Source organism: Melozone crissalis, unplaced genomic scaffold (genome assembly GCF_028551555.1).
Source record: "Melozone crissalis strain CALT ecotype California unplaced genomic scaffold, PUWL_Pcris_2 ptg000023l_1, whole genome shotgun sequence".
NCBI classification, from domain to species: Eukaryota; Metazoa; Chordata; class Aves; order Passeriformes; family Passerellidae; genus Melozone; species Melozone crissalis.
In genome coordinates this window covers 6,229,141-6,472,933 of record NW_026535801.1, presented here as the reverse complement: position 1 = coordinate 6,472,933, position 243,793 = coordinate 6,229,141, and the positions used below count along the sequence as shown (strand labels likewise).

Sequence of the window (243,793 nt, the reverse complement as noted above, 5' to 3'; positions counted from 1 at the left end):
ACAGAGCAATATTACTGATGGGTCGAATTTCTTCCTGATACAGGGCAGAAAAGGTCCATTCCTAAGAATTTTGCAGAGATTCACTGCTACTTTTGCAAAGAACACTGCATTAGGTGTATTGATGTGCTATGAAATGCCAAGGTAAAATGTGCTATAACTGTTAAGACAAATGCCCAAGCCCACACAGTATTGACTGGGTACCTCATTCTCTGTCAGTGTTCATCTGCACAAAACCCCAAACCACATTAATCCCATGGGCTGCTCCACTTATTAATGAGCCCTGCTTTTAGTGAACAGCAATGACTCAGTCTAACACAAGTGATAAGATTAAGATACTCCAGCTACTCAAATCTAGCAGATGCTATTGAAAACTGTACCTGCTCTACCTGCTGTGAACAGTTCTAATGGTTCTACAGGGCACAGGACCTCCAGCAGCAATGGAAACAGAGACCAGCTCTCCTCCTCTGCAAAAACAGCTCTTGGTGTGACACACCATCTTCACAGCTGTACTGAGCTCACAGAAAAGTGTTTTCATCTACCTGTTGAGATATGTATGGGATATGCACTTATTCTGCAGTCAAGCTCATGCAACAGATGCTCCAAACTTAATGCACACAAAAAAGTTTCATTATTACAAACAATACAAAAACAAACACACAAAGCTCGTGTACTAGCCCACAACCATCATTCTTATTGTGTATCATTCCAGGACACCATTCCTCAATTACAATTTCACAAGCTAAGATACAAAACATTACATAAGAGCACAGAATGAGGGCACAAGATTCTGACAATAACTTAAGAGCCATTATGAGAAATATTGTAACAAATAGGAAATAATCAAACATTCATCCAGTGTAGCCAGCTGTTTAGGGACAATGGTGCAAAGTGAAGCAATACTTTTGTGATCACTGTTTTGTTCTTTTTCTTTCTTATGAGGGCAGCCATCCAAATCTACAAAAAATATTTACTATAATAATTAAATAAGTACCTCAATGCTTAAAAGCCTTCAGAAAATAGAACTGAATTCTAGTTACATGTTTACAAGCATGAATGAGGGCAGAAGTGAGTAAAGCATGAATCTTTTTATAAAGAATTAAATTTTAGACCAAGATATTTAAATACAGTGTTCTCAAAAGTGTCTGCTTCCAGATGAATTCATGTCATTTATTTAACTCTGATTTCCACAAGACTTATCCCATGCCAAGAATTTACAGCAAAATTCAATTGTAAGAAGTTATAATAAATGTCACCTGACTTGTCTGCACAGGTTCAAATGCATTTAGTCCTTTTTTTTTTTTTTGAATACAATTTCTGGCCTGGGAAATTCTGATAATTACAGCAGATCCTTATCAATGGATGGTAAACACAACATAAATGGAGTCAAGCTCAATTGCCTACAAAGGGCTGGTACAAATCAAGAAAGCAAAAGGTTTCATTTTGCAAAATCCCAGTTAGGAAATGTCAGTGATTATTTATTAAGCATTTATTAAGTTCAATGTAAAAATAAAGCATATTAAATAAGGCAAGGCACATTTTCAATCCTTTCCTCCATTGTATGTTCATTTACTCCAGCATAGCAGTCACCTTAGTAACTCACTGAAATGCTCAAAGCTCCCCTGAATCCAAACCAGAAATCCCAGCTTCAGAGCAGCCTTTCAGAGCGTCCCAGCTGCCCCAGACTGAGCCCATTTTAAAGCCTTGCTGCTGTTTGATATTCCCTTCACAGGCAGGAGCTGAAATGACATCACACAGTCTATGAGCCAGCTGGAGGGGGCCATCCACACCTTGCCCTGCCGGATTTTCTGCGGCTGGAACTTGGAAGCCCCGTCATAGATGACATAGTGAGTGCAGAGCCTCTGGTCAGAGGTGGGCTCTGCGTGGTAGGACACTGTGTTGATGGTCTGGGTCACGTCACTGTCTGGTTTGGGCTGCCTAACCAGCACCTGGCCACCTGCTGCTTTCACCAGCTCCAGCAGGTCACTCTTCTGGTGCTGTTTGAAAGATCCCATAAAATAGAAGTAGCATCCATCAAATAACTTAGGCAGCTGTGTGGAAGAAAAAAGAAACAAGCATGAATACAGGACTTCACAACAAAAAAGTGGAAAGGAAAACGCAGAGCATGCTAAACCCCTACAATTTATAAGTAGAACAGTAACTTAACGTGCAAGGTTCTCAGGGTAAGAATGCAGCCAAGAAAAGCTTGTTTATGTGGTAAATTCTTGCTGCTGTTTAAATACTTTCCAACACAACAGGGTTTGAACTATGAGTTAGGAGTATTTACAGCTACTGTTACAATGCAGTTAGTAAATCCTACAGTGTAATCCAGCAAACAACCAGCAGTGAACCCAGTTAAATGTAAAAAAGGTCCTAAATGGGAATAAATAGTAATAAAACCATTTTTCTTTCAGAACTATGTGCTAAAGCTGAGCAGAGAAGACCAAAGCACATCACCTCCTGTCCCATCAGGTGTGATACTACAGAGAGTGCAACACAGTGTTTCCCTGACAAGGTTACAGCAACATCTCCACTAATGGAGAAAAATGACAGCTTTATGGGTGTTCACGGCTCTCTGGATCACCTTGCACATAATCAAATTTCCTGTCCAAGAGCACATTAAAGTTTTACATCCCCTGCACCTCTGTGTGGCAAAGGGCAGAGCTGCCCAGCCCCAGGTCATTAACCCAGGCTGTGTGGAACACTAAATTTAACCCACCAGCTGCTCCCGGTTGAGCCGCCCGCGCCGGGGGCCACCTTGCACCTCGTACTTCTCCTCTTGTTCTCGAGCTGAGCTCTGCAGGCAGGCTTGCACCCCTGCAAAAACCACAAAAGGGAGGCAGAATTAGACACCCCAAGCTTTGAGAGAGGCTTGCATGTCGTTTTAGGGACTAAAACGTGTCTAAGATAAAAGTATTACAACGCAAGACATCACATTTGGTGTGCTTTAGCAATTTGCTTTTTAAAGCCCGAAAAAATTTACAACAGTGCCTGCAAGATGCAAGTGAGATGGTGAGAAGTAATATCACACTAAAATCAGTGCTATAAACACCAGGAATTATTAGTGCTTCCTCTTATCCTCCAAAGGTCAAGCACTTAATGTCAAATGTCAAACTGCTGATCACTGGGAGCTCAAAGGCAGTGCGAGGAGCCAGCACGGCACTTATGGAATGGACACAACTGCCTGATAAAGAGCAATTACAAGGCAAGCACAAAGCTGCTCCTGAGCAGCCACGGCCTCAAATTACAAATCAGATGGGATTTCAAGGTCTCCAGGATCAGCACAAACTGGAGATTTATGCTGGGGTTTAACAGTGGCATTCGTTTCTGTTAGCACTGCTGCATAATGAGATTGTCTTTTAGAGTCAACATGTTTTTACCTTGTTTTAAGGGCAGTTATTTTTTCCAATGGAGAAAGCACTGATGGTAATGCATTGCTAACGTCCATAAAATGTACTGCCTGACCTCACTCCGGGGAGAGGAATTGCTGTGGTCACCCATTCAAGGATGGAACATTTTGCCTGCATGTACATTGCAGCCATTAATAAGAATTACCCAGGAAAAAGTTTGCAAAGCTGATTTTGCAAAGGGTTCCACGAGGATTTACAATGTGGCCAAGGTTGTAACTTTTATAGCACCTCACTCCTTCCACCGTGTTTCTAATTCAGGCAACTTCTTTGCACCAGGAAAATAGGAAACCCACAGTATATAAAAACTATAAACTGAACCAAATCAAAGAACTGTGGAGGGTTGGCCCTAAAAAGACAGAAAGCCCAAGGCTATGAAGAGAAATATCACTGACAAAGGCACTTGGATGCCATGGCAGGAAGAAGACAACGGACAGGAATATCTAATCTGGAGAGATCTTGAAAGAAGCTCGCAGTAATTTGCTGTCAGTTCATACAAATTCACAAAATGCAATAGGAATTCACATTTTAGGTAGAAGCCCTTCAATGTGCTTACATCAAAAAAGATAAACCTCTACAGAAAATTGCAACTGGCTGAACACTGCAGCAAATATCTGCCTCCCTGTGCAAGTATCAGATTGATTATTTGCACTTGTTCATTCCTTCAAGGAAAATTAACGTGAGCTAGAAGGGCAAACCTAGTCATGGATTTTCCAGAAAGGCAACTTACATATTCATTATTGATAACAGCAATGAATACTGATAACTTAATTTCAGTACTCATAACTCAGAAATAAATCTAAAAGCTATTTCACATTTTATTTATTTATTTTAAATCACCACAATTCAACAAGACTTCCTGTGTCAATGTGCCTCTAACTTACACTGCTGTTCCTTCCCTCCAAGGAAATACAGATATTAATGGGTGCCACTTACCATAAAGGGAGAACTCTCATCTCATCTTAAGAATAGAACTGTCCATTCATTAAGAGCATGTTTTATTTCAATCCACCATCAAAAGCTGGATTTCAAGGACTTTCACTACAGAGATGAGGTTTTTATACAATAAGTGCATCACAAATTGAGCATCCAGTGCCAGCATCAGTAAATGAAGCAAATGGGATACAAAAGTAACAAAAGATTGAATGAATACAAAAGACTACAATGTCTTTTTGAACTGCTGCTTGCCTGGAAAAAAAACAGATGAAGTCAGGGAAGTGACTCATGTCAGTGAAGAGCTGATGTCACAGAAAGCAAAATCTTGTGTCTTGCCTACACACATCAGTCCATTTCACAGTGCCAGCTCCTGTGAGGAGCTGAAAGCCTCAGAGTTCCTTGTCACACCTGATTACAATCCCCCAAGAGGGCCACAAGAGAGACCCATCCACCTGTATCCTGCTCTCTCTGTGCCCACAAGAACCACCAGGCACAGATCTGTTTCCTGCAGAAACTGGAGACATGCAAACAGCCAAGTGTCTGCATGAGCATCATTCTCATTAACTGCAACTTTTCTTTCCCAGCTAGAAACTGGCCAGATCTGTGTCTTAACAGGTTTGTGACACAAAGGATGTGATTTCCAAATAGCATAAAGAGCCAAGAGCACAAATTCAGTGCCCAGGTATCTTCCTTCATTATAACTATTTCAAGAGGCAACAGCTAGGTCTACATACACACACCTTCATGGAGCAAAAAAAAAAAACCTCTGGGGTTTTTTTTGGTGATGGAAAACCAGTACATTTTCAATTATTGAACATATTTTCCATACAAGATCTAGAAGAATTTCCTCTGACATATGAGTGTCACAGGTTTTGAGAAAGGTGCTTACAACACTGAGGGGAACAGTCAAGGATTATTTATCCATGAAGGAAGAATTCCTGACTAGAAGAAGGAAAGCAAATAATGTAAGTGATGGAGACCAGTATGGCCTTTAACTGCAGATTTTGTTCAGACTAATTTGTTGCCAAGTGGCCCTTTCTTCACAATGACTCCTGCATGCTACAGAGTTTGTATTAAAGAACTGAAGAAGCCAAATATCAGAACAAAAAAAGAAACAAAAGAGAAATATGCCCTGGTTCTCATATTTGAGATAAAATGACAGAGGGCTCAAGCTGTTTTTATACCTAATTCCATATTAATTTATCTAAACAAAAGGTTCTTCTCCTGTTCTTTTTTACCCCCTCTCCACAAAAAACTCGCTTCTAGATCTCTAAATCTCCATTATCATTTTCAGGAGCAGTGAATCCTGTTGGATGCAATAACCCAAGTGAGCCTCTCAAGACAGAACAACCAGCTCTGGCTGTGTTATGGTGTCACTTGGAAGCAGCAGGAATGTGCAAGTTTTACCTTTCTTCCAGGAGACTGTAGGACCAACCACAAGATGATCTTGTGCTAAAAACAAAAATATCCCAATTTCACACTTGAGAGTAGGGATGCAAACAGAAGGTTGCAGCACACTGCAGACCCTTCCAGCCTGTTGGGGTTTTTTGTTGTTGTTTTTTTGTTTGTTTTACTTGCTAGAGATTTTCTTTTCTGTAAAAACTGAGTGCTAAGTGGACTCCATTCAGTATAGGCCAGGTCTTTTCCTTCAGTAGGCATTACTGCTAACATGTATAAATGGCTAGATAACAAGACAGTTCCATTTTAATGGTCTCTTCATACAACTCAGTATCATCCTGATTAGGACATATAAAAGGAGATAAAACTCCATACTTTACTCACAGAGATATCTATCAGTCTGCTACTTTTACAGGAACTTTTCCAGAAGCTCTTTTGACCTTACATCACTTAAGTCAAAATAAATAGTAAGTAGATAGTAGATTCTTGTTTGAATCTTGATGATTTCAAACAAGAGCCATGTTTAACTGACTCCCCAAACTCCTGAGATCAGACTCTCATTTCTTTAGCACTCTCACTGAAGAGCCACCAGTGAGAACGTGATGCCAAGGCACTGGTCACATGAATGGACTGAAAAAATTGCTATTACCCTAATTTAAAAATGACCAGGATGCCATCTCTCTTGTGAAACTGAGATGGACACCTTGAGTACTTATGCAAAAAATGTTCAAAACAGGACTGAATCTCAGAAGAAGGACAAGGACAGCCCTAAAAAGGTTTCTGAAAATGGAAGGGAACCTTAGATTTTGAGAAGACACCTGTAATTTTAGGAGGAAGCAGAGATCAGGCTTGTGCTGTTTTCTGCCACACATTCACAGTCTGTGCATTCTTAACCAGCAGGCCTGACTAAAAATCCAATCAGTTCTGTTCTAACATAGGATTATCCAACTTGCACAGGGTCTCAGCCATTCTTGATCTATTCCTTAACACTACAGCCAGTAAGAGCTGTGGACCATCTAAGTTTGAGGCTGTTCAGGTTTATCCTTGCTCTTGGAGAGAAGAGGGTGATGATTACAGCTAGGTGTTAATGGCCCTTTAGTTTAACCTCAGTAGCTGCATCAATCACCCATGAAGGACAAGACTTGTGTGAGTGCAAGTGGGATTTTAATGCCCATGGAGCAGAGCAGAGCTGCCCTGCAGTGTGCAAGCCCTGCTGGATAAAGCTGGCCTGACACAACACCACTGTGGGGCCAGATCCCATGAGCACAGGGATCCTGCAGAGTTCTGCCCTGGAAATACAGAGCATCACAAGCTCCAGAGCCTCCTAAAGAGTTGGTTTCACACCTGCAAGTTTTAGGTATAAACAAGGCAATTTCTACAAAATTTTAGCACAACCCAAGCCTGCACTGAAGTCCCTAGAAAACATGGCAGGAAGAAGTTTTAGCTTAATGCATCCACATTTGGCACACAGAGCACTGCTCATTTTCTCCCCTGACTAACAAGATCAGTAAAGCATCACTACCTGCACTGATCCTGATTACCTCACTGAGCAGCTGCCCCTGCCTTCTCACCTTTGAGGTCTAAGGAGGCTAACAGGTTGCCCACTCTAATTGACCTTTGATACAAGTGCAGCTGCTAGCACTGGAAATAAAAGAACTCATTATTTGCAAAATTTAACATCAGAGCCCTCTAATCCTTATTCATGTAAGTCTTATTGGTTTGTAATGAAACTAACTGCATCAGCAAAAACAATTTGATGAGAATGAAATACAAAAAAAAACCTGGTTGCCCAGAACAAGTTGTAATCACCCACAGATACCCAAGGGTATCTCTCAGTAACTCAATTAGCCTTAGTGGAGTTGTGTTGGATTTGCATTAATAAGGCAAAGAGCAGGGGTTAGTCCCAAAAATCTCTTAGAATGGCTAAAAGTAATTTAGGAATACATGATAGCAACAAAGAAGATGAAATACTACACATCCAAGATCTAGTAGAGAGTGCACCTGATACTTCCTTAGCTCAGACTGCAATAGGTTTTACAACTTACATGCAGATTGAGTAAAGCCTGGTGGGATTTTTTTACCTAGAAATCTGGATTGAGAGAAAGCTTTAGGGGAATCTGGCATGGCTGCCTTCAATTTGTTTTCATAAACAGCCATTACTGGCCTCTGCTACAGCAAAGAATTTTCACACTGCCTCTTATATGCTCATAAACTGACTTCAGACACACAGATTTCCATGGAGTGAGGTAGAGATCTCACTGGTGAACCAAGAGCAGTCTGTTTGCTCATCACATGCAAATGACACAAGATCTGCAGAGACTGAAGTGCATCTGCTTTAAGAATGGTAGCTTGCAAGTGAATCCAGGTGGTATTTATTCAACAGCGTGGAACAGGTGCTTAGAAGTCCTGAAACATTCCCAGCAGCTGGGAGCATGTGATTTTAAAATTATTCCTTCACTTGGAGCCCCAGGAGTTCCACTTTCTTTGGAAAGAAACATTGCTGGCTACAGCTGATTTCTAGTGATCAAAGTGACTGGAGGTAGCCCTTCCTAAGGTCAGGTTAAATTTAAATTCCCCCAGGAGTGTTCATCCTCTGGATTCCATCACAGGCTTTTTAATGAGTGAGGTTGTATTTCCTATCATCTTCCTTGATGCCTTGTTTTCTTCAAACCAGAAGCCAGCTAAAACAAAGGACTCCACAAATATGGAAAACTGAGTATCTGGGTGGCACACAAAAGAGGGAGCTTTGGAAACACCAAGGTTTCCTTTTCTTCTAGACCTTATTTCAGACCAATCCACCTCCAATCTCTGCAGACACCACACTGAAGATATTCTCACTTCCATTTTCTCCTCTGCAAACCCCAGCAGCTTCACTGTGTAAAGCTGTGAGTTCCTTCCCAGCAGGTGCAGGCACTGAGGGAGTGCAGAAGTTCAGTCCCTGCTGGTTTGAAGCACTGCCCTCAGCTGCACACCGCATACAAGCAGAACCTGCACTTGGGAGTGTTCTAAAGCCTCTCAGGGCTAAGAGTCCTTTTGTAGGAGGCTGCTGAAGGAAGTTTCCAAGTACAGAAAGAGCATGAAGCTCCAGTGATCAAAAGTTTTGGGTGTTTCAAGGAGGGAGGGCTTTGCTGAGAATCAGCCAGTCACCTAAAAGATGTCCAGCCTGAGGAGCAGTCAGCTCAAGCAGCTTTGCACTCCTCTGCTCTAACAGCCTAAACAAGGATGGGCATAGAATATTCAGAAAGATGTTTTCACCTTGAAATGTCAGTCATGCAGTCCCCCAGCTCTTCCAGTCAACTCCCTGTTGTTGTGAGTCCTTACAGGAAAAGCAGTTTTTTCTGCCTCCTTATAATGATCAGAACTAAATCACTGCTGCTGCTTTCAGGTAAGCAGAGCAGGGGAAGGAATGAGCAATCAGATGCTTAGAATTCTGCCAGACACTTCTCTGCCAGGACTGACACAAGCTTGTTTCAATGCATATCATTACTGAGATAATTTTTCATTCCCTGCTTTAACAGATGACAATAACTTAAAGAAAAAAAAAACAAGCTGAAAAGCTATTAAAGACTTCTGCTGGTTTTAATTACACTGTTCTATGCTGCACATAAAGCTTAGAGGAAATACAGTGCTGCTTGAATCTTTGTCTCAGCCCACTTGCCGAAGGATAATGACTGGCCACTTCGTGCCCTATTACCATCCCTGAAATAATAAAGGCCATAAAATAATGAAACCAGTGAAAGATATGGCCAAGGGCAAGGAGCACTGTGGCCACACTGCCTCAATTCAATTCTGTGCTGCCTTGCAAGCGGATGCACTGCTGACAGTGTGCTGTGTACAGAAAAGGTGGCAAAGCAAGTGGTAACATCAAATTGTTCTGCAGTGAAGATCTAATATTGCTCAGTGGTGACATCCTTTCATTTTAATCTCCCCCCTGAAGACAAAAACTGGGGATACATACTTAAATCTTGGCTCTCCAACAGCTCAAACCCTGCTGGAACATTCCACATTACCTCTCTACCAATGTGAATGGATGCTGGATCTGTGAGCATGGACACATGGAAACAGGAGTATCACAGAATCACCAAGAGAAGGAAACTGCTTTTTATGTTACTGCTGTAACACAAGAGTTAACATAAAGAAACTCTCAAATAAAATACTGTTTTGCAAGCTTCTGATGTTTTTTAAGAAGAGGTATAATGTGGAAGCTATAAATATAATTTTAGGGGTAGCAGTCAAATGCAGCTTACCTGGTAGTAAAAAAAAATTCAAGCACTCCCTTATGCATAGTCAGCATTTCATTAAGTGCCTCACTGAGCTTTGTTTTTTCAAATATTTTAGTGAATTTTTTCAACATGAATTCACTTTAAGTGAACAGCTTAGAACAGTGAACCATAAACAACTTATATTTATTATATAACCAGGAAATGCACATACTTTTGGAAGTTTATTTGCATCACATTTAAGGAAACTTATCCAAATAGAAGTCAAAAAGCCACGATAAATGGAAAATGGAAAGGAAAAGCAAGGACCTCTTTTTCCTAGACAAATGTTCCATCAGCAGGAGTCCCATTATTTGTTATAACAATCTTTAACTTGTAATGACTCTGAAGAAGACTGATAACAGACTGGTGGGAACAGATGGAGTGGTGCTGTTAATTATAGGCACTTAGCTGCATCAGACCCCATGAGTTATTGCTAACATTTCCCACTAGGGAGGAGAATCACTTGCTTTTAAGTAGTATGTTGCTTACTAAGCTGGGAGCATTAGCAGCCAGGATTGTATTAATCAGTACCAACAACATAAAATAAAACTCAACTGTGAAAAAAACCCACAAAAATACTCCCTGAACAACCCCTGGACTATATAATATTTTTTTTTCTTTTCCAGTTGCCTCTAAATATGAAAGTTCTTCATGAAGATTTAAATTCAGGTCTCACTAATGAAATCTCCCTACCATTCAGAAGTTTTCCAAGCATCTGAGTAGCAGGAAGATGAAGTGAAATGAAATAAAGGAAGCACATAGGATAGAATGTATGCAAACTTTCTGGGCTGAGTGAAGGCAAGGACCTGTCAAAGAATTCACCACAGAAACAGGGTTTTCAGTCTTGGGAAAAAAAGCATGGAACAAACTCTCTGGAAGCCAAATGAACACCCTGAGTCCAGTGTCCAACCTGATGCTGTGCTTTAGTTTGCAGCTTCTGAGGCATTGCACGGTGTTTTCATAAACATTAGTGTCCAGGCCATTACAGAATCCTTATGTTCTGATATTTAGTCACACAGTAGAAAACTGGAATGAAATCTGTCTAAGTTTTCCATGGCCAATTAACTCATTTGTAGTGTACTTATTAGCTAAAGGGACTTAGCCATAAAGGTCAAGGGGAAGAAGATGGGTTTTGCAACTACTGTGAAAGCAGATATTAAGAAATACATCAGAATAAATAAATAAACTCAAAATTTAGGGTTTAAGTCCACAGAACAGCTGTATAAAAAGCATGCACTGTACAAACACAAATCACAGACTGCATGAAACATGACTTGCATGCTAACTTGGGATGGAAGTTCCAACCTCCAACAGATCTGAGCTTGTATGTGAACAGAAGCTCACTTCCCACAGGCCTTGAGCACATATCCCAAGCAAGCCAAAGTCTCCTCTCAATTTCCATGCAAACTGCTCATAACAAATCCTGGAATTCAATAAAACCCTTCCTTCTCTCCCAGGGTGTCTTGCATAATGTTCCAAATCAGTCTTAATGTGGCAATGAAAAAATTCACTCCCCACTGATACTTAGGCTATGATCTCTTCAACACACCTAATGATGAAATGCACTCTTACCAAGGAAGTAGTAATTACATTTAATCAAATATATTCAAGTAAATTTCTAGTCATTCCTGAGAATTAAAACAATGCCTTGCACTTTGTGTCAAGACAGCACTGATATTAGGGCAGTTGTTGAAAAATAAAAGTTTCTTTGGAGTTCCATCTACAATTTCTCCTTAAAAACCCCAAGGAATGCCACATATTTAATACTCACATTCAAACTTGAGGACCCAACATCCACTCAGAACAGCCATCATGCACTTGACAGTGGTTGGCATTGGAACATCAGGGATAACAAGATGAGTTACTAGGAGAGAGATTACATCAGTAAAACTAAAAGCACAGAAAAATCAGAACCATGCCTGGCTGAAAAGCAATCAATCATTATTTAAAGAATAAGCAGACTATAATAATTTATCAGTACTCTTTCCAGCACAAGGAGATGATTTTTGAGACTATGATCTGAGTTAGTAGGAGAGCTATTAGAGATTTTGTGGGCTTCAACATACACTTGCTGTGAAAAAGGGAACTCATAGTTTTATAGTTCTACACTAACACTTGAATCTTCAGATGAGGCTCCAGTTTATAGGACAGCATTTTTTTTTCAATCCTTTTAGAGTTATATTTAACTCTGACAGGAATCTTACTGAGGGATCTCACTGCTTTAATACAAAGCTAACAGAACTCCACTCAACATTCTGGAATAGTAATCCAGAAGTGAAAGATGGCAGGGGGAAACTACCTTAGAATTTTGTTCACAAGCACTCCAAAGAAAAACTGACAGGAGGGATTAAAGATAATATTCCTGTCCTCAATGAGGGGAAAAGAACTCCACCAAACGCCATAATTTGGGTTCACCAATCTTTATGAAGAACAAAATCTGAAGGAAGGCAGCATGCGAGAAGATATGTAAACTTTCAGTCAATGCCGTGCCCTTCTCTCAAGGCTCACTTCTCCCCAAGGCTCACTTCTGGAGAGTAAAAACTTTACAGGATGTCTCACAAGCAGACACCTTAAAGTTGGTAAAAGGGGTGTAAAGAGAAGAGGCCTCTGAGGAGACTCTGGGATTTTAAATAACAGACAATAAACTGCCAAACTGTGGCTCCCCCTGAAACCTGCTGCCTTGATAGCCACACAAGCTTTATTATGTGTTTACATGCAAAACACACCATCAGTCCAGTGCAGCTACAGCTCAGGGGTTTCAGAAAGTGCCCTTCCCAGCAGTGATAAAAAGCCTCTTGCAGGTAGTGCCTTAAACCATGAAGTGCAGGACTGCAGTTACTTGTATTTGAACAGAGACATTTCAACAAGACTCCTTACCTCTGCTGTTAAATTCAGTGCACCTCTGGGCCTTCAGGACTGCTGCTAATTTGTTCAGCAATTTCTGCTGCTCTACACTAAGATTGCTCCCCAGTATACCAAGGGGTCCATTTCTTGGCTGGCTGGAGCTCAGCACCTGCATGAACACAAAATTCTGCAATCAGCTCAATATTTGGGAACATAAAGAAAGCAACTTACTTACTGGGCAGCTTTCTTTTTCAAGAGTAAGCATTTTGAAACAATTCATGGCAAGCTTAGTGGACAGGGCCCATGAATAAATGTCCATGTAACAAATCAGCTCCACATTAGAGATACTTCATTAAGCTTATGCAAGGTACCAAACCATGGATCAGTTTTTCCTCCCTTGCCCTCTCTGGTGCTTTTCAAAGACACTGGGGGGCACAAACAGAGCTGGCTGAACACTGTGTAAACAGCCTGGCAGACTGCAGTGTTTAAAGAGAATAAAAATCCCAATTAAGTAGTAAAACCTCCTACTTTTAGCAAAGTATTACCATATTATTGAGTAACATATATCATTAATATCTGCACTTCCTTTTAGTAGAAGTCCCTAATACTTTACCCTGTAAACAACCAATGCTGAAGTGGGATTTTAGATGTGGGTAGTATTAATGTACAGTAAGAGAAGCTTTAGGATACTGCAGCTCCTGGATTTTCCTAAACACTCCAGATTCCATGGCACAGACAGACCTTTGAGATCCAGTTACCCCACAGCCTCAGGCTCTGGAACAAGTCATCCATGTGAGCACACACTCACCCCAAAGCAAATGCAAATACCAAAATGGTTAATTTGGCACAGAAGAGCTACATCTTACATCTGCTGCAGGTGGAAGGAACAGCCACATCAGTCCTGGTTTAGCAGCAACAGTTTACTTAAGGCCACTGGGTACTTTGTGACCTCAATGAGGAGGGATCTTTGCAGGCTGTTTGGGCTGGAGTAGACATGGGCTGCTTCTATCAGCCAGGTCAGCTTAATCCTCCTCCACTGGGAAGCACAAAGCATTTCATAATGCAGCCATTTGTTAGGTCTGAACACCTGATTCTTGTTACAAGTCCTGGGAAGTCTTTGTCCAAAGGAGGAGAAAAACAAAAACCCCAGCACAATCTCCCAAAAGCTATTTTCTAGTGCTGAGCTGATATTTCCATTGCTGGACAAAGGATGACAGTGGAACAGCCTTTTAAAGGCACACAAAAAGCACCTGGAACAAAGGCTGCTGCTGTTTGCAGACAGTTTGGAAAGCAGAACCAATTTAGATATGCAGAAAAACAACATCAACAGCAAAGTTCAAGCACTGATACTTGAGGAATAACACAGGCTCGTTCTCCTGTAATAAAACCACATGACAAGAAACATCTTTTGTCTTCCCACATAAAGCTGTAACACAGAACTTCATAGCTTGTCAGTGTTCCCCACACATACTAGAAACACTGTCCAAGACAGCTCCCAGCCTATTTTAAACCTCCCTGTAAAGGAGGTGATGTACTGTACTCACATCCGAGCCTTCAATATTTAAAGGAAGAACTCACAGCTTGTTGTTCTGTTAAAAAGCAAAACACAAAAACAAACCTACACAGACATTTACCTCAGAGGGCTGGGTGAGTGAAAGTGATTCATTCTCCACTGGTAACATGAGCAGAGATTTCATCTTTTTGCTTTCTGCGTAGTCCACAGGCCGCAGACCAAATATATTACTGGCAAAACAAGCACAGATGGGTTTAAGTAAATAAAATGTGACTTGATTCTTAACTAACCAGGCATATTAGCTGGGTAGCTTTCCCTCCCACTTTCTTATTAATATGTAATTTCAGCTAAAAGCACAAAGCTTCAAGTAAGAATTGCATCCAAGACAGATGGATACTGAATTACAAGCTGTTGCATTCGGCTGAGGAGTAAGGGATGCTCAGAGCAGAATGTTCAGTTAAATAAACCACAGCCCCTGTTAAACTGTCTCAAGATGCACTTTGATATCATTTGCAAGACCCAGAAATTTCAGCTTTAATCTTTCATTGCAGTCATAGAACCAAGAAATGTATTTTTGGCTTATCCATTTGCCATAAAAGACATGTCAGAAGACTCTCCATAGCGTATTAAACACGGGAGCTTGATGTGGTAGTGCTTTTACGGGAAAAGCTATCTGCTTCCTACTTGGGAACCACAGCTCCCCTGCACTTCCAGCTCTGAGTGTGCATCTCATTTTCCCTCAGTGTACTGTTCCACAGAACACATCAGAGCCAATTCAGTCAGATTTTAGTTGGTTTGCCAATTTTGTTCAAAGCTATTGATTGCAGGTGGCACCTCATAGTTATTAGCTGTGCTTCCAGACTGATTTCCTCTTTTAGCACTCCTCAGACAGAGGTGATTGCTATAAACACATCAAACTCAGCCATGGCTTCAATTTCTTCTCCACACAACTTTGCTGCTGCAGGACAGCAGTGAGGGGAGGAAAGCCTGAAATTGCAGAACAGGTATCACTGCCACTAGCAAACAGGAGCCTCTGCCAGCACTCTGGGGAAATATTCTGCCTGCTTTGCCCTTTGTGAGAATCATGGCTGCTGCAGCTGATCCTCTGCTGCCCACCTCACACAGCTCTGGCTCTCCAAAGGCACAATGAGAGCTCATTATGGAGGGGAAGCTTGTCATGAGAACAAAGCCCTGACTCAGTGTCTGAAACCTGGCAAGCTTAGTCATCAAACAATGAAACATTCAGAGAGGTCACAGGACCACTGCAGCTTTGAAGAGCTCTCTCTTGGCCCCACATTTCTGTGCAGCAGGAATCCAGGAAGCTTTACAGGGAATTCCACGGAAGGCCATAACCCAATCCAGCCCAAAGAGCAGCTCAAATTATTAAGTCTCCACTCTGACTTAACTAGGAGGCTTTGGCCAGTGCTGAGCTGAAAGATAAGTCTGATCTCAGCACCCTTCTGTAGCCCTGCTCACTAACACAGCCCCTGGGGAAAACAACAATCCACAAAAATCCCCCCCAGAAGAGCCCAGGATGGTGTTTTACACTATTACCAACCCCAAGCTCTTCTGTGCTACTAATGAGCACAGTGCAGGCATAATAGAAACTGTGCAGACTGAAAGATAATTGGTTAAATCTCTGCCCAGGCCTGGGAGTTGCAGCCCATTAAATATTGTCATGCTGTTCCTGCTTTGTCATGCATCATCAGGGTAGCTCTTGCCCTTTCCTTAAATAAGGCCAATATTCAACTCAAACTGCTGCAAGATAAAGCTCCTTTGAACAATGCATCCAGGGAGGGGGAGAAATGCATATAAATATCATCAAACACCCCCCAAATCACCTTTAGACTAGCTGGCTGACCTTCCACTGTGAGCTAAGCAGAGGGAGGAATCCCTGCATGTCAGTAGCACAGATTTGGGAGTGCTTTTCCCTCCAAAAGCACAGTAAGGCTCTTGACTGTTGGAAAAAACTCATAAATGCTTACCATAGAAAGAAAAACCTCATCAATGTTTACTCTAGAAAGAAAACCCTCATCAATGTTTACCATTAAAAAGACATACACCACCCCAGTTAAATATAGAACATTTTTTGCCAATTGAACTATACAAACACAAGCTCCAGCTCCTCCTTCTGTATTCACTTACAATTTTCTGCTAAAGTTTTATGCTTGTTTTAGTTGCTTCTTACACTAGAGTGTTGTGACATGCTGTCCCATCATTATTCAGCATTGAAGAATGAAGGGTTATTTACTGCATGTTAAGGTGGCATAGTTAAATTGTGACAAGTTTTAGAGCTGAGGTCTGAAAAAGGAACACCAGCACAAGAAATGGTTTAAGAGTTTAGAATATTTGCAACTAAACAGATTGTTGAGCTTAAAGAGAGTGTGAAAGTGTAGCTGAAACAGGAGAAAAGAGGGTTTACATAATCAAAAGCAATACAAGGAACACATCCTAACAACAGATTTTCAAGTAGGATAGTGTTGTAAATTACTTTTCAAAGAGAAAGGAAGAAAACTACATTTGTACTTTTTTAGTAAGGCAGGGGAATGGGGAGCAGAAGCTTTAGGGAAATGGTGCTCACATCCATCTTGATCCAACCCATCTGAACAAGGGAAATCATCCACCTTGTTCTAAGATGAATTGCTACCCAATATTCAAAACCAAATTAGACATGCACATTACATCCACCCTAACACACAAACAGTGTTTTCAGAAATACCAATAACTCTGTGTGCTCCTCCTACAAATCTGGGGTTGTTGGGAATGGCTCCAGTGCACATGATGAGTTCCACGCTCAGCAGGAAGACACAATTGTTTCTGCTGGAGAGAAATTACTGAGGTGTCCAAGCTGGAATACAAGGTCCCCAAGGCATCCCTCTTTCTACCAGAAGGCAAGTGGCCTTTCTGGAAGTTTTTTTTTAAGCATTCCAGAGTCAAGTGTACATTTGGGTGCAAGCAGCCTCCTGTTAGCCAGTCATCAAGGTACTAATAATCAGTAGGGGGCTTCTACAGCTGGAACAAATCCAATCCCACAGCAGGATGGCTGTGCTGAAAACAAAGAGCAGCCCAGGGAGGAGCAACTCAACCAAATCTGAGTATGACTTTCCATGAAATGACATAATACTTTGTAATTCTTTCTAATCAGGGCTTTTAAGCTGCTCCACAAACCAAGTTTTGTCCCAGCCCTACAGAAGAGTTCAGCAGTGAATAGAAATCCTGCAGCCAGGTCTCAGTGCACTACACACCAGCTCCCACATGGAAATCTGACTGGCTCAGGGCTCTCCAGGCAGCACCTGGATTTTGAAAATGTGGTAAACAGAAACCTTTCCTGACCCTGACAGAGGGAAGAAAACCTCATCTGTGTAGCCAGAAAGACCATCTGAGATATCCAAACAGAGCCAGGAATTTAATTAACCTACTGTCAGCAGGAAGCTCAGCACACTGTCTTGCACTTGGGCAGCAAAGACCTGCACTATCCTGACTCAGAATAAGGAGACAAAATGGTATCAGTGCCATGGGTCTAATGCCTCCTGGAATGACTGCAGGTTATAATCATTTTTGTCCCTGTGCCATTCATAATTGAGGACCACGGTCTTCACCTTAGCATTCCCACAGGTTTGTTCAGAGTCACACTCACAACCACTACACCTAAAAACCAGAGCAAGTTGACAGCTTCTGCTAATGCTAAACTTAGTGTGCATGAAGAACTGGAAAGACAGCCCATTTGAGTGAAAGCATTTAGGAAGTACTGTGAAATTGCAAATGCACAGATCTAATTTTTCAAATCACTTGGCTTGCTGTGAAGCAAAGAAAGAAGAATTCAAGCATGTTGAAAAAAGCCATAAAAATAAAAATTAGTTATGTGTAGGAGATTAACGTAAAAAAATTAACAGGACCAGTAGGACAATTAATAGGTCCACTGGTCCATATAATATTTTTCATTTGTAGTTTGTGTCTCTCCCAGACAGTGAAAACTTCAATGAAGTTGTGGACAACTGAAGTGCCATGACTATTAAATTTCATTGATTTCAAAAAAGAAATTTTGCCAAGGAATAAGAAATCTCAGGATTAATTTAAGCCCTCATCTGTTCTCACTTGGTCCAAAAGATATGTGGCTGCTTCCTGTTATATAGAGCTATTTCTTAATGCACTACAAGTTAACATGAAAGGAGAAAAACACAGCCTGAAAGGCCCTTGGAATGTGCCCACTGGATGGGTTTATGAATATCTGACATCCAAATCTGAAATGGCAAAGCCTCAGCTCTCTGGATAGGGCTGTACCTCACCCACTGAGGTTTCCCAGATAAATCCTACATCCCTCCACAGACCAGTGTGTCTTACCTGCCTTTGGAGCTGCTGTCAGTCATTCTTGCACACCTTTAAAATCAATTTCACCTGGCACAACTGAGCATCATGCTAAATTTCCAAACTACTGCTCTAAGCAGGCTGTTGGATGCAAGCTCTGTTTTTGTTCCAGTAGATTAACTCTTCAACACACAAGGGACATTAAGACACCAAACTGAGTTAATTCTACTGTTAAGACAGCAGCAAGACATCAGTCACTCCTGGGAGGTTTCATGCTATATATTTCATGGTGTCCCAAGTAACATTTGAATGCATTTGTCATGTTCACATTTTACTTAGTTTAGCTAAAGTAAAACACTTAAGTAACCACAGTGAACTAATCAAACTTTCCTGCCCGCTCCTGTGAGATAAAGAAGAATCACTTTATCCCACCACATTAAGGAGAGACCTCTCCTTGGCTGAAAGTTAATTCATTGTGAGTCTGGAGAGCCTATAAAAGGACTAGAAAGGGTTTTATACACCAAAGAGAAAAAAAAAGTGAACTAAAATTAGACCAATTTATCCATTTGACAAAATTGGTTTGGTGTATAGCTCACACACTGCACACCTCTAAAGTTAAGGCACTCCTCAAGAAAATACACCTTGGAGATGCAAACTCTATTCATCACTGCTTCAATTCTACTGTAAAGAACCTAAAATAATGTGAAGGTGAGCATTAAGTACAAAGAGACCAATTATAACTAGCCATAATGAAATAAACCGTAATTGCACCATTTGAAGTGATCAGCCTCTTCTCATCTCCTGTCTTCAGAACTGTGGCCAGCTGGTTTCAGAGATCTAGGAAAAAAGTCACTGAAGAAAAACAAGCTTCTTGTCAGATGTGACTCCATTATAAGGACACCTGCATTCACTAGGAAAAAAGAATTAACTAAACCTTCTAGATACAAGAATGTTCAAACCCCTTACCTAGCCAAATCCAACCACTGCCTCATTAGGACTACAACTGGCAGAGGCTGCAAAAATATCCTGTGAGATTTGCAAAGTCATGATCCAGGGGAAGATCACAGCACCATTCACTGCTGGAAGCCACTGGGGCACAGGAGGGAAGGGAGGCACGAGGCATTCCCAGGAATCTCAGACACACTGCTCTTGTTTCTGCTGTTTTTTGAAAGCATTTGGAAGGGGCCAGCAGAGCACGCCTCAACACTTGGTTTGTACATCTGTTTCTCTGTGGCTCTAACACTGTGTGTAAAAAATATGGGAGGGGAAACCCCAACCCCTCTCCATGCAACACACACAGTGGCATTTCAGCCAGAGAGCCTACAGAGGATCTGGAAGGCTCAGTTATTCCAGGAAGGATGGACAGGACTGAGTTTGTGCCACAGCACCCAGAAAAATCACACAAAGATTAATGGCAGCTACATTTGTTCTCAGAGATTTTAACTGAACATTATCTACATTCAGTGTAAAGTTAAAGCAGGGCTTAAGGTTTACATAAATCTCCCCTTCCCTGATTTAAAAGCTTCTGTTTCAACAGAGTCATGTTTGCTCACATATAATGAGCTGAAAGAGGTTCAGCTTGACCTCTGTTTGTGGGAGCACATGCAGCAGAGCTAACAGGAGCCCTGCAGAGTCCATGGCTGGCACTTGGAGCCTGGGCTGAGCAAAGCCAGCAGAGCTGAAACCCTGCCACAACCTCACAGCAAAGCTGTTGGCTGCACTCTCAAACACCAGACACACATGTGCCAAGTGTGACACAACCAGCTCCTCGTATTCAAGGGGCTTGAAAATCTCTGAAGCTGTCAGCTTTCCCAGGTGCACCAGTCCTTGCTGCTCAAGAACAAAGTGAAGATGAACAACTGATCCTTGTCTTACTTTTTCATGCTCAAGTCTTGAGTCAAAAGTCCTGTTGCTTTGTTTTGGCTTTGTCTTGTTGTTTTTTAAACTTTAATATATTCAAGTTTAGGACTTTATGAAAACCCTATGCTTTCCCACAAAGCACCTTAATTCTCTGAGCTTCAAAAGTGTGAATGTTGAAAGCTGAAGTGATTAAGCTGAACTTGTTTATACTTCTTCATATGGCTGCCACAGAAACTTCATCCTGTTGTGTTTCTATACACACACACCTATTGACAATTTGCACTGGACTCAAATTTATACACACAGGCCCTGGCACAACAACAATACAACCCCTAAAATTATGTAAGTGCCTGGAATGCTTACAGGGGTTATTCATACACTGAACATTCTTTACCACCTCCACTACACAAATGCCAAAATCTTCAGGAGACTTCACTGTATAGAAGAGTCAAGCGAAAATATTACTTAGCTTTTTTTTTTTTAATTAAAAGGTGTATCAAGGATTAGTGCTTTGATCCAGAAAGGCAAAAATGAAAATGCTCAAATCTCAGCCTGTCATTTGTGAAAACAGAAGAGACTGGAGCAAAATGCCTTCTGCTAGCAAGTAGTGTAGTAACAGTAAGAGACAAAAACCAGCTGTAGCAGTTCAAAACTCATCTAGCTCAGCATCTTGGAGCTGACAGCAGCTATAACAAGATGCCAACAGGAAAGTGTAAGATCAGGGTGAGCACATGTTGTTACTTTCCTCTCCAGTACTCCAGCTCTCTATGACTCAGGCACCCTCAGAAAAGCTTAGGACAAAGCCAAAAGGAAAGGCAACACCAACCTGGTACGCACAGCATTAACAGCACACACTGAACACCCACAAAGCACATTTATCACCAGCAGTGCTTCACATTCTCTAACACCCCCTGTGGGTGCTGCAGCAGGGGCTCAAGGCAGGAAGAGCCTGGGTGCAATGCCAGCACTCACACGGCGTGGCGGGAGGCGCCGTGCAGCAGCAGCAGCTCCACCACGGCCAGGTGGCCGTTCCTGGCGGCGTCGTGCAGCGGAGAGTCGTTCTGGTAGCCCGTGGTGTTCACCAGCGCCCGGTGCCGCAGCAGCAGCTCCACCACCTCCCTGTGCCCGTGGTTACACGCCTCGTGCTGCGGGGGAAACACACGGGGGCGCTGTGAGAGCCTGTCCCAACTCTCCCTCATTTGAGGGCCACCGAAGAGAAGCCCCCTCCTGTCTTCTCTGTGGGAGAAAGTTACACACGCCACGGGGCTCGAGACCTGAGCACAGTGCTAAGCTGTTGTTCACAAGTGTGTTTGCTGTATGCCACACTGAGCTACCTCTCGGCCTGGCTGGACTTCTCCTGAATTTTAGGTGGTCTCCCACAGAAGACCCTCACCTGTTTTACACCACCATGACAGACACAATGAGATGCAAGAAGCTTCTCCAACCCCTGTGTGAAAGGACCCCTCTCCTCCTTCCAAGGACTGGGACTGAAACCCCCAACCCAGGGGAGGTGTGTGGGGAGGCAAGTTAACAAAACCTAGATCTTTGCCTGCAGCTGTGACCACTGGCCCAAGAAGACAATGGCTCCTGCTTACTGCTGAGAGCATGGACTACCTGTTACAACTATTCTTTATTGCATCTGTATCCCCTCCCCCCTCACAATTTCCAAATAGAGTTATCATAATAAAAACCTCTGAGTTAGCTAGATTTTGAGATCTCCTTGACTATACTGGACCAAAGAACTTGGTCTCTACATTTGGTAGCTATATCCCCCTCTTTATCTTTTTCTCTCCCTTAATCCTTCTATTGCATTTTGCTGTGGTCACTCAATAAAGGTGCATTTGTTTTGATTATTACAGAAAATCCCCTGTGCCTTGTCAGGTTTTTTTGCACCCCGAGATCAAATCCACGAACTCCGTTCGTAAGGACTGATTGTGACAGGGACTCAGGTGAAGCAGAACCCACAGGGGCACTCCAGAAGCCATGGCAGCACTCCACAGATGACAGGGAAGATGATGCAAGAGTGCTGTGTCACATTCCTGACAGGAATTTACCTGGGAACCCAATGTGGGAATGCTCTTCACTCAGGGTCACCGAATGTGGTGGTGTCTGCAGGGGTCTCAGGATGAGGGAAGAGATGAGAATCTTGACTTCATGTTTCAGAAGGCTGATTTATTATTTTATGATTTATATTATATTAAAAGAAAATTATATACTAAAACTATACTAAAAGAATAGAAGAAGAGGATAGAGGAGGATAGAGGAGAAAGAAAAGAGGAGGGAGGAAAGAGGGGGAAGGAAAGAGGGGGAAGGGGAAATAAAATCTTGTGACTGACCAGACAATCCGAGCCAGCTGACTGTGATTGGCCATTAATTAAAAACAACCACATGAGACCAATCCCAGATCCACCTGTTGCATTCCACAGCAGCAGATAATCATTGGTTACAATTCCTTTCTGAGGTCTCTCAGCTTCTTGTGAGAAAAGATCTTAGCAAAAAAGATTTTTCATAAAATATGTCTGTGCCAGCCCAACACTGACAGAAAGCCCCGAGAAGAACTGAAAAAGGCCAACTGTGTGTGAGTTAGACCACAGGGAATGAACCCCTCCAGATTACAGGCTACCAGGAGTATTCTGCAGGAGAGGAAGAAGTCATGGTTGACAAGAACCTTTTGTTTATTTTCTGTAATTCAATCGAGCAATTTTTTCACGCCACTACTTGATGTATTTCCAAACCACTGAGGACATTAGGAACCCATTAAATGCAAGCATTGTTTTGAATTGGTAATTTTTGAGTTATCCCAGCTGTATTGTCTGCATTTGCAGAGTCACCAGCTGATCAATTTTGTGGCCTGCCCTACACCCCAGCAAAGGAGAATGACACCTGGGCAGGTCATGGCTGCTGATGAATTATTTTAACCTTGTTTATCATCACTCCTTCACTTTGCATAATTCTCTGTCACCTAAATGTGTGTGGAGGGAAGTAAAATATCAGAGAGGAAAGGAGGGATGAAGTGAAATGTGATTAGAAGACAGATGACAGAAAGAAGCCTTCAACACTCACCAGTGGTGTCCAGCCAGCATTATCTTTGACATTGGGATCTGCCCCGTTTTTCAGCAGCTCCTCCACAGCTGCCAAGTCACCCTACACAGGATAAAAAAAAACAGACTTATGAAAAAGTAATGAAGAAAACACATAGATACAAAACAATTATAAATTTAGCTGCAATAAAAATGTTATAATATAAGCCTTCCATGTAGATATTGTCAGGATAACAAAAGCTCAACTGACCTGGAGATCACAGTTAATCACTGCTGTTCATTTAGAACCACCCACACACTTTACACAAAGACATATTTCTAGATAAAAACTATGTGTGTAACAGAGTTCATTCAAAATAAATGGAAAAGTTTGAACAAATTGCAATCTGTCCACTACAGTCAAACTGCAAGGATTAAATTCAGGAACATTTACTGAGAATTTTCTCGTCCTTTAGACTGGATTTTTTTTCAAGTTAATCAAAATAACTGTCTGAAAACACAGGTGAAATAAATTAATAAGCCTGACAAGCTTCTAGAAATTGGTTTTCCACAAAAGGAAAAGAGTTTTATTTAACACTGCAATTACTACTTTAGGTTGAATCTCATTGACACTTTCTCTGACAGCGATCTACCAAAATAGTTTTAATTTGCTTTTTGGAAAAATGCTACACTCAGCTTTCACTGTAAGCAAGGAGGTGTGGAAAGGGTGGAAACTGAGCAGAGCCTAAGGAAAAGAGGCTGAATAGAGATGAGGCAAAGGCAGCAAAAGGGCAGAATTGGTGAATCAGAGGTTTTGACACCCTGAAAAACAAAGCTGGTAATAAGATTGGAGCATATCCAGATGCAGCTATAAATAGGTAAGGAGAAGGTGCCTGTGGAAGCTGAAGCAAGGAGATCTCTGCAGTGCAGGCCTCAATTCTTATAATTTTAGGCAAAATAAAGTATTTCAATACAACTGCAGACACTTTGCCTAGACCAGGGTATTGAGATCCCAAATGAAGAGACTATTAAAGTGGTATGTAGCTCTTGCCAGGGCTAAATATACAATATAAAAAAAGATCTGAAAGAGAGAAATTTAATCCATGATATGCACCAAGTTCAATGCCTTTAAGTAATGGGAAGTCAAGGAATTTCAAGCAAGCCTTGGAAAAGGCGAGAGAATATTATATTAAGCTTTAAATACAATAAAAACAAATTAATCCGATTTTGCTACCAAGAAACTCTTTGAAAAAACAAAATAGCTTTAATCTTTACTCTAAGTTAGAAAAAATATTAAGACAGACTGCTCTGCAAAAATAAATCCAGCAAGCAACAACTGTAAACTCAAAACTCACCAAAATAAATGCTGAGACTCGCTGGCTTTACAACCATCAAGCAAATGAACACATCAGAGATAAATTTCATGCATTATATTCACAATCTGGATGTCCCAGCAAAATGTTACCTTTCAAAGCAATTAAAGGCTTCTAGCAGCAGCATATTCTTTATGGTTGCAAGGTAACAGACATAGATCAAGCCTGAGGAGTTCTTCAGAGGCAGCTCAGCATTAAGACACAGAGAACACACAATTATCTATAATGAGCGAGAGCTGAGCTGATCATTTAAAGTTCAGTTTGCAAACATGCACTGCAAAGGGTTTGACATTTCAGGAGTACTGCTTTAAAGCAGGAAGCACAGCTAATAATTTGTGTGGGCATCAGATACTATCACAGCTTTTCACATCAGTTATGTGAGCACTGATTTGTAAAACATCAAAGGAAATGTTGCTGGTGTGGACACCACGACTGACAACATCCCCCGACTTAAATCCAGGCCCATGTCAAAATTAGGAAATTGCTGTTTTGCTGCTTAACAGAAGATAAATATTGTCATCATGTCATCTGTAAATGGAACCTGCTCCCTACAAGCAGCACAGAGCACTGAGAGTGACAGCAAGGAGGGAAAGCTGTCATGGGCTGTGCAGTGACTGGATGGGGGCTGCCAGTCAGGATTACTAGAGAGGTGTTAACAAACCAGAGCCAGGAGAATGGGCCTTTGTGTCCTCAGAGGCTCCTCCCTCAGCCACCAGAAGGTGAACATTTAGCTTCAAAAAGCAGAAGACTAAATTCCAAGTGGCAGATCATTCATAGACATGTTATCAAGCAGGACCACAATCACAGAATCATTTTGGCTGGAAAAAACCTGTAAGATCATCAAATCCAACCATAGTACCTCTGACATTTGCCTGCATCTTCCAGAGGCTGATGACAAGTCAAGCCAAATAATTGTGATCCAATACTAAAAAAAAATGGCTTGGTTGTTTTTTACATTGGCCACTTCTATCAAAATTGATGGAATTACTAACATTTATAAGCTAATAAATGCTTTGCTAAACTCTCAAGAGTAAGAAGCACAGAGGTGCAAATCCAGACACAAACATGTCAATGCCAGGTCTGCCCTCCACAAGAGAGCAGAAGAAATTTACACCCATTAGTATGGAATGATTATGGTTGGAAAAGACCTCTAAGATCATCAAATTCAACCACAGGTGCCTCTGACATTTGCCTGCATCTTCCAGAGGCTGATGACAAGTCAAGTCAAATAACTGTGATCAAAGAGTAAAAAAAATGGCTTGGTTGTTTTTTACACTGGCCACTTCTGTCCAAGTTGATGGAATCACTAACACTTATAAGCTAATAAATTCTTTGCTAAACTTTAAACAAGAATAAGAAGCACAGAGGTGCAAATCCCAGACACAAATATGTCAATGCCAGGTCTGCCCTCCACAAAAGAGCAGAAAAAATTTACACCTATTAGTATGGAATGATTATGGTTGGAAAAGACCTAGAAGATCATCATTATGGTTGGAAAAGACCTATAAGATCATCAAATCCAACCCTAGTGCCTCTGACATTTGCCTGCATCTTCCAGAGGCTGATACCAGGTTCAGATGACAAGTCAAGCCAAATAACTGTGATCAAGAGTCAAAAAAAGTGGCTTGGTTGTTTTTTACACTGGCCACTTCTATCAAAATTGATGGAATTACTAACATTTATAAGCTAATAAATGCTTTGCTAAACTCTTAAACAAGAGTAAGGAGCACAGAGGTGCAAATCCCAGACACAAATATGTCAATGCCAGGTCTGCCCTCCACAAGAGAGCAGAAGAAACTACACCTAGCAGTATGGAATGACTAATTCCAGCATGCTGCATAAAGATGTGCTTTGACTAATGCTGAAATTAATTTTGCACATTGAGTTCCTTGAGTATACTGGATGCAGCAGGAAAATCACCAGGCTGCACCAAGAAGCCAGAACCAGGGGACACAAGGAGAGACCCTCTTGGCAGAGGGGACACGTTAAGTGGAGACACTTCTTGCTCAGAAAGGGAGAACAAGGAAACAGCAGGTAGAGAAATGCTCCTACCGTTAAGAATTCCCAGGCACGTGTTTATTTTGAAATCTAATTATCAATGAAGGATTACATCCAGCTCTTGAAAAGGCAGGAGCTCGTGCAGAATGCAGAATTATCCATTCGGAACAAACCAAGCTGAGGACATTTCACGCTCACAACAAAGCCCAGCTGTAGTGACAAGGCAGCAAAGGCTCGGCTTTGCTCCTCCTCGGCACCGCAGCTCCCGGGGAAGCAGGCAAGGCGCTGGGGCCATCTGTTGGCAGTAGGTGAGACAGAGAGGAGCATTTACAGGCCTTTAGCACTTCCTCCGCCCAAGCAGAATTTAGTTCCTGCAGCCACGGCTGGCATCAGACCAGAAAACCATCTCTACCTGGCTCACACAAGCTTGCTGGAGGCTTTTTTCCCTTCTCCCTCAAGTCCTGAATTTAATACATATGGTTAAGAACTGCAAGTGTCCTTTTAATCGTGTTTTACAGGGGGTTTTTCCTCATTTTGCCCTTTACAACTTCCATTAATCAAGGTATTTTTCACCAAAAAGTCAAATTACTAAATAAATGGAAAACATATATTCTACCAGTTAATGAGAGAGATCCAATGAATTAGGACAGCACATGAAGACAAAGTTAAAAAGCTGCACTCCTTCAACCAAATAGTTCTTCTTTTATTTACAAATTTAAGCAAGCAACTTCAATCTTTAGGTCAAACAAACGCACCAAAAAGTCCCCATTTCAAAAACAATGCCATTTGCTTGTTTAAACTATGGAGGAATAGATTATCATAAATGGAACTAGATTATCGTGGTTATCATAAAATGGTTAAATGGTTATCATAAATGGAACTATGGATTATCATAAATGGAACAAGATTATCATGGTTATCATGAATGGAACTAGATTATCATGGTTATCTAAAATGGTTAAATGGTTATCATAAATGGAACTGTGGATTATCAGAACTGGAACTAGATTATCATGGCTATTATAAAATGGTTAAATGGTTATCATAAATGGAATATGGATTATCAGAACTGGAACTAGTTTATCACAACTCATAAATGGTCAAGGAGGACAAATATGAATTAAAGTGCTTATATGAATTGTGAATTCTTTCCAGGATCCTGCAAGTTTCTCACCTGAAAATCCTCCAAATGAATTCCCTACACAGCAGACCATTCCCTAATAACAAACATACAAGAAGCTGTGCTTACCCTTTAATAAAGAGAAACATGCAAGAAGTTACCCAGCCTCAGAAACAAGACAAGTGACAAGCAAGCATTATTGAAAAAGAAATGGTCATTTGCTTCCAGGTTTCCAAATCAGCACTTGGGAAGATGGATTGCTTTGACTCAGGGCCAATATTTTCAAGTGCTGCATTTGAAACCATTGCATTATTTTATATTTGCCTTGACCTCCCTCCTCCAGGAGGGGAGATGTTCATCTGTGACCCATCTCCCAACCATGACACACACAGATCCAGTCCCAAAGGCAAGGAAGTGCACAGCTGATAGCTCAGACACCTGAAAACAAGATTTAAAAGCCATCCTGCTGTTTGCCATCACATGCTCACACAAGCACACCACCGTGTCTGCTCTCCTTCCTGATGTGTCATGAACTGGTACCAAAGCAATAAAGGGGCACTCTCACAGGCTCAGGAGGAATTATCTTAGTTATTTTACTGGGTTAATTATAATGACCATGCAGAGTCCAGCACAGCAGGCTAGCCATGGGTGAAACCTTTCTGTGAGTCCTTCTGAGAGTGCAAGGAGGGAAAGCTGTCATGAGCTGAGAAAACTAAAGGGCTCCTGGAACAGCAGATAACCAAAACTGGTCCAAATACAGCACCTCTCTCTCCAAACTCAGCAGATGCTCTGCACAGAGGCAAATTCTTCCTCAGAGGGAGGAGAACTCCTTATTTCCTCCTACCTTGAGGCACCAGGAGCTTTCTCCCAGCTATTTCCCATCCACTCCTTGTAACAGCATGGCTGTGCTGAGGTCCCCTGTCACCCTCTGGTGTTGCAGCTCACTGTCCCTCTCCCTGAGTGGCACAATTTGCCCCATCCCTTCCCTGAGCACAGCAGGAGAAGCACAGGCAGCACCCAGAGCTGAAAGGGAGTGCCCAGGCACTGGGGGGTTGTTGTCATCTTATCACAGGGGTTCCACACTGCTGTCTCCTTATCACAAAGGTTTCACACCTTCTTGGAGTTTCTCATGGGCAGCTCTCAGAGCACTGACTCTTCTTCCCAAAGCAGCCACTGTCTCCAGTTCCCTTCCCAAGCAGCCACCTCACTCTTTATCTACTCTCAACTCCACTCTTCTGCTCACTGGTTACAGCTGTGCCCTGTTAAAGTCAGGCCTGCTCCTCATCTTTGATAATCTCCTTAGGGGTAAGATTACTCTCTACACTATCTTTATTTTCTTATATTCTATCCCCCTACAGGAGGTTCCTCTCTCCACAGCAGATTTGGGACTCTGCACTCACTCCTTCAGTCCTGAATCTTTAATTGCCATGGAAGAGCTGGTCCTGGAACAACTGTAAAAAATAGTCCCATGTGGGAGGGCTGTTGTGATGGGGCAATTTCCCATTAGTTCAGAATATTCAGAGTTGAATAGGTCACATTTTGTATTTTAATTAAGTGGATTTTCCTCTTTAATGAGTATGAAGATAAATGTGAGTGCTGGTTGCTACAGGAAGAGTCACATTTATTTTCATTTTTATTTTCATTTATTAGTTTAACTCAACATTAAGCTCATCCACACTAGAGCCTTTCTTGAGAACCATTTTGATTTCAGTGAAAATCATAACTACTAGTAGTAGTAGTAAATGGGGATAATCCTTCAGAATCATTATGAACAGCACAACACTAAGTCTTCATGCCTGCTAACCTTGTTTATGATCTCTTTTAAATAAGAAAAAAAGGGATAATTCAATTAGCTTTAATTAAATTCTGGGTATTAGACCCTAACAGCTAATGCAAATGATACAGATTTGTTTTTATAACTAATGAAGCCCCAGAGATTTAGACTTCATTTTACTTTGGGGTAGGGTGGCAGCTACAAGTCTGTTTCCCTTTACACACGTGGAAAAACATTACTGGCTGTGAAAACAACAGCAACAAAAAATTGCCCATAAAATCACACTGGAAGAGAAACATTTCTTTCAGGAAAAAAAATTCTCAACTAATTTGAGGGAAAAAAAAAAATCCACACCAGCAACCCAAACCCAAACCAACAAATCAAAACCCCACACTGAAAACACACAAAGAGGATAAAGCCTGGTATTTTCAAGACCAGTTGGACACAATACTTTTATCAGTTCATAGAGGGCTCCTGCAAGTTAAAAGATCATAACCAAGGGATCACTTTCCTTGTGTTATTTTAGTTCCTTTTCAAAGGAAACACTGGGATCACCCTGCAGCCCTACCTAGCCACACAAGGCTTTGCTAATGAGCACCTCAATGAGGATGGAGCTGCTGGATAAAAACCTCAGCAGAGCTAATGAGGAACAGAAGCCATTTCCCACTTTAGCTCAATAATTATAAACATCAAAAGACAACAGAGAAAGGAACTCACACACAGGACTGGAAAAGCCCATCCCACTGCCCACACTCCAGCTGGAAATCAGCTTTTTTTTGGCTGCACCAATGCCAGTGAGGAATGCCAGCAACACCACTGAACTTCAATAATCAAAACATGTTTATCATCCTTTCTGTCTACAGCATGAACTGCCTAATTTTTCATTTATCACCAAAATGCTTTGCAATGAAACCTTACTGGCACATCACCACCATGCCAATACTCCAAGTCTCCACAAGCTGCAGGGATGCTGTTTCCTTAGATGAAATACCTGTGCTCCAAAGGAGCACCATGCACATTGCTGCAAACCATACCTGTGTGAAATCTTGTCAGGGCAGACCCATTTTTTCAGAACCAGTCACTCATGACTGCATTCATTACAAATTCTCAGGAAATCATGGAAGGGTAATTTGTAAACAGTGTTTTAATAAAGAGGAATATGCAGGACTTATGACAAGAGGTAACAAGAGATCTCTCCCTCAAAGCTCTTGAGTCCTGTGAGGACAGCATTTCATTTTCTCCTCCCTAATTCCATATTAATGACATCAAATATGAGATTTGAACTCAGCTCAGCTGACACTTCCATTTAGAAAGGTCTCCTGCAGCAGGAGTGGCTTATTAGAATGCCTTTGGAAGAGGACAGAGTTATTTATCAAGAACAGCCTCTGTCTCAGCAGCCAGAAGTGCTGTATAAATGTCAGGTGCTTAGAGAGGAATCAATTCTTCGGTATATGCAGTTTATTAACCACCCAGCATTTGTGTTATATGATTTAACACAAAGTACATTTAAATTGCCAGAGCACAAACCCTTTGAAATGACCTCAGAAGGGAGCTGCCATGAGTCCACCTGATGAGTGGGACATGTTTTACAAAGTAATGAGCAAGGACAACCCCTGAAAAGAGCAAAGCCATGAAGTTCTACCACACCAGGAACTGGTTAAGATGTTAACAGCATAATGAGTGATAGCTGTCATTCCAAGAATAATATTGAGCTTACATAAAACTGAGAACACCCCAATTCTTGTCCTTTCCCTTCAGAGCATAGGGCTCAGCATAGGAATCACATTTGCATCAGGTGGATCTCAACACTTATATAATGTTAACCAATGTTCCACAGAGTTATTCCCATGTACGTAACTCAGAGCTTGTCCTGCCTGAGTTACCAGCTCAGACTGAACTGATCAAGGTCACTCTGAGATCTGAAATACTTCCTAAACTCCTTGTGACAAATCAGAGACAGCTTCCTGGCACACAAGGCCAAAACATTTAAATGCTTATCACTTCCTAAAACTCACAGGTATAACTGACACTGTAACACTGAGTTTCCAACTACAATCATCTTTGATCATTCAAACAGTCATTTCTTGATGAAATCAGAGAATCAGGTTGGAAACTTCCCAATAAATCTAGAATGAGATTTCCCTCCCAAAAATAGAATATTCTGAAGTAATTGGTTTCCAGAATATTTTTAAAACAACCTTGTCTTTTTAAAACTCTGCTTAAAGCTGAACTATCACAGGTATAACTGACACTGTAATGCTTTGAGTTTCCAACTACAATCATCTTTGATCATTCAGTCATTTCTTGATGAAATCAGAGAATCAGGTTGGAAATGTCTCAGTAAACCTAGAGTGAGATTTCCCTCCCTGAAACAGGATGTTCTGAAGTAACTGGTTTCCAGAATATTTTTAAAACAACATTTTAAAAACATCTGCTTAAAGCTGAGCTAGAAGATGAAGGTCCTACCTTGATGGAAGCAACATGGAGCAAAGTCTCTCCCTTGTAATTCCTTCTGGCAATGGAGTTGACACCAGGGGATTTCACCACAGAAGGACTGAGTGGGGTTGCTCCTTGACTGCAACTCTTGGAAGTGGAAGGGGTAGAGGGAGACTCTGAAAGTGAAGGACTGTTAGTGGCTTGAAGGGCTGCAGATCTTCTTGTCTTCATTCCAGTGTCAGTGAGTTTGGATGCAGAGGAGGAAACGTGGACTGGTGTCAGTTCAGCGGCTGGGGAGATGGGGGAGCCCTGCAGAGACTCCTGTGAGCCGTCAGCCTGCCTGTTCCCAGGAATGCCCCTCTCACTTCTCCTGGCTCTCTTGGACTGAGGAGTCCCCTGCAGCCTGGACTGCTCCCTGCCACGTTTCAAGGGTGTAACTTCACTTGCTGCTGCCAGCAATGCCTCTGCAGCACCCTGTGTTCCCTTGCTCTCTGGTGCAGGGCACACAACCTCACTGTTATCTTTCTTTGGGGATTCCACCTGTGGTACAACTTCCGTATTTTCTGCATTCCTGCTGGAGGCAGCTTCCTTGACAGGCTCCTGCTGAGGGCTGTGCTCAGGACTCTCTGGTTCCTGAGTGCACAGCACTACTGGCTGACTGCAGATGGTCACACACTTTTCCTTGGGAGCCTTCTCAGCTTTCTTCTGCTCAGGTTTCTCTAAGCTCCACACTTTGTTAATGTCTGCTAGGTGCTTCTTCTTCATCTTCTTAATCTGCCTCTGAGTTGGTTTTTTTGTTGGCTTAGAGGGCTTTTCATGAGGAGGGGAAGGAAAGAAATCATAAACTGAAGCTGTGTCTTGAGCAAGGTTAGTGCTTTTAGTGCCAGCCTGACTCCTGTTCACAACACATCGAATCTTCCTGCTCCTGGGGCTGAACCACATTTTGATCTGCTCCTTCTTGCTCTTCTTCTGCAACTCTGACTCAGGGGGTGTGGATGGATCCTCTGCTGAACCTAAGTGCATGAGCAAAGGGGAAAAATAATTATGGAGTACTCTTCAGAACCTCACAAAGCAAAAAAAAATCATAACAACAACTGCAAGAAGTGATGAAGTGTTACTAAATACAACCTATGAGTGCCTTCATCTCTTCTGAGAAGGCACATGTGGGGACTTTAAAAGCCCTGGCAAGGTGACACTCCTGAGATGTCACACACAGTGACTTTAAAAGCCCTGGCCAGGCCACATGCCACTCTGGAGCTCAGAGATCCAACAGGCCAATGAGCATCCTGGCAAATAAATTCCTCCAGCAGTCTGAGTTCACAGCACAGCAGAGTTCTGAGCAGGTCAGAAAAGGATAAAAGTTGGTTTTCTCACTGAGTTTTCCTTGGAAATAGGGTTGACAAAGAGGCACGTGCATACACAAAACAGCACAGAAACAATTTTCTAAAGAGGTATTAGAGTTCATCCAAAGATGGAAAGGGAAAATAGATGTAAGCAAGCAAAACCAATGTCCTTATAAAAATGTCAAACATTCCTGAAAAACTTTGACTGATTCCACAGATATAGCAGATGAAGCAGAGGAATATATATAGAAAATCTGTAAGCAATTGTGTCCTGTCATTTGATCCTCTACCCCTGGGTAGTAAATAACTTCAAGGAAGTTAAGCATTTTGATGACCTCAAACATTCCTTTAAAAAGATGCAGTGGAGCAATTTTATAAATCACATCATACAGCACATTACAAATCAATGAGCAGGATGATGCAGGAATATCCTGTACCCCCAGCACATGAAATAACAGTTGAGAACAAGGACTGAGCACATAAATACTGTCTTCAATGGCCTAAGAATAAATTAAGAAGTGTAAAGTGACCTCAAAGTTAGACACTAATTTAATTTTACCTTTTTTTTTGACACAAAAGAACCATAGCAGATTTTTTACCAATTCCTTCATTCTGAACTGGTGTTATTTTAGGTTATTTGGACAAAGTAAATGCACAACTCATTCTTCCTGTTGCCTCAAACTTCAGGGACTACTACTCACAAAAGTCTTGGTGATTTATAACAACCAAACATAAAACCAATATGAATTTTGTTTTGAAGCAGCACTAAGACCAAGATTAGAAGGGAGGGGAGGGTTTTAAGTATTCTTAAAATAAGCAATATAAAGTCTCAATTATTAAAAGTGACAGACACTCACTGCAACAATCTATCACTTGCACTTCAGTGCATGAAGTTTCCATGGCTAATTTATTATCTCCACACTTTCTATTTTTGGTGTTAGTAACTACAGCCAGTTTTTCACAGCAAGCTGGGATAAACTCATGGCAACAAACACACTGGTTCCAATCCCTTAGTCACAAAAAAGTGCTTTTGAAACTCCACTTAAAAGAGAACTGTGCAGCTAGTAATTCAACACTAAAACAGGCATTCACAGTTGTGTTTTAAAGCAATATTGCAAAGTTAAATGTTTCCTTAATCTTGATTTCAATTACCCTACTTACCCCTGGAATTAAATCCTGTTACATATTAGATTCAGCCAGAGGAATATGAAAGCCATCAGACCAAAAGTGTCATTAAGAATACAGCTGGAGGCTAGTTAATCATTTAGCCATCTAAAGTTAATCATCAAGTACACAACTGCAGCTTTTTGGTTTTCCTCTAAGGCTGGGCTGGTACAAACAAGAGAAAAAGCGCTGAAATTGAGACTGAAATCTCAGAACTAGCTAGCCTTGAGAACACATCCACTCTCATTCTGCCAATAACATCTAAAAAAAGGAAGAGCTTGATTGCAAACAGATGCAAAATATAAAACACAAGTGACTACTTTCTCATCTTGCCAGTGTTTACACAAAGTAGCAGATCTCCTTGTCAAATATTTACCTTGCTAAAAGAATCAGTCATCCCCAAGTAGAGAGAAATAAAATCAGCTTGCAGAAGTCATTTGTGCAACAATTTTATGATGGCCAGAATTCTTTTTGATGTGTGTAGCACAGCAAGACTTTAAAGTGCAAGTGACAAATTCAATCAAAGGCAGTGTCCTTCAGAAGTATGATCACAATGCAGCATTTACACTGCCTGTACCACTTGTGGCAGCAGGAAAGCCTGTGAAAAATCCACCACCAGGCTTCCTGCACTGATCTGCTCATTGCTGGTTGCTCAGCAGGGATTTACCAGTCAGGTTATTAAAAACCTGCTGCAAACATAACATGCTAAATAAATACTTGCCAAGGAGTGTTTTTCATGTTCTAAAACAGAGAAGCACTCAGGGGACATGATTAGAAGATGACAAAGAGATGCACCCACCCAGAGGCCAGCCCTGCACACCCAGGGCAGGAAATTGCATTTTCTGCTACCCCTTCCTCCATTTCCAAAGTGTACAAGGTACAAGCAAGGTCCAAGTTGCCCAAGCAACTTGGACAAATGGCCAATTTGCCTCCCCTGAAAAATCAAACCTTTTGATGGACCCAGAGCTGTGAGAGGGAGAAATAAAGAGGGGAGATGCAGAGCCAAGAAGCTGAAAGGAAGTTCTTATCATTTAATAAGTAAATGTTAATTTATATAAAGAGGGTATTATCTGGTAGCTAAGTTCATTCAGTTAAAGGACCTTCAGAGAAAATTGCTCACAATAAAATCAATCACAATGAATTCTCTGCTGTCTCTGTGTTTGAAGCCAGAGCTTGGATTTTAACAGAATTGAAAAAAATTACTATTATGATTTTGATTTAATTGTCTTTTTAATACATAAGTGTCCTCACAAAAATTTTCAGAGAGGCATTTAGACAAGGTAAATCAGTGGAGCATTCCTTACTAATTCTAGATTTTCACCATCTGCAATAGCATAAAGAGCATCCACAATAACAGTATTAGAATCAGCCTACAATAAATGCAATAAATTTAATCTCCATTACCTATTAAATGTAACATTCAGATACACAATGTAGTAACTGAATTATTTCTAATTTAGAGTTAATAAGCACAAGTTTCTCAATGCTGGCATTTAATAGAGTTGGATTTCTTAAGTGTTAAAAGGGTTGAGAGTACACAAAAATACCAGGAGATGGTCAGTGCCTTGCAACCAGAGCTCCAAGTTCTGCTGCAGTGCAATAGCAGGCTGGTGCAGGGGGGAAAAGGAGCAATTAGAGAATGTGGTTTAGCTATCAATAATCTGCATCAAAGGAAAATAATGATGCACATTGTGTGCCTTTCCAATTATTCTCTATTATGGGTTTCAGACCAGAAGTTGAGAAATCTCTTTGACAAACTAGTCCCTTATTAAAAACCAAAGGGAAGAGCTTTGGTACCATCTGTGCAACATCAGTGCCTTCACTGAAGAGTGATCATTTTGCAAGTTAAGTATTCAACACCGAAGGGGAAAGGGAGAAATTCCAGCTATTCAAAACTTAATCTTTAGATGCCATGAAAAATGTCCCAGCAGCCATGAAATGCAATGTCATCTGTTACAACAGGAGTTCCACACCCAGTAAATGTGAAACAGAGTCAGGATAATACAAAGGCTGATTGATCTCACTGACTGTCCATCAGCATCGGCTGGGGAAGCTTTGACCAATTCCTGCAAGGTGTAGCTGTGAAGGAGAAGGAGGAAGGCTTTCTGTTTGATGTGTAAAAGTGAAGCAGATTGCTACAAAGAATAAGGTGAAATCAACTATAACTGATGATGGTGATGGTTCTGAAAATTTAAAAGAATCCCTTCTTTTTAAAGAATATTACACAGAAAATTATTTAGAACTTCTCTTTCAAAATGTAAAATCGCTGTAAATCAACAAATCTAGTGTTTTATGTGCACTATGCCCATGGTTCCACAAATTCTCAGGGATTACCCACCCATGAAGCCCATCATCCCACCAGTGTCAGTTCCCAACATGCTTTGGACACATCAACATCAGAGCTGAAGGGTTTGAGTGCAGCCATCCTACCTGTGGTGCCTGCAGGCAGCTTTTCCCTTCACCCTTAGGAAGGTACAGCACAGGCAGCCAAAAATTCAGGCACCTCTCCTCATCTTGCCAGGGACTAGGCACAAAAAACCTCCAACAAGTGAATTCATTTGGAGGCTCATCATTTCCTACCTATAGCTTGAATTTTCCACCTAGAATTTGCATTTTCCAGCCAGTTTCAGGTTTGTTTGTCAATTCATCTTCAGTCACCCCAGGAGTGTCATTGGCTGTGTTTCCCTCTAATTTAAAAGGGAAGTATTAGCTGTTTTGTGCAGTCTTTCCTGAATTATTTGCTGCTGCTCCTCACAATGCACATGCTGTTTGGCAGAAGCTATTTTTATCCCAATGGAATACAAAGTGAGATCCCTCTCATGTCTACTGTGGAACCTCAGGGTAAAGGGATTTTTGTATTTGAAATATTCAGTGTGAGCTTAACCCTATCCTTTGCAGTCACAGCACTTCCATGGGGTTTTTTAAAAGAAAAATACACAACTCAAGGCATGCACTAGCTCTGTCAGAGACAAAAAAAAGTTACTAGCAGGATGCACTTAGAAATTTCAGTGTCAACAAGGATCTCCAACAAGATTCAAGAGAAGCCACACCTGTCTCAAAACAAGCAAATGTGCAAAAGGGACATAAAACATAAATATATTTATGTTTTTTGAAAATACTATTATATTATTATGAAAATAATAAATATTATTTTCAACTGCTTCTCTTCCTTTCCTGCACTGTAAGATTGATTTTTCAGTCTACTTCCTTTAGTGGAACATGAAGTACAATTTCTGACTTTCTGACATAAAAGAAAAGAAAATATTGTTGACAGAAGTACAGTGCTGTAAGAACATGAAAGCAAGTCCTTAACAAGAGAAGAGAAGCCATGATTCTCCAACCTCAAACATATTTCTCTTTGGATACATTAAGTTCAAGGCAGAACTTCATGGATCCAGACATCTATGGGAGGTGAGGGCCAAAACATCCTGAAGAATTTGCTCTCAAAAAATCTCTAAAGCTGCAATATCCTATGATTTTCACCCATATTTTTTTCCCTAGTATATAATTGGCTGTTCTTAGAGGTGTGCTCATTTATTTATCAATTCAGGCCATTCCTGACAGTGAACTATTACAGCTGGGGAGGATTTTCTCCTACCCTCAGTATCCCACATCCCAAAGGCCACTGTGCTAATCCTTGGCATGCTGCAAAGATTCCAAGTGACAGAAAGGCATCTCCCAAATCATTTCTAGAAAACACTCTTGTAAACTTCTGCTTTGTGTCTGCTTTTAAGTCAGAACAAGGGATGATAAAAAAAACCTCATTTAGTTCTGTGGCCCAGCCACACCACACACACTTCATTTTAGAAGAACTATGGGATTAAGTGCACTATTTAATTTTTAGTACAGTTAAGCATCAGACCAATTTTTAAGAGTTAATCCATCTCTAAGAGCTCTCCAAAACATCTAAACATTATCAATAATGCTACCATGTTGCATTTTAAATGGTTTATTTATAGCATCACAAACAGTTCCTCTCAGAATGATTCTCTTCCAAGTGTGCTTTTAAAAGCCTTCATCACTAAAAATGTTTCCCTGAAATCCTGTTTAGGCCATCATCTGTTTTCTATGCTCCAGAAGATTTAATCACCATAGGATTTTATACCTATATAAAATGTATTCCTTTACACTTGGACACAGGCTGCCAGCCTCATCACTTAAAATCCATTTTGGTGTCAATAAAGAGATATTCCATAAATGAGTGAAGGTGCTGATGGGATTGCACACAGAAAAGGAATCTTTAACTTAGACAAACATATTAGAAAGCAACAATGAAGGAAGAATTACCTATTCTGTATCTGACAAGTAAATGAATGTTTTTTAAAACTTGGTATTACATAAACGCTCCTCCCTGGGCTTGCAGAAGAAACACACAGTCACCTATGTTTATTTCACTACACTTTCTCCTACTTTGACAAACAACCTAAAATTTGATAGAGATTCATTCCCAGAGTACATTCCCTGCAATCTCCTAGCACAGTCAGCAACGACAAAACTTCACTGCAGCAGATTAGCTGATTGTTAGGGACCAGAAAACAAATGAGTTAAGACTTGCTTCTTTCCCCTTTTTAGGCAAAGAACACAGATCATTTTTCCCACGTGCAAAAACCCTGAACTGAAAATTACTGGGACAGCAGGCACAGCTCAGTCAGTGCACAGCAACCCAGAGGCAGGAGAAGACATGCATGAATTCTTTAATGTAGAACTTTACACACAGGGGCTCCCATAAGATATGGCAACCTGTGCCCCATGACTCAGCAATCTCTCCCACCTTCATCTCATTTTGGAAAACTGATTCTAATGAATTATGGACTAACCCACTCACGCTGATTTCCTACTAAAACAGAGTCAAAGAACGAGCAATCCACACAGACAGCTCTCTTCAAATCACATTTCCCAAACTTCCGATTTGGAGCAGCCGCAGGGAATTTGAAGCAGGGCTGCACTGCTCATTTGCTGGACAATGAAAGGGGGTGTTCTGGAGCGTGCAGCCCCAGGGTGAGCCTCACCTGAGCTGTGGGCGCTCAGCAGCTGCCGCAGCTTGCTGCACAGCTGGATCATGTTATCCAGCTGCCGGTTGATCTGCGCGTCCTGCACCCAGGCTGGCACGTGGCACACGGGGCACCCGCTGCCAACGCTGTCACCCACGCAGCACCTGCAAGGCAAAGGGAGAAGCCATCAGCCAGGGGAGTCACCCACGGCACCCACGCCACAATCTCTTACTGGGGCATTGTAGGAAAGCTCACACGAGTTAGTCACAAACACAGGACACATTTACCATGGCTGAACGTAAAATCAAGCAGCCCACTTCCCAAGCCTTGTCAGGACAGCCATGAAAAAGCAGTGCCTCATAAAGTGACCCAAATTTTCAAATGCTCCACTGCTGTTTGACTCCAGGTAACAATCAGGCTTCACTCTTAAAACCACAAATTCTTCTACATGTGGTGTTCTGCAGCCTTCCATTTTCAACTAGTGCCAGAAAGCCAACCCATAGTAAACTATTTCCACTTTCTCCTAGTTAAAATTTGCTTGGTGCTGTGAAGAACTTTCACCTGTGTGAACACTTCCCACGAGGATCTCCAGGTGCTCAGAGTATTTTATCACTGCTCTTTCCCAGCATTTATGCCAGATCATCGTGGTGGGATAGGTGGGGAAACAGATTTACTCACTAATGCTACTCTCCCCAAAGCAGCCTAAAATCTGTTATTCTTTGATCAGGCAGTGAGAAGACCTTATGATTTGTCATCTGAACTGCAACATTCAAGGGTTATTTACATCCCATCTCCCATCTATCCTATTAAATAGAGGTTACAGTTCCACACAGCCAAAACTGAATCAGTTTGAACAGTCTCAGTGACCTGACCACTACTCATGGAAAAATTGCTGTTAGGTGTGTTTTGTGCTTTAAACAGGCAGAGGTCCTTGTGCCTGAGGCACTGCTGTGTTTGGCAGACGGAAGCACAGCTCTTGGCTCCAACATATCCTAGGTGATATTTGATAAATCCCTTGGGAGCAAAGGGAAGGGCCAACCAGATCTCCTTCTCTAGGGAAGCTGGCCTCAGGCTTCCCACCCCTGTAAATAGCACTGCAAAGGAAATGCAGAATGACCTTCACACCACAACATCTCTTAATTACCTGTTTTGTTGGGGTTTTGTAGTCAGCTGGTAATAACTGCACAGCTAGCAGGTAATGGTAATGAGTGCAGGTAACCTAGCACAGCTACCCCACCAAAACTGCAGAAACTGATCTTGATAAATACCCCAGTCCATGACAAACCCATGGTGAGGGAGAACCAGTTGTTGTACATGACCTGAGTACTGCAGTTCATTCGTTTCGGAAATTTCACTCCATATTTCAGGAGCCTCATACTCCCCAGGTATGTTAATCAATGTCTGTCCTCAGCAGTGAACCAGAATCAGCTCTAAACACTCAAACTTGACAGAAATTAAATCTTAACAGAACCTAAACCCGGTTACTTCAATGTAACAGAACTTCAACTTCACAGAACATAAACCTAACATCACGTAAATGTAACAAAACTAAAGTCAGAGCTGAGAGCGCTTCTTTAAAAGTTCCAGATCCAACAGAACTTAACTCATTTTTACTCCAGGGTTACATCATCAAAGGTACTGGAAATTTATATTTCAACAGTTAAACATCAATGGACAATATGCAGGCAGACAATTGAGTTGTAACTGAAATAGCAGCAACTTGGAACCACTGTAGAGATTATAAAGGTGTGGCAAATTCCATGTGGGTTCATGTAATTTAGTTTTGAGAATAGTCCAGAGTGGCTGCAAATATTATTGAAAATACCTAGTTTGCTTCTAAAGAAATTAATCTGAATTTCCTTAGGTTAAGTTTAAAAAATAGCCACTGCCCAAGACTCGGTCATCAAAGGACAGATGGAATTGCTGCTAAAAGGTCAGGGATAAAGGAGAGAAAAGATCAGGCACAACAATAACTCAGATAACAGCAAATAAACTCCTTTTTCTGGAGCAAGAAATAGCTGCTAATGAGTGCTTAAAACTCCTGTTAGCTGTTCTTTCCAGCCTCATCAATACAAACTGCATTGTCCTCTTGGTGTTTGGCAAATTCCTCTTGAAAAACCCCACAAAACTTTAACGAACAGGGGGCGATTGAAATCTATCACATAGATTACACAGAGGTTATCCAAAATAACACCACAAGGCCTTAGATGCCCAACAGCTGAACAATTACACTTATTAAACCACAAGTTCATGTTTATAAAAGTTTTTTACAAGTTTCTGGGGGTTATTTTACATAATGATCCGTAGGTATGTTGTATAAATGAAATAAATAATTTAAATAATTCCTTCAAACAGCAGAACCATAGAATGGTTCCAGCTGGGAGGGACCTTAAGGCCCATCTCATTCCACCTCCAGCCATGGGCAGGGACTTCCCACTATCCCAGGGTGCTCCAAGCCCTGTCCAGCCTGGCCTTGGACACTTCCAGGGGCAGCCACAGCTGCTCTGGGCACCCTGTGCCTCTCCACCCTCACAGGGAAGAATTTCTTCCCAATATCCAAAGTAAACCTGTTCTCTTTCAGCATGAGGCCATTCCCTTAATCCTATCCCTATGTGCCCTTGTAAAAGGCCCCTCTTCAAGAGCCTTCTACAGCAATCAGTGGCCACAGCTGGGAAAAAAGACGTGTCTGGAGAGAAATAAATCACCTGTGCACCTTTTAGTACATGCATACTGGGAAAGAGATGCTGAGGGCACCTGTCCCACAATCAGGTACTCCTTAAAAAGCCAGTAAATATATTTTACTTGTATTTTACCTTTCAGGCCTTCCACACTGTAAACTCCTATTAGAAAAGTGCAGGTGAGGATAGGGAGTGGATACACATCCATGAGGGAGGGTGGGTTCCTTCACCTTTTACTGACATACTGACTTTAACAGGACATAAAGCTGAGTATCTATACTGGTTTACAAGTAGAGGTTAGACAGTATCTTTCTTCTTCACCCGAACAAAGGTAGGATTTCATCAGACTGCTTACAGACTCATTAAGATACACATCAGGTTTTTAACTCCCCGTGTTTGCATGTGCATGCCCTGAAGAGCAGTGACACTAACAGTGGCCAAAATATTCCCCAAAGGCTGCTCTGAGGCACAAATATTTCAGCCCCAGCCTGTATTGACAATGCAGTGAGTTGTCTCACAAGAGGCAACCTGATCACCACCACCTCAGAAGCGATTTGCTGGTAGAAAGTTTCTAATTAAAGTCAGTTTAAGTTAAAAGTTGAAGTTAAATTAAGTTCCGTTTTTTGAAGCACTCAGATTATTTGACCAGCTAAGCAGAGGTAACCCTGCCTACGCCAATGTTTGGATGTGTGTAAAACCAGCAACAGGCACAGCGGCGGAACTGAAGGAGCAAAGCCTTGGCAGAAGGCCAAACCAACAACAAGCACCACCCAGCCCTCAGGGGCAGAGGAAAACCCCCTCGGAAACAGGAAACACCTCTCCAAGCCGCTCTTTTTTCTTTATGTGAGGAGCAAGAGAAAGGAGTTGAGGGCGATGCGAACTGCAGGTTGTTTTGGATTTTTACCTCACTAAGGGCAGACAATTCCCTCCACCACACTGAAAGCTCCCTTCACAGCTGCCCAGCAGCATCCTGAAGCCTAAACCAGAATTTCTACATGAGACCCTCAGGGGAACAGCGGCTCCCGCTCTCCCGTCCCCCTCAGCTCCCCGGGAGGAGCAGCAGGCCCCAGCCGTGCCCATTCCCGGTCCTTTCCCACAGCACGGCGGCCGCCCCGGTACTTACAGGCAGAAGACGTGCTCGCACTGCCCCAGGGACACGGGCTCCCGCAGGACACCGGCGCTGTGGGCAGAGCAAGGAGAAAAGCGGCACTTTTAACACACACAGCAGGGGCTGTGGGGGAAGACAGGGTGGGGGGAAGGTGGAAGGAGGACGTCCATTACCAGCGGGAGCAGCTCAGTGCCTTCTCCAGCCGCCCCAGCGCGGCGCGGGTGTGGGACCAGGTGTGCCCGGGCGGCGCCATGGAGGGGGCAGCGGGGCGGAGGGGGCTGCCTGGGGCCGGCTGGTTACCCGAGCGTCCGCGCAGCGCCTCCCTCATCGCTCCCCTCACAGCGGTTCCCTCATCAGCTCCGACCCGAGCCCTTCCTCCCCTCAGCGCTTCCCGCCGCCACTCCGAATCCCCCGCCCGCCCCTTCTGCGCAGGCGCGGGGGCCGCGCGCGCGCTGCCCGCCCTCAGCGTTTCCCGCGCGCCGGGAGCGGGGCGGGGCCGCCCGTGAGGGAGGGCCGGGGAAATGGCGGGCCCGGCGAAATTCGGGGCGGAAAGCCGGGAGCACGGGGTGTGGCAGGAAAATTGGGTGTTAATGTCTTCACGTGCGGCTCCATGGGTGGGAGTCTGCAGTAATTACAGGGAAAATAGCCTGTTAATGTCCTCAGGATCGACTAGGTCTGAAAGAATAGCTCGACAGTCTTGACTGTCTTTTTGTCTCTACGAGCATCAAACTTGTTATAGTTTAAACTTCTGATCTTCAGGGTAATGGCAGAAATGCCTCCGCACAAGTCTCTTAACTCTACTTCAGAGTGTCTGAACTTCCCAACTCTAGTGGCAAATAACGATACAAGTTCAAACAGCTCGAAGCCATTTCCTCATATCACATCCCATCCCTGTCCCCTGTGTGAAAAACGCCAATCACTTGTTTTTAAAATTTTTAAAGTTTAATAGTAATAAAATGGTTATAAAAATAGTCATACAATTAGAGTAATAATAATTTGGACTATTTGGATTAGGACAATATGAGACAATAAAAACAAAGTGCTACGGACGTCCGGGTACCTCTTTCTGGGCAAAATAAGCCCGAAAAAGGACCCACATTAACAGAGGATTAACGCTTAGAAACAATAACCTGTTACATAGTCATACACCTCAGACATGATGCATAAATTCCATTCAAACACAGGATTCTGTCTGGTCAGTGTCAACTTCTTCCTCTGGATCCTAACAGTGTCATCGTGGCTGAGCAAGGTGGGAAGAAGTTTGTTTCTTCTGATAATGGAGCAATAAATTCTCTTTGTCTGAAAGATTCAGGTGTCCTGTGACTGCTATCTTGATCCGAGTCCTTTCTTTAGAAAAAAAGTATCCTAAATAGCATAGTTTCTATTTTAACATTTTGCTATAACCTAAAACTATATTTAACACACTACTGAAGAGAATAAATACAGCATTACTTTCTAACACAACACATATAATATTCATTTGAATATTTGCGAAAAGCCAATCATAAAATACGCATTTTTCACACCTGGGGACACAGCCTGACTCCCCAGCTGTCCCCTCCTGTCAGGAGTTGTGCAGAGCCACAAGGTCCCCCCTGAGCCTCCTTTTCTCCAGGCTGAGCCCCTTTGGAGCTCCTGGTGCTCCAGCCCCTTCCCAGCTCTGCTGCACTTCTGACCTGCTCCAGCCCCTCGACATCCGTGGTGTCCTGAAGTGCCTGGAGCCGGACACAGCACCCGAGGTGTGGCCTCAGCAGTGCCCAGCACTGGGGAAAAATCACCTCCCTGCTCCTGTGACTGCGCTATTCCTGATACAGGCCAGGTGCCATTGGCCTTCTTGCCTACCTGGGCTCATGTTCAGCCACTGCCTCTGGCACCTTTCCCAGCTTCCCAGCCTGGAGCTGCAGGGGGTTATCCTGGCCAAAGTGCAGGACACACTTTGCCTTCTTGAACCTCATGCTGTTGGCCTCTGCCCATCTAGATACCACAACAGCATCTGAACTGATCTCCTACCCAAACCTGATGCTCCTGTGTACGTCTTCCCAGTGTCTCTATATCTATAACAAACGTGTCTCTGAAAAATGTGTATTTTATGATTGGCTTTTTGCAAATGTTAAAATGAATATTAGACGTGTTATGTTACAAAGTTATGCTGTATTAATTCTCTTAAGTAGTGTGTTAAATTTAGTTTTAGATTATAACAAAATGTTAAAATAGAAACTAGGCTATATAGGATACTTTTTTTCCTAAAGAAAGGATTCGCATTGAGGTAGCAGCCACAGGACACCTAAATCTTTCAGAGAAAAAGAATTTATTGCTGCATTATCAGAACAAACTAAATTCTTCCACCTTGCTGAGCCATGAAGACTCTGTTAGGATTCAGAGGAAGAAGTTGACACTGACCAGACAGAATCCTGTGTTTGAATGGAATTTATGCATCATGTCTGAGGTGTATGACTATGCAACAGGTTATTGTTTTTAAGGGTTAATCCTCTGTTAACGTGGGTCCTTTTTTGGGCTTATTTTGCCCAGAAAAAGGTACCCGGATGTCCGTAACTCTTTGTTCTTATTGTCTCATATTGTCCTAATCCAAATAGTCCAAATTATTATTACTCTAATTGTATGACTATTTTTATAACCATTTTATTACTATTAAACTTTAAAAATTTTAAAAACAAGTGATTGGCATTTTTCACATGTCTGACACAGCATAAACATAAATATCAGGCAGAGATACCTTACCAGTTACAGTTATTTCAGCTTTCCAGGGTGGTTTTCCCTCGGCCTGTGTGTCTTGCAGCACCCCAGCCCAGTCTCCCACTTTTGCAGCTTGATGTTTTTTAGGTGGTACCTGCACAGAGATGCAGCCCCTGCCATCCCTCTACAGCGTAATTACTGGAGCACATAAAGTAGTTATAGCAGGAATTTATCACTTTCAGGTAGGAATACTCCTGGCCAAGTAAAAGATAGAGCAGGAATGCCAGGAGCAATTTATAACGGACTTACTGACATTTCACATGGAGAAGCTCCGCCAGTGAATAAGCATCAAGCCATAAATCTCGGAGAAAACGTGATTAAAGCGAGCAAGTTATTCTTGGAGGGAACTTCATCATAAAAGGACATGGCTGCAAAATTTGGTTTGTGACAATCATAGAAAACAGCCATCAGAGGGGTGTCCCAGCCATCTAGACAGAAGGAGTTCTGCCTAAATGGGTGCTAAATCAGGGCTGAAAGTATTTCTTAATAAGTTATTAATGTCTTCCAAGAGGGAAGTTCTACAGTTTCCAAGGGTCACACTCCTCTGCTTTTATAGCTTGAAATTGTGAATTTTCTACTTTTTTGTTTCTTTCTTTAGGGAAGGCCAAATATTTATCTTTTTTACTAATATGAGGCAGAGGTGCAGGGAAGTGGGCTCCACACAGGATGTGGAGTTGTGAAATCTCTCAGCACTTTGGAGAACATCTCCTGCTGTCATCTGGGTGCAGTGAGCTGCTGTGGGGCACAGCATCCTCCTCTCCTGTCTTGGAGGAGGGAGAGGGGCAGGCAGAGGTGCCCTGGGTGTGCTGCTCACAGAGGAGTTTGTCCCCAAGCCCTGCAAGCCAGGGGACTAGAGTTCCTTAAGAAAATAAGCGAAGAAAATAAGCTTAAGAAAATAAGAATAAGGCTTAAGAAAATAAGAATAAGAGTAAGGCTTAAGAAAATAAGCTAAGCCTGTCATTTTTCCCTTAAGAATGAAGAACTGCCAAGTGCAACCTTAACCACCTTAACCTTAACCTAGTCCCTGTTACTTGGCTCATCCTGTGCTCCAAAAACCCAGCTCCCAGCAGCTCCCTGTGCACCAGGGATCCTGAAAGATGGCAAAAGGCCTCACAGCTGAGATGAAACTTCAATGCAGTTTGAAGCATTTGGAGCAGGTTACAAACCACACTTGATCCATAGATCTCTTGAGCCAACCTGGCATTTATGTTCACAAAATATGAGATGCCGATATATAGTGTATAGCACAGTAAAGCAGATAAGTGCCTCCTCTTCCTTTCCTCCAGCTGAAATATGTTTAGTGCCTCTCTCAATAAATCCACAGATGCAATAGTTTCCATTGTGCTGAGACATTATGTGGGAATTTACAAACATTTACAACTAAGTTAAACTGAGGCAAAGCACTGCCCTGGGCAGCCTGCATCTAACAAATGCTTGCGTTCCAGAAAGATGTAAAAGTCAGAAATGATTCATTCTCCTTAATTTTATAAAGGTTAAGGAGCTGGCAGTCTTGGAAATCTAAGAAATGTCTTCTTCAGCAGTGAATTACTGCAACCAATTGGACAGTCAGAAGCAAAAAAAAAATGATGGGGGGGAACAGAGGAAAGGAAGAAATATAACTCTAAATTCAGTTTATGCAGTATTTAAAGCACAAGTCAAGCCATTCCAGGCAGTATAAGGCCCACAGACTTTAAAATAAATTTGTTGCATGACAGAAAGCCAGTGAAGGGGTTTCAGCAGTGGTGTGATATAGTGAGGCAGCAGCGTTTGGTGCGTGCATGAATCAGCAGCTCTGCACCCCGCTGAGGCAGGGCTCATCCTCACCACCCTGCTGAGGCAGGGCTCATCCTCACTGTGCTGGGCTGGAAATGGGATTTCCAAACAATGCTGGGCTCCAGAACCAAAGCCATGCTGAAGGATGGCTCAGCTCCTTGGTGATGAGGGAGGGAAAAAATCCTCGCCTGCCTCGTGCTTCACTTCAAAGCATTGCCCATCTGGTGAAGACCTTTTTATGGAAATGCACTGCTACCTGATATTTTATTCATTTAGTGGAGCTCCCCAGCTGTTTCTCAACAAATATACAATTATTATGTGATGCATTGTGTAGCGTGCAGAGGGAAGCAGTTCCATTGAGTTTTGTAAACCTGTTGTTTTCTTAGGGGTTAAAAGAGCCAAAGCTCCCTGAAGAGGGGATCCCTCTTCTCTCATCCACCTGAATACAGAGCACATCCTGAAACCTCTGCACCCTGCCAGGGAAGGGTGCTCAGCTCAACGTGCTGCACACCCACAGAAGGGACAGGATGGATCCTCTTCATCAGAAGACTGCAGAAAAAACTGGAGGAGGTGCAGCCTCATCCTTGAATTCCCTCTCTTCCCAAATATCTGAATCACAGGCTTTAACAGGCTTAGTTTGCTCCTCAGGCCACCCCTCTGGGGCCAATTTTGCCCCACACCCAAAGCCCTGTGAGCTCACCGTGGTTGCAGAGGCATCATGGACTGCAGTGCTCATTTGACAGACATGGGGCTGCTGAGATCCTTCAGTGCAGGAATTGATTAGGGCTGTTTGACTACCAAATTTTAAGATTTCAAATATTGAGGGATTTCATCTCTCAAAGGAAATAATAATAATAATAATAATAATAATAATAATAATAATAATAATAATAATAAAGTCTATTACACTTTCAGACTAAGCAGCACAGTCAGCATTGCATTGCACGGCATTAAATTATTCCTCGAGTCTCGATAGCAGGAACATCTGCTGGTGTTAGACATGGCATTTTTAATTAAAGGCAGCAGCAGAGAAGCCTGTGGTTCATTGGTTCTGCTTTCACCGTGTGAATTGCTAAATCCAAAGGGCACTTGTACAAAAGATTTGGTCAGAGCACAAGCTCTGGGCCCAGCACTGCAGAAAAGCACCAGAGGTGACAGGTAATTTCCACCTGCCCATCGCCTGGCAGGAGATCTCTGTCAATGCTCACATGGGTCAAAAGCTGTGAGGGATTTTACAAAATTTAAATTACTCTTCTGATTTGACCAGAAAAGGGATTTCCTGCGGAAAGGCAAGTAACAGAGAACAGCAAAGCACGAGAAAACCTTGTGCCCAGCTGAGTTCACACCTTTGCTGCAGTAACTGCTGATGCTCCCCTGCTCCAGTGCTGGGGTGCATGGAGAGATGGCACAGACCCTCCCTACCAGGTGGTGCCCCCCAGAGTTTTAACTTCTGAAGGAAAAAAGTCTGAACAGGGAATAATTTGCATCCCACACCAGCTGCCCTCCAAGACCAAAAATCCCCATCAGTCCTGGGATTTGAGGGATTTCAGCACAGCTGGAAAATGCCCAAAGCCCCCAGCAGGGTGGGTACATCCAAGACAGAGTTACCCAAAAATCAGTTTTCTTGTCCTCTTCCACCTCCCACCACCCCAAGGCAGTCCCACTAACCTGGGTCAGGCTAGGCAGTCTGCTTTGATGGGACCCAGCCTTTCTTCAATAAAACCCGAATTTAAATCTGGGAGATGCCAGGTCCTGACTCTGCTGGTTGGATTGACAGAGCTGAGGAGCAGAGGGAAGTTCTTGTCTGGGGCTGTGGATGTCAGAAATGTCAGCCCCATGGACACGTGTGGCTGCCTTCCCTTTGGCACCAGGGGGCCAGGATTTCCCTCAGCAAGCCCCACAGATGGTGTTTGTTTGCTCAGGCACCATGAAAAATGAAAATATTTGGTGCAAGCTGCTAGCAGACAGAGACAGACATATGGTCGGTGTGAGGCAAGCCTGGCTGCTCAGGAAAGCACAGGCAAGGCTCTGCAGCAGCTTTTAGATGTTGGATTGCCCTTGAGCTGGGTGGGAGAAAAGTCCAAGGAAACCACTGAAGAACCTGGGTGCAGGTTTTGTGCTGCTGTGGCTTGAACCCTCTTATTAGCCCCCCTCTAATTAATCTTACTATACTATCCCTATTGCAGTAGAATTATTATAATTAACCCAGTTTTAATTTATGCAAACCATAGCTCTGGCTCAGCGCTTGGAGAGATTCACCCTGGTTTGATGTCTGTTCTTCTGGCACACACAGAGCACAGGTTAAAAATGACAGAGACCATTAAAGGCAATTACTTGCATTTTTAGACCCAGTGGAGTCAAAGTGCAGGTGCAACATTGCTTTTGTTCTTTTCACCTGTGACTGTTTTAAAAAGTATCATTGCAGCTCCAAGCCTAAGAGAAGTCTTTGGGACACCCAAAAAAATCAAATTCTTTTTATTTCCCTTCCAGTTACATTTAAAAAATGCAAACCATAATTGTTTCCCAGATATCAAGGCCTAATTCTTAATCAGGACTAACCTGCAGCTAAAGCAGCACTGGTGACCTCCATGAGGTTGGTCAGGGATCTCCACACCTTCAGTCAGGGCTCAGCACCTCCAGTTCCACCAGGATAAAGCAGATAACCAGGACTGACTTTGGGAAGAAATATGCTGTGATTTCTTAGCAACAAACTTGCTTCACTTTAAAAAATTCAAGTTATTTTGGAGGCTAGAGAAGAAGTGGGGACCTTGTCTGAGTGCTTGAGGGCAGAGACAGATGCTGTGCCCAAGCACTGAGATAAGGATCCCTGGGCAGTGAAGCTGTGTCACCACCAAATTTAGAAATGAGCTGTGGGGAGGGATGGAGCCAATCTGGCACGAGCTCCACACCCAAAACACCAAGTACAGTCATGTTGGTGCCCTGCCAGCCTTGCTCTGGTGCACGAGTGTCTCAGCCCCACCTTTTAGCTTGAATAAAGTCAAATCAGGGGGAAAAAATAATACATCAGCAAGGAGTGCAGCTGGCATTTCTGGGGAATGTGAACTATGTGGGTAATGCTCCCTTAATTTAAAATGAAATGCTCCTTCCCTGCTAAGCCTTCCTTCCAAAGGGAGGAGCAGCAGGCTCCAGCATCCCACAAAACCCATGCCTGGTGCTTTTTAAATGTGAAAGCCAGGGCTGAGCTGCAGATAAAAAATAAGGAAACCTGTGGAGTTACTGCAGAGGTCCATGGGTGCAATGCAGCAGCTGGCAAGTGCCAGCACTGTGCCCTGCACTGGGGCTGGGGGTGGCAGAACAGGTCCAAGACCTCCCGGTCTTGCTTTGCCCCTCGGTGCTGATTTACTGTGGCAGCACAAGAGAGATTTTGTGGGCTGCAACTTGGTCTGAACTGTTGGCAATCCCTCACGTGGAGAGCTCCCAGAACATCTTCCTGACTTCATCATGCCTGGAGGAAACCAAGGAACAAAAGCCACATCTGTATGTGTTTACAAGTAAAGTTATGGATTCTGCAAATAGGTGAGGATATTATTTTTTCCATCCTAATCCATACTAAATCCAAATTAACATGATAGTGGCTCCCGGTGATTTATGTTGTTATAGTAAATAACAGCGACTGCACGGCACTTAGCTGATGATTAATGATCCTTATTTACAGTGTGCTCAGCCCAGGTCTGCAGTTTACACTTGCAAACATCAAAGGAGAGCTCAGCTTTCCTTCCCTCCTGTATTTTGAGGCCACGTTGTAAATCCTGTGCCAGCAGCCTCGGCAGCTGAATTTTAATCCACAAATAGGATTGCCATAAACTTCCAGGAGAAACAGTGGTCTGACCTGTGAGCCAGGGGGGCTGTTTCCCTCTGGGAACCCTCTGGGAGCAGGTCTGGCTTCTCCAGCCTGTGCAGGGAAGAGAGCCAAGCTGTGACAGTGGATGACACCATCACACCCTCCCCTCCGGGTTATCAGGGTCTGTCACTCTAATGGACCATGCTGCAAGCACAATTCCTATTTTTGTGCCCTGGTTTTGCTGTAATCCCTCCTCTTGATCCACCTGAGGGAAGCAGGATGGTTTGTGAGCTCCTCTGCACTCCCAGCCTTGCACCTGCACTGCCCCATGCTGCCACTGGGATTCCTCAGCCCTAAGCCATCCAAACCCTTTGCACAGGCTCATTTTTCCTGCCTCGCTCTGCCAGCAGGCCCGTGGGGATGGGAAAGCCCTGCCACAAACCCTCCTGTTTGCACTAGGTGGGTGCTGAGCACCTCTGTATGCCTCAGCCTGGGTGGGAAAACAGCTTCCCACATCCCAAGGTGGTTCCAAGGACTTTATAACCTCACAGGCTGGAGTGCTCCCTCACCTCACACAGCCCAAGCCAGGAATGCCAAAGGGGCTGGGAGGGAAGTACAACACAGCAGCTTCGATTTATCAGGATGAGGCTGCTGAGATAATACAGGAGCTCAGCATTCCAGGGGGGACACTCATCTCTCCCATTTCACTTGCTGGGAGAAGTGGTGCTCTATTATTCACAGGGGCACTATATTAGCATCGTATATGAGCTGATTTCAAACCCTGAAGTCACCTCATGTAGGATATTCACAGTGGAAAAATGACCCCTTGCAACATGAAGACTCTCCAAGGGAGCTGTGGAGGTTTCTTGCTCTCACAGGTCACTGACACTCACCCAGGAATGACATTTTCCTGCAGGCTGACAGAGTTATGTGGTTGTGGCACATGGGATTCCCAGAGTGGTTGAAATATGAACTCAGTCTGAAGCTGCATCCCTCTGCTGTGCTGCCTTCACTGTCAGGAAAGGCAGGGCAGCAGGCATGGAGCAAACCATCCCATTCCTCCTGGAGCATCTCCATCCCCTGCAGGCATCTGGGGGTCCAACCCTAGCTGTAGGACCTTTAAAGGTTGCACGTGCTTGTACACTGCCTGGTCTGCAGCCCAAATCCTCCCAGTGAAGGTCCCCATGGCTGCAATGGCATGGTATTCCCTAATCCTGCCTGATTTCACCCATCCCAGTTTATAACCCAGCCCTGAGGAGCAGGAGTGTCCCTCAAATGGGGGGCCAGGGTGGTTTATAACAAACACCCCAGCTTTGCCTTTGCTGCCATCCACCCATGTGTGGCAAAGAGCTGATTGTGGGGGGGAAAGGCCCTTGCTGAGTGTGTGATGAGGATGGTCAAATGCTGAATGGCAAAGGCAGGGGGGAGGAGAGGCCTCACTGCCCATGCTCTGGAATGTTCTCACAGGGCGTTATTGCAGCGTGAGCAGCAGCCCAGGAGGGATCACTCCCTTTGTGGCTCCTCAGAGAGGCTTTGGGAACTTCTGGGGAGCTCTGGAGGCTCATAAAAAAATGAATAAAGGAGTCAGGCTGAGCAATGGGTCTCTGTCAGGAGCCAGGACATCCCTCTGGCTGTCCTGAGCAGCCAAGACCCCTGCCAGGGGTCTCAGAGACCCTGGCACAGAGCCCAAAATGCCCCTGTGGGTTTGATTATGACCCGTGGAGCAAATTACCAACCTTAAATGAAGATCTGCAAGCCACAACAATTTAAGTAGAATGATAGTGAATTTATCACAAGGTGAAAAAGTAGATTTTGGGGTTTTTAGAATGGAGGTTCAGGGGGGCAAGATGGAGGGATCCAGGCATGTCCAGCCTTTCTCCTTCTTCTTCTTGGCCTCCATCTTCTGCTGTGATGGTGGCACTTAGAGATTGGTTTAGAGTAGGAGCTCACCATCTAACATAGGTGATAGGTATTGGAAAGTAACTGTAAACATTGTACATGTAGTTTTTAGGGGGCAGGCAGAGTGCCTGGACTGTCTTGCTGGGTGGACCTCAGCCGGACAGGAGAAAGAATTTTATAGATAAGATACAATAAACAACCTTGAGACCGAGAAATGAAGAGTTCTGACTCCTTCAAGTGGTGGGTTGGGAAAAGAGACTTTTAACATTTCTTGGGGTCACTCTGAGCAGCTAGAGGCCCCAGCAGCTCTCTTCCTCTTTATGGCAAACCCAGAGCTGCCCTTGCCTGGCTGATCAGGCATGGCTGTGATTCCCCAGGTTCCTGCAGCAGAATGGATTTGGCAGCACTGCAGCTGCTTCGCAGTGATGGATGGGAATGGTTATAATTGTTAATCTGATTAAGCCTTTACTCTCAACTTTTGCTTGTTTTACTGACATTGAAGGTACCTAAAGAAACACCTGAGGAGGAGCATGTGAAGATGGGTGAAGCATTTGCTTCTGTGCACCTCAGAATTGATCCCAGGGCTCCATGTGGTGATGTGAGTTTGCATTAAAACAGGGTACCTGGGTTATCAACACATGCCAGCCCTCAGGCTTCGTGGTACAACGGGCAAAGGAGAGTATCCTTCAGCTTTATTTTCTCTCTTTGACAGGATTTTAAATAAGAATCTGGGGGAGCAAGGTGTGGTTGCACAGCCTGCTGCTGTCCAGAGCAGTCTGACTGCAGGCTTTGACAGGGACTTCAGCTGAGGCTCCAGACAAGAGCCATACTCCAGACTCACAGCTGGCTGCTTTGGGGATGGAATTATGCTCAAGGTTAAACTTCTTTTACCTCATGTAACTCGACAGAGATGGCCAAGGGACACCTAGAAGTGCTCTGGTGTTTCTAGCAATTCTTAATGTTTGCATTGCTAATTTTTTAATGAGTTTTCTTATCAAAGTCAACTCTGTTGCTTTAACTTTCACGGTTCCTGGAGGCAGGGTGCATTCTGGCACGGCAAGAGGGAAATGTCATGTACAAAAAAGTGTGAAAAGCTCTTACCTTTTAGAAGCACCTGGATCTTAATTGTTTTCCAGCAACTGTCTGTTGGAGAAAATTGCTCTTACAAAGCTGAAAAAGGTTCCTTCCTGTGTTTCTCCTCTGGGAGCTCTTTCCCAGGGGAGGAGCAGGCCACTGCTGGTGATGCAAACCCTCATGTCCCTCCTCTGGGACCTCAGGGATATGGGTCACCAGGCAGGCTTCAGCTCTGGGCTGCTGGCCCTCTCAGCACGTGTCTGCCTGGAACTGCACTGGTGTAATTAAAGGCACGCCACTAATTGGATGCACAACCCTAAGGGGACTCCTTTAATTGCATTTCAATCTGGTTGGTATCATTTTAACTTAGATTCATTGCTGTCTTGTGCAGGAATAACCCAGCTGGGTCTGGTTATGGAGAGGCAGATCATCCTGCTTCCTCCTCCCTGTCACACACTGGATGTGCTTCAGTTGGTTTGTGTCTGGCTGGGAAAGAGGCAGAGGGCTGGGCAAAAACCCTTCCCCTGGCAACCAGGAGATGAAGAGCAGAGGGCTGAGAGCTCACCTTGACCTGCTCATGGAGTAAGAGCCTCAAATATTCCCCTGTCTTCACCTGGATTCCATCTCGTGTGCGTTACCATAAATTGTCATGGCCGTGCTTTGTTTTTTCCTTTGTGAGTGAAGACCTGAACTCTTTCCAAGAGAAGCTTCATTTCTACCCAACCTGCAGGTCTAGTGAAAGCCTCACTGCTTAAAACAAAGCACCTCCATGACACCCAAGGCTGGGGTTGCTGCTTTGAGCCTTACAGCTCATGGGAGCACTGCCATGTCCTTGTCTCACCCCCAGCACGGGGCCCTCAGGGTTGCTCTCCCTGATGGATTCCTTGTTTCCAGAAGGGTCTTCCAGCAACAATAAGCAGTGAAGAGGGGGCTGCACCCCCCAGGATGAGCACCTGGGAGAGAGAACTGGTTCCAAGTGTTGCTCCATGGGTTGCAGGCACAAGGATCTGTGTTCTTCATCCCAGTGGGACTCTTCCGTTCTGGCAGTGCCACCATCCAGGTGCTGCAGGATTGTACTGTGACATGGGGCAGCCTCCAGCCCCAAAACTCTGGTACTCCCTGGGGTGATTTTGTGCATTCTGCAGATATTTTGATGAGTCAGGTCTGGCCCAAAATGGGCTGCACTCCCCATTGTGCTCCCTCCTTCCCAGAGCTCTGTCATGAGGAGCAGAGCCAACAGCAAGAGCTGGCTGTGTCTCTTACTAATGTTCTTCTTATTATTTCAGTGCCATCTTCCTTCTTTCCATCCTCTCCCTGAACAACTAAATTAATTAGAGTGATTTTTTTTTTCTTTAAATACTGCCATGGAATGATAATTCTGGTGAATTCATTTTTTTTTTGTCATTCCCCACTGCTGCTTTTCTGTGTTGTGCTCACTTTTAATATGCTGTTGATACTTTGTTAGAGCTATGCAAGATCACAGCTGTTGTCCACAAAAAAAAAAAAAGAGTAAAATCATGCTATGTGTTGTTGCCATCCAAAACCCATTTTTCTTTCTCCACCAGCTCACAAAATAACCCTTCCACTATTAACTGAAGAGACAGATATTTTTCTTGGCTTGTAAAAAGCCAAAAAGCCTCCCAGCAACTTCAGTGAGGCTGCAGCAATGGAAGGAAGCTGAAGCTCCTCCAACAGGCTAAACCCCATTGTGAGCCTGTTATGAGGATGGATCCCTCAAATTCTGGACCCAGGAGTGCCTCCTCACAGGCTGCAGGTCCTTGGGCACCACCAGCCCCTAAGCTCCAGCAGTCACTGAATTTTGTTTACCTGGATGTGTTCATCTGAGCTGTAAACATGTTTACTGAACTGACCCAGTAACAAAACCACTCCTGCAGGTCTCGTGAAAGGACCAAAAAATCCCATTAGAGACCTTGAATTTATATTTACAATATTTTACTTAACACTGACTCCTCTGAAGAGTTTTCCCCAGCCCTGCCAGCCCCTTTCTGACCCTGCCAAACCCTCAGTGCCATTTGCACCGAGAGCAGAGCTAAGGAAGGATCATCGTGCTCCCATCAGCAGCACAAAGTGATAAAGGCAGGATGGAGATTTGAATCACTGTCTCCAAGTCCACAACTCCAATTACAAACCTGACTTCAATCAGCCTGCCAATGCACACAACCAATTCTGCAATTCCTCCTTGACTCCCTGGCCCTGCTTAGCGACTGCCCTGCCTGTCCCTGGTGTTAAATGCATTTTAAATGAAGCCAGTGCCAATTAACGCCCCGGGGCTGTGTGACCGCGCTGGGCGGGCTCGCCCTGGCACTGCTGCCCCCTCGGGGGATATTGGGGTGACTGAGGTGACGCTGCTTTAAAGGAGGAAGATGAAAAGCTTGTTTCCCCTGGAACACACACTCGTCTCTGGCTCCTGGAGAGGTGTGTGCCGTGGCACGCAGCAATCCCAGCTCCCTGCTCAGGCCAGAGGAAGGAGGGAGCTTGGTGGCTCATTTTGGAAGCAGAAATTTTGGCTTCTGAGGGGATTCAGAGAGGGCTGGCAGTGGGAGGCACCCAATAATGGCACCCCTGTCCTGTAGACCCTGTTCAAAATCTTTCAGATTCTCACCAGGGGTTTCTCAGTCAGTGCTCTGCATTCCTGGCCACCCCTGGGACCTTCTCAGGAAGCAAAGAGGTGATGGAGCTGATGTTCAGAGGCAGGAGAGTGCTGGCATCCAAGGGTTTTGCCTCGAATTGAGCTTAGAACATGTCCTTCTTCCAAAAGGGCCAGGATGGATCTGAGGCTCTGCAGGGAACGGGATGTTTGGAAAGTGGCAGGAATGCTAATTGAGCCCCTGGTGACGTTATGTACAAGCTCCCTGCCAGATGCTTCCAGCCCCCAAACGGATGTAGCTGCTTCTCCACGGGCCTCAGTTCAATTCCCCCAGTAAATAAACTGTGCCTTGCTTGGACCAATACCCAGAGTTTGATTGCAAGAGCAGATGGTTTATTTTTACCTGCGAGTGAGAGCGGAGATTGTAGATCATGGCTGTGACACATTTCACATGGAGCAGATGTTTCGATTAATGCCAGAATTGGGTGGGAATTCAAAGGATGCTTTTGGCTTTTTTTCTCCTCAAAACTCTATTTTACACAATTAAATTGCAACTTGCTGAAGTATTCTAATGAATCAATGAATCACTTCCTTTTTTTTTTTTCCCCTGTTTGATTAGTAGGCTCTAAAGGGACAAAAGAATAGTTTTGTATCAGTCTCCCTCAATTACATGTAAAATACATCTGGACAGAGCCTGAAGATCCATCTTTCACTGGCAGTTGCAAAGCCATCGACATAATAAAATAATACTCTGATTGGTATTACAAGGCTGCATTTAAATCATTGGCATTCATGCTCCGAGTCCTTTGCAGGGAGCACAAGCCCTCTATTAGAGAAAAGCTTAATTTTATACTGTGATCTGTGTAAGATGTGCAATGAAAATGAGAAAAAAGAGCTTTTGCAGAGCTGGAGACATAATAATAGGAGCTACAATGGATGTCTGGGCAGCTTTTTCAGTCACTTATAAACTGCAGGTGTCAAATGCATTCTGCAAAGAAGCTGAATCCCAGTTTTAATTACAGTCAGCAGGTTGAGGCATAATTCAAAGCTCTATAATACTTTCAATCCATAATAAAACTCCTCCTACTATCAGTATGAAGTTTCCACCAAGACCAAGGAGAGGATATGACCTCCTTGCAGTGGCTCAACCTTGAACTTCAGCATCCCACTGAATTTTAGGGGTGTTTGGGGTTTTACAAAGTGCTGCTCCTTGCACAATTCTCACAGCAAACCCTGGCATCACAGAGGAGCTGAACTAGTCAAACTCATGGTCAGGATAACAAAGATGTGTCATTGCAGCTTTCATCAAAGGTTCCTTTGATTTAAATTAGTTTGAGGGAAGGAGAAGAAAAGGAAGAAGAAACCACCTGGCTGGAATTGTGTGGGTGAACCCAGGTAAGTTGTGTGGGCCACCCCAGGTCTCACAAGGTAAGGCTTTATCTGCAATCTGTTTTACCAGCAACAGCAAGTTTATTGAGCTCAGAGTTGAAGTTCATTTTGTGCTTGAAGGTACATCAATGCCTTGACCCAAACCCGAGTCTCTGGGGCCTTATGCTGATACATCTAATAAAGAATCATATTAAACTATCCTATTTATTAATCATTCTGGGGGGAAGAGAGCAGGGTGTGTGTGAACTCAGCTGCTGGGGGCTGCTCTCAGAATGGGCAGAGCACTCCCTCCAAGCCAGCAGGCTGAGTCTTTGAAGCAGGAGCTAATGATGCCTTGTTATGTGGGAAAACACAGCTCCAGGGTCAGGGGGCAGCCAGAACATGGGGCTGAGGAGGAAGGTCACTGGAGAGGACACAGAGAGGCAAAGCTGCTGGAGATGGAGGCTTTATGAGCAAGGGGGATGCTCCTTGCTTCTGCTGTGCTCAGGGAAATACAATCCTATGAAAGAAAGAGCTTCTTCCTGTCAGAGCATTCAGCCAACAGACCTGCCCTGTTCCACTCCTTGGCTGTTCCAGAGCAGCCCTGAACTCCAGCCAGAAGGAGAAAGGGGCTCCTGGGGGAATCATCTTCCACTGGGTACCAAGAGCCAGGAACTGCCTGGGACCAGAGGACTCACTCGAGGAGTTACACAGAGCTGGGATAAGCTACAGGAACAAACCAAAACCACTGGAAGCACTAACTTATAAAATAGTTATATTTGTGCTGACATAACCAGAGAAGCTCTGTGTCATTGCCAAAGATGGTCCCCAGCAGTGGCCTTTGCCACTGTCAGTATTTAACACCTGCACCCTCACAGCCCCCCTGTGAGGAGGGGCAAGGCCATGAGCCCCATTTCCCCAGGGGGAGCCTGTCAGAACTGAGCCACTTTCACCCAGCAAGTCTGCTGCTGAGCAGGAAGAGGAGTGTGGCTTTCCTCTGTGGCTGTGGGGCTGCTCTGTGGTCAGACACCTGCACTGCCCACAGCTCCTCTGCTCCATCACAGCCACAAGCAGCAGGTGGTGTTTAAATCCTCACAGCCATTACAGTGATCATGAAACAAGAATTGGGGGTGGAGGGGAAAGAACCTGTGGAAAGCCCAATCTGATTTGGAACCAAGTGCCAGTCTCAAACACCTACCACGTTCCTAGTGACATTAATTAAGCGCTTATCAAAAAAACAAAGTACTTTAAGAAAGTGGGACTGCTTATCCCCATCACCCTAAAATCACTTAAAACAGGGTTGGAGGGGCTGTCAGGGCTTTTCCCCAGCTTCTATGATCCCGTGTGGGTGGATCCCTTCAATAGATGGAGCTTATGGTGCTAGCCTGGCTACTTGTGTCAGAGCTGTCCAGCGTCACATCAGGGCCCGCGTCCACGCCATCAGGATCTGCTTGATCTTTAGCAAAGTTGATGAAAACCTGCAAGTTTAAAGGAAAACAGTCAGTGTGTGACAGCATAAATAATTTATGACATGAATGAATATAAAAAAGGCATGGCTGTTCATTTGACTGTGAGCCTGGAGAGCTCGCTCGGGGATGGATTCACGCTGAATTTGAGAATTGCAAATGGTTGGGATTCTGTGGGCTCATGTCAATAAATGGATGTGCAGACACTCCTGCACAGAACCTCATTGTCCTGCAGCTCAGGCTCCTCAGGAGCCAGCCAGGCACTGCCCATGCAGTGCTCCTTTCAATCACACTGTAATACAGTCCCATGATTACCTCATAAACCCATCTGTCCCTGTGTAATTGACATCTGTGCACGCACAACTGCAGAGTGTACAGAGAGGTGTGTGAAACCACACATAACAGCCTTCTTTTCAACAGCAGCTAATGAATACAGAAAGGACTCTCACCAGAACACTCCCTGCAATCACATTTGCATATTCACAGAGCCAAGCTGTCCTCCCACAAAATTTGAGCTGGGGCTTCCTGTGCTTTGCCTGCCTGTTTCTCTCACAGCCACTGCCCCTTACTGGAGCAGCGCTGAGGGAATCCCTCCCAGACTGCTGTGTCACAGTCCTTGGCACTGCAGGGCTGCAGCTCTGCTCCTCTGTCTGGGACAAACCTAATATTCCAGGTGCTGATGCTCAACAGGGTGATTTCTGCTGGATAGTCCTTGTGGCAATCCCTTCAGCTGATGTGCTCCCTACGAGATTTTGTTGCCATTGGGAATGTTCTTCCCGGGGAAAATGGAATGAACCCCAAAGTTTGGAGTAATGCTAAGTGAACTTATAGCCTGAAAAGTGAAATTAAGCATGTTTTCAGGACTGGTAGAAAGCCTAGCCCTGGACTTGGGGGTGATTCATAATCCTGCCCTTCACCCACACCCACGAGGCTCCTGAAATCAGCAGTCACAGTGGGAAGAATAGATCCTTTATGCTCCAGGCAGCTTTCTGTGTGTGTTTCCCTAGCACCAGCAGAGGTACCTGGAGGCAGCAGTGCTGACAAAGTACCCCCAGGAGGAATATAGATGGAAATCCCTTTCAAACTGTAGTCTATTGTGTGCAGCAGTCCATTATGTGTAACCATCATTCTGCTCCCCTGTTAGCAGTTTTAAATGGATGGCCTCACATTTTAATTCCTTACCTCCTCCAGCGTTGTCTGACTCACAGAGAAGTGCCTGATGTTGAAGGCTGCTTTGTTGCCTTCCAGGAGATCAAATATATTTGCTACCCCTCCTGCAGAGACCGGGACGTGGTACTCCACCATCCTGAAATGCTGATCCTGTGGGGACAGGAGTGGTGGGGGAAAGCCAAGAGCCAACAAATCCAACACCTGGATCCAACAGTGCCCATGGCATTTTCCAGCTCCAGGTGTGCAGTTTTGATTCATGCAGACATTGAGTTACAGCCAATGGATGGGATTTGTGACTCAGTTACTCTGGTTTTACAATTACTCAGTTACTGGAAGTACTGGAAGCATCTCTACCCACTGAACCTAAAGGGGGTTTCCATCCATTCCAGGCTTCAGAGGGAAGGGCATTCCCAGGGCAGAGGGGCACCTAACAGCTGCCTTCCAGGGTCACTGCAGCTCTTTGGCTGATGTTACTTCAGCCACCAGGAACTGGAGTGCTCCAGCCCTCAGAAAATGCAGCTGAAAGCAGTGGCAAGAGTGGCTCTGAGAGCTCAGATCTATGTGCACAGTATGTCACAAGATGTCCACCTTGCCAGGATCTCCTTGGTCACTTTGAAGGGATTTTGAAAGCCCCTCCTGAAAGCATTTGCCTGGCTTACCTTCAGGCATGTATTTGGGAAGTGTGACTTCATGAACTCTGTCAGCTTCTCAGTGCAAACTGTGCTGCTGTTTAAGTGCATCTTCACAGTGAATCCTCTTCCAAATCTGGGGGAGAAAGAAAATCACAATTAACGCTGTAGAAAAGAGAAAAACAGATGAAGAAACTCCTTTGAGAGTGCTGCACAGCCTCTTTGGGGAAATCTAATCCAGGCATGGTGCAGCTTGAATGGGGTCAGGGTTATTAACCTGCAGTGTAACTTAGTAAGAAGCTGAGCTATTGTTATAACTAATAAAACCAAAGCTCAGCCCTAAGACACATTTCTCATTTGTAGCAGTGAACAGAATACTTTGGGGGACACATTCTGGGAAGGCAGGCTGTGAGGGAGTAGAAAGTGCATTAGTTAACACAGAATTTCAGTGGTGTAAAAGGGACATGAACCAGGAAATGTCATTGTTTTGATAACACAGGTCTCATGTTCTGAGCACTCAGAGCTGTAGGTCAGTAACTCCAGAGGCTGTTCAGTAAAAGTGGAAAAGGTTTACTTTACTGACCTGCTCTTGATGTGCTGCAAAGAGCCAATGCACTGGAAACTCCCATTCACCATGATGGCCAGCCTGGTACACAGGGCTTCACACTCCTCCATGCTGCAAAACCAACCAAAACACTCTAGTTAGTCATTGAGAAAGTACAAAAATATGGTTAATACCTGGGGAACACCACTGATCTTCCCTAAAGTGTTGTGGGTCTCTGTGGACACCACATTCACCCACAACAAACCCCCAAACCTGTCACAGCTTGGTGCCCTGAAACTGTGCAAGGACCAGGGAGGGATGGGTCTCTCCACACTTGTGCTGACCCCAAAAAGAGAGGCAGAGCAGGCCAGCCCTACCTGTGGGATGTGAGTATCACTGAGCATTTGTTCTGCACTTCCTCACTGATGATTTTCCAAAGGTGACGTTTGGCGTTCGGGTCCATTCCAGAGCTCGGCTCATCCTGTTGGGAAAGACAGCACTGGATGGAAATTTGCACTCAAAAAATAAACAAGCCTGGGCTCAGGCAGCAGTTTAGTATAGAGAGAACCTCCCCCTCCTATTTTTATAGAGATTTTTTTATCTCACAAAGCAGCAGGTGCACTGGCAGGTGGTCAGAAGTAAAGGCAGCACTGCTGGGCTCAATAGAAGTTGGGATAAGGGATAATTATGTCCACTAGTTATCAAACTTAATATTGGAAATCCTGCTCACAGAGGTCTGCACACATTGAGTGCACAGCAGGTGGGAAAACTGCATAAAAAGTAGGTTTTACCAATGGGGCAAGCCCGTGGAAGAACTAGAAATTCAGAGTGAAAGACAAGACAGAAAGCCAAACCTAAAAAAGCAGTCACATTCTAATCCTGAGGAAAGTGGCCCCTTTGCTCTCCTACAGTTCTGGAGCCTTGGCTGCTGCTTTTCTTGCAAAGCTGTGCAGGTAAATTGATAGAAATAAAAGACAAGAGAGAGCAGAGTTTAATTGGCAAATATATGGTCTAATTTTGACTTCTGGAAGGTGCTGCCAGAGAAACTGAAAGAGTTTCAGTTCAGAGTGTCTAATTGCCACTCTCTTATGCCCTCAAAGAAAAGATGAGTGTTTGCTGGAATCTGAACTTCCCTGTGATGGTTTCTGTTGTCAAGCCAAGCACAGGTACATGGGGAGTGTCCCTTAAGCTGTGCCTGAGGAGGTTTTGTGAGACTGTCCAAGTTCTCCTGCCAGCCCAAGGGCCTGCTCCTCTTCCCTCTCAACAAGACCCCATTTCTCACCAGCAGCAGAATGGATGGGTTGCCAATGAGAGCCAGAGCAGTTGACAGTTTCCTGTTGGTGCCATAGCTGCACATAGAGGTGATTCTGTCCTTGTAGGCCATCAGGTTCAGCCGGTGCAGGAGCTGCAGTACAACCTGGGGAGAAAGAGTTCTGCTTCCACAACATGCCCAGCCCATGGATCTATTGAAGGACTGATTTAAAGGCTCCAAATGGCAGAAATGCTGCAAGTCAAAGCCCTTGTTACTCACTCCCTTGATGTCCCCCTCTGGGATGCCATGCAGCCTAGCATAGTAGTACATGTGCTCCTCCACGGTCAGCAGGTCATCCAAGGCATCCTCCTGAGGACAGTAGCCAAAGAGTGACCAGTGGGCCTCACTGATGTCATTCAAGGACCTGTGGAAGGAGGTGGCACATCACTGTAACCTCACTGAATTGCCAGCGTGCTCTGGAATCAAACAGGAGGGAGAAAAATCTTTTTCTCCTACTCCCTAGCCACCTCCCTAACCCTTGAAGGAAAATGCAGTGGATCTGCAGAGCTCCAGCTTTCAGGCCCCAGTTCTGCAGAGGCTGCATGTAGCTCTCCAGTTACTGCCAGCACAGCTGCCACCAAGCCTACACCTGGTAAGGAAAGCTTTGAGGTGAGTCTTGCTGGGCTCCAGGTCTGGCTTAGAAGTGGGATCCCACTGCTGAGGATCTGAGCCTGATCCCATCTGCAATGGGCTGAAGTGGAACAAACACCTCTGAGCAGCAAAATGCAACCCCCCAGGAAGCAACCATGCTACCTTCAAAGGATGAATTCCCTGGTTTATTTACTTTTGCTCTGGTTTGAGTGTTTTATTTCAGATTTTTACATTTCTTTTCCTTTGCCACCCAGCCTTAAAAACTGCTCTCAGGTTGATTTGCTTCCCCAGAAATCATATTCTCCATACCCAGAGTGATCCTGGACCCGCAGCCTTCCACTGGATGCTCCAATATCCCCTGTCAGCATCTTAAAGATTGTTGTCTTTCCAGCTCCATTCACACCAAGCAAGCCAAAGCACTGGGAAAAAAAAGTCAAAATGTAAACATGCTGTATTTGGAATGCAGAAATATTGCTCTGAGATGGGTGCTCAGTGCACCTTGGCCCTTCTTTTTCCAGCCCTTGAGCAAGATGAATTGCCAGAGGAGCTCAGAGCATGCCAGTGCTATAATGGAGGTTGTTTATGGTGCAATATACTCTAGCTTATATTAGCACCATTTGTTTAATGTGGTGAAGAACCAAGGATGTGTCTCCAGCAGAGTCAATCCTTTTACTGTGAGCTGCATTTCTGCAGGAGCTCAGACCCAAATCCCCAGCAGCTCCTCTGTGCCAAGCCTCCCCTGGACAGGGACAGAGCTGCTCCTGGGAATGGGGTGAGTGAGGTTTGGCACTGGTTAAAACCTTCATCAACACAAGGTTTTTGTCACATAGCATCACCAAAGAACTACCTTAATAAGATGAAGAATTGTCTCCCTGGAGTGTAGTTCCAGCATGTCATGGTAAAATCCACATTTTATAGCTAAGGTTGGTTTTAGGCAGTTGTGTGTTGCATCAGCCATCTCCATTGTGCTGATAATTACTGTTATTTTGCCATCATTAGCACAGAGCAGCTGATGTGGAAGCCCTCCTGTGCTGGGGATGCACAGCAACCCATGGCCCTTCCCCACCTTGGTCCATACAGGAACAGGAGCTGTGCACAGTCTGCAGTGCAGGGCCACAGCTCCTGCTTACAGCTGGGGAATGGTGCCCTGAGTCCCACCAGCATCAGGGTGAATTTTGCTAAAAGTCAGAAACCTAAATGGCAGTCCTGGCCTGTAAAAAATCCTCAGCCATAAAGACCAACACAGTGTCCATGTAAGGATACTGTCCTTTCATCTCAGTGGGACCCAGGCCATTAAAATAAACCAGGTGCCAAGGATTAATTCCAAGCTTCCCCACGAGTCTGGTGCACAGCCTGAGGTACAATCTGGTCTCCGGTTTCCTCTGGATCTCAGAGGTGCTCTGTGTACTCCTGTCTTTTCACTTCTCACTGCACTGACATGACCAAAGAATGTTTTTTTCTTTGGAGTTAATTTTAGGTTCTGATTCATGAAAATGTGTGTTCATCTGGAGTGATTTGTCTTCCCCTGATGGGAAAACACAAGCAGATAAGCCTGACTCACCATCTCCCATGCAGTTCAGGTGACTAATTTCAGCTGGACACATTCTGCTGTCATCATTTACCACCTGGTGATCCCCAGTGACCTCCCCCAAGACTGCACTGTACAAACAGAGCATGCAGACATTTTGCTCTGAATACAGAGCTCCATCAATTCCATCCATTTTCCCTCCTTCTAGGGCCTCTAAACTGTCACTTGATATCCCAAATCTACCAGGAGCCTTCTGTGACCCCAAGAATCAATAAATGAGGCAAAGAAAGGAAGAGACCGGAACAACACAAACCATTACAGAAGATGGCAGTGACAGGGGAAGGTGCCTGCAGCCTTTCCCCTCACTCACCTCCCCAGCAGGGATGCCAAGGCTGATGTTCTTCACTGCTGTGATGCGTTTGTGAGGCAGGTGGTAGATCTTGGTGAGGTTCTGGAGCTGCACCACGTCGAAATCAGCTTTGCCAGACTCCACCCGGCTCCTCTCAGCCTGGACATCGCCATCCTCCACGGCCGCAGGGGGCAGAAGGGAGGCTTTGCCATGGACCCTGTCAAACAGGAACCTGGGGAGGGCAGAGAGAGACTCAGCCTCAGGCTCCAGCCGGGGTGGATCCCAGGGAGCCTCCCTGTGAGACCCCAGAGCATGCACACAATACTCAGATAGAGAGTTTCTATTCTCTCCCGGTATTTGCTCCACCCAGTGTTCTCTTACTGCCTGTTTTTTCCCCTCTTTTTCAGCAGATATTCTGGGCTGGAGCAGGTCCTGCCTTGCTGGCAGCTCCTAATGCAGGAGACAGGGATGTTCTCACTCCTCTCTGTGTGCACCCAGGGCAGAGGAGATGGGGAGAGCCAAACAGAGCAGGCTGTCAGTGGAATGACAGCCCTCACCAACAGCTGAGCATCCACCCACCAAACCCCAAAACCCAGGGCTGCTGTGCCAGCCAGCACCAACTACCAACTACTACAGGGTACTCTGTAAACTACACCTCTGCTAGTTAATATTCTAATATTAACTGAGAGAAAACTCACTCCACATTCACAAATTGTCCTGGAAATGTATGGGCTGCATAATTGCCAGTGATGGTGTGGGAACCCAGAATGAGACCTTGGAGCTGTGCCTGGGGCTGTTCCCAGTGAGGCTCCAGATGTTTCTAAGTGTTTCTTTTATGGAAAATCCTTTTCTCAGGATTTTTTTCTCCTGAGAAGCTGAGAAGCCTCAGGAACAAAATGTAAACATTGATTATCTGCTGCTGTGGAATGCAACAGGTGGGTCTGTGATTGGTCTCATGTGGTTGTTTCTAATTAATGGCCAATCACAGTCAGCTGGCTCGGACAGAGAGTCTGAGTCACAAACCTTTGTTATCATTCTTTCTATTCTTAGTTAGCCTTCTGATGAAATCTTTTCTTCTATTCTTTTAGGATAGTTTAAATATAATATATATCATAAAATAATAAATCAGCCTTCTGAAACATGGAGTCAGATCCTCGTCTCTTCCCTCATCCTCGGACCCCTGTGAACATGGTCACAACTTAGGACTTAGGCTCCAGATGTTACTTAGGACTGAGGCTGCAGATGTTACTTACTCCAGGACCTTGTTCCAGACTCTCTGGACCATCCTGTCATGCACTGTGAGTCGAATGGCAAAGAACACGGTGCCCTGGATGAACATGGCCAGCAGCTTGGACGTGGTCTTGTCCAGCTCAAAGGTTTTGTCAGGGTAGTCCACTCCATAGGCTCTTAAGAAGCCCAGAAGTGCCTGATCCTGAGAGAGTTCAATCAAGCCATAGCCAAAGCAAAATTGTGGGAACAGGAGGAACACATGCCTTAAATTTTCAGCAAGATCATGCAAGCCCTGGAAAAAAAAAACAAAGAGCAGCACAGTCAGTCACTGCGTTTATTCATGGAATAAATTCATAGGTTTTACTGTGGGACTGAAGTGTAACAATTACACTGGGATTTGCCTGTGTCTCAGCAGAGATAAATTGAGAGCAAAGAGCTCTGCAGACAGCTCGTTTCACAGGCACAAGGTCATAAAAGTCAACAGGCAGCTCTGAGGTTGTGATCACCCATAGTAAACAGCAGCCAGTTCCCAGCATGGTCCCTGCTGCTGCTCCAGCACCCTGAACCCACCATGAGCCACAGCTGAGCCCTGCCACTGTGCCCCCCTAATCTGTCCAGCACAGCCTGCTGCCCTGGAGCACTGCCCTGGCTGTTTTCCTTGGACAAACATCTCCATAAAACAAAAGGTTTGGCTTTTCTAGACATAGAAGGGCTTTTCCAGCTAATTCACAGCAGAACAGCCCAGTGCAGTCTCACAGTAAAGAACTCTGGTACATTTCTAGCAGAAGAAAGGATTAGGGCACAAAGCAAACTGGAGAGGCACTAAATTAGCATGGAAGGGAACTGACTCCCTGCCACTGGGGCACAGAGGGATGAATGGTGATCATAATTGCATATCCCTAAAATCCAAGGGGTTGCTGAACAAACTCTGTCCAGACAGAGAGAAAAATCCAACCCAGCTATTGTAATTGCTCTCCATAAAAAAAGAAATTTAAGTGTAAGGTGTGCATTTTATCCCAGCCATTCCCAGGCAGATCTCAGTTTAAGAGAGGGCTTTACTCTAGGGAATCATCACTGTCTCTGGGTTGTTTTTCATCCTTGCAGGGAGAAGATGACTGCATTACAGACTGGAATGACAGACAGCTGGTGCTGGGTGAGCTGCAGCACATGTCAGACTCAGGGCAGTGACATTCAGCTGTCACTCCCCACAGCTCACGCTCAAGAACTCAGCAATGGTTTGAAGTGTCCATCAACAACTTCTTATCAAGCATCTCCACCACCTCTGCCCTCCATCTTCCATCACCAGGGTGGTTATAAACTGTCCTCAGTTTTCTCCCTCTCTTTTCATGCTCTCCCCTCTGTCACCATCATTTCTTTCTTTGCTGGGGGTGCAGATTTACAGCCAAGCAAGATCCATCTGTGACTCATGTCCTGTCTGCAGGGAAGCCCATGAAATCCTGTGGCTGTGTCCAGCTGCTACAGACCTGATCAAAGCCACCAAGCCCACAGGGACCCTCCTGCTGGCTCACCACAGGGTCAGTACCTGTGGGGCTCCTACCTGGTCTGTGGCCTTCTCCTGGGAGAGCAGGAACACAACAGAGTGAGTGATAATGGTGTTGATGCCAAAGAACAGGTTGACACAGACATAAACAATGAAGGCCATCCCTGTTTCCTTGAAAAGCCCAGCCAGCAGGTACATCCAGGAAAATGATGCATATCTATAAATACCAACAGTGCAGAGAAAACCATGGTAACTCAAAGGCTACTTTGAAAACAAACCACTGAAGACATCAGACAACAAAATCATTGGATGGTTTGAGTTGGAAGAGAGCTTAAAGCCCATCCAGTTCCACCCCCTGCCACTAGATCAGGTTGCTCCAAGCCCTGTCCAACCTGGCTTTGAACACTCCCAGAGTTGGAACACAACAGTTCTGTTTTGGCATGTAATTACATTTCCACATGACAGAGCTTAAAGAAAGGAAAAATGCCTTTGTGTCTGCTAGAATTTGGAGAAAAGGTTTATGAGATATACTTTGAACATGGAACCCCGCCTGAAAACAGAGATACTGGGCCTGGAGGATTCAAGTCTAAGTTTTCCAGAATTGTGCTACTGCTGTTTATTTTGCTCTGTGCTATTAAAATGCTCTTGAACTTTGCAAGAGGTCAGCAAGCATTTGCTTATAGCTTGGGCTGTTTCTGGGACCTTGGAGATTTCTGTATCCTCATGTAGGGATTGCTTTGAGTAAAGCAGGCATGACAACAATGCTTCACCTCCCTGCTCCTGGAAGGAGCAACTCAGTGACTGTTTGTGAAGGGCATGTTGAAGAGAAAAACCCACATTTTCCCCCTGGATCTCAGACTGCAGCAGTCTGCAAGAGCCAGTTCCTTACCCTGTGCAGTGATATTTAAATAACTAAGCTCCACACTTACCCAAAGAGCAACAGCAGAAGAAATACAGCCACTAAGTTACTGTTGTTGCAGAAAGCTGGGATCTGGAAGGCTGAAATAACTCCTACTGAGAGTCCAATAGGGACCATAAAAAGTACCTGCAAAATGATATTAAAAAGATGTTACTAGGACAACAGTTCTGAAACACCTTCCTGCAACCAAACAGAAGAAACAATGCCAGGACTGAATCTGGTCCCACAAATGCAGCTTGGTTTGGTTTTTCTAGGGAAGCCAAACACAGGTGGGCTCTCAATTCCCCCCAGATGAATTCCCACAAAGCCTTTTTGAATAGGCAAAGCCTCAGCACTGAGGAGAGTGGGCAGAAAGTACCTTAAAAAAAGGTTGTGAATGAAAAGTACCCCTCTGGGTTTTCTGTTAGCCTTGCAGTCACACCACTTCACTGTGCCCTGTAAATCTAGTCTTTATAGTGTTGAGTCAAGCCAGAGAGCTACCAAAAGTATGCCTGGAGAGCTCCCCCTCCTCCCCAGCTCCGGGATTTGCAGAATTTACTGGCAGGGATTCACTGAGAAATATCAAGTTGCCGAGAGCGCTGGATTAGTTTCAGCCCGCTGAATACCGACTGTGCGAGGGCTCCGGGGATTTTGCCACAGGCTGATTTACAAATATTCAGGGCTGGAGGGAGGCCCCGGAGCGGGCAGGCAGGCACAGACCGGCTCCACCCTCACTGCAGCGCACTGCCGAGCCGGCCTGGGGCCACGCTGCACTGGGACCCCTCAATTCCTCCTGCAGGGCAGGGGATCCATGTGCTGCTGCTCTGGGATGCACTCCACTTCTCCTGTAGGGCAGGGCATCCCTGTGCTGCTGCTTTGGGATCTCTTCCACCCCTCCTGTAGGGCAGGGCATCCTTGTGCTGCTGCCTTGGGACCCCTCAATTCCTCCTGCAGGGCAGGGCATCCTTGTGCTGCTGCTTTGGGATCCCTTCCAGCCCTCTGTAGGGGGATGGATCCTTGTGCTGCTGCCTGCACTCCTCAGCCCCTCCAGGCAGGCCCTTCTGGCTCACATTCCCCATGGGATTCCAGCCCTTGGCTCTCCCTGCACCAAAGAGGGTCAGTCACCCAAATGTCCTTGAGGATTTCCTGCTTTTGGGAAGCAATGGAACACTGGGATTTCAGGCACTTGCAGATGTGCCTCAGCAGAAATGTGTGGGATAAGTGGAGCTGGTCACCACTGCAGCCCAGCTGGCAGTGCCAGGCTCAGGAGCTGAGCTTGGCTGCACTGCCCATTCCCTGTGTGAGGGTCTGACACCTGCACCACAGGGAATGCAGGACACACAAAGAACTTCAGCCTACACACACTCCAAACATTTTTCCCCTTGGCCCAGCAATGCCATGAACCCTCTGCACCAGGAGGAAACAACTTCAGGGGGAACAAGGGCACATCTCTGCCAGGGAATAGTGCTGGGAGCTCAGCAAGGCACATCCATGCAGCACTGTGAAAAAGAACTGCTCAGGTCCTGCAAGGCTGCATTTGTAGCTTTTCCTGGCTTAAAAACTTTATAACACAGACAGCATTCCAGCCAGAGGTGGGGTTTTGCCCAGCAGGGCTGTGTCAGAGGATCCCAGAGTGGCTGTAGCCCCGAGCCCCACAGCCTCACCCCAGATCTGTGGAGCCTGAGTGACAGCAGACCCAGCCCTGCAAGCTGTCAGAGCAGCACTGGGTGCTGGGATGGAAACCAGGCTGCAGCCTGCTCCCTGCTGCTCCCATATAAATGTGCTGGGTGTTTTACACACACTCCAGAGAGCAGGAATGCCTTTGCTTGGCACAATCCAGTGCTGCAGTTCACATTTAATCCTCCCCAGTGCCTTGGAGAACAATTACTATACAACACTCTTGGTAGCAATAAGAAGAACTTTAAATAAAGAACTTTTTTCCCCCCATGGTGTGTAATGCTCCCCCTGGTGCATTTAGGAATGTGAATTATTTACCAGATCATAAACCAAGTTGGTCACCCAGTAGGTTGTCATCCCAATGCCTGAAATGTGCTGCAGCTGCTTGGCTTTGGTTTGGTGCTCCTTGACCATGTAGAGCACAAAGCTTGCTGTGGTGATGGAGTAGCCCACCAAAACAGACATGGACACTATGATGTCCAATAAGCTGTTCAGCCTGGGAAAAAAGGGGGAGAAACATGAATTTGGTGAGTGAAAGTGGCAGATTTCCCTCACTGTTGAGGCTCAAAAGGAATAAGGTCCTGATTCTGGGACAGATCTTTTGTAATCCTGGAATGGTTTGGGGCTGGAAGGGACCTCAAAGCTCATCCCATTCCATCCCCTGACAAGGGCAGGGACAGCTTCCACTATCCCAGGTTGCTCCAAACCCTGTCCAACCTGGCCTTGGGCACTTCCAGGCATGGCCTCACCACCCTCAGAGAGAATTTCCTCCTTTCTTTGCTCCCTCTGCTGATGGCAATGATTTCCAGCAAAAGGGACTCACAGGACTGAGCTGGAGTGCTGGACCCCAGAATGGAGTGGAAGGGCCAAAAGGAAAATTATGTCACCATCATCATGATCATCATTATTATTTTGTTTGTTTGTTTATACGGCCAAACACCCAAATGTGTGAGGCTGTAACTGTGACCTCCACATCTTCATGAGATCCTGCCAAAAAACCCCCACAGGAATCCCCAGCTCTGGTGGCAAGTAGGGCACTATTCATGTATAGGGGGAATGAACACAGTGAGAACAGTTTCATCACTTAAAGGAAGATATCCAGTAATTTAGGCTGGTTTATGGTTTGCAATAAGCTGGTTTGCTCCTTTTAAAGCTAAAAATATTCAGGCATCAGCCAAATGAATCTTCTTACATTACTTGTTCTTGACTCTGTCCTCCAGGATATGGGTGAGCTGATAGGAAAATACCTATGGGAGGAAAAAATGAAATTGAAAACGTGTCCAAATTAAAGCTTCCTTCAGCAGCTCCTGATATTGACAACAATATAGAAAACTGAGAGAAAAGAGAAGAAAAGCAGATCAAAAGTGTGTTTCTGCTCTGTCATCTCTGTGTGATCTTGGGCAGGATTTTGAGCCTCCCCCTTTTTCCTGGATTTCACTTGGCTGCAGAGCAGATCTGAAATTCAAACCTGGGCCCTGTTCCTCCAGCTGTGTGGCTGCCAGCCCCATTCCCTCCCCACACTCCAATCAGGCACTGTGGGGCTGATTGTGCATTCCAGCTCAGATCCTTCAGCACTGACACCTTCCAAACTGAGGGATGTGTTCTGCTTCAGAGCTGCTGTCTGCTGATCCCACCTTGTTCCATTTGTTCTTTTATCACCAGGAACAATCCCTTCCCTGCTGCCCTCTTCCACAACTGCTACCTGCCTGTCATAGATGTCTTTCTCCATATGGGATCTCTGGAGGTGAGAGCAGAAACCCAGGCAAGCTACTTTTGCCCCTAGTGTGGCAGTGAGTTAATTCTGAACTGTTCTGTCTTAAAAAGCTAGGAAAAAATTAAAATAAAGAGTATTTTGATCAAAAAGTTACTAGCAAAAATTTAATTATCACACTGGTAAGTCCCTGTGATGTTTAAAAAAAAATAATCCATTAAAAATGGGTTTGTATCAGGCCCAAACTGCAACTGAGAAATTCTCTGAGAAATTCAAACTGCAACTGAGAAATTCTGTGCTTATGTGCAGGTATCTTAGGATGAGGTTTAAGCACTCCTTCTCCTAGCCCAAAAGACACAGTTCTTCATGAACAATGAACACATTGTTCACTACAGTGCTTCTGCCATGTCTGGAGGCATTTTGTGCCCACAAAAGCAAAAGGCAGAGCATGGAGGGGCTCTGGTGGGCGAGCCCCATCCTCCAGTGCAGGTCTCTGCCTTGGCCCCACCAGCAGGGCAGCCCAGTCTCTAAGGCTCCAGAGCCTGAGAAAAACCTGGGAGCCCTATGTGCGTAAAAATGAGGCTCTCAATTCGTATTTTGACATCTAAAAAAATGCCTCAGGGAGTGCTGGGGGACCTCCAGCTGCTCTAAAATTCAGAGATTTTCTATACCATGCCACTTGTGGAATTTAAGCTCCTCACAGCCAGGTGGCAGACCTTAGGAATGATGTGATGAAGAATTTTTCTGGGTAATTTTCCCTAAGAATGGGCACTCTGACAGGGGGACCAGAAGGGAGGAGCCTGAGGGTTTAGCTGACCAAATGCCATACTGAGCAAATGAATTTGAAAGGGAGGATTTAATCAGAAATTAATTTTGGTGGAAAAAAAAAAAAACCTGACCAAACCTCAGTCTTGTCATCAGTGAGAGAAATGGGATTAAAATCCTGGACTGCTGATAAAGCCATACAAACAGCCAGGAAATGTTTCCCTTCTCCAAAAGGAGACAGAGAAAGAAAGATACTGTCTGTCTAATCTGTTAATACTTCACTATAAAGCCATTTTCCTTTACTGCAGCTTAGGCTAGAAGTCAAAATTTCCATTTCAATGCTTCCTCCTTTTTTGTTAGCTGGGATTGAGAGAAGAGAAAGCACAATGTACAGAAGTCAAAAGCTATTATGACTTGCTTAGTGACAGGGTAAAAAGCTTTTTATGTATTTTTTTTAAAATATACCCAGTCTAAGTCAAACCTCTAAAGCAGGACTGGCACCTCTTTCTGACTGCTGAAGTGACAACACACTTTTATCTGGCCATTTCAATGGCTCTTAAACCATCATTTATTTGTCACAACAACAACTCCATTGAGCTGCCAGGAGCACACCCCACAGAACGTGCCTTCAGTTGTGTTTCAGACTGGATTTACTCCACCTCAGGGGAACCAGCCTCATCCACTCATTTTATTTCTCCCTTTCTCTGGCTTGGATGATTAGTGGGAAGCACAGAATTGTCTGTCTGGTCATTTACTACTAAGTATTTCTTTCCAAAAACATGTAAGCAGCAGGACAGATGGAACAAAACCTGCTGCTATTCTTTCCCCCTGAAAATTGCTATTTTGCTGGTAGAAAACTTTCCCTGTGAGAACTTTCTGGCTGTTCACAAGAGCTTCCTGCCTTTGCTCTTTGCTCTTTCCCAACACAGCATGTGTTGGGAATAGAGAGACAGAGCAAGGAGCTTCACTGCTTAATAATTCAGCTGCTCTGGGATGTTGCTGCTGCTGCTGGAAGTGCCTGGCTGGGGTCTCCTCTCTGGCAGCTCTGTGATGTGTGAGCTGAGGGCACACTGCAAAGCCCAGAGGGGACAGCCAGGACAAGGCTCTGGCTGGGAGAGAGTCTCAGTCTCACTGGGAAGCACTGGGGGCCACTTGTGATCAGCATCTGCTGCTGGAATTCAGGGTGTCACACTCAAAGCTCCAGGCCAGGTGCCTGGATCCATCACAGCTCAATTCAGGCATGGCCTGTGAGCCAAGAGACACTGCCACCTGTGCCTGTGTCACCAGGGACAGCAGCCCTCTGAGGTGGGCAGGGCTGGGCCTGGCCAGGATGTGGCTGGAAGGGCACTGCTGCTCCAAGAAAGTCACTCAGGGAGTGTTTCTGCACACAATTGCTGCTCTTGGCAGAGCAGAGCCCAGATAAATCTCTCTCTCATCTCTGCATCCTGGCCCTCTCTGGAGGCAGACACACCTGCAGACAGGATTGTGCCCACAGTGCACATTGAAAGGTGCTAAACTGCAAAGGGAAAGGCAAATGCTCAAACCTATTGGACCACAGTGTCATTAATCTAAAAGTCAAAGGCCCATCCAGGATCATCCCCAGCCTGAAGTTCCCCTTGCTGTGTACCAGAACCTGACCCAAAAGGATCCATGCAGTGTGTCTCCTGTCATTTGTCCTCATGGAAAGGAGAACAAAAAGGGACTGCCCTGAATGAGCACACACCAGTGCCACCTTCCTAGTTTACCAGCAGGAATTGGGGTTGCTGCAGTGTGTTATGGAGGAGAAGCTATGAGGACCCCAAATGGGCCATCAGCTCTCCTTGGATCTGTGTATGTCAGGTGTCAGAGGAAAAACACAGCTGGAAATTCTGTTTCTCCTTTAATCTCTCCCTCCCCACTCTCACTCAAACCCAAACACAGATGCCCACTCACCCTGGGCTGCTCTCAGCAGAAGGGTGACATATTCAAATTTCCTAATCTAATTTCCTAAAATTTCCTAATCCACCCCTGGAGATGACCTAGAGGAACTTTTCTGTGCACAACTGATGGGCACCTATCAAGAGACAGCCCTGGCAGTGGCCCATGAGAGGCAATAAATCAATCAGGAACTGCTGCCATGTCTCAGATGAAGCTCCAGTAGGAGCTGGGGCTCCCTGTCCAGCTCCCCTGAGCCTCTAAGACAAATGAACTTTGTGATTTATTCATGCTCATGAATTCTGTTTTGGAAGGAATTGCACAATAGTGAATAAAGAAAAGGCCTCATTGAAATCAAAGTAAGTGTTGGAATTGGTTTCAGCAGAAGCAGGATATCCCTCCAAAGGGGAGAGTTATCTGCTCCTGTAAAGGGACACTTACCATATCTGGAAGTCTCATTTTTTGGCAAGTTGGCTCGAAGAATGAAGTTGTTCAAGCTGTTGAGGTAGGCTGGGAGGCTGTGATAACCCTCAGGATTGTACCACACCTGCACACAATTGAGAAATTGAAACAATTTGGGAGTTATTCCTGACAACATGTTGGTTTGTCCTGCTTCACTTGTGCAAACCACCTCATATTTTAGCCCTGGTGCTTTACAACATTTTCACTGAGCTGAACCAGAGAAATGGGCATATTAGAATGCACCAGCCAGCCCTTGTTATGGTACATACATCCCCTCATGAGATAAAAGTGTTACTAATTGATCTTTTCACCTCTGTATAATACAATTATGACAGCAGAAAAATTGCCTCCTGCTAGCAAGAGAAGTGCGACCAACAAAGAAGAATGGGGAGAGAAAAGAAAATGAACTGCAAGTCATCTTTGTCATGCCAAGCTGCAGATTTCAGAGGGTTTTGCCTTTTTTTTTTGGAATATTCATGAACCTGACATTCCTTCTCCTGAGTCCCACACTTCCCATGCCAGGATGAGCAGGTGGGGGTTGGTTACCTTAGTTAGTGTTCTGTTGGGGGGAACTGGCTTGATGTCAAACTGCAGATCTGGTGTCAAAGGCAGCCCAAAGCTCCAGCCACCATACCTGAGAGAAAACCAGAGGGAAATGCATCACTGCCCTCATCCCAAAGCTCTGATTGCCTTGGATGGGCCATGCCAATGTGCCACTGCAGCCTGACTTCAGAGAGCTTATCCCAGTGTGGAGCCAAGCCACCTCTCCCCTGGGAGCCTTTCTTTGGGGGAAAAAAGCCCCAGAAGCTTGGCAACCTTGTCACAAAGGTGCTGAAAGCCTCCCTTTGAGGCAGATCCTGGAGCCCAGTGGAGTCCTGAGGTGTGTGCCTGCCACTCTGGTGCTGCTTCTGACCCAGCAGATGAGCAGCTCAGTTTGTCAGTGGCAGATGGACACATTTCCTGCCAGCCTCAGTGGCAGGTGACCTCTGCCCCAAGAGCCACCCCACAGCACAAGGAAATGCTCAGACTCTGCTCTCACTGCAATGGATGCACTCCTCCGAGTGAAGCTCTCACTGAGACTCTTCAGAGAGTCAAATCTGGAGGAAAATCTCTCCCCAGGGTTTACTTCATGACAGGTTGTATCAGATTTTCCTCTTTTTAAAGATTTGAGTCAGACAAAAAAGGCTTGTCTGCACATGCAGCCCCAACATGCCAGGTGATTGACACGTTATCCCCAGGCTATGATCTGCTGTGTCAAGCAGAACACTTGCATGAGCCTTTATATTTTTTATTTTATTTTTTATATTTTTTTTTCTTTTTTTTTCTTTTTTTCTTTTTTATGTTCTTTTTTTTTCTTTTATTTTTTTTAAATTTTATCCATGACTGCAGGACACTTCAGCTCCTTTCAGCAGACTCCAAACCCCCACTGCCCTGCCACCTCTTGAGGCAGAGGGGATGTGGGATGTCCTGCCTTGCTCGCAGTGCCTTTCAGCACAGAGGGAGGGGTTTGTACCTTTTCTGCAGGAAATCTTTGGTGGTTGCCAGGATGTAGCTCTCCACATTGTGCCCTGTCACGTTGTAAAGGGTCCGTGTGGAGAAGGTCCTTCTGTGAGGGGGAGTGTAGTTTGTCTGTGGACAAGTCTGAGGGGAGACAAACAAAGAAAAAACTTCAGTGTTTGTGTTTTAACTCAAAACCACCACATGAGGACAAGACTGAGAGCCTGCCATGGCAGCATTCCTGCTCCTTCCCAAGCCAGGATGCAGGGACACAGAGCACACATCCCTGCACACTGTCCCCAACATTCAGGGAGCTGCTTAAAAACAACCTCTGCTTAAATCTACTCTTCAGTTCTCCTGGCATCAGTGGGACCTTGAAATGTGCATCATGCTAGGGAGGAAGATTCTGGCTGAATTAAAGCTGATCCCACTTAGCAGAGTGACTGCACAGACAACTGCAGAGGGCAAAACAACTCACAGAGCAGAAAACTCTGTGGTGGCCTCAAACTCTCAACTTCCATTTCTCAGCAGCTACACTCTACATTTCTGCTTTACTGTCAGTCCTGGGCTTCAGAGAAACCTTGAATTAGTCCTGAATATATAATTTCACATGCTGAGGGCCAAAGTCACATCAGTGTTTCATGAGGTTGAAGTGTCCTCCCAGACAGCATGTTGGCTTCTTCCTTCATCTCATCCATAACAAAAGCCCCGGACTCCCCCATTGTGCATCTGTTCATCTGAATACACAAAATAGCTTCCTCCATGCTGAGGAACACCTGCCTGTGCCTGCTAGAGGTGAGAATCAGCTTTGAACATTATCCCAACTTGCTGGAGAAATTATGCCAATACTTTTAATGATGTGAAATTAGGTGTATGTCCAGAAAACTGCACAAATAGCTGCTGCATTTTAAAGAATGACTAGAAACGTTCAGCTAAGTACATCCTTTATGTTAAAAGGCATCACATGGTGCCATGAGTTTATCTGCTGTGGCAAAAAGCTGAGGACAGATGAGCAGCACTGGAGGGAGGAGAGCTCAACCCCAAACTAAACTAAAATTGTAAAATCCTTGGGGCAGGATCTGCTTTTTCCCCATGTGCATGCAAATCCCAGCAGTGCCCATATCTGGCTCTGTAGGTACCACTGTAATGCAAATTATTATTATTATTAATAATTAATTTTTAGAACAAGGAGCAGATCTGGACTTTGCATAAAGTTAAATTCTGAGGAGCAAGCAGCAAAAGTAGCTGTGATTTTATATAGTGACAGTGCTTGTATAAGATGAAATCTTCCTCTTGAACACATGCTCCCCTCTGTCAAAAGGGACAGTCATACAAACTCAAAAACACCATTACACTTTTTCCCAGGGATGTTAGGGTGTGAATATTCTGAGGATGCTCTCTCCTTTCCTGTCCCCAGACTGGTGCAGACAGTGGTTATCCAGTGTGCAAATTCAACAAGGCCAAAGAGAGACAGGAGGGCTTGGAATGCTGAGCCCCAGCCCATAAAACCACTCCCAACAAACAAGGCCCCCAATTATCCCCCAAGCCCCCTCACTTTTGGGTTTATTCAAGTTACCTGGATGCCATCTGTGCAGTTGCAGGCAGAATATTTAGTTCTCTGGTTTCCACTGGTAATCCACTGGCCAAGCATGTCCTCTGTTAAGCACTGCCTGAAAAGGAACACATTTTCCTCTGAGGCTCTCTGGGCTCAGGTGTGCACACAAAGCTAATTGCTGTCGTGTTTAATGACAGCAAGGCTGGCAGTTGGGCAGCTCTAGCAGAAATGCAGAGCTTCCTGTCAGCTCTGGGTGGTTCAGGGAATCCCCAGCCTGCTGCTGCCTCCTGTGCCCCTTGGCAGAGAGCCCTCCCTGCTGCTCCCTGTGCCTGGATTCGCTCAGCTATCAGATGGAATCCAGGCACCACTTCATTCCTACAGTAGACAGTGCAAGGAATTGGCCAGAGGCCACTCAGATGCTTTTGGCCACTCAGAGGCCAAAAGCATCTGAAACCTGCCCAGAAATAAGGGCTATTGTTGTGGCAATCCCTGGGCAATTCTGTGATGGGCTGTATTGCCTGGGCAGTCACTGCAAACACTCAGGGTAAATATTTGCCTGCACCAGCATTCAAGTCTGCCCAGGACTTTACCAGCCTGAGAATTTATCTGCAAAGCCCAAAACAAACCAGCTCTCATGGCACAGCTTCTAGATAGAGGTAACAAACCCTGTGCTGAGGACTTGCTGTGTGGGCTCACATTATAATTGGAATTATTGGGGCGGCAAGGACCACTTCCCAGAGAGGAGAATTGCTCATTTTCCTCCTGGCATCCTGCCACCACCAAAGCTGCTTCCTTATCACTCCTCATAATGCAGGAGTCCAATGCATGAGGATTCTGCCCATGATCAAAGATGGTTATTAAGGTCTAATGGCTAATAGTGTCATGCCAATTCTCTTGCAGGTTTGGAGTTTAAGTGGAAAAAACCCCCAATACTTACGAATTGCTTTCGTTCATGCACGTGTTATCCGTCCCAGGGAAAGCCAGCATCGAAGAAACTAAAGCAGCTGTGGTTTCATTAAAATTCCTAAGAATTAACAAAGAAAAACAGAAAACAGGGGAAGGTTCAAAGAATTTCTACTACCACTGTGTAGAGGAAAAGTGTGCTTGAATGAAACAGGATTTAAGGTGTTGAATAATTGAGTATTTGTGGAAGCAGCTCTGAAGGACACGCAGTACGTGAGGACAGTCACACAGGTTTAAAAGGAGCTCTCATCACCTCAGCCACTCCAGGGATTTGCTGTCTCTAGATACAAGCAAGATACTTTTGGACAATCAAATTTCTCTTTATGGGGAAAAAAAAAAATCTACTGCAATTTCCAGGCACTGCTTGCAGCCCTGACTCAATCAGGTCTCTCATCTGTGACATCCACTTGGTTTAGACCATTCAAGAAGATTGTCCTTGGTTCTGCCCCTGCTCTCCAGCAATGATCCAAAAGGAGAAGCAGGGAACATTAGGAACAGAGGACTCAGGCATGCAACTCTGGCTCATTCCCCCATCTAGCAGGACTGAAGTGGAAAGGTGTGAGGAATCCTGGGAAGAACACCTACAGCAGGTGGCTTTAGAGCTAAATTTTGTATTTCTGACTTAGAGCTGAGAACTACTAGAGAAGGAAAGAGGTGCACAGTAGGAAAACCAAATGATTCCAATTATAGTTGTTTTGGTAAAAGGATTTTTAAGGAGAATGACATAATTCGGTGGTGGCATCCTAACAACCCTGGAAAAGCAAATGCTCTTCCAATGGCCTGTGTGCCTTGGACCAGCAGGGTCTGACCAGGAAAGAACATCCTGTGCTAACAGAGAGGAGGGAAATGCTCACAAGATGGATAGAATTTGATCCCAGAATTGTAATGTTGAGGCAACTGATCTGGGTAACTCATTTCACACTGGGGGTGCAGCATGTATGTATACATTAAGAAAAACTCTATGGCTGCTATGGGGCTGAAAGACTCCAATGGGAAACACCAAGAACATTCCTCAGACATTTCATAGTTAAATCCAATTGAGAGATTGTTTATCTGAAGCTTTCTGGTCTGAGCCAAGCCTTGTCCTCAGAGATCCCTTGGGAACAGGGTTTCTCTGTGTTGTCTGCACAACATAACCGCATGTCCTGTGTGTAGGACACTGGCTGTGCTCAGAAATAACCCTGAAGAGCTCATTCTGAACTGATGTCTCTGGTTTTAGCTTTTATATTTTTCAGATATACTGTTTAAGTGTGCTTAAGTGTGCTTTAAGTGTGTAGTTCTGAGCTTTATATAAAGGGATGGTGAGCTCTCTTCACAGAGTAGGGAAACAAAACAATTCCTTCTCTAGCTGGGGACCAAGGACAAATGATCCAATCTCAGGCCCAAGAGCACAAACAACAGTGTACTGAAGAAGAAAAACAAGCAGGATGGAACTTTATAACCTAAAGCTATAAATGGACAATTAACTCCAATATGCAAATGGAGCAGAACTTATAAAAGTGAGAGACCCTGTGATCGGTTGTCCATTTTGTGACCATTTTGGGTCCATCTTGGGTGCAGCCCTGGCTGGGCTCTTGTGCTGCCCAAGGTGGATCCATTGAGGCCTTTTAATAAATTTCTACTTTATCCTTTAACTCTTCAATTCTTTGGTCTCTGTTCTAGGTCAGCCTTCCCAAGGCCTCACAAGGTCCTGAGGAGCAGCACTCACCCAAAGAAATCCACCTGGTCAGCTGTGCCATACAGGGAGGGGGACAGAGGCAGCTCAGGGTACTCAGTCTCCTTGGTCCTCAGTGTCCCCAGGCCCATGGCAGCCATCACAAAGAGCACGGGGAGGATGACCTGGGCGATGAAGCCGCGCACGTCCCGCCGGGTGTGGTGGAACCTCTTGATGAACAGTGCTGAGGTTCTCTTCAGCAGCAGCGGCAAACCCCGCAGGCTCTTGGACCTGATCAGCAGCTGGTCTGGGCACAAAGGATGGCACTGGGTTATGGCCCTGCATTTGTGCAGTGCAGGGAAGTGATTGGGTAGATGGGACCTGATTAGGAGCTGGTCTGGAGGATGGCACTGGGTCATGGCTCTGCATTTGTACAATGCAGGGAAGTGATGGGTAGAGGACTCTGGGAGGGTGTTTCACTTCCTGTACACTTTTACAGACAGCAAATCCAAACTACTAAGGTGGACCAAACACAGGATCAGGTGTGGGACAGGGCTCCAGTCATAAGCTCATGTAACACCAGTATTTTGTTAAATTTCAGATGTGTACATGTAGTGACCTTCAGTGTGAGACCTTGCAAGAAGACCATAGGCTTCCAGATAAAAAAGGTTATCTACAACCAACCTACTCACTTCAACTTTCAGGCCAAACATATTTTTCTTTTAGATTTGCAAGCTGAAATTTTTCATAATTTAAAAAGCAGCTCCTGAGAAAAATAAGTAATAGAATTAGACCTGAAATAAGAAAACAAGAACAAGCCACTGGGCCTCTTGCATGGACAGGTTTTGTGGTATACTAAAAACAGAGCCAAATCCTGTGCCAGCTATTCTTCTCTATGAAATATTAACCTGTGTAATACACCACAAAGCAAGTCCTTCTCAGCCTTCTTTAAGGGTGAAACAAAACACTTTTCTACATGAGTGACTGTTTACAGTAACATTTACAGTGCAGGTCAGCTCTGAGAAGGACAAAAATAGCTCTGTGTTGTCCCTTGGATGCCTTCCTGACTATAAATGGTATATTTATAAGTACAAAACAGTGTTTCTAACCCAAGGTGTCTCATTTTTGGGTTGGGCCACCTTTAGGAGGTCTCAGACCCCCAGGGATAGTGCTGTGGCTTGGTTCTCTTCTGAATTTACCCCACTGTCTGCTCCCTTAGGCCCCTTTGGTAAACTGCAATGTGTGGGGCACAGCAAAAAGCAGCAAGGAGGACCCAGCTCAGAGCTGTGCTGCTTTTCCAATAGACTAAAGAATTTCCATTAAGTTTCTTTCCAATTCTACTAGTTATGGGGAAATAATCCTCTACATCTATTACAGCAATTACTTCCACAGGTACACATTTACTCTTTCACCCACATGCTGTATTGATTAGATTAAAACCTGGATCAATGTAAAGGAAGGCAGATGCAACAAAACCCCTCTAGTAATTTATCCTGTGACTCAGACTATTCCAAAGCAGGGTATCTAAAGGACTGATGAGTGCTGTATTTCCAGTGATTTATAAGTTTTGTGATTCCTGGCTGGGTGAAATGTGGTTTTCAACAAAGAAAGAAGACAGGGAGCTCAAATCAGTCCATCTGTCAGTGTTTGCATGTGCAGTAAATCTGGAATAAACCCTGTAGGTGATTGAGTACCATCTCTTTCTGTGAAGGTGTCTGTGCTCACAGACATTTCGTCACCACCAGTGTGACCACTGACTCCAGGCAGCTGATGGGGCAGCACAGCATCTTCTTGCTGGTCCTTCACCAGCTCTTTTGTCAGATTCAGGAACACCTACGGAGCAAGAAAATATGAAGGGAAATTTGCCCAAATGACTCCATTTACCAAAACAATTACCAGAACCCACTCTCCTGCTTTGTAGCTGTAGTTGTTGCAGCAGTTATGTACAATAATCCTCTTTCTATTGCCTTTGTGCTCAGTGAGAGAAATTAACTTTTTTTTCCATATAAAATTGTTGGCCACCTCCTTGTCACCTCCTGTCTCTGTTCTGCTGCAGCAGTGGAAATTCAAACCTGTTTCCCTGGGATATTCACCCTCTAATCCCACTGCCTCCATGCTGGGAGTGTGCAGTCATGGCACATGGGACATGATGTACACCTGATCTTGCTGCTTTAGGAAAACATCTCAAAAGAAACTAAGAAATTCTGAGCAGGAAGGTAACAATCTCCTTCCCTCCCCTCTGCAAGACACGGGTCATCACTGCTCATCATTTACTTTTTATTTCTGATGCAATTAAATGTGTTTATTTGACCAGAGATTTCCCATGGGCAGAAAGGTGCCTGTGTTACTTTCTCCTTAGTCAAACTCCAGAGCCTCATTTTCTGGGTAAAACATCAAAAGGCTGTCACAGCCAGGTGAGACAGTGCATTAGTATATATACAGATTTATAGATGCACCTACACACTCATGTGTACCTCAGTGTAACTCCTTCCTCCCTGCCTGAAACCCTCATGGAATTCCTAACATGCCCAGAGAGCAGAGCCACACAGTGCTGTGCAATGAATCTCCATGACATTCCAGCAAAGCCAGCAGCTCCTGAGCTCATACCTCTTCCACAGTTGTGTTGGAAATCCCGTAGCAACCCAGGTAGAGATCATTCAAGCTGGTGTCCAAGGCTCTGAGGAGGGCCTGGTAGGCTCCTGACACCGTGGACTTGAAGGGGGGAAGCACATAAACCAGCTCTCCACCAATATCCTCCTTGAGATAAGCCTCTGGGAGATAGGACTGGATCAAGGAGGTCACTGCTGTGGTGTCACATTCCTCTATCATGTTCTGAAAAAGGAGGAAAACACTGGTTACTGACAAGGTTGCAAGGTCAACCTTTCTCCTGCAGGATGTAGCCCAAATCCTGTCCCACAGCATAACTGGTAAGTGATCTCAGTCCAGCTGTCCAACAGGATAAATATCAAAAGCAGATGAAGGTGGGTTATTTCTGGCCCTTGAAAAAGGGATGTGTGACAGTCTCCCATCTTGGTCCATCCATAACCTCAGCAGGTTGGGCTGAATAAACTACTTTGCAGTGCTGGAGTTTGTAGTACAAAAGAGAAAAAGCCTGGCCAGTAGAGACCTTAACGTGGCTGCCAGCCCAAACTCACTCTTTTTCCCATGGGAAACAGGGCTTGCTTATGGGTCTATTTTTACTTTCTCTGTCTCCAGTGCCAGCAGTCTGGAAGAGGGGCTGGTCTCTCATGGTGCTGGGGCTGTACAACAGCACTGTAATAAATGCTAGCAAGAGTAGAGTTCCCCACTCCTTGCAAGTAGAACACTCTGCCCCAGGCCAGATACTATGGATGGGCTCTTTCCATCTGCTTTATTCCTCACACTCTGCACCCTTGCCTTCAACCTTCAAGGAAACCCTGTTCTTTTTCACCAAAGCACAGCCCTGACATTGCTGTTTTCACAAGGCCCTGGAGATCACTCAGCTCCTGCCCATACATCCCTCCACCAGCCCTGATGACTCCCTTGGAGACAGAGCTGCCAGGAGCTCTGGGACCAGCTCAGACACAAACCTTTTTTTTGGTGAGGGTCAGGTGGTAGCCATCCCCAAAGGTTTCCTTCAGGTAGAAAGGTGAGCCACAGCATTTGAGCCCTCCATGCTCTAGGAATGCGATCCGGTCGCTCAGCACTTCTGCTTCATCCAGGTGATGTGTGGAGAGAATGATGGTTCTGCCTGGAAAACACAGTCACCACAGAATGGACACCTGCTTTTATGGCAAAACTGGATTTTAGAAGGATTTGGGTTATTTTCTTTTCTTTCTCAAAAATTCCTGTATTTCCCTACACAATGATATCATCAATATAATTGCAGGGGTTCCAGAGCTTCCCCTTGCTCTGGATCAGCCCATGGCAAGTAACTCCACATTATTGAACCAACACAATGAATGTTTATAACAATTTTATTTCATCACATTCTGGTCAAATCTGCCCTTATCTCAACAGTGAGACAGCTGAAAGCCTCCCTGGATGAGGGAACACAGAGTATCAGGTGACAATCAACTGCATTTTTGGGTAATTATTAGTGAAATTGGATGAAAGACAACAAGAGAGACAAATTTTACACTATTGTAAGCTGTGTTCTATGGTGAAGTTATTTTTTAAATGACACTGAATTTACAGAAACCAACCAGGATGGACCCTCCAGAATTGCAAAATCCCAGTCTCCCAAATTTTTTTCTCTCTGGCCTCCAAAACCCACAATTCAAATCCACTGGTACCATCTTTGTAAAATGACACAAATCATCTTTGTCCCTCTTTGGAGGGCAACATCATCTCTCCTCACAGTACCTTTTTTATTCTTGGAGATGATTTCCCAAATACTCCTCCGGGAGCACGGATCCACACCCGTGGTTGGCTCATCCAGGATCACCACCCTGGATCCTCCCAGCAGAGCAATGGCAATGGATAACTTCCTCTTCATCCCCCCTGACAGGGTGCCAGCCAGCTTGTGTCGATGGCTGTACAGCCCAGTCTCCTTCAAAGTCCTGCAAAACAGAGGGAACACTCCCAAAAGTTGTCCTTCAAGCAGGGAATGTGAAAATACCTGAAAAAACTGTAACTGGAAATGAAATCCTGCTCTGCTGAGTGGTCACAGTGTAGAGTCACCCTGCAGCTCAGTCATTGGGATTTTCATTTAAAACATTTTTGAGGATGTTTTCAAAGTTTTCATCTGACAAGTCAAGGTTAAAGGCTCAACCCCATCAACTGAGACACCAAGATCCAAAGTCCCTGGGATGTTCTGGCTGCTTCATTTCTCTGCAGAACCAATAAAGCCAACATCATCTTTCTGACTGGTTGATTAAATCTCTTCCCAGGGCAAACTGTAAAGCAGCAAGGAGTAGCCCCTTAGGCCTATAAATTCACCTCCAAATAATTGCCACAGCAGCCTGTAAACCCCCTGGAGAAGAGATATTGTTTTCTTACAGCACAGGTATCAATATATTCCCCTAGTCAGAGCAAGGCACCATTTGAACCCTAAGCTGGAGCTGCAACAAGACCTCCAATCCAGGATTTTGAGCTTTGCAGGGGCACTGGCACCACCACACAACTATTTTGACAGCCCTCTCTCCCTTGTCCCCCCCATTCCTGCTACTTTTATACCTCTTCACTTCTTGGTAGAGCTCTTGTTTGCTGCAGTGAGGGACTTTGATGTAGCCATAGAGCAGCAGGTGCTCCTTGGTGGTCAGGTAGTTGAAGAGCACGTTGTGCTGCATGCACACCCCCATGTTCTTCCTGATCACCTCCTGGTCAGTCCTGATGTCTTTGCCATACACAAAGATTGTGCCTGATGATGTAGGGAACAACCCAGTCAAAATAGATCTGAGGGAAAAAGAAATAGAAAGGGGAAGTTAGAAAAAGGAGGAAGCCATGGGTAATTTTTTTCATGTGGCTTTGGAGCTGTCACCACTTCCAAGGTTTTCTTGTGTCCCCTCCCATTCCTTCCAGCCAGACACCACTGCCCACTGTGTGCCAGGCTCTGGCAGAGCAGAGGCAAGTTTACATCCTTGTTCCCCTCTGTGGGATTGCAGGGCCAAGCTCCAAGCTCACCCTGGCTACTCCTCTCCTGTGCTTTTACCTGCTGCAGCCTCCCTCTCCCTAGCTCAGACCCATATCCCCCACACTCAGGAATGCCCCTGACTTCCAGTTTAGTTACTGGGAATTCCCAGAATGCACTGACTCCTTGTTCTCTGAGGTTTGCCTGGAGTGCCCACAGGGTCTCATATTGTAACCACAGCTGGGACTGAAAACCTCCTCTTCATCTGCCTAATCCCAGCAGAGCATGCAGACCTGATTTCACTGCCATTATTCATGAGAAGTGGGAGAGGACTTCTCCATGAGACACCTCACAGTGGGCAGCACTTTCATCTTCTTCAAGCAAATAATCACCCACCAAGCAGGAGCTGAGTCAAACTCCCTCTGCTCAGAATAACTACTTGCACATTACAGCTCATTTTTGGTGCTGTCCTGCAGTGACTAAAGGGAGAAGATGCATCTCAGACCACCCTTCACCTTCACAGAGTTTTTCTTCTCTCCTGGGACTTTAAACCATCATTTAAAAGCAGTAATTTGTGACCTTATTCAGGATTTGAAGCCTCTGCTAAGTTTCAAGAAGGTTTTATACTTTTCTGCATATCACCTTTGCTACACTTTGCAAACAGAATATGAGGTGAATTGATAATAAGCTGAGGTGAAGCACACATCTGTCTTACTGATTTTGGCTCTTCTGAGGCTTCTATTTATCAGCTTAACGTTCCTTTCAGAGATATGCACATATATATCAGTGGAGAAATCAAGTTCTACAGGTCTGTTTTAGTGCTGTTATCTAACAAGTCAAATAATAATTTATAAACAGCAAGGCTGAAAGGCCAATGCATTAATCCCCCGCCATTCCAGCCCAGCCAACACATGGCTCTGTACAGCTGAAGTGTATCTTTATTAAGGTTTCTTGCTGGTATCACTTCAGCTTTGGTGTGTGCATGAGCTCCCCACGGGTTCCAGAACAACCTAACCCCAGGCCATGGAACAAAACCCCTGAACAGCTGCTGTGCTGTGTATCCCAGCTCTCTCAGCAGATTAAAAAGCATGTTCCTAAGCAGGAAAGGACCTTTTAGAACCTAAAGAATTCTAACAGATGAAGGAACTCCTGAGGTCATCCATGAGCAAGGTGAAATTACAGGAGGGATTTGGCCTAGTGAAGCACTTTCCTCAGTCTCCCACTGCTGCACTTGCCCTCTTGCTCACCCAGCCACACCCCACAGGATAAAAAAGAGCTGCTTTAAAGGATACACACATGGTTGTAGTTTTCCCAGCTCCATTGTGTCCCAGCAGGGAAGTGATATTGCCTTCATAGAAGTTGAGGCTGAGGTTGTCCACTGCAGCTTTGGATCCATAAACCTTTGTTATGCCATGGAGGGAGACTCCCAAGGGCAGGTCGGTGGGCTCTGGTTCCACGTGAGGGTGGGGAGCACCTTTGACAACAAAGAGAAGGGTCGGGGACAGCTACTGCAGTGCTTGTGCCACTTTTCTCATCTCAGAGCAAACCAAAATACAGAAAAGCAGGTGTCTTTCTGCCAGGAACACTGAGAACATGCCACCGGAAGTGTATCATTTTGAACTCTCTGGGATTTTTCCTTTTTACTTCTGAAGCTTCTAACAACTCCTGACAACAGGCATTAATCACTTCTGAAAAGGTCTCATATTTAGGTTTTTCAGAGCACCTAACTTGATTTATACTAAACAAGCACAGAAAGTTAGAGGGCATGAGGCAAAACTACAGAGTTATTTTCAGTTAGGTGGAACCAGCAAGTTTTTATGTGTGATCTCAATATACTACAGGCTAAATATTTAAAGAGATAAGCAAAGAACATGTGCCCTTTGCCAAGTAAACCTGTATTTGCTTGCCCAGACAAAAGTGTATTTCTACACAGAGAGACAGACATGGAAGGTAACTGCCCAACTACAACACACACAAATATGAGTGTGAAAATCGGTACTGACTCTCCACAACAAATAGGAAGAGCAAATATAATTTAAGGGCCAGATCTCCATTCATGTGAGTACCAGCTTTCAATATTTCCTGTGCTTCAAAATAACAATCAATGGTGTTTTCTGACTATGGTGCCCCTTCACAAATTTGGCTTTGTTTACCCAAAATATAAGTTATTATTGCTACCCCTTCTAGCATCCACATACATATCTTGTTGGGGAGGGTGACTTCTTTCCTCAACATCAGCTTGGAGAAGAGCAGGCATCTCTGTTTCTCATTCCAGAAGGGCAGGTAGCTGTTGTACTCAATCCAGTAAGATGGAAGCAGTGGGAAGTACCAGGGAGCAGCCATGCCATATCTACCTGCAGGAACAGGAGTCTCATTCAAGTATCTGTTCCTCAGGAAGTGCCACTGGGGGGGTGCACTCAAAACAGCAAAAATTAACTTCACAGAGATTTCTTGATATGTTCATGCAGCACCAGGACTTTGTAGAGACTTTTCTGATTGGCACAACAGGAAGCAGTCAGTAATTTGTTATTCTGAGTAACTCCATAGCTGGAGGGCAGGAGAACTTTACATTTTCCACTGGGTAGATTTCCGTATGCCAGTAGACTGCTTCATTAGGTGGGGAAGAAAAGCAAAAGACAAATGCACTGGCTCTTGCCCAAGGCAGGAATTACTTTTTGAAACCAAATGATGTAAGTAACACAGCTCAAAATCACTCAGCTGACAAATGCAGTCTAACATGCTCCACTCTCACCCACCAGATTTCAGTGACACCCTCCTGTGTCCTTGGCTTCAGCTTCTTCAGGAGACCCACCTAGCCAAGTGACAGGCTGAGAAACCCTAATTTCCCTAGCTGTGCTCTCTCTCAGTGGCATTAACAGGCTCAGACATGCACAATGTTGTGCTCCCTTTGGTGTGGGACAGTGTGTGCACTGTCTCACTGCCTCAGCCAGCTCTGTGTTCACTGTTCTCCAAAAGATGTGCTACTGCACCACCCTCAATGCTCTGCACCCTTACCTGGGAAAACATTCCTTATGTACCAGCCCAGGATGAAGTAAACGAAGGAGTCTATCAGAATGAGCCAGCACATCCAGCCAAAGGAAGTGTTGTCTCCAATCATTGGGGACTTGTACATGTTGTCCCACTGCAGTCCTGCAGGGAGGAATTGAGAAATACAATCAGAACCCCTCTCAGCCAGTGAAATACCACCCCCAGGAGAGCTCAAAGCCTGGCTCTGTCAGCCACAGACTCACCTATGCCCTGTGCCTCATAGCGAGCAATGTATTGACTTGCATAACTGAAGGCAGTTGGAGACAACAGGCTCTGGGGGATAAACAAAATTGAAAACAAGAAACATTTGAATTAGTCTCTAAGAGAAGTCAGGTCAGTCAAGCAATCAGGTACCTCACTGGGTTATTCCAATAGCCAGAAAAATGAGTGCTGGGTTTGGTTTTCCCCAGCAGTCACAGGGAGCACTGGACCAGGCCTGTGATGGGACCAGACCTTGTGACAGGCTGAAATGTCTCCTTAGGACTTGACTTTCTTTCGCTTCCACTCCCAGGACACAGCTTCCTCCCTCATACAGGGCTTTATTTTAGGCTTTTGAAATACAGCAGTGCTTGAGAATTACTTCATGAAGCCACGTGGTTAATTCTTTAACCACTTGCATTAATTCATTTCCTGATTTTGGTGACAAGTCTGGCTTCTGGAACCTAACACCTACCTACTCTGCCCCTTGGTAAGAAACAGGGCTTTACATCAACTGCCATGTGTAGGGATTTGAGACACAGGAAGCCAGGGATGATCTGAGGCAGCAATGAGCAAACCCAAACCTCTCACTGAGACAGCCTGGTTTTTCAGAGTGGGTGAAAGCAGCTCATTTTCTTTTGCAATGAAAACACATAGCTCAAACTACTGTGATTCAGCTGGCAGGTGGGAACTCACTAAAACTCCACAAGGAGTGCTTTCAGTCAGGGGACACAGCTAACTCCAGGTGTCCCTCAAAAGGTCCATGGCCAACTCTTCCAGCGTGCCTGTCACCACCCGCTGATGGAATTCAGAAAGGCACGAGGTACAATAAAAGCTGGAATGTTGTGAGGTCCCTGCCTCCACACACTTTCTGGGAATATGGAGAAGCAGAACTCACCAGGAGGCTCTTGACAGAGAAGCTCAGGTGGTTCTCGATGACAAGCAGCACGATGAAGGGGAAGAAGGTGAGGATGTAGACCAGACTGCCCACCAAGGCAGCGATGTTGGTGTTGTTGAAGAAAACACTGATGAAGTAGCTCATGGCTATGATGGACAGGCTGTAGTCCATCAGGTACAGGAACAGGAGGGCTGTGTCTGTTTTGGGAAGGATGTCACCCACTTTCAGAACAACAATGAGGAAGGTGACGGTAATCAGGAGGAAGATGGCGCACTCGATGAACCAGGCGATGAAATGGCTGCTGGCATTGACCCCCATCATCTTCATGTACTGCACAGAGGAAGGTAAAAATAACAATCACAAGTGGCATTTCAGAGAAATGAAGAATTATTTCTGTTTCCAGCTTCTGGACAGGGCCTGCAACCAGACCATGCTCATTCTATCCAGGGACAAAGCCTGCACTCCCATGTCAGGAATGCCCACAGTTTGCAGAGCAGTCTGTTGGAAAAGAACAACCCACAGAGGACCTGCAAGGACCAAATGTCACAGCCCACAGGCTCCAAAGCACCTTCTGGCCTTAGATTTGTAAGTTTTCTAAAGCCTTTTGGTTGTTTTTAAAAATAATGATAATTGATCCAGTGGCTTAAGCCTAAAAGTTTCCAAATGTCTTTGAAACCAGACCTTTCTCACACAACCCCAAGACAAAAAAATAACAGCTACATTACTATCGTCAGAAGGAAAAAATATTAATTTATATTAGCTGATAATTAATTCCCCATGCATACAACTGCAATTTGTATTTATAAATCCAGAAGAAACTTGCAAATTTGCAACTTGCATAAAACTGCAAATTTGTATTGATAAACCCAGAAGAAACTACATGTGCTGGTGTTTTCTTGTGGATTATAACACAGCTAAAAAGATTAGTGATGCCCTGGTCCTTGGAGACAGTGAAAATGGTTGTCTAAATTAGAGTAGGGGGCTGCCAGGGAGCACACCCTGGGGTTCATTCATTTTCCATCTCATCACAGGTCAGAGTGTCCTTTCTTGGAAGTGTTTTTGGTGAATCAGTATTTGTTTCCATGGTGTTGGATAAAAAACAAATCTGCTCAAAGCTTGTGTTGCTTGCTGAGGCTTAGTTTGACAAAAGTTCTTTGCTGTTCATCTCTGTTGACAGTGATCACACTGAAAACCTGAGTTAATTTCATAAATTCCCAATGTCTCAATGTCATTTCTTTTCCAACAGGCAGCCTGAATGAAGAACTTCATTTCAGAGGAGCTGATGTAATATGTAGCACCTTCTGAAATATTAAGTATAATAACTTCAAGGATAGGAAATAAGTCACTTTTCATGTCTTTGTCCCCAGTAGGTATGGCTCAAAGTCAATTTTTAGAGAGCTTTAAATCTTCAGAAACTCTGTAATTTTGTGAGGTGCCCATGTTTCCTGTGTTCAGCACTGCAAAGCAATATTCCCTCCACTTGAAGGGCAAACACCCTGCATTTCCATGGCTTTGAGCTTGGTTTTAATGTCAGAATTCACACACTGCAGGTCAAACAATAGATATCTGGAATATTTGCCTTAATGCTTGTTTTGCTCCATTTAATATTGCACATCAGACACGCCAACCACGAATAAGGAAAATCTGTGTATAATTCTGCACGCCCCAGAAAGTTTCCCCATACCTCATAAAGCCTGAGATCTTTCTCCTGAACAAGTGTTTTAACAAAATCAGCTATAAACAGCACCCAGGCAGCCATCAGAGCAAATGGAAGAGAGTAGGTCACGCTGGTTAAGAACCTGTAAAAGGCAAAAGCAAGCTTTAGCTGAATACAAAATGTTCTGGGGATTAAGGCTTTGTACAAGAATATATTTTTCAGAACAATACTATGGCACAGGAAAAGACATGCTTATATTTCAAAATGTGGAGTAAAATTAGTAATTATAAAAAAAGACTCCTTTGCCATTGCATTGGACTTTCTATTCATCAAACTCCTGACTGCTCAGAATATTTTTTTTTTAATGTTGCAGAGGGATTTCCTTGCTCAGCAGCACCACTGGCAGAGGCAAGAAGCACCATGGGCAGTGTCATCTCCTGGCTCTGTGATGGGCTGCATTCCATTTGGAAACATCACATAATTCTCAGATCTAATGGCCAAATTCCATGATCAGGCCATATTTCCTGGTGTTGAAGTCTGGATGTGGGTGCTTTCCTATAGGTTGTCTGTCCTACCACCCCACAGGACAGGCAGACACATGGCACATTTCCTGGCTCCTCATTTTAGTTAAAACCTTCTTCCAGTGCCAAATGTGTGAGAAAAAAAAAGAAATCCAAATACAATGGCCAAAAATAAATTTCTCCTTTTGACAGGGAAAGCAAGTTTTTATGGGAGGGGATCCCCTTCATCTGCAGGGTTTACATTTTCCTCCTTAATTTAGAAACTCGACTTAAAACCCACAACCAGTGTTATTCCTAGAATAATGTACAATAACAGTGAGAAATGAACATTACATTTGTTTTCAAACTTTTTTTTTCCCTGTAAAGCCAACATCTCTTATGTACTGGTTTATATATATATAACAACATATATAAATTTTATATATATATATATATATATAATATTATATAATATTATATAATATATATTTATATACACTATATAATATACTATATACCATATACTATGTACTATATAATATATAATACATCATACATAAATAACATATATAATATATATTATGTACCATATATTATATATTATTATATATAATATATATTATAGACAACATATAAATATATAATGATATTATCTATATAAATGCATATAAATATACATAAAATATATTTATATATAAATGTATAAAAATATAAATTTATAAATAAATAAATATATAAATATAAATATATATATATATATATATAGACATATATATATCTATATATATTCTCCCCCCTCTTCTCTCCAGTATGATAACTGTGCAATAACTGTGCCATAATCAATAAGCAGACATTTTGTGATGACTTCTGCTGGATGCAAATCCAAAGCCTTGAGGTATTTTAATAATTCAGCAAACACCTCCCTCTGAACCTGGGCTGACGAGAGGGAAACCCAAAGGCAAGTGGTTTTCCCAGGAGTTAATCACTGCACAAAACTCTCTCTCAGCAATAACCCAGGAATTTGCTGCAGAATTGGGTTTGGATGCTTCCTTCCTGCTTCCTGGGCACCTCACATGTCCTGAGAAGGGGTTACAGGTTTTAGGTGCCCAGCTCTCTTCAGTGCCAGCTGACACAGGAGATGAACAGCTCTGCTGTGGCTCAAAAATGACATTTTACAGCTCCCAAACAATCTTTTGGCTCATGCAGTTGGCATGGAGGTCTTTCAGTAGGAAAAGCTCCTAGGTCCAGCCTATCCCTTTGCTCCAAGGGAGGCCCTCAGTCAGGGCACAGTGATCCTCACATCTATCAATACTTCTGCTGAACATCCTGCAGTGCTCCCTGATGGACCCTGAAATCCCTCCCCTGTGTGTTTTCCCCTCAGTTTGGCCACTGTAAGTCTCGTAAACCTAGGCATCCCTTTTTTCCCCCAAAAATCAATTTTCTAAATTCTGCTGCATTGTCTGCATGTGAACACCTACAAGACTCATATTAACCAAGTTCTGCCAACTCTCAACCCCACTATGTGTAGTAAAACAGGGACAGGGAGTTTTACCTGCTGCAAAATCTACAGTTACCACCACACCAGGTATAAAAAAACACTGAAAACTAAAGATTAGGCAAACTAAACAGACCATCTTAGAATCAAAAATTCCCTCTTTTGGGAATTTTCTTGAGAAAAAAACTCAACTGAACAGAATTAAATTATTTTTATGCTATGTGAGTATGGTATTAAGGAATGGTGAACTCACACAAGATGAGTTGACACAAAACATGAAGGCAAAAGCCACCCAAACTTACATATCCTTGTTGTAGCAGGGGTAGGGCATGGCCTGGACCTGAACAGCTATTTCCTCTGGTTTCTTGCCAGTCTGCAGCTCAATGATGGCCCTTTCAATGCTGTCCTGGATGTAGATGAAGGCCCTGCTGTAAATCTGGCTCTGGGAGGTGGAGTTGTGCGGGCCCACGGTCCAGATGCGCTCGCGGATCCTGTTGGTGGTTTGGGTGATCCTGCTGCTCATCCTGATGGTGTAGTTGAGCACAGGAGGGAGGGACAGCCCCCCAGGAACTGACTGGCCAGGCCTTGGAGGCAGCTTGAAAATGATACCTGGGAAAAGAAAGGGAAAAGGATTTCCTTTGGAGTTGACACCACACACAGATATGTAGAAACTCCTCATTTTTACAAGGCTTCTTCACAGAAATTTTTCTATCCTGAACATTTTTCCTGATTATTCCATATATAAAACATGTGATAGCATGGAGGATAAACAGAGAAGAAAACTGCTACTATGGAAAAGGACAAATATTACCAAGGTTTGATGTTCCATGAGAAGCAGAAGTTTCTATCTACCCCTCAAGTATGAAGTATCAAACCAAACAGGTCACAGGATTTATGAGTGGATCTAATCTTTAAATATTAAGATGTATTTATGATACAAATATAAGTTCCTATTTTCTGCTCCCTCTACCCCTCTCTGCAGTCTGATCCCACAATCCAATCCCACAAATGTGAAAAGTGTGACTTAGAAGACCCAGTACACCATTATGGTCTTTGGCTGGAATACCTCAAGTGATTTATGACCTTCTAATAAATTGAATTGTCTCACATTTGGACTTGAGGATCTTAAAAGGTCTTTTCCAACCTGAATGATTCTGTGATACCTTTCTTGATTAAAGCACCTTTTCCAAGAGCAGCTTGAAAGGAAATGGCTGCACAAAGATCACCTTGGGCCAGTGGGATTTTATTCAAATTGAGAATTAACCAAGAGGAATCACCAGCTGACCACAGACAGGGGAGGTGTAAGGGAAGAGGAGCCATGAAAAGGTCCCACCCACACTTGCTCCAAGTCAACTGCAGTGTGGTGGGAGCTGTGACCACAACAGTTGCTGGTGAAAAGCCAAATATTTTATGCTGCATTCCCACACTCTATCAGGCAGAATTTAACTGTCAGGGGGATTTGGGAGTGTCACATACTTGCAAACAGCTCGTTCTTCAGGAAGAGCTCCTTAGCCACCGCTTCCATCTCGTCCAAGTCCTGCACTGGCCGGATGCGGTTGAAGGAGACGCAGGAGGAGACGTTCACAGCCAGGGCAGCCAAAGTGTTCAGCTGCTCAACAACATCAGCGTTGTTCTGCAGCTCCAGCCGGATATCATCTAGGGAAAAACCCCACAAACAACCTCTCCAGCATCACTACACCCAGCAGAAATCCCACTCCATCTTTCCACTCCTTCGCGCTGCCGATGACACCAGAAAGGAGGAAAGAAAACAAACCAAAAGGCATCCTGCTAAATATGCAGTGTGAAATACATTTCTGCACTCAGCAATGCAATGGAGGCATGCTGTTGACCCAGTTTTTATGTTAATCATTTGTAATATGCTCGTGAGCTTGCCTTTGGGAGGATGCCAGCAATGGGATGTGACAGCTATCCCAAATCACAAGTCCCCACTAACCTGCTGGGGCTTTAGACATGCATGTGGTGCATTCTTTCCCCATTCCTTCCACACCCTCTGGTTTAGGAGGTAATCAACTCTCCTTTTGAGCTGCTGTGTCTCAGGGGAGGACATGCTTTATCCAGGCACATCAAGGCAGAGCTGTGAGTGCTGTGCTGATGTGTGGACTCAGCCTGATGCTGCAGTTAATAAAGATGCTGCTGTTTGCTGGCAGGTTTCAAAGGTGGCTGCATAATGCAAGGTAACTAATATGGAACAGCTGCTGCAGGCTCCGTGGCTTTATGGGGAGCTAAGGCAGGAGCTGCTGCTCATGAATAACACAGGGGTCAGCACCAACTGCATGTAAATGGCTGCAACAGACCATAATCACTGTTGGCTGCTGCTGGGCTTTGCTGGCACAGTCCAGATCTATGGTGACATGCCTAGCCACTCACTGCCACAGCAGGTAGGGACAGCAAGGCTGGCAGGAAGGGACTGGGATCCCCATGCACTCACAGGGGATGTACCACCACCACTGTTACTGGTGATTCTCACAGTGCACAGCACCAAATGCCACCTTGGAGGGCCTTGCAGGCAAACTGCAGCAGGGCATCTCCTGCATTGATGCCTCTGGCTCCATCAGCCTGGGTACATTTATGCGATCCCTGGCTCTTCTGCTCTGGAGAAGTTCTGATCTGAACCTCGCTGCGATGCAAGGGAGCTCTCCACAACATTTTCCAGCCGAGTCCCAGGTAGCTCATTGAAGCCATAATTACGGCTAAACAGTGTCCTCCAGTGGCCACACACCGCGGCAAAGCTCCCGTCCCTGCACCCCTGAACACCCAGGGCAAACATCTCCACACCAGCGCTTTGCTCTCTAAGAGCCTTTCCCCTGGAAGATTTCTGCATCACAGCTGGGATTGCCTTGCCCTGGAGCCTCCAACATGGGCCAGAGCAGAGCAGACTATGGGATGGCTGCAGCTGGCTGAACCTGGAGCTCCCAGGCCTGAAGTATGAGTAAGGAAGAGGGCAGCACATCATGGACACACTCACCCAGCTCATTTATCTGACTCAGGAGCTCAGCTGCATCCAGATCCACCATCAGCTTGATAAAAACCTGCACAAAGGGGTTCTGCAGGGCGTTCTACCAACAAGCAGAGAAAGACAAAGCATCAGTTTGACCAGAAACTCCTTGAGTTCACCCACTGTGCAATTCCAAACCACCACAGAGCAGCTGCCTTCACTGGGTATTTGCACTGCCCTCTCCCTACTCTCTTCACTCTGCCTCAGGATGGGGAAATGCCAGCAATGGGAATGTCATAGAAAGCTCCCTAAATCCAAGTCAGTGCTTCTTTGAGTCAAGAAAGGATGCCCACTGAGTCTCCACCAGGCACTGGAGTCCCATCAAAAAAATCATAGATGATTTTAGTTATTCTAGAAGTAAATTTCCCTTGGGTCTGTTTTAAGTCCTGTGAACACAGCCAGTGCACAATGCATAGGCAACCAAAACTTAACTTGGAGATCAGCACAGGTTTTTGTTTGGCTGAATATTTCATTATTCCACCAATGACTGCAATCAGCAGAGAACATTTCATTTCACTTTTGCATATTCCACTCTGGATTTTCTCTTGGTGCCATGGAAATTAGAATGAATTCCAGCCCCTAAAATTAACTGCTAATGCTTTTGGCTTCCAGGGATCTCATTTTTGTAAGAAAAGGAGACAATTTTTACTACAGAGAATGGGAAACAAGTGTGTGTAACATTACAGTCTACTGCTTTCTGTATCCAGGCAAGGCTAGGCTTCTTAGGAGGGGGAAAAAGAAATTTTATTTACATCCACTGAGGTACAAAACATCTTCCAGCTCTTATTTGTGTACCCAGAACTACATGCTTATTATAGATACTGTTTCATTCTCTGAAAAATTCATTTCTTGCCTGGTCTTGGCTGGCTGGATCAGTCCATCAAGCAGAAAGTTAATTTACAAACTGAAGAGTGTTCCCTCCAGCAGGCCCCAGTGCAGCCAGGGTCAGGGAACATATTACAAACAGTTCATTTGAGAAAGAGAATTTGCAGGGAAAGGTGAGGCAGGAGCATCTCTCTTAAGGAACAGGCAGAAACTGTGAGGTCCAGGACACCCTGAGAGGGGTCTCCCCAGCTGACCTAAGATGTCCCTGGAACCCCAGTTTACTTCAGTGAACAGATTCCCTCCTGGCAAGAGGCAGAGGGGAGGTAGGAAGTCATACCTTGATCATTGGAACTGTCTGGTTTAACTTAGTCAGTGAATTCAGGATGACAGGAGACTGGTCCAGCCACTCCTGGGACTTCAGGGCTAACTCAGCCATCTGCTCCAGGGTTGCATTTGACTACAAAAGAAGGCCACAACATAAAAGGATTAATTTATTCATTACCTTACAGATTTTAACCTATAAATAAGTCAATAAAACAGCTGAGATAAAATTTGTTTTCCTTATGATTTTTCCTAGCATACTCTCATTGTTTGGCAAAATACCCCTTAACACACTGGATTTGTTTAAGTACTGAAAAATATTATATTTAGGGTATGTCTTGAATATCTGCTTTCCTTCTGCCTCTGGTCTGCCTGTGAACAAGCACTGGTTACAGCATTTGTCCTGGGAGACACATCTCTCCTACTGGCTGAAAATATGGGAGTGAAACTTGATAAGCTGGAGGCCTTCAACAATTGTCCTATAAATATTAGACCAACAGCAGCTTCTGGAAGGAAGATTCAACCAAAGACAAAAGATGACTCATATGGCCAGCAAGGCAAGTAGGAAAAGATAATTTATGAATACTCCAAACAGTGAGAAAGCAGCCCTCTGCTTCCCAGGGAAACAAGCCTGTGCTAGATAAATTGCAGCCCTGTGCAGTGGGTGTATGCTGATGTCCTGGAGCAGAGCCATACCTTTCCCATGATTGCTCGAGTTTCTGGGGTGTCTGGTGTGAAAAGGATCTTCCCAAGCACCATTGGTTTTAAGAAAGACCAAATCAAAGCTCCGGTGGGGGTTTTGACCAGGTCCAGGTAAAAGGATAAGCAAAATGGGGCTGCAAGGGGAGAAAAACAAGCAAATTACACAGAGAACAAACAGACCAGACACAAGAAAGCTGCCAGTGTGTTTTTTCTCCCATCTGCCCAGTTTGTTGCTGTGGCCAGTGAATGACTTCAGGGCCCTCTTCACTGACTGATCTAATGCATCCTGACAAAAGCAATCCACCCCCAAGATCTCCTGTTGCTGAACTCAAGACAACAAGAGTCTCTCTGTTGGAGCCAACATTATCTGCTTGAAGGTCAAATGGAGTTTTGTGAACTCAGAGGAGCTAATAATGTCAGTACAGTCAGGAAAACTACACATCAAGAAAAAGCAGTGACCTGTCGAGCCCTAGGACCAGATCATCAACAAATGGGAGACAGTGCAGTGTCAAGCACTGCTCTGATGCACAGGCAGTTTTCCCTTTGAACACTTATGGAAATAAACCACCAATAATTAGGGCAGTGCAGATCTTCAGCTACCATAAATAATGAGCACTTACAGCCCTCAGAGACATATGGAGAATAGCTCAGCACTAGATCTGTCTGGAAATAGCAGAGTTCAGCTCTGAAACGTTTGTGCCCTAGGGAAAAGCCAGACTTACTGGAATCCTGAGGAATCCCATATTTCCTCATCAGCTTTTGGACATAGACATCCCCTGCATGAGAACTGTTGCTTACAGGGTCTCCAAAGTCTGGAAGCAAAGACTCAAAAAACAAGGGTGTGATCTCCTGGTTGCAGAGGATTTTTGACATGGATTTAAAAGTGCCATGTGTTATCCCAGAGTTGTTTGGTTTAAATAATGCCTGCAGAAAAGACAAAACACAAATAAATCCTGCACACTGAAAGCACCCCCCTTGGAGAGAAATAACAGAATGAGAAGGAAAGCACTGAACATTTTTATACTGCTTTCTTATGACAGGTTTGCATTTACCAAAATAGGAACTTTCTATGGAAATCATATATTTTTTGTTATGACAGAGGTGGCACATTTATTTCCAGGTATGACAGCCAATGTGGGAAGAGCCTCCAATGTGTGCAGAGAAATTCCCTATAATGTGTGCCTGGTGACATTCACACACCAGGGTTACAACACACATTTGTCACATGGATGTGCACATCACAGTCCCCATCCAGCCCATGGCTGCACGTGGCTCTGCAATGTGCAGGCAGAATGATGACCAGGAACAATTCCTGTCACTTGTGCTCTCCTGGACCATGGATCAGAGATGGATTGGGCACTGTGCTGGATGAAGGCAGAGCACCCTGGAGTTACTGCAGCTGTCAGAGCAGTAATGGGTTTGTACTGAATGTTTTGGGCACTCTGAGGCTTTGGGTGTGATCTAATGCACACTAAAGCTAAGGCAGTTTTTTGCTGCTGACTTTGGTGGGTTTGCCTTTAGTGGGCAGTTCTCCAGCTGATCCTTCCAGTATTTTGCTGCAAATCCTCTCTCCTTTAAGACATTCTTGTTCCAAGTGTTCCCCCCCACTCATGAGCACATGATGGTCCCACTGCTCCAAATCAAAACTCCCCCAGGAAGGCAACATAGACTCACAGAATGGATTGGGTTGGAGGAGAGCACAAAACTCATCTCATTCCAACCTCCTGCCATGGGCAGGGACACCTGCCAGAAGCCCCATCCAGCCTGGCCTTGAGCACTTCCAGAGATAAGTTTGATAGAGCTTTTTCTCAGAACACTATTGCTTTGAAAAGGAATCTATGTTTAATGCACCAGTGGCTTCTAGGGTAGGAAATGACTGTGGAAACCATTTCAGTGGCATTTTGCCTCAAAAGCACATGCAGACTACACATACCTTAGTCAGTGGCATTTTCCTGGACTGTTGGAGCTTTTTCAGGGAATGAATAGCTTGTAGCAATGGATCAATGCCAGATTCAACCTGGTGTCTGAAATATTTCATTTTTGTCAGAAGGCCTAACATCTTGTCCATGGGTTTCTGGAGTTCCTTAGGGAAGAACATCTGCAAGAGGCAGGAAGGAAATCAATTATGATGAGCAGGAATCTGCATGCACAGGCATGCACACGCCCATATTGTGTTAACTGAAACATGAGCACTGTGGGATTTTCAAAATTGCAAGGAGGCTTTACAGAGTGGGTGTCCCATGGGAAATGAATGGGATTAGTATTCCTAAATCCCCAAGCACTTTTGCAAACCATTCACCTGAACATTACATAATCTAACAGTGTGTTTCCAAACACCTACAGTTGGGAAATATGTGTCATGTACTGGCTGGGATATGACCAAAACTTCCATTTCACAGAGCACAGGTGTCAAATACCACAAGTGACTTTTGACCTGAGCCCAAATTCATTGGCATTGTCATTTAACAACTTTTTTTTTTTTTTTGCCCAGGATCACTCCTGTATTTTTAAATACATGCTCACTATTCACTTCTTCATGAATGTTTTGTTAGATGCTGTTGCTATAGTTGGGGGGTGGGGGAAATTTCAATCATTTAATAACTTTGTAGTTCCAAATAGATAGGGAAAAGATATTTTACAGGACTTTTTTCAGGACTTCCCTTTTCAAGGCATCAAAAAATTTAGCTCATTTTTGGGTCAGCTGGGAGTGTTCAAAAGGTTGTGACAGCACATAAAGGATACTAGCAGACAGGGAGGCATTTAGAGTAGGTCCAGCGCCTTTAAATGAGGTTTGCTGCTTTACACCAGCTGGGATTCTCATTTATATCCACGCTGTCACAGCATGGATATGCAATAAAACTTGCTGCATGAGCAAAGCCTGATCTTTGGCTTGTGTAAATCAGTGTAGCTTCTGGCCACTGCAATGGTATTTTATAACCTTTCAGCCAGGCCGTGCAGAAAACACTCTAAAAATCCAGCACTAACCTTGTATAAGAAACTGTAAAAGTCCAAGTGTCTCAGCAGGGTGACCCCAAGGAGGTAGGTCCTGCGAGTCCTCTCTGCCACAGGGAGGCTGCACAGCTCCTGCAGCACCACCTGCAGCTGAGGGTCAGTGGGATGGGCACTGCAGGACTCCAGCTGCAGCACCTGAGAGAGGAGCTGGGTGTGCACAAAGGGAAAAGAGAATTATTAAGGGTGTACTGCACACTCCACCATGCCTGGGTTTATCTTGCCTGGCTGTTGTTCTTTCCACAGAACCATATTTCAACCACCCAAGAACCAGAAAATGCCTGCCCATTACTCCTGCTCCCAGGGACAAATCCTAAGGACTGTGTTTTACTACCCAGCTTGCACAGTAGTAAAAACTTTTGTGGCTTCAATTTCTCACTGACTGATGCATGTGAAGTTTGGAAAAGAGCACACTCTTTGGGCCCCAGTCCAGACAAGATGGCTGGGAAGGGGGAAAGCATCTGGAGCTCTGCTTGCAGGAGCAGGAGGCTGAGGAAGGGAAGCTCAGCTCTCATTCTGGGAGGGTATTTTTGGACCCTGAGCACTCTCACACGTTGTGGTTATAAATGTGCTTTTCCACCTGGACTGGGACAACTTCTCAGTGACCAGGAGTGACTTAAGACCCTGCTCAGCCCCCTTTAGTGTGTCCCAGAGAGTTGTGCCATCCCTCTCCAGGCAGTGCCTGGCTGCTGCCCAGCTCCTGGTGACAGCCCAAGGGACCATATGGCTCCCAGTCTCCAATGGCTGGGATGACAACAGTGATGCTCCTGCTGCATTCCTGGTGGCTTTCCCAACCCATAACATGTTCTGCTACCCTCTGTCTGTCCCTGTGGGGTCATCTGTGCTGTCACACACCAACTGATTTGCCCAAATTATAAGTTTTAATGGTCTGAGAAGTAGAAAGCAGCAAGACCTCCCTGAAGGATAACAGCAAACTCACCTGACTGCTGTTTTCTGGGAAAGATGCTTCCAGAAGAGCATCAATGCTGGCTGCAGACATTCCTGTTGTGTTTCTGAGGTCCTCTTTGAGCTGCTTCACATTTTTAAACACATCTCTTAACTTTTCTGGAATAAACAGTCAAAGAACAATTGATGATACAGGCACATAGCAAATCTCAAGCACTTATGTGAAGTATGGGAGTGTGGTACCTCATTGCTGATATGAAAAAAATCCAAAAAACTTGGAACATACAGTCATTACTCCCTACACTTTACAGTCTGGTTTTTGGGCTGAAGTTATCACATCTCAGGACAGCAAATTTTGCTCAGATGGAAAGACTTGGTGCTTTTTTTGTAAAGAAAATCTGGAAGTACCCCAGATTAAGGATCCCAAGGTCATGGTGTATGGTTATTTCATTCATACCAGTTCTTCCTGGCAGCTGGGCAGTTCTGGGATTTCCAGCAGTGGTAAGTGTGGTACCAGTGGTGATGTTTACCAACATTGTAAAGAAAATACAGAAGAGTACCTTGCTTGCTGGAGTCTGTTAAACCCTCAGTGACATTCAACATGGAATTCAAAGTAGCCACATACTGAGGAATCTCTTGAAAGAATGCAATTTCTGGTACATTTTCTTGAAGCCTGAATTGGAAAAACAAAACAACAAACAAAACTGAGAATATATAAAGAGAAGGCAAGAAGTCATTTCATACACAGAATACTAAAACAGTCTAGCTCAGAGAGAGAGTCTCACCACTTGAGCTGTGCCTGGATGTCTGTGGCATCCCCAATGAGGACATTCTGGAGCTCCTGGGAGATCCTCCTGTGACTCAGCACGTTGGCCACCAGCTGGCTGCTCAGCTCAGCAGCACGGAGGAGCTGCTCCTGAGCCTGGCCCTGCTCACACAGCTCCCCAAAGGGAGCCTCAGGGAGGTGGCAGAGCTGCTGGATGGACTGAAAGCTCTCATGGTCACACAGAAGTGCTGTCAGATCCCGGAGGCGAGAGATCTTCAAAGGACATTTGGAAAAAAAAAGGGAAAAAATGCACACAAACACCAGTTAGATGACAGAATATAAAAGGCAAGCTTTAAAGAGTCTAGCTGTCCCTTTCTCTGTCTCCTTAGGACTAGGATTTTGAAATATATATATATTTAGTTCATTCAAAAGGTCTCCAATGGAACAGCTTGTGACAATCATTGTGTGAGCTTCTGGCAGGCCTGGCTGGATCTAATAATCCTTGCAAACCTTAACATGTCATTTCCCCTGCCCAACACACTTAAGACAGCAGTACTCCATTGGACTTACCTGTTTATTAATTAATCTTCTCAGAGACCAAATAAATCTACCTTGCACAACAGGTTTAGCCTTTCAGATACCACCTGGTCATCTACTGCAGCATAGGAAAAGGACTTGGCCACAAGTCAGAGCTTCCTCATCTGCCAAACGGTGTAAAATTATAGTCCTTTGCTATTATGGGCTTCCCTCTTGTCTGACATCATTATTTACATTATCAGGCTCTTATGGGAAGTATTATTTTCAGCTTTATGCCCTTAAGTACCTGTCACACTGAAGCTCATCATATTATTGTTACAGATATATTACACAGCAACAACATTGCACACTGCTGTATTTTTTTAAAAGGACTTTTAAATGCTATTTCTCATATGGAGCAATAGACTGAAGTGCATGCATGCTATTAGTGCAGTCATGAAGAAGCATTTTGTTCAAATGAGGCACTGCCAAACCCAAAGCTGGTGAGGGAACTCCATGAATCAATCCTGGTGCTTCACCTCAGAAGCCATTCTGGTGCTGTGTGACATCTGGGGCCAGAGGAGCATGTGGGGACTTGACTCCAGCCACGCTGGTGCTGGTACAGCTCCTTAGACACAGCAGTAACCCAGTTAGTCATGCTGCTAACTGCCACTTAGGAGTGCACAATTCCATGGATTTTCAGCAGGGCAGAGGTATCTAATCCCTATCTGTGCCTTTCAGAACTCCTCCCTACCTTCTCCCCAAGGAAGCTGAAGCATCCTAGAATCATTGCAGCTCTGCAAGGTGCTTCAGGAAGTCTCAATATACTGAATTTTAAAACTAGTGGTGCTCTGAGGAATACGCTGCCACTGGCCATTTCTGCAGTGCTCATCCTCCCGGGACAGCTGGTGGCAAACAGAGCCATCCTATCCAGCACATGGGAGGACAGGAACACCTCTACCTTCTCTGAAAAATGGGTGTACACTCAGTAGGGACAGATTAAAAGAACAAGTTCCTCAACCCATTTTACAGGTGACCTTCAAATCTAGGCAGCAGGCAGAACACAGAGTTTCAGCCCTAGTTTTTATCAGCTGTTCTCTTAAAAAAACTCGTTTCCATACTCTGTTTTTCAAAACCACCATCGCACATTCATGTATCACTGCGGGATGTCCTTCAAGTCAGCATTTAAAGCAGACTCACTTTTAGCTTCAGGAGCTCTGGTATGGATGAATGTTTCTCAGAGGTATTATTTTGCATAAAAGAGTCCTTTTTCAGATGAGTTTGCTTCAAAAGCAGTGTGATGTTTTCTGTGCAGGGATAAAAAAACAATAGTTACTCCAGACAAAAATGCCAGAAACTTCACAGAGGGAATATCAGCACTTTTATTCTGTGGCCAACTGAGCATTGCTATTTTCCACCAAACCCCCATGGCTGAGGACCTCTGAAATCACAGAGCAAGGCCCAAATTGTAATCTGGGTTGTAAGGGACTGAGTTCAAGTAGGTGCTCTGTTCCTAGTGAAATCCAGCCCATGCTGGTGCACAGGTAAAACCTCTTGGGTGTTACAATAAGCACACAAGATGAGTATCTATGTGAAACACCATGTTAGCTCTCAGAAATAACTGCTGTCATATTACAGCTACAAAAAGCTGGGAAAGGAAAGAAGTTTCTATTTGTAAGATTGCTTTGTCTGAGTGTCACCAACCTGTCATCACACTGAGAAGAAGAGATGTGCCTTCTCTGGAGAGACTGGGATGGAAACTCATAATCCCAAAGCGACATAACTCAAACAAAACCCCAGTCTGGCTTCCCCATGTCTCACAGCTCCAGTTAATTGCCAGCAGATAAAACCATGCAGCACCATTCCTTCCCACCATTAGACAAAACACATTGCAGCTCAGGCCCCTGAGCATTAATGAAATCATGATCACCTGTCAATTCCCCATCCTCAGCTTCTGCAGAATTTATTAAACACATCAGGTAAGGGTTATAGCTGTTGTTCGCTGTCACCTGCAAGATGGTGTTTTGAAATTCTAAAAACAGAAATCTGAAAAATAAGATAGGAATTTAAATCAGCTTCACTTTCAAAAACAAGGTATGCATTAGTGAGGGACCTGTCAGCTGTGGATGCTGCTCCTCAGCAGAGTAAATAAGAATTCCAGATGAAAGCCATCTCTCCTAAGTGGGTACCCCCCCCCAGTTTTATTCCATCAGTTCTTTCTGCTGTTATTTCCCAAAGCTGTCATTCACTCTCAAAATAAGAAAACACACTTGAAAAGTTCACATCTATGTGATGGATGCATTACACAGATGGAAAGGCACACCTAAGGGAGACTGAGGATCAAAAATTAGAGAGTCATCCCACAAAGGAAGGTTTTCCCAAGAGCCTACCACTGGTGGTGAGACTCCTTCAGGACTCTGTTCCACTGCATTGATACGTGTGCCAACACACAAAATTTTTTGTTAGTCTGACTTTCAGCTGTACTTTCAGCTCAAGGAGAAGTTTACTCTTCTTCAATTTAACCCACATTACACATTGTGTCCTAAATTACAGTGATTGCAGGCTTAGGTTGTTCCACTGGAAAAAAATTCCACACTTCTCAAGCTGGAATGAGAATGGTGGTCACAACCCATGTATGGAAATACAATTCCCAAATCCCAAACTCACTGTGTGATCAAGCTGGCTGGGGACAGAGTGTGGTCACTCAGAGTCCAAGGCAGGGTCTTGTTGTAAAGGGTTTCTGCCACAACAGTGAAGTGATGAGCAACGACATCAATCACAGTGTCAAAACTGGTTTGGTTGGAGAGAGGAGGTGAACTGGAACTCATATTGAATTCATTTAGCAGGCCAGGGATGTTCAGCGCCTTGAGAATGTAGAAGGTGGCTTCTGTGATTTCTAGAGCTGACAGATCACTGGCAGAGTCACTTGCCACTGCTTCCAACAGCCTTGCAAGGGAAGCTCCTTCAGCTGGGTTCCTTTTGGTGCTGAGGAAGCTGTCAAACACATCCCAGGCACTTGTGTAGTAGCTGCCTATGGTGAGGGTCTGCAGGAGCCTCTGCAGCAGGCTGTGGAGCTCATCCTGTGCCACACTGGAGAGCATGGTCAGGTTAACCCAGCCTGTGGCACTGCCAGAGGGATTCAGGGAGCTCAGCACTGTTTCATTCAGCAGGGCAGGGAGCAGCACGTTCAGAAGCTGGGATGGGGACACATCACCCACATCCTGGGCTGGGATGGGGCACGAGGCATCACCCTGCACCAGCCCCTCCGTGGCTGCACTCAGAGCTCTCACCTTCTCCTGCAGCCACGAGTTTCCCAGCCCAGAGACAAGGTCTAACTTGGAGAGGAAGCTCAGGGACAAACGCAGAGCTCGGGTGAGGCACGACAGCTCCTTGGCAAAGCTCTCCCTGCTGTTGTTGTAGGCAGCAGCAAACTCTGGGGACAGCTGCAGGTTGTTTATGGCCAGCTGGAACAGCCTGCTAAAGGTCTCATTGCTCCCTGTCCCACCCTCCATGCCCAAGGAATGCAAGAGGGGCTTGCAGGGGCTCCTGCCTGAGGCCTCCCTTAGAGTGGCATTTTCAAACAGCACCTCAAGGCCTACGGCAAGCAGATCTTCAAAGGAGCAGTTCTGGAGTGTCCTGTAGCCACTGCTGCTGGGCTCAAGGAAAGGATCCAAGGCTGATCTCAAGAACTCCCAAACTTTTGCCTGTAGTGAGGAATTGTGCTGTGAGGGAGACTGGCTGAACTCCTGCAGCAGCAAATGTGAGAAATTATAGACAGAGTCCATTTTTTCCTCCAATGTTTTGTTTAAGTTGGTGTCATGTAGGACTTTCATTCCTGCTCCCCACATTTCCATCAATCTCTGGGTATGGTTACTGTAAGAGTCAAGTAACAGGCTGAGAGATTCAAGCTCTCTGATGTTATACCTTTCCTGCAAACCTTTCAAAGTTAAGATACCCCTCTGCATGGCCTGCAAGTACGTGGAGATGTTGCTTCCCCTGGAGCCATCTTCATCATACAGCTCAAAGATGGAAGATGCAAAGTTTAGCAGCTGCTTCAGTTCCTCACTGAAAGGAAGGCTGGAGTCATTTTCCAGTGTATTTAGCAGATTTTGTAGCATGTCCAGAAGTGACTGGGCAGTGAGACTGGCTGTATTACTCCAGTTCAAGGATTGCAGACCTTCAGCAATGTGCCAGAAAGCATCAAGTTCATTTTCCTGCCCTCCAGAAGGGAGCTTCTGCAATATCTTAGACAAAGAAGAGATCAGCAGATAATGATCACTGGTATTCACCTTTGCCATGGCACCAAGAAGTTTCTCAAGGGACAAAAGGTGTTCTGCAAAATTTTCAAAAGTTTCAGGGGTTAACAAGAAGTCAGAAAATAATGATGGCACTTTTTCATTTGTGCTGAGATAATTTTCAATGTCTTCGAGCGAGATTGCATCGAGTGCAAGCATTTTGACAACCTCCCATGCATTCTCTGCATTAAAATGAGTCCTGTTTAAAATGATCTCATTCCAAATCACTGCAGCCATAGTCAGAACATCTTGATTTTCTTTTCCATAGGGATTAGAGTAGAACAGTCCTTCACCACCCTCTTCATACAGAGGAAGTATTTCTTGAAACATTCTTTCCAAGTCCAGTGTGTTGTCTGTGGCAGAAGCTGAACTGATAAGGAGTTTTAATGAACTGTACAAATCACTTAGATCTGAGGATTCCATCGCTTCAGTAGAATTCTGAAAGATCTGATGCACCAATGCTTTTCCAGGAGCCACCCCAAAGTCCACGAGGATTAGAGCTTTCTTCATCATTTGCAGGAGCTCCACATATTCACCCACTTCTGTCAGGCTCCATTTGGAGGTGAGCAGGCTGCCAGTGGCGTGCCACAGCCGGGAGAAGTGTCCCCACTCGGGCTGCCTGGAGGCAGCTCTGCCCACCTGCAGCAGCTCATAGAGGCTGCTGTTCCTCATGGAAGCAGCTGCTGGCAGGAGGGAGAACACAGGCAGCCCATCCCAGGCTGCTGAGCTGCCAGAGGGATTCAGGGAGCTCAGCACTGTTTCATTCAGCAGGGCAGGGAGCAGCACGTTCAGAAGCTGGGATGGGGACACATCACCCACATCCTGGGCTGGGATGGGGCACGAGGCATCACCCTGCACCAGCCCCTCCGTGGCTGCACTCAGAGCTCTCACCTTCTCCTGCAGCCACGAGTTTCCCAGCCCAGAGACAAGGTCTAACTTGGAGAGGAAGCTCAGGGACAAACGCAGAGCTCGGGTGAGGCACGACAGCTCCTTGGCAAAGCTCTCCCTGCTGTTGTTGTAGGCAGCAGCAAACTCTGGGGACAGCTGCAGGTTGTTTATGGCCAGCTGGAACAGCCTGCTAAAGGTCTCATTGCTCCCTGTCCCACCCTCCATGCCCAAGGAATGCAAGAGGGGCTTGCAGGGGCTCCTGCCTGAGGCCTCCCTTAGAGTGGCATTTTCAAACAGCACCTCAAGGCCTATGGCAAGCAGATCTTCAAAGGAGCAGTTCTGGAGTGTCCTGTAGCCACTGCTGCTGGGCTCAAGGAAAGGATCCAAGGCTAAATGAAGGAACTCCCAAATTCTTGCCTGTAGTGAGGAATTGTGCTGTGAGGGAGACTGGCTGAACTCCTGCAGTAGAAGACGTGTTAAATTATAGATGGGTTTAATTATGTCTTCACTGGAACCTTCACTGGCACTTGTATAATGAAGGATTTTCATTCCTGTTCTCAGAAGTTCAGACAAGCTCTCCAAGGTTTTATTGTTAAAATTAAAGAAAAGATCTATAGATTTTAATGCACTGACATTATAATTCAGCTGTAAGTCTTTTAAGATGTTCAACGTCTTCTGGATGGCTTGAGTGACTTGTGAGATATTGGCTACTCCAGAGCTTTCCCCAAACTCTTTAAACACAGCTGTTATGAGCTCTGACAGCTGATCCAGCTCCTCACTGAAGACACCACTTGATTTATTACTCAGCTTTTGCAAATGGCTGTTTAGCACCTCCAAGAACTGCCCGTAGGCGACGATGGCTGTGTTATTCCACCTCATGGATCTCAGCTTCTCCCCAATGCGCCAGTAGACGTTCAGCTCATCCCACCAGGCCTCCCCCATGGACTTCTCCACAGCCCTCATCAGCTCAAACACAGGCAGCAGGAGGTACTGATAGCCTACATTTGTGCCCATCATTCTAAAAAACATCTCCTCGAGAGCTAGGAGCTGCTCTGGGAAGTTTCTGTAGGAGTCAGGCTCAAGCAGATGATCAGAAAACACAGATGGGATTTCTTGCAATTCACTCAAACGGTCTCTGAGACCTTCCAGAAGTGATGGTATGCTTGTGGAGAGCAACATTTTGAGAGCATCCTTAGTTTTCAATGTACTAAAATTGGAATTACTTAGGAGAGCTGGATTCCAAAGCTTTGTAGCTAATTTTAAAGCCCTCTGAATTTCTTTCCAGTGGGTCATTGTATTGAAAATGGAAGTCCCATTAAAGTCACTCTGTAATTGCAGTGATGTGAAGTTATAGATTTCATCAATTATTTCCTTATTATATGGTTCCTTTAATTTATAATCATGGTGTGGATTCATTCCCAGTTCAAGAAATGCATACAATTTCTGTAATGTTTCATTCTTCAAATTTCTGAATAGATTTAAGCTTTTTAATTCACTTCTATTCATTTTTTCCTCAAAGCCTTTTAAACGATGTAGATGCTTTTGTATGGCTTCTAAATCATCTGAATTAATGGACCTCTTGGAGAGCTTTCCACCAATCTCTGGTGACTTTATTTTTCTGGAGGGGAACAAAAAAGTGTTTTAGTGAATATGAAATCAATGCAAGTGGAAATGTAAGGTGATTTAGAGCAAAGATCATAGATTTGAATTACACTGTTAGTAATATCCCTTTAGCTAATGTCTCACCTTAGAACTTCCTCCAATTCAGATACTAAAGTGTGATTGTCTCTCCAGTGAACAAAGGAATTACAAATAGATCTGGCCACCCAACTTCTTTCTTTATCTACAACAAAAAATGTGAAAAGAATATTAGTAAAGATCATGTAATTCTGGAACCTGAAAGGTGCTATAATGGCAAATCTATTCAGGACAATATGCACATATGAAGTCAGGCTCCTACCACAAGCCACAATAACCTGGTTACAAATCTGAGTTTTCTTCTGGGGTCTATCTCTTCATGGCCTTTCAAGAGAAGTGAGGATGGCATCCTAGAAGTGCCTTTCTGTGCTGAAATCATTCAGGAACAATTCAATGCTCCTGTGATCTGGATGCTGACAGAGGTCTCCTCCTGCTTTAGGAGCACTTTGCTGTCAGTAATGCAGAGTAAGGTGGCCAAGGATTTATTATGGTTTCTTTCCCTTCATTTAGGGTTGCTTTTTTGCTGCTCACACATAAGCTCTGTCTGCAGCATCATTCATGTCCCCCACAGCCATTTACACTCATCTTGATATCCCCATGTGTTCAATCCTCTCACCAGCCACTTTCCATGTTTTCCCTTCCTGCACACCTCATCTTTCTTCTTACCTACCTCAACTCCCACAATCTCCATGAAACAAGTAGAGAAGGGACTGCAATCTCCATCTGTCCCTTTTAGCATTTAGTTCCTTTCCCTTGCCTGTTCCCAGATCCCCAGTGAGAGGGGGATATCTCTGCTGGAAGGGACAGGGATTTGCAGGAATGGCTCATCTGGATGTAAACAGCTCATTGTGCAGCCCCTGCCTTGCTGCACCAAGCTGAGTTAGAGCCCACAACTAGAGGCAGATTTTGACATCACCCCCCAAAAAAAAGCAAATCAAAGTGAACCATTACTGCTCCCCATTTACACTGAGGCTACAAACTCATGTTAATTCATTGTCTACTGACGAACCCAAGCCTTTTTTACTTTTCCATTTGAAATGAGGCATTTTATTCACATTTGTAAAAAGCTGAAGGAAGAAGCCATTACGCTGAGCCCTGAACAGTGTGCAGTCTGCATGGTTACTCATTAGCCTGCAGTTTGCTTCTCCTCAGCACCACAGGTTTTCAGCAGAGCTATGACTCAATGGAAGAGTCTTACCTTGCTCCAAGCAGTTCAGGGGAAGTGGAGAATCTGTAACCTCATCCTGAACAGTTTTGAATCTATCATCGCTCACCGGAGATGCAGAGACATTCTGAGCTCCCAGCACAACACTGAAGGAGGGGGGAAAACAAGGAAAAATAAATTGTGGTTACAGGTTTATATGCTCTAATAGGAAACAGCTGGAATACAGCCTTTCATTCTTAAAATGTCTGACAGACAAGACATCACCTCTATTTTTAGTGATTTGTTTGATGATGATGCATGAGATACAAACACCAGGGAAAGCCATGGTGGTGTATCAGCACAAACACACGTGTGGCACCCATTAGGTGCACTTTTTCAGAGTTATGTAAAATCTACAGGCCACTAAAATCCAGAAAACACCCAGGTGACACATCAGCCATGTGATTCACTGCTGCAGGGGAATTCCCTCCTAAAAATCCCCAAGAACCAAGGAAACAAGGCTCCAGGGAGAGCAGGGATCCCAGGGGGGAAAACATCTGTGGAAGGAAGACGTGATCAGAAATAACTGGTACCATTTCCAATTCTCCTCTTTCCTTTTTCATGCTGTAATATCCAGGCTGCCAGGGAAGCAAGGAATGTTTTCCAGGCTTAGGAAGGAACAAGCTGATAAGCAGGCATATTGTATCACAGAGGAACTAATTTAAAGGGCTGCCTGCTCAGGTGTGCAGGTTACTGAAAACTTCACTGTGATTTTTAGTCCCTTTTTCTTCTCCTGTATAAAGAGCAGCCTTCACTGTAGCTGTGGGGTCACTGAAATGCACCATGTCTCTCTCTCACCTGCCTCAGGTTGTGCAGGTGACACACAAAGATCTCAGTGGCATGAATAAATACATACTGATCTGTGAGAACAGGCTGCTACTGAGAGCAGAGCACTGGGGATCTCTTCTCTCCTAATTTAACATAATGTCTCCATGCAGGCTTCCTGGGCTTGGTGCTCATCATTTTCATTCTGCAGATGTGCTTGGAAGAGTCTTAGAGGGGAAGAAACCCAGTTACAAATGACATATTTAGCTGAGCAATGGCAGAGCCAAGGAGGAGGCAGGCACAGACTTGCCAAAAATGGATGCACATCACACAGATCAGAAGGCAGCAAACATGGAAACAAGTGTTGTTGCTGCCCTTTTATTTCATTCTTGCAGGGTTTCTGCAGATTTTGGCTGTGGAGGAAAAGCTCAGCTTATATGCTTAGCTGAAAAACTATCTTTCAGCAACAAACAGGAACATTTGCGAAATCAGTCTGCAAACCAGGTTTTTGTGGGCAATAAAATTTGCTGCTAAACTTTCTATAGGATTCATGACTTGGAAGTTACACTGGTGGTGTTTATCACTCGGTTCATACAGATGCAACAATGAGCAAAAGTTCTTTTCTTCTACACCTTCATATTTCAACCACAAAAAAAAAAATCCCTGTACAGCACTTTTTTAGGAGTTCAGTCCTGCCTGAGTAAGAGACGTGGGCAGGCTGGCTAAGATGTGCTTTTGTAAGCATCATTAAAAGTACTATTTGTGCAATCTCTTTGCAATAACTCTTTACTCATGCATTTACAGTGCCAGATGCCAGGGATAAAAGCACTGCACAGCTCTGGTGATGAAATTCTATGTGCCTCTTTGTTGTGCCTATGATAACTTCCCCCAGCTCTGCAGCTGGAGAGCAAAGCAGGGCAGCACAGTAAATATTAATTCTCCCTGGGCACTTAACAGGGCTGGTTCTCAGGCTGGGTTCTGCAAGCCAGTAAATGCAACCAAATGTAATAATCCTGTGACTGAAACAGCAGCATGAACAAAATGCTTCTGAATAAAATTCCAATTCTTGCCACACTGCTGCTGACTCCTTTAAGGATAAGGACATTACAGCTTCCACATGGGTCTCACAATGCAGCATGGAAAATTACCTTGATATTAAATGTACAGGTTTCTAAGTGCCTCAGCAACACACCAGTGATCAAAAGTGAGTCCCTCTAAGCCTGGGTGCAATCAAAGCTTCTACAGCTTCTTTTGGCATCTTAACCCAACTGCTCATGTATGCAAGATAAAAACAAAAAGCAGTCTGAAGACACTCAATTTCTTGGTGTCCTCCATGTACTGTAACAAGCAGGATCAGTCACACATCCAGAAGATGATTTGGAACACAGTCCCTTAATTTTGAGTAACTTGTGTCTTCTGGAGATCAGGAAGAGTTTAGCCAAACTACAGCCCAGGAAAGGGATTTCAAGGCTAAGCCCATTTTAGAAATTTGTATTGCCCTAGGTGCAAACTGCATCAAATATTTCAGTACAGTTAAATAATGCAGTTAAGCCAGCTCTGTTTTCATATAACCACTGAGCAAGTACATAACTGGCACTCTCTTCTTCAAGTCAGATGTGTCAAAGCCCATATGGTAGAAAACCAGGCTCCCTCTCTTCTCTGCTTTCTTGGGACCAGTCTTGAAGGATTAGCCCAGCAGCAGATTAGGAAATCAGTTTTAAAAACCAACATTATGGCTCCCCTACAAGTGCTTGAGGTGTTCCAAAGCAAGCTGAACTTGGCTCTGTGCTTTTCTGGAAAGAAGCAGCTGGCTGCTTTCTTCATCCAGCCAGGAGGGTTTTTCTTCCACCAAAGGCAGTGCCTGTGACTCACCAGCTTTTCCATCTGCACAAGGGCATGACAGTGCCTCTGAGCAGGCTGGGAGAAAACTCAAGAGTTTATATCAAGTTCCCATTAAAAGAATGACACAAGAGTCAGTGAAAAACAACACACTGCTCACAGTCCACAGACACCTTTAGAGATGCATTAGCATGGAGCTGCATCATTCCCCAAACAAATCATGCTTTTAAGGTAACACCTTTCTTTCAAGAAAGATGATGCCCTTAGAGGTCAGTACACAAGCCCAGCAGCTTTCAGTGCTTCTCCTGCCATTTTCTCTGTTTTACCTGCTTGGATTCTGAAGGAAATCAATGATGTCTCGCAGCTGCATGTTGTCCTGAAACACATCTGGGGCCAGCAAAAGCAGGTGCCACAGGGAGGTGTCATTCTGCACTTGGGAGATGAGTGTCAGAAATGAGACCATTTCATTGACAAAAGTCTCCTGGTACTCTGGGTTGTGCTGCACCTTAACAAACAAAAATGTAAGGAATTATTTAAGAACCAGAAGAAATTATTTATTAACCAGAAGTCTTGCTGCAGGGGGGTACTTCTATGTTTTTTAGCTGCAACTGCACTTGCATGCAAGCTTGCAAACAATACATTCAAAGGACAGGTAATAACTGAGAGTGTGACTGTGTTTTACCTTCACACCCCAGGCTGTACAATAAATTCTTTGCTCAGACAAGCCCTACAATTCACAATGTCCTAAAGAGTCCAAAGACTAGGAACATAAGAAAATTAATATCAATTCTAACCTTGGCTAAGAAAAAAAAAAAAAAAAAAAAAGAAGAAGAAGAAGGCTTTATCTTTAAAGGATTAATTTGCTTTAATTATATTGCTTTCCCAAAGACAAGTACTGCTTCAATCATGAATTGCTGGATCAGATGCAGGAGTCACTGGATGAAGTGATACTGCTGAGGTAATACACAATTAAATTTATTGCCTTCCCAAGGTTTAAACACTCTTATTTACACCACATCCTCATGCTGTTCTACTGACCTGCAAAGAAAGAGGAGAAGCAAGGCCCAGGCATGGTGAGAACCCTTGGTAGCCATGAGCTGATGGCTGGATGACCCTTGGCTTTCCAAGCCATGTTCTCAGCTTGGAGGTGTCTGGCTTAACCCCATGCACAAGAATTCACTCATCCTTACTGTGCCCCACTTGCACTTGGGCACAGAGATGAGCAACTCCTGCCCACGAGGGGCCGTGTTGTAGCTCCAAACCCTGCCTGATGTGTCTGAACTGCCACAGCTCCCAGCTGCAGCCCCCAGGGAAGGCCCCAGGCACTCACCTGGGACAGCTGGGTCCTGAACTCCTGGGCAAAGGCCTCCAGAAGTGAGGAGTTGGTGAAGCAGAAGGTGTGGTGGATGTTGGCTGCCATGCTCCCTCCCGTGGCACCGGGATGTGCCAGGTACCGCGACAAGAGCTGGCACAGCAGGGCCCTGAGGCTCCCTGCAGTGGAGTGCTGGGGCTGTCTCTGGAAGAACAACAGACATTCAGGGGGGCTGTAAAACAAGATTGTATTTGGGATGGTGCTAAATGCAGTGATGAAACTTATTTAAGGGATAGCAGTAAATGAAAAACACTGTGGTTACAGCATAGACAGAATTCTAACAGCTGAACAGTTTCACTAAAACCCTTCAAGTTCCTCATCTATTACCAAGAGAAATGTGTGCTTAAGGGTTTGTAGGCCTTGACACCAAACCACAGAAGCAGCGTCCACTGCATTGTAACAAATTTCTATTACAAAGGAATAGATTCTATAAATATTAAATACCTATACAATAAACACACAGTGCCTCTGATGCCACTGCAGGACTAGAATGGGCAAATAAATACTTAAATGTCAAAGCCTCTGACATAATATTTTTAATTTCATAAGAAAGAAAATATACTGCAAATATCTTAACTCCACAAGTTCTGAACAAAGTATCTCAGGGTATTTATATATATTTTGTATTTCATGATATTATGTCTCAAGGTTTGCCTGGTTTCTGCCTAGAGGATAAAAAATTCACCACAAAGCTTAAAAATCCACCCACAGTCACTGTGTTTCCAAAATAAAGCTCATTCACATAATAAGGGAGATCCTAAAGCAATAAAAGCTGTGTCTTGGTACTTTGAGCTTCTAATTCTTTAAATATGAGAATGCACAATGTTCATACTCAGCCATTATGCAAATACAGACTTACCTTCCCAAAATTGAAGATCTTGTTGAACGTGTGGTTGCTGGAAGTCAAGTTGGATGATGGTGAAACATTCTGAAGGTTTTTCTCTCCATGAGATACCAAATCCCCAAATGCTGCAACAACAGTTTGAAACACTGTATTTCACTTACAGCTTTTCAAACTTCTTTGCTCCATAAAAGCAGGACACAGGACAGCTACCTACAGCTTTGGGTGCATTATCAATCTGTTCCCAAAGGTACAGCCAATGGTTACCTGTAAGTACTTTAGGGTTTTTTTCTGATATAATGAAATTCTGGATGACACTGTAACTTGTTATATGGGGCCACGACCTATCATTTTAAATTTTACTTTAAAATAAAATGTAGAACTGAGTTCCTCCCTGACCATCAGCATGAGTCAATAGTTCCCATAACTGTTCATTGATTTGTTTTTCCCCTCCCCACGCCTCTGCACTTGGTCCCTTTTGCATTCTGCCTTTTTCTGTCTGTGCACCACAGAGGGTGCTGGCAGGAATGCTAATTGGAACAGTGAATGGCTGGAGCAGAACAGGCAAATGCAAATCTGTAATCATTCATTTCATCGTGAGCTCCCTGCAGAAAGGACTATCCATCACGATGGCTTGCAGATTGTACCAGCCATTACCATCAATAAATAATAATTGTAATGATTTTATGGAAACTTCCAGGCTGAAAGTTCCTTCAGGAAAGAGAATCACATCGGAGGAGAACATCACCAACAATAAATATCCACTCTGGCACAGAAGACAACTTATTTGCTGGATTACTGTGGATAAAATCCCGTTTGAAAAAAAAAAATCATAAGCTGTTTATGGAGAATTTGTGGGTAGTGAAAGGGCAATATTCCATAAACAGCCAGGTCTCTAATTAATGTCCAATCAATCTGTGATCTTGCATTGCTCCTGTGAAACACAACCATTTCATCCTGGTTTCTTGGCCAAATTCCAAAGTCTTCTCTACAGCTACTTGTACTTGTCCCCAAGAATTTACACTATGTTGTGGCCATTGTCACGTGCCTCTATGAAACACATAAATCATTTCAGCAGTGCTCTAAGAACTGCAGCTCTGTCCAGAGATCTTCAAAAGAGCAGTGAGTAACCTACCCAGTGAAGCACTCCTGCTTTCAGGAACCTCTGCACTCCATGGCGATGGCTGCCTGTCCTTGGCTACGCTGGATGAGCTCCTGCGCTTGCTGGGAGGAAAAAGAAAAGAAGAAAAAAGGAAAAAAAATAAGAGACAACTGTAACAACTGCCAGAATTTCATATAATTAACTTGCTGCTTTAACTCAGAATGTGTCTGTGGCTGGATTTCACGGCAAGTGTGTTGAAATCTGGGTTATGCAAAAGCCTGGTTCCTTCTGGAGGCCTGGCACGTCTCTTGGGGAAGCAAAAGTACAGAACTCCATGGCTGTAAAGTGTGTGGCCTTACCAAGAAATCCTTCCAGACAACAGGACCTTACTCATCCTTCCCAAACATTCCACTACAGGAGAAAAGGCTGCTGAGCTTGGCTTTTGGACTTGGTTCCCTTTTATTAAGGGAAATTTCAAGCAACCTTACCATGCACACCTTGGTAAATGCCTCTGAGGAACAGAATCAAAGGGGAGACCTTGCCCATTTTCCCTGCTGACCTCTGGTTATACATAGTTTTAGGGCAAGTTATAAAACAGCTTAACAAGAGCTTCAGTGAGTTGCACAATGGGAGGGAGAGGAGAAAACCAGCCTGGATTAGCTGAATATTACAAAACAACAGATCCAGGTAGTGAAGGGTCACAGCTCAAACACTTTGTGACAAACTCACCAATGAGGATCCTGCACCCCTGAGGCAGAGCTGCACCTATTCATCTGGAGCCTTCCCCTCCCCAAGGAATCTTTTCCTGAGGTTTCACACTCTGCTGCAACCTGCTAGTTTTGGTGTGGCTACTTAATAGTTGGTGGTTTTCCTTGTAGAACACACCAAGGCTGACACTGACCATGCAAGGGGAGGAATGGCCACATATCTATAATGATACTTCCCACACACAATCTCAAGCATCAAAAGTGGTCAAGATGCTTGTTAATAACTCATGTTCTTGATATAAAATTTGGCCAAGTCCTTTGGTTTTCATTTGGCAGGAAAAGCCACTTACTTCCTAAACAGCTTTTCAGAAACCAAAAGCAGAAAGCAAGGAGGATTTGTAGCTATTCAAACCCATGGAAGACCTCCAGCCTTGGCACTAGAAGCTCCCATTTCTTCATTTCAATACCCCAAATGAACCATTGTCTAACATGCCCAGGGAAAAACAATGACACTGAGGAACAGAGCTGTGAATCCAGGCATCCAGTCTCCATGTGGCTTTGCCTTCCCTCCTCTCTTCTGCTGCATGACCTTGAATTTAATTAGGATTCACCTTGTGCAACTTCAGTTGCCCACATCCTTAATCATCCTTCCCACCCATGGAGAGATTATGATCACTGAATTGGCCTGGGAAATGACTCCCTCTGAACTAAGGAGGACCCTTAAGGAGCCACCAAACCCAGGACTGCCTGATGTGCTCTCTGGTGGGGCCCATTTTACTCTTCAGAATCTCAACCTCTTGCCAGGGGGGATTTGAGACTCTGACTATGAAGCAGCCTCTCACCTAAAAGCAAAGATGAGTAACCAGGGCCATTGTGAGATGCCCAGATTTTTAGCTCTCCATGAAGCAGCCAGGCCTCAGCATGGCATGTTCCCCAGGGGTCTGTCAGAACTGGGCAGCCAAGGTGTAGAAACCACCCTGGCTGGCAAGCCTCAAGGCAAATCCTGTTTGACTTTAACTGGAACATCAAGAAGTTGAAATGGTCCCACTGAACATTTCCATTTCAGCAAATGGACATTCCAACAAAACATGCCCAGCCAGCTCCATGCTGCAAATCTCTGTGCTTTTGTGGGCAAAAATTGTTTCTGCATTTTCATGTGTTTCCCAACATGTTTGATGGCCTGCAGAGAGGACACCCATTCTGGAGGACGTGCTCAAAGAGCAGCTGCTCCAGAACTAACATCCAAACTTCCAGGCAAAGCATCCTGAACTGATCCCTCTCAGTGGCAGATCAGCATTCTGGGCTGCTCTGGGTGCAAGTCTTATCACTGATCTGACCCACAGCCATGCACAAACATGTTCTTCTGCTTTGATCCGGGTGAGCTGAGGAATTTTCTCAAGGAGCAAAATTCCCTTCAGTAGAAGATTCAAGCCTGAATCAGTGGACACATTACTGAGAGCTGTCCCTAATGTGATTATTTCTGAAGTGTCCAGTTGCAGCTGATATTTTAAGTGTCAGACATCTGCTAGTACAGGTAGTTGAGGTATATCTGTTGGGACAAACTTGTACATATACACAGACATGCAGGGATGCTCCCTCCCCCTCAAAACAGGCTTTGTTTTACACCTCCTAACACCAGGAAATATTCAGATTCCCTTACAGTCTGAGGGGTGAGATGTCAGTAAGTCTTGGCAGCAGATCTTCTGGTGTGTATGGCGTGCCCTTACACCTGGCATCGGAATCACACAGCACCGTCTGCAGGAACGGGAAGAAGCCTGCACTGGGAAGGTTTCGGGGTGCAAGGTAACCTGGAGGGAGAAAGAGAGACAAAATGCCATTATGATGATGAGGACATGCACTTTTTGGCCATGTTTCTGTCAGGATGTGCTATTTCCTCTTCCTAAACAACAGGACACATTCTCAGTTCCACTGAGGCTCCTTTCACTGACTCCACCCTGGCAGTATCATCTGCCAAATCCCACTGCAAGCACCTCCTCAACACTGACAAAGCCATCACAGGTTATTTAATCACAGAATGGTTTGGCTTGGAAGAAACCTTGAAGGTAGCCCAGTTCCAACATGCCTGCCATGGGCAGGGACATGTCCCACTAGACCCAGTTGCTCAGTGTCCCAGTTAATGGGAAGAAGAGCCAAGCTATTTGTTCATAGGATACCTGCTGATCCTGAAACAACTGCATGTTCCCTCCCTTCTCTCCCAAATCCAACAACAGGCAAGAAAAGACAAAATCCTCCGTGGATTAAGGTATCCTAATTCTGCCTTTAAAAAATAAAATAAAGTGAAAGCAGGCACATGGCCAGAGTAACCTAAAGCACCCATGAAAACATGTTCTCCAAGACTTGTGGGATTGTTTTCTACACAAAGCCACGATCTTCATTTCCAAGCCAGGAAATAAAATGCATTGCCAAACACTGCACTCACTGCTGCTGTTCAAACAGGGCTTTGTCTCAGCTTTTACCTCAGGAAGGGGCAATGAATCCAGGACCAACAAGCATCCTTTGCCTTTTGAGCAGAGCTGCCCCGGGAAGGCAGAGGAGCCATCCATCACCACCACCCCCCGTGCGTCCTCCCAGCTCACAGCAGCTCCAGCACCATGTGCCTGGTGACCTGGGATGCTGGCAGGCAGTGCTGAGGGATGGGATGTGTGTCCCTGTGTCCATTTCTCCAGCCACAGAGTGGACCTGAGCAATGAGACACTCTGGGAGTGTTGGATGTGCCTCTTGCCCCGTGCTGCTCACTGCCAGCCCGCAGAGTTCACGGCTGCTCTTCCTCTCGCAGACAAACGCTCTCATAAATCTCCAAACTCTTTTGCTGGATCACAGCAACATATTATTTAAAATAATCATTTGGAAAATTACCTGGCAAAGGACATTGCTATTATTTCTGCTATGGAAGGGAGCCAGATTTGCTGAAGGCCTGCGGGCAGGCTTGTGGTAATTGATTACCTTGCTCTTTAGTCTCCAAAGATGACCTGAGACTCTCTCTCAGGCACAGCTTTATCTCTCACCCCTCCAGCAAGGACACAGAACTACATTTGTACAACATTTACTCATTATAGCAGTGGTCAAACCCCAGGTGCTCCCAGAGGGCTTAGCAGGGGTAGGTGGATTCCAGGGCTGTTGGTCTCCTTGATGGAGAGTGGATTTTCCTGAGCTTTCCTCAGCACGGTTGGTTGCTGCATTTTTGGGTCAGAACACAAAAGCTCATGGTTTGGCATAGGAATTCCCATTGCTTTGGCCAAAACAGCAACCAGCACAGAGGGCTCTGAGACCTGCAGAGGTACAGGCACCCACTTTGATGGTGGTGTGATTCTCAGTGGAGAGTTAGGAGTACAAGAGAAAATTAAAGAACATGAAGAAGGCTCCCTGCTGTGGGGAGCTTCCCCAACACTCCCTGCATCCCTCAAGCCACCTCAGGAATTACACCCTCCCTCCCTCTCTCCCTCAGGAGTTACACAGCTGGCTGAACCAGCTCCCAGTAACCTCAGAGCACCAAGGCAGCAAAAGAGCTCCCTTATCCCTCCAGGCAGAACTTCTGCTGTTGGGGCCACAGGACCAAGCATCCACCACTCTAAAGGTTTTGCAGGGTAATTAATCTGCTGCCCATGAGGGAAACTTTAGAGCAGGGCACTTTAATCTGGAAGCATCCTTGAGTGAATATCCCTGTCATGTCTGCAGTGTTTGCCCTTTGGGATCACCAATTACAACCCTGCCCAGCGTTCTGCACACATGGGCACTTTGCTCTCATCTTCCTTCTCATCTCCCACACCCTCATTGCCATGCAGGGCATTGACTTGCACACCAATCCAAAAATGCACACCACAGACCTCACTGGATCAGTGTCCCTACCAAAATGAAGCTTCAAAGATGTGGGAAGCCATGGGGCCTGGGATGGAGGGCTTAGCCACAGGGATGTGTAGGAACTCCACCCTTCACTGCCCTCCACACCTACCCACATCCACACAGCTCATGTCTCTTAGCAGACCAGGAGCAGCCAAAGCTGTGTAACTCCTCAGGGGAAGGCTGAAAGGGGAAGACAAGAATGGGTCTGGAGAGCACTGGTCTTCTCCAGAGACATGCCAGATGTTTACAGAGGTGATAAAGCAAGAGATCCTGATGCATCCAGATCAGAGGAAGACCCTTCCTTGAGGTACAAGTACAGCAATAACAAATTCTAGAATTATGAACTATGGGAGGAATTTGGAAGGACTTAGAGCACAGGTAGTGTCAGTGTGTGGATTTTGAAAGCAAGAGAATTTTTTTATGCCCAAGCAGTGGTGAAACAACCCTAAATGGACTCAAAGAATTGGACTGAAAGGTGGCACACTTTGAACTAAGTGGGCAATTAAACAATCAGCTGCTCTATCACAGTGAAGTGTTCAGGAACAGAACACATCACTGGTATCGTACAAAAGGTTCTTCTTTTTCTTTTGAAACAGCAGCCCCAGATACAAAGAGCCAGGAATTTGTGATCTGAAGTTTGGAAGTGCTGCCACTGGTGGTGGTGCCACAATGCCTGTGAGGACATTGCTGGCCCATGAGGTTGAGGCACTCGGTGAGGCTCTGCCAGCTCTCAGCAGATGCTGAGCAGTTTGCTGGCAGCTGGATGCAGCCATGGGTCTCCTGATCCATCCCTGAGTCACAAACCAGTGCCACCCCATGATGCTCCTGGCACAGGAGCAGTGGCAATGCCAGGGAGGACTCCTGTGGAAGAGGCCTGGGCTCTGACAGCACTTAGAGAATTAATGAAGTTTTTTGAGAAAGACCATGACGCAGAAAACCCAAAATGTCTGGGCCAGATTCCCACGTGGTGTGAGTTAGACCCAAGCTGGTTTCCAGCCCTGCATCCTGCAAAGAAGGAATTCACTGATGCCAAGGTGATCCATGAGATTTATACTATCTCCCTGCTCCTTCCTCCTGCCCTCCATCCCTTTGAGGATGAGGAGATGTGACCCCACAGAGCCATAGGGGCTGTCCTGCCCACCCAGATGAACTCCCCACCTTGCCCTGAGTTTGCAATACCTCTCCAAAGGGTTCCAGGTTCCTCCTCCTCTCCTTTGTTCCTGCCTTTGGGGTGGAGGTTCTTTCTCCTCCCTTTACACCTGCTGCTCTTTGGCTCCTTTGTGATTTTCATGCTCTCTGCTCTTTATGATCAGTCCATCAACCTGATGTGATCAGATCACAGTGCTGATTTTTAATTTATTAAATAAGGAGGTGGAAGTGGAAGGTCTGTGGCTGAGCAAAACCAGCTTGCCCAGTCTTAATAAGCATGGAAGTGGATTGTGTCTGCTCTGGGCTGGTCTTACTGCAGAGCCAAATTCCCAGAGCCAGATGAATTCCCTGCTGGCCCTGTAACCCCTGCATGGATGGCCAGGGAGGAAGCTGCTCCAGATCTCCACACTGACCTGTCCCTGCCTTGGCTGAGGTTTATCCAGCACACCAGTGACACCAGTGCACAACCTAAGCACCAGCTAGCAAGTGTGACAGAAGGAGAGTTGTACCTGCTGTCTGTAAAATTTAAAGGACAGTCTTTCCATGGTGATAGTTTCCCTGAAGGGTAACACCCCCACAAGAAACTTTTGCTGTATTTCTACTGTTGGAAACCCCTTTGTTTTCCACAGGCAGCTCCTTCTCCCACTCAAACCTATGGCAATGCCATACCCAAGCCCCAACTTTATGATCCCACATCATACACATAACAGAGCAGATCCACAACACATAACAAACATTTTTTTTAATCCTCCCACTGCCTTTAGCTTTAAACCTCCTAATTTGCTAAAACTCCAATTTCCCTTGAAGGGTTCCATTATCAGTGCCCATGAGTCAAGGGGGAGAGATCACTGCACCCCCTGCTGCCACATGTCTGAGCTGAGAGATCACCCTCTCACATTTCTGGCCAAATTGACACCTCTACAACCAAAATCCAAGCCCAGATCTGTATCCTGATAGCAAAGCCTGACTCTGGGTCTGCCAGCAGCAGAATCCCAAGTGCAGAGGCTTTCACTGCGTGTTCAGACAGAGAGTTTTGATTTCCTGTCCCCACTGAGAGAAGGGCTCAGGAACTGAAGGAAAGAGGCATCCCAAAGGGCAGAGGAGGCCAAGGGCTCAGAGCTGCATGGGCTGGTTCTCCCTGTTCTGTAGCATCTAACCACATCTCCAAGAGCTGGAGAGAAACAAGGCATGCAGAGCAGTAACAACAAACATAAGATACCAATTAATGCATGCATGCCACTGGTAATTCTGGATTTCCCCTATTTGCTCTCATTCAGAATAAAAAAAGAAAATTAATTTCTCCTATTTTTCTCAATGTTGTAACTTCCCTTCAACACGAGCAAAACATTTTGTTTTCTTCAGGTAAAGGTGCTTGGTATAATACCAATGAGAAATGTCAGGGTGGCTCTAAATGTCATACAAGAGGGATGACAATGACTATTTCACTGTGGTCTAGAAGATTAATTGAAACTGACCCAAATGTTTAAACCTAAATGGACCATGTTTCACGTTGCCACATTGATTTTGCTGCTTCCACTGCTCTGAGGTTTGTGGTATTTGCATTATAGCTGAGTCCAGCCATTTGCTGATCCAGCCAGGAATTCAGCAGATCAGCACCATGACCACAGCAGCCCCCAGCTGAGTTCTTCTGGTTTCTACCCACCTCTAGTTTAGGGTTGTATCACCACTACTTGGGCATGAAAAAAATTCAATTGCCTTCAAAATGCACACATTTTGACACTACCTATGCTCTAAGTCCTTCCAGATTCCTCCCATAGTTCATAAAAAATCCATATAAATCTAAACTCTGGTGAAATGGAGGCACTAATGAGCCAATGGTTTCATTAGAAAGTATTTGTGTTTAATTGGAAATGCATTCAATCATTGCCAAATCATACAAGGCAACAACATAACTGGGACTTTTCAGCTAGGGAAAAAGTAGTCAAAAAGTGGTTTGGTAAAGAAATGAATAAAGTTAGGAATCAGTGAGTAAAAGGGTGAAAAAATGTTCACTCCTCACAACACAGGGACAGCAAAACGCAGTGAGATCAGGGCATAACCAACAAACAGGACTGAAAACAGATTTTTGGAACAAATATCAAAACGTTGTAGAACTTGCTGCCATGGTAAGACATTGATTTAAAAAAATTAGACAAATTCACAAAAATAGATTTGTCAGCAGCTACTAAAATGATCACATGGATCAAACCCCTTCAGCTCCTGGCTGAAGAAAGCTTAAAACTTTCAGGATTTTTGTAGTGGAGGGAGCACTCTGTGCTGTGTTCCTACACACCCCTGAGCAGTGGGGTCTAACCCAGAGCAGCAAAAGACCCCAAACTGTTTATCAGCTGTGATCCATATTTATCTCAAGAGTCACAAAAACTCCCAGTGAGAATATGTCCTGCTCTGGTCACCGCCTCCCAACTTTGTGTGCCAAATGTTTGGCTGTGTTTGTGCACACACAACCTTCTGGCTCCCCCTCTAGTCTATTTCTCATTAAAATTTAAATTTTAATTTCTGCTTTTTTTCAACAGCCAAAACGACAAAAGTGCCTGTTTCATGACATGACAAAGACCCTGCTTCACTTCAATCACATGCAACTGTCCATTTCCAACTTTGTTCCCATCTATTTCTCAGTAACAATTTAAGCTGCCTATTTTTATTTTTTTTATTGTACAAAGCTTTATGCTAATGCTACGACTTTGAATCTCTCTCCAAAAACTAAACCAAATCATCAAATCTATGGGATGGGATTAATTTTTAAGCAGGGCACTCTTTATACATGAACACCCAGTTGGTTCATGCCTTACCTATTAAAACAGAATCTTTAATTGCCCTGGCACTTCTATTGCTGTGACATTTCCATGCAATTTTTTTTTCTAATCTCTAATCTGACCCTCCCCTGGCACAATTGAAGGCCATTTCCTCTCATCTTTTCACTTGAGATATGGCAGAACAGACTGATCCCCACCTCATACAGCCTCCTTTTGCATCTCCTGATTTTTGAAATGGAAGCACAGCAGGACCCCAGATAAATCCATCCAAGCCCCCTGGACACCCAGTGTGGCTGGGTGAGATTTAAAGCCTTGCATTTTTTTATCTTTACAGCCACAGGACCCTTGTTTTCTCATGATGTCCTGCAATCAAAGCAGCAGACAACTCACAGCCACACTCCTCCCTCCCTCTGTGGCCTCCATGGAAGAAACATTTCATTTTGTTGCCCAATTCTTCCCCCAAGCACTTCAGGCTCTGCAGTAAGACCAGCCCAGAGCAGACAGAATCCACTTCCATGCTTATTAAGACTGGGCAAGCTGGTTTTGCTCAGCCACAGACCTTCCACTTCCACCTCCTTATTTAATTAATTAAAAATCAGCACTGTGATCTGATCACATCAGGTTGATGGACTGATCATAAAGAGCAGAGAGCATAAAAATCACAAAGGAGCCAAAGAGCAGCAGGTGTAAAGGGAGGAGAAAGGACTTCCACACCAAAGGCAGGAAAAAGGAGAGGAGGTGGAGCCTGGAACCCTTCAGAGAGGTATTGCAAACTCAGGGCAAGGTGGGGAAATGACAGAGAGCTGAGGAGGCTCACAGTGCTAGGAAGGGATTCTCCACTGCCTGAAGCACAAACACACCAGGAGAAAGCAGTACCTGCACACAAGCCCTTTTCCTAGAGGGCTCTTTGAAAGCAATATTTAATGCAAACAAGGCTAACCTGGTCTTGTAACACAGCTATGTTGATGTTGTCTGTGTGAGTCCTACCCAAACAGGACCTAAGAAGAGTGTCAGGGCATTTCCCAGCAAGAAACTGGAACCTAAAAGCTTAAATCCATATCCAGACTCTTGCAAAAACACCTGCACAGAAAGTGTGTTCAACCAACCAACATCTTTCAATGCTGAGTGTCTCCAGAGCCCAGGTTTAGATTCTCTAAGCAAAAGTGACCTCCTTTCCAGAAACACAGCACCAACAACTGCTAATTCCAGTCTAAGCCAAGCTGCTCAGCACCTCTGGAAAAACACCTCTGCCCTTTTAGATCCCAGAGCCTGGACTGAGATGTTTCAGGAAGTCAATTAGAATTAAATGATCACCCCAAGGCCCTGCTCAATGAGGAAGGAAAAATCACAGTGGTAAGTCAGGAGTTCCCAGCTCCAGCCCTGAACATCCTTCAGTCACACCCCAGAAGGCAGGAGAGTCTGTGGGAAGAAAGGGAAGTGTGGAAATCTATGACAAGGGAGGTATTAGAAATATCACAGTGCTCTCCAAGCCAAGGAGAAGACAAGGAACTGTGTGGCTGGGTACTGCTTCTGCATGCAGGGAGAGCAGTGTAGATGTCTATTCCAGCAAATATGGGGTTAATTAATATAATCCATACCCTCTTCAGGTCTGGTTTAATGAAACAGAGGGTTACATGGCAGTCTGCTCCCTAGCAGAACAGAATGAAACAGAACATTTCACACCAAAGCCAGAGACTTGGTGAGGTATTTCCCTCATCACTGCAGACCCCATCAGATACAAAAATCTGATGTGCAGAAAAGAGAGGAAAGACTGCCAGAAAAGAAGGGGAGGAAAATGAAGCAGTGTAAAGGAACACAAGGAGTGGGGCTGCTCCACCACAGGCAAGTGGTGAAGGAGAGCCTGCAGTCTGCTGTGTGCAGAATAGGCTGAACCCTGGGGGTGGATTATGACTTGCATAAATATCCATGACTTATCCAAATGAATGGAGTGGCCTGTGCAGCTGAGCCATCATCCCAACTCCCTGTAATTAGCATGGGAACCTATTAATTTTTCCACATTACTGGGAAAAGAGATGGATACAGGTGCCTCCCACTAAGAGGCAAATTCCTATAAAGTACAGCATATTTTCTGAGTTTTCTCACCTCCAGGTGAGATACCTTCTAAGGCACCAGAGAGTTCTGATTTTTCCTGCCAGTTTTGGACCTGTTCAAAGGTCCAATGGGAATGGGATGCAGCTCAGAGGCAGAGCCTATCCTGGGCCTTCCTCCTCCCAGGAGCACTGGAGCCAAGAATGAGAGCAGAGTCTGCTCCTACATAGCTCTGGCTCTAAGCTAGACCCAAAGAGTTGTGCTGGTACTGACCAGATAACCAATTGTGATGATATTCCCCCAGAATATTGGCTGCAAAGAGCAGCCTCGTGGAGGACTCTGCTGCTTGAGTCTCTGACAAGCATCTCTGAGTGAATGCAATGCACCCTTGCAGGCATTTCCACAACACTGGGGAAATCTTGGGGGGAAATTCTGGGCAGAGGTGAAGGGTAGAAAGTGCTTCACTGGGAAAAGCTCTGCCAAGGAATTCCCTGGCAGAATTTGGTGGGTTTAAGAGCAGACCCAAGAGCACAGCTGCTTTCCACGAAGAAGAACTGTCTGTGAATGAGGCACGGGTTTGACAGCACCACAGGAGCAGACCCGGGGTCTAACAGGGGTGAGGTTTGTCCCACATCCTCCCCACAGCTCAGGGTTCTGTAACCACACCCCAGAGAGCTCCTGCCGGGAATTCTGACGAGGTTCACTTACAGCAGGGAGAGGAGGCCAGCAGGAAAGGAAGGAATCGGGCGGGGAGGGTGTGACAGGGTGTGACAGCTCGTTAAAGCAAGCAGCGTAATTGGGCTCCTCTGCAGACTGAGTGGGCTGAGCCCTGAGGGACAGATTGTATCTCGCACACAATTCCCATACCTTGCTAAAACCTGCAGGATGGAAAGGGATTTGTGTCCCTGCTCTAGAAAACAGGTGACACAGGCACAAAAGTCTGGGTGATGCCATCAAACCCGCTGGCTTTCACCTGCAGGCTTCCAGTCCAGAGTTTCCTATTCCACACATACACATCCCAATGTGTCCTAGCAAAGACAAAGGCTGGAATAAAAGGGTCAGAAGTCACAGCTGCAATGTGAATAGTAAGTTGGATGGGGATTTTGTTTGTAAGACTCTGGGATCATCACAGAAACTGGGTATGCAGACAGTGAAATCTCTTTTTCATTTCTCCTGACAACAATCTCTGCTGACCTGGAAACACATCATCAAACAGAATCCCTGAATAAAGAAGAGAGATAGGGTTTTTTACCTCCTAGATACAAGATGCTTTAGTTGTGAAGAAAATTATTTATCAGACCTCAGCTCCTTGTTTCCCTCAGTTCTCCTCTGAGCAGCTCTGGAGTGGTGACATTTATTTGGCATGTCATTTCCCTCTGAAGCTCAGCCTGGCACAAGCTCCCTTTGCATTAAGTGCTACACAATATAATTCAGCACAGGCAACTTGCTCCTGCAGGAAACCCTTGCCATTTGTTCACCCTTGACTGATATTTGCCAGGTAATTTCTCTACATAATCCTCCATCTATTTGATGTGTATTAGCTGCCCTTCAGAAGAAATTACTGTCTTCAATTTGAGCTGCCTTAATTGAAAAAAAATTAATAGATTTCATGATATTTCTGTGGCCCTGAATACACAAGATAAGGTTACAGAGTGGGATTTTCTGTGGGGTTATCTCTAAGGCTCCAAAGCTCAGCATCTGAGTAGCTTATTCCATCTCTGTGCCATTGATTCTGTGCTTCCTGACTTTTGTCTACCTGCAATAATCTCTTGACAGCAGAACTGGAAACAATTTCTTGTCACTGCTTAACAATTCTGTCTTAAGGCAGGCACTGGAACTCAGCATAAGGTGAATTTTATGAATAAAATGAATAAAATCCCCTCCTGTAATAGTTTTCCTAGATGTGTCCACCCCCGCCTGCTTTTCTATCAAAAAGGAAAGTTCCCAAGTGATTTATCTTTTGCTTTTCAAGCAAAAAGTTTGATACATTTTTTCCAGTTGTCAAAAAAAAAAAAAAGTGTAATTGTCAAGCAACTGTTCTTATTTAACTATAGTAGGAGCAGAAACTGGCTGTGATGCTCTGGTTAGCATCCTTGTTATTCCCTCAGGATTCTTAGATGGTCTCTGAACATCTGGATCACAAGAACACACCAAAACCATTATTTTCCAGCAAAAAACCTCTCTTGCAATTGAGAGTTCCTATCCTCCACTTCTAAGAGAGACAGACTCCTACTCACACACTTACTGAGAGTTGTACTGAAATTAAATTAATCTGCACAAGGAAAGGGAACTCATCCAAAGACACTGCCCAACTTTCCCCTTTCCTGCAAAGCACAACTGCTGGTGCTACTTGCAGGTCATGAGATTACTGCTGTTAATTCATTAAGGCAGAGATGTGATCATCCAGAGTAAAAATGCTGCAAATAAACATAGGTTCAAGCTAATAACCATGTCAAATAAAAGAATAAATATTTCCCCATCCAGATGGCTCCCTTGACATTCAACTTATCTGATTTATTGGGGACAGGAAGTACAACTGGTGGGGCAGTGTGGGAGGTCTGCCATTTCCACACTTGGCAAAATCCAGGGTTTTCATAAAGCACAACGTGTCCTGTCTTGCCTGCTCCAACTTGTTCCAGGGAATTTGGGAGAACTTGGAATATATAACATGCCTAAAGAGGTCTTTTGCTGGTAGCAGATGGGCTTGGCGTTCAAAAATGATCCAAACACTTCAAGAATGTCCTTTCCCATTAAAGAATACTTTCAGGAACAACTTGCCTACATCCCTGCCTATGGAAGGAGGTACACAATGCTTCAGTGGGATTAGGCTGTAACAAGGACTCTCTGCTACAAGGACAATCCTATTTGCATGTCTGATACTTGTCACAGTGTGCTCCTGTCTCACACCTCACAGAGGAAGAGGAGTTTCTAACCAGAGAATCACACCAGGGTGAACATCCCAGTGTTCAGAGGCAGATCCCTCCCAGCCACATCTCACACATGGGACAGCTACAAACATTGGGAGACAAATGCTTGTGTCCCCTGCTGCCAGGCACTGTCTGCTCTCCTCCTGCCCCAAATACAAACCCCCAGCCCTGCCCATGCCAGAGCTTTGCTCCTGCAGCCCCATGTGGGTCACCCATGGTGGTGTCTCTGCCATCAACCAGGTGCTGAAAATCTTTAAGGTCCTTTCCAAGCCCAACCATTCTGTGGCTTTATCATTTGATTCAACTCAAAACCAACACTGTGAAAGGAAAACAGGCTCCCAACTGGATGAACTCCTTGCTCTGCTTTACTTCATGAACAAATGTGCCCAGGGCTGGGACATGCCTCTGATGGTGGTAAGGACTCACTGCTCAGCAGAAGTGCTTTAGAGCAGACCCAAGTGCATTCCTGCTCTGAAATGGACACTTCTTGATCCAAGGAGAGAGGCTTGCAAGCAGAACCAGCTTGTGCAAACCCATTTGACCCCCAACAACTCCTGAGCCACCCTAGGAGCTGCTGTCTTTATTACAAGGGGCTCACATGCACCATCAGGTCCCAGGAGCCAAGCAAGCTATCACTCTTCAGCTGAGCCTTAGCAGTGAGATACTTTAATGTGCACATTTTGCCTGTGGCATGCACAAGGTAAAACCTTTCATGTTTGTCACCTCACCTGCATAATCACACTTGCAGCCTCTGCCCTCACTCATTTTACTGAGTAAGCTCTCCCCCCAGCTGCCCTCTTCTCCCTCAGTTTATCCTGGAAATTTATATTGCAGTGTCCAAATAAATCTTGATGAGGCAGTTCTTTAAGGTTGTTTTCTAATTATAAAGCTAATTTGGAAAAAAAAAACCAACCATGAGCAAAAACAACCTCAGAGGAGCACACACATTTTATTTACAGCATGATGCATCCCAGGAAATCTCCACTGGAAACTACATGGAGCCAAATTTGTAAAAGTAACAAAACGCACCAAATGAACACATCAGTCACTGAAATGAGAGCTAAACCCCACAGACATAAAAACAAACCAGTTACTTACAGTTCTGCTGTGGCTCTGGAGGGAATTTGAGACGGATAATGGCCAAGATTATGAAAACAACCACGGGCCAGGAAATTAAAACAAACGACCATACCTATAAAAGAGCAATGAAAATAAATCGGTTACGTTTGTGGCACTGATGTCACCCAGAGCCTGTCTGGAATGTACAAGCAGGGCCCTAAGTGAGTTATGGGGTGCATTGTAAATCACACCTGTCCTGGCATGCATACAATTAAAATCCAAGCATTATCTATTCAGGAAGAAAAACTAGCAAAGATTTTAAGAGCAAATAACAATGCTGAGAGCAGCAGAGGGTTTCAGTTTGGCTGGTAATTATGGGGGACTGTGTTTACCCAGCTTTGAGGCACTGCTATGTCACAGTAAAGGCATGCTGGGAAGCACCAGCCAGAAGATAAAGCAGCTGCAGAGTGAAAGCTTGGTTTCACTTTCAGTGAAATGATGGATAAATAGGACTTCCATTGACCTACACCCCAAAATTGAAGTGTTTGACAAGCCTACAGCAGTTTTCCCCCCAAAAAAATTTAGCTGTTTTTCACAAGCAGTGGATCCTCGTGGTAGAGCTGGAAGGAAGGATTTGCACAGTGGTCATTCACAAGATGTGGAGCTCAAGCATGGCAGAGGAAGGGGTTTATGGAGTTGTGCAACCTGCCTACAGAACACACATCTTCAAGAACAAAACCCTTACAAGAACTTCTGACCCCAGCAGCCCAAATCTCTGGCACCTTTCCCTCTCCAGACTGTAGCAGTGCATACACATGAGCTGAGATGATTCCCAGAATAGTTTTGGTTAAAGGGACCTTAAAGCTGATACAGTCCCACTCTGCCATGGACAGGGGACACCTTCCACTATCCCAGGATGCTCCAAACCCATCCAACCTGGCACTGGACACTGCCAGGGATCCAGGGTCAGCCACAGCTTCTCTGTGCCAGGGCCTCATCACCCTCACAGGGAAGACTTTCTTCCATATATCTAACTTAAGGTGGAAGAGAAATAATGTAATATTGCCCTAATTTACATGAACATGTATAGCACTCTTGCCTCTGACATCAGGGTTGCCCCTTTCAATGGACAAGAATTAAGAAAACACTACAATTAATCATTAAGTATAGTAAACCAATCTAGGGAGGATGCCCAAAATTTTAAAATACAAACCTTGGAGTTTTGTGAGCTAGGAAATTGTAATTATTCAAATAATGCCTTGGTTTTGCACTAGGGGAGAGCTGGCTCCCATGCTTACTAGATTAAGAGTTTTCCATTTATCAGTAGTTAAACTGAAACTCCTCTGTGCTACAAAATTGCTGTTCTATCTTCATGCCCATTTTTGGAACTGCAAAGATGTCTTTCTTCAAAACAATCCAATTTTTCATCGTTGTGTTACTATTTTTTTTTAAGATCAGTACATCTTACCCAAAGCTGTTTTTCCAAAGTAATTCCAAGCCCATAACCGTGTTTTCATTTCCTGTAACACTCACTGGAACATAAAGCCAAACAGACAGACAGACAAATCCTGGAGAGCAATTCAGCTCAAAGATGGTTGTTCTACAGCAACTCCATCCCTATAGTCCCTGATGAGGTGACTCAGGCTTGAAAGCAGCAGCAAATTCATGCCCCAAAATAGATAAGTGACAGCATCAAACCACAAGGCACCTCCCCACACACCCCTTTAGAGGTGCTCCTATAATTTTAGCATTCAGCCACATTTTAGCTCAGACAGACAATGCCCTTCCTGCTTTTTATGTATACACTGCCAACCTGAAACAAGATCCATCACTGGCACTGACATATTTTAGTCATTTTTTTATATCGGATGCTTTCCCTATAATCAGTCCCCAAACATGCAGTTGCACTGTGATTAATTCTCATGCAAATGGTATTATTAATGTGTCCTCCTTGTTTAGCACCACACAGGCTAAAGTAAAATTATGGGGTAACAGCACAGAAACTGATATTAGTCAGAAGCTGCCTAAAGGGAGGGCTGGACATCTGTCAGATTCCTGGGACAATAAATGAATACTGATTGCTCCTACTCAGGAAAATCATTGTCCCTCCCCATTTTGAGCTTACACTCCCCACTTTCCAGACATGTCTTCTCTCAGTATCTCTCTCTTGTGACTTAATTGGATTTAATAGTAGCTGGGCACATCAGTTGCAACATCACAGCATTCCCACTGTCCCAGGCATTTCTAATAAACAAAAACAAGACAACCACCCTGGCCAAACTGCAGGTAGAACATGTTGACTCCAATGGAACCACAACCAGCCTCAATCTGGCTCTTGGGACATTAACAACTGTGATGTAGGTTGCATAATCTCTTAGTTGCTGGATTATTTCACTGCTAAAAGTTGATTTAATCTCTCAGAGCTTACTTAGGATCTCTGGTTGAGTGCACATTTTCTCTCCCCTTCCTGCCTCTGTTGAAATAATGAAGTGCAAGACACAACAGGCACCAATATCTCCAGTTCCCTTTGGCACTCAGGCCCAACTTTGCTCCCTAAAAGATCTGAGTTTACCTCCTCACACCCTCCTCAGCCTGAGCAAGCTCCCTAATTTGGAGCAAGAGAGGGAAATTAAGGAGTATTGCAAGGCATGCCTGCCATAAAATACTCGGCAGTGGCCAGATTTTATTTTAATTGACATTTCAGTTCTACAGAGTTGATATTTCAACTCCCCAGGAAACCAGAATTACAGCAAGTCAGACAGTGGTCAGAAGCACAGGTAGGGCTTAGGTGGCATTTACTCAGGGTACACAGGAGCTAAAAGGGACCCAAGCCTTCTGCTTTTAACGAGGCTGTTACAATTTCTCTTGAGAAATTAGAGATAATTTATGGGGATTCTTCTGCATCTCAGGAAAAGTGTATTGTGCAGCAGTGAAGAAGGCTCTGAGGCACACAGCATATCCACAGGAGTCAGAGGCACCCAGCACCTCTCTGAATCAGGCTCCACAACCAGGAGATAGAGCAGGGTGAGCTGGAACAGACCTTGCAGGAGCACACAGTCATACAAGGCCTTTCACTTCACCCTCACATCACACCCTCCATGGACATTTCTCTTTGGCCAGCACTTCCTGTGCCTGCCAAGCTTTCCATTCCACCAGGGCAAGTTCAAACTCCATCACATTTGGGTTTCTGGAGCACAGGTTATGATGCAGCTCCCTGAACCGCCCAGGCTTCTGCTGAAAATATCACACACAGCTGGACCAAAACTGGACTGGGACACAACTATTCTGCCTGGCCATGCTATACCTCCCACAGGAATGTTTGCTTCCTGATGCTGCTGCAGCTCAGATCCCTCTCTGGACATTTCTGGCAATGGTTTATCTTTCAGACACAAAGATCATTGGGCTGTTTGATTTGCAGCACACTGGACTGCACTGGAAACCTGTCCTACCTGCATCCTTCTTGGATAACAAAAGTATCACCTGAGCTACTTTTTTGTTATCCATCCTTTACAAATGGCTCTGTGTAAGGGCAGCTCCATCACCCCCAGATCCCAGGGGCTCCTCAGAGGCTGTGCAGCAGGCACAGGGTCTGCTCACATGGCAGCAGGTACAGAACTGCAGGTTCTGCCCACGAGTCTGTGCGTGGTTTTGTTTGCACAGACATTGTCCCGAGAGAACGAGAGAGGCATCCATGGTACTCAGTCTGGACTCCTGACTTCACATAAGATCCATCTTCACTTCCTGACTTCACACAAGACCCATCTTCACTTCTTGTGCCATTCCCTTCCTTCTGCTTCTACCACCACTCTCCCATTCTACCAGCCCAACCTCCCTCTCTGCAGTGCCCCCCTTGCTCCTCAGCTCCTGGTGTTTCCAGGCTCTCCCTCCTGCATTCCTCTGTTCCCACACTCACCAGCTGCCTCTTGACACTGAGCCAGTTCTTCCAGAGGAGGATCCTGAGGTGCTGGGAGAGTGCAGCCATGCTTGGCTCACCCGATGGAGAGCGAGGGGGCTGCGTGTTCCTCCTCCCCACAATTAGGAGGCAAAAGTGGAGGCTCTAACCCAAAAGGGCACCCAGTGTCCAAAATCCAGGCCTCTGCCTCTTCCCCACAGCATAGCTCTGAAGCAGCTACTCCATCCACTTGTGGCTGCTGTACTCCCAGGAACTGTGGCTCTTGTCCTCACAGCAATAGCTCCTAGCAAATTCAACAGGTTCTTCCTCTCTGGGCGGGCGGGCAGATGCAGCAGCCTGCCTCCACTTGTGTTAATTACAATATCCAGCCTCTCCTGGATGCTCCCTGTCCAAGCCCTCCCAGATAAAATGGATAGCATTCCAAAAAGATGCTGCTGCTTAAACAAAAGGTGATGCATGCCTCCTCCTCCTCCCCATGATGAAACTCCCTGTCTGCCCACACACCGCTTCTGCTGGAGAGGTGTCATCAGCAGCAGCAGAGTTAGGCCACTTGCCAGGCCAGTCTGACTTCCCTGAGTTCACAGGGAATGCCTGGGGAGAAAGCATTCCCAGCCACAGCCTGCATCTCAGGGACTGATCCAACTGCTTGGCTCCCTGCATCTTCCCTTTCCTCCAGGAAACCAAGTGCTGGGCCTCTCACTGGCTGGTTTCCATGAAACACACCGAGTCCCCTGAGAATGGGCCAGATTTCACAAGATTTCAGAGCATTAGTGTGGCTTAAATACTCATTATTCAACTAATCACCGAATTTTCCAAGCTACTGGTACCTAAAAAGAACAAAGATGAGAGCAAAGAGAAGAGGCAGGTACAGTGGAAAGCAATGACAGCACAGGGAACTGCTCATTACACAAAAGGACCAGCATAAATCTGAAATGTGGATTTGTCTGATGGGCTGTGCTCAGCTGGAAGAGCTCTGGTCCCCCTTGGGTGTCTGCTAACACTGGGACCATCCTTGAAGCACTTGGCAAGCAACGTTCTCAGCATATCCACAAAATCACATATCCACATCTCACTGTTCTCAGCATGTTCCACAAAAGACATCCAAAAACATTCCTGTGCATGGCATTTCTTTCAGCCACAAACTAACTTCAGGCCTCAAAAATGAAAACCATCTTGAAGGAGTCCTTGCCAAACTCCACCCAGGGGCCAGAGTGGAGGTGGCAGCAGAGGAGTTTTGATCCAAGGGCTGCTGAAAGCACTGAGAGGGAGAATGTGGTACTTGGTGAAGGGAAACAGCTTCTCTGGATTGGTGAGGAAGCACTGCAAAGGTGGGAATGGCAACAGACCCAGGACAGTCCCTGCCCCACATACCTTCAGCCTAAATAGACTGGACATTCCAGCAATGGGAGTGAAGCTGGAGCTAAAATTAACCTAAAAAACTTCCCTGATATAGCTTTAATAGCAATGGGAAGAAACCTAAATGTCTAACCTTCCAGCTCTACATTCCCTTTTTATTTCTCTACCAAATATCCTTAGGAGGGAGAGGGATCCCATTTGGGGCTGGGAGTTGAGAACAAGCACTGCTCCTTGGGACAGTTTCAGTTCAGCTCCACATAGGAAGCACAGCTGGATTCATTGCATTTGGTCCAAATAGGATTTGCAAACTTCATTCACTTCCTCTCTGGGGCTGAAAAAAGAAATCCAAATATAGATAATTCTGCTCTGAGGGGGTAAGAGAGAAGAAGTTTATAATTTCACCATTCACTGCCTTGCCAAGGTCTTCTAAGGCAAGTGTCTGATTGCTTCTTTTTGGTATTCAGTCAAACAACTGTTTCAAAAGAGCACTATGATTTGGATAATAATTTTCCCAAGCAAATGCACATCCTTACTTCCTTTGTGAACTGAGTCAACAAACATTCCCCTTGGGAAGTACCCAAAGGATCATTTGTTCAAGATCATCACTGTAAAATCAGAATAACTCAATGTCAGTTGGCTCTCAGAGCACCTGCATTCATCTCCCCAAACACCACAGCATTCCCATTCCAGAAGACAGGATGAGGACTTTATTAAACCATTTTACTCTTCTGCTTTTTAATTCCCGTACTTAATAATTCCTGCAGATGGCACAGGAGGCTGGGGACAAAGTGACCAGAGCAGGAACATGTCCCAGTGTGCCAATGTGCAAATAGCCAGAGGGGGAAAGGAGGGAAAGGCCAAATTCTTCCCTCTCCTAATACATCCTCAGTTGGTTTATTCCTCTGGTTGAACAACCAGGGCTCTTCTGGGCTGAAGGGCAAACCCACTGAGGGGTGCTTCAGATCACTGAGAAGAAAAGCAGCATCTGTTTCTGTGCCCACGGAGCTGGGAAAGCTCTCAGGGGAGCTCTGAAATCTGATTTTTATCCAATGCAAATGATTAGAGCCATGATTCATCCCCTGTACTGCAGCTCACATCACTCTGCAGGGGCTGCAGCTTCCAGGGCAGGAAGAATCACCTCACAGAGCCAGAACTCACCAACAGACCTTTCCTTGGGATGCTCTTTCAAATAGAGGAGTTTTTATTTCAGCAGCATTTGTGCTTCCCAAGAGTGCCCAGTTACCTCTATGACAAATGAAAAGTGAGGCAAGTGATGCAAGACAGAATAAAGCCCATGAGGGAATGATCTGCCAGATGCTGGAAACATTCTTGCAGGACATGTCCTTACCTATCCAACGTGCCAGGGCTGGCTGCTGAGAGTGCCACAGGCAGCAGCAAGGCAGGGATCCATCAACAGAGCCAAGTGCTGTGGAGGAGCTGCTGCACAGGGTCCCTCAGGGGCTGCTGGGGGCTCTCTCCAGCCCTAACACAGCAGGGGAATGAGAAAAATGGCCACACTTATCCTTCATATTTCACTGGTTTCTTGGCCAAAATGACAGCTCCACACAGCAGCAGCAGCAGCATGGCTTGGCTGTGAAATACAAGGGGATCAAACCTGGCAGGGCAGAATATTTACCCCCTTGGAGTCAGTGCCAGTCTATCCCTGGAATTTGTTCTCTATCCCTGTTGCCAGTCTCTATCCCTGGGATGTGGTTCTGAGGTGAACACAGTGGTGGCTGCATAGATGTTTGGATTTTGGAGTCTTTTCCAACCTCACCAGCTCTATGATTCTAACATCACATGCCCTTGCAGCACACCAAGGAAGGTAACATTTAAAAGTATATAACCAATTTAAAGCCCTGACTCCCTCACAGGTGGAGCAGCAATTGCCTGAGGATTTGCCAGGATTAGGCAACACAGTGAACGGCACTGGATGATGCTGCAGTGGTGTAAGAAAAACTGAAACACCACTTGAGAAATGGTAAAAAAAGGCTTTGGTTGAGCAGCCCATGGCATCCCCCAGGAGAGGCTGCACACACTCCCTGAGAATTGCTCCTAGTTCCTTCCAATGGCATGGCAGGAGCCTGGAAAAGCAAATTCCAACACATTTCCTGGGTGCCCAAATTCAGGCACAAGACATGGTTTTGTGAGAGATGCTCACCCAGCATTTTTTTAAAACATTCAGAACACTCCAAAAACTAAAATGGGCAGCACTATTTATAGTCCCCATGAAACTGCAGGTGATATGGCACCACCATGGTACCACTCTGCCACCAAACACATTCCCACTATCTATTGGTGATTTTTTCCCCCTATTAAAATGCATTTGCAAAGCAGCCCCTCCTGGCAGCACTTTTCCCTCAAGGGGTCTGTCACTGTCATCAATACAAGGATTATCTCACACAGGGCCTGCTCCAAAGAGGTCAAGGAGAACTGTGCAGCTGATTTTTGGCTCAGAGTTCTTGGATATTAACTCCTTTTTCCTGCAAGGCAGCCTTGTTTCCAGGAACAAGCCCCCAGACCAAGCAGAGCTTTGAGATACTCTGATAGCAGAGCAGATAAGCACAAAAATAAATTTTATTTTAGCCTAAGTCCAAGCTTCCTGCAAATGAATTAGAGGCATGACAAGCTGAAATATTTGGGAGAGGATTTGCAGAAGAGCTCACCATTGGGGTTTTTCCTCTTATGTCAACAATGCTCTGCTGGAGCAGATTTAGGAAAAGGCAGGGAAATGCAACTTTCGGGTTTAAAGCCATGGTGCCCTGTTCCCAGCCAGTCTTTCACCCTACTCCTTTGCTCCCAAGGTCACCTTCAGCCACATGTGGTCCTAGCAAACCTACAGGTGCATGAATCATTTCCCACCACACCCAGCACTGAGGGCTGGATTTGTGAGGCTCCCACACACACACCCCCCTACCTTACCACAGGGCTGCTTGCAGGCTCCACACTGCCCCTTTTCCAGTGGTTACAAACTCCTGTGATCCCATTGACACACAAGCCTGGATCAGGATCAGAAGTTAGTCAGCAAAGACTTGTGGGCACAAAATGAGCAGTGAAAGGCAGCAGCTGCTGGGAGCTCCTGGCAGGCACCAAGAACCCCAGCTTAGTCTCTCCCTGGTACAGAAATAGAGCCACCCCCCACTCTGTTCCTGCTCAGCAACGCACAGCTCTTCAGAGTAGGCAGTGAAGCCACTAACTTGGGGTTTTAATGAATCAGGCCCCACCCATAACTGTGTGAGCACAACAAACCCCTTCTCAAAAGCCTTATTCTTGGGGGCCCCACTCCCAGTCTACACAAACCCACTGAATCCCAAGGCTGGAGCAAGTGGGTGATATGGGAGTTTCATTAGGATGTCCTTTAACCCTTCCTTCAGATCTTTACCAGTGTTAAACCCAGATCTGATGCCAGTGCCCAAATCCTGACATTTCTCATTTATCATTCTTGGTGCTTTCAGCTGGTTTCCAATCTGCCAGCAATGCTCCTGTCCCATCACGTGGGCCTGGACAGCTGACAGAGGGACTAATTAGGGATCACACTATTCATGGCAAGGCTGATAACAAGGTCAAAGCAAGGTCACTGGGAAAAATAGATTTGACTTTGCAAAGAACAATTGGTATTTCCAAGGCTGGGCACAAGTTGTGCTTTCCAAGCCAAAGTGTCAGCAAAGCTGCCCAAAAAAACTCCAACAAAACAGCTTCCAAGTTAAGAGGCCTATGAACAGACTGTGAGGATAAGGAAACAGAGGCAGGATGTTGGGACAACAGCTGTATCATGGGTGGGCTGTTCTGTATGCAATGGAACCATATTTCATGAAAGATTAAAATAGTAACAAATTAAAAATTAACTATATTTGCACATCAAAGGAAGTTAAACCCTCAGTCGTGGATTTAGTAAAGGCTTTTTTTCTACATTCCATAATGCAGTTGTTTGACCAATATATACATAATTATACAAAACACAGGAAAAACCATAATTTTTATTATATTATAGGATAATAAAACAGCTGCTTAAAGGTTTACTCAGATTTAGCAACTGAGTTGTGAGCAGTATTTATTCCCCCCATAGCTGGAGTGCACTCACACACGCTCCTTCCCATGTGGACTCTGTAAAACAAGCACAGGATTTCCAGCCCAGGCACTTACCATGTTCTTTCTCTACTACCTGGTTGCACATTTCAGTGAAGGTTCCACATTTCAGTGGAGAACCTACAGCTCATTTCTGTGGGATTTATCCACCAACAGCCTTGGAAGCTATGGGGAAGGGCCTAAAAACTCAATATCTAGAAGCAAACAGCAATCTGAGAGAAAACTCTAAGGACATGCAGCCACCACACTCCTGCTTAATAGGTTTCTAGGGTGACTATCCATCACCAAGTCACCTGGGTGTTGTTACAAAATCAGCTAATTAAAACCCCACCCTGGGATCTAAACGAGCATAGGGAGTGCTGATGAGTAATGACAAGTTACACAAGGCCTGTCAGCCTCCTGGAGCTGGGAACTTGCTGGCTGTGGAGAAAAATAGGTGTTGTAATAATCCCTCACCAGCACCACAGTGATGGGCTTGCTTACCTACAGAATATTTCTGAGAGCTCCTTCACTCCTAGCAAAGGAAAGGTGAAAGATCATTGATAAAAGGCAGCTGTCCCAAAAAAGGGTTTGATTCTCTCACTCCCGGGGTGGACACAGGCAAGAAAGGAAGGTGGCTCTGCAATCAGCCTGGGAGAGAGTGCTCACCCCTCCTTTCCCTAATGACTGTAGCAGCAGGCACCTTCCTGGGAGGAATCAGCCTGGTCCTTCAGGAAGTGCAGGGCACAGAGAAGGGCTCATTATAAGGCATGCCCTGAGCTTGTGGCCTGCATGTCAAAGCCCGTGTGTGCCTGATCCCTGGAGAGCTGGGGAGAGGTGTGGGACATGTGCTGGGAGAGGCAGCACCTTGGGAGGGGCTGGAGGATGTGCTGCCACCCAGCTGGGCCTCACCTGCACACCCTGAGTTTGCATTCCCCTCTCCCTGCTCACTGGGGCTTCCATGATGTGTCCTTACCTTGGGAGATGTCCTGGGAGATGCCCAAGCAGAGAGACCCCACTCTAGATTTGCACCTCAGAGAGTTGATTCATGCTGTAGTTTCACTTTTCAAACAGAAATGAAATCTTGAGTTGATCTTGGGACTTTGCTGTCACATGGAAGTTATCCTGGGCATGGAACAGAGAAAGAGGAGACATCAGACTCCAGTAGTGCTGGATGGATTTGCACAGCCAGTCCAGCAGCTTCTGGATAGCCACAGATGGTCAATCACACCCAAAACAAGCCATGCTTGGTGGGCACAGAGTGATGCACCATGCAGGACCTCCTCAGCAGGTCAGACAGGTCCTGTTTGTGCTGGTCCCACTCCATGTGCACTGGAAAGCTGAAAGGCAACTTGTCCACAGCCACAACTCCAGGACCTCTGCCTCTCTGGCAGGCCTGGAAGATCCCTCTGATTATTAGCAAGGCTCTTTGGTCACTGTTTTCTGGGCTCCTTGGTCTGCAGTCCAAAATATCCCAAACATCTTCCTTGGTTTTGCAGCTTCTGGCCAGAATTCCCCTCACTGCCAATCTGGATGTCTGAAAATCAATTCCCAGAATTCCCCACACTGCCAACCTGCATGTCTGAAAATCTCCAAAAAGTGACATTGTTTGTAACCTTTTGGTTTCTTTTCCTTGCCCCCCTAAAACTTCTTTCCAGAAAAACCTTTTACTTTATAAAAACCCCTTATAAAATACCCCTCAAACCCGTGCCAAAGGATGAGTGTCCTTTTGGATGCCATTACAGCTACCACAATTAGAAATGTAAGCAGCAGGACCAGGCCTGGAAGATCCCTCTGACTATTAGCAAGGCTCTTTGGTCACTGTATTCTGGACTCCTTGGTCTGCAGTCCAAAATATCCCAAACATCTTCCTGGGTTTGGCAGCTTCTGGCCAGAATTCCCCTCACTGACAACCTGATGTTGAAAATCTCCAAAAAGTGACATTGTTTGAAACCTTTTGGTTTCCTTTCCTTGCCCCCCAAAAACTTACGTCCAGAAAAACTTTTATTTTATAAAAACCCCTCATAAAATACCCCTCAAACCCATGCCAAAGGATGAGTGTCCTTTTGGATGCCATTACAGTACCACAATCAGAAATGTAAGCAGCAGGACCAGTGATAAGACAGCACAGCACAGACACTGTGCCTGTGGGTGAAGTTGAACACCTTTGGGCAGGAAGTTACAGTCTGTTTTCAAAGGGCCCCAAAGAGCTTTATTATTTATTTTAAGAGCTTTATTATTTAGAGTCCAAAGGTCTGCCCATTTTCTCCAGCTTGTTTCAACAAAGATCAAAGGAAGATTCACCAGTGTCTTCCTCTGCATTGCCAGAAGGTTGTGGTAACAGCAGTAATTGGGGCTCTTTACAGCCAAAATGCTTCTAAAAAACCTTTTCTAATTATTTAATAATGAGACACTTGATGATGCACTGGAAGCAACATTCATTGCCTCCAAGAACACAGAAGCAGCATCAGATGGGTGCTTGAGGAAACAATGCCATGGAAGAGGGTGCCCTCTGTAGACACCAATCCATGCAAACCCCTGGGAAGGAGCAAAATGATTCCTGTTTTTCCAAAACTAATTCCAGGACAGACTGTGAGAGATGTATGCCTGTATCTCACTAGAAATGGGTGAGCAAGGCTCAGTTCTGCCATCCTGACAACTGAAAGACAACGTTAAGGACTGCTGATGGGATTGTGTATTTATCTGGGATATAAGCTCTTCCTAGAAGCTAAACCAGAGGATAAATGTGGATGTAATATCCACATCAGGCAGATGGCACAGCAAGGCATGAACCTCCTCACCAGTTCAGGCTGTTTGGTTTGGGTAAAGAGACCTGAGGTGCACAAATAACATAACATGCATTAGCAGAAATCAGCAAACAGATGATTGTCTCCTTTTGGAAACATTTTTCCTCTCAGCCCATGAACAGAAAATTGGGGATTCCATGATACCTAGACATGGTCTTCATTTGACTAATCCAGCTGTTGTAGAATCAACAATCTATCTCCTGCATTTACATGAAGTAAATTAGACACAGATTAATTTGAAACAAGGGTGGGCTAGCAATGGGACAAAATACTGCAAAAAGCAATTCTGTGCTGCAGGACTATTTTCAGATTGCTTTGGGCACAAAGGCTGCCAGGAGCTCATCACTTGGAGACAGGCAGGAGCCTTGGGGCCCCACCAATGTAAAACACTGGGTTCTTACACCACTGGTATTTATGGGATCTCCCCCAGTCCCATATGTTAGTGCCACTTGGATACAACTGGATATTTTGTGACAGTGAAATTATCTTAAATTCTACAGGAAACTTGATGAAAACCATTATTTAAATATCCTCATCAAGCATTGGTTAAACAGTGGGTTTGGGAAGGGAGAGAGATTTTGGAAAAACCCTCTCCTGCATGTAAGAACATGGACTCCCATACACACACACACATAGCTACACACTGTGGTGTGAGAGCAGAGGGAGTTTCAGCATCACCTTGCCTTGAGTCTTGAAGAATTTCTATGTTTGCTTTGATTCTTAAAGGCATAGAGAGCTGTGGCTGCAATGCTTGGAGTTCACTGTGAGCTGAGCTGGAATGGTGTGTCAGCTAACCACAGACACATTTCCACATTTCCTCACTTTTCCTTGGAGTATGAGCAGGACAAACTCAAATCTGCCTGCAAAATCCCTGGTAGAAACCATCCTAAAATGTACATCCCTTACATAACCCAAAGTTTCAATAACCCACTTCTACAATCATTTATACACATGCTTATCTCCACAGACAACTGAGAAGTGGAACAGCTCCCCACAAAGAGGAAGAAAAGCCTGTGGAAAAAAATCCCTGCAGGACTGGGGCAGCAGCCTGTGGGAGCCAGAGGCCTCTCCTGGATGGCAGGAAGGCTCTTGGCATGCTGTGGGTGCAAAGCAAAGCACCACCAAAGTCAAACCTTCCTATAAACACTGACTAGAACTATTTCATTATTCAGATCTCAGGAAAGCTGGAGATCTCTGGAGCTGGGATCCAGAAAGCTGGGGAGTCAAACATCTCCTTTTTTACAGGAGAAAATGTGAAAATCCCACCCTGCCTTTTTCCTGGACTGGATGTTGGGAAATTCCAGACAAGACCCTGTATTATGCATTGGCTTTGAGACTTTTTTTTTCTCAATTTCTAGAATCACAGAATCATAGAATGGCCTGGGTTGGAAAGGATCTTAAAGATCATCTCAGTCTAAGCCCCTGCCAAATGTGGGGACCACTTCTCCACTTCCCCCAAATCAGGTTGTTCAGAGGATGCACAGCAAGCATCTCTTGCAGTTATTTTTTTTTCCACAGGCAACAATCAACATCTCTAAACCCAGTTCCAAATGCAGTTTGGTTCAAGTTTCAAAAAGCTCTCATGTTCTGTGTGTCTGTGAGTGTGCACATTTTCCTTTAGTGTGGCTACAGCACTGCACTGGAAGGACCACATTAAATTTTTTCTTTTTTAATCTCCAAGGCAGTTATCTCTGACAGTGAGTGTGTCACAGGACAGCATTTCTTGCAGGGATTGCACAAATAAGCCTCCAGCCTCTTGCCTTAACAAGCTATGCCACCCAGTGATGTTCAGCATGGCACTCCTTGTGTTTTATTGCTGGCTGCAAAGATTTGTTTTGAGCCTCTTTCAGTGCTAAAGGTCTTTATTGCTAAACAGCCCTTGCTGTTGAGAAATACATGAATTTAATGTGCTCATACTGGCATGCCTGCTTGGAAGGTCGTGGAAATTCAACTTAAAACTGCAATCATCTCTTCCTTCCCCTGTTTTTCACTCTGCCTCTGAGTTTTCTCTTTGCTGTTTGCAAACCACTTCCTGAGCTGGTTCCTGTGCTGAGCAGCTCTTAATGAAGCAGGCAGTCACCTCAGTGCTGCTCAGGCACATGAAAGGCATGGTCTGGAGGAGGAAGGGGCAGTGGCAAGTCTCATAAAAGCAGCTTTGACAAGATGTGAACTAGTCCCACTCATCCTGACCAAGTTATTAATAATCAAAATCCATCCTCAGAAGAAAGCAGTGCTAGCAACACTTTCCTTGGCTGTTTGTTTGGCAAGATGCCTGCAGGGAGGACATGGAAGAATCTTGTGAAGAAGAGCACCAAAGCCCATCCTGTACTATTTCATACCTGGAAGAGGTTAAGGAAGGTTTCTGGAGGGCCTGTCTTTGGAGAGGAAACAGAAATCAGGCTTTTGAACATTGTGCATCAAAGCTCTCTTGCCTGTGCCACTGTTGCCTCTGCACCTTTTGCTAGGAAACAAAAAGCTTCCATGACAGCTACCAGCCATTGCAGGAGCTCTCTTACTACACTGGGAGAGAATTCTGAGTATGAAAATGTGGCTGTGAATTTTTAAATAAGTCTGGCACCTTTCACGTTGTTTTTCAGCAAGCACTCTCCACTAGCAGCAGGTGCTCTGACAGTTTACTGGGAGCAAATCCTGTGCTGCATTCTGAAAGTACATTTGCAGTTTTATGCTCTCAAGTATTTCATTTTCCTCCCTGGTGTTTCTGGTGCTGGCGTCTGGGATATAAGTGAGAGTACTCCTTCACTCGAAGCAAAAGATTAATTTTCAGCTCTCATGACTGAAAAGAAAAGCTGAAAACCAGAGACTCTACAAAGACATGGTAATCAGAGAGGCCAATACAATTTTTGAGAGGTTTGGGGCAGTGAAGCTTTAATTGTGGCTGTCCCTCTGATTGTTGCACATGAGAAATCTAAGAGTTACACTCCATGGTCAGGGAAGAGAAGCACATGAAGTAGTTGAGCTATCCAGTTAATGCTCCAAATCTGATCACCAAATATTGCATAAGCTGCTCTCAAACAAGTTACAGATTCAGTATTATCTGCAGAAATAACAACTAGCACTTGGCAGCCTCAGAGAAACCTACTATTTTCTAATGGGCTGTTCACAGCGACCCCAAATAGACAAAATTAATCTAATAAGTGATCATTATGTATCATTTACCAGCTTGTGCAACTGTCAGCCCAGATCTCAGGACCACACCTGACCTTTTAATAGACAGGTTTTTCTAACCAGCACTTTCTAGCAGGCTGTGCTGTAAAGCAGCTTAGCTTTGATGGAAATATCCCTCCTCCCCTCCAGCCCTGAGCATCCTGCTCCATTAATGCTGCACAACTCTTATCACACCTCCTCACTGCTGCTGCTGTGATGAGGGGCAGGAGGTGCACTGTGTCTGCTGGGCCCTCTCAGAACATCTCTATTGCAGGTACAGAGAAATGGAACAATGGAACAAAAAAAGCACCCAGAGCAGAAGCAGTGGGGAGAGGAGAGGAAGTGGTGTCTCTGGCAGGTCAGTGTTTTATGAAAAATCCTTTCCTTAGGATTTTTTCTCCTGAGAAGCTGAGAGGCCTCAGGAACAAAATGTAAACAATGATTATCTGCTGCTGTGGAATGCAACAGGTGCATCTGTGATTGGTCTCATGTGGTTGTTTCTAATTAATGGCCAATCACAGCCCAGCTGTCTCAGACTGTCTGGTCAGTCACAAGATTTTGTTATCACTCTTTTCTATTCTTAGCTAGCCTGCTGATGAAATACTTTCTTCTATTCTTTTAGTATAGTTTTAATATAATATATATCATAAAATAATAAATCAGCCTTCTGAAACATGGAGTCAGATCCTCCTCTCTTCCCTCATCCTAAACCCCCTGTGAACACCACCACAGAGGAGGTGTCTCTGGCAGGCCAGAGGTGCTGGGATGCCCATCCACATCAAACCCAGGGAGCAAGGTGAAACACCCCCCAGGTCAGGGCCCTGACTCACAGGCACTGACGCAAACAGGGCAGCTGTTAAAACGTCACTGCTGTCCTGCCCCGGTGACACCCGACACAGGGAGCAGCCCCTGTGCCAGCACTGCAGCAGGCACATGGCACCTCCCACACAGCCAGCAGCCAGCCTGAATCAGGGGCTGGGCACACCCTGCTGCAACCAGGGTCAGCCCTGGGGGAGGCATTGTCATGGGGGGCTTCCATGGTGCAGCGAGTTCAGGATGCTTCAACACTATTAGAATGAATCTCAACAGCAAAGGGGGTTTGCAAACAAACTCTTGGGTTTGTTGCTGCTGAAATGGCTTTTGAGATATTAAAAAGTCTTTTTTCCCAGCCCTGCACTCGAAGAAGAAGTGGGGATTCTTTGGCTTTGGTTCTCAAGGCTGTTTATTTTCTCTTATTTAATATATTCTTTTTCGGACCTGCGGAGGTCTGTCCAGGCACACTGACTGCCCTTGGGGCAGTGTTATCTTTTATACTAAAAACTACCTGTACTTTATTTACAATAATTTTCCAATACCAATCACTTATGTTAGACAGTTTATCTCCACCTTAAACCAATTTAGAAGTGTCACCATCACAGCAGAAGATGGAGGACAAGAAGAAGAAGAAGAAGAAGAAGAAGAAGAAGAAAGACAGAACACGCTTAGATTTTTCTATTTCGCCTTTTGAACTTTCATTCTAAATCTTAAAAATTCTACATTTTCACCCTGTGATAAATTTACTAACATTTTACTCAAACTCTTGTGGCTTGTAAATCTCACACAAAGTTGGTAGATGTTTCTATGGGTTGAAATTGAAGGCACAGGTGGCTTTGACTCTGTGCCAAGGTCTCTGAGCCCTCTGCCAGGGTCTCGAGTCCTCCAGGGCAGCCAGAGGAATGTCCTGGGTTCTGACAATGGACAAGTGGCACACCAGTTTCCTGTGAAAGAAATCCTCACACTGCCTGGAACTCTGACTCCTCAGCCAGGGCAGCAATATCCTAAGCCATAACCTCAAGTCACCATAACCTATGAGCCATAATTTAAATTTGCAAATACCCAACAGCCCCAAAAATCTCGGGGCCAGTTCACAGCTACTGCATGTGGTGTAAGTAAAGTTCCTCTTTTAAAGTATCTTCCTCACTGTGGAGGAAGAGAGAGCTGTGTGCTCCAATGTGGTGAGAGCCCACCTGCAGAGCTGCCTCCAGCCCTGGGGGCCCAGCACAGGAAGGATGTGGAGGTGTTGGAGCCAGTCCAGAGGAAGCACCAACATGATTGAGGGATGGAGAACCTCTGCTATGGGGAAAGGCTGGGAGAATTGGGGTTTCTCAGCCTGGAGAGGAGAAGGCTTTGGGGTGACCTGACTGGAGCCTTCCAGCACCTGAAGGAGCTGACAAAAATGAAGAGACTATTTACAAGGGCCTGGAGTGACTGGACAAGGAGGAATGGCTTCTCACTGACAGAGGGTAGGTTTAGATTAGATGTTAGGCAGAAATTGTTCCCTGTGAGGGTGGTGATGCCCTGGCACAGGCTGCCCAGAGAAGCTGTGGCTGCCCCATCCCTGTCCAAGGCCAGGCTGGACAGGGATGGGAGCAACCAGGGATAGTGGAAGATGTCCCTGCCCATGGCAGGGGGTGCAACTGGATGATCTTTAGGTACCTTCCAACTCAAACCATGCCATGATTCCATCTCAAACCCAGGGCAAAATCAGAGCCATTCATCTGAAGTGATGCTATGAGGAGCTCCCAGTATCAGTTTTGAACTCCATGGTCTCCTGCATCACCTTTCCAGGGCTCTCCCTGGCCCTGTGTGTCTGCCTTTAGCTTGGCTGCTCTGTGAGGTGACAGTAACTCACTCCTAAGTGTGCTAACCAAGAGAGACACACAATCATAACCAGCTCTGTCTCTGGCACATTAAGGACCAGCACACATAGGCTGGGGGATTTTTACTGTGGAAGCTCCTTTCCTTTGGGGTACAGTTTCCTCTCCCTTGAATCAATGATCATTTGTTACATTAATTCAGAGACAGAAATCAGCTACGCTGCATTCATGCTCTCTAATTGTCCAGCTGGAAAAATCAATGCTTTTATTGAATTAGCCAGTTGCCACAGCAAGTTTTCTTTGATTTCTATGGTTCCCATGAATCAATAGGAGTCTGTCATTGCCTCTAAGTGGAGCAAAGCCAGGCCCAAGTCACGTGGCTGGATGACAACATAAATCTTCCTGCAGAGCTCTGTGCATTAGGTGGATACAGGACTGCTTGGCAATTTGCTGAAAAAGTACCTCCAATTGTCACCATGATATTTTCTGAAAAATCCCTTTGCCAGGATTTTTTCTCCTGGGAAGCCTCAGAAAAGAATGAAAACAATAATTATCTGATTGCTTGGGAATGTGGTCTGAAGATTGTTTACCAACAGGTGCATCTTTGATTGGTTATATGTGAATTGTTATTAATTAATGACCAATCACCATCAGATGTGTTGGTGTCAGTCACAAGTTTTCATTATCATTCTTGTTTGGTCTTCTGATGTCTCCTTTCTCTTTCTTTAGTATAGTTTTAGTATATAATGTCTTTTAATATAATAGCATAAAATAATAAATCAGCCTTCTGAGAACATGGAGTCAAATTCTCATCTCCCACAACACGACATCCAATGATTTCCTCCCCTGCCTCAGTGACTGCTCCCACCTCCCGACTCCACCCCTGCTTATCAATTCTCATCTCTCACACTTGTTATCCTCAGTTTTCCTGCCTCCTTATCAGGTTTTTCTGTGCCCTAGGCAGGACCTCCTGCTGCTGTCTCGGTATTGTTTTAGGTGCAGGTGTCTGTGCCAGAAACATCTTTCCCTGATAAACCCAAATGCCTCCCCAGGACTCCCTTCCCTGTGCTGTTGGCAATAAGTCACCTTTAATCAAACTGCCGGTCCAAATATTTTGTTTGGTTTGGGTTGGTTTTCTTTCAGAAAGGTAATTTCGTTGCTCTTTTCCAGCCTTCCCATAAAAGTGGCCATTTTTTATCAGCACAGCTGGCTGGGAAGCATGACTCATACATAAATTACCTCTTTTACTGCCTTCCTCTCCTTTGTCAGTCCTTCTGCTGTCAGCTACCTGGGACAGGACCATTATTCTTCAGTGTTTAGCAAACATTCCACACATAATCGCCGACACTGTAAACAAATGAAAATCAGACCTGAAATCAAATGCTAGCTGACTGACAGGACTTTTGTGAAGCCCTCGGAGCTCTGCAGGGGTTTAATCAGCTGTGCTGCGGGGCTGTGTGACAGGGCTCTCACAATGGCTCTGCCTTCCAGCCCTGCTCACACGGGATCCCAGGGGATGGCCACGGGAATCGGGTCTTTAGCTCTGCTACCCGTGGCACTCTCGGCTTGATTAAGAACGATCTGAGAAGAATCCTGTGAATTGTGACTGGCAGGAGATGATGGATGGCCCAGCACTTATTGCCTAATCAGAATTTCTGCCAGGGAAATCGGGGGAAGCCATAGAAATTAATGCTAAGGAATGGCAAGCTGCAGGAGATGTCAAAACTGATGGGGGAAACTTCCCAAGACAAGTTGGGCCTTTTTTAGTGAGGGCAGGAGCTCATAAAAATCCTGTGCTAACACATTTTGGTCATAGGGAAGGGAAGGGAAGGGAAGGGAAGGGAAGGGAAGGGAAGAGAGAAGAGAGAAGGAAAGGCAAGGATTGTAAAGATGACTAAGTGCTAATGTGAGCATGGGTGAAAATCAGGGGGAAACAGGAAAGCAGGTTCAGAGGGCTGCAGTATTTCAGCTACCAAATGTGAATACAAGAGATGAGCAGCAAAACTGCTGCATGGCATGGCATGGCATGGCACAGCTCAAACTGGCTGAGCATTGTGCCACCAAACCATTAGGAAGAGTATTGCATGGCATTATCTGTAGAAGGAAGAGTGAGAAGCTTGTGAATGCACATGTGTTGGAAGTGGATATTGTTTGTGTGCTACTGCCTACCCAAAACTTCATAACTTTCACAAAATGGTGAAAGTGGTTTGAAAATGGATGGGTTTATAAAAACACTCCAATCTAAATGTTTCTACTCTGGTTTTCCACCTTCATGGTTTATTCCTTCTGTGCAAGGGTAGAGTCTGCTCCAAGTGTCTGCAACAGAGCCACAGATCAGACTTCAAACACCAGACTTCCCTCAGCCTTGGGTTTTATCCCTCCTTGGGAATCCAAGGAACCCCATGGAATTCAGCATCCAGGGTCTTCCCAAGATGCTTAGAAGATCTCTTTAGCCTAAAATGTCTGTGAAGAACAGAACCACCCCCTTTCCAGATGGGATGATGCTGATGACCCAGCAAAATTATGAAGTGGCTCAGCAAAGGGAGGTTTTGGCAGGGAAATGTCAAAGCTGAACAAAAATGCAGGATGTGAAGAATAAACCACAACTTTAGACCCAAATCTCTAACATTAATTCAGGAGTAAAAACCCTTTCACATGATTCAATCATGTTCTTAATTCCTACTCTCAGTGTGCTCCTTGCCATGGCTTATGGCATCAGTGGAATTTGAGGCTGCCTAACACTGGGATTTCAGTCCCTTGCACTGGTTAATCTATAATTTATTCTATTTGAAGGATTTTTATCTGACCCTGGATAAGCTGCCTCTTGCCTGCAGAAAGAGTTCTTCTCCCCATGTGTTTGTTATGATGCTGATGTGTGTTCCTGAGATGAGTTAAAAGGAGTCTGTTCCCAGGTCTGACAAGGTGTGTATTTATGTGGAAAACAGTGTCAATAAAACCAACCAACCAAAAAGTCCTGCTTTCCAGCTCTCCAGAAATAGCCAAATGTTGCATATTGTCAGCAGGATTTTATGGTTTGGGAATTCTGTCCCCAGCATGTTTGCTTCTTTTCATCTAGGCAATAAAACACAGCAACACAAACTGAAGTGTGACCCTGTCCCTATTTGTCACCCAAGTCTTCACAGAGAATGAGATGAGGTCATAATTATGTGATTGATGATAGTATCATGAATTAAAAAGCAGGGCTGGAGAAGACATTAGTTAGACAAACTGAAGAAAGTCAATTGAAAGTCTGTAGCTGTGTTTTGCAGGAAGACCCATTAAATTCCCTCTGGCCCTGCTGCCTTGGCCTGAGTCCCAGGCTCAGTTTGTACCACCAAACTCATACAGGGCTCAAATTGTCACCCCCATGTGTCTGCTAATTTAGCTGAGGGAAACAGCTCCACACAATTAAAGCTCCAGTGGCTCCAGAGCCACTGAGCACAGAGGGGCACAGGGACACAGCTTCCATGCCTAAAATGCATGGAAAAGGTGGAGGAAAAGGAGGAGGGAAGCTGCACCACAAGCAGAGCCAACACTGATCCTTGCCCTCGCCCCAAGAGAGTCAGGAACCATCAGGGCACGAGGCAGGAGCAGCCCCACTGCAGCTCCAGGTTAATTAGTATCATCAGTACCTGCCTCAGCTCTGCCTAATGAGGGGTGGTGTTTGTCCTCCCCATCCTGAAGGCTCCCTGCTGCTTCCAGGTGGATTTGCCCCATGAACACGGGTGCTCTGTGCCCAGGGCTGATGGAACTCAGTCCTGCCCAGGGCTTTGCACCAGGAGATTTCAGCTGTGGACAGGCTTTTCCCCCAGACACTCTTTCATGCAGGGAAACACCAATACCCCTCACTGAATTTGCATAACCTTGCATTTTCCAATTCCCAAGCAGCTGTACTAAGCTAGCTCAAAATATTAATGGAAACTAGTTAATGGAACAGAAGCTACATGATTAAATCCTGCTTTCCTGAAAAGTAGTATCTGAAAAATGACAGTGTTTATTCTAGAACCTGGAAATGTTCACTTTCAGGCCTCCTGAACAACTTCAAATACTTGTTTTTTAATGAAAAGCTGAGAAACTTGGCTTTGTTTGAGGTGAAAAATGAAAAGGATTGATTTAACAATGTTTTCTGGGGGGAAAAAACCCCTTCTTTTTCTAGCCATAAAGCATCAGGAAGATGATTTTGAAAAGCCAGAGTTGTCCTGTTGTGACTTGAGACTCTGAGCAAGGAAGGTCAGAACAGAAAGAGGGAAGCACAACAGATTATGAATGCCGGGCATACAAGATAACAGCGTTTTCAGAAAGCACAAGAAACTCCTGGAGAATCCAAAGCCACTGGGTTTTGAACACAGAGAAGAGACAACATTTATTTTCAATTTTTTGTCCCCGCAATTCTTCATTAAAATGTTATCCATGCTTCTAAGGCTAAAATACAAATACCTAGTGCAGTTACTTGGGAGGAAAAACAAAGGCAAAAGTGATTTATGAAAAAATGTCTCACTCTTTTCTTCTGTTATTAAAATTAGACTGTGTAAAATCAGCAAAATCTGAAAATGGATGATTTGCTGCAACTAAACCCATCTGCCAGCTAGAGAGTGCTCCAAGCCTCGCTGGCTGTGGCACTGCCTGCTGTGTGATGCTGCCCATGCCTCTTCCCACAACTCTGTCTCCCTTCCCAGCCTCCTGTTTAGCCATGATTTCTATTCAGCTCACAGGGTCTTGCGGCAAGCCCTGTTTTCATCCTGGATCCCGGCTCTCCAGGGCCTGGATCTCACTCAGCTCTAATGGAACAGATAAATAACCACCTATGGCTGTCTTCCCCAGAGAGCTCGTGCCATTTTTGGCAAGGTGCTGCTTTTTCAGGCATTTCAGGGAAATGGCAGCTCTGCCTGTGTTTGCTGTCAGTGTCCTGTGGTGCCCCAGAGTGCTGGAACTGAGCACAGGCTCGCAGCATTTCCTGTCGTGGATGTCACACACAAACATGAGTCCCATGGAGTGGTGGGGCCTGTGCCTAAACCCTTCACAGCCAACATGGGCTAGTCTGGCACTCAGGGAAATCACTGTTTTCTCCCTGCCTGGAGTCTCCCTCTTCTCTACACAAGTGATGACTGGGGCTGGGTTGCTGTGTAAAATCACTCTGTTCCTTCCTAATCAAGCTTCACCCATTTCCAGATGCTTCTCAGCTACCAGAGCCATGACTCTGTTTGCATTCTGTACTAAGAAAAGCTCCTCATTTAGCATTTTTGCTTTCCTTTTCACCTCTGCTTTGCTTTTTGCTGGAGATCTAGCAGAGACGGTGCCTGGTCTGGTGGACAGTAAAACTGTGTCACCTATTGCTCCAGGCTCTCCCAGGGACACAGGAGAGCACACCCACCCATTTCATCATCTCCCAGATCCTGCTGCAGCAAATTCCAGCTATCTGGGGAGCCACAATGAATTAACATGCAAATTGAAACCTGAGCCAAGATTCGTGTCACTGTCATCTTTATGTATTAGACCGTGGATCATGAAAGGAATTATGCTCCAGCTGGCTAATTAAGTAAACATGAAGCAAACCAGGGTAGCAGACAGGGGTCCCAGGGCCTGGGTGGAGGCAGGAAATTCTCCTGTGAACATGGGCAACTTGTTAGGGGTTGCTTCAAAATACACAAACGACAACAGCAGAACAATGGGACTTTGAGGTGGACTCCTATCCATGTTCAGGTACTGCACAGATTTCCACTCCCTCTGCCTTACAGAGCAGCAAACAAAGGGACTGTGGGATGAGACAGCCTTGAGGACAAAGCTTCTCCCTGCCCTCTGTCCAGGCCAGGGCTTTCCAACACGTTTTTGCCAGCACTTGTCCTAGCCCAAACCTCAGTGCTCTGAGGCAGCTACAGCTGGCTTTGCTGCACACTCATCCAGGGAAATGTACTCAAAAGATGGGGAACTCGGCCAGAATCCCTGCTGAAAACGAGAAGTGCCGCTCCTTACATAGGATCTCTGATGGTTCTACCCCGATGCCAGCGAAAACCGGCTCCATTTCAACTGTCCTAGCGCGCCCTAGTGGGAGCCGGCTCCCTGCACGTTTGGCAGCGTCCCGGCAGGATCCCGGCGGGATCAAGCAGGACAGCTCTCCCGGCAGGACAGATTCCCACCTAGGGACACAAACACTCGTGTCCAAAGAGCTGGGGGCACGGGAGACACCGATGAATCAGTGATTTCAATTTCCCACAGAAGCTGTGGCTGCATCCCTGGAAGTGTCCAAGCTCAGGTTGGATGGGGCTTGGAGCAACCTGGGATAGTGGAAGGTGTCCCTGCCCAGGGCAGAGGTTGGGATGAGATGAGTTTGAGGTCCCTTCCAAGCCAAACCATTCTGGGGTTCCATGGTGCTGTGAAAAGGTAAAGCAGCCTGTTATTTATGGATAAAGGTATTTCTTTGCACCTACAGCAAAAACACCCAAATAAAATATTTCCTCTTCTTTCCTTTCCTCTGGGAATTCTTCCTTTCACACAAACAAGGCAAGGAACCTCAAAGTGGATGGGATTTTTTTTTTATACTGCAAACCCCATATTTGCAATTGCAAACAGACCTGCTCACCCACAGCCTGTACATGGGGTTCAGATCATAGAGTGGGCACTGAGTTGCCAACAAGAGAAACTATTTCATTTTTTTTTTTTGGTATTATTTTTCCTTCTATGCTTGGATAGGAACCAGCCTCTGGGAGGAAAGGAATGGAAGTGTTCAGAAAATAAATCGTCCTTCAGTTTATGCACCTTTGGGTCTCATTCATAACCCAGAGCATTAGGAGAATAACTCAGGCTGAAATCTGCAAGATTTATTCTATCACAAGGAAATTGGTTCTTTTGCAGGGAAAGCATCAGACATTGATACCACAGGTTTGGGAAAAGCAACCACTGGTGGTGGTGAGTGAAGAGGGGATGTAACCTTCACACCCCAGGTCAGACTGAATGTGCAGAGCTCTGTGGTGTGAATCAGAGAGCTTGAATGTGCTCTGTGGTGTCAGCTGAAGGCTCACTGTCACCTCAGCAGCTCCGTGGGACCCTGAGCAGGGATTTACAAGGACAGCCAGCACGGCATGGATGTGATTTAACTGGGACCTCCGAGAGCACAGTGAAACAAAAGCTGCTCTGAGCTGATAAGGGCTGAAAAGGAAACTCAGAATGCATCAGGGCTCTTGAGCCTCTCTGTTACTGTGGAACACTCCTGGCCAGCCTGTTCATCAGCTCAGTGCTGGAGCCACCCCAGAGTTAACCCACAGCGAGTGGCACAGGCTGTGTGATGCAGCTCTTGAACAAGGCTCAACAGAGCAATACTTAGCAGCTTTTTTTCTTTTTCTCCTGGAATACACCAAGAAGATTTTACCCTCAAGTTCTCATGAACCCTGAGAGCAAAAGGCAAACAAACCAAAAGCCTGCATACAGCAGGAACCCTTGAGAAGCAGCCTGGATTCAATCCCACTCTCACCTCCACTGTTGTGCAGCATCTGAGACAGGGCACTTGAAGCCTCCAGGAGACTTTAGCAGTGAGCAATCCCATAATACTCACTAAGGGGCATAGATAAGTGCTTGCAAGGCTGTGGTCTCTGGGAGACTGGAGAAACTGAGGCTCAGTGCCTGGCAAACAGCATCCTCAGGGGAGACAGCAGATATCAGAACAATTCCTTGCTTCCCCTTGCTGCCAGGGAGGAAAAGAGGAGTTTGAGCAGGACAGAGGTGTGTCTGTCTCACACCATGCTGTACACCACAGCCTTTGCTTGAGGGCACCACAGAGCACAGCACAGGCATGGGGCTGTTGAGGAGAGGCGTGGGGAGGGATGTAAATGAAAGCAGGGCCTGGGTAAGGCAGATAAGCTGGGCAGGGTGGGGAATTTCAAAGCTGAGGACTGTGCTCATACAGGCAGGGATGCCCACAATAACATGTTTTTCCAAAGCAGCCTTGTGATGATGAGAGACCTTTCCTGGGCTAGGACAGATCCAGATCAGTGCAATGCTCAGCACTCATGACACTTCACCTCTGAAGCCCCAAACCTGGCCAGCCACAGAAATCCACTCTGAATGGAACCCTGCTTTTTGGCTGAGTCTTCCTTGTCTTCCACCTCTGCTGGCCCACAGGCAGCTGCAGGGAGCTGCAGAACCCTGCCTTGTTTGCTTCCTGCCCTAACAAATTAACCAACAGCCAAATTGACCTGCTTATCTACACCCTTCTTGGTCTGCTACACGAAAAAAACCCCAACAATAGAAAACAGACTCACAACAGACACTCAGAGCCAAGCTAAAAAGCACCATTTGCTACCTACAGCCTAAAGAGAAGGGAATCTAGGGTATTGTCCTAACACCATCCCTTTTGTATGCCTCTATTCAGCCTCAACCTCTTTTTACTTCTCCTTATTAACACAGCAGAGCACAGTGCTTAGTAAGGCTGATTTTTCTTTCTTGGATGTAGGCCCTGGTATGATTTAGAAATAACCTTAATGTGGTATTTGTAATTCTAGCATTTACCTCTTGCCATTATTTCCAATATGATGTTACTGCATTCTTGGCTCAGGAAGAGCTTCTGGAGGGCTTTAAAACACCAGGAAAAAGCTCCAATGAGACCTCATTCCTATTGAATAAATGATGGGACATGAGCAGAGCACAGGATATTTGAATACCCTTTAAACATCACCAAAAGCAATTAAAGTTAAGCTCTATAAAGCAAAACTAAACCTCTGGGGAGGCAGACTGTCTGATTTCCCTGCAAAGCCATCCCCAAACCAGGAGATATCAATCACATCCAAATCCAGACACCCCTTAGCACACAGCCAGAATGACCCTTCTCAGACACAGAGTGGTTTGGGTTGGAGGGGACCTTAAAGCTCATCCAGTTCCACTCCCCTGCCATGGGCAGGGACAACTTCCACTATCCCAGGTTGCTCCAAGCCCATCCAACCTGGCCTTGGGCACTTCCAGGGATCCAGGGGCAGCCACAGTTGCTCTGGGCACCCTGTGCCAGGGCATCACTGCCCTCATAGGGAAGAATTTTTTCCCAATGTGCAATCTAATCCTGCTCTTTTTCAGTTTGACCCCATCTCCCACTGTCCTGTCACTCCTGGTCCTAGTAGAGTCTCCACTTTCCAGCTCCTCAGCACTGGAAGGCCAAAATTAGGTCATCCCAAATCCTTCTCCAGGATGAACAATCCCAATTCCCCCAGCCTTTCCTCACAGCAGAGGTGCTCCATCTCTCAATCATGTTGGTGACCTGCTCTGAACTGGCTCCAACAGCTCCATGTCCTTCCTGTGCTGGGACAGGGATTAAGCCCAAACCACCCCCTGCCACTCCTGCACAAACAGAAGCCTCACCTCAGGTGCCAAGGGACAATGAACTGCTGGACAGACAACGGAGCCAACACCATTATTGACCCTGACAATGTCCCTCCCACTGTTTGTCTGAAGGCAGCAGTGTCCCTGTCCTCGTGCACAGGCTGACAGGGCCACCAGGCACCCTGCTGGAATTCACAGTTGCTCTCCAATGTTGGATAAAAATGCAGGGCTCTGTCAAATTGTTCATTTGCTCACACATTCATCTTTACCAAAGCCTGCCTCAGCTGTACTCTGTGCACAACTTTTATTCTCTCCAAGGTGTGTATTTTCATAATGATAGTGCTCTTAACAGTATATTTTACTTAACAGTATATTTTCATTTGGCCCCAGCCACCCTCTGAGCAGTAATTTATTGCTGCTTGTCACTAGCTGCTACTGAGAGTAATACACACACTGGGTTTATTCAGTATATTTGGTATTTCTGGCTTGACTCTTCCTCACACAGACAATACTGCCCAAGCCCAGAGACTCGCAAATCACAGCAGCCAAGTGCCTGGGCCTTCCAGCTGCACTTTGTACTTCCCACCTTTTTGCCTGCAAGAGCTAAAAACTCCCATTTATTCCTTCTTTTGTAATGCCAGTGGAGAGCTTAATGCAGCCTGAGTGCTCTGGGAGCTGCAGGTGTGCAGTGAACCCCTGTGTGGCCCATGAAAATGTGACAGAAGTAGGCAGGGATGCCTCAGGGGCCTGCCCGTGCTGACAGAATTCCCCATTCAATATCACCAGGTGGGGCCAGGGCTTGTGCTGCAAATGAACTGCAGAGTTCTCTATGTACAGAGCACTGGTGTCCCAGTGCTGCAGCCAAACCCTGCTGGGTGTACAGGGCACAGCAGAGATTTTAACCAGATAAAGCCGACATGTTCAGTCAGTGTCACCTGTGACCCACAGGGAAAACAAACAAAGCTCTTCTGCAAGGAGTATCAGGAAATTTGGGAAAAAAGGCTCCCCTTAAGGAGACAAATAGAAAATAAATAAAGACAAGCATCACTTTGCTATTTGCAAATTATTTTTTACCTCAGACTTGGCAAACGGGTGTTTTGGCTCTGCCCGTGTGGAAGCTCTGAGGGAGGACTTTCCAGAGATGAAACTCCTGTCAGTGCTCCTGGAAAAATTAATGATCCTTACTGCACCACCTTGCACTGTGAAGGGTTGTTGCCTCACCTGCCCCTCACTTTTCACCTGTGCACCAAGCTGGGTGTCCCAGCACCGAACATTCTGTACGCGTGTGTTTGTGTGCACATACATACAAGTACCTCTGTGTGGGTGCGGTGCACCCGTGTCAATGCACACAGATATACGAGTGTCTGTGTGTCTGATGCCCTGCACACACACGCCCTGAGCACATGTGCAGCGGGAACACCCGCTCGCCCACACGTGGCCCACGGAACATCCTCACCCTCCATGGCACCTCACCCCGAGGACACGCGTGTGTCCCAAAACACACATGCCCGCCACCGCCGCCTCCCTCCATTCCCCGCCCCGCCCGGGCCGCCCCCTCCGCCTCCCGCCCCCGTGCGCCCAAATCCCGCCGGGCCGCCGCCGCTCGTCCTTTCCTTTCCCTTCCTCCGCGCCCTCCTGCACCCACCGACGGCGCCATGGCCGCGCGGCAGCAGCTCGGTAACGCGGGGCGGGCGATGGCGGCGGGAGGGTGGCCCTGAGGGGTGTGGGGGGTGCCCTGCCGCCGCCATGGCCGCCGGCTCGGCTCGGCTGGGCTCGGCAGCGCGGCCCCGGAAGGCGCCTCAGCGCTGGTTCCCGCGCAGGGTGCCGAGGGCGGGCGGGCACTGATCGTGTGTCCCGGGCCGGGTGTCCCTCCTTCCCGGTGCACCGATTGCCGCGGGAAGGCGCTGAGGCGATCGGGCCCGCGCCCTGCGGCCGTGGCCTCCCTGAGGGGCGGCTTCTCCCCCTGAGCGGAACCGCGAGGCTCTGGTGCTGCTCCCCGTCCCCTCCCCAGGCACCTGGCCCCGCGTAAACTCCTAAACTACGCAGCTCCTAAACTACGCTGAATTTACTCGCTTAATCCTGCTGTTTTCCCCGTTAAAACTCAACCACTCGTGCTCTTCCCGCCTGCCAGCTTTACTCAGCGTCTCTGACAAGACCAACCTGGTGGAGTTTGCGAAGAGCCTGAACGCGCTCGGCCTGGGTTTGATTGCCTCCGGAGGAACGGCCAAGTCCCTCAGGGATGCTGGCTTGCCGGTCAGGTACACACACACCCCTGTGCATCAGCGCCAAAAATACTCTTCTGGGCCCCGAGGCTGCTTAAATTGTTTTCTCTGTGAGCAAAGATGAGTGAAAACTGGTCTGAAAGGAGTCTTCCCTTCAAAAACAACAACAAAAAAGAAAACCCTGCCCCAAAGCAAACTTCAGAACCTTTTTGTCTACATAGCTGTTGGCTGAGGTGGATTACTGTGAGGAGCTTTTTGTTGGGATTCCTTATCTGCCTTGAGCCAACTTTATTTCCATGGGACAATCAGTTACTTTGATGTTCATAATCTGCCTTGAGTGCTGCTCCTCACAGCCAGGTGAAGCTGATCCTTGCTTGCTCCTGGGACAGCACTGATGTGTTAAGAACATGTTGAAGCTCACTGGTCACAAATAATTTTCCCAGCACAATTCACTTAATGCAGACAGAGCCTAAAGGCTCTAAGTTGCACATCCACCCTTGGAAAAAGGGTCATGTACATTCACTGGCTGGTTTAGCCCATGATTCTGGGGAAATTTGTTCTGGTTTCTTCCGTGCTGTTATTACAAAAAAAGCCAAAACAGCTCTGGCCAAATAAAAATGGGTTTTAGTGCAGTGATGAAAAAAAGTCAATTAATTGGCAGGGCAGGAGGCTGTGACTCTGTTTTTGCTCCCTGTGAGCACAGTGGTTGGCCCCTGGGACACATCAGCACAAATCTACATCACCTCCAGAGCTCACTGCTACCCAGCCCTTGGTTGTGTCTCCAACTTATTTCTTTGGCTGTGCTGTCAGTGAAGCCTGAAGCAAAGGATGCTGACATTTCCCCTTCCCTCATTGTTGTTATTACCACCCTAAACAGTCACAAGGAGTGGTGAAACTAAGCTGGGAGGAAGAGCACCTCCACATGGCCTTCCATTTTCTACGTAAACCATTCTGATTTGAGGTGTGCTTATCTTGGTGATTCCAGTGTGTTCAAGCTGTACTGCTTAGTTGGGTGTGACCCATGAACTCCATTTCCATCCATGGGAAAAGCAGTTGTTGCTCCTTTGCCATAGAGGAGTTTTGTAGTGAAACCTATGCATTTTCTTTGGTTTGGGTCATTCAGCCTCTAGATAAAGTCAGAATGGCACACGTGCTGTTTTCTTCTTGGGCAGAGATGTGTCAGACCTGACAGGCTTCCCTGAGATGCTGGGTGGGCGTGTGAAAACCCTTCATCCTGCAGTCCATGCTGGTAAGTTTCTGCTAAGGCATCTTTCACTCTAAAAGAGGCCAGGGAGGGTGGGAAGAGGAGGTGACAGATGCCTTTTCTAAGGGTTGTGTGGAAGAACCAAGTACCAGGAACAGATTTGCTCCAGGAGCAGAAGGAGAGGTGGAAAGCCACGGGAAGGAGAAGTGCAGGGTGGCTGAATTAGCTCCTTGTTGCAACGCTGGCATGTCTGCAGTTAGCAGAGCTCTCTCCCTGGGGCTATAAGTAACAGAGCTTCTCTGTGAATGCCTCTGCAGAGTCAGCTGCACAGAGTTTAACTGTGGGTGGGTCTGGTGTGCAGCACAAGGAGCACAGCAGTGTAGGCTTTAGGGGTGATTCCTGCATGCTCTGATGTCCTCTGCCTCCTCTTCAGCAGGGAGGATCTCTGATATCTGCTCTGCCTGCACATTAATCCATCTGCTCTTCCCTCTCCTGTTGCTGTGCTTGGGGTACCTCAAGTGGAACCTCAAGCCCATGAGGGCTGGAGACAATCTCCTGTGATCCTGAACACAGGACTGTGCTGCTCCTCACACTGTGCCAGCCTGTCACCCTCATGTTTCTCTGAGTTCTAGACCCCACCAGCCACCTGCACTGCTCATCCTCTCTTGCTTCCCTTGTCTCACAGGGCAGGTGCCCTTTTCCTCTCCCCTGAAGTCCTTGATGATGGTTTCAGTGTTTGAAGGGTAGCAACTGAGTGCTTAGAAAGTTGTTGAGGTTGCTGCTCAGTGTTTGGAGTACTCTAGGATTTAGCATTCCACTTGTTAGCATGGAATTTGAACAGCCAAAGACTGTAAAGTGGAATAAAGGAGCAGGGGCTAAGGATGCTGTCTGAACTAAAATGAAAAAGTTAAGCTAGAAAGGCTGAGTACAAAAGCACAGTGTGAAGGGAGATGTTGCATTAAAAACCTGGTGGTTATTATTTAGTTATTTTTTTAATAAAGATGCACTGTTTTCTTTAACTAGGCATCTTGGCTCGCAATATTCCAGAAGATAATGCTGATATGAAGAAACAGGATTTCAGCCTTGTAAGGTAAATGTGGGGGGATGTGATGCAATCCATCAATAATTAAAAACCAACAGCAGGGCCCAGCCAACACCAGGGAAGGGGAGCAGTAGGAATTGTGACCTCTGCACACCAGCAGATCTGCAGTCTCCTTTCTTTGCCCTGGCACGACATGCTATGTATTTAAAAACATCATTTTCTACAGGATCATCTTCTCCACTTGTAGTAAGAGAAAGCTGAAACAAGAAAGTTACATTGTGATCTCCACAGGGAACTCAGAGGTCTGAATTTCAGCTTTTTCCCTGGGAAATCTGACACGTTACACTCAGTCAGTGTAGGGCCACGTTACACGTGCTGCAGAGTTGATTTCAGTGCTTTTGAAGCTGCCTCATCTTCCCTCAGGTTGGTTCCACGTGTCTGATCAGATGGCAATTCCTGATTTTGAAATGCTTGCTTAGTAAATATACCCTTTGATATTTGCATAATGTTTACTGAGTTTCAACACATAAATAAAGAATAGACACGGAAAATGGGTCAGGAACACTGTGTTTGTTCAGACAGAAAACACACAGATAAGAGACAGAAAACTTCAACTTTGAGAGCCACCTTGGGAGCAAGTGAGCTGCATCCAGAAGCTGAAGTAACAAAGTTTGCTACTTTGCACTAATGTAGCAAAGTTTAGGGTGCTTTTTTCAGTTTTTGTTAGAATGTGTTTACTTAGTTCAGTCACACAGAGCAGCTGGGGGCTGTGTGTAACTAACTGGTGTTAACATCCAGCTACTGCTTGGGAATAACCAGTTGTACATCAGGGAGTAGCTCCTGGTTCAGAAGCAAATGGCTGAGCTGGACGTGGCAAATTGCAGGTGTAGCCAGGGTGGGAGGTACAGTACAACTGTGGGCCAGAATGCATCTGGAGTTTTTAAAATTACTGTTAGAAACTGATGGATGGATTTCTGGGCTGAATTGGAAAACCTGAAATTTAAAACCACAGGAATCCTCTTAGATGGCTCAGCAGTGGTGGCTCTTCAGAGCATGCTGCATATTAAAGCAGGCTCTGCTGAATTGCAGGGGGAATAACGTGCCCTTACATCAGTGACTTATGGTGCACTTGCAGCCAGACTGGTAATTTGGATTCAGGTTCTCTTGCAAAAAGCAGAAGTAGCTGATCCTCAGCAGGACTGCCTTTGCATAGTTGCATAAAATTTGCATATCCAAGTCAGTGGAGGAAAGCCTGATATTGATTGTCTTGGTTTGCACAAATAAAAGCGTTAGCAGTGTTAAAGCCCACAGGTTCCTGGTGGTTTGCAACAGGTCAGGAGCACGAATGGATCAGGGGGAAGGGGGCATCAGAAACACAAGAGACAATGAAAGACATTGTAGGAAATTTAGAGACATGGGGGGGTTCTGAAATCCATACTGGAAGTTTCTCATCCCTTCTGCTGGAGTTCACAGGGAGTGGGAACAAAGGAATGTTGTGAGTTGGACACAAGGGTACTCATCACAGCAGTTCTGTGCCATGCTGAGCATGCCTTGGAGTTCTGTACCTTCATGTGCACAGATCAAGAGAGTAAATTAATTCTCTTGGATTAAAAACCCTGCTTGTGAAGGTCAGAACAAATCCCTCCTCTCACTGCAGTTCCTGTGGCTCTGGTAGGATGGGACAGGCAAGTTATTATTACATCATGCTTGCTGGAATACAGACCTGCTTCTAGATCAGATGGAAAAACTAATTCCAGTAAGGTCCAGTCTTACCCTGAGAGGGAAAAGTCGATTTTCTCCTCCACTTTCATGTGCTACAGAAGCTTTATGGCATTTGGGCTGCACACTCAGGTTTCATATATTGTTGGTATTTTAAAAGTCCACAAGGTGACATGTTTTCTGCTCTTGGAAAAGTTGTGGAAAATTAGATTGTACTTTGTTTGCAATGGATCTTTCTTGGGAGCTTACACTCTTTGGAGAATTGGTGGATGCCCATTCTCAGTATTGCTTAGAGCCCATTTTGAAGTCCTTTCAAATGGCTCAGGTTGGTCACCAGAATAAATAAACATTTATATTCAGGCACATGTATTTAAAGAAGCTTTTCCTTCAATTTGGTTGCTTTAAACTGTGGCTCTGACACTGTTTGATACACAGAGTTCAGTTGAATATTTTAATGCACTGTACCATCACTTGCCCTTGGGCTGAGCACCACTCTTGGCCACAGCATTTCATGCTGGTCCCTGATCTGAGAGACAAGACCATGAAATCACTGGTGATATCTTGTGCTTGCCAAGCCCAGTTTGGCACTTTGATTTCTTGCTGAGTAACCCAGTTTTCCTCAATTCTCAGAGTTGTAGTGTGCAACCTGTACCCCTTTGTGAAGACCGTGTCTTCTCCTGGTGTGACTGTCCAGGATGCAGTGGAAAAGATTGATATTGGTAAGTTGAAGGGAAAGTAAAGAAGGGAAAGTCTGCTTTCCAGACAGACTCCATGCTTCTGAACTCTGAGTGGTCTCAGCTCTTCTCTTTCTGTTTGGTGTTCTTTGCACACCTGTAAAGGAAGTCTGCTCAGGAGCTGCAAGGAGCAGGCTGAAGGCATAGCTGGGTAAGCCTCGTTGCTTTTAAGCAAATAAAGTGTCCATAACAGGCTGGCAAGGCATGCCCTGCCCTAAAAAAGGAGCCTGAGGGCTGTGCTAGGAAAGGCCAGGTGGCCCATGCTTCCTGCTGAAACATGGGGAGCAGACTAAACCTCTTTTACAGCCTGACAGTGTAATAGAAATTTAAAAAAACATGAGCTTTGGAGAGCAGAGCTGAGGCACTGGAAGTGCTCTGAGGATGAGTGAGAACTTCACTGCAGGAAGCCATTAGAAGGGAAGGGGTTGGTCTGAACACGTGGGAGAGTGCTCAGGACCTGAGCTGGGAAGCATGGGCACCTGCTTTGGACATCAGCATGTTTTCTCCTGCTGCTGGTTATTAACCCCAAAGGCTTGCTGTGCCTTCACTGCAGCATCTCTGCTTGGCAGCCTGTGAACAGCACAGGAACAGTTCTGTGCCTTGTGCTGGGATTGGGATTGGATTTTCTTGCAGTAGTTTAGTCCAAATGATGCCCAGCAGAGCTCTCTATTAAATGTTTTATGGAGTAATACTTGCTCTGCATGAAGCAATGCCAGCCTCTGCTTTTCCTTTGCAGCAGCCTGGTATCTTGTGTGATTTAAAGAGTTGCAATAGCAGTGCAGTCAGACCTAAGGGAGAAGCATGGCATTTTATCTCCCACAGAGGACCTGGGCAAGATTCATTATTATTTGCAGAGACATTTGGGAACCTCTGTTGTGTGGCAGCGTGGAAGCAAATTTTTCTGTGTGCAGAGGATGGTGGTTAGGCCATGTGTGGGGACAGCCATCTTCTTTTCCTTGCCCCAGTCGCTCATCACAGCCCACATTCTGTTCTGGGGTCTGCCAAGCCCAGTCAGTGTTGAGTCAAACCCACCAGCTTTGAGCTTTTTGAAGAGCACTCTCCCCCCTCTCTGTGCTGGAGGGAGGGACACATCTGGCACAAAGGAGCCACGGTGCAGTCCCTTCCTGTCCCTGCCTGGCCTCACCTGCTGAGGGTGCTGTGTCCAGGAGGGAAGTGCTCCATGCCGTGCCTGTCTCTTGCAGGGGGAGTGGCCCTGCTGCGGGCAGCTGCCAAGAACCACGCCCGTGTGACAGTGCTGTGTGACCCTGCAGACTATGCTGCAGTAGCTAAAGAGATGGCAGCCTCCAGGGACAGGGACACTGCCATGGAAACCCGGCGCCTGCTGGCACTCAAGGTGGGTCACGCTTTCCTGCTGTGAAGAACCAGGCTCATGTACCAAGAGGTTCTTTACCCCTTTAAACACCAAATCCTCTGTGAGGTGATGTGTCTAAGCTGACAAGTGTCCCCTGTTGTGTCCCCAGGCCTTCACCCACACTGCTCAGTACGATGCAGCCATCTCTGACTACTTCAGGAAGGAGTACAGCAAGGGGGTGTCGCAGCTGCCCCTGAGGTACGGCATGAATCCTCACCAGAGTCCTGCTCAGCTCTACACCACGAGCCCCAAACTGCCCCTGACAGGTGAGCCCTCAGCTCTGCTGGCCTGGAGGGGGCTCTGGGTGAGCTGGGAATGGAGGTGCTTGGACAGGCCTTGGAAACTGGAACACCATCTTGTACCTTAGTGCAGGGGATGGCCAGCAGTGTCTTCACAGCTGCTTTATTACTGAGGGGCACTAACTCTGCAGTTCAAAGTTGAGCTGTATGACACAGCAAAGCTGCTTTGTTGAGCCCCACAAGACCAATTGCAGCTCCTTGTTCTCTGTTGCTGTAGGATTGTGTGTCCAAGGTGCTGTGAACAGATTTATGTAGTGTACTTTCTGCATGACATTAGATCCTGATTTTGCAAAGGAAAACCTCCTTATCCTTTTAAGATGCTTTTCTACTTGCAATTTTCTTTGTTTAGTATCTTCCCTATTTTTTTGTGTCACTATTTACTCTGCCTAGAAACCAAGAAACCAAGCTGTTTTTCCCTAGGTTTGAACTGGTTTTGTTCTTTTTTTGATCTTTCTTTGGTGGATTTGAGCAGGGGGGGTTATTACCTTGGGTTAGAATACAAGTTCCACTTGAAAATTTGGGACAGGTCTGGTGTGTCTCCATGCCATTTTACAAGGGTGTGCCACTTGCCACAGCATTGTTGTAGTTAGGGAAAACCCTGTTTTGGAGGGAAAGTCTGGCTGCTCTTGTTCTTAAAACTGCTTTCAATGTGTGCAGGATTGTCCTGCTGAATAAGCAGTGAAGCTTTGTGTTGCAGCATTTTCCCCATTTCAGCTCTGGGACCTCTTGGGAAGCTTTTCCATTCCTGCACTGGAGGTTGATTTGCTTGCAAATCTGCCTCCCAGTATGGCAGCAGAGCAGTGCTATGCTCACTCCTCCTGAATCTGGATTATTGTTGAAATGATCTTTTGTCCTCCAGTCTCCTGAAATGCTCACAGTGCTGCCATGTCAGTACAAGCAGTTCTTCTCTCAGGACCAGAGCAGAACGTTTTGAGAGCTGCCTTTTAAACGGCCTTTACTCTTGGTGTGGATTTCTGGGCACTCCACCAGCTGCTGAGGAGCCAGGGTCATTGAACAAGAACAGTTTGCAGTGATTTGAGCGCTCTCTGGGGAAACCCTTTGTGCTGGCTCTCCGGGCTCTGGGGAGAGGGCACTGCCTGCTTTAACACGTCCATGTGCTGTGTCTGCAGTGGTGAACGGCTCCCCGGGCTTCATCAACCTCTGCGATGCCCTCAACGCGTGGCAGCTGGTGAAGGAGCTCAAGCAGGCGCTGGGCATCCCGGCCGCAGCCTCCTTCAAGCACGTCAGCCCCGCAGGTAGGCCGGGCCCCGCTCCCCGCCCCCTGACTGTGGGCAGGCCCCGGGGCAGGCTCGGCAGCCCGAGTGCCCTGGCTCGTGTTTCCCGCTAGGTGCTGCTGTTGGAGTTCCGCTCAGCGAGGAGGAGGCCCGCGTGTGCATGGTGCACGACTTGCACAAGAGCCTGACGCCCCTGGCCTCTGCCTACGCCCGCAGCCGAGGTGAGGGCTCCAAAAAACCGCGGCAAACCTGAGCAGCATCCTCAGCTCTTGCCCTGCTCCTCCCTGGGCACCACACTCCTCCCCCAGATGGGGTTTCTCCGGAAGGGTCCTCCTGACTGCCTATCAGAAGTTGCTTTCCAAGAGAGCAGCCCTTGTATACAGTTTCAAACCACTTTAGATTCTCTTCCTTGGTGAATATGAAAGACCCATAAGATGATATATTTTTAAATTTGAATTTGTACATCTACACATGTATATGTATATATATGGGGCTTTGACTAAAGGACCTGGATAAACAGCACTGCTGGTAGCACACTCAGCATTGGGCTGCTCAGGAATGTTTAACTTGATTAGAGATGTTTCTGTCTCTTTGATGGGGTTTTTAAAAATGCTTTTCTACTGCAGAGCTCACCAAAAAAAGTAAACAAAACCAGCTTCCTCTGCTTAGCTGAGATATTTTGCTACATCTCTCATTTTCCATGGCATTCCTAGAAAATCTGCAGAGATTACAAAGAACAAGGCAGACTTGATAAGGAGCACATTGGCTTGGGTTCATTTTTCACAGACCACCTTTGAATGTTGCTCTCACAAAACCATTGCATGATTGCCAGAAAAACAAACCCTTAGAATGGCAGGGACAGAAGAATTTGCCTTGCTGAGTAGTGGAGCATTTGTGATGGGAGTTGATTTCACTTTAGCTATGCCATTAAATAGAAAATACTTATTTTAAAACAGAAGAAGAAAAAATTTGCCACATTTCTGGATCTGCTTTCTTGCAGGAAAAGCCAGGTGGGAGCATAGCCATCTAAAAGCTTTCCTCTTTTTCCAACTGTCTCCCATCTAAAATCTTTCTGTGTGATCCTTGCCTCTCCTTGTCCTCCTGCCACCAAGGGTTCAGCTGGAGGTAGTCATTACAGAGTTAGAGCTTTGACAGAGGCAGTGAAGAAGGAAGAATATCTGAACTATGGGAATATATAAAGGTCCATGTGTTTGAGGTAGGATTTTTCATCCTTGTTGCTTTTATGGCCTCTTTATTTGGTTATTTTTGCTGTGGGATTAAATTCCTAGCTGTCACAGCAATTGACTGGACTGTAGGAGTGGAGAGTTTTCTTTGTCTGGTGCTGAAGTGTGACAGATGAGTGAAATGAGGATTTTTCAGGTGCTGATCGGATGTCCTCCTTTGGTGACTTCATTGCCCTGTCTGATGTCTGTGACGTGGCTACTGCCAAGATCATCTCCAGAGAGGTCAGTGACAGCAGCACATCATTCCAGGCTATCCAGGAGAATCATTTCAGATGCAGCCATGGCTCTGTGACAGCCTTTTTGTTGGAAATTGACCCATTTTACCAGGAGGACTTTTACTGGGCCATTTGTGTCATCATCCTCTGATCTGGAGTGCAGAATTTACACCAGTCTTTTGATTAAATTTTTTTTCCCTACCAATTATCACCTGGCTGTGTGCTGGAGCCTGTGAAACAGCAGAGCTGGCAATGCTGCTTTCCAGGAGATGATTGCAAACCTCTGGAAAGGAGCCCTGCTTAGGCTGTCACAAATGTCTGGCTGAGCAGCTGTCAGGGGAGAAAAGAAGGGCTGGAATGCTGATGGCCAGCCCCTTGCCCAAGGCAGGAATTTGGAAATAGGTTGCTACCTGCCACTTACATGCAGCTCAGCCACTTCCCAGGCTGTGCTTTTTCCTTAGAATCACAGAATCTTTCAGGTTTGGAGCAGCCTGCTCTAGTCCTTGTCCACAACAGGAGGATGGAGAGAGGTGGCTTTTTCCAAACCAAACCATTCTGTGATTTTATGATGCCAAACAAATGAAATACCATATTCAGCTGGTTTGTGAGGGTAACTTTTGGTACAGTGCTGCTGAAAATTAAAAACCTCTCACCCACACTGTAAAGCACAAATGTGGAAGTTGTGTATGGCTTCATGGCACTGATGAATGTAAACTCTCAGTTTCCATGCTCTTAACAGCTCTTTTTCCAAGGTTTTTGCCTCCCCAGGAGTGTCACTGTTGAAATAAGGATTTATTGGATTTTAAGCCACATTTACTGTTAGGGCTGAGGAGTGGGGATGTCATGGTCAAGCTGTTTCCCCCTGGAGGAGGATATTAGTTATTAGCTCCATTCTCATTAGAGGGATGTAGGGTGCTTTTTACTCACTTCTGCCAAGAGCTCACAATGCTCTGCTGGTTTTTGTTTCCAGCACTGAGGTCCACACTGTAACAGTGTTTTTACTGTTGTAGGATACACACAGACCCCAAGAGAGGTGTGTGTTCAGTGCAGGAAATGGCTGGTGCAGCTTTAGCTGCACCATTTTTCTCCTGTGGAAGCTGAAATCTCTGTGTTTTGCAGGTGTCTGATGGTGTGGTGGCTCCTGGCTATGAGGAAGAAGCTCTCAAAATCCTTTCCAAAAAGAAGAATGGTGCTTACTGTGTGCTCCAGGTTTGTACCCCTGCTCCAGTCAGGGATGAAGCTGGAAGCACACACACTTTGGACCTTCACATGCTGCAGCCTGCATGCTTGTCAAGCAGTATTAACATTCTGTGCTCAAGTCAGTGTCAGGTTGCCTTCCTGGTTCCTGCAGTGATTGTTGGGATTCCAAATTCACCCAGTTTTGTTGAACATGACTCATGGATCACAGGTTGCTGTCAGGGCCTATTTCTGCTGCCTCTGAGAGACAAATGAGCAGAGAACTTCACTGTAGCATCACAAAAAGAAAATCCAAGGCTTAGCTGAGGTTGCAATTGCAGTGTTGCTGCCAGGGGAGCTGGAGAAAATGGCTCAGGAGCTTCAGGCAAGAAGGAATGGAATTGCAGACAGTCTTGGCAGCTGATTACCTCCTGGAATTCAATTAACTTCTCAAGGATGAGGTCATATTGTGAAGCCTGTGTCTTCAGGGCTGAATGCAGAGCAAAGCTAAGGAAAGTTGGTCTGAAACATTTCAGTGGATTAGGCAAACCACATAAAGCATGTGCACCCTCCTATTTAGAGCTGGTCACCTTAGTCTGGGTTGTTTCCTGTCTGAAAGCTCAGCTAGGGCCCCCAGAATTCTGAGTAAGGCCATGCATGGGTGGACCTGAGTGCAGTGTCACAGCTCCAGTTAACCTGATCCCTGGGCTGGTGTAAATTAAAAATTGTGCTTCCAGCTGGGGTGGAGATGTGGCCCAGGAGTGCAGCTCTGGAAAAAATCCCATTCATTGTTCTGGATGCCACAGAGGGCTGGGAGCTGTAGCTTGAGGCAGGTAGGAAGCAGCTCCAAATTCACTGCTCTGGATGCCACAGAGGGCTGGGAGCTGTAGCTTGAGGCAGGCAGGTAGGAAGCAGCTCCAAATTCACTGCTCTGGATGCCACAGAGGGCTGGGAGTTGCAGTTTGAGGCAGGCAGGTAGGAAGCAGCTCCAAATTCACTGTTCTGGATGCCACAGAGGGCTGGGAGTTGCAGTTTGAGGCATGTAGGAAGCAGCTCCAAATTCACTGCTCTAGATGCCACAGAGGGCTGGGAGCTGTAGCTTGAGGCACGTAGGAAGCAGCTCCAAATACTCCTGCCTTCCTGTGGAAGGCTCTGTGTGTGTGTGCATGCTTTCCCCTCTGTGTGAGGACTGGGAGAGTGCAGGTGTTGGTGTAGAAGTGCTTCACTGGGCTCTCTGTGGCTTGCAGATGGATCCCCACTACGAGCCCGACGAGCTGGAGGTGCGCACCCTCTATGGGCTGAACCTGATGCAGAAGAGGAACAACGCGGTCATCGACCGCTCGCTGTTCAAGAACATTGTCACCAAGAACAAAAATGTGAGTGAGGGGGATGAATGGGCTTAAAGACACGTGGAGTGAATGAGCTGCTGTGCCTTCATCAGGGAATTTACCACAAGAGCTCCTAAATTATTTGAGTGAGGTTTAACTGGCTCTTAGTAAAGAATGCAGCAGACTTTCTGGACCTCATATACTTGGGTAAATCAAGATAGCTTTCCTTTGTTTTGATTCCTTGGATAAATAAGAGGAGCTGGAGCTTTCCCATTATCTCAGGCTACCACAATATTTGTAAATGCTCTTTGTAAACAAGAAGCTACCATGTGCAATTTTTTTATGGTGAGACAGCCATGTGCTAAGGATCCATCACAGCTCCTGACTCATTGTTTACCTCACCCTTTTGTGTGCATGGTGTTGTATAAACTCTGGCCTGGCTGCTATTGCTCAGCAATTAGAGCCCACATCACCAGAAAGTTCTCAGTGATTTCTTTGTTTTTTTAATGAGAATGAGATCAGACATTAATGAGCACACAATTAGTCATGGGCTCAGAAGTGAGTTCAGATATTGAGGTAATAAAAATCGCTTTTCTAAATTAGGAATGGAAAACTTAAAAATAATACAGATTTTGGGAGCTGCTCTAATTGTTGTGGTCCTGGTTTTTGCCTGTGAGCACAGCTGATGACAGTGAATGCAGAGGAGTTCTCAGGCTGAAGGCCAGTGATGTGTGGAGGTGTCTCAGGACAAGGGAAGAGATGAGAATCTTGACTCCATGTTTCAGAAGGCTGATTTATAATTTTATGATATATATTATATTAAAAGAAAATTATATATTAAAACTGTACTAAAGAAATAGAAGAAAGAATTTCATCAGAAGACTCAAAAAGAATAGAATGATAATAAAATCTTGTGACTGCTCACAGCCTCAACACAGGTGGCTGTCATTGGTCATCAAGTAAAAACAATTTCACATGATAGGTAAACAGTTCTCTAAATCACATTCCAAAGCAGCAAAACATGGAGAAGCTGAAGCTTCTCAGCTTCTCAAGAGAAAAGATCTTAATGAAAAGATTTTTCATAAAATATGTCAGTGACAGTGATGGAACCCACTGAGATTGAGTCTTACCCTGAGAGTTGGAAGACCAATCATTTATGGATTTCAATCCAAACAAAATTAGCTGGTAATTGGCCACATCAGGGTGTTCCTAGCTCCTTGTTTTCCCTGTGTGTGGGTGCAGCAGGGCTGTCAGGGGGTGCTGACAGGGGTGCTCTGTTCCAGCTGCCCGAGGCCGCTGTGCGGGACCTGATCGTGGCCAGCATCGCTGTCAAGTACACCCAGTCCAACTCGGTCTGCTACGCCAAGGATGGCCAGGTAAGAGCTGCAGCAGGGCTGCCCCACCCCCTGCTCCCAGGAAAACCCTCCTGCACCTGGGCAGCTGCTGGGCAGGGCCAGAGGAGCTGCCCTGTGCAGAGCAGCTGCTTCTCAAGAGGCCGCTTCAAAACCTTGCTGTTGTTTTTTCATGGTCGTGGCAGGGCTGGCTCTTTCGTTGGTGGGGTTGGAAAAGCTCTTAACATGCTTCTGCACTGTGGCCTTGAGTCATTTCTGTGTAACTACTCTGTTCTTCCACATAATTTTTCTCAGAGTGTGTTGTAGTCTATGTAGAGCCCTTAGGAAATGACAGTAGGTTTCTCAGCTGGATTCTGACTGCCCAAATGCTTCTTTGTTTTCACTTTTTCCTTAGGAAGATGGGATATGCTTTCTTCTTCTCATCCCTCTGGGATAACAAAAATCTTCTGTTCTCCCTGATGGTATTTTTTTTAAAAAGCTGATGATGGATGTTGGAATTTATAGAGGCATTATCAAATGTGTAATTGAGATTATGAATCATATGGTCACACAGTGGTTTTGGGCTAGAAAGGACCTTAAAGCCCATCCCATTCCACCCCTGCCATGGGCATGGACATTTCCACTGTCCCAGGGTGCTCCAAGCCCTGTCCAGCCTGGCCTGGAATAATTCCAGGGATGGGGCAGCCACAGCTTCTCTGGTCAACTTGTGCCAGGGCCCCACCACCCTCACAGGGAAGAATTTCTTTCTAATATCTAAGGTAAACTTCCCCTCTTTCAGTTTGAATCTTGAATTTTAAAAAAGTCAGTTCTTTCCAAGTAAGTCATCACCAGGTGCTCAGCCTAAATAATTTATCTAAAAGTTGGTGTAAAGGTATTGAAAGTTGTATTGTTACCCAGCAGATCATTCTTATAATGGTGCTGTTTGTTCTTTGCTCTCCATGGAAGTTTTTCAGTAGGCCTGGATTAGTACAGAAGAAAAATACACAGAATGCTTTTGAGCTTTGGTACATCATAAATCAGCAAAATGGATCAAAGAGTGAAGCCTACAGGCAGAGACTGAGCTGCAGTGCTCTCCCTGCACTGGCACTGATGTGTGTTTGTCAGGCTGTTGGTACAGCCTGAAAAGGCTGCAGTGCTGGTCCTGTGCTCTGTGGTTCCTCAGATGTCTCTGGAGATCCAGCATTTGTCTTTTATTCTGCTTTATGTTGGGTTTCTTTTTTCTTCACTTTCAAATGATTGTCTGCACTCAGCAGTGTTACATCCCATAGCCCCAGAACAAAGGTGTCCCTGGCTTTGCTCCTTTCCCCTCATCACAGCAGCAATTTCCAGTTTCCCCAGTGCTTTTGCAAGTCTGGTGCTGCAGCTGTTTGCAGAGGGTGTGTGGTAATGGATGTGCCATATGGAAGGGAGCAGGGTCAGGGAATCCCTGGGCAGGCAGGGATTCAGCTGGCTGGGCTGCACAGGGGGCTTGCAGATTTTCATGTGGAAAGTCACCACATTTCACCTTCCACATTGCTGCCTTCATCTGCTCCTCCAGGATCTGATCTGGTTTGGGCTACACCTGGGAAATCCAGCTTGCTTTCAGTCTCATTGTTTTTGGTTTTCCAGGATCTAGCAATCATGCAATGGTGGTTTTTTTGGTATTTCAGCCTCACAGCATCCCTAAGAAACTGGGATGCCTTGGAAAACTGTGGTGTGGGAGACATCAGCCCTTCCAGCAAGGTGGCTGTGTTAGTACATTCCAGCAGTGTGGAGTGGGAAGCATTCCTGGAGCTGAGTGTCACTTCATTTGCAGGAAGCCAGCTGCCACTAATTGCAATAAACACTTGCACTTGTTCTGGCTGCCTTTCAGCTTGTAGCACGTTGATTTACACTTGCTTTAATGACACCATCATGTTTTAAATTAGCAATTTAAAATTATTCTTTCTTTATTCTCTGTACACTGGCATAAAACAAACCTGTTAATTTGCCTTATGCTTTCCCAGTGACTTCCCTGTTTTGTTTGTCTTCCCAATGGTCAAGTCCTATGTTAGATTTTTATATTTCCAGGTGTCTTTAGGGTTTTTGTTTTCATTCATTAGCCAGGGTAAATCTGAGTAAACCCAGAGCAGTCTGGATCATTTTGCAAGAATCCTTTGGGCATTATCCATCTCATCCACTCTGTGCTATTGCACAGCATTCCAGCTATGGAGTGTGTTTGACTCTCCTGTGAACCAAAGTGTTTCTAGTCAAGTAATTTTTAATTTTCACCCAATCTTTTTTCTATTAAGTGATAGATTTATTTTTTTTTTTCTACTCACCCTGGGCTGCTGTCTCCTTTCACTGCTCACACTTCATGGGCTCTGCTTAAGCACTTTTGGATCCCCAGGAGATTAGGCTCTGAAAGAAACATAATTAATTTTTGTGTAGCAAAGGGGGGGGAGTGGCTCCTTAGTGGAGGATTTTGAGGTTTTGGCTGTGTTTTTGTGGGGGAAGGGCACCATGTGGGGCAGGGAGTGATGAGGTGTAGGAAGAAGGATTTTATAAAGTGAAAAGGGCAGGGAATTGGTACAGGCCAGTGTGAGGGGAGATGCAGGTACAAGTATAGAGGTTGTGCTATCAAGCAGAAGAAAAAACCTACTGATTTCCCTTCTTTAGACCAGAAATTTCAGGCTGGATTGAGGAAATCTTCCCCAGAAATGTTCCATCAAAACCTGTGCTTTTAAAAAAGGCAAAACAATGGCTTGAACCAGTGTTACAGATAAAGCTCTGCAGATGTGGGGGTGCTTGTGAGGAGTTCACAGGCTGCATCCCTTTGATCAGCTGAAGTACAAAGTCCCTGCCATTTTGGAGTTGTTGAATACAAGCCAAAATTTAGTTACTGATCTCTTGACAAAATTTAGGTCACAGAAAAAGTGAAATACTTTGAGTGGCTCACAGAGGAAAGGAAAAGGCTCTTTAGAGAGATTCTGAGATGCTGAGAGATAGCAGGAGTTATTCCTGCTTATTCCATCACAGGAGTGCCAGGCACAGCTCACAAGGACCTGATGGAGACTGAGACACCATTCTGGCTGGGAAAGGACACAGGACATCCCAAGCATTAGAAACCTGGGGATGTTCCATGGGATTTTGGCCCCAGCTCCTCTGGGTCCAGGCTCCCTTGGAAGTGGAAGTGGGTGGGTTGAGAGCAGAGCTTGGACATCAGCAGTGTTTGTCAGGGGCAAGGTGCCACTGAACTAAGAAACTTTGTGTCTGTCCAGTGTTTGTGGTACCAGCAATATCCCTGTGGGTTTATTCCACACTGGTGACTTCAGTTATGGCTGAGCAGATTATATCTGATAGCAGCCCAAGCCTTTCATTTGCTCCTTGGGGGAACAGGATCCAGCAGAATGTTTTATGGTTCTGGTAAGAGGTGAAGTCACCGTGTCTTGATGAATGGGAAGACAAATGAGTCATTCCTTTGAGGGCAGCCTGCAACTTATGGCTTTACCATCTGTCCCAGGCTGAGCTGGGAACTCTGAGGCACTTGCCAGCACCTCAAGCCTCAGCATCATGTCTCTGGAGAACAGTCTGGGGAGCAGCTCGGCTGTGGCTGAGCAGGAAATGATGGGAGAGACTTGCTTCCTGTCACATCTCCAGACTGGAAAGGCAGCAGTTCTCCATAGGACCCACAGGATGGACAGAAGTTTCCAGCCCAAGTCTGACATCCCTGATGGCTGGGCCTGGCTGCAGGAGCTGAGCCAGTGCTGTATTTTCATAGCAGCTTCCTTGAGATAAAACCACTGTGTAGATTTTGCTTATCTGTTGGAGATCAAGCACAAGTGCTGTTAAATGGGGTTAGCAGCAGCCATTTCAGAAAGCCTGGATTCTGGCACATGGCAGCACAGGAGATGTGTGGTTGAGAATCCATGGATGTAACAGTGCCACTGACCAGCATTCCTGAGTGAGCAGTGGGTTTACTCCCTTAGCAGCCAGACAAACTGTCCCTCATCACTGCACCTCTCAGCTGATGTGGTTAAGCTGTGTGTGCCTGACTCAGCGGAGAGATGATGGTGTCTGTGTGACCTGGGCTCAGGTATTAACACTCTGACCAGAAGAGGTTGGAAGCCATAATTGTGTCACTCCCCTGAGGTTAAGGCTTTGACTCTGATGGCTGGGGCAGTTTATTTAGAAGGGTGAAAGCACATCAGTGTTTGAGGGTGACTGTCAGCTCCAAAGAGCTGTACAAGTCAGCAGTGCCGACAGCTGGCCCTGTAACCAGCTTACAGGATCAGGAACGCTGGCATTCCCCCACTCCTCACCCCCCCCTTCCCTGCCTGGGCGAGGAGCAGCTGCACTGGGGGAGCTCTGAGCCCTGTGCTGTGCTGCAGGTGATCGGGATCGGCGCGGGGCAGCAGTCCCGCATCCACTGCACGCGCCTGGCGGGGGACAAGGCCAACAACTGGTGGCTGCGGCACCACCCGCGCGTGCTGGCCATGAGGTTCAAGGCCGGCGTCAAGAGGGCCGAGATCTCCAACGCCATCGACCAGTACGTCACCGACACCATCGGAGAGGTGAGGGCAGCACAGCTCCTGCCACGCCAGCCCCTTGTGCCACTTGTGCCTGCTGGGGGTTGGAATGGGTGACTCCAGGGCTGGGGCATCCTGGGAACAGGGTGGTGATCCATCCCCCAGGGTCATTCACTGCATCCTGGGCACAGGACAGTGATCCATCCCCCAGGGTCATTCACTGCATCCTGGGCACAGGACAGTGATCCATCCCCCAGGGTCATTCACTGCATCCTGGGCACAGGGTGGTGATCCATCCCCCAGGGTCATTCACTGCATCCTGGGCACAGGACAGTGATCCATCCCCCAGGGTCATTCACTGCATCCTGGGCACAGGACAGTGATCCATCCCCCAGGGTCATTTACTGCACCCACAGCCCCAGGAGCTGGAACCTGCCCCGTGCCCCACTGAGCACCTTGGCTTCACCTCCTGCTTCTTCCCAGCAGTGAGGATGGGTTAAAGCTCCAGCTGATGTTCCAGTTCTTCCTGCCCTGTCACTGGCTCCTCCTCACACAGAGCTGTTGGTTTGTGTGGCACTTTGGATTCTCAGAATCCAGAATCTGACCTTCCCGTTACAGGCCATAGTGAGACAACAACATAGTATGTCCTTTTTAAGTATCAAAAGCCAAGAGCTGGATTAGGGACCTTGTGAATCACCTAGTGAGCAGTTGCTTGTTTAAAGGGGTAAGAACTGGATCAGTTGCTGTTTTAGAAGGTGAATCATAAACTGAGCTGCTGTTAACCCATCTACCAGATGCCTGCTGGCATTTATGGAGCAGCACACTGCAGGCAGAGGAAATTCAGGAGGAAGAGAAGGAATCCCTCAGGTCCTGTGGTGAGGAGAGGGAGGGAGTTAAAAGGATGCAGAAATAACTGATGGTGGTGATGTGTTTAAACCCTGTGGTATGAAGTTCCCAGCAGCAGAGTCATGGAACAGAAATCCTGGGATCAGAGGGAGGCCATCACTCATCCCCCTGGCAGGGAACAGGGGGAGTTGTGCTCTGGGGCTGAGCTGGTTTCTCGTGCCTGCAGGATGAGGACCTGGTGAAGTGGCAGGCCCTGTTTGAAGAGGTGCCCAAGCAGCTGACAGAAGCAGAGAAGAAGCAGTGGATTGCCAAGCTCTCTGCTGTGTCCCTCAGCTCTGATGCCTTCTTCCCTTTTAGGGATAACGTCGACAGAGCCAAGCGGGTAAGGCTGGGGTTGGCTCCAGGGGGAATAGGGTTGGCACCAGGGAAATGGGGTTGGCTCCAGGGAAATGGGGTTGGCTCCAGGAGGCTGAGGGTGGCTCCAGAGGAATGGTTGTGCAGCCCAAGCTTGTCCTTTTCATTCTGTGTGCACTGCTGATCAAAATCCCTGCTCTAGGAGAGCAGATCCTGGGAAGGATGTTCCTGGTGGTTACAGCTCTCACATGGACAGTAATTATCCAGGCATTGCTCAGTTTGTTGATTTGGGATGAATAGAGGATTCAAGTTTATTAAAGCATTTAGGAATATCAAGCCAAGGCCTGTCGCTTCCAGAGGAACCATTTTAGGTTCTCTCTGAGCAGCAGAGAGAACTTCCTGCTCCCTTAAGGAGCATCTTTGGGACTGGAAGTCTTTGTTTAGTAGGATGTGGATAAAAAAGTGGGACTGCCAGCTCCTTCTGAGGGGGATTTTGTGTTTCCATCCCCTGTGTGTGCAGAGTGGAGTGCAGTTCATCGCTGCCCCCTCGGGCTCGGCTGCCGACGACGTCGTGATCGAGGCCTGCAACGAGCTGGGGATCACCCTCATCCACACCAACCTCCGTCTGTTCCACCACTGAGCCCTCTCTGGGCACAGCCTCACCAGCAGCCACGTGGCACTGCTGTGCTGGGAGGCTCCTGCAGCCTGGGAAGGGGCCTTTCCCCTTGTTCAGGGAGAAGGGAGAGGTACAACTTGGCTTCCAGTGTAGAAAATCAGTGTCTTTTGCAAATAAACGTACAGTTGTTAGCTACCTGCTGGCTGTGTGGTCTCTGTCTCCCAAATTATGTGTGCTCAGGAAAAAGGGTTAGTTTTGAGGTAGGTTTTATGGTCTAGACTCTACAAATTCAGTAGAGGGCCTGTGGAATGGTGTGAAAGCCTGGCTTCTGCTCAGCTTCTCATGGAACTGAAAAAGATCTGTACTGTCCTAAATTAAGTTGGGTTGGTGGGGTTTTGTGGGTCAGCAGGTACTTCTAATCCATTGTCCTCTTCCCTGGGAGGAGAGGGGAGCAGCTCCTTTGCACGAGGCACTGTGGGGTTTGGTGCTCTGAACCCTGCCCTGCACTCTGTGCTTTGGCAGTGCTGTGTTGCTTTCTCCAAGGTAGAAGAGCCATTGGTACAAGGCCCGTCCCCTTACTGGGAGCAGAGCAGAGTTCACAGGCTGGAAGGGGAAAGTGTCTGGAGCCACTTCCCTTCTCTGCTGTCTGCAGTTTTCATTAAACAGATTTGAACTTAAGTTTGGGAAAAAGCAGAATGAAAACGCAGAGCACAGTGAGAGAAGTGCAGGAGGAGCCCAGACACATTTTTGCTGGCAGTCACTGTGCCTGTTCCAAAGGGATTTTCTCTTTTTGGTTCCATTTTATAAAATCTGTTCACTTTTGCCCAGGAGCAGCCAAGAGTTTTTCAAGGAACACTTCTGTGGGCTCAGCTCTCAGCTGGTGCAGAGCAGGGAGTGGGTACATGTGCCCTTGGCTCAAGCAGGGCTGCCCAGGTGGGAGATGGACCTGGGAGAGAGGAAATCTGGGGGTGCTGCTGACTTGCTGGGATTGTGGCCCTCCATGGCTTTTGTTTTACCTGATTGTCTGTCTGATCCAGACTGGTTCAAATGGAGCAAAGCAGAGACACTTCCCAGGTGAGTTATTTAGGGTACCATAATCCACACACTGGTTTTCCTTTAACACTTACTCCATCTGCCCTTGCTCCAGCCTGAAAGGGAGCAGTCTTCTCTTTTCTAATCTCTACAGTGGATCATTTTGTCATTTCTGATCTCTATAATGGATCATTTCCAAGTGGCTGGATGAGACAGGACAGGGTAGAGAGCATTCTACTTTTTTGGCATGGATTAAGACTGCAATCCAAACTAAAAAATGTCCATTTCTTCCTGGCTGACCCCTTTGCTGTGCTAACCCCAACCCTGGCCTCTGATTGTTTTCTGTGCTGTTCCTTCCTGTGAATTGTCACTGCTTGGAGTTTAAAAGTTGGGGTTTGGGACTCTTCCACAGAGGGGAGGCCACAATGTTCCTTGCATGTCTTCTGTGTCCTGCTGCTGTGGCTGTGAGGTTCTCCAGGGAATCCCTCTGTGCATTCTTCACCTGCATCTTCTGCAGCATTGGCTAAAACAGAGGCTGGCAGTAAAACCCTGGCAGCTCCTCTGTGGATTCCCCTGATCCTTGTTTGCTGTCCTTGGGGCACTGTTTGTTTTACTGAGGGCAGTTAATGGGTACTGATCTTCAGCTGAGATCTGCAGGAGATAGGGAATGTCTGCCTCAGCTGACAGCTCTGTAGGACCTGCCTGCTGCCTTAGTTGTGCTGCATGGCTGGTACACAACATCTCAGCACCTGCAGAGGGATGTTCTGCCTCCTGCTGTGCCTGTGCTAAGGTTAAAGGACAGGCAGGAGTTGTCAGAGGGGGGAAAGTGGATTGTTTAATGTCCCAAACGAGAGCTCTTGACGATCCTGCCTCACTTGAGTGGATAAAGGTTGATAAAAATCTCTGGTTTGGTTTCCAGGTGACTTCACAGGAATGTCTCTGGGGATGCCTTGTCCCCTGGGCTGCAGTGACAATTCCAACCAGCCTGGCACCTTCCCCTGAAGGTGTGGGAGTGGTTGTAGGAAAGGGCTGTGGTGGTCTCAAGGTGTCCCTCCTGAGGTGTGCTGATCTGCTTCTGCCTTGGATGTTTGCAGGGATTAACAGCACACTGTGAGCTCTGCTTGGTGTCATTGCCCAGAAGGAAGGGAATGTGGGGAATGTCCCTTCAGCTGCTGTGTCCTGAGGAGCAGCTGTCACCTGGGATTTGCACTGTCACCTGTGGCACCTTGCCCCTGGCAGGACAACAGCTCTCAAAATGTGGATGTGAACAGAGAGCAGGGAGGAGTCATTCTGGGCCTTGGCAAGCAGTAACAGAGGGGTTTTATTTTCTTCTTCAGCCACCAAGGCACTTTTCCCTGGAGTACAGAGCCCTGGCTCTGGTTGTTCCTGGGCTCTACCCAAAGCTGAGCAGACAAGCCCTGTGGAGATGTGCCTCCTGCTCTGGAAATGAACTGCCAAGGGCTTTAATTCTGCAGGGCCTGGCATAGCTGTGAGCACTGTGTGCTTTAGGGCACAGACAAACCTCTACAGGGAGCTTGGGGAAAAGTGCTGTTTAAATGATTTTATCTTGAAATGCTCCCTGTGGGCAGGGGAGGTGTTTGCTGCTGGTACAAGAGATGTGGCAGAGGAGAGGAGGTGGGCTCTGACTCCTTTTCAGTGTGTTGATGAAGTGTAGGGGGATACAGTTTGGGTAAATGAAGGTGGTATAGAATGTAATCTTATCCCCTAAAGAGTTGCAGCTGGACCAATTACTAAAGATTAGGAGCAGGCCTGACGTTAACAGGCCACAGCTGTAGCCAGTGAGAAGAGTGTTATAGAACAGTGGATTGGGTGGTTGAGGGGAACTGGAGTCAGCTGGCTGCTGTGAGGACAAGGAAGAGTCAGTGCCTGGAGGAGATGCCTACAAGAAACATCAAGGAGGTACAGAACTCCAGCAATATGGAACCCTTGCAATGTAATGACAACAGTGAAGTGAATTATTTAGTGACAAAGTGAAAGGATCACTGCAGAGTTGTTCTCTGGTCCAAAATCTGGCTTCTCCAAGTGAGGGCTACAATCTGGTTTAATGGGAAATGACTCCTCTGTGTGTCTTTCCAGGCCAGTTTCAGTTCTCAGGTATTTTTTAGGGACATGTTTGGCTTTGGAGCACTGGTGGGGTAGAGCTGACTGCAGCTGCAATCATCCTGCTCTCTGCAGAGGTTTGGGGTGCTCTGTAGGTATCAGGCCCTGCTGGCAGCTGCCACATGCCAAGAAGCCAAATGGAGTTTTCATGTGATGCTTTATTGGGTGCAGAGAATGCCAGTGCCTGGAGCAGTACAGTGCGTGTGCAGCCCGGGGGAGGGGGCTCAGCAATCCTGACAGGACCTGGCCTGGCATTTGCAAAGGCTGGACAGGTCCTGCCAGAGCAAGCAAAGGGACTCACTGCTGGCTTGGTTCATTCCCATCCAAGGGTTGTGAGGAGCATTTTGTTACCTCCCTCCCCACCATGAGGTAGAGGCACAGGAGACAAGAAAAGGGTCTGTGCCTGGAACAGCCAGGCTTAGACCCACAGCTGGTGCCTGTCTCGTCCTGGGTTTTGTAGCTTTGGACACATTGAAATTCACAGGTTTGAACCGTCTCACTATTTCTGGCACCTCAGCTACTGGAAGCTTATTGAATTCTAGCTATGGGACCAGCTCTAGCTCAGTTCATGTGCAAAGCAGGGGCTGTTTGCCTTCCCCTCCCTTCCCCTGTTGCCCCAAAGCAAGCCTGTGCCTCCTGCCCGTGCCATACCTACCACTGTCTGTCCTCTACGGGGGCAGGGGTGCAGCTGGAAGCCTTTCTTTAACAAACTGCTCTAGCAATATTCTCTCCAGGTTTACTCCACTCTTCTTGGGGGTGTTTGCTCCATCTCGTGTTACTCCAGCTCTGAATCATCCCGCTCAGAATTATCCACCTCAGAATAATCCAGCTGAGAATAATCATCTTCATCCTAAATTCCACGGCAGCAAAGAGAATCACTTAAACTATCTGTCTGGTTTGTAAATCTTTTTATTAAAAGAGTTGGTTTTTTTTTTCCTCTTCCACAGTAGTAAAGCTTTGGCACTTACAGTATAAAAATAATCACTGATCATAATTACACCAAATTCCTCTTTTGTCAACTGCATACTAAGTGTCTTCCATACATTTTATTCCCATATAAAAACACTTGGAAGGTCAGGGGAACAAAACTGATAAATAACAGTATGAGATATAAAGATACAGCTAGAAAAATACTAGGATCATCAAGAAAGAATTAGGACTGTGCATATTTTAAATATCACAGTGATTGGATTTGCTGTTCCTATCTTATTGCTGGCTGCACGCTTATGTGAAAGCAGAAGTGTTTGGTGGACTTTCCTATCCCTAAACCTCAGTATTGCTGTACTCAAATGTTCTTGCATAGCACGGGAACCTTGAATTTCTACACCCACCCTCCCATCAGTATTTTAATCCCCCACCAAATTTGTGATTTACAACCTCTTCCCCTCCTCCCCTCCTTTTTTTTTTTTCCCTTGCCCTCTTGAAATTTGAAAATATCGACTGGAATTCAACCCTTTGAGCAAAACCAAGACAATCGCTATCAATCATGAGAAAAGTCTGAAACACTCCAAGAGTGGCGCTTGGAGAAGCTGTGAGTTGAGCTTAAGCTGGGCAAATGACTCCAGAGCAGGGGGCCATTGTCACTAGATGCACTTTTTTGCTAGCATCACTCCAGTTTGGATGGTACTCGTGGCACATTGGGGTTTACACTTTGGTTTGTCTGTTGCCATGGCCGCAAGCAGTCTCGCTGGATGTTACTTTCCCCGTGGCTGTTGTGTGTCTGCCTGTACATCTAGGGGCATGAAACACTCAATGGGGCAGTTGACGTTCTGTCAGGAGGGAAGGAAATCAGTTAGAGCTCTGTCCTGGCTGTGCTTTGTGCTGGGAGCTGCTGGGGACATTTCCCAGCACAAAGCACACAGTGGAAACCACTCCATGCACTACTGCCTCAGAGCATGCATGAGGCCCTGTGGGACTGCTGGGACTGTGGCACTGCCCATGTGTGTGGGGGGTGAGCTCAAGCAGGTGTGTGTGTGTCCTGGGGGCTGCCATGCACTACCAGGGGAGCACCAACCCACAGCCACCCCGCCCCTGTGCCAGCCTCACAGCAGCGTGGGGCAGAGAAGGAAAGCTGTACTCACGGTGTTGGTGGCCTGGTGGTACCTCTGTGTGAACTGGGTGTAGGTGTGGCCAGCAGAGCCCTCGGGGGCCACCTCCACGCTGGGCCTGCGGCAGTTGTCACAGCGCCAGCCCTGCGGGGACACAACGGGGCCATCAGTGCCATGGCCAAGGAGCTGCCAGGGCTCACAGAATCCAGGCCCTAAAGCTCATCCTATTCCAGCCCCCTGCTATGAGCAGGGACACCTTCCACTAGCCCAGGGTGCTCTCCAAGCCCCACTCAGCCTGGCCTTGGACACTTCCATGGATGGGACAGCCACAGCTTCTCTGGGCACCCTGTGCCAGGGCCTCCCCACCCCCACAGGGAAGAATTTCTTCCTGATATCCAATCTACATCTACTCTCCTTCAGCTTAAAGCCATTAGTTCATGATCATTCATACATGAGGCTAGAGCCACCAGCACCAGTGAGGCTGCTCCTGTGTTACACCAGACCAGCACCAATTCAAGTACTGCAGCTCTCCTAATTACTTTTCTCCTGATTTGGGCTTGTTTTGGCCCCTTCCCTGATAAGTGTCTGATAAGTGCAGCCCAGCACAGCCTCCCTTGGATCCCACCTGCCTGCTGCTTACCTGCTGTCCTCCATAACAAGTGCAGGAGCAGATGGCCCCAAAGTATTCCTTCTGCCACTGCTCCCCGACGTGGTACATCTTCCCATCGTCATAGCACGTGGTCTCATCTATGGAGGCACAGGCAGAGCTCAGCTGCAGGGCCTGGGCTGGGCTTTAGGCACTCCCAAAGCATTCCCAAAGCAGCCTGGTGATCAGCAGGGAGCCCCTGGGGGAACGTGCTCCCCTTGTCTGAGCAGAGGCTCCCTGATGGCAGGGGAACATCAGACATGTTCACAGCTCTCCAGACACTTTGATCTACAGCAGGGGGGTGTTCTCCTGACATGAGCAATGCAGTTTAAGTGACAGTGTGAAGGCCAGAGGAGCTTGAGGCAGCAGGCCCTGCAGGAAAGTCCAGCTGGGGCAATCCACCCCTCTGGGACAGTGACACGTCCCTGGTGTGCAGCTCCAGGGCCAGAGGCACACAGGTGCTCAGTGTGCTGTGACCTGAGCTAACTAAAGGTTTTCCTCTTTTCAAGCTCAGGAATGTGAGATTTATGCCTTCATCTCCTGTGAGAACAGCCTGAAGCTGTCACCAGTTCAGCCTGAACCAGACACACTGATAGTCTGCTTGTCCCCCTGGCAGGACAGAGCTGAGACCTGCTGAAGGAGAGCTCAGACTGACAGCGCAAAGACACTTACGAGGTTCACACTTGAATTCTCCTTTTCCATTCCCAAGGCAGGTGCAGCTCATCATCTGGCCATTCTCCCCTTGCCTGTCCCACTTCTCCCCAATCTTGTAGTTAACTCCATTGTCATGGCACCACTCTGGAGAAGGCAGGGGAACAAGAATCAGGAGTTATCCCACAGGCAGCAGGAGGAAAAGAGCTTGGCATTGTCTCAGGAAAGGCAGGAGAAAGAATCTTCTCAGCTCATCTAAGTCCCAAGGAGGAAATGGATTCAGCTCCTCAGTTTTTAACTGCTGAAGGCTGTTCCAGCTCTGGAAAATGTGTAGAGGCTCTTGGGAAAAAAGCAGGATGTGACAAAGAGTGGGGAGAGGAGGCTTGGTTCACAGGAGATGAAAAGAAATGAAAAGGAATTTAATAGATGTGGGGCAGGATAGGAGAGAAAATATTTAAATGCTCTTTTTTGTGCAAATACCCAGCATAAAATTTACCACAATCTCACAAGACACCATGGGTAAGCCATGTGTATCAAATAATGAAATATAAATATTAATCCTGTAAAATAAGCATCTTTTCCTGTAAAATTAAGTGTCTCTACATAGACTCCTCTGAATCTATGCAAATTGCAGAAATACTCTCTCTGCTGAGCTTATTCCACAATTTAAAAGCCTAATTTCAATTAACTGGGTATGTGTTGTGTTAAACTGCTCCATCACAGACTTTTGTTCCATTCCCTTGTGTCAAGATGGATTTTTTTTCCATGTAAACCACACAGTTCTGCAAAGAATAAAACTTAATGCCCTAGGCAGAAGTGTTAGAAAAATTAGTTAGAAAACTGGTTTTGCAAGCTGCTTTGCAAAGGCTGCCTGCAATGCAAACCAGATTTATTGTAATACCAGCACTGGCTGTAATACCCACTGAAATCCACACTTTCCCATATTACCTACCCATGTCTGGCAAGGTAAAAATGTCTCTTATCAATATAATACTGATTGTTGCTGATGGCAATTCTAGATTAGCTGCAAAGCTCAGAGGTAACCAAAGTTTTCCATCACTTCTCACGATGCAAAACATCGCTTTGGTTTAAGATCCTGCCTTCATTTGCTCCATGTTTGGACCAGGCTGAATCTGTCAAACATGGCACTGCTGCTGGGGGAGAGTGGGGATGGGGATGGTTAACAGCAAGCTACTCACTAGAAGAGTCACATCTGAAATGGCCACTGCCAAAGCCCAAACACTGGCACCAGAGCTTAAAGCCAGTTTCAGATAAGCGCTCCCATTCCTCGCCAATGGAATAGAAGGAGCCAGTGTAAGTATCAAAGCAGGTGTCCTCAGCTGGCTGGTTTAATCCTTCAGACACTGCAACAGAAAGAGGAGAAACAGGCATCACACACAGCAATGGCAGCTGCTGACAGACAGACTGATTTTCTGTGAATACACACGTTTTTCTTCTTGTAATATCCTGGCAGTAATGGAGTTACCCCATGGGCATGTCCTTGATGGTTGTCAGCAGCCCAGCTCCCTGTGATTTATTTTCCATTTGCATGTGTCAGAGCAGTTGAATGATAAAAAAACTGACATGAAGGCTATTTTCATTTTGATTTGCCAAGTCTGAAGCAAGTGTGAGTTTCTGCATTTGCTGCTGGTGAGCAACAACCTGACTCTTGCCTGTTTTTAGGAGAAAATGTGCTGTAAGATGCTGAGGAACAGCAGGGGGTTGGTAGCTGCATGTGCACCTTTTTGGGGTGCTGCGGGTTCTGTGGCATGGCAGGGGATGGGAGGAGAGCAGACCCTGTGGTGGGGCACAGTGATTTGTCAGATTTGTCACCTTAGGAGTGTGCCTTGGCTGGTGAGTGCTTTACAGCCACCAGTTCAGGGGGTGATCATCAGGGTCAGGAGCTGATGGTCCAGAACCTCACAGATCACTTGTCCCAGTGTCCTGCTATGAACTGTCCTTGTCAGAAGTTTCCTTTCTGAACTTTTGTCAAGCTTGGGCACCAGGTAGGTGACCTTGAGTAAGGGGAATGAGGCAGGGGCTGCACAGGTCCAGCCAGGCTCCCTCAGGCTGTTCCTTACCAGTATTGCCAACTGTGACCACCTCCTCCAGCACCTTCTGTCTCCGGTGGTCCTTCAGGGCTTCCACTATGATGTTGTAGGTGGCCCCTCTGGTGAGACCCTTGAGCGTGGCACTAGAGGAAGTGCCAGGAACCCTGAACTGCAACAAGAGACAATGCCAGGTCACCAGAGAGGTGGTAACACCCTTTAGGTGTTACCTCTCTCATAGGAAAGGTTTAGGATGACCCCTATGCTCTGTACCATGACGGAGCCAGACCACTCCCCTTAGATAATCTAAGAATTTCAGATAACACCAAGTTAGACTTAGCTACCCTGGACTATGGATCATGAGGGGTTAGTTTTGCTATTTCAAGGAGACTTCATTGGAAGAGTAGGTAGCTGTACTTAGAGAAGCAGCACCTCAACCTCTGAAACTCCCACTCAGCTTGCTGCCCCCTTCCCTGGTGAAACATCACTGCTGACAGCATTTCTAAGTTTTCTGGTTTTGCAGTTTTACTCTGTAGCCTTTTCCATAAAGGAGATGAGGAGGCTTTCATCCACCCTGGTCTCAGCTACGTGTTAAACAGACTCTTTAGGCTAATTCCTGCCACTCCCTTTCTCAGAATCTCTGCTGGTCAGAGTGACTCTGAAACACGTACAAGCCTCTTCCCAGCCCAGCAGTCGAAGGAGTCAGAATTCTTCTGTTCTCCTCCTTAAGGTTGTTTATTGTTTGTTATCTATAAAATTCTTTCTCCAGGTCTGTCTGGCAGGTCAGGTTGAGGCACACTGGTGTTATCTTTTTATACTAAAAACTACATGTACACTATTTACCATAACTTCCCAATACCTATCACCTATGTTAGACAGTGAGCTTCTACTCTAAACCAATCCAAAAGTGCCACCATCACAGCAGAAGATGGAGGCCAAGGAGAAGGAGGAATCTGGGCATGTCCAGTCTATCTTGCCTCCTGAACCTCTATTCTAAAAACCCCAAAAAAATCTATTTTTCACTCTGTGATAAATTCACTATCATTCTACTCAAACTTTCGTGGCTTGTAAATCCTCATATAAGGTTGGTAATTTTTTCCATGGGTCAAGATCAAAGGCATAGGGGTGCCAAAGGCACAAGGTCTCTGAGGCGCCTGGCAGGGTCTTGAGTCCTCCAGGGCAGTCAGAGGAATTTTTTGGGTTCTGACACCCCTTAGCACAGCAAAGGCCCCTTGAGAGCCCCAGGTGAAGTTTCACCACCCCTGTGCTGAGCCAGCCCGTTACCTGCAGCGTGTCCTCGTCCTGGCTGACGGGCTGGCAGGAGATGATGTACTCGGAGCTCTCCAGCAGGGGCCTCCAGGAGATGGTGGTGTGGGACAGGGCCTCCTGGCTGTCGTTGCGCCGCGGCCCGTGCGGGTACAAGGGCTCCACCACGATGGGCACCTGGTAGCCGGGCACCTCGATGGCCTCGTCCACGCTGGGCAGCCTGGAGCCTGGCCTGAGGGGAGTGGCTGTGGTGGGCCCGGGCCGCCGGTAGCCGTGCTCCTCAAAGAAGATCTGCTGGCCCTGGTGTCCCACGGTCTGAGGGTGCCCAGAGGAGCCTGGAAGCTGGATCCCATTGCCATTGTCGTACCTGTTGTTGGTGAGGTAAGGGGTCCCCTCGTCAATGGAAGGCACGTCCAGGATGTCGGGCTGGTTGGGGTGTGGCCTGCTGATCAACGTGGGGAGCTCATCTGGCAAAGAAAGGTTGGAGGCCGTCAAGCAAAGCAACAAAAAAAGCTGCATTACACCACTCCAAGCATCAAATATTAGCCATTACACTTTTTATGACCTTGCACTGATTGTAAAGGTAATTTCCCTCTCTGCATCTTTCACACCTAAGTGTGCTGGTGTGAAATTTTCATACAGCTGAGCAACACTTTTAAACGCTGCAACCCACCATCACTGCTCAAACTTAGAAGGAATGGTTGCAAGAGATATTTGCAGGTTCTCATTTTAAGAGGAATCACTGGTAAGCAGGAAGAAACTTGTTCCTTGATCATATTTGGATGACCAGCTGGTAATTTGTGATAGGTCAATCTTGTACTGTGACAGTTGCAAAGTGAGAGGAATGCAACAAGTAACAAACTGAATGGGTTCTGCATTTGACACTATCAAGTGTTAGACAGTCATGTTAACCCTGATTAAATTATCCATGAGGTACCCAAGCAAGAATTCAATATCAAGCACACTGTTTTATTGGCTAGTGTTCAAACAGGTAAGTGTTACTAATATAAATTTAGAAGTATACCTCCTGCATCCTTAGAAAGGAAAACCTCCTTACAAAGCCTTCAAAGAAAAGGAGTGTGTGAACAGGGTATTTTTAAAAACATTATTTGAGTCCTCCACAAGTGTCCTTCAATATCTTTCACACTGTGAAAGCTCTCCTGTTGGCACACAACAATCCAGAGCTTTGTTTTACCTGTCCTTTTTCTGCCAACCAGTGGTTCACTCTTCTGATTGTTCTTGACAGCAATGATGTAGATGATGTATTCAGTGCCAGGTTCCAAACCTAGGGAGGGAGGAAGAACAATTTTAGACTTCTGAGTTGCTTTTCTTTATGATTATGTGTGAGAACTAAGGCAGAATGAGAGGCGGATATGGCTACAGTATTGGGTATGTGCATTTCACACTCGAGGTTTTCAGGACAGGGCAGAGTTCAGCCTCCTGTTCCTCAGAGCAAGCTTGTAGTCTGACCATGTCAGCTGTGATGATAAACCCAAACATAAGGGATCTTTAGCACATGTGACTGGTGGGTGCCAGAATCAGGGGCTTTTCTTTCTTGAAAGGATAACAACGGTGGTGACAGTGGAAACAAGCACCAGACTGTTCAAATGTGTGGTTGTTCTGATCAGTGAGGTGCAATGTGTTTGTAGGACAGGTGTGCTTACAGGACCACTCTCTAGTACTGGAATCCCCAAAAAAGGAACACAATTTTCTCCCTATTACCTAATCATGAATTATAATCACATTTTATAATTAGGCCTTCCCCCTCCCTCTCTCTCAAAATTCAAGTGTTTCAGGTGAAGAGCTCCCAGACAGAACAGAGTTACCAGTAATGGTGGCCTCGGTGGTGCCGGGCCGGGGCCGAGGCAGCACCTCCTTGACAGGTGAGCCAGGTTTCTCATATCTGATGATGTAGCCCGTGATCTTGGCCCGGGGAGGCTGCCACGTGGCCAGCAGGGAGTTGCTCGTGGTCGTGAGGAAGCGCAGGTTAGAAGGAGCATCGATAGCTGGGTGGAAACAAAAGGGTTTAAATCATCAAATACAGAAAACACCAGCATATTCTTCACCTGAGCTGCTTGACACCCTTCTCAAACCTACTGCCAGGGAATATTAAATGTGATCAGATACAGACAGCTCCTAACTGGCCATATGTGATTGCAAAAAGGTCAGACAAGGTCATTACCAGTGGAGGCATCCAGTACCACCGGGGAGCTACGTGCATTCTCGTTCAGAGTGTACAGGTAGATCTTGTAGTCAGTGCCAGGCTGCAGGCCTAAAATGAAGTTGAAACACAAATGTTAGCTAGGGAGAGGAAGCCACCTAAGATGGCCATCAGAAGGTCTTTCAATAACCTCTTCTTGGAGCCTAGTCTTGATGCCTCAGATATTTTTTCCCACTATTTGCTCCTGTAGTATTTCTCATCAAGGATATTCAAATCCAAAACAAGAACCCAGTGTACATTCTGATGTGACCCTGGAGCAGCGCTCACTTACCAGTGATGGTGTAACTCCTGAACTCAGGGCTGATGGTCCTCTGAATGGGGTTCTGGCCACCTGCAGGGACAGCTTCCACCAGGAAGCCAGTGATGGTCTCAGTCTTGGTCCTCCAGGTGATGGTGATGGTGGTCTCAGTGACATCTGTCACCCGGGGCCTGCGAGGGGGACTCACATCTGCACACAAGGGAAGGGTCCTGTCAGTACAGGGGGGATGGCAATCTTACCAGCCAAGGGTTGGTGCAGCCTGGGATGGAGCTTTGGACAGAGCCCCAGCTTTGGGCACAGCTCCTCTGCACCCACAGAGCCCCAAGTGGTCATTTGGGGAGGGTCACCACTTACTTTCAAGGGTTGTGACCACCCCCTGGGCTGGTCTGCTGGTCAGGGAGTCCTTCAGGGCATACACACTCACTTCATACTTGGTTGCTACCTAGAATGGACAGAGTTGTGCCATGTTAAGAGAAGGACCCAGCACAGAGGGAAATATTCCTGCCCTTAGTCAGTGTTTGGTGGAGCCACGTTTCTAAGTCATCACTTACTGAAATATGAAACCTTAAAATAAATTGGGGAAGGACTAATGGGATAATTCTAATTATTTCCAGCTGGAATAAAAGAGTAGGCACGGACCCTAAGACACTGCACATGTGCCCCCTCAGGAGCAGAAGAAATCCTGGAAGAAGCTTATTTATCATCCTTCATTTTAGAATCTGTGCTTTAAAGCTGATTCTTCAGAGAAACTCTAATTTCCCTCCTATTTTTCCCAGGGTTAATGGATGCCATTTGCTATGATAAAGAATAAAATAACGTGAATAAAAGATAACTGTGAATGTAACAGCATGGGGGGTTTTGTCCTTGGCTGCATCAGACCATGGGTCCACTTAGATTAGAATGTTTTTTAAGGCTCATTTTTGAAAATGATTCATAAAACTCCTTAAAAACAGATCAGTAACTTTTTAAGATCGCAGGAACCATAAAAGCTGTTATTTTCAGCCTTCTCCAGTTCAGGAACTCCTGAAATGCTTCCAGTGGAGAAGATGGCTATATAGCAAATTTAAGCCTAAGTCACAAAAGACTTGTATTTTTAATGTATATTTTGCAGATGTCTTAAAAATAGGCAATAGACTGCCAGAGCTCCCATATCACAGCTTGAAATCTCTGCATCAGATCACTTTATCTGACCTCTTTTGTGAGAGATGAGTAAAAGCATTTTGCTGGGTTACTTTTGATTGTGAACCTGGTAATTTGCATTTGATTAGGCATCCAATCTCTCTGTGCTAGATGAGGAAGGGGGTAGAATGCAGCTTCAGCAGGCCAATTACTTGCCTTTTAAAAAAACTACAGTGCTGAGTAGCTGCAGGCTGACTTGCCATGAGCTTCAGAGCCAGACCCTCAGGAGCTGAAATGATCTACTCCAACTGAAGCTCCTGACCCAGGAATCTGACATTTCTTCAAAAAAATCTCATTTCCACAACACAAAGAAAAAAGATACCATCAAGCCAGACACGACTGCAGATGTGCTGTCTGGAGAAAGGTTGATTTCCTTCATAGGACCAGTCTTTTCTTTGGGGTTCACTCTGACTCTGTAGCCAGTGAGGCGAACGTTGGGTGCGTTCCAGTTGATGGTGAGACTGGTGGGAGTTACCTGAGTAAACCTCAGGTTTGTTGGAGGTGGAATTGCTGCAAAAATCCAGACAGGCATGGGGTTACTTTAAAAAAAGACAGTTGGGTAAGACAGTATTGTGTCCTGAACATGAGACAGGTTTAGGCCAGGAAAGTGGAGTGCCTTGTACAAACATAGGCATAAAACACTGTGGGAGGGGATGTTGTTCAAACCTACAGAAACACTTTTCAGCAGAAATTAGGAGATATCAATGCTTCAATCCTGAAGTTAAGTGAGCAATGACATTTGCTGGGATACAAGGTAAAGGCTTGGGAAGGTGATTAAATCCCTAGTAGGCCAGGCTGTTTTAATTATTCTACCACTCTCTGCTTTTCATCACGCAGCTCACAGTTTAGTCCTGCTCCACTCGCCCCGGTCTGTTCATTTCCAAAATACCATGGATGATTTACAAAAGTGAGTAGGAAGCAGGCTGAGGAATTGCAGAGAAGATATAAAAATACTGCAAATGGAGAGGGGAAGCATTTTACAGCCACTTACACAGCGAGCAAGGCAATGGAAAAGCAGAGCTGTGGTGGCCATAAGGCTCAGCACACAAGAGCCTGTTCAGGAACTAAAACATCCACTAAACTTACAAACAAATTCCTGCCCAAAAAAATGAGTGTCCATTGAAATAGTCTCTTGCCTTACTGTTGGTAAGCCTGGGGCTGTAAACAGAGCAAAGATACCCCTTAGCATAGTACCCACTATGGCACATTGCTATCAATGCTTTCCAGTTTTACAAAGTGGAAATACAGGATAATTCTTCCTTCTGGCTTAGCTCAGAGCTCAATCTAAAGCCCATGAGAGTCAATGGTAAGTCTTGAATGACTTCAAATCCACTTTTGAACAGCCCTCAAAAGGTAAACCACAGAGGGTGTGTTTGAAAAAGTATTATATTTGCATTTCTGGCAGGTAGTCAGCCAGCTGTTCCATCATTACATCACTTTGCCTTAGTTTAGCACAGCAGATCCATACACTAGGACCCACTGAATTCATTCCACCCCTGGAATTAAAGTGCCAACTTTTCAGCCACAAATGAATGGGAGACCTTTATTACACAGGTGCTACCTGTCTTTGTAATAAAGTCACATCTGGTAATGCTGGAAGCATGGATTCCATATTGCGGGAAGCAAAGTCAAGCTAATTCCTTGCAGTAATTTTCCTTTCATCAAGGAATTTTCAATGCATGGAATTGCAGCTGGATCAGCCTGGCACAGAAGGAAGTCTCCTGTGGAGGTGATGAGGTGCAGGGTGTGGGCATGCAGTGGGCTGTGGTCCCTAGGGCAGTGCCAGTAAGGGATCTCTGTGAGACCTGAGAGGTCAGCAATCTGCCAGCCCTTCCTGCTGATCTTTGGCTCCAACAGAAAGGTCCCTGAGCCATGAAGGCTGCCCTCATCTCTCTTGTTGGTCCCTACCTGTGCTTTGAGGTGTCCCATACCTTGAAGGCAAGACAAGAGCATTGTGAGAGTGCTCACCATGGCTCAGGCTCTGCAACCAGGGATATGAAACCACTGGACACCCTCCCTCCTTTCTCTGAGGAGGAGATCTGCAATCCTGCTCTCTTCCCTGACGTGTATGCAGGCTGACTCTGCTCCAGGCAGCCCTCTGGCCCCAGCTAAGCCATCCCTCAGGAGCAATCCCATCCCCTGGGCTGCCCCGCTTGGAGCACCAGTTGCACATGGAAGCACACTTGACCCCTGGGGGCAGAACCCGTTGCTGCCATGGCCTGCTGGGGGTGGTGGGAGCTGTACCTGTGGACTGGGTCCCAGTGAGGGGCAGGCTCTCCATGTCATCGTAAATGGCAACGATATTGATAGTGTACTCAGAACCTGGCCTGAGGCCATGCAGCTCAGCAGTGTCTTCTTCGCCCCCTGGGGCCGGCAATAGCTCATGGATTCCATCCTCAGGGCTTGAGTAGGTCACCCTGTACCTGGTGACTTGCCCCTGAGGGCTTTCCCAAGCAATTTTGATGGAATCAACATCCACCTCAGTGAATGTTAGTCCTTTAGGGCGGTCAATGTCTGTTAGGCAAATTAACGGTAAGAGGTTAAGTGATAAAAAGCAGGTTGTGGGTGAGGAAAATAAAAAGCATTTCCATTACATGCAAAGCGGTTCTCAGTCTGGTGTGGCAAGGGGGGCACTGGATTCTCCTCTGTGCTGCACCTTGCACGCATGCTTGCATCCCTAAGCCTGAGTTTGCAGTGCCAGGCAGCAGGAAAGCAATCTTGGCTTTGCTGAAACCAGAAGGACCTGCATTGCCACCTTCAAAGCAGCCAGGACACCAATTCTCACCTATTTTTGAGTCCCCTTGGCACCAAAACCCCTTTCACACAACCTCAATGGCATTAAGCTACCTTAAAAGGGGATAAGAGAAAAAAAGGAATGGGAGTGCTAAGACCCATTTCTGCCATGTAAATGGTTGCTGGTGCCAAAGGCAGCCAGAGAACCCAGCTGGCTCTGTAAGTTTGGGTTCATGCTGCACTTGCTGTTCACTACTGGGAGCTGCTGTGCTAAGTGCCAGTCCAAGGAGAATCCATCCCACTATTTTCTTTCATAAATTAAGATCCAATTAACATACTCATCAAGAAAGCAAAATTACTCAGCATATTATATTGTAGAATCCGTTAGAAACAAACTTTTCAGCTTTGTATTGAGTGCACAGGGAATGTCCACAGGTGCAACTGGGTGATATGCACACCTCCATTAATTAAACCAATCCACTGGATTTCCTGGCAAGGTGGGAGCTCAGAGCAGGGGAAGTGAGCCTTGTTCTCAGAAGTCTGGAGTGGCTATCACAGAAATACACAAAATGGGAGGATCTAGCATGTGATTTTTATATTCAATCAGAACCATGCTTTTCTAGAAAGCTTCATCTTTCTAATTTGCCATGTTGTATTAGTCCTCATTTTTCTGCATTTTCTAGTTGGCAAAGGTGATTTTTGTCCAGGAATTTGCTGGTTTGAATGTGGACTCTTCACTCATCTCTGCAAAGCTCTGGAGAAGCCCCTGCTGTCTGCAGTGTTTGAGGATGAGTCATGGTTTTGAATACAAGCTTGAGCAGGGAAGTAAGAATCAAATTCCTACCCCAGAGGTATCCCTCAAAAGCACTTTAGCTCAAACATATCCCTGAGTTACAAGGTCTTCTGTCTCTCCTGTGACCTGAGCAGGATGCTGTTTTCTACACAGCACCTCAGTCCTGGAATTTCATTTTTTTGCAGTGCTTCATCTGAAGTATAACCCATGTGGTTTCCCTTACTCTCACACACAGGGCAAGGGCTCCCAAGCCCAGTCCAGTCCCTTAACAGCAATCACCTTTGCCACCTAGCTCCACACAAAGGAGATGTCGGCACATTTTATCCACTGATTGGCTGATGGCAAACCCAATTGGTTGTTGGAAACCCCAAAAGGCTTTTGTAGCTTTAGTGAAAGAAAATAAGAAGCGCAGCACTTTGAGGGGGAGTGAAATTGCATTTTGGCAGTGTTTGAGGCAGAGGGACTGCATTTTTGCCAGCATCTGCAACTTAGGTGCATGGTACTTCTCACAGGGCAGACCACCTCACTCTCTCCTGGAGACCAGGCCCCTGGCTTTTGCTTTCCCTGGGAATGTGGTGGTAGGTTCAGAGATCAATAGAAAACACGTGTTGGTTGCCATGAAGTGAAATACGTACTGGTGACAGCTGTCTGAACCAAGGGCTGGCTCTCCCCGTTCTGATTCTGAGCATAGACACTGACCACGTACTCCACTGTGGGCTGCAGACCTTCAATAGTGACTTGAGTTTGATCTGGCAGGAGAGAACACCATCAGTCAGAAAGAACAGCACAGAGCTGGCCCCAAAGTAGCCTTGAATGAATGGCCTGTCTAAGCCACACAGTGAATAAATGTTATTAAAACAAGGTGGGACTGACAAATTAAATTTGCCTTTAAATTGCACCATGCTTCTCTGGCAGTGCACAATTGCCATTTGTACCTGCTCCAAGGCTCCACAGTTGAAAGGGCAAGTTAGCACAGTGGATAGAACTAGGTACAGGGAGACCAACTGTCATCAATTTTAGGATAAGACTGACCACCAGCTCAGCTGCATCACAAACATCCCCAAGTGCTGTGCTGATCCCACAACATGCAGTCTTCCTGAGAGCTGACATGGCAGGTTCCACAGGTACTACACTACAAACCTGTAGCGTACGTGACTGAACCCATGCTGTGGCCAAGGGTCACGTTATGTGGCTTCCAGAAGGATTTCAGAGCAAGTTCTGCTGGATGCTAGAAAATCCAATGCTATTTCTTTGAAATGCAGGTGCTTTTTATGCACACTGCCAAGAACAAACTTCTGCAGTACAGTGGTGTCAAAGAAATACGAAGCTTTTGGGACAAAAATCTGCCTGAGCTCATCTGTCCTGAATGAGACAGAACTGAAAATCAGCAAGATGCAAAAAAACCCCCAAAAAACAGGTACAACCAGCAGCAGGATTTCAGTGGTCACATGTTGCACTCTTTACAGAGCCAGTGAAGGATGACATAAGTCTTACCTGCAGGGACATTTTTCGTTTTTGAGGGCCCATGTCCATTCTTGGGATTAGCAGTCACCCGATAGCCTGTGACTGGGGATGTTGAAGGGAGCCATCTGATGCTGATACTGTTGTCCTGGACATCAGTGACTTGCATCTGGGATGGTGTGTCTATTTCTGGTCAACAAAAATAATTTTTCTGAGTATGTTGGTACAGGAAACCCTCCCTCCACTTTCGTGTCCTGGCTGAATTTTATTCTGAACTGCTTAGAAGAGAAAACACATGTTGCTATTTATTTGTCTTCCATGGTAGCCCAGAGCAAAAAAGCCTGAACCATGATGTGTGGGTGAGTGATCTCATATCAATGTTAGCTGAGGATTTTTGTTGTTTTAAAGGCTACTTAATGTCTTTATCTGCAGCTACAGAAGGAGTAGGATTTGGCTATATCCAAATCAGGAGCGAGACAACAGTCTTGGCATTAGAAAAAATGGCAAGACTCCTCAGGATCACAATCTGACAGTGAAGCACTGGAGTTAAGCCAGCAGTGACCCCACATTGAGAGCCCAACAGGATTTCCATTCTGCAGTGAGCAGCTGAGCACTGCTTTTATCTCCATCTGGACTCCATAGGTTTTCCTTCTCCAGGGCCACAGACCCCTTCTGTACCACCAAGCTACACAGCTCCACAAACTGATGGCCCTACAGCCCATGGCTTCTAAAAGAAACCAGGGGTCAGCAATACACATTTATGGGGAAAAGCCAACACAAAGCTGTGGGGTTTTTGCCTTGTTTGGTTTAATCAGATCTCACCTGTCCTGTAGGTGACAGTGACTGGCTTGCTGCTGGCAGGGCTGTCTCCACGGCCAGTCACAGCATACACAGTGATGGTGTATTCAACACCAGGCTTGATGCCAGTGATGGTGGCAGTGGACACTGTGCCAGGCACTGTGAACTCCTGCACTGGGCTGCTTCCACCTAGCAAGAGTAGGTTAAGAAAGAAATGTGATGGATCTGTAAAGCATACATTTAAAGTCTCTACAAAAAACAGGACAGTCCTACATGCATCAAACTGAAGACAGGACCCTGTTGATTTCAGCGGTTGTTGGGTCAAAATTGTTTTGAGGAAAAGAATGAAACTTGTACATAGAACCACTTCTAAAATTACTCTAGATACCCTTTCTTTTAGGTAGACAAAAGATAATTTGCTCTTTTTTTAAAAAGGCACCTATGTGTCTGCTACAGCCCAAGGTGCCTTTGCTGTTTGCTTTCTAATGGCCGCAGAACAGAGTTTCTGGTCTGTGACCAGCTGTAGCAGCCTGCCCTCACCTGTTTCACCATAAGTGATCCTGTAGTATCTGACTGTCACTGCAGGAGCATCCCAGGAAATCTTGAGGCTGGTTGGGCTGGTAGGGGTGACTTCCAGGTCCCTTGGAACATCAGACACTAGAAAAACAGAATTGAGAAGGAATTTAAAGAGAAGAAATTTAAACACAGTTGTACATCAGCTACATACTCCACTTATACTGTGCTCCTCTGCTACTCATCTGTCTGTCCTTGGAAGAGGAATGTGCTCTGAGCCAAAGAGATGTATCTGGTTAAAAACCATATGGCACTGGACTGGATTTAATGAAAGCAGTTCTGCTGGCCCTAGAAACATCTGAAAGCAGCATGGGTCCTCCCACCTTGTCCTAAACCAAGCCCTACCTCAGCACACAGGCATTTCCTCATGAGTGAAGCTGGCAGGGAAGATGTGGTTTAAGAGGAATGACTTTGCTAGAGGACACCCCAAACGCAGCAGTCCCTGCAGCCTCACCTGTTGTCTGCTGGCCAACCAAGGGCAGGCTCTCCTCCCTGCCGTTGACAGCGATGATGCTGACCACGTACTCGGTGCCTGGCAGCAGGTTGGTGAGGGTGATGGAGTTCCTGGAGGGGGGCACCCTCTCCTCCTTGGGCCGGGCCCCGCCCTGCTCGGGCTGGTAGCGGATCCTGTAGCCCGTGATGGTGGCACGGGGAGCGATCCAGTGCACCGTGAACGAGTTCGCCGTTATATCCGAGAAGTCCAGGCCAGTGGGGGAGTCCAGGCCTGCGTGGTTCAAGAGACACAAGGGTGAGCTCAACCAAACTGCTTGGCATCATCACAGGAGAAAAAAATGCAATTAAGTCCCACTAATGAATTCTTAAAGGATGCATCCAAGTACCTGTTTTCTGGACGCCGTACAAAGGTGCGCTCTCATGCTGCTCAGAAACGCTGTAGACTCTCACCAGATATTCAGTGCCAGGGAGCAGGTCTGTGGAGTTGGAGAACAGGAATGTGGGCTAATGTTTCTTTGCTAACATCAAGAAGTTAATCAACCTACACGATTTTAACTGTGCTTTTTAGGAGACAATCAGGTGTTGCTTGATGGAAGATCTGAACTTCCAAGACAATCAAAGGTTTAAATCAGTTATTTTTGTGGTATTGTGGTTCCTTGCAGTGCTTTAGCCTGAACGAGCATGATATCCTATATCATTGCTTCATCAGTTTGTGGAGACTGACTAGAAGCAATTACCTTTTTACAGGGTTCATTCTGGTTATCTACCAGTTTATCTATGCACCAGGCCAAAGCTTTAGCTGATATAAGGGCCAAAGATTTCCAACAAAGCTGTTCTAAGTCAGACAAACTCTAGATTTTGTTTTTATTCTGAAAAAAGGTCTTGTCTCTTACGTAACCAACCGGATTCTCAGAGAAAAAAAAAAAAAACTATAACTATAACACAGCTTTTGCCCCAAAAATTAATGTCTGCTTTTGGAAAATGCCCAACTTTTGCTGCCATGTCCTGTAAGGTTCCAAAACAGGATGTGCTTTCTGGTCTGAGCATACAAAGTCAAAGGAGCAATGGCCTTTTGCATATTCTTATCCTCTTCTGAACCTCTGCGCTGCAAGTCCTTGACATTACTGGCAAACCAGGCGAACAACACGTATTTACTGTTAATACCTAACCAGGCTGCAAATCAATGCAATTGCCTCACAGCCTGATTCATCACTGTCCTTGGATTGATAGGAAAAAACTTGCCTGTGGTTTGGCTTTAACTTGGGTAAAGCTAGAGGCCAAATCCCATTTGGTGTGAGTTTCTATGAGGCTGCTTGCAACATCACTTTACATCAGCTGAGAATTTGGCCAGCCACACTCAAACAATTTTTTTTGCCTCGTCTTGTGCTACGTGGACCTTCTCACCCTCTACAACCTGTAGCAAGGTGAGGGCCAGTCTTTTCTCCAAGGTAACAAGAAAAGACAAGACCTCAACCTGCACTAGAGGAGATTGAGGATGGATATCAGGAAAAATTTCTTCACTGAAAGGTTGGCCAGGAATGGAGTCACCATCTATGGAAGTGTTCAGGTGGTGTGTGCATTGGCACTTGGTGGTGAACATGGTGGTGCAGGGTTGAGGACTCAAAGTCCTTGGAGGTCTTTTCTCTTGTTAATCTTATGATTTTATGATGAGGGGCTTCTTATGTTTGTTTGATTTATGCAGGTAACCCACTCACTTGTTAGGATGACCATGTTGTCTGAGGGTGAGACTGTGACCTCTGCAACGTCTTCCTCCTTCTTGGCGGGCGAGTAGCGCACCAGGAATCCGCTCAGCACGATGGAGGTCGGGGCAGTCCAAGTCACCCTCATGGTGTCAGGCCCCACGTTAGTGAAGCGCAGGTCAGTGGGAGGAGGCACAGCTACACAGCAAAGAACAAACCCACCTCAGCTCTCAGACTCATATTGAGCAAGGGGTCTGCTCAGGGAATCAACCACCAGAGAAGGTATCTCATGCACAACTGACTACGGCATCAGACTCATGCAAACAGACTTCTAAACTACATTTGGTTCTACTGCAGTTAAGGGAAAAATGTGTCTGCACTGCTGTCAGGCTGCTTTAACCTCCTGGCAATTCCTGATATGTTAAATGTACCCCGTGGGGCTAATTTAAAAACAAGGTAGCAAGCTTCAAGGATGTGCTTCTAGCAGCTGGATTTTGTATTACAGATGTGGTGCCAAGAGAGGTTTAAAGTTGCCATACAGCAGCTACAGATGGAAAAGTGATCTCATCTAGAATCCATACATGCACACACAGGAGAGGAGAGGGTATATCACTAATTTCCTATGACTCTACTTCTACTCATGTCGGAGGATTTACAGCCTCAGGACTTTCAAACCCAACAAGATTTCATGCAAGAACCAGTTTCCAGCTCTCCTTCAGCTCATGCACTATAAGAAACCCTTGATGGTGTGGCATGGCTGTCACTGGCACATACTCAGGGAGTGGTGCCCATCTGCATCCTTTGGGGCATTGTGGAAAGAGTGGAGCGACCATGGAAATGGGCTGCTGGAAGCTCAAACAGCTGTCAAGGCTGGAGGGTGTCCACTGATCTGCTCTGCCCTCCAGCACTCCTATTTTGAGGAATCACAGTTTTAAAGTCTGGCAAACACACAGCTCATGTTTCAGGCTCTTGATTCCAACTGGATCCTGGAAATCTGAACAGCAGAAGGTGAATGAGCCTGGCAAGTCTGCAGTCATTCATGGTATTAAAATGCCTCCAATTCAAAAATGAGCAGCGCCATATCCATCCCCAGCTGCCATCTGGGGAAAGGAGCCAGCTGGATCTGCCTGGCTTCCCTGCAGCAAGGGGCTCATTTCCTCTTTGGACAAAGCCCCAGCACCCCGACAGCCAGTGACAGCCAGTGACACCATCCACGTCACAAAACACAGAAGTTTTCAAAATTCACCCGTTTGCTGTGTCAGAGTGGTAGGGGCGCTCTCTCCGCCATTAATGAGTGTGATTACACTGATGTCGTAATCAATGCCCGGCTCCAAGCCTGTCACTGTGTAGTATCCTACTGAGGAGTCCACAAAATCTTCAAAAATAGGGACACTTTCTCCTGCTGCCACTACTGTGATGCGGTACCCAATAATGGCGGAGGCGTTTAACGGGGTCCACCTCAGGCCGATGCTCGAGTCAGTTATGTCAACAAAGCTTAGGTCAGTGAGCTGGGGCACCTCTAATGAGGCAAAGAGCAAATGGGAGAGGCAGAGACACACGGAGGCAAAAGAAAGACAAGGGAGAAAAAAGCAGTGTTCATCACTATTAACATCGACAGAACTTGAAGCAATTGCGGTGATATGCACAATTTCTGTTGGGGTTTTGGGGGAAAAGGAAGGATTTTGGTGGGGTGGTTTTTGTTGTGTTTTTCCTTTGGTGGTTTTCACTTTGTTTTCTCAGATTTACCCTTCAGTGCAGTCTCCAGCTGGTTCCCTGGGCAGACAGAAGCTGAAACCCCAATCCTCTCAGAAGCTGAGACCCAGTTCTCTTTTGACATAAAATTTTCAAAGAGGCACTAAACTTGCAACAAATTTACTTTGAGCAATGATGAGCCACAAAGACCCATCATTTTTTGACAAAAGCAGAAGTAGAAAAGCCACAGCCCTTTTTTCTTTCTAAATTAAATTAAAAGAGAGCAAAGTTTACTAAAGTGCAAATAAAAAAACTCTGTTGATTGACCCTCTAAAACTCTTGTTTTGTTCAAATGGTGGATCTAACTTTTACCACTGGGATCACAAAATATCAACTCACTTGAAGAAGCTAAATCAGACCCTTGGCTGCTGAGAACCTTCACAAAGTTCCAGGTAGATCATCCACTGTCTGAACTATTTCCACTGCACTTGGAAAAAAGCCTCAAATCCCTGCAATGGCTTGAGGATCTGGCCCAGAATTCCTCAAGTTCTACTTACCAACTAACTGCTGCAATATATGTGCTAAAAACAGATGATGTGAAACAGTAAGTAACAGAACACTCCCTTGGAAACATGGAAATGGTTAAAAACGACCTTTAGATGGTATTAATTTTGTCTGAGTGACAACATCCCTGAATTCAGAGGTTATACCCAGCATATGATGTGCCCAAGAGCCTGACATACGTGGCTGAAATTGTTCAAAATCCCAAGTTTTAGCTCCTGAATAAGAATGCCCTTTAATGACCTTTAAGATGCTGCCTAAATTTCTGTAGGGAAAATAAGCCCAGCTGTGACCATTTTCCCTACTGATATTATTCCATTAGCAAAGGAGCTCATTTCCTGCACGTTAGGACCAGCAGAATTGGGCAGGGAATGGGGAACTTTAGATGCATCTTTAATTGACAATGGCCAAACTTTCAGTTGCTCAAGTCAATAAACTGGTATTGACTGAAGCCACAAGATTTGGCTGTGTAACTTTATCAGGGTGATCCTGAAACCAGTGGGAACTAATGGATGCTCTTCCTCACTCAGGATCAGACATCAGTGAGTCAAAGATGCAGGACTCTGTGTCCATTCTGTTCATTACAAGTTAGTTTGAAAAGAAATTAAGGGACAGAAATATTGCTTTAATAATAGTGGTTTTGTTCTATTTTGATGTCTTTCTTGGAAAACACTTATTTTACAGAATAGGTGCAAAAAAAAGCCAGTTTTCTGTAAAATAGTTGTTTATCCACATGGAATGCATGTACCATATCACCTTTAAAGAGTTGTAAAAGCCAGACACATACATTCTTAGCTTTCCCTCACCAGAAGATGGTGAAGGGCTAAAGCTATTCCTGCATAACTATGCAGCATCACAGTATTAGTTCACCCCAGGGAGCACACAGCACTTCAGTGAAGCACAGAAATTTTAAAGCAGTGTTACAAGAGCAAGCAAACACAGTAGCTGGCATCATCTCAGAGCAGAAACAAAAACAAACGAAGCCTTCACAAAGGAAAACTAAATGCAATCATTTGGGGAAATGCATATTATTACTACTGTGGCTACAAAGGCAGTTTCTGCAGTCCCCACAGATGTCATGTGAGGTGGCACACTCCACACTGTGCCTCAAGTGCCACAGTGATGGACCTTTCCATCTTGGCTTTCCTCTCCGTTGTGCTCAAGTGATCTTCTGCCACAAGTGCTGCCAGAATTTCTCCTGTGCTCTTTCCCACTCATACCTCTCCTCACCTACTTCCTGTTCCCACCAGCTGTGCTCCAGATGCTGGGGCACTTCAGGGCTAAGTTAAATCCCTGCTGCTGCTGCTGCCCAGCTCAGTGTATTCATACAGCAGATCCATGTGCTGATCACCAGCCTGTGAAGCACCACATAGGCTGCCCATGTATGGGTGTAAAAAGCTCTGTCACAGACTGGAACGTGGCTATTCTGCCTCTTGAGACTAAATGTGAAGTCTAAGCCCTCTACCAGCAGACTAATCCAAGTTCTGCATTGTAGAGCTGTCAGGCTCAGCCATTTGAGCTTGGGCAGCTGAAATTGCTGCTCAAGCTTTGGTTACCTGGTGTGATGGTTTCTGAGATGGGCACACTCTCCTGGTCATCCTTGACAGAGTAGACACTGACGTTGTACTCCACGCCAGGGTTGAGGTTCTCAAAGGTGCAGGTGGTCTGATCTGCACCCACCACCTCCTCCAGGGTAGAGCCCTGCTGCCCATCCGTGGGAGCAGTGGTCACACGGTACCCAGTGATGCCTGAAATACAGAGGCCAGTGTCAGGAGTCTCCTCATGGATCTTGGACTGCTTACATCAGTGCTCAGTGTGACAGCTGAAGCAAACGTGACATTTTATAAGTGATTTTGCCACACTGGGCCCAGCAGGAAAGAGGTTGCTTTGTCAAGCACCCCTAACTGAGCTTCCCAGGAGCTAGTCGTGCCATCCTCATGGCATTTCTGTTCCCTTTGGGACCTCCCCAAACCAAAAATCTCAGGAATTTTGAGAGGAACTTCTCTCAGGACTCTGTCAGGAAAAGATTCAGCTACCAACAGAGGTTTTTGAAAACTTTCAACCCACTTCTTATGGGAATCAATTGCAGAGCTCCCATCAGCTATTGTGGGAGAAGAGTTCATCCTGAACATTGTCAGAACTTCCACACTCACTTTCCATTTGTCACTTCCACAAATCTTGGTGGTCCATTCTGCTTTCCATCCCTCAAACCATTTTTCAACCACTGGAGATACTTGAAGAAACCCTTCAAATCCTTAAAACAGCTGAAATATTCTAACACATTCATGCTCCAAATCAGCATTTTATACAGAATGTAAACCATTAAGAGTCCTACAGCAAGTTATAGTTAGCTGCAAATTATATCCTTAAATATATATAGAAACATTTATATTTTTCTTTATATTAATCAACAGCTGATTTCCCAGCAAACTGCAAGGCACCACAGAAGAAGTGTTAGTTAGCATTCTGCTCCAAGAGGAGGTTTGAGCAGAGAGTGAGTTCACAAGGTTACCTGGAGATGTGCTTCTCTCCCAAGACACAATCAGGATGCCAGTGTCAGGATTGGACCTCAGGCGCAGTCTGGTTGGTGGGGCCAGTGCTGCAAGTGTTCAGACAAATGGGTCACTGATAGCACTGAGAATCATGCTGGCTGCCTCAGCACCCCTCTCCCCACAATATCCTCAACCTCTGGAATTAGCCAGAAATACCCCCCTGAAGCTGTGACCCTGCATTGCATGAGCCAGTGCTGCTGCCACTGAAAAACCAGCCCACGACAGGGAGGAAAGACCAGAACTGCCCCCCGGAAGGGAGTGGAAGAAGGAATGATGGAGAAGGTGGTGCCATACGTGTAGTGACTCTCCTGATGATGGGGGTCTCTCTCTCCTGGCCATCCATCAGCACTGTCAGGCTGTAGGTGTACTCCACGCCGGGGGTGAGGCCGGAGATGACGATGCTGCCGGAGTCGGAGATCACCTCGCGCGGAGCCTCCCCGCCCTGGCTCGGCCGCACGCCCAGCTGCAGGGCACAGGGGTTTGCTTTTCAGTCACAAGCTGTCAGCACCTGACTGACCACCCAGCAGCAGCACTAGGGCTGAACTCCAGCTGTTAGCCCTGTAACTCGTGCTCTAGATGTCCCACTTGAGCTGAAACCCCATGTCTGCACCTCTGTCACCTAATCCAAATCCCTGTGAGCAACAGGCCCTTTGCACCTCTCCCCTTTGTGCTGCAATCTTCACCACAGTCCATAGGAAATGGCTTCCATCTGCCCTCCCCACCACAGTGAAGCAAGAGGAAAACCAACACACGACTTATCTCCTCCTACCTTGAAACCAATCCTTGGGGCAGGTGTCCAGGTGATGACAATAGAGGTCTCAGTCACTTCTGTGTTAAAAGGAGGAACAGAGCCAGCAGGCTGATCTGTGGAGTGAATTGGCCAGAGTTCAAGTCTACCTGCTGGGAGGGCTCCAAACAGTTTGAAAACCTGACCTACAGCAGCACAAATAGCCAGAGGTATGAAATGAGTGCTGAACTAGATCACTAGATCCCAAATCCAGTGATTTGGGAGAGATCTGACAGATGATTTTTGTCTGCTGCTGGGTTTGACAGACACAGTATGCAAGTGGTCTAATCACAGCCAGAGCTTTTATTCCTGAGGCAAACAAAAATACTCAAGTGGATGCATGATCCTTTATGCATCCAGCTCCAAGAATCTTGGGAATCCTGTTTTTTTGGCATGATATCTAAAGTGTTCCTCAAAACCCACTTTTTTCTTTTTGATTCACCCACCATATGCCTTCCAATCAGCAGAACACCACACCCCTGTCTGTCATCCAGCTGTCCCAGCAAGGACCATTTCATCCCTCACCAACATCTTGTGAAGTCAGCAGAAAGGAGCCAACGTCAGTCTGAGGCATCTGTGGTCTCACTGACATCTGTCAGAAGCATCACACAGAAGCCAAAGCCTTTGTGCATGCCATAATCAGTCCAACACTGAGTTTAATCTGAAATGGCCTTGTTAGTAATGCCATTAATGAAGAGGCCTGGTTAATCAGATCTATAGTCTCAAACTGGACTGGTTACATTCAGACAAGCCAGAATATATTAAATCTAAGATATCAAATCACATTCTACTTGAAGAATATTTATAGATAGGACTGTCAGCAAAAAGCACCTTGCCAATGTCAACAATGGTACTCTGATTGAAAGTTTGAGCCCTTATTTTAGTTTCACATTGTTCTAAAAGAAACCACATTCTCTTCTGAAAAGAGGATGTGGTTCTGGGCTTGGGTGGCTTTGACTTTTGCTAGTTTATGTGATGGCATCATCATTATTTAAATACTGGATCTATTTGGTCTTTTTAGAAGTGTGTGGGGGCTGTTACAGAACTCCCTTTCCTTCCAAAATCTGCTTAATATTTCTTCCAAACCAGCATCACAAAGAGAGATGACTGAAATGCAAAAAAAAAAAAAAAAAAAAACCACAAAAAAGCCCACAAAACAACTCATAGAATACAATGTTTGTATCAGTTTGGGTAACTGCAGTTGAGCTGCCTTAGATGGTATGGCTGAGCTTGAGAAATGACTGCTTTCAGCTTTATGTAAGTACCAGACTAATCATTCCTTGCCCATTTTAAAGGGATTTGTATTCTTTCCTTCATTTGCCATGCCAAAACCAAGCAATTAGGAAGATCAAGTAAAATTAAATTTCTCTGACATCCAGCTAAGCAAAAACGGAGGTACCAGCAGTAAAGTTCTCCCTCTTGTTTTCAATCATCAGGAAAAGCTGAAATATATTTTACTAAAAGCTTTTTTATGCAAATAGCTCCTTTTTCCTGCCAACGAGTTCAGAAAGAACAACAAGGAGCATTTCCCAAGCTGTTCTGCTGCTGGAATGCTACTTCAAAAGGCTGCCCCTGTAAATCAACTCACAATAGGCACTTTCAGCACAAGTTCTGAAGAAGGCCAGGGTATAAAAGGGGGATGTGATGTATGTGTGTCTCACTCACAAGTGGTGAAGACGCCGGTCTCTCTGTTGCTCTGCTGGTCGCCCTTCACGGCCACCAGGTACACGGTGTACTCGGTGCCAGGCTGCAGGTTCCTCAGGAGGTACTTGGTGGCAGAGGGCCCCACGTTGTAGGTGCGGGGCTGCCCTCCCCTGGTGGGCCCTGCTGTCAGCCTGTAGCCCGTGATGACGGCGCGGGGCCGCGTCCACAGCACCAGCACCGAGTGCTCCGTGGTGTTGACGAACCGCAGGTTGGTGGGGGCGTCGAGCTCTGGGGAGGCAAAGCAGAACACCCATCAGCTTCACAGATGAACCTCCACCTCACCCCCACTTCCAAACCATGGCCTGGATTTCTGATGGGTTGTGGGAGGAGAGAAGGTGGGACTAGTGAGAGAGCTGGGAAGTTATTTCACTTCTGCATCCACGCCTCAGCGCCATCCATTAATACACTGAGACAAGCAGACCTGAGCCCTCCAGGCTGCACTAATTTGGGTCTCTGCCATCTCTGCATCCCGTGGGGAAGGCTGTCTAAAGGTTGACCCCAACACACTCAGGAATTTCAACAGTTTCTCATGAGCACTGAGCATTTTTTAAAAACCAGCTTGGTTTAGACTTGTCAGTGTAAGCACGGAAACCTAATTTTAGTCCTTTTCCATGAAAAAGATTTATTCTTTTAAATCCTTGCCCAGTCCTCTCAAAATCCCTTCCCAAAATAAACCAGCCCTACTTTGTCATTTGAATGTCAAAATAAGTAGTAGTCAGCGACTTTCTGCAGAAAACCAGTTCCTAGATCTACTTAAAAATATTCACACCATGGAACCGACCATCCAACAATTCCAAGCATGCTCACCTCTCCCCTGGGACTCAGGGAACAGCTCTTACCAGGCTTCTTCCCTTTTTTATCAGTGCCCCTGGGAATCTGCTGAAGCTGATAACCCAGATAACTCCATAAACAAGAGGCTGAGGCAGCACAGCTCCTTCACTGGAGCCACAGTGACTGGTGGAGATGTCACTGCCTTGGGCTGAGGCAAGGTGAGGCTCTGCAGGGGAATTTGCCCCCACAGCAGAGAGGGCAGCACTGGCTGCAGCAAGGAGTTCACAGTGTTCACTTGGCAAGTCTCCCCACTTTTTCTATATTCTAACAATATATTGAACCTAAGAGCAGTGAGGTTTCATGCTCTTTTTTGCTGGCAAATGTTCTCCTTCTGGAGAAGTAATATTTTGACAAAAAAAAAATTTAATGCTTTCATCACTCTCTCAGTGATTCAGCAAGGAAGATGCTTTTGTCCTTTTCGTTTTCTCCATTTTTGAGGAGGGAGGAAAAAGGAAATGAGGTCTTCCTTTTTCCACCACTGGAAACAACTGGGGAGAACTCAAAAAGGATGAGTGTAACCTGGCTTAAGCACATCTCCAACCCACAGGCTGAAAGTCAACTTTATCCCTTGCTGGTAGATTGTATCTTCCTAAAATGTGTAGCCTAAAGTCAGTTTCTTTCTGCACCATTTAATTTGCCAGCTCTATTAGGCTTCTATCACTTCCTCTCCCCATGGCAGAGGGAAAAGGGGAAGATTAAAAAGCCACACACACACTCAGAGTTTATTTGTAGACTGCTTTTTAACGGAAGGCCAAAAAGAGAATCACATTTACACCGTGGGAAGAGACTTTTGCTGCAGGGTTTTCCTTGGGAACCCTGAATGATTTCTGTTTCCCAGGACTTTCGATTACAGGATGCAATTTATGTGAATAGTTTCTGCAATGTGGTTTAGGCCAAGCAGTTAAGCAGATGATCACAGCCTATGGAAAACGATTCCAGACATTTGTGACTCTGCTGTCTGAATTAAATGTCTATACTCCAATGTACACCTCTCTGTGCAGTTTCAGAGGAACCCTACACCTAGCCCAGGCTCCTCAAAACAACCACAGAAAATTACAGATCTGGCTGGGAACTGAGCCCCTCTTGTTCTAAATGCTTCCAAGAGGGCTCAGATTCCTAAGTTGCATCCTTGCTTTTGAAAGCCTCACTTGAAAGAGGAGGGAGGGTGCTCATACCATCTGTGCTGGGCTCAAATTAGACACCTGTGGCAAAGGAGGGACATAAGGATCCCATTCTCCCTGCACAGTCAAGGGACAGGCACTATTCACTGCTCATAACTTTATGGATGGAAGTAAGGATATTCCTCAAACAGCATGGCTATATTCACAGATTATCCCATTTCCTTTCCTTCCCTTTCATATTACTAAGAGCCAGGCTGGGTTCTCAGAAATTGCTCTTATTTACTGAAAAGTAGCAGAAGAGCAGCAGATGCACATGGCTGAATTTTGTCCCTTTGAATAAAGTGACCCAGCCAAAGAACATCACAAAGACCCCACTCACCCTTCAACTGCCCAATAAACAGGACCTGATCAAACAAACAACGTCCTGTGTTCTGTCTGATCTGCTTCTCTTGGATCAAAAATGGAGATAACCACCCAGATAAAACTCTTACTCTTCCATCTGAAGACCTACATCTTACCCAGCCACTGCTCCTCTCCTCTGCGCTGCTGCAAAGCAGAAAGCAATGCCTGACAAAGTGCATTTCTCCTCACACTAGTGAGGAGCTGCACTGCCTCTAGATCATTAGCAATCAGATTCTGAGGGATCCTGCATGATCCTTCCTTGCATGTGCAGGCACAACTGCTACTGCTGCCAGGGGAGCCAGAGAGGTATGGAGCTGTCAGAAGGGAGATGGGGATTTTCAGAGGAACCTCAGCAAGGCTTTTAAGTCATATTGAAATCTGCCCTAAGGTACCAGCAAAAGAAAGAAAAAATTATACAAGTCACAGGCTGTGATCTGTGCTGTAAAAGAACTGCAGGGTCCATCAATTCTCAGCCAGTAATAAAAAAGTTGAATTCCAGCCATACGAAATTGTTTTAAAGTGCCACGAGACTTGAACTCCCATTGGAAAGCCCTGGAGGAGGATAAATCTGCTGAAGAGATCATTGTTAGAATGAATGAATTCCCAGCCCTGTCATCCTACTGATGGGATACCTCCTGGGCTAGAACTATTGCACTTCAAGCGCTCTGTTCATACATTTCTCCAAGCGACAGAAAAATCCACGCTTCAAAAGGCAGCAAAAAGAACAGAGGAAAGACAAAGACACTTACTGGTGGTTTGCTCTCCAGTCAAAGGTTTGCTCTCCCTGCCCTGGTTTACAGCAAAGATCTTGAAGAGGTAGGTTGTTCCTGGGATCAGGTCAATGACTTCAGCAAAGGCGCTCCTGGTGACGGGCAGCCTCTGGCCGTGCTGGCCGGGGCGGTTGACAGGGATCACCTCCACCCGGTAGCCGGACACTTGGCTCTGGGGAGGGGTCCACATGATGGTGATCTTGATGTCAGAAACCTCCACAAACTGCAGGTCTCTGGGGGAAGGCACTTCATCTGAAAGCACAGGGGTACAACAGTTGTCAGAGGCAGTCCTTAGCAGGATGAGAAGTTAGAGGTTTCCATGGAAGGAAAAAAAAAGTGAATTTTCCTTGAACGATGGCTAGCCCAAGACCACTTACCAAATTAAAAAGTCAGGGTAACCTCACTGTAAACATGTCTACACACATTCCGAGACAATATTCAAGCAGACTACAACTCTAAACATCATTATCTACTTTAAAGTATACTATGTCTTCAGAAGGTATCTTGCTGTGACAGAAAGAACTGCAAGACCAGATGTGATATGCTACAGAACTTCAAGTAATGCAGAACCAAAGCCTGAGGGGAAACAAAAGTACTCCAGGGGCTGGAAACAGTAACCTCCTTCTAAAATTAAAAGAGAGGGTTTTCAAAACCCACAGCATGTCCTGAATGTCTGTGATTAACTTGAAATCCACCTTTTATAATTAAACAAGTACAGGGGCTGATCTGGCCTTACTGCAGTCAAATGCAAAATGCAGTTCCCTCAGTGCTGGGCCACAGTACTGCACCCTTGAATTCCTGTGTTTAAATTAAGTTTCTTGAGACTAGGACTGATACTGTCCTAAGGTTAACCAGTGCACATTTTTGGAAGATGAAGAAGCCAAACCATAAAATCATTGAGTTGAGTTCATTCCTGGTAAATTCCCATTTGCAAACACGTGCTTGCAACTTGCAGGACCATGAAATTCCACCGCTTACCACATCAAATCCCAATTCTTTCACTATCCCTTCTTTTGGTTTGGTTATTCAGTCCAACTGGATACTTAAAGAACCCTGAAACCAGAAGTTTTTTAAATACTGAGTGCCTCAAGTTTAGATCCTATGGTGTTGTTTTGGCACATCAGTCAGTGCTGAGCAATCTCCCATCCCCATTGACTGTAAAGGAAAATAATGGGTAGGACTGGAAAGGAGAGGGAAAAGTCAGGTGAACTTTTGAACATTGTTTTCTGGTGTCTGATACATAACCCTGAACATCTGTGAGCCAAGTGCTGGGTCAAAATAATACACCAGACACTTCAGAGGATTTCTTAGCAGAATCCCCCTAAGGTAACTTGGGAAATTGATCTCTCTTCTGCAGACAATGCAAGACCTGCCTGCAGCCCAATCCCTAGAAATTAAAACTTCTTCATGCAGAGTGGTGTTTTGACTGTGTCAATAAATATGATTTTTACTAGAGAACTTCAATACCAGTGAAACTTAAATTCAAGGCCACAAAACCATCACTGAGCTCATTTAAGCACTCCCTTAGCTAGCAGCAGAAACCTCAGTGACTGAACCCCAGAAGATGAGCATTACCTGTGCGTGGGACCCCAGTGGTTTCCTGCTGGATGAAGACAGGAGTGCTCTCCTGGTTTTCTTCCACAGCATAGATGCTGATGTTGTACTGAACCCCTGGCATCAGGTCACTGAGTGTCACAGAGGTGGCAGTGTCGGGCAGGTTGAGCTCTGTGCTGCTGCCTTCCACAGAGGGAACGTAGACAATCCTGTAGCCTGAAGCAAGAGATATATGTAATCCTCAGCACAAGCAGCAAGCACAAAGAATGCTAGAAATGAGGGCTGAACTGATCTCCCTCCTGAGCTTTGATAAAAACAGTCCTGAACTGCAGCAGGACCTGTGGCCTGCCTGTGCTCACGTCCCACTTACAGACCACACACCCACACCACCTTCCAAAGCACAGCCTGACCTGGGTTAGGATCTGAGGTCTGACATGTGGATTTAGGCCTGCACTGTTCTCATGCTCACTATGGGATGGTCTGGATGACAGATACAAATATAAGGGCTTGTTTTTATTTAACACAAATCCAGAAGGAATTGTTTTACATCCAGCCTTGCTTGGTTCAGCCACTGAAGCCAAGGAAATGCTGAACTGCCCATGTGCTTTCCAGCTGGTCTCTCTGACCAGGCAGAATTTTGCAATACCTTTGTCCCAGAGTTATATTTTCCTTTTCACCTACATTTTAGGTTCTACCAATAATGCAGAATAAGTGCACTCCAACAGGACAAACCTGTGATTGGAGCCTGTGGTCTGCTCCAGCTGATGACAATGGATGTGTCATCCACACTTTCCACTGTGTGCTCAGGTGGTGCATCAGGAGCTGTTTAAGACAATAAACACAGGAGGACAGCAAGTGTGAGGGTAAGAGGTAACAAAAAATTCTTGAGCAAACAGTAACAACAGCTCTCAAAGTGCAGCAACAGCCACCAACACATACCTGTAGTCTGTGAAGTAGACAGGATGAGATTCTGCTCTCCCTCCTCAGAGATCTGGTAGACATTAACAATATACTTGCGACCAGGAAGCAAGTCAGGGATGTTGACAGAAGTGGCTGTGCTTGGAAGATCTGAGGAAGGTAGGAGAGAAAAATTTGGTTTTGCAATTCCACCTTCTTGCTTTCTCTCCAAATTAAATAATTGAGAAGCCTGTTCTAATCTGGGTTGAAGCACAGTCTTCCTGCAATAAAACAACAGTTTCTCTGCACTTTGTTTGGTTCACTTCAGAAGAGTTGTGTGGAGAGTTGGGACTAGCAACCAAGGGCAGCAAGGCTTGATGTGGGGTATTGCAGGGCACCTTGAGCAGCAGCCCCCTGCACACTGTAGCCCCCTGCACACCGTAGCCATCTCAGCTGAACACTCATTTCATACCCTGACTGTTGAACTTTCAGTACAGAAATATATGGAAAAACTTTCACATGAATAGGTTATGTGGAAACATTGACTCATGAGTGAGAAGAATGACATTATGAGTGCTGGTGAACTTCTTTCCCTTCTCCCAGATGTCCACCTACGTGCCAGATGTAGAAAACTCCCCAAGAAGCAGCTCCTTGCTAAACAGACTGAAGCCATGCATCTTGGGGGAAACTAGGAATTGCCTTTCAATCTGCCTGTAAACCCCTGTCTGTAAACAGACAAGCTCAGGAGCTGCTTCACAGCTCAGCTGTCTGGGCAGAAAGAAAGGTGGTGACAGTGCTGGCAGTCCCCACAAGTGCCACCACTGCTCAGTGTCCAAGCCTGTGAGGTCAAGGGAGCAACAGTCTAGGGAGAATTATTAGGTCAGGAGATTGCTGCTCTTTTTGTCATGTTCTACCACTCTCATGTCCCAGTAACTATTATAACTTCAAATGCTTGAGGTGAGATATTGTTTTTACCACTATTAAGACAGGAAAAAGAAGTTAAAATGAAATAACATGTAGTGGTGCCATGGGCTCTACAGAACATGTTAGAAAACCAGTTTCAATTGCTGTGTCTGAGTCCAGTGCTTTAAACCAGCTTCCCAGCTCAGCTAAACTGCCATATTATCAAAGATAGGGAAGATCTGATCCAAACAAAACAACTGTCAGAGCAGTTGAGATATGATGAGATATCCATGAGATAACAAGCAGCCAAGAGAGGGCATTTGGGAAAGAGTTCTGTCTGTCCATTCTGATGAAAGGACAAAGGTATGCCAAAGGAAATTAGCCAGGAGGCAGGTTCAAAAAAACAGATTTGGTTCTCTTCTCCTCTGAACTGCTGCTCATTTCAGGATGCTGTGGAAGCCAGTAACTTTACATGATTGTAAAATGGAGAAAAAAAAACTGAGAAAAAAAATGGAGCAAAGATTCATGGAGATGAAAAGAATAATTATATCTACTCAGAGTTATTACCCATCCACCACTCCTGGCTCAGGCAGTTTTCCTCTGCAGAATTCTGGGACAGTATTCTGAGGGGATATTGCTATTTACTTGCCTTGCCCTCTTACAGCTATTACAGGAGAAAAGACAAGGAACTGAGCTTTTAATCCAAGCTGCTCCTGCCACTCTCACATCCTAACTGAATCCTACTGAAAGACAGGGAAGTGCTCACTGTGATGCTCACACCAGCTCTACTGAGTGCCACAGAGCAGTGATGCCCTGACTGTGAGCAGAGCTCTGCCCTGGCACACCCAGCACTGTCTCACCAAGGTACTGGGGCTCATCACCCTGCTCTGCCCTGGCACACCCAGCACTGTCTCACCAAGGCACTGGGGCTCATTACCCTGCTCTGCCCTGGCACACACAGCACTGTCTCACCAAGGCACTGGGGCTCATCACCCTGCTTTGCCCTGGCACACACAGCACTGTCTCACCAAGGTACTGGGGCTCGTCACCCTCCTCGCTCAGCTCGTACTCAACGCGGAATCCAGAAACGGTGTCAGAGGCAGAAACCCAGGAGACAACAAAGCTGTTGGATGTGATTTCAGTGACAGATTCTGAAGTAGCAACCACGGGAGGAAGAAGAGTTGTCTCTCCTGAAACAGTGTTGCCTATCAGAGAGAGGAGAGAGAGGTTTCATTAAGCATCACCACAGTTTTGTGTTGAGTGGGATGCACAAAGCAAGGATGTGGTTTCCCTGGATGTCCCCCTGCTCAGCTCACTTGTCACTGCTGTGGTGCTGGTTGTGGTGAAATCAAAGCGGGTGACCTCCTTGTGGCCGTACTGCTGCACACTGATGAGCTGCCCCTCATAAATCACACCAGGCTTCAGGCCTGAGATGGTGTAGGAGTTCCTGTGGCCAGGGATGGTGGCTTCCTTCCACTGCCTGCCTGAGTTTTTCTGCAAGGAAAAAGACACTCAGACAGTGAGAGATTCCCTAGGCTGCAAGCAGGGCAATCTAGTGACCTAACCTGCTATGTGGTCACTGCTCCCTGTAATCTTCAAACACAAGTGTGACTTGAATAGCTTTAGTGCACAGACAGAAGCAAGTCAAAGGAGATGAGAAAAATATGCCAAGAAGCAGGACCAATGGCATTGAGTTATTAGGTTTTACAGGGTTAAACTAAAAACAACCTAGCTGTGAACTTTACCCTTTAAAAGGAGCATTATTTGTTATAAATTCAACTCATTCCTTCACCAAAAGCACAGTAAGGATGAAGTACTGGCTGGAAAAGATACTTTTGAAGCCTGTTCATAATAACACACTAAGCCATCATCTGAAAACAATATACAGAGAGGTTCTTCCCTTCTATCCTGAGTTTGAACTCTATGGGAAGCTTTAAAATAATGCTCCATCCTCTGAGGTTTGTACTCCAGTGCTTTAAAGTCCATTTCATTCAGGCCTTCATCCAAGATATACTGAAATCAGTAAAAAGACTTGAGTGCCTTGAGTGCCTTTGGATCAGGGCCTTTATTGTTCTCTTAATAACAGGCAGCATTGAGGTACTAATGCTCTTCATCATTAAGTGGTCTTTTGTGAAGCTGTACTCAGGGGAGCTGGAACTCAGCTCATCTGTGCTGGTTAAACCAAATCATTCTTCACAGAGGAGCCAGCCAACAAGCTGTGGTTAACCAGTTTTGGTTTAGACTTTGGAGAAGATGGGCATGACTGTTTATTTAATCCTACACAAGCTGTTTATGACTTCATATCCTAGTCATTTTTACCTCCACATTAACAGAATAAAAATGGATCCCAGTAGTTTCTGCATATGCACATGTTACTAAAGCAGCATTTCTTTGGATGAAGAAACTTGCACAAGGATTTACATTCCTAAGGATATAAACTTGCCTGCTTGCTGTACTAGTGCTTTGTTTAATAAAATATTTTATGAACACAGCAACCAGTGAAGTTTGGGCAAGAAAACATGAAGTGTTTATACAGCACTGGCTCTCCCCTTGATGCTCAAGAGTAGCTGTTGACCTCAAGAGGCCAAAGACACTGAATAAGCAACTCAAGTTTGCAGAAGTTGTGCCAGCCACTTCTTACAGACACCAGGAAAAGCCAAATAAAGGACTCTTGAGGAACAAACGATGGCAGATGTGGCACTCACAGGTCTCCAGCGCAGGATGTACTGGGTGATGTGAGACCGTTCAGGAGCATTCCACTGGATGGGGTGGGAGTTTGGCTGATTGGTGCTCTCTGTGATGATCACCTGAACGGGTCCTGTTGAGCCTGAAAAAAAAAAAAAAAAGAGTTGCTGTTTTAACCTGCTGGGGATGTTGTGGAATCATCAAAAAGCAAGAAAACCACATGGCTCACATGGTTTATACATGGGAAATCAGTTCTATTGCCCTTCTATCCTTCATTGTTACCTAGAAAACCAGTGAATAAGAATAAATTCTGTGGGGAAGTTAATGTGCACTCCTTTAGGTCCATTTCCTGTAAGCTGCCAATGAAATGGAAAATGGGAGAGGTCTAGTACAGAAAAAGTCTGCAAAACAAAGTCTTGCTGTTCAAAGAAACAGGGGGAACTTCTCAGCAAATAACTGTTTTCTTCATTAATATCTTCTGAAATGGAGCAGGGAAGATGATAAAACCCATCTGACAAATCCAGGTCTAATCATGCAGCATGGTGAGGGAAAATTTCGGATCTGACACTGAATACAACCTGAAAATAGACAGTAATCTTCTACCATCTTACTAAATTTCTTCATCAGTTCATTTGAAACACTGAATTTTCATGACTCTGTAGAGGACTCCACAAAGATAGTGAGGCTTTTCTTCTGCACACAAACCTCACCAGAAGGGTAGGTGGAAGTCCTGAGACAAAAGAGACCCTTGAACTGATGAAAATACAAGTTCTGCAGCGCTCTAATGCTTCACACTATTGATTGCATTCAGCTAGGTCAGGCTCAGGCCTATTTCCCCCAACAAGCTCTCCAATAGAGAAGGACAGGTTTTATGACGCTATGGTTCTCTTTTCAGAGAACCTGGGCTCACTGGGGAGGTGTCACTGAACACTCAGCAGCACTGTCCTCATGTTAGTTCTCAGAAAATCCCAGCAAAGAGATCCCTGGAATCTGCAGAAAAGTGTTTAAGCCATTAAATAGCTGCACCCTCACCCCATTCCCAACATTTCTAATAATAATTTATTTGGACAACCATGTAACATATATACCTGTTCCCCATTTAACAGGATTTCTAGGAAAACAAACTTGTGCCCACAGGCAGAAAATTTCAAAGCTCACCTAACCCCAAACCTACATTCAGAAATATTAGATATGGTTTATTTACACATTTTCAGTCACTCTTGTGTCTAAAGCAGCCCCAAGCCTGGTCTCCAGGCTGGAGGCATGCATATTTCACATAGCTCAGGGAGATGTTTGTTTAAGCAGTCCAACAGCAGTAAATGAAGCACAGCAAGCCTTAATACTTCATCTTATTCAGATTAAGACAGTGGCAGTTGCAACCTTGAACAGGAAAGTAGAGAAGTTCCCCTCATGTTCTGTTCAGGGAACTGAACCTGAACAACCAACAAACAGGCATTGCCCATTCCTATAGAGTTCCTGGAATTGCCTGGACAAACAAGAGTTCAAATATTTAATGTCTTTGGGGCACTGATCAGGAAAAACATTTCGTTCCATGATGGATTTTGCTTCTGTAATGAGTGGAAAAGGAAGAACCACACATGTAAGTTTCAGGAAATATAAACTGAAGATTACACATGTGATACCACTAAATACCAAGAGGCAATGTAAACCCAAGCTGCTGTGTGCACTGAGGGTCATTCTCTGAACTAACCTTGGCCTCAGAAATAGCTGCAAACAGCCTGAGCCCCTCTTTATCAAGCCCTCACCACTGCTTGTGTCTGCCAAGGGACAGGAGAATCTGTTCTGTTTTAAAAGGAACCCAAAATGCATTAGGTACAGAAACTTGAACAGGTGAGGGGTGGGAAGCTGGCTTTCCTCAGGTCTCACTCAGCAGGTGAGTTCATTTTCTGTTGGTTTCTTACCTGGGTAGGTCTGCAGAGGTTGGCAGTGCCACTCTCCAATGCCACGACCATAGCAGTAGCACTGGTACCTGACGCCATGCACGTATTTCTCCCAGGAGTCTCCAATCTGGTAAAAGGTCCGGGTTTCTGAGTCCTGGCACTGGTCTGGAGGCACAAGAGGGACAGTTCACACTGAGTGTAACTGAAACCACACTGGAATAGCTACAAAAAAGTCCCAAAAGCAAAAAAAATCCCCCCTTTTTGCACAAAGAAATGCAGCCCCGATGTTTATTTGCAAATAGAGGTACATAAAAATAAAGTGGCAACAGAATTGGAGTCTCAAATCAAGGTTCTTAATACAGCACTGCATGTATTAAGTTGGATATTAGGGGGCTAATTCAGCTATGATGCATTTCCATGGGGTGTTCCTTCTAGAAAGGATGTCATCCACTCTGGAGGTCAATCCTGCCCTTGGTCAACTGAGTTCATCTCTCATCCAAAGCTAAACCATGCTGCTCTCAAGGAGATCAAAGGCAGAAATCCCTCCTGCCTTCAGAACTCATTTATGTTTTAATAGTCCCCAGAATGTTTTTATTTTCAGCAGAATCTTTCCAGATTTACCATGGTATAAACCAAAGGGGGACAGATCAGACCCTGAAATCAGCTGAGCTAATGTAAATACAGCACAGTTCAGCACACTTTCTGCCCTGACAACTGCATGTGTGCCTGGCTCCACAGAAATCTTCAGTGAGAACCAGCATTGTGTTTGCTTGGATAAATAAAAGCTTTGTTTAGAGACAGCCAACAAAATTAAAACTTTAATTGCACTTCTACAGATAGCTGAAATCATGCCCCCACCCCTTCCTTCAAACTAGTAATTCTCTGGAGCTTTACAATCTGTGTTCCTTGAGTAAACACATAGAGATACTACCCTTAATAAAGCAGAGCTTCACAACCAGCAATTTCTAATAGGTTTTCTTGGCAATAGTTTGAAGCTCTCTTGGACTTAGTAACTGCAAACCAAACAGTCAGGTCTTATCTTCCAATCAAGGTTTTCTAGGGAAGGGGGGGAGGAAGAAGACATGAAATCTCCTTCCTGCAGAGAATCATGATGGTTTTAGCTAACCTCCAGAGCACTATTAACACGTGTTCTCATCCTGAGCTCTCTCTTTGCTAGAGCAAAGGGCAGCCAAAAAATCAATTCAGTCCAAGGTAAGTTAATATATGCTGGTGTTCCTTCCTCAGTTCAGGGAGAAAACTCTGAAAGATTTTAGGATAGAGAAAGGCAAGAAAACTGATCCTAGCATCAGGGCCCAGCTGAATGTTTTATCAGTGTTCAGGCTGAGAGCTCTGCTGACAGCTGAGGTACCAGAATCCAGCCAAATGACCACAGGCTAACTGCCCTGCTACCATAACCTTATTTTACACCATATGCTTGCCACAGTCGTGGTTCTTCTGTGGCAGGTGTGATAACCCAGGCATATGTCCTTAAATTAACAAATGTCCTCTCACTTACCCTACCAGCAAATGCAGTGTTGCTCCTAGTTTTGCTTTTGTACAATTCAGGACAGAAAGTGGACTGGGCCCAAACTCCCACACCAGTTTGTCCATACCACAGCCAGTTTGTACAGAGGCACAAAGTGTGTCTGCCAAGGGGGACAGCCAGTGACTCACCTACAGGATCACACTTCCACCTGCCCCGGCCCTGGCCAAAGCAGGTGCAGTTCAGCATGTGCCCCTCGTCATGGCGCTTGTGGAAGGTCTGGTTCACGTCGTAGGTGATGCCATCCACAATGCACTGGTCTGGGGGAGAGAGCAGAGCTCATCAGCAATGGGTGGAAGCATTGAGACAGAACATTTCTGCCTGGAACATCATTCCCTTGCTGGATCAGCACACAGACTGATTGTAAGCAGCTCCATCCAAGGCAGAAGGGAGCCCTCCTTTCTGTAATCTGTGACCCTCACAGTGCTGCACACACAGCCCAGCTCTCAATTCATCTATCAGCACTGTACAAATAAGCAACACTTACAGAAAAGAGGTCTGTAGGACACAATCCAGCTACAGAACCGCCTTTTTGTTCCTTTAGACAGATTCCATGTGTGAACAAAACTTGAAACCACCACACTGACTCTCTGATCATCTCCTCTAAGGAACACCTCAGCTCAAACTCCTCAGCCTCAAACCACTGCAACTACACAAGGAGAAAAGGGCTCCTCCAAATTTATAAAGATACAATGAGGAAGTACAGCCATCCTCATGATGTTATTCTGCTAGGTATCTCTGCTACCCTCTTTAGTAATCTGAAGGCAGAGGCTCATCTTTTCCACACACACAAGATGCTGTTGGTGCCTACCCTTCCCTCATAACACAGTAACCAGACTCCATGCTGTAGTACAATGGTATCACTCTATTAGATTCAATGTCCATCTGGGATCTGGCCCAGAATTCCTAAAGCCAGTCTAATCACAGCAAGGAGCAGAAAGACAAAACAAACATGAAAACAAGCCCAGAAGCAAGTTGTTTTGTTAAGTGGGACCCAAGAGACCCAAGTTCAGGTCTGGAGTCAATCCTGGACCAGCTGTCCTTGGGGAAGTGAGTCCATGATTCCCATGATTTTATTCCCCATGATATTTTCCCACACCATGGGCACAGCATCTGGATAAACCAAGGAGTGCTCAGACCCTCCTGCAGGCGCCAAGGTCTGGCTGCTGTGTTTAAACAGCTCTACTCAGGTAACCTTTGCCTTTTGAAAAAGCAAAGTATCTCTACCCTGTCCTCGGCAAGAAAGACCACTTCAACTCCAGAAAGGAACTGCAGAGCTGTGTAAGTGGAAACAGGACTTGCACAGCCCAGAACTTTGAGCAGTCCTTTTCATGCTGAAGGAACACATTTAAAAAACCCCTTCCAAAGCCCCTGAGTGAGCCTTTCCCTATAAATTATATCCCACTTCAGCAGTAGTGTTAAAAGAGTCCTTTCTTGGCCTCTTGACAGCAACCCCCCTGCCTTTTCCAGACATGAAGCCAATGCTGTGAGCTAGCTGTAGGATGATCAAATGTCTGTGCTTTTAAGTCTTCTTTTTTTGGTACTGCTTAAGTACTTCTCCACTTGGACCACTCACACAAATGAGTAAATAAATAAGAGTAATCTCCACATTTTCCTGCCAGCCTTTCATATAGATCAGCCAGCAAAAGACTAATCCAGCACAAAGGAATTGAAAATTTCACTGCAGAACAATAAAACACAACAGCTCTGCTTTCAAACTTCAGACTAGTCTGGAGTTTTGTCTGTTCTTGAGGTGGGGAGGTGCCTATACTGAGCTCCATGTAAAATCACAGTGCTGCCAATTCCTAAATGTAGACAAAAGGAGGGAGGGATACCATGATCAAGACAATCAAGGTTTGCTTCTGCTTCAGAGCCTGTTAAGGCTCGAATATACTTTCCCAGCACATAAACAAGACAAGAACTTCACAGCTCCTCTAATCCCCTTACTACTCCAAAAAGTAAACAACAGTTCTTGAGTGTGGGCTCAAACCCACAATGATAGAAAAAGATACCAACTTCTCCTATCTCCTACTTTGACTGAAGCGGTGATATGAACATGAAATTCAGTACCTCTGAGCTGTGAATAGGCAATGCAGGTCCATTCTCCACGGCCATTTCCTACACAAGTACATCTCATCATGTGGCCCATGTCATGCTGCTTATCCCACTGGTCCCCAACGCGGTACATGACACCATCGTTGGTTGTGCAGATTTCTTCATGGGCTGGGTGAGAAGAAAGCAACAGGATATTTATGAGGCCACAATTTACAAGATTTTGAGGACTGAGACCATTTGCAATGCCCCTTCATACCAGGTAGTGGTTTCTGCATCTTAACAAGGAAATTTTAGGCACACACTCAAATTTAGGTTCTCCAGATCTACACCAGCAGATCTGATGACATAAACTTCTGAAGTTTTCAGCTGTAGAAGTACCTACTGTTGCAAAATCCTGTGCAAAATTAAGAATTAGTTTATGAACTGATTCTATTCTTAACTTTGTAGAAGGACTCAAAATCAGAATTGCAGGGAGTATCAGAGAAACTTAAAGGAAAAACTCCAAGCACCCAACATTATCTGAAGAAGTAGATGAAAGACAAGAAAAAAATTAACAGTAAATTCCAGCAAGTCTCACAACAAAAAAGTTAAATTCACCAAAAGATTTGACAAAAATAACCTCTACTGACAACTATTACTTGTGACAGAGTAGGGAGGAGTAAAGAAATAGTTTAATTTAAAAAAAGAAAAATAAACTAGTATCATGGAGTATCAGGGACTCACACCAGCTGAGGAGCATGCCTACCACTGGCTTGTAGCAAAGTAATGAAAATTGACTTCTCCTGCTAGAGGTGGTCAGTGGGGAAAAATGGTGGTCAATGGGGAAAATTGACTGCTAAATCTGCTAGAGGTGGTCAATGGGGAAAAAAGGACAAAAGAAAACTTCAGAAATGCCTTAAAGGGCTTTGGGCTGAGACTCAGCTCATCAGAAGTCATCAATATCTGAGCAACAGAGATCTTCACTTTCCAGCTCAAAGAACCACGTGCTCCACAAGCCCTTTATGGCTCTCAGCCTTACCAGCCATGGGGCAGAAGCCAAACTTCTGGTCAGCATCGTAGTTCTCCGTGGTTCCGCACCACTTCATGTTGTCCCTGCGTCCCTCCGAGGTGCAGTCGGTGTAGTTGCGGTTGTTGTACAGGAAGGGGAAGTGGCACAGAGCACCATTGGAATTGCCACCTCGCGTCTGGACCAAAACTGCACAAAAAATGAAGGGAACAGATGCAAATTCAGCCTGCACTCTCTCACAGCATGCATGGAAGAGCTTGGAAAACAAAGCACTAGCACTACTTTTTCCCATGTGTGCCCTGTATGTAATCCACAGGCCTCTTTTCTTGGCTTTGATTAATTCAGATGTGGAAACATAAGCTTTGCACAAGGTCAGTTCAGTTCAAGCTTTGCTCTGGAATGAGCTGCAGAGACAGCCATGGGAATTCCCAGGAAACAGGGAAAACCAAAGCTTACTGTGCTTGGGAAGTAGCTTTGCAGATGCCTTCTCCCAAGGCCTAGGGAATGAAATAAACTCACAGCTCTCAGTACACCTGTATTATCTCTGAAGCCATTTCCCAGTGGTGCCCCTCAGCTCTAAGGGAAGCCTTCACCCTCAGGAAAGAGTTACAGCTCAGTTATGTACAACAGGACAAGCCAAAACCTCTCTGCAGGCTGGAAGCCTCATGTTTTGCAAGCAGCAGTGGAAAGAGGGCTGTAATCTACCTGAACTAATCACCTCTTGAGCAACTCTGCTTTACAAACATTGGAGAACAAGACATTTACTGAGATTTTTCTATATCACATTTCTCTTTTCCACAGTGTATCACAAGAAGCCTCTCTAAAACATGAACATGGACAGGGACAATGTTTGGATGGTTTTTTTGGGTGTTTTTTTTTTTTAATGAAGTATTATAAGTGCTGCAGAAAAAGGCTTGACTTTTATCAGGGAAAAACAACCAAAGTAGAAGAGAATTTTAAAGACAGTGTCTATGCAGTGTAAGCAGCAGTATTTTCATGTGGGAACATGAAATATTCATTCCAAGGTCTCAAGAAGCTGCCTGGACACTGCTCCATGGATGTCTGATAGGCACTCCAGAAGTGCAACCACACAGGTAGACAGATCTGTGCTGTGAATACTCGCCATCCCCAGACAAGAGGCAATGCTGCTGCTTTAGTCATGCCCCAGCTCTTGATCAGAGACCACAAATCACATGAAGAGCACTGCTATATATGGCAGCCTGGCTAGACAGCCAGGATGGAGGGAGTGACAGGACTGCACAAACTGTACTCCATGGGCATCCTCCTCTTTGCAGCCTAATATGGGCATTGCTTGAAGCAATTCACCCAAGCAAAGCCAAAGATAAGCATCCCTTGGGCCAAAGCTCCACCATGACCAGGTACTCCTATTCTAAAGTCAGCTCAGAAAACAGGACTCAAGTGTCATAGACATCTTTTTATGAAAAATCCTTTCCTTAGGATTTTTTCTCCTGAGAAGCCTCAGGAACAAAATGTAACCAATGGTTATCTGCTGCTGTGGAATGCAACAGGTGCACCTGTGATTGGTCTCATGTGGTTGTTTCTAATTAATGGCCAATCACAGTCAGTTGGCTCAGACTCTTTGTCCAAGCCACAAGCCTTTGTGATCATTCTTTCTTTTGCTATTCTTAGCTAGCCTTCTGATTAAATCCTTTCTTCTATTATTTTAGAATAGTTTTAATATAATATATATCATAAAATAATAAATCAAGCCTTCTGAAACATTGAGTCAGATCCTCATCTCTTCCCTCATCCTCAGACCCCTGTGAACACCATCACACTCAAGGGTACTTCTGTAGCACCCTCCCAAAACACCAAGAGCATACAAGTGCTCTGTCACCAGGCAGCCCTCCATTGACAGCCTTGAGTCCTTCCAGACAGCTGGAATTGGTCAGGCAGCCTGTTCCTGAGTCCCCTGCTCCCTCCTCCATCCCTCCACCAGGGTCATGTGCATGTGCAGGCCCTGTGATTGGAGCTCACCATTCTGCTCAGTACAGAAGGAGTATCTCCTGTCCTGCTCGAAGTTGGAAGTGGTGCTGCACCAGAAGTGCCCGTCCGTGCGGCCCTCGGTGGTGCAGGAATAGAAGGTCCTTCCATCATAGGTGAAAGGCAGCACACAGGGCTCCCCGTCAGAATTGCCACCATACGTTTGGGTCACGGCTTCAGAAAGACAATCACAGCATTAGACTGCAGTTTAAAGCAATTCACAAATTTCAGGGCTCTAAAACAGCAACACTCCCTCCAGGCCAAGTTGCTGGCTGCTGGGAACCCACACTGACTGCCAAGGAGCCGAGCCAATACACACCAAGAGACAGCTCCATAGCTGTGGCATTCCTCCACATTCTTTTCCAAACATATATTATTGCAGCTCCATTTGAATGAAGTTATTAATGCTGCTCCCCAAGGGTGCTGTTTCCCCTCACCGAGTTATAAATAGCTCACTGGGAAACATTCCTGCCCTAAACAACAAGGCTTCAAATAACCAAAACATTTAGTCCCCACCTTGCACCTTTCTCCAGTACGTCCTCTTCAGAGGACATTTCTGACATGCACACAAAGGGTGCTGCTCCCCAAGGGCTCTGTTTCCCCTCAGCAGGTTATACACAGCTCACTGGGAAACATTCCTGCCCTAAACAACAAGGCTTCAAATAACCAAAACATCTCTTTCCCTCTTGCACCTTTCTCCAGTATGTTTTCTTGAGAGGACATTTCTGACACACACACACACAAAGGGTGCTGCTCCCCAAGGGCTCTGTTTCCCCCTCAGAAGGTTATATACACCTCACTGGGAAACATCCCTGCCCTAAACAACAAGGCTTCAAATAACCAAACCATTTCTTTCCTCTTGCACTTTTCTCCAGTATGTTTTCTTGAGAGGATACTTCTGACATGCACACGAAGGGTTCTACTTGGAAATTAAGCCACAGGACAGTCCCAGAGACCTCAGAGCAGCTCATACCTATCTCCTGGCAGCTGACTCCGTTGCCCAGGCAGGTGCACAGCATCTGCTGGCTGCCCTGTGTCTTGAGCCACTGCATGCCCACGGAGTAGACGACGCCGTTGTCGGTGATGCACTGCCCGTAGGGCTGGGGCTGCGGCTGCTGCGGCTGGGGCTGGTACAGCGCCGTCTGCACGTTGGTGATGCTGGGGGAGCCAGAGCCTGCAGCAAAACGTGGCACAGGAGGGACATGTGGCACTCAAAGCTCAGCAACAGAAGGCTGCCATTAAGTGCTGAGATAATAAAACCTCGGGCACTCCAGCAGACGGAAGGCACGACGCTCTTAAGCTTCCCGAGACGCGGCTTAATTATTCCACTTTGCAAATTTTGAAATTAGAAGAACGACTCCCCCTCTCTGCTAATGACAGCCTCTGGCTGCCAACCCTGTAGAGTGGCTTTAGAAAGCATTTCATACAGTTTAGAAAATCTTTTTCATACAATTGTTAAGAAAACAATTTTTTGGGGGAAAAATAAATTAGTTGAAGGAAATGTAGAACAGAAAAATCAAGATCAGTGACAAGAGAATAAAAATTACCAAGGGAGTAGGGAGCTAAAGCAAAAAAGATTACATTTTAAATTTATTCTTCTTGTTTCTCAATGAAAAATTCAAAATTATTCTTTTACTTAGCAATTTTTAAGTTTTGAATCGAAGTTTTTAGCACATTACCATTTGGAATAAAACTGAGAGACAAAGAGGCTTGTTGTTGTCTAGATCATATGAATTTTTGCTAATGATTCCCACAGGAACCTCCACAAATTCAGCTCTGCTGAAACAGGGAAGTAATAATGGAAACCCTTGAAAATACTGGCATCCTTGAAGTGTTACTCATTTTGAAATTTAGACCTTCTAAGTTTTAAGTTAACCTGCTGGTACCAAACAGTTAAAGGTCATTTACCAAGAAAAATTTAGTGCAGGCACTGCAGGAAAACAGAAGTTCTACACTGCACTCACTGATAAAAAACCTAGATCCTTAAAATGACAAGAAAAAGAATTTAGGAGCTGAAGATGTAAACCTTGGGCAGAAAAAATATGCTACACGTAAACTAGGCAATATTTCATACCAAAATTACAAGCTATCTCATGTACAGATACTAAACAGCATTGTATACATTCCTTGACATTTCTGGGTTTTTAAAGCTCAGCCATTAGTAGGTGTATTTATCATGTCAAAGAAACCAGATGGTCTCAGTGGGGTTTAAATAAAGGACATTTCAAGAAAGTTACCCTGAGGGGAATACATAAAGTTCAAACATTAACTTGGAGTGCCATGCTCCCAAGACAAAGATAGTTCCTGTGGATGCAGGGCCCTGGATGTGATTTACTGCCCTGTGGTTGTGCAGGCAATCCCACCTGCATGTGCCAGCCCCGTTTGTGCATGGAAACAAGGTACCAATTAATCTGATCTCCACATGCACAAACAAGGAGCATCTTCTGAACTCTGACCCTCTTTGCTGCTGATCCTTCCCACACAAGACTCCAAAAAACTTGAATTAGGATGGAACAACTCAACTCCAAGCTCTGACATGTCAAAACATGCCATTGCTCTTGTTCCATGATGTGATGTGCCACTTACCAGTGCTGGTGGTGTGCAGGGCTGTGTGCCTCTCACACTTCCACTCTCCCCTGCCATTCCCAGTGCAGACACACTGCAGCAAGTTGCCACGGTTGTCCTTCTTGCTCCAGGTGTCTCCAATCCTGTAGGAAGTCTTGGTGTCGTGGTCATTGCAGCGATCTGTGTGAGGAACAGGGTTCTCAGCTGGGCCTGCACTGGGCAGCTTCCAGCACTCCACTACCAACTCTACCAAGCTCATCCTTTAAACCCTGAATTAGAGGCACACCTCATTCTCTAGAGCCCACTTTTGCAATTCCTACATGCACTAAACTGCACAGGCTGAGAGCATCCCAAAATCCTGCAAGATTTCCATTCACTTCCAGAGCTGTGCTTTCACTTGGCAGCCATTGTCAAAATGAGCTACTTTTTAAAGCCATTCTAACCCATTCTGTCCAGCACACACCTTTAAAGCTAAACTTGTTTTAACGACCCTTTTTTGTCTTTTAAGAAAAAAAAAACAAGAGTCTTTGCAGCTTGGTCATTTCATACACAGGGGACATTTCAAGTTCAGGGTTCTCTCTCATCTGGAAGGGACTAAAACCTGTTTGAGGGCATCATGTAAAACCCCATTTCTTTCAAAAGAAGCCTGCATGAAGCTGCAGACGAGCTAATACAAGCTGCTCAAGTAATACCAGGAGTACCAGACTTTCTAAATCTCTTTAATAACCCACAGCCCCCGATGAATTGAGCAAATGGGTTCAAAGGACAGCACAACAAACTACTTTTGTCTGGATGCCAGATCCACATGGATTAACTAGTTCTTCTTCCATTACAACATTTTACCTTCTTATTCAAGGGAAACTTGATACAGTGGCTCAAATATAATCATGGATCAATGAACATGGATTTATGAAGAACTGTGGAAGGACAGATGCATTAAGCCAGATTGCCACTGAGAGAGCACATGGGACAGAATGTGAATGTAGAAAACATGTTACTGATTCACACTGCTAGAATGACCAGGAATTGGGCATTTGCCAGAAGTATGGTAAATTGGTGAGGTATTCATCATGCAATTTTGCAAATGTGAAAAAAATGTGTCTAATGGACACACTTCTCAACAAAAAGCTGAAATGTCGCGGAAGCAACCGGCTGTGATTCTGGAAAATGCTGGCCATAAAAGACATATAACAGCAGCACACACTTGAAGAGTAATGTCATTTTGTGGGCTAGAGGTATCATTTTATAGACATAAATTCGAATTTCTCTATTCAAATGTAATTGGAAAACAAAATGAAAAATGAACAGCTCCTTATACTGCAATTTTCCCCATGATACAACAGCACAGACCTGAGTGATGGAAAGAAAGCTACTGCCAAATGCATTTTATTAGTAGTAATAACTCTTCCAAAATTCACAAACAACACATCCTGTTTTATTCATTCCCATTTGACAGCTAATGATTTTTCCCCACATGTCTTTAACAGACTTAATACTGTCAAGGCTGGGTTGATTTTTATAGCTCACTTCTTGACCAAGCCTCTCCAGATCTTCCATTTTCATCTCAACCCTCCTTAATGTCTTATTCTTTACTGCTGCTTATATCATCTCTGAGCTCTGCTGTTTATATCAGCAAAAATCCATTATTTGTGTGCCCCAAGGCAACTGAATATGAGGCAACTGAAAAGCTACAGAAGAGTTTCTCAAACCTTGCATAACCAAGGTGTAAGGTACAAAGTTAAATTTTCTTGAGGCAACTGGTATAAACCCGAGACAGAAGTAAGGTCTGCGGTAGGGCTAACAGGACTGGAACAGAAGGTCAATAAACAAGCAAGATTTTGGGTTTTAAAAGTCCTGTTTGCTCTGCAAATACAAATAAAATGGAGTATTTACGGTAATCTCCCTCAATGATGCAAAAACTTTTAAAAAAAAAAATCACCTGTGCTGCCGGAGTGGGAAATGGGGTGGGAAAAGTGAAAGATGAGATGATAGAGCAGGCAAAACAAACCCTAACACAAATTAAACAGTAAGAGAGAAAGAAGTAAGAAAATATTTTAATCTTGCAGATCCTGTTGGAAAGGGTATTTAACTTAAAAACCACTTGATTGTCCCTCAGAAGGCTCCTCAAAAGCACAGAAATGGACATCCTGGGCTAAACGCTCTGCCATTTTGTGGGCCAAGCCATTTCCCTGATTTCCTGGGAGATGCCTGGCTGTGGCTCAGCTGACATACACATCCCTTACACCTTTCTCTCTCCATGAGATTAAATCCCCAAATAATCCAGGCACCCTTGTCCCAGCACCAATGACCAGCTCTGGGGAGTGTTCCCAGACTGCAAATGGTGACCGGGGCACCACCACAGGCCTCTCTCCCCTCATCTGCTTCCCGTCATTCCTCAGGGGATGCCTGTCCCTCTCAAACTACTGTTACTTACAGAGGGCACACAAAGGAATAGCTTTCCTTGCCCATGCGGGATGAAAAATAAGTAAAAAAAGAAAAAGAAGTAAGCCAAAATAAGTGGAGGCTGGCACTTACTTCTGGAGGTGCAGGTGATGCGGCCGCTGCCCTCACCGAGGCAGGTGCAGTCCACCATCATCCAGCCCTGGTAGGGCTTCTCCCAGGTCTCTCCCACCACATAGGATGTCCCGGCCGTGTTGTCGTAGCATCGCTCGGCTGTGAGGGGAAAGCAGATCAGAGCCCGCCCAGGGCATTCCCACACAGGGAGGACCCACACACCCTGAGGGAGAAGGAAGGAGCAGCCACTCACCCACAGGTTTGCAGGTCCACTCGCCCTTGCCGTTGCCCAGGCACACACACTCCAGCATGTAGCCGCCCGTCTCGTGGGGCCGGCGCCATGTATCGCCGATCTTGTAGGACTGGCCGCCCTCATGGCAGCGATCTGTGGCAGCACACAGGGGAGCCGAGGTGAGGGACACACCAGGGACAGCATGGTGGTGACAAGGTAAGGGCCATCTGGCCAGGGGCAAAGGGGGTCAGCTGGGGTAAGGGGCAGCAAGGAGGAGGAGGGACATTGAGGAGAATGAGGGGGGACATCAGCCTGCAAAATGGCGCTCAACATTTCCCACCATTTTCTGTGGGAGCCCACTGCTTTCTGCACTTCCCAAGCCCTGTCCTCTCCCCTCAGCTAACTTCATGTTCCAAATCCCAGCCAAAGCCTGGCTGGTGAAAAGGAAATGCCAGGGAGTGATGAGGCCCTGTTTCTCCCTCAGATCCTGCCCTCAGGCTGAGGGCTGGCGAGAGAGGGTTTGCCTCCATCTTGTTTGAGGCAGCACCACTTGGGCTTCTCTGTAGCCATTCATGAGGGACATGGTGGCCAGGACAGCATGTAGTGCTTGGTGTGACAGCCCAGTGGGAAATCAAACCTCTTTTGTGACAGTCCAGTAAGAAATCAGACCTTTTTTGAGGTTTGGAAAGCCTGCCCTGGGAAGTCAGATTCCCGCCCCTCAGTGCCCCACAGCTCTGAGGCAGCCCAGGCTGAGGGAGGGCAGCAGGGTGCAGGGCAGTTTGCAAACACAGGGTTTGTTTCTTTGGAAGAATCCGAGACAAAAAAGAAAAAAAAAAAAAGAAAAAAACAGCCACATCCCATCATTTATTAAGAGCCAGTAAAATGTTTTGTGGGCTCATTTGCGAAAGCAGGGTATCTCAGCACTCTGAAGATTGATTCAAAGCCAGTTGCAGTCAGTGAAACTCTCCAGTGAGCTCTAAACCAGGCTGATGATGAGGAAACAAGGCTGCTCTTACACTCGCAATTTCCTTACTGACTCTTTTCTTACAACACTTATCATCCCTGCCCAATAAAGTGCCATTAAATTCAGAAGGGCTCCAGCTTCACTTGTTAGATTTAATGCATTTTTTTTTCCCATGCTACAATGATGGCTGGTTTCCGAGTCCTCTGTGGCAACACTACTAAAGTCTGCATGTGTGTCTTAAACAAGAAACTGGACACTTTTAACAGCAAGACTCTTCTCAAAAGGTACCTCAGAGACTTTGAAATCTCAGTCTAAAAATCCTGACACACAGCAATCTTCCTCTGGGCTCACAGAAAGTCCAATTATGAACTGAGGGGAAATTGTGAACAATTCAGTGACTCAATAAGGAAAGGATTTCCAGACAGAGACGTGAAACAGGAGCTGGGGAGAAAGGACGAAGGGAAAAGAGGGAAGAGCAAGAGGAAAGTATAGGTCAGGCTAGTGAAAAAGGAGTTAGAGAAACATGTTAAGCTGCTGTCTGGATATCAAATCCCAGTTCCCTTAGAGACCAATGGTCAATGACATTTTTGGAGGACGAAGGACTGGTTATCCGGTGACATTCATTTATTATCATTTATTCTGACTAGTCCCATTAATGCTGACTGTGTTGTTTTGACCCATCAGCTGCAGAGCAGACTTTTTCTCCAGTCAAAAAACTACTTTTATACTTGCACCTGTGAAGAAGTAACACACTCTTGTACATAAGTTACTAGACTATATGGCTGGACACTAACAGTAATTTTTGACCTATGCTTTCTCATAGGACATAGCACTTGATCTCTTAAATAAAAGAGGAGTTTGGTTGTGCAAATGTAAATGGGACAAGGACTTTTAATTTTAAAGCTTTAGTGGGCTTTGGATTAAACCCCAATGCAACTGTAGCTAACAGGCACTGGGAATAGTGTGTAAATTGCTCTGGAAAATATGACTCTAAGGAACAATAGCTCTAGGAAGAGGCTCTTAGTTACATACTGGCAATGGTGCAGCTGATTCTCCCACGTCCAGCTCCAATGCAAGTACAGTCCCAGATCATGGAGTCCTTGGGGCGCTCATAGGTCTCCCCAACCCGGTAGGTGGATCCAGTGTATTTGTCAAAGCAGGTCTCTTCAGCTATGAGGGAGAAAAAAATAAAATAATCAGCTTCATGCAACCACACCAGTAACATGCACAGTCAACAGAAACACATTCCTTGTCCCCTCACACAGATACTCCTCTTATCCTGGGGAAAAATGCCTATCAGTCTCTTCTTCCCTCATGGGATGAAATAGCAGATAGGAAGTTGGGTGAAATTTGGCCCCTCAAGGCCCCCATGATGCTCAACAACCTCAATAACCTTTTTTTCCCTCCCTCAGGGAACCAAAAGATTCACATGGCAGGCATGCCTGAAAGCATCAATCCCAGCTGTTCGAAGCCAACAGGAGAGAAGACAGGAGGGAGCAAACAACCCCTGGAAACTGTGTGCTTTGTCATGCTAATCCTCCTCACTCTGACTTAGCAAAAACTGTAGATTAATCCCAAATTCTGCAGCAGTCCCACCAAAGTCAACAGCAAAGTTCACTACTTGTGCATTGCTCACACTGATGCACAGGTGAGTGATTACAGAACATCAGTGCTGCCACCAGACTCAAGATGTGAAGCAGAACAACTTTCTGCACTTCTGGGCAGATAAAGTTCATTGTGTCATAAGGAAAACTTCCTACTGGACTTCAAAACTGTAAAACTTGGGAATCTCTGCAGGGGAAGGAAAAGTAGATTGAACCCTCTTTTATGGAGTAAGAGGACTGAGTACTCCTTAAAATACTCCAGTCGTGAGGCAGGCAGCACACAAACCATGTAGAACAGATGGCCGAGATGCTCACATCTGTCTTACATGAACACTATCAGCCAGGAACCAGCTTTTCATCTCTTCTATCTCCAGAGCAACATAAAGAAATTATGGCAAACCAGTGGCTTCAGCCCAGTAAATACAGATAGATTGCATCTGATAAACTGAACTACACCAAATCCTGGAGAGACGCATGCTCCAGCAGGCTTTGCATTTAAACTTCTTACTATTCCCTAAACTTTTTCTGCACAGACTAAACAATCTCATTTTACACTCAATTATAGAAAGCTCACAGCACGGCCGGGAGGCTGTGGAAAGTTGTAAGTTGAAATATTTTTAAACAAGCTGACGACACTGCGCAGCTATGAAAAGTTGGGGTGAAGCAATCAAACAGAGCAGAGCCAGAGCTGCAAAGTGACTCCAGATTTGAACTTCCCCGTGCGAGTCCAGGAGTCAGTTCAGTTCATTATAAAGAAGAGGTTGGCTCCAAAATTAATGTTTAGATCCAATCCTCCAGAGAGATGAGCGATGTTTGGCTCAGGGTTCTGGTGGCAGGCCCATCGCTAATGAAAAGCATTTCTTAAAATCCCAAGCCAGATCTTCAGTGTAATTGAGTGTAGATCCCATTACTGACCCTAAGTACCAAACTTCAGCGGAAAGCCTGGGCTGCCAGCCCTAACTCGTACAAGGCTTGGCTTACTCGGCACCAAAAGCCGCGCTGGGGTCTCGGCGCAGACAAAAGGGAACACCAAACTTACGTTCGGGCTTGCTCTCGCAGTTGAACCCTCGGCTCCCACCGTAGCAGGTACAGACCAGAGTGTTCCCCAGGTAAGTGCGCTCCCACTGCTGGTTTATCTGATAGTACCGTCCATTGTCATAGCAGGTCTCTGGGGGGAGAGGACGAGGAACGGGGACGCACAGGGGGAAGAGAAAGCAAAGTTCGGCGTTACCGAGGGCGGCAGCCGGGAGGGAAGGGGCGCGGGGCGCACACGTGTGCGGCTCCGCCGAGCCGAGGGGCGAGCCCGAGGTCAGACAAAGCGCCCCGGGGCCACCGTGCCAATCCCCGCGCCGTGCCCTGCCCCTGCCGTGCCCGCGGGCGGTACTCACGCTTTCCCTGCGCGGCGGTGTTCTGCGGCAGCGAGGTGGTTTGGGTCTGCGCCTGCCGCCGGCTCTTGCCGCCGGCCCCGCGGCGCTGTCCCCCCGTCGCCGCCGCGGCGCCCAGGCAGAGGGCGAGCAGCGCCAGCCGCCACACGGTGCGGCCTGGCATCCTGGCACGGCTGGGCTCGGCACAGCTCGGCACGGCACGGACAGCCCGACGGACGGCTCGGCGCCGCTGCCGGGCGCTATATAGCGCGGGCTGGGCGGGAGGAGGCGGCCGCCGCCGCCCCAGCGCCCATTGGCCTCGGCGCCGCCGGGGGCCGGGCGGGGGCCGCCACCGCCCCGCCGAGCCCCGCCGGGGTGGGAGGCCCGGCCCCCCTCAAGCACAGCGGCCGTGCCATTTTGTAGAACATCTGGCTGAACAAAATGGCTTTTTTTGAAGGGAGAGGCAAACTTTTCTTTTTTTTTAACCCGTGGAGCAGCGCTGCCTGTAAGCGGATACTGCTCCGTTCAGGAGGAGTAATGTTCTGCACGGGGGAGAAGGTGAGGTGTAACATACGGGTTGGGAATAGCGACTCTGAGTGATGTTTTATCTACTGCTGGCAACTCAAGGTTAAAAGCTTTCACACACCTCGCTTGGAAAAATCGGTGTCATTGCATTCCATTCAAAATAAATTTAACACCCTCTTTGTCTGACTTTATTTCTTGCTGTCCAAAATCAACTCTGAGAACAAAAAAAAAAAAGAAAAAAAAACCAAAAAAAGGTGAATGAAATACTAGATGTTGAACCTTTATTAAGTAGAAGGGTTCTTCAGCGTGATGCCCCAATGTAACCTTGCTGTACACGAATTTTGTCAACCTCTTCGATCTGGCTTCTTCCCATGGGCATCTCTGCTGCTCTGGGGAGGGGTTCTTTTCCCTGGTTTGAAGGAACACTGCAAAGCAGAGAGTGTGAACAGTAAGTGAACAAAGCACAGTGCATGCCCCATTCTGGTACAGTGCCTGGACCAGCACCCAAGCTCAGACCATACAGGAAGGTTGTGTTTCATGCTTCTCACACTTATTTTGTCTTGGCAAAGGGATTGTTAATCTAAAAAGTCTGCTGCAGTTCCCAATGTATAAAAGCAACTCTTCAGACAAACCAGAGTGTGAAGAAGCCTACAGTGTTGCCAGACATCTTTAAGGTGCACATCCACAGTTTCCCATGAGAGTTCTTCAGCCTGTTGAGCCCCACGCTCTGGTTCCACTTCCTGCAAGCCCTCTGTGTTCTCTTTACTGACGTGCCAGCAGTAACATCACTGCTGGGATGAAGGCTATGGCAGCAGGCAGAGTACTGATCCAGAACGTGCTCCATTCCAGGAAAACACCTACTTGTGATCTCTTTTCAAGGAAATTTCCTTTTCCCTGCATGAGGAGTGCCCACAGATACATTTACACAAGCTACTCTGCTGAAAACTTACTGGAAATTGAAACCTGACCTGGCAATTGAGGTGAGCTGTGGTGAGCTAATTCCCACCTTTCCTAATTTTTATTTTTAGATCCACTGCACTACCTTTTTTAAATTTATCATTTTTTTTTGAATCACCAGACACACATTATCCCACATAATATTCACAGAACTAAGGTGGCCACAGCAAGGGTGAGTATTAGCTTTTGAAGCAGGACACAGCATCATAAACCACCAAATATCCAGTTCCTTGATATGAGAACCTGCTTTCAGAAAGTGTTCCTTCTTTTCTGAGACCTAAGATATGATGTGTCATCCTCAAATTCCATCTCACATTCCACCTCATGTCTGGAATTCTCTGATAAAAGCCAGGTGAAAAGCACATAGTCAGAAAATGCTGCTGGTTGAGATGTACTTTACCTACTTTTTGGATGTACTTTACCTAGCTTGCTCCAAAGGAAGAATTACTGAGTGGAAATGAGTGGAAAAGAGGAGTTTCCATCCATACATGCAATGAGGAGGCAATTTGAGATAATTTTTCCAGTTACTGAGTATAGAGCCAATGAATGTGTGACCAGACCAAGCTGCTAATTGAGCTCAGTTGGCATGGAAAAGGAAAGGGTTATGAGAAATCTTCAAGGACAGCAGGGTTATAATACATAAAATTTGCTCAGGGAAATCTGCTAAATGTAAGAGCTAAGTACCTAAGGAACAGGATGTAGTGGAATAAGAAAACATAAGGAAAAAATATCTGCTTTTAGCAATTATTTGCAAGTGGCATATAAAAGGTTCATGTATCAGGTATAGTTCCCATGAAGGTTAAATTATTGACATTGACCTCATTTCTGTCTACTTTAAGTCCAGTTCACATAATTTTGCACTGCACTTAGGTCTTCAAGGGCAGTATAAGTACTTACACAAACTGAAAACTGTTTGTCTGAAATTTGAATGAGAAAAGACAGTGTCAGCAAGCGTGTGACTGTGCTAATGCTTTCCACAGAATTAGTTACACAAATACAGGGACAAATGTAAGATCCTTGTTTGAGAAAACATTACTGGAAGCACACAAAACAAAATTATAATTTCCTCTGATGCTCAAATTAGTTTCTTGCATAGCCATCATTTACAAGCCGGCAGAAATAGTCTCACAAGTAGTATTTCAAAATTATTTGGAACAGCCTGGTTTCTTTTTTAAAGGAATCTCTGACAGTAATTACAATACAAGCATGTAGTAATTATTATACTGCATGCTGTTAAACTTTGTGAGATGTCTCTTATTTATTTCAGGAAAGGGATGTAGCTCCTTTGTCTGTCCCTCTGTCAGTTTGTCCCTCAAGCTAACAGGAAATGAAAGGAAGATTCACCTGAAATCTTCCTTCAGATGACATCAGTTTGAATTTATAAACCACCCGTTCATGGGTTCTGCATCCAAATAAGGGTTAGGAATGTCCCAAACCTCTGCTTTAGCCGTTGGTATTCTGATTCATGTTCTTGGTCTATTCAAATTTTTTTTCCCTACTGAAATCCTACCTTTTTGACTCTTGGCTAGGAAAGGCACATACCCTTATAAGGTCCTCCTGACTTTTAGTTGCTCCATTGTATTGCTCTGCAGATAAACCTCTCCACTTGATTTCCTTTACTGCACACACTTGTGGGGAGCCAAACGTGTGACTGGGAGCATGGTCTGTCCCTGTAGCCATTCTTCAGCACATTCCAACAGCAAAGAGAGGGTGAACCAGTACATAAAGGACCAATCCAAGTCACTTGTTATTCTATAAGCAACCTTAGAAAAAAGCCCATTTGGGCTTAATGATATCCTTCTAAAATTATTGCTTATAAGGAACAGGAACCATGAAGAGAAAAGGTCAGGATTCCTCTCCTTGACACAGGGAGACCATTAAACGCTTCCTGCAGTTCCCAAATATTTTGCAAGAACCCCTGTTGCGAGCTGAAAATTTCTGAATCATCACAATTTCAAGTCTGTGGTTTTTGTTAGGTCACAGCAAAATTCACTTCAAGACTGCTGAGGCTGTGCTGCACAGTGCTTCATTCACTGCTGAGTGTCTCGTCCAGGAATCCGGAACAGGGCTCTTGAAATGAAATCCATTCCTTCTGCCTCTTAGCTGCAGCTTCAGGGACTCAGCACAGGAATGAATTTCATGGGGTATAAATGCTCTCTGACAGGACATTAACTGCATCTCTGGCACTATCAATGGAAATTCCTTCTCTTCTCCCTCCTCCCTAGTCCTTCCCAACGAACTGTTCGGTGTCATCAACACAGAAAAATGCATTTCCTTTCTCTAGCTGTCCGTGGATTAGGAGATTTAGTTTGGTCTACCCAAATTGTTGTAGTTTGCCAGTGCTGAGAAGTTTGCAGCCACAGCTCTTGTTTTGCATTAGAGTCTGCAGTACTGTCAGCCCCAGGCTTTTAACCCTTGTGAGCCACTCCCTGCAAAATCAGGGGAGCAGCTTTGGAGGGCAAGGGGGAAGAGATTTCCATTCTTTCCCGGGTGGAGGAGTTCTCCTGGGGCTTTCAGGTTGTTTGTTTGTTTTCCCGACTTTCAATGAGGTGTTTACATCACATACTAGTGATTTAAGAACAGAACCTGAGATCCTGACGTGCTTCCTGTTGCCAAAACATCAACAAAAATGAGAACTCTCATTAGACCCACGACAATGGGAATTGGCAGGCAAGTGGCATGGGACACTCATTCCCTGGTGAAGCTTCCAGATGGGCAGCACCAGCTTCAAAGAGCTGAAAACCTGTTCTTCATCACATTTGAGATGTTTGGCAGACACTTGCACAGATGCCTGAATCCTACCTGTGCTGCCCTAAATACTTTGGATACCCCATCCTGATGCTCATACAGGGAGTTCTGCAGCAGCTCTGGGAACTCTCAGGACAGCTCTGGAGCTCTGAGTTGCTGTTTCAGGAGTTCTGCAGAACCTCTAGGGACTCTCAGGACAGCTCTGGAGCTCTGAGTTGCTGTTTCAGGATGCGTCACGAGCATTGCGGATTGGGACTGTGGGACCTGGCCTGGTGTCCCACACCAAGCACAGTGGGACCAGCTCTTGAAAAATGTTATTTTAGGCAGAATTGGAACTACTTTGTCTCAAAGGCTGTTCCATCTCCCAGTTGATGTCTGCCCTGCTCACATTCTGTTGGCTGTTTTTATTTAGTCATTACGGGTTTCTAACAATAATTTGACTTTTGACTAATAAAGGGTTTTTTTCTTTTAATGAAAGGGCAACAGTCACTTATGTCCATTTTGTTAGGATCACTTGCATCTCC

General features: G+C 45.6%; 4 protein-coding genes across 4 annotated transcripts; 1 reads left to right on the top strand and 3 right to left on the bottom strand.

The window, feature by feature from the left end:
* Positions 1-1,605: 1,605 nt before the first annotated feature.
* BARD1 (BRCA1 associated RING domain 1) lies at positions 1,606-43,855 on the bottom strand. Its single transcript, XM_054278292.1, has 11 exons — positions 43,701-43,855; positions 43,543-43,599; positions 39,760-39,905; positions 32,274-33,256; positions 23,586-23,666; positions 21,495-21,667; positions 14,479-14,587; positions 12,878-13,013; positions 11,772-11,864; positions 2,717-2,814; positions 1,606-2,048 (listed from the first exon to the last, which is right to left on the bottom strand). Exons 1-11 carry the CDS (start codon positions 43,853-43,855, stop codon positions 1,659-1,661), a joined length of 2,421 nt encoding a protein of 806 aa, XP_054134267.1. The 3' UTR covers positions 1,606-1,658.
* Positions 43,856-60,162: 16,307 nt separating this feature from the next.
* Positions 60,163-122,442, bottom strand: ABCA12 (ATP binding cassette subfamily A member 12). Its single transcript, XM_054277748.1, has 53 exons — positions 122,397-122,442; positions 122,001-122,148; positions 119,667-119,755; positions 118,550-118,659; positions 117,649-117,834; positions 116,645-116,823; positions 113,709-113,821; positions 112,559-112,655; positions 108,297-112,430; positions 107,560-107,675; positions 106,830-106,936; positions 105,133-105,386; positions 104,908-105,020; positions 104,382-104,506; positions 103,418-103,591; positions 102,366-102,530; positions 101,155-101,356; positions 100,427-100,566; positions 99,747-99,866; positions 98,555-98,645; positions 97,045-97,224; positions 95,871-96,177; positions 93,601-93,715; positions 91,917-92,246; positions 91,024-91,093; positions 90,788-90,922; positions 89,971-90,126; positions 89,069-89,246; positions 87,379-87,597; positions 86,566-86,762; positions 85,791-85,951; positions 84,829-85,053; positions 83,916-84,054; positions 82,276-82,528; positions 80,542-80,628; positions 79,626-79,719; positions 78,066-78,193; positions 77,099-77,186; positions 76,532-76,637; positions 72,893-72,947; positions 72,019-72,196; positions 70,055-70,170; positions 69,183-69,342; positions 67,648-67,916; positions 66,416-66,626; positions 64,827-64,936; positions 64,146-64,290; positions 63,897-64,031; positions 62,992-63,095; positions 62,654-62,746; positions 62,101-62,206; positions 61,454-61,591; positions 60,163-60,283 (listed from the first exon to the last, which is right to left on the bottom strand). Exons 1-53 carry the CDS (start codon positions 122,440-122,442, stop codon positions 60,164-60,166), a joined length of 11,817 nt encoding a protein of 3,938 aa, XP_054133723.1. The 3' UTR covers position 60,163.
* Positions 122,443-162,970: 40,528 nt separating this feature from the next.
* On the top strand, positions 162,971-183,033 carry ATIC (5-aminoimidazole-4-carboxamide ribonucleotide formyltransferase/IMP cyclohydrolase). Its single transcript, XM_054277511.1, has 16 exons — positions 162,971-163,078; positions 163,533-163,659; positions 164,796-164,872; positions 165,851-165,917; positions 168,219-168,307; positions 169,525-169,676; positions 169,804-169,960; positions 171,124-171,249; positions 171,342-171,449; positions 172,609-172,694; positions 173,807-173,896; positions 175,111-175,239; positions 176,475-176,567; positions 180,893-181,075; positions 182,103-182,258; positions 182,751-183,033. The coding sequence occupies exons 1-16, from the start codon at positions 163,057-163,059 to the stop codon at positions 182,868-182,870; spliced, it is 1,782 nt and encodes a 593-aa protein (XP_054133486.1). The 5' UTR covers positions 162,971-163,056; the 3' UTR covers positions 182,871-183,033.
* A 3,864-nt stretch (positions 183,034-186,897) lies between these two features.
* On the bottom strand, positions 186,898-239,223 carry FN1 (fibronectin 1). Its single transcript, XM_054277510.1, has 46 exons — positions 239,064-239,223; positions 238,715-238,843; positions 237,104-237,241; positions 235,129-235,260; positions 234,897-235,034; positions 232,383-232,541; positions 230,770-230,970; positions 229,791-229,970; positions 227,805-227,981; positions 226,802-226,954; positions 224,863-224,991; positions 223,210-223,353; positions 221,308-221,429; positions 219,919-220,096; positions 219,631-219,807; positions 217,742-217,870; positions 217,535-217,624; positions 216,824-217,018; positions 215,228-215,500; positions 212,086-212,352; positions 210,403-210,497; positions 209,928-210,096; positions 209,594-209,680; positions 208,638-208,829; positions 206,075-206,347; positions 204,844-205,026; positions 203,515-203,604; positions 203,130-203,399; positions 202,643-202,759; positions 202,127-202,291; positions 201,338-201,493; positions 200,479-200,592; positions 198,562-198,831; positions 196,640-196,827; positions 195,493-195,580; positions 195,151-195,327; positions 194,841-194,930; positions 194,485-194,664; positions 193,854-193,943; positions 192,677-193,125; positions 191,426-191,564; positions 190,544-190,708; positions 189,366-189,491; positions 188,688-188,794; positions 188,081-188,191; positions 186,898-187,768 (listed from the first exon to the last, which is right to left on the bottom strand). Exons 1-46 carry the CDS (start codon positions 239,221-239,223, stop codon positions 187,694-187,696), a joined length of 7,437 nt encoding a protein of 2,478 aa, XP_054133485.1. The 3' UTR covers positions 186,898-187,693.
* Between the last annotated feature and the right edge of the window lie 4,570 nt (positions 239,224-243,793).

What these genes read in the sequence shown, in the direction of transcription:
- ABCA12 (XM_054277748.1), bottom strand. Translation starts at nt 122,442, where the DNA reads ATGTCCCTGCCCATGGCAGGCATGTTGGAACTGGGCTACCTTCAAG. An exon ending in CACCCTCCCCAACAAGATAT is followed by an intron (nt 89,247 to 89,970) that starts GTATGTGGATGC and finishes TTGTTGTCAAAG; the next exon opens with GTGCTCCCCACCCTCACGTG. An exon ending in GACCAGGTGGATTTCTTTGG is followed by an intron (nt 80,629 to 82,275) that starts GTGAGTGCTGCT and finishes GTTAATTCTTAG; the next exon opens with GAATTTTAATGAAACCACAG.
- BARD1 (XM_054278292.1), bottom strand. Translation starts at nt 43,855, where the DNA reads ATGAGGGAGGCGCTGCGCGGACGCTCGGGTAACCAGCCGGCCCCAGGC. An exon ending in GCTGAGCGCCCACAGCTCAG is followed by an intron (nt 33,257 to 39,759) that starts GTGAGGCTCACC and finishes TCATGCACTTAG; the next exon opens with GTTCAGCAGAGGATCCATCC. An exon ending in GGCGCCTCCCGCCACGCCGT is followed by an intron (nt 14,588 to 21,494) that starts GTGAGTGCTGGC and finishes TTGTTTTGCCAG; the next exon opens with TAATATATTTGGTCTGCGGC.
- FN1 (XM_054277510.1), bottom strand. Translation starts at nt 239,223, where the DNA reads ATGCCAGGCCGCACCGTGTGGCGGCTGGCGCTGCTCGCCCTCTGCCTG. An exon ending in ACCTCTGCAGACCTACCCAG is followed by an intron (nt 221,430 to 223,209) that starts GTAAGAAACCAA and finishes TTTTTTTTTCAG; the next exon opens with GCTCAACAGGACCCGTTCAG. An exon ending in GGTTGGCAGAAAAAGGACAG is followed by an intron (nt 193,126 to 193,853) that starts GTAAAACAAAGC and finishes TTTCTTTGCCAG; the next exon opens with ATGAGCTCCCCACGTTGATC.
- ATIC (XM_054277511.1), top strand. Translation starts at nt 163,057, where the DNA reads ATGGCCGCGCGGCAGCAGCTCG. An exon ending in CAAGCACGTCAGCCCCGCAG is followed by an intron (nt 171,250 to 171,341) that starts GTAGGCCGGGCC and finishes GTTTCCCGCTAG; the next exon opens with GTGCTGCTGTTGGAGTTCCG. An exon ending in TCACCGACACCATCGGAGAG is followed by an intron (nt 181,076 to 182,102) that starts GTGAGGGCAGCA and finishes TCGTGCCTGCAG; the next exon opens with GATGAGGACCTGGTGAAGTG.